This window comes from Haliotis cracherodii, unplaced genomic scaffold (assembly GCF_022045235.1).
Source record: "Haliotis cracherodii isolate W230 unplaced genomic scaffold, xgHalCrac1.p SCAF_11, whole genome shotgun sequence".
Classification (NCBI taxonomy): Eukaryota; Metazoa; Mollusca; class Gastropoda; order Lepetellida; family Haliotidae; genus Haliotis; species Haliotis cracherodii.
Genome location: NW_027266266.1, coordinates 47,885,371 through 48,128,431, shown reverse-complemented (window position 1 = coordinate 48,128,431; position 243,061 = coordinate 47,885,371). Strand labels below are relative to the sequence as shown.

Here is a 243,061-nt window from a genome sequence, read left to right as displayed (position 1 = left end):
ATCATAAATTCATTACTAAAAGTACTTTCAAATTCAGAAGAAAGAAAAAAATGGCAAACTTTTAATATGTTTTAATTTTATAGCAATATCTTTTAGTTAAGCTCAGATATTTTTCAAGTAGAACTCGATCCCCAGGATTCAAAATAATAGTGCATTAGTATAATTACCAAAAGCCCATTTTAACAAAATAACAGTACATTCTGTATATATGTAAATATGAATAAGAAATGCAAAATGTAAAGACATGGGAGTAATGAGTATCCAGTTGAATATCTATAATACCGTTTTTATTGCTAACGTATGATATTTACGATACGGAAACACGTGCAGCTAATAATCTCTATATATTTTCGACTACAGCTTATTCCAAAAGTACGTCCTTAAGTTGAAGATCCGGGGTAGAATAGGTCTTCAGCAACCCATGCTTGCTGTAAAAGGCGACTATGCTTGTCGTAAGAGGCGACTACCGGGATCGGGTGGTCAGGCTCGCTAACTTGGTTGAAGCATGTCATCGATCCCAATTGTGTGGCTCGATGCTCATGATATCAATCACTGGATTGTCTAATCCAGAATCGATTATTGACAGACCGCCGTCATATAGCTGGAATATTGCGGCGTAAAACAACAAACCAACCAACCTTAATTTGCTATGGAGCCAACATACATGTCTTAGTGACAGTATAGAGCCAGTATATATGTTACAGTGACGGTATAGAGCCAATATGCATGTCATAGTGACAGTATTGAGCCAACATGCATGTCATAGTGACAGTATAGAGCCAACATACATGTCAGTGTGACAGTATAGAGCCAGTATATATGTTACAGTGACGGTATGGAGCCAACATGCATGTCATAGTGACAGTATAGAGCCAGTATATATGTTACAGTGACGGTGTGGAGCCAACATGCATGTCATAGTGACAGTATAGAGCCAATATACATGTCATAGTGACAGTATAGAGCCAGTATATGTGTTACAGTGACGGTATGGAGCCAATGTGCATGTGTTAGTGACGGTATGGAGCCAACATGCATGTCATACTGACAGTATAGAGCCAGTATATATGTTACAGTGACGGTGTGGAGCCAACATGCATGTCATAGTGACAGTATAGAGCCAGTATATATGTTACAGTGACGGCATGGAGCCAACATGCATGTCATAGTGACAGTATAGAGCCAGTATATATGTTACAGTGACGGTGTGGAGCCAATATACATGTGACAGGCAGACGGACAGACAGACAAAAGTCACTCATGCCCTACATCATTTTTGAGGGGGCGAATTGGGTTCTAATAATGTTTTGAACAGCAGATCTATCACGTGACGCGTACGCCTCTTACATATTTACTTATTTGACCATTGGCACGGGTATGGTGCAGGCTACTGCGGGTCCTGTCATAACTAAGCGACGTAACTCTCCACAGCGAAATTTCGGCGACAATACACCCTCTGGCTGTTGAGGGCGCCGGAACCGGCAATCGTGCTCCTCAAAAGACGTAAATGGCCATTAAAAGTTATGACATGAGAATGAATGAGTGAGTGTGTATGGATTTACGCCACTTTTGGCAATATTCCAGCAACATCGCGGCAGGGGACACCAGAATGGGCTTCACACATTGTACCCATGTCGGGAATCGAACCCGGGTCTTCGGCGTGACGAGCGAACGCTTTAACCACTAGGCTACCCGACCGCCCCTTCATGAGAATGAAGTTGGCCTAAAATATACGTTATTGTAGTTTGAGATCCATCAGTTGTGAGGATGAGAGGTTTGGTTTGATCGGGATATGTAAGGATGGGGGCTTTTCGATTGCCTGTTGGCAAATGTTGGACAATTCAAAAGACGCATTTGTTTTCAGAAGATCGTTTAGAGGGGAGGTGATGCCAGAAGTAGGTCACGAATTTGGTTGCTTGGTTTTAGTGTGAATACTGCTTCTTTGGTCTTTTGGAATACTGCTTTCAGGTGATTCAAATGTTCTGGAAACGTTTTAGAAAATATTATGATATCATCTACATGTATTCATTTCGTGAAGTGCCTGAAATGGTTTGCTAAAATTCCAAAGGAGCAATTTTTAGGCAAAAAAACAAATTGTTTTATTAAGTTTCCAAATTACCAGACATTCTCTCTCCTTTTTCTGCTTAATGTACACAGCAAACATTCAGCGTATCCCCTCTAATTATAAACCTCCTCCGGGGAGGATCCTCAATCACCAGCGCTATCTAGAAATGTCAATAAACTCCTTCTTTCGTTGCCGGATCTTAAGTATGGTAATTTATTATATAAAAATGATTTATTATACTGCTGTGGACATACCCACTAAACCGTGGAAAATAGTTCCTCCCTGACGCATCTGCGAAATATTGAGAGGAAATGACGTTGGAATAATCAACATCATGGACATGACGTTGGAATAATCAACATCAAGGACATGACGTTGGAATAATCAACATCATGGACATGACGTTGGAATAATCAACATCAAGGACATGACGTTGGAATAATCAACATCATGGACATGACGTTGGAATAATCAACATCAAGGACATGACATTGGAATGGTCAACATCAAGGACATGACATTGAAATGGTCAACATCAAGGACATGACATTGGAATGGTCAACATCAAGGACATGACATTGGAATGGTCAACATCAAGGACGACTCATGACACAAACAAGGGTTTTGAGTTTATTTGTCTCAATAAGCAATTGTATGAAAAGTATCATAAAACAATCAGTTTGTAAATGTATATCTGAAAACAGATAATGTAACCTAATGGTTTAAATAATTCAACAATTCAATAATAAATATATAACTGAAAACATTGTGATGGTCCTCTTCAATATTGCGGAGTCCAAACGTCACTATATGCAATAAACCAGAAGTTGTTATCCATAAAGTATGTTTTTCTTACTTATTTGTCTAGAATACCAATCAAACATTTACATGAGCTTGATTAAACACTGAGCCCTTTCGGATGTATGTGACATTAAAAATTACTGGTGTGATTTATTGTCGGAAACACAACAAAAGAGTATTAAACTGACAAACAGAATGACTGGCACTACCATCAAATAAATAATGGAGGTTACACTAGCAGTCGATACCGATTTTTGCTAAGCGTAGAAGTGTAAAAACAGTCTTTTCAACAACGCTGACGAGTATCGGCACCCAGCCCACACATGAATCGGACTGCCACATAATACAGAGAACAATGGTCATTGTCAACTGCAATCAGTATCAGGCGTATCCAGTCCTGACCCCCTCCTTGGTCTAATGGTAGAGTGTCCGCCCGGAGAGTGGAAGGTCCGGAATTCGATCCCCAGCCGCGTCATACCAAAAGACGTTAAAAGATGGTACTTGTTGTTACCCTGTCTGGCGCTCGGCATTAAGTGGCTAAAACAAGGACTGGTTGGCTCGGAGTCAGTATACTGTGTCTGAGTGGGGTATTCATGTTAAACTGCGGCATGGTATCTCAGTGTGCCAGCACTATAAATCGGCATCAGTCCGGACTAGTACAAGCAGCCACACACACACACATACACGTCGCTATATAAGTGCAATAATCTTGGACGCGACGTTAAACCCCATTTCACCTCACCTCACGTATCCAGTACTATCCACCCCTCTCACGGACACCATTCGTGAGTCATCCGCCCATGCAACTGATCGGAAGTCTGATTTTCAACACTGGAATCCCCTGCCATTCCTGGTGCAGTGCCTGGGTAGGTTCATTCAGGTTTTGAAATAGAGCTCCCACCTGCCAAGGTAATCCCAAAGGTGTTCAATTGGGTTCGATGAAAGGGCTCATCATTGTAATTGAGAATAACGTCCCTTACTTTTGTCCATGACTTTGTATGGGATGTGTTTACCCGCCAGAGGCCCATTTGATCGTTTTGAAAATCTAGACCAAGGGCTTTGACATTATTTTTCGGAATGTGAATTTGAAGGTGGTGCTTAACCCATGCTCATGTGTATAATCTAAGGGAGACAATATATAGGTTGTAATCTCTCAATGATTGTCATGTAATACTATCTACATCCAATGTAGACGTAGATTTTTCCTTCATAGGAAATAAAAATAGATACTTAAAATCATCCCATAAACATAAATGGCAAGACTCCATATTTGGCACACAGGTGAGTACAAGTTCACACAGAATCAGCAATGTCACGTGACCCACACATCTTTCTGGTATCTCTCACATTTCTCAAGGTCAGCCAGATACTGGATGGCCTTGACCTCTGATACACAACCTTGACCTTGTATGACATTGATGAGAGTAGCGTGCACATCATGAGCCATATTCCTTGCATCCCCGCAGATGTAAATGTAGGCACCTTCCTGGAATGGCAACACATGAAGGTGAGGGTCAATTTTGGTTTTTGGTTTAACGCCGCACTCAGCAATTTTCCAGCTATATGACCGTGGTCTGTAAATAATCAAGTCTGGACCAGACAATCCAGTGATTGATATCAAGAGCATCATTCCATGCAATTGGGATATGATCACCTGCATCAACCAAGTCAGCGAGCCTGACTACCAGATTCTGTTTCACACCTCTAAGAACAAGCATAGTTGATGTATTCTAACCCCGATCTTCATGGATCATTGAGGGTCAATGAACACTCTTGACCATGTGAGTGAGTGAGTTAATTCAGCCATATCGTGACGAGAAATTATACATTTTTAATACACATATTTAAGGAACGCCTGACGCAGTTCAGCTGCAGTTGTCGGCCTTGGTCGGACGTCATTCAGCCGTCTTTGAATCTCGTCCCACAGGTGCTCAATAGGATTTTAATTGGGACTGAGGGCAGGCCACTGCATGGTTCTGATGCTATTCTGCTGGAGGAAGTTTCTTGTTTCGGTCGCAGTGTGGGCACGGGCCTTATCATGCTGAAACTCGTGGTTGCGGCGACGTGCCAAATGAGGTATGGCGTGTGGTCTCAAGACTTGATCAATGTACCCAGCTGCTGTGACACCATTGCCTCTCCCTAGACCGATGTTCTGGGAGACCACAGTGCCGACCCTCTGTGCAAGAACAATTCCACCCCACCTCATGATGCTCGGACCACTCCACGAATCTCTCTCAACAACAAAAGCATCTGAATAATGTTCCTCACGGCGGCGTCAGACTCTCTCTCTCTGCCATCTGCTGTTGAGATACAGTAACCACTCTCGTCTGAGAAGAGGACTCTTCGCCACTGCTGGTGGCGCCAATGCTTGTGCTGTGTTGGCCACTGAAGACGGTCGCAGTGATGACGTGGTGTCACTATGGATCCTCGGTGTGGCCTGTGACAGTGGAGGTGTCTGCTCGTCAATCGTCGATGCACGGTGTCCGCACTAATGTGTCGCTGGTGTGTCCCCATGGTCAGTCGAGCAGTTTCCGCAGCAGTAACAAAGTGATCTTGAAGATGTTGTTGCACAATCTGACGATACTGACGTCGGGTGGTGACCCTTGGTTTTCCACTATGTGGCGGTTTGTCCAGCTTGCAATCGTCCAAGGGCTTGGTGTTACTGATTTGTCAATCTTGGCATATGGTAGCAATTCAATAAGGAATGAATGTTATCCAATCTGGGTGGATTTTTATAGGGCAAGAAATGGGGGAACGCATGTGTATTTCAATTTGCATAGAACTCATGTGCATCGGGTTACCATGGCCGTTGCCGTGATGCATTTGGTCAATCGGTTTTATTGTCATCTGCTTTGTTTTTTATCATCATATTTCATTTTTCTGGACAAGGTACTGTTAAATTTTAAAACTTTGACAAAAGTTACCCATATATATAAATGACAACTTTTTATGAAATATTACTTGGGGGGACATTTCTTTTGTGTTTCAGTATATATCTAAATGTTCCTCCTTAGAAGAGAGTAATGTCATGTAAGAATGGAGACAAATACCTCTTCATGTTCATCCCCGAAGGAAACTAAAGTCATGTAAGCATGGGGATGCTTATCTCTTCATGTTCCTCCCAAGAGGAAACTAATGTCATGTAAGCATGGGGATGCTTATCTCTTCATGTTCCTCCCAAGAGGAAACTAATGTCATGTAAGCACTGGGATACTTATCTCTTCAAGTTCATCCCAGGAGGAAACTAATATCATGTAAGACCCGTGAAGATTCCGGGGTAGAATAGGTCTTCAGCAACCCATACTTGCCGTAAAAGGCGACTATGCTTGTCGTAAAAGGCGACTAATGGGATCGAGTGGTCAGGCTCGCTGACCTTGTTGATACATGTCATCGATCCCAATTGCGTGGATCGATGCTCATGATGTCAATCACTGGATTGTCTGGTCCAGACTCGATTATTTTACAGACCGCCGTCATATAGCTGGAATATTGCTGAGTGCAGCATTAAACAACAAACCAACCAACCAACTAATGTCATGTAAGCTAGCAATCCTTATCTCTTCATGTTCCTCCCTGGAGGAAACTAATGTCATGTAAGCATGGGGATGCATATCTCTTCATGTTCCTCCCAGGAGGAACCTAATGTCATGTAAGGGTGGGTATGCTTTTCTCTTCATGTTCCTCCCCGGAGGAAACTAATGTCATGCAAGAGTGAGGATGCTTAACTCTTCATGTTCTTCCAAACAGGAAACTGTGTCATGTTTTGCTTGCAAGGGAACATCCTAAAACATAAATAGATGCAGTCTATTTCTAAAAGTTTTTAGCAAACTGAGCATGGCCAGTCCCAGTTTTATACCTACACCACTGGCTGGGCTGCTCAACAGCCATGGCAAGTTACTGGGCCTATGAGCTGTTGTCACTGACCTGGCTGATGAGGGTCCAGATAAGCTGGGCGTCCTCCTGCAGGAGATGCTGGACATACACCTTGCTCCGTCCCTCCCGAGAAAATGCTGTCCGCAGTCGAATAGTGCCAGCCGCTGACAGTCTCTCTGACAGATGGTATATGATATATGTGAGTAATGAATTCTCCCTGACATGGTATAGGATATATGTAAGCAATGAATTCTCCCTGACATGGTATAGATGTGAGCAATGAATTCTCCCTGACATGATATAGAATATATGTGAGCAATGAATTCTCCCTGACATGATATAGGATATATGTGAGTAATGAGCTCTCCCTCACATGATATAGGATATATGTGAGTAATGAATTCTCCCTCACATGATAGAGGATATATGTGAGTTATGACAGCACTATCAATCTGCTGCTTTACTGACTACTTTCCTTACTTACTTTAAGACATCACATAACAATTCTCACTAACCAAGTTCATCACGGTACAAGAAATCTTTGTCTCTGCAACGGCAGCCAAAATATAGGAAAATCTTGCCATGGGCTGGTTCATGTTCTGGTGAAGGAAAAGGAAAACATGAATAGATTTTCTTCTTCAAACATTATTGTGATGATGAATATATTTCTACTTTAACATAATTGTGATGATGAATATATTTCTACTTCAAGGGGCCTGGTTCGCCCTGATTATGTTTCTAGGTTTGTCAGCACCATACCCATTTCTACTTTAAGGACATGCAAAGCATGACTATTTCTACTTCAATGCAATTCTGATGAGAGAGCATATTGAAATATGATTCCGAACTCACATAAATAGTCCCACAACACACACATGGAGTTTTGATGGTTTGTTGGTTTGTGTGCTGTCTAGTGTCACACAGCAATGTTACAGCTAAATGAGAGTAGCCTGTAACTAATCAAGTCTGGGCCAGACAAACCAGTGAGTAATATTAGGAGCATGCCATCAAGGAATGATAACACAATCAAATAAGTCATGGAGCTTGACCACCTGACCCATTAAGCCATCTGTTACAAGAAACAGGATGCTGGGGCTATTTCTAACCAGGAGGGAGATGTAAGTGAACTGACCTCGCTCCTGTATGAAGGCTCGGAAGGGAGCCAGTCCTGTCCCTGGACCAATGAGGATAATCGGAGCTACAACATCTTTGGGCAACCGGAAGTCATCGTTCGGACTGATGAACACTGGACACATGTCTCCTACAGTCACTCGATCCTGGAGGTCACAGGTCGTCACCCCCGACCTTGAGACACCCAGTGTTTCATAGCGCACCACTGCAGCCGTAACACACACAGTGTTCCTGTCCTGTATGAAGAGCGAGATGTCAGATAGAAAGTACTCAACACATGAGGGAAGGATGATAAAGAGAGGTACTCACCACGCGCGGGGAGGATGATATAGAGTGGTACTCAACACATGAGGGGAGGAGGATATAGAGAGGTACTCAACATATGAGGGGAGGATGATATAGAGAGGTACTCACTACGCGAGGGGAGGATGATATAGAGTGGTACTCAACATATGAGGGGAGGATGATATAGAGTGGTACTCACTACGCGAGGGGAGGTACTCAACACATGAGTTGTGGATGATATGAGGTGGTACTCACCATGCGAGGGCAGGATGATATAGAGTGGTACTCACTACGCGAGGGGAGGATGATATAGAGTGGTACTCACCACACGAGGGGAGGATGATATAGAGTGGTACTCACTACGCGAGGGGAGGTACTCAACACATGAGTTGTGGATGATATGAAGTGGTACTCACCATGCAAGGGCAGGATGATATAGAGTGGTACTCACCATGCAAGGGCAGGATGATATAGAGTGGTACTCACTACGCGAGGGGAGGATGATATAGAGTGGTACTCACCACACGAGGGGAGGATGATATAGAGTAGTATCTGGGCTGCAGTGGACGTAGGCAGGTTAGAACATCACAAAGAGTGAGGCCGACTGACTCAAACTCAGAAACAATGTCCCTCACTTCTCTCTCATCCAGGTAACCGTGTAATGCAGTGTTCGCTTTGGCCAACTGGGTGTAGAAGAAAGCTGATCTAGAAACACCTTATGTTGTACCTGACCTAAGAACACCTGGCCACCTCCACACCTTCTCCCCTAACCCCCCACCCCACCCTAAGTTGTACCTGATCTAAGAACACCTGGCCACCTCCACACCTTCTCCCCTCACATACCACCCCACCCTAAGTTGTACCTGATCTAAGAACACCTGGCCACCTCCACACCTTCTCCCCTCACCCCCCACCCCAAGTTGTACCTGATCTAAGTACACCTGGCCACCTCCACACCTTCTCCCCTCACCCCCCACCCCACCCCAAGTTGTACCTGATCTAAGAACACCTGGCCACCTCCACATCTTCTCCCCTCACCCCCCACCCCACCCTAAGTTGTACCTGATCTAAGAACACCTGGCCACCTCCACACCTTCTCCCCTCACCCCCCACCCCACCCTAAGTTGTACCTGATCTAAGAACACTTGGCCACCTCCACACCTTCTCTCCTCACCCTCCACCCCACCCCAAGTTGTACCTGATCTAAGAACACCTGGCCACCTCCACACCTTCTCTCCTCACCCCCAACCCCAAGTTGTACCTGATCTAAGAACACCTGGCCACCTCCACACCTTCTCTCCTCACCCTCCACCCCACCCTAAGTTGTACCTGATCTAAGAACACCTGGCCACCTCCACACCTTCTCCCCTCACCCTCCACCCCACCCTAAGTTGTACCTGATCTAAGAACACCTGACCACCTCCACACCTTCTCTCCTCACCCTCCACCCCACCCTAAGTTGTACCTGATCTAAGAACACTTGGCCACCTCCACACCTTCTCTCCTCACCCTCCACCCTAAGTTGTACCTGATCTAAGAACACCTGGCCACCTCCACACCTTCTCCCCTCACCCTCCACCCTAAGTTGTACCTGATCTAAGAAAACCTGGCCACCTCCACACCTTCTCTCCTCACCCTCCACCCCACCCTAAGTTGTATCTGATCTAAGAACACCTGGCCACCTCCATACCTTCTCTCCTCACCCTCCACCCCACCCAAAGTTGTACCTGATCTAAGAACACCTGACCACCTCCACACCTTCTCTCCTCACCCTCCACCCTAAGTTGTACCTGATCTAAGAACACCTGGCCACCTCCACACCTTCTCACATCTACGTAATACTTCATACCATGTCGACAATATGAATCTTTGAAACTGTTAAGCAACTTCAAGAAATTTTTACATTATTGAGATAATTATCAAATTTTATCTCACTCGATTACTATGAATATACAATTAATGATTTTACAAAATATATCTCTGCTACAATACCACTCGAACCAACATATTTACCCCCTTGTCCAGAAGCTTCTGAAGACTGTCTGTGTGTCTGCTGTCTTTATTGTGTATCTTATGGAGTAGCTTTGGTGGAACATGCTTGATGTCATAATACCGCAACAGAGCTTCCTTCACGCTCACCTTGTCTGCATGGACAGTATAGATATTGGCAATTGGAGACAAGGGGAGCAAAGGTTTGTGAGTGTTGTGAGTTGGAGGTGGAGAGAGAAAGGATGATTTACACTGCAATCAGTATTAATCCAGCTTTATCACATCTTCCTGAGGCAAGGGATTTAACTGACAGTAAAAGTCCAGTTTGCACCCTTGGTCAACTAGGCTGGAATTTTGTGGCTCGAACATAGTGCCATCAGTGGCTATTACGAGTTATATCCCTTCTATGTCCCTCCTACTGACCAATCAGATTCCACCTATTATATTACTTGCATTTGCTTCAAACAAAATGGCGGTCCCCAGTCAGGAAGATCTGATCGATAATCATGATCTATATTGAAATAAAACAGGTCTACATGAGCACCTTGATTACAAACATGAAAAGATTTGGAAAATATCTGCTGACGCCGAGTTGGCAGTAAACATGCTTTGCAAATCATGAAATTAGTCTGTCCGTCTGTCCGTCCATCTGTCCGTCCGTCGCCAGGGTAAGCGGACACACCATCAACCAAATCACTGGGTCTGAAACCCAATCTATTTGGTCACCTCTTACAACCAGCAGAGGTTGCTGGTGACCTATTCTAACCCAGAATTCCCATGGGGTGTTGAAGCAACATACAACAAAACCTAGTTATTCCAGACCCTGTCCATCTCCGGGAAAGTTAATGGTGGGAACATCTTCACCTACATTACCCACAATATGTCAATCAAAATGGTTTCCCACACAGTTCTGGCTCTACCACATTTCTAGATGTTTATACGGCCAGAATAAACAAAACTTCAATTCCTTGTCTGGGCCCCGTTGCACAAAGCAATCCTAGCGCTAAGGTGATCGTAACACCTACATTTTAAGATAGTCGTAGCGCTAAGATGATCGTAACACCTACATTTTAGGATAGCCGTAGCGCTAAGATGATCGTAACACCTACATTTTAAGATAGCCGTAGCGCTAAGATGATCGTAACACCTACATTTTGAGATAGCCGTAGCGCTAAGGTGATCGTAACACCTACATTTTGAGATAGCCGTAGCGCTAAGATGATCGTAACACCTACATTTTAAGATAGCCGTAGCGCTAAGGTGATCGTAACACCTACATTTTAAGATAGCCGTAGCGCTAAGATGATCGTAACACCTACATTTTAAGATATCCGTAGCGCTAAGGTGATCGTAACACCTACATTTTAAGATAGCCGTAGCGCTAAGGTGATCGTAACACCTACATTTAAGATAGCCGTAGCGCTAAGATGATCGTAACACCTACATTTTAAGATAGCCGTAGCGCTAAGGTGATCATAACACCTACATTTTAAGATAGCCGTAGCGCTAAGGTGATCGTAACACCCACATTTTAAGATAGTCATAGCACTAAGATTTCTTCGTGCAACAGGGTCCTGAACGAAAATGTAATAAGATTTACGTTTTTTCCAGTTTTTCTTTATTAGGATCATAATTCTTTTTTCAAAAACTATCATTAAACTACTGTAACCCACAGTACCTGGTGCTGGCTCATACGCCCAGGGTGGCGTGTCCACCTCAATCTCAGGAGGCACCCCCAGGGCGGACAAGATGGCCGCCACATGTGCTGGGTCATTCTGTGGGTAGATCCCTACAGCATCTCCTGCAACACAAAGCCTGACTGGGAGACTGAGGTTGTGTAGGCAACAAGAATATATCTAACCGAACTGCCTCCCAACATTTTACAGAAGGAAAGGTATTGGAGAAATCAATAGTGATAATGTAAGAATATATATCCACATCGTAGGATGACATGATCATTTTCACACCCATTCAATGGTATAGTCTGGAAGGTAATTTAAGGTACCGACGTTTATTACAATATCTGAAAAACTATCGGACCTACTCCAGTGAAAGTTGGTATGAGATTATTAAACAGTCATACATAACTGGATATTACATTTAAAGACAATCGGTGTATGAATAAAAAATCTGTCTATTTAGCTATCATTATAATCAACAACCAGACCTGTTCGTCACGGGTGGAACAAGCATTCATTGAAAAAGATATCTGCATAATGCGACCCCTGCGTCACAGGGCCATATGACACAGTTCAGCCAATCAACTCAACCCGAAAGGGTGCACAGGAATATGGCACGTTGAGACGCCCAACGCTAACACCGTATTCGTGCGTGCGTGATTCCCTTCCAGACTATAGTTACCTACTGTCACGACTAATCCCTCTTTATTACCTACGAGGGCAAACATATCGGGCTTCATAAAAATCATATGTGCCCTAGGGTCATATCACGTCACAAGACAACAGTGTATTGTTTCCATCATCCACACGGCATTGCTGATATCATTCCATTCTTAATGTGACGTGAGGTTGGAATGACGTCACACTAGAAACGATGTCATAACTGAAGATTCTTAACATCAGTCGACAAATTGTGGTTCCGCTGCTGTTGTGTCTTAAAATTCGTCTCTGTATGAAGACATTTTCTTCGGTAATAGATAGAACATTTAATTTGTGTTCATGTCATACTATGTTTACGACACACGTGCCTAATTTCCGGTATTTAGACACTCATGTTGTAAACATGATGTTACATGATCACTCAAATACTATCCTCTATGTATTTACCGGTGGTCCAGATTCTCTCCCCCCATATTTACCTGTGGTCCAGATCTCTCCACATGTGATTACCCATTGTCCAGTTCCCCTCCCCGCATATTTACCTGTTGTCCAGATCTCTCCCCATGTAATTACCCATTGTCCAGTTCCCCTCCCCCCATATTTACCTGTTGTCCAGATCTCTCCCCATGTAATTACCCATTGTCCAGTTCCCCTCCCCCCATATTTACCTGTGGTCCAGATCTCTCCCCATGTAATTACCTATTGTCCAGTTCCCCTCCCCCCATATTTACCTGCTGTCCAGATCTCTCCCCATGTAATTACCCATTGTCCAGTTCCCCTCCCCCCATATTTACCTGTTGTCCAGATCTCTCCCCATGTAATTACCCATTGTCCAGTTCCCCTCCCCCCATATTTACCTGTGGTCCAGATCTCTCCCCATGTAATTACCCATTGTCCAGTTCCCCTCCCCCCATATTTACCTGTGGTCCAGATCTCTCCCCATGTAATTACCCATTGTCCAGTTCCCCTCCCCCCATATTTACCTGTTGTCCAGATCTCTCCCCATGTAATTACCCATTGTCCAGTTCCCCTCCCCCCATATTTACCTGTTGTCCAGATCTCTCCCCATGTAATTACACATTGTCCAGTTCCCCTCCCCCCATATTTACCAGTTGTCCAGATCTCTCCCCATGTAATTACCCATTGTCCAGTTCCCCTCCCCCATATTTACCTGTTGTCCAGATCTCTCCCCATGTAATTACCCATTGTCCAGTTCCCCTCCCCCATATTTACCTGTTGTCCAGATCTCTCCCCATGTAATTACCAATTGTCCAGTTCCCCTCCCCCATATTTACCTGTTGTCCAGATCTCTCCCCATGTAATTACCCATTGTCCAGTTCCCCTCCCCCCATATTTACCTGTGGTCCAGATCTCTCCCCATGTAATTACCCATTGTCCAGTTCCCCTCCCCCATATTTACCTGTTGTCCAGATCTCTCCCCATGTAATTACCCATTGTCCAGTTCCCCTTCCCCCATATTTACCTGTTGTCCAGATCTCTCCCCATGTAATTACCCATTGTCCAGTTCCCCTCCCCCCATATTTACCTGTTGTCCAGATCTCTCCCCATGTAATTACCCATTGTCCAGTTCCCCTCCCCCCATATTTACCTGTGGTCCAGATCTCTCCCCATGTAATTACCTATTGTCCAGTTCCCCTCCCCCCATATTTACCTGCTGTCCAGATCTCTCCCCATGTAATTACCCATTGTCCAGTTCCCCTCCCCCCATATTTACCTGTGGTCCAGATCTCTCCCCATGTAATTACCCATTGTCCAGTTCCCCTCCCCCCATATTTACCTGTTGTCCAGATCTCTCCCCATGTAATTACCCATTGTCCAGTTCCCCTCCCCCCATATTTACCTGTTGTCCAGATCTCTCCCCATGTAATTACCCATTGTCCAGTTCCCCTCCCCCCATATTTACCTGTTGTCCAGATCTCTCCCCATGTAATTACACATTGTCCAGTTCCCCTCCCCCCATATTTACCTGTGGTCCAGATCTCTCCCCATGTAATTACCCATTGTCCAGTTCCCCTCCCCCATATTTACCTGTTGTCCAGATCTCTCCCCATGTAATTACCCATTGTCCAGTTCCCCTCCCCCATATTTACCTGTTGTCCAGATCTCTCCCCATGTAATTACCAATTGTCCAGTTCTCCTCACCCATATTTACCTGTTGTCCAGATCTCTCCCCATGTAATTACCCATTGTCCAGTTCCCCTCCCCCCATATTTACCTGTGGTCCAGATCTCTCCCCATGTAATTACCCATTGTCCAGTTCCCCTCCCCCATATTTACCTGTTGTCCAGATCTCTCCCCATGTAATTACACATTGTCCAGTTCCCCTTCCCCCATATTTACCTGTTGTCCAGATCTCTCCCCATGTAATTACCCATTGTCCAGTTCCCCTCCCCCCATATTTACCTGTTGTCCAGATCTCTCCCCATGTAATTACCCATTGTCCAGTTCCCCTCCCCCCATATTTACCTGTTGTCCAGATCTTTCCCCATGTAATTACCCATTGTCCAGTTCCCCTCCCCCCATATTTACCTGTTGTCCAGATCTCTCCCCATGTATTTAACCATTGTCCAGTCCCCACCCCCACCCCCAACTCTACATTTACCTGTGGTCCAGATCTCTCCCAATTTACCTGTTCGCCAGTACCCCTCTGTATTTACCTGTGACCCAGTACCCCCCTACCCACCTACTCTACATTTACCTGTGGTCCAGATCTCTCCCAATTTACCTGTTCGCCAGTACCACTCTGTATTTACCTGAGACCCAGTACCCCCCTACCCACCTACTCTTCCCCTGTATTACCTGCTGTCCAAACGAGACTATCCCCCACATGAAACTCCAGATGGACAGTCTGCTTGTCCTCGGGGCTGGACACTGTCGTCAGCTGGCGCTTACTCTGGAAACAGATGAGTATCTTAATGTTTGGTCAAAATTCCAATCTTACATTAAACCACAATAGACGGAGATCTTTGAGCTGTGTTGATGGAATCATTAAAAGTTTTCGGGGGTAAACTTCAAGGGTTAGAGTTGCAAAATGCATTGTATGTCTACCGTGTGCCTACCTCATGGGGATTCTGGGTAATATTAGTCCCAAGCAACCTATGCCTGTCGTAAGCAGCAACTAAATGGATTGAATCGTTGGGTGTCTCATGTAACCCTAAAGGTGTGGATTGTTGCTCATAATCAATCACTCGATTGTCTGGTCCAGATTCAAATATTGGCCGCCACTTTTATATAGCTGGAATATTGCAGAGTGCAAAGAAACGAATTTCTCCTGTGTCTACTACAGCATGTGTTTATCTAGTGCCGACCATAGCCTGTTTTTATACTGTGCCTACTTGTCTGTGTTTATCCTGTGCCTACTTGTCTGTGTTTATCCTGTGCCTACTTGTCTGTGTTCAACCTGTGCCTACTTGTCTGTGTTTATCCTGTGCCTACTTGTCTGTGTTTATCCTGTGCCTACTTGTCTGTGTTCAACCTGTGCCTACTTGTCTGTGTTTATCCTGTGCCTACTTGTCTATGTTTATCCTGTGCCTACTTGTCTGTGTTCAACCTGTGCCTACTTGTCTGTGTTTATCCTGTGCCTACTTGTCTGTGTTTAACCTGTGCCTACTTGTCTGTGTTTATCCTGTGCCTACTTGTCTGTGTTTATCCTGTGCCTACTACATTATGTATTTATACTGCGCCTACTTGTCCGTGTTTATCCAGTGCCTACTATTGCATGTTTATCCTGTCTCTACTACATTCTGTGTTTATCCTCTGCCTACTTGTCCGTGTTTATCCTGCACCTACTATAGCATGTTTACCCTGTGTCTACAATACCTACCACAAGTTTGGCCATGAAAGGCTTGTGTCTACTGAATCCTGTGTCATTGTCTGATGGCCTGATGTCAAGATAGTCAAAGGTCGGTGACACACTGACATTGGTCACAGCTGACAACACATCACTCATCCACTGGTCAATCACTGGCCACTCCTCCTGGTCTACATCCTGGCACTTTACAATCGGCACAGCTCCGAGTTCTAGAAGTCTGAAAACAGATGCTGGCTGAATGGACAGAGGAGCCTGGGATATATTTTTTTAAATAATTTTGTGAAAAAATAATTTTGACTCAAGTTTTACAATAAATGTTAAATTGTTTGCTTGTCTTGCTGGATGGTGTGAACAAAGTCACCAAATCACTAACAATTTTATAATAAAAATACAATGTACAAATATAGGGCCACAGATTAACATATTCATTTGAAGATGTCTAAACAAGGCTTGGACTCATCTTCTTGCGGCAAGGGAGTTAACTATTGAAGTCCAGATTCCACCCTTGCCAAACTAGACTGGAATTCTGGAGTTGCATTTTGTCTGGACTAACGAGTCTATGCATAGTCCAACGAACTACACATTCAGTTCTTAAACAACATGGATTTCAACGTGCAGATTTCTCTCGACTGCAGGAATTGCAAAGGATGTGTACGTTCAACTTGGCTTCGACAGAAATAATGCTAATCTTTTCATGTTTCTTATCAAGTGATTTGATGCACTTCGCAAGGTAGCACTTGTTTTACTACAAAAGAGATCTTGACGTTCAAACAGATCGTCATGACCGGGCGCCGCCATTTTCTTTGAATCAAATGCAAGTGATACGAGAGGTGGAATCGGACTGGTCAGTAGGGGAGACATAGAAGGGACTCAACATATTATAGCCACTGCTGGCGCTACGATCGAACCCAGAAATTCCAACCTAATTCGGCAAGGATGGAAACTGGACTTTTAGAGTGAGTGAGTGAGTGAGTTGGGTTTAACGCCGCTTTTGACAGTATTCCAGTTATATCACGGTGTGTCAGCTTAATGTGGGAGGAAAGCCTGAAGTGATGCAGGTCTCAGACGTTTACCACTTCGGTGAAACCCACGAGCACGGGTATGGTGCTGACAAACCTAGAAACATAATCGGGTCGAACCGGGATTCGTACCACAATCATAGGTTTCTGGCGTGCCCAAGGGACATAACTATGCACAGCAAATCGCGGCGCCTTAGACGACTGGGCCACCTGTTCCCCTGGACTTTTAGAGGAAGATGGGGTTGGACTATGTACAGATATCTCTGACATCCACCTACCTGGCACTGACTGTTCTCCCTGTATGGCAGTAGTGGGGGTAGTTGGAATCCCCTAGGGCCAGTACGGAGAAGTTGAGATGTGCAAGCGACTTTGTCATGGCCAGCAAGCTGTCATAGAATGGCCGGGCTTCTGACGGGGGCACACCTGCAGGTGCACAATATCAACGATGGATAATAGTGTTCCCTTATGTGAAATTACATAAGGAAGGACACCTGCTGGTGCACAGTATCAATAACGGATAATAGAGTAGAGTATTCCCATATTTGAAATTACAGTAGAGGGGTACCTGCAGGTGCACAGTATCAATAACGGATAATAGAATAGAGTATTCCCATGTGTGAAACTACAGTAGAGGGGGCACCTGCAGATGCACAGTATCAATAACGAATAATAGAGTAGAGTATTCCAATATGTGAAATTACAGTAGAGAAGGCACCTGCAGGTGCACAGTATCAATAACGGATAATAGAGTAGAGTATTCCCATATGTGGAATTACAGTAGAGGGGTACCTGCAGGTGCACAGTATCAATAACGGATAATAGAGTAGAGTATTCCCATGTGTGAAACTACAGTAGAGAGGGCACCTGCAGGTACACAGTATCAATAACAGATAATAGAGTAGAGTATTCCCATATGTGAAATTACAGTAGAGGGGCACCTGCAGGTACACAGTATCAATAATGGATAATAGAGTAGAGTATTCCCATATTTGAAATTACAGTAGAGGGGGCACCTGCAGATGCACAGTATCAATAATGGATAATAGAGTAGAGTATTCCCATATGTGAAATTACAGTAGAGGGGGCACCTGAAGGTGCACAGTATCAATAACTGATGTTTGAGTAGAGTATTCCCATATGTGAAATTACAATAGAGGTGGCACCTGCAGGTGCACAGTATCAATAACAGATAATAGAGTAGAGTATTCCCATATGTGAAATTACAGTAGAGGGGGCACCTGAAGGTGCACAGTATCAATAACTGATGTTTGAGTAGAGTATTCCCATATGTGAAATTACAATAGAGGGGGCACCTGCAGGTGCACAGTATCAATAACTGATAATAGAGTAAAGTACTCCCATATTTGAAATTACAGTAGAGGGGGCACCTGCAGGTGCACAGTATCAATAACGGATATTAGAGTAGACTATGCCAATATGTGAAATTACAGTAGAGGGGGCACCTGCAGATGCACAGTATCAATAACGGATTCTAGATGTACATGGAATTACAGTAGAGAGGGCACCTGCAGGTACGCAGCATCAATGATGGATCTTAAGAATGTTATTTTCCAACCTAAAGGCCCACCAAAAACAGAACAAAGCATTTTCAAACAAGAACCTTTAAACCAAGTAATAACAAATGTCTGTCCCTAGTTCTGAAGTTTGGATCCAATACAAATAGTTGTGAGGACAGTAGGTTGTTCTCACTCACCATCGCCACTGGTTGAGATGATGATCAGGCACAACTGTTCAGTGTTCAGGTCAACATGGGAAAAGTCCCGGACATTAACCAGCCGGGGTTGCCAGGGATACTCATTCTGGCTGGATGGTTCCAGGTCACATAATCTGACATGAAACAAAGCAATCTGTGAAACACAACATTTATGTTTATAGTAATCCTAAAGGGCAAGTAAACACAACATAGCAACTTTGCAGATTTAAATACTCTAGTTCTTACTTAATCACAAACATTTAACCAAACTTAAATCTGAAAAAGAGAAATACCGTAAAATAGACAATAAAAAATGACTGGCAGACAGAAAAATTCCCCTAGGGGGAATTCCCTTGCTGGGGGTAAAAACGGGTTCATGGTGTTTGACGCCTAAGTGTCAATGTTTTAACAATACAGGGAGTTTTTGAGTCAAGTTTGACTGACCTTGTGTCATGGTATGTCAGCAAACAACTTTTTTTTAAAGTGTTCCAGATAATACAGGAAAAAACTAATTTTGATCTAGACCTTACACAAATACAACAATATGTTGGCTGGACACCATGTGTTGGTTGAAAATGATTGTTAGCAGGTTAGGATCCTCCTTTCAGAATAAAATACTGAATGCCTTGTAGGGTTGGGGCGGGTAACTTGGGTACTTTGGTCAGGTTGGTCCTGATTTGGACCTGGGTACCCACAGGATAAACCAAACCCATGGTTAGTCATGTCATAAATTGTCATGTCACAATAATAGTCCTGTTTACATGTGATTTTATTACACAATGGGTAACACAGCTTATATTTGTCATAGTGACACCTCCAATAGGTGAGTGATATAATGTGACATGATACAGGATAAGCGCCTCATTCACCATGTTACTTTCTGTGCCTGCAAAAGCCTCATTAATGAGGGTCAACTTAACATTATTCTGATGTGTTCAAACAGCTGATTGGACATAGAAGCATAGAACAGATATAGAGCTTACTTGTTGAACAAAGTTTTGGCCAGTTCTTCACTGAATCCATACTCTGTTCCATACAGCACCAAAATCTGCCGGCCAATGCAGTCATACCGCCTGTAGTATTGATTGACTCGAGGGCTTTTCTCACTTCTAGCGTCAGGCTCACTGACATCTGACAACATTCATTGCCAAGATACATATATATTTTCAGGCTTTTCAATAAGATAGCAGACAGAATGAAACAAGTAATTTTTTAAGCATCAAATTAAACAACATTAAAATGTTAAGTCTAAAATTTTTAAGCTGCCAAATACTAATCAACAAATATTGCCCTTGAATCATTTTATTTTTAATGGTACAATTGAAAAGAACTCATGGCCTGGGTTGTATTCCATAGCTGCCAGGATTGGCAATCAGGGTTCTGAATCCGAGCTAGTTTCACCCTGATTATTATCCTTGGTGCTTCTACATTACGAATGGTTTTCTCATTACAAATAGGGGCGGTCGTGTAGCCTAGTGGTTGAAGCGATTGCTCGTCACGCCGAAGACCCAGGTTCGATTCCTGACATGGGTGCAATGTGTGGAGCCCATTTCAGGTGTCCCCCGCCTTGATATTGCAGGAAGATTGTTAAAAGCGGCGTAAAAACCATACTGACTCACTCACTCATTACAAATGGCAGTTTCTCTGTGGAACAACAATGTCCCAGTTGCTTCCCCTTTCATTTCCCTCTTTTATTATCTGGGATTGTATTGATCCCTGCAACCTGCGTTTGTCATATAAAGTGTATCAGGTTGTCAGGGCTGGGTGACCTGGTTGGTTGTACATCCTCATATCCCGCTCATAACATTATCATCTGTTCCAGATTTATTTACAGGATAATCATGATAATGTCATACATCTGGAATACTGCTGAAAGCAGCTCATCGTTAGAATACTGCCGAGTGCTGGCACGTTAAGAAATCATTAAGCATCACCTATTTTCATTTTTGATTAAATACTTAATATATGGCAGATATTAGTTTTACATCAAATAAAAATTTTCAGGAAAGGATTGCGGTTACTGTCTTTTTTATTTTATGGTCTCTCCTGTCAGGCATATATCAGAAAAATGTAATAAATCGTACCAGTGTCGATGAAAGCATCTATAGATGTATCCTTGTTTAGATTATCAGGTGAAGATCTCACAGTTCTCCAAATGTAATAGAAAATACCCACAACTCCAACTACTGTGTACCACATTCTTGGTAGACTTCAGTTACAACCCTGCAGACAACTGATTGGTGATCGTCGAGATTTTCTCTTAGCCTAATTTAACCATTCAAAATATAAGTCAGAAACAAAACAGGCAATCCCCAAATCCGTTCATTGTTAATTATCATCTGTTCCATATGTGGTGCTTCCGATCGAATTCAAAGTAAACATACACTTTCGATGAATTAAAACAAGTATATTTGATTAAAGTAAGAGTTTTTGTTTTATTATTTGAAGCCAAGGGATGATTTGTAGTTTGCTGCAAATCAGACGCCGCACATTGGCAGACTTTCTGACAGGTCTATCTGTAACCGCCCACTTTGTCGGTAACTGAACACTCCGAGACCGAAACGAGAACGACAACGACGCAGCTAGCAATGATATTGCCACACTGTCAAGGAGTTTTCAGTATCAGTCTCACACATGAACTACAGCCACAACGACCATCTTTATTGGTACATAAGTTCGAAGTCAAACGTTCAGCCAAGCAGCAGTCGGCTAGGTCAAAGGTTGAAAATATGACCGGAAGTAAACAACACTGCACTCTTTAACTTCAGAAACACAAAACTGTTTTTGCAATATAAATTCCATTAAAACGAATCAAGAATCACTATTAATGTAAAATAATTAAGACACTTAACCCACTTTGAATAAATGTCCCCTAAAGAATGCAGTTGGTACAACGACTACTTTATACACTTTATCAAGTAAGTGGTACTATGTAGCAATCACAATTCGTTTCTTCACACTACTGGAAACGATAATAAATGGCGGGGAATTTGGTGTCAGGATTGTCAACTGTAAACCTACAGTACGTAAAAGATAATTGACGACAGCTTGTCAGTAAAACTCTGCTCGTTGGAATTAAACACTTCCATATTCATGCATTTATAGTTCCCTTTAATATTTATAACTGATGCTATGTAAGGTGGCTAGTTAGTATTTGGTGACAGGAAAAAAACGCTACTGATATTCAGTGATTTGGTAGCCTACTGGTAGGAAAGAAAGTTACAAGGATGAAGTTATAAACTTTTTGTTTAAAGCATTTATGGCTCTCGATGGTTCTCCACACAGGTTGTTGGTTTGTTATATCTTCTTTCCGAAACTGTTTTTCCCGTTACCTTTATTCCTAAAATCTAGAATTTCACTGATAATGGGACCAATAATATAGAGATAGAGGAAGAGGCTTTTGGGGCCTATTCGACGTAGAATAAGCGCCCACGGCGATATTTGCCAATATGTTGGCTATGGAACAATCCAAATTAGCACTCTTCTGATTGATCAATGTACACAAGACTTATTTATTCGTGTATAATATGCACTCGCGTGTTATATGCACCCTTAATTACAGGAAATTAAATTCTGGAAAAATATATCTGTCGTGTATGATACGCATTTCAGTCTGTAAGCATAAACCACGAAATTTACGATCTTTCAACTCTTTCACCAAAATTATAATCTAATAAGAGCCCCCTATTTCTAATTTTGAGAGCACCCTCGGCACTTATTAGTCAAATACGGTAGTCAACATTATTGCATTGAATATCACAGGACCATGTAACTAATAATAATAACAACAAATCTCTCAGACAAGGCCTCATCTAAGATTTTTTTTGCGATTTTTTTTTGTTATTATAATTAGTTACATGGTCCTGTGATTTAATGCAATGTTAAATTTTAATATTAAAATGATTATGAATTTGAGAAAATTGAAACCTTTTTGAACAAAATAACATTTTTTCCCAATTTTCTTGTCAAGGCCAATTTGTTTGAAATCCTAGATAAATCTCTGTGTAAAATAATGTGAGCTATTCAACCATGACTTTTCCAGTCAGGTGTCCAAGGAGATGTGTCAGATAGAGTGATGATGATGTCTTGACATCAGTACATGCAGTACAGAAGACACCACAGCTCACAGGGGTCACCATGGTTAAAGCGGACAAGAAGAAGCAGGCACCTGAAGATAAGCAAGATGTAAGCTTTCTTATGGATGTTACATTTCTTTTCTTTTAGAATCAAGAGTTTTGCAGGGAAAGAATCACCATAAGTCTATGTGAACTAGTTTTCCACAAAATCTAGTTATGTTTCATAAACTACTTGTCCAAATTAATTCTCTGACTAAGTGGATTTAATTTACGTTGTTCATCCCTGGTCTGGGTTTAGGCTAATTTGATGATTCAAAATGTTTTGTCAGCGTCACATTCATTGATACTTTTATATATGTTATTTTCAAACAAGAGGAGGTGAAATTCTTAGTATTTCATGTTTGCACAGTATATATTATAAAATGAAGCTTTGTAGTTTGAATAGCGTTGAACATTTTTTTTTTTTTTCAGGGAGACAAGCAGAGATCAATATCGTCATTCTTTGAGGTATCTATCATGTTTATGAGGTCATCTGGATGTCAGTGAGGTCATCTATATGTCGGGGGCACGGGTGGCCTAGTCGTCTAAGGCGCTGCAATTCGCTGTGCAGAGTTGCGTCCCTTGGGCACGCCATAAACCTATGATTGTGGGTTCGAATCCCGGTTCGCCCCGATTATGTTTCTAGGTTTGTCAGCACCATACCCGTTCTCGTGGGTTTCACCGAAGTGGTAAACGTCTGAGACCTGCATCACTTCGGACTTTCCTCCCACATTAAGCTGACACGCCGCAATATAACTGGAATACTGTTAAAAGCGGCGTTAAACCCAACTCACTCACTCATCTATATGTCAATAAGGTCATGTGTGTCTCAGTGTATGACTTGCAAGTATTTCAACAAGTGATGAGCATACTTATGTCAAAGCCCCATCTGCGGTAGTAACTACCGCACTCTAGTGGGCGGAGCTTATACAAGTGATCTGACAGGTCAATATGACGTCATGATAACACACACATTTCATTGGTTATTGCGTAAACGGGTGACGTCATGTAAACACCCTCCCACGTGGGTCATTTGACAACAAGGACGTAAGTTTTAATGGTAATATAAATATCTATCAAACGATTCCAAGACTTTTCAACAAACGCGTACGTCTTTGGTTTCAAAACCTACCTGCCATGTCGTCTTCACATCTTCATAAAATGATACAGTGGAATGTCCACGATTTATCCAACACAGTCTAACACACAAATTATATTTCTAGATCTCTGGACGAGAACGAAATACGTTGTCGTGATGCATATGAGCAGTGTAAATGAACAAGAAACATAATATGTGTTGGGGCACCAATCGTTATCCTGTGATGTACGGTATATCTGCAGTTTATAAATAGCATTTCTCACAATATATAAGGCAATCGGTGATTTCAACAATGTTTTTCTTCGTTGTGTTCGTCTTGCATCATCTGGAATCTGGATGACAACGATCGTGTAGAAAACCCTGGTAATAGTCAAAAATATTTTCAAGTAATCAAAGTAGTTTTTTGTCGTTTCCGTGACATTTTTTAATTGCCAAGTAGATCTAGCAATGTATTTTGGCAAAGTCACACTTGTCCGATGAAGCCCTTATGCTGAAGTAACTCGATCCGTGAAACATGGCGGGTCCCAGTGACCCAGATCCCTCTTGATTGGCATGCCAAGTGTCATTTGCATAAGGCCATCCATATTTTTTGTATGTGTTTCTCCCCTCAAGCCTAAACTAACCAGAGAGCGGCCGGACGAGACAAAATATATATTATTTATCAAAAAATGTCTTTTAATAATTGTGTAAGTTATTTTAAGACATTTAAAAAAAAAGTTCAAACACTTGGTACTAGAATCTAGTCTATGAATTTGTTTATTATGTAGATCGATTCGCTTTGCTTCGGAAGCGAATTTTTAGTTAACAACGGAACAAAGATAAAGTTGATCTGGTTCTTTTATAAAGTTGAGCTAGTAGTATTTCTTTTAATAGATCGGTGCGCAATTTTCCACAGCGGCAGCAAAATTAAGACACGAAAACATTATATTATTTCACGTCGCAATGGAAATAAGAATATTAAAATACGGACAGCCTCACAGACTTCGAAACGATGTTCAAATAAATATTTGTTCACATTAATTCTATCATGTGCGAGAAAATGGATTTCAACATTATTTTCATCAAGCTTATTCAGGTCGCTGGCTGCACAGCTCATCCTCTCTTGTAAACTACTTCGGCATGAACACATGTTTTGTCGCGAAGCTCAAAGCAACAATGTTTCTCTCAGATACATTTTTTTCTCCATCCATGACGAGCATCTGTCATAATGTGCCTCAACAACCTTCCTGGTCAGTTGAATTCAACAATGTTATACACACGGCCTCACTCACGGCTTCATCACAAGATTCCTTCCAAATACCCACCACGTGATCAGGGTTACGACCTTGGGATGAATTAATAAATTAATTTGCACTTTTAGAAAAGATTTTTTTTTCGTGAATATTATTATTCAAAAATATCCTGTACATGGTACTTTGGGATTGCACCGCGGATTTCTTTTATTACTTTATAAAACTTTTTGTTTTCCCCTTTCTGACCTCGCGATCTCCTAGCAACCACGCCCCATGAGTGCATCGAGTTGCTGCTTACAACTGACAAGAACTTTGCAATTTCGCTGGTCTTCAATATGGGCAACAAAACATTTTCATGTAAATCCTAATTTGACGAAGAGTTATTCGAGATAATCAGGAAGCCTTTGGTCATTTCGATTGTGACATTGGTGACTTTATCGTGGAGAAAGTTCCAATTCAAGATGACTTCATTCCGATTCACAACTCGAATCGACAAGATGGCGCCTCTCTTCCCGCCCTTGCAAGTGCAACAGAAACTTTGACAAATTCAGTGCCGATTCTTGGGAGTAGTGATTCAGTGTCACAGCGAGATTTCATTGTGGAACCAGATGAAGCCGAATATGTATGTTCACACTTCTTTTGTCAATCATGCGTGACACGGCACAGACAATCGCAGTTAGGGAATGGTGCGGCCAGCATGTTGCAGAAATTCGTCGATTCGAACACAGTGTTTCTGGACTGAGCTAAATAAACGAAGTGTTTGGAGAGATCGTAGATACTTGGACTTGAAGAAACGGAATTATACGTTGCAGCAAATGAAGGATTGGTGTGGACAAAACGGGAAAGGGATCCCAGATTGTATTTTAAAACTTGTGCGCGAAGTACCCCGAACAAAAAATACATGTAACAAGTGTGGATCTAATGATCAAACTCAGTTTTGTGTGTGAAAATTCTGTGAAAGAAAAGGAAATTCATAATTAAAGTTGTCTTGGAATATGTGTATTGGAGTTTTCGTTTATCGTAAGTACAATATTATCCGGATACGCCTTCTGTAGGCCAAAACATCAAGTATATTCAGTTACTTTTTTTACCAGTTGCTTATGTGCATTTTTATGTTGATACACGTAACATATGCATCTATTGTAGTCAAGCTGAGAAATATTGGCGCAACTTCTGGTGCTTCAAATTAGGCCCCTTCCTAAACACTAGTTGAAAAATCTCTGTAATAATTTACGTTTTATGAATATAAACTGATTATTGTGTGGCACAAATCTAACTGTTGAATGCAAATGACCAAAACTAAACAAATATCTGTAATTTTCGGATTGAACTGAAAGAATCGCGTCGTAAATTTCGTATTTAAGTATCGTTACTGTTACATTAACTGAAACTGATGTTCTGCTGCTGTTCTGCCGTAAAAATATACAACACAATACACTTTGACCACAAATGCATTAAATGTGCCACATGTACACATGACCATGTGCTTTGCTATTTATAGCGCAAACGTAAATAAGCTCCGCCCACTGTGATCGATGCAGACGCCAAACACGATCGATTCGATTTTTTAGGATAAAACTACAGAAAGTTTATTGACTTATATCTTGATGTGGAGCCATTTGTTGTATCCATGGTTTGTCATTCAAGTTGATACGAAGTTTGACGGTCAATGGTGATCTGGTTCCCGTATGGTTTTCAAAAAACGTCTCCCGACACTCCGTTGTGTTTACATTGTCAGTCATTGTTCGAAACTGAAACACCGCCACCTTGCGGGCTATTTATAGTCAGGGTGGGGCTTCAAGTCTCCAGTGTTCAGTAGTAGTTAATGTGTCATGTTCTTTACATAATGGTATTTAATTTAAAGTATAGGGTGCTATTATGTAAAACATGCTTTGTCGACTGCTTTGTCCCTACCTTCCTTGGGATGTGGATGGATGGGCCAGTTCTCTAAGGCACAGTAACTAGCTGTGCAGAGTTGCGTCCCTTGGGCATGCCAGAAACCTATGATTGTGGGTTTGAACTCGATTATGTTTCTAATTTTGTCAGCACCATACCTGTGCCCATGGGTTTCTGCGAAGTAGTAAACATCTGAGACCTGCATCACTTCAGGTTTTCCTCCCACATTAAGCTGATGCGCCTTGATGTAACTGGAATACTGTTAAAAGCGGTGTTAAACCCAGCTCACTCAGATGTGGTGGTCTACTGGCGAAAGTATCCACTCATACTCACTCGCTTAGCTTTGATCCCCTGCATGTGTGAAGCACCTCCAGTCACTCACCAGCCCACTCGGTCACTCACTTGCTTCTCACCCATGAAGATTAAGGGGAGATTAGGTTTTCAGTAACCCATGCTTGCCATAAAAAGCGACTATGCTTGTTGTAAGACTTGGTTGATGCATGTTATTGTATGCCAATTGCTTAGATCGATGCTCATGATGTCAATCACTGGATTGATTATTTACAGACCGTGAGGTGTTAAACAACAAACCCTACCCTCTCTCTCTCTCTCTCTCTCTCTCTCTCTCTCTCTCTCTCTCTCTCTCCCTCTCTCAATGACTCCTCATTCACATCTCGCTGACACTCACTCACCAACTCTTCTCCTCTCAATCACTCACTCATACATTCACACAAGTGATGACTGCCAATCTCGTTAGCCATTATGTCGCTTTGTATGTCAGTCAAGATGTCTATTTAATGTTTGACCTGTCCTTGTCTCCAGAAGAGCTCTGCACCTGGGGCTGACCAGAGGAAGCTGTTCTCCAGTGTGGGATCTAAACTGTCTGTGAGGAAACCATCCACTTCAGCTCAGCAAGGAAAACCGCTGTTCCCAACCACCGAGGAGAAACCAGCACTCTCAATCCAACAACAGTCAGGGCCTGGCAAGTTTACCGGAGTTAAACAACAACATGGTGCGAATGACAAAAAGTGTGAAATGGAACCAAGAAGTATACCCGAAACTCAGTACCTGTCACCTGACAAGTCATGTGATCCCGTTGCCATGGTTACTGAGAGTCCTGACATCATAATACCCGACACACCCGAGGAGGCCAAAATGGGGAAGATGAAGAAAAAGATATTCATCAGTCGAAGCTTCCTCAGCGTCAACAGCAACCCCATCACCAGAGCCCCGCCGCCGAAAGTGGTGAAGAAACATAAATCTAAGTTGACTGGGATGGTGTCCGTGTCTTTCAACAGTCCTGGTGACAACTCAGATGATGTGGCAATAGAGAGAGGGCTAGTGAGGGAGGATGCTGTTCTGGATGCTCCAGGTGATGACGGTTCCGAGGCACAGACGCCAACTAAAACATACGAATGTGATCGTGTTAAACGGCTGGCTAAATCTGGCATATCACCCTCATCAAAACGAACTTTGTATGCGGATTCCGATGTCATGCAGGACAGAGACAGCTGCTCATTAGAAAACAGAGTTGCTCATGCTTCAGTCAGCAAGGGTAAGAGTAAACCCCTGCCTGAGTCTGTCCCAGAGAGGAAGACGAGGGTGGAGAGGATTCTGTCCCACATGAGTGCAGGCCGAGCTGTGGGAAGTGTGAGCCGGAAGCTGACCAACTACCAGCTAGGGGCAGCCCCCTCCTCCTCAGGGGTCTCAGGTGTTGGGGGTGACGATGAGTTGCTGGGGGAGATTCTGGGAGAGCTTGGAGCAAAATCTGAGTCTCGGGCAGGTGTGGTCGCAGAGAAATGTGTTCCTGGTGCTAACATGTCCAGAACTAAACAAAAGAAGGTGTCACAAACACATACACATGTTGATGTTGGTGCCATGACTGAAGTGGAATTAGAGCTGTTCCGTACTCTTGATACTTCGTTTGAAGGTGACAAAGGGGAGACAACTCCCGAGTCGGAATCTCCAAGTATTATTATGCCAAGGAGAAAGAAGAAAGACATCGACAATGCCAGCAAAGCTCCTGTGATGAACCTTCTTCTTTCTCATCCTTCCAAGGTTAGCCACAGTGGAGGTTTATCACAGGGGTCAGAGGTCATGGAGGTCAAAGAGTCATCACAAGGGTCAGAGGTCATGGAGGTCAGGACTCCATCACCGACCTCAAGTCAAGATCTGTGTGAAGAGCTGTCTCATCTGTCACCTTTCAAAGATGTCAATCAGTGAGTGTTTTTATTATCTATGCATGGAGTGCATGCATGATCATGCACTGTTGGACATCTGAATCATTATTTCATTATAATTTAGAGTTTTTGAAAGGTTTAGTTTGAATACTTACAGTTTGATACTTCTGCGTGGTGGCACTTGGTCCTGTGCACAGCACACAGGTCACAAATCAGGTAAACACTTCTATAAGCCGACCTGAGGACGATTTTCGCCATGTGCCAATACAGACCTGAGCAGATCACTGCATCCTCTAGTGTTTGATCAGAAAACTGTTCTTTTGTGGCAAAATCGTTCAGCGAGCTCCCTCCTGGGTGACTTAATCGTGTATTACCCGAATATCATCTGGCTTCGGGACTGCGCTGAGAGTGCACTTACAAGAACTGGTTTGTCTGTTACCACAATGTAATTGCCTGGACTAAGTTCCTTCTGAATATTCTTTTCCACAGCGGCCTGATAGTGGGGATTTGTGTTGGACTCATTATTATCAACATCAGAATATCACCCATCCTAGCACTATCAATCCACTTCTTGTCCTCATCACTGTCTGGGGGCGGTCGGGTAGCCTAGTGGTTAAAGCGTTCGCTCGTCACGCAGAAGACCCGGGTTCGATTCCCGACATGGGTACAATGTGTGAAGCCCATTTCTGGTGTCCCCCGCCGTGATATTGCTGGAATATTGCTAAAAGCGGCGTAAAACCATACTCACTCACTCACTCACTCATCACTGTCTAAATGTGTTCCCCATGCAGGGAGTTTTGCGGCCAGTTGGCGTTCTCCCAGCGGCTTCTCTGAAAATGATGTTGTTATACTTGGGGTTGAGATCGTGCTGTTGTCGCTTGCTGCTGCTGCTGGTGGTCGTGAGAGTTCTGCCTTATGCTCAAATTGACGATGCATCCCTGATAGTCGTACTGAACAGTTGTGTGAAAACTTGCACCTTGCTCTGTCTTACTGTTCCATTTTAAGCACACTGGCAACCTGATTATGGATCTGTACATGGTCTTGAACCAAACATTGGAGCCCTATTCTGCTGTAGGGATGTGTTGCCGAATCTCGACGAGCATGACCTGCATTAACTATGAGTTGTCAGCTCTCCAAACCTAGTTCATGCTGTTTCTTGTACTCCCAATCATAAGCAAGGACAGGGCCAGTTAAAGGATTGTGCAAGTGTTGACACTTTGATTACGTAAGCAATATAGTTCTTAATGGTTGATGGTGTAGCTTGGTCTTCATGCGTGTCTCCTGTAAGATTTTAAGACTTGCCTCCATGAATTGCATTTGTGATACTTTATCCAAAGTGGGCTTATGGTTGTTCAGAGAAAACAAACCATCAGTGAGTGAAAATTCGAGCCAGCCCAGTGCTTGTCGGCTGAGATATGTAACCATGGTAACTGCAAATATTCCTGTATTTCCCTTTAAAACTGCCATCTGATGGTGATGATGTACATAGAGGTCAAAGGTAGTCAGACTAGAAATTATACCTGTATCGTCCCTGTTGGTGGTCTGTGACGGAAAAAGGGGCGGTCGGGTAGCCTAGTGGTTAAAGCGTTCACTCGTCACGCCGAAGACCCGGGTTCGATTGCCGACATGGGTACATTGTGTGAAGCCCATTTCTGGTGTCCCCCGCCGTGACATTGCTGGAATATTGCTAAAAGCGGCGTAAAACCATAATCACTCACTCACTGTGACGGCAAAGTAATTTGTGAATGCTTGGCGATGTCATCAGCGGAAACACTTGTGTTGCAGTCATCATTCTGAAGTTCGGGTCCCTTCCTGGCCTGTCATTGGTTGGTTTTTCTGTAACGGAACTTGTTGATCCAGCCGTCACTGTATCACCGTTCACTGATCCATTCTGCCTCAGTGATACAGTGAGTTCTGCAACTCCTCTTTTCAGCATCAACAGCTGTCTGGCACATGTCTGTCGATAAATTCTTTGGTAAACTATTTGAGTGTTGTAAGTGACGAAAAGCCTAACACGGCAAGTTCTCCATCCGTTGATGGTGCTGTTGATGGTTGATGTTGAGTGTGTTATGTATAGATTGTGGTATTGTGTTACCAGGGAACGCCATAAGGGGTTGGCAGACACAGTTTATGTTGAGTGTGTTATGTATAGATTGTGTTATTGTGTTACTAGGGAACGCCCTAAGGGGTTGGCAGACACAGTTAATGTTGAGTGTGTTATGTATAGATTGTGTTATTGTGCTACCAGGGAACGCCCTAAGGGGTTGGCAGGTGAAGGTTGTCTTGAGTGTGTTACTGTATAGATTGTGTTATTGTGTTACCAAGGAACGCCCTAAGGGGTTGGCAGGTGAAGGTTGTCTTGAGTGTGTTACTGTATAGATTGTGTTATTGTGTTACCAAGGAATGCCCTAAGGGGTTGGCAGGTGAAGGTTGTCTTGAGTGTGTTATGTATAGATTGTGTTATTGTGTTACCAGGGAACGCCCTAAGGGGTTGGCAGACACAGTTTATGTTGAGTGTGTTATGTATAGATTGTGTTATTGTGTTTCCAGGGAAAACTCCCCGAGGTTGCCAGATCCCGGCTGTGCGGCTGACAGATTTAACCGCTACAGGGTTTCAGCAGTGTCACATGGAAGGTCAGTCTGTGTATACAGGTCATGTGAGCTTATTTCTTGGGTTGCTTGTCATCTGCGGAAAACAGCTTCTCCTTGGAAACCAGAGACTGTCTCTGAAACTTGGCATGCATGTTTTCCCCGTGATGATACACAGAGATTACCACATGACTGTCTGTCAGCTACCATTTATCTTCATTTCAAAATGTGTCAAGTGAGTGAAAGTTGTAAGATAAAAGGCATTTATTACTTGCCTGTGAAGAGATCACCCGTTTAATAAACATACAGCTGTATTACACATTGTGTAATACCAAAACGCGTGCTTATGTACTCTCAGAACACGTTTCACGAACAAATATTGAAAGCTCTCAACATCCTTTGGCTTATTCAACAACATTGCGTGTGGACTTGATAGATCACTGAGAGGAGCTTATGCACACTCGATGACCCCAGCAACCTTGTTGCTAGGCTGACGTCACATGGCATTGTTTCGTCGATGGATCTTGCAACAAAATTCCACAAATTACGTCATCGGATATTGTGACGTGATTGTAAACTTTGAGGTGCAAGGCCCCGTTCCACAAGGCGATCGTTTTGTAGCGCAACGACAGTCGTTAGTCTAAGTTAAAGTATGTGAGTTGCGATAACCTTAGCCCTACAATAATTTTGTGGAACGGATGCCTGAATTCTAAACATGCTAAAGGTGGACCGTTGTATTGTATTAAATTAATACGTTTCAACTTTTGATGTGTTTGAAGTATTATTCTGTTTAACTCAATTGGATTATGCCATGGATCGTGTAGGTGTCAGCCTATTCACACTCAACAGTATAATTCTAAAAACATTATAAGATGGCAAGTAATAAATAAAATACTAAACTCGCTCCCGTGTAAAACCAATTTTATGAAACTCGTGAATGGTTGTGGTATCTGACTCGCTTTTGCTCGTCAGAACTATCCACTCGTTTAATAAAATTGTTATTACACGGGAGCTTGTTTAGTATTCTATATATGACAGGCATAAGAGTTGTAATCTGTTTCTTACATACCCTAAAATTGCACTATTTTAGTTTCGATTTGATGCATATTTTGTCTATTCTCATGATCGAAGAGGCACATTGATACATAGCAGTAAGGTGAAGAATCGATTAGAATTGGTCTTCAACAATTTATGTTTGTTGTATGTTGTAATAAGCGACTATGGGATCAGGTTGTCAGACTCACTGATTTGGTTGATGCATGTCATCGTATCCCAATGTCCATCACTGGATTGTGTGGTCCAGACTCGATTATTTACAGACCGCCGTTATATAGCTGGAATATTGCTGATTGCAACGTTAAACATGTCAAACAACAAACAAACAACCCAAAAAATCCTAATGGTGTGTGTACTGGTTTTGTGTTAGGGAGGAGGTCGTGCTGAATCTGGAGAGTGTTGGTGGCGGTGACGATGCAAGAGACAGTCATAGAGAGGCGGAGCAGAAGTGTGTTCTGAAAGGCTTCTGGTGAGAACAACCTAATTCTATTTGCTTCTTGTTACAATGGGTAGCCTGACATTAACAGGAGTAAGTAAACAGAGATCTGTTGAATTCCATCTTCATGAGGCAATAGGGTTAATTGACTATAAATGTCCAGTTTCCACCCTTGCCGAACTAGGCTTGTATTATGGAGTGAGATTTTGGCTGGACTACAAGTCTATGCATAGTCCAATCAAAATCGCGCACCAAAATATAATCCGGTTCGTAAACTGTCGTGCAGATTTCGTTTGATTGCAGGATTTGCAAAGCATGTGCACCGCCAACTCTTTGTCAACAGATATTTTCAAAATATTTTCATGTTTTTAATCAAGGTGCTCACGTGATTTGATGCATTTAGCGATGTAAGACCCATTTTATCACAATATAGATCTTGATTTTCGATCAGATCATCATGACTGGGCGCTACCATTTTGTGTGAAGCAACCGCAACAGACAAGAGAGGTGGAATCTGATTGGTCCATAGGAGAGGCTTAAAAGGGACATAACTGGTAATAGCCACTTAGTGGCGCCACGATCGAGCCCAGTAATTCCAGTCTAGTTCGGCAAGGGTGGAAACTGGACTTTTAAAGTCAGTTAACTCTCTTTCCACGGGAAGATGGTGAAAGACTTTGTCATGGTTAGATTTCCTTTTGCAGTCAAAAAATCACGCCTTTTCACTCTTTTAGCCTTTCTTATATATGATCATATGAGATGTCCCAAAAGATGGTAGTTTTAAGAAAAAGGGCTAGGTTTTAGTGGTAAGCCACAATTATTTTCGTACCAACACTACACAGATTTCCATAAGTTATCCTACCTCGTTCTATGTCTGTTTCAGGATGGACAGTCATGTGTCTGAGGGGGACATTGTACATGTCCTCGCTGATTGCACTGACGGTGTATATCACGTCACTGACAGGGCTGGGGTCATTGTCGTGTGCCCCGACCTTCTGCTGTCAGGGACGTCCGTCGTCTCCGGAGTCTTCTGCATGAGGAGGTAGGGCTTACTGCAGTATCATGTCATTACTCATATCAGGAGATATGGGGCCTGGTGGCCCAGTCGTCTAAGGCGCCGCAATTTGCTGTGCAGAGTTGTGTCCCTTGGGCACACCAGAAACCTATGATCGTGGGTTCGAATCCCGGTTCGCCCACATTATGTTTGTAAGTTTGTCAGCACTATATTCATGCTTGGCGGTTTCACCGAAGTGGTAAACGTCCGAGACCTGCATCACTTCAGGGTTTTCTCCCACATTAAGCTGACACGCTGTGATGTAACTGGAATACTGTTAAAAGCGGCATTAAACCAAACTCTCTCAATTTGAGGACATATACAGAGTTATGTCCCTTAGTTGTCAGAATCCACTGGTTGTGGTTCAAACAGCACATTGTCCTCCCATCACACACGCTCACAGTTTCATCATAAAATCAGTTACCATCCAAAACTGCTCTCCACAGAAGATATCAGTTGGATGAGCTCAAGCGATCTCCTGGGAGATATAAAGCTGCAGTGAAATTGCATCACAATGCTTAGCAGACCATTGTGACATCATCAGTTACCATGATGTCATAATCACATGACATCACAAGTCTCTCTGCTACTGAAGCTGGGTAGCTGCATTTATTACACTCAAAACACTGATTTGTACTGTTTACAAACTAAAGAGTTGGAAGAATGATTTTTAGTTGATAAATCAAATCTCACCCTCATGTCTTTTGATATCAAATATATGAATACTCATCAAGAAAAATTTAGAAGTCCTTGTCAAGCCTCGAACTATTTATCTGTTATCAACTTGTTATATATGATATCAAAAACATGTTGATGAGATTCACTATATCTCATTACATCTACATCACTTTTGGCGCCAGTGAAATGAACGAACACTCTCAAGATGGCATTAAACTCACCTTATTGAAGGTTTTGCCCACAAAGGTCGTTCTGCACTGGAAAAATTTGAAAGCTGCAAAATCCATTGATAAGATTTGTTTGTTGTTTGACACCACACACAGCAATATTCCAGCTATGTAAAGGCGGTCTGTAAATAATCCAGTCTGGACCAGACAGTCCAGTGACTGACATCATGAGCATCAATCTACGCAATTAGGATATGATGACATGCATCAATCAAGTCAGACAATCTGAACCATGAGTCTCCTTATGCATTGGGGACCAGTTCTGACCTAGAATCCCAACTCGACAGGAGTCCGAAAATGAGAATCTGTTTCATATTCAGTAGTGTAACAAAGGAAATTATTTTGATACATGTTTGACGGTTTCAGTTGAAGTGACCTGTTGCATGATAATCTTGTTTACCTGTTAGGGGTTAAAGCATCTTATTCATCGGGGCGGTCGGGTAGCCTAGTGGTTAAAGCGTTCGCTTGTCACGCCGAAGACCTGGGTTCGAATCTGCACCTGGGTACAATGTGTGAAGCCCACTTCTGGTGTCCCCTCCGGAATATTGCTGGAATATTGCTAAAAGCGGCGTAAAACCATACTCACTCATTCGTTATCATTCATCATTTACATGGCTTATGTCTGTTGCAGGTCGGTGTTGAATGAAAAGTTCAAGGTGAGTTTTCACAGGGGAATTACGTCTGTTAGGAATCTGTGGCAGAGCACCATGTTTCATGATGGTCATGAGAGGTGACTGGCAGAAGTATCAGGTTTCACTGTGGCTGCTCAGTAGGAGTTGGCGACCTGAGGGAAAACAGCTGTGGTTAATTGCAGGGGTTAATTCACATGAGACTTATCTTATGTTTGAGGGAAGTGATGACAGGATTGTTCACATGAGAATTATCTTATGTTTGAGGGAAGTGATGACAGGAGTGTTCACATGAGCATTATCTTATGTTTGAGGGAAGTGATGACAGGAGTGTTCACATGTTTGTGTTTCAGGGAAGTGATGACAGGTGTATTCACATGTTTGTGTTTCAGGGAAGTGATGACAGGAGTATTCACATGTTTGTGTTTCAGGGAAGACATGACAAGAGTGTTCACATGTTTATGTTTCAGGGAAGTGATGACAGGAGTGTTCACATGTTTATGTTTCAGGGAAGTGATGACAGGAGTGTTCACATGTTTATGTTTCAGGGAAGTGATGACAGGAGTGTTCACATGTTTATGTTTCAGGGAAGTGATGACAGGAGTGTTCACATGTTTATGTTTCAGGGAAGTGATGACAGGAGTGTTCACATGTTTATGTTTCAGGGAAGTGATGACAAGAGTATTCACTTTTTTGTGTTTCAGGGAAGTGATGACAGGAGTGTTCACATGTTTGTGTTTCAGGGAAGTGATGACAGGAGTGTTCACATGTTTATGTTTCAGGGAAGTGATGACAGGAGTGTTCACATGTTTGTGTTTCAGGGAAGTGATGACAAGAGTATTCACATGTTTTTTGTGTTTCAGGGAAGAGATGACAAGAGTATTCACATGTTTTTTGTGTTTCAGGGAAGTGATGACAAGAGTATTCACATGTTGTTCGGGAGCATCATCCACTGCTTGTTTCAGCAGGTAGGTGAAGGACTTAACATATACATGTTATTATGATAGTGAGTGAGTGAGTGAGTTGGGTTTAACGCCGCTTTTAACAGTATTCTAGTTATATCACGGCGTGTCAGCTTAAAGTGTGAGGAAAGCCCAAAGTGATGCAGGCCTCGGACGTTTACCACTTCGGTGAAATCCACGAGCATGGGTATGGTGCTGACAAACCTAGAAACATAATCACGGCAAACCGGGATTCGAACCCACAATCATAGGTTTCTGGCGAGCCAGAGGGACGCAACTCTGCACAGCGAATCGCTGCGCCTCAGACAACTGGGCCACCCGTGCCCCCTTATTATGATAGAAACAGAATGTACACCACACGGTTAGCCCAGCCTTGAAAGACCTTCAATATGGCAGTCCGGCCTTGAAAGGTCTTCAATATGCCAGTCCAGCCTTGAAAGGCCTTCATTATGGCAGTCCGGCCTTGAAAGCCCTTCATTATGCCAGTCCGGCCTTGAAAGGCCTTCAATATGGCAGTCCAGCCTCGAAAGGCCTTCATTATGGCAGTCCGGCCTTGAAAGCCCTTCATTATGCCAGTCCGGCCTTGAAAGGCCTTCATTATGGCAGTCCAGCCTTGAAAGGCCTTCAATATGACAGTCCAGCCTTGAAAGGCCTTCATTATGGCAGTTCGGCCTTGAAAGGCCTTCATTATGCCAGTTCTGTCTTGAAAGGTCTTCATTATGGCAGTCCGGCCTTGAAAGGCCTTCATTATGGCAGTCTGACCTTGAAAGGCTTTCAATATGGCAGTCTGACCCTGAAAGTAGGACTGGCTATCAATGCAGATGCATGATGCTAATGCATGATGAAGTCACGTGGCAAAAGATAAGATCTTGACTAGATTGAAACACAGTTGGTGATGACTTCATTGTAGTTGTACTGGTTAATATTTATGACGTTGCTTGTGTAGCTAAAAATTGTGAAATTTCCGTAATTTAACCTTTCTTTATGCACTTGATCCTAATAAGGACAGACGTTCTCCTGTTTCTAAAGAACAATACCATTAAAATTAGAAAATAGAAATGATATCTATAGCAAATCAAGGTGGCAAGATCGGAGTTCCCCCCTTCAAAATATTTGTCTCATGATTTGCAATCTGGGTTTATTATATTGATACCTTCACAGAATAAAACTTCTGGAAAATTATACTGTCACATACTTATTAAAGGTAGTGAAATTGGAAACTGTCAAGTAACTTTTAAGGTTAGTTGCCCACATTGCCAGTGGTAATATTTTGAGACTGATATCGGTATACGAATCATGTCGCACCCCTAATATCTTGATATGTATCGTATCATGACGTCACAACTCCATGTCTATTGTACAGGTTGTGAAGCAGGGTCTGACAACGGAGAAACACATGCTGGAGGTGGCCAAGTCTGTCATGAAGCTGAACAAATTCCTCCACGAAATGTAAGTCCCATTCAGTTAATGATAATATAATACGTCCATTAATAAATATTAATAATGCACCAGATTCCATTCACCAAGTGAATGCTTGTGTCGCTATATCATTAATAACCAGGTCAATGGATCAGTGTGCACTCGATTTTCATTCTCAGCTCCCTGGGGAGTATACAAACCAAACAGTTTGTGAGGCGCTAGAAGGTTAACAGTCTCATTACCATCTCATCCTACCAGGTGCCCATTCGGGGGCAAGGGTGGTCGTCTAAGGCGCCGCGATTCGCTTTGCAGAGTTGCGTCCCTTGGGCACGCCAGAAACCAATGATTGTGGGTTCGAATCCCGGTTCGCCCCGATGATGTTTCTAGGTTTGTCAGCACCATACCCGTGCTCGTGGGTTTCACTGAAGTGGTAAACATCTGAGACCTGCATCACTTCAGGCTTTCCTCCCACATTAAGCTGACACACCGTGATATAACTGGAATAATGTTAAAAGCGGCGTTAAACCCAACTCACTCACTCACCCAGGTGCACATTCACTGCTGGGTTAATGAGGCATTTTTCGAACAAAGTCACTTGCCCAAGGAGACACCACATGGTCTACATGTGCTTCTAGGGGGCAGGACCAAAGCCCTAGAAACTCTCAGGAGTCAAGCTGTCGAAAATGGTCACTTAAACTAGTCTGGAACTTCATCTGATTTATGACAGGGGTAGACACCATTGGTCAAAACCAACTAGTCTGCTGCTCAAATCAGACTAGTTGTATATGTATAATAACTAGATTTGGGGAGAAATCAACTAGTCCTTCTTGAATTTCACAAGACTCGGACGAATGGACTAGTGGCTGTGTCTAGCTCTGTATAACACTGTACACAGGACTACCCAATCTACAGATCTACTTCCACTATGCTTGTCGTAAGAGGCAACTAACGGGATCGGGTGGTCAGGCTCGCTAAGTTGGTTGATGCATGTCATCATATCCCAATTGTGTAGATCGATGCTCATGATGTCAATCACTGGATTGTCTGGTCCAGACTGGATTATTTACAGACCGCCGTCATATATCTCAAATATTGCTGAGTGCGGCGTTAAACAACAAACAAACAAAACTTCCACTGCCTTGCTATAGAATATCAATTCAGTTAGAATTATGCTTCTGCTGGTTTTAAATCTCTCCTTTGTAAGTGCTGACATGGTGACATGGTGTTTCCCTCCAGGTACAATCATGTGACCAATGAATCTGTGGTGCTGGAAGAAATACACAAGTACATTCCGACGCTCAAGAAATGGGTGGAGAAATACTCTGCTCTCACACCTCAGACCCTGGCAACAAACAGGTAGGCATCACTAACACCCACCTCTCCTGTTATAACATAATCACACTTACTTATTCCCCCACCCCTAGCATACCCAGCTCCTTCATACTGTGCCTCAAGTCACACCCCTTCCGGTCTTAAACCGCCCTCTTGTACCCCCATCCCCTTGTATCAGGCCCCATTGTACCCCGCCCCCTCATACCCCACCCTATCGTACCCCGCCCCCTCATACCCCACCCTATCGTACCCCGCCCCCTCATACCCCACCCTATCGTACCCCGCCCCCTCATACCCCACCCTATCGTACCCCGCCCCCTCATAAACTGCCAACTTGTACCCTCCACTTCATAAACCGCCAACTCGTACCCCACCCCCTCTTACCCAACCTATTTGCACCCCGCCCCCTCATACACTGCTCTCTCATACCCCACCCTGTTGTACCCTGCCCCCTCATTTGCCGCCCCCTCATACCCCACCCCATGGTAAACCGGCCCCTCGTAAACCGCCCCCTTGTACCCCGCCCCCTCGTGCCCCACCCTATTGTACCCCACCCCCTCATACCCCACCCTATCGTACCCCGCCCCCTCATACCCCACCCTATCGTACCCTGCCCCCTCATACCCCACCCTATCGTACCCCGCCCCCTCATACCCCACCCTATAGTACCCCGCCCCCTCATACCCCACCCTATCGTACCCCGCCCCCTCATACCCCACCCCATGGTAAAACCGCCCCCTTGTACCTCGCCCCCTTGTGCCCCACCCTATCATACCCTGTCGTCTGTCCTACCCCACCCAAGTGGAACTGTGATAATGTGTGACATAACATTGTTTTGTTTTCAGTTCCGACGTGAAGGTGGTGAAGGTCCATGACATCGAGGAGAACATCTGGTCACCTCGGTAAGTATAAACAACTCGTAAGACTGTGCATCTCGTGTTATGGCCATGACAGCAATAAGAGTTTGTGTGCTTGTTTATGTAGGGAGGCCCATTCCCAGGTTGATGGTACACAACTGTTTATTTGGTTACATACTAACGTGAACAAGCAAAAAAAAAAAAAAAACACCGCCCGCCTGCACTATATTTTCAAAAGTCAATGCCTGAGGGCCAATTCTTCTTTTTTGTAAGCCCAAGAGTATGGTTCCTGTATTGTGTACTGTTATTTGAGCAGTACCCTTTGATATAAGGCCTCATATAGAGCAGTTCCATGTGAAGGGGGCAGCTTTCATGTTTTTCCTGAATTAGACTGCTGCCACACTTTGTCTAGAAACCATGCAGCGCTTGGACATCTTAGGGATATCTCCATCATAGCCCTGGGGAATGTTGGCGGATTGATATGTCATGTCAAGGGTCAAGGTCATCCTCAAGGCCATAGCTTACAGATATTTGTTTGCCTGTTTCAGATTTGGTGTCAAGGGAAAGATTGATATGACAGTACAAGTTGAGGTGGGTAGATGGTCTGTGGGGAATTCGTCAAAGTTTGTTTAATTTGTGCTTGCACTTTTACATGTGTATATTTTATGTATTCAAACTTGTTTCACCTACAATGAGTCATCAGTTAACTTAACACATTATTTGTAGATGTTCGGACATTATTACAACTGGTATACAAGCAATAAGTTTCAAGTTTGCACCTCTATCGTTTGCATAAGATAGACATTTATAGAGAATTATTATCAAAATTGGAAAAACACTTGAAGTTTCAACACTGAAAACGATACTTGTAGGTCCGTAGTTGTCATGTCTTTGTACTGAGTGAGTGAGTGAGTTGGGTCGACTGAGGCGCCGCAATTTGCCATGGAGAGTTGCATCCCTTGGGCACACCCGATATTTATAATCGGTTTGAAAAGTACATGCTATAGTTTGCCCCGATAACATTTCTAGTTTTTGTTAACATAAATGTGTTTGTGGGTTTTCACCGAAGTGGTAAACGTCTAAGATCTACAACATTGCAGGCTTTATTGCGACATTAAAGTGACAAGCCGTGATATAACTGGAATACTGTCCCAAGTGGTGATAAACCAACTCACTCACTCACTATGTTTGCCCTATGTTGCATTAACACTTTCCTGCTGGGTAACTTGTAGTTCCCCAAAGCAGCGAAGCAGAAGAAGAAAGTTCTTCCCCTGGAGCTGAAGACGGGAAGACCCACCTTCTCCATCGAACACAAGGGCCAGGTGACTTTATTCTGTCATAGTCTGTCTCCCAGTCCCTTGAGAACAAATCATAAAGGAACACAGCTCAAGTCTAGCTTAATATATCTCAGCTCAATCGGCCAGCTGTTGTCTATCAATTTTGAATTTGTTTTAATAAGTTGACAATGGCACATTAAAACATTTTGATAAGATGAATTCATTGTTGCAGTATCACAAGGGGTACATGTGGTGGCTGCAACTTATAATATACCCCTTGTGATACAGCTGCAACTTATAATATACCCCTTGTGATACAGCTGCAACTTATAATATACCCCTTGTGATACAGATGCAACTAATGATATACACCTTGTGATACAGCTGCAACTTTAATATACCCCTTGTGATACAGCTGCAACTTATAATATACCCCTTGTGATACAGCTGCAACTTATAATATACACCTTGTGATACAGCTGCAACTTATAATATACCCCTTGTGATACAGCTGCAACTTATAATATACCCCTTGTGATACAGATGCAACTTATGATATACACCTTGTGATACAGCTGCAACTTTAATATACCCCTTGTGATACAGCTGCAACTTATAATATACCCCTTGTGATACAGCTGCAACTTATAATATACACCTTGTGATACAGCTGCAACTTATAATATACCCCTTGTGATACTGCTGTGACAAATTTATTTTCAATCTGCCATCGTAAAATAGTTAAAACAAATAAAAAAATTGATAATAAATAGCTGTTCGATAGAGCTGAGGTTAACACGTGCTGTTGCACATGACTTTCACTGACCCATAAACAACATGCAGCTTTTTCCTTTGTAGCAGATTGCCAGAGATTTATTGTCTCACTCAGAAATCATATGCAACCTGTTTTCTTCATGGTGGGGTAAACAGGATTTATTTTCCCGCTTATAAATATATTTCCCTCCCGGGCTGGATGCGTAGCATTTTATCAAGGTGACATGAACCAATAAGATTTCAACATGGAGGTCAGATAATGTAGGTGACGTTGTGTGTTGTAGGTGACGTTGTGTGTTGTAGGTGACGTTGTGTGTTGTAGGTGACGTAGTGTGTTGTAGGTGACGTTGTGTGTTGTAGGTGACGTTGTGTGTTGTAGGTGACGTTGTGTGTTGTAGGTGACGTAGTGTGTTGTAGGTGACGTTGTGTGTTGTAGGTGACGTGTGTTGTAGGTGACGTTGTGTGTTGTAGGTGACGTAGTGTGTTGTAGGTGACGTTGTGTGTTGTAGGTGACGTTGTGTGTTGTAGGTGACGTTGTGTGTTGTAGGTGACGTTGTATTCTATGATGATGTCTGACCGTCGTGAGGATCCAGAGGAAGGGCTGTTGCTGTACCTCAAGGAACCTGTCATGACGAAAGTGGCTGTCAAGGGAGACAACAAGCGAGGTGTGTGATACAGATATTGCAGCTAGGGCATACCAGTCCATGTGATCCACCTCACCCAGATCAGTCCATGTGATCCACCTCACCCAGATCAGTCCATGTGATCCACCTCACCCAGATCAGTCCATGTGATCCACCTCACCCAGATCAGTCCATGTGATCCACCTCACCCAGATCAGTCCATGTGATCCACCTCACCCAGATCAGTCCATATGATCCACGTCACCCAGATCAGTCCATGTGATCCAACTCACCCAGATCAGTCCATGTGATCCACCTCACCCAGATCAGTCCATGTGATCCACCTCACCCAGATAAGTCCATGTGATCCACGTCACCCAGATCAGTCCATGTGATCCACTCACCCAGATCAGTCCATGTGATCCACCTCACCCAGATCAGTCCATGTTATCCACCTCACCCAGATCAGTCCATGTGATCCCACCATCCAGATCAGTCCATGTTATCCACCTCACCCAGATCAGTCCATGTGATCCACCTCACCCAGATCAGTCCATATGATCCACCTCACCCAGATCAGTCCATCTGATCCACCTCACCTGATATAGCTGGAATATTGCTGAGTGCAGCGTTAAACAACAAACCAATAAACTACATACATAGCCTTGCAACAAGATCAGTGTCCTGTGTGAATGTCCTTGTTTTCCCTGCAGGTCTCCTACAACTGCGGAATGAGCTGGCATTCTACATCAAACAACAGGTAACCAAGTCCGTGGAGGATGGTCATGTCACCTACCAGTACGGGCATCTGCCCACGCCCATCAACAGTCACCGGTCCTGCAGCAAATGTCCACAGCTGCTCAACTGTGCCATTTACCAGCGGTTGGTATAGATTACTACCCTTGCCAGTACTCCAGGAGCAAGCTTAAATGTATGGGACTTAACCATTGGTTGCCATGTCCATGTCCCCAGTCCTGCTTGACCAAGTTTCATTTTTAACCCCCGGCATATAATTTGTGGGGGATACCTCCATCCCTCCATCCCTCCCTCGATACATGGGATCGTATTGTCACTGATGTCAGATGTACATGTGCACTGTATCAGTGAATCAGGACACTCTTAATGTGTTTTCTTGCACACTTAAAGTATTGGTGAGCAGTGGCCTCAGACACAATTTGATGTGTAGAGTTATGTCCCTTAGCCTTGTCAGAATCTGCTTAGATTGAGTTTGAATGTCACATTCACCCCCATCACAATCCTATTCTGTCAACCCCCTACACACATGCTTTTGGGTTTCACCATGATACAGCAGACATGCTGATCCAAGCAGTGTTGAACCCAGCTCCATCCACCATCCACCACCCCCACCCCCTTCCCCACCTGAAGCTGACCCCCCATGATACAACAGACATGCCGATCCAAGCAGTGTTGAGCCCAGCTCCATCCACCATCCACCACCCCCACCCCCACCCCCACCCCCACCCTCACACCCACACCCAGACCCACACCCACACCCACACCCACACCCCTTCCCCACCACCACACAAGCTGACCTACCATGATACAACGGACATGCTGATCCAAGCAGTGTTGAACCCAGCTCACTGTTGCAGACATGTTGAGGGTGTGAACCACGGCGCTGGTCATGCGATGGAGACCCTGGTGCCGGAGACTCTGGGGCACCTGCAGCAGCGGCACGTGGACTACTATCTGCACTGGTGTGTGTGTCTGGAGATGGAGAGTCGTGTTGCCAGGGGCAGCAACATCACCGACATCTGGTGCTGCAGCAGCCACGACAGGTGAGATTGTTGCTGAGTGCGGCTTGTTAGAAAGAGGTACGACCCATGAAGATCCGGGATAGAATAGGTCTCCAGCAACCCATGCTTGCTGTAAAAGGTGACTATGCTTGTCGTAAGAGGCGTCTAAAGGGATCAGGATGTCAGACTCGCTGACTTGATTGATGTATGTCATCGTATTCCAATTGCCTAGATTGATGCTTATGATGTCAATCACTGGATTGTCTGGTCCAGACTGTCGTAAGAGGCGACTAAAGGGATCGGGTGGTCAGAATCGCTGACTTGGTTGATGCATGTCATCGATCTCAATTGCGTAGATCGATGCTCATAATGTCAATCACTGGATTGTCTGGTCCAGACTTGATTATTTATACCGCCGTCATAAAGCTGGAATATTGCTGAGTGCGGCGTTAAAAAATAAACAAACTATAAAGATGTAGTCAAACCACATTTCCAGACTTTTTTTTTTTGAGTTGTCTGGTGAACAAAGTGAATTTCATGGAATCTAGTCATCTTTGCTTTCATTCAACATTTCAACATTGATAACCAAATTGTAATGTATCACTCACTCACTCACTCACTCACACACTCACACTCTCTCACTCACCCACTCACTCCATAGTTCTGAGTATGAATGATTTTAAATATAGAATGAATTCGCAGAGAGTTGAATTGGGAGTTTGAGATGACCGGGAATTCAACACAATGAGGTTCGACTGTACTGCTGCTAAGATTGAGGCATTGCTGCTAAATAGAGTGTGTATTATCACGGAGAAGAGACCACAGGCACTGATGAAATAGTTGTAATGTTGCTGAGCAAGGAGTGTGAAATTGCCAATGTGATTTTATTTTTATATGTGGCCAGAGAGGAGAAAGGAGACTGCTTGTCAGGAATGGTGATAAAACACACAAAGATGGCGGATGTTGCAGAAAGTCAGCGTTTTGCTGAGGGAGAGAGCTGTATTGTTACATTCAAGAGACACCCTAGTCATCTCAGGTAGGCAGAAATCTCAATCTTCTGTATATCTGTTCTGCGGCAGGCAATGCCTGGCACCTTTCATGTATGTTTCTCTTCTGCGGCGGGCAATTCTTGGTGCCTGTCATGTATGTTTCTCTTCTGCTGCGGGCAATTCTCGGTGCCTGTCATGTATATTTCTCTTCTGCTGCGGGCAATTCTCGGTGCCTGTCATGTATATTTCTCTTCTGCTGCGGGCAATTCTCGGTGCCTGTCAGGTATATTTCTGTTCTGCTGCGGGCAATTCTCAGTGCCTGTCATGTATATTTCTGTTCTGCTGCAGGCAATTCTCAGTGCCTGTCATGTATATTTCTGTTCTGCTGCAGGCACTTCCCGGCACCTCTTCACACTCTCGGCTTCTCCAAGAACGACTCGGTGGCCATCAGCTCTGATGATGGGCGTCTCCTTGTCCTCTCCTCCGGCTTTATATACAACATCAGTGAAGGCACAGTGGACATTGTTGTAGACAGGTATCCCCACACATAAGCATGTTGAACATTGACTGTACCAGTGCAGGAAAATACTCCAGCCAACAAGTTACTCACTGAACCAGTAGCTCACTAAGTGACCAACCGTTTAATATTCAAGTGGGGGGGAAGGGGGGGCTGAGATTATATTACAGATTTATGGGGGCTATTTTCGCGATTACGATTGTATTGCAATGGTAGCCTTACTATTGCAATAGTATTGTGAATGTATTAAACCAACTTAAAGTCTTGATAATCATAATAATCTGTGTAATAGAATTGAATAAAGTATTGCCAACAGTTTCAAAATCTGCCATTTTCCTCCCTGTCCCTACTCAAACCAAAGGGAAGTAACTCTTATCTGGACTTTATCTGCGCTAACCAACACACATGTAGCAACACACATGCAGGTTTGAAATTTGTATAGTTTGTTTTATTTATAATTAATTAAAACTATCGTAGGGCAAACAATATATTGATCGTTCCATACATAATTACCCCTTGACGTTAGTGTCGTGTTGGGTCCATCATTGCTTGCTGGAGAAGTTGACTGATTGTCATCATACCAAGATGTCAGAAATGCATCATCTAAACCATTACAGATATGTCTCTGATTACCAGAACAAATGACACGCAAAGATCCAGGGTAGAATAGGTCTTCAGCATGCTTGCCGTAAAAGGCCACTATTCTTGTCATAAGAGGCGACTAACGGGATTGGGTGGTCAGGCTCACTGGCTTGGTTGATGCAAGTCATTGTATTCCAATATCGTGCATCGATGCTCATGTCAGTCGGGATAGAATTGGTCTTTAGCAACCCATGCTTGCCTTAAAAGGCGACTATGCTAGTCATAAGAGGCAACTAACAGGATCAGGTGGTCGTGCTTGCTGACATGGTTGTTGCATGTCATGGTATCCCAGTTGTGTAGATCGATGCTCATGATGTGGTCCTGACTCGATTATTTAGACCTCCATCATGTAGCTGAAATATTGCTGAGTGCTTCTAACAAAAAACAAAACAACAAATAAAAAAATACCAGAACATCTATATCCCCACTGACTGAGACGTAGCGCCTCATGACCGTTGTTATCCCCTAGGGGCGTCTTCCACGAGGACCCAGCGCTGCGGAACATCACCTACCGCCTCGACCGCTGTGACAACTTCAACACCCTCGGCTACCTCTTCACCAACCTCTCCCGACTGCTTACCAACCAACATTCCAAGTAGGTGCAACCAAGCCGCATCAACAACCAACACTCTACACAGGACACACCATATATGTAGTGTTCGATACTGGCACTGGTCCTATAGTCTTTGCCAACTGGTTAAGGTATCATAAGGCACGAGTGGCCCAGTCATCGAAGGCGCCGCAATTCACTGTGCAGAGTTGCGTCCCTTGGGCACGCCAGAAACCTATGATTGTGGGTTCGAATCCCGGTTCGCCCCGATTATGTTTCTAGGTTTGTTAGCACCATACCCGTGCTCGTAGGTTTCACCTAAGTGGTAAACGTCTCAGACCTGCATCACTTCGGGCTTTCCTCCCACATCAAGCTGACACACCGTGATATAACTGTAATAATGTTAAAAGCGGCGTTAAATCCAACTCACTCACTCTTTCTATAGCTGTATATGTACTCATTCTTTGGTAACAAATAACACTTCTGTGTGTCTGTTAACTCTACACATTTGTACTCCAGTGTAGAAACCACTAGAAAGTAGGGCTGGGACGAGTCCAAATTTACTACCCGGGTACACACACCCCTTTTACCCGACCCTACCCAGGTACCCACTGTAGGTCTCAAGAGATACGAAATGTCCGATTTGGAATTTTTTTACCATAGCACTTGCAAAAGGTATTTAGATACACGTGTAAAAAGATCTGGTCATGCATACACTGAAGTTGACTTAAGTTATATCTTTATTCAACCATGTAAAAAGTCAAAAGGAATGGGTGAATAGTCAGAAGGAAATGCGAACATGAGTGACTTGTAGTGTAACCATAGAGTTCTAGATAATTTTTGTCATTAAACAATAAATCATGTGACTAACCACGGGTCTGGGTAGTCCTGTGGGTACCCGGGTCCTACTCAGTACCCACCCAATCCGGGTACCCGAGTTACCTGTCCCAGTCCTACTAGAGAGGTAAAGAAAAAACATTTGAGAAAGTGAACTTTCTGGTAGATATCAATGAAGTGATCTTGTCAATTAACAGGGAGAGGCTAAGAGAGCTGATCATAGACAAGAGGAAGCCCGAGTTCCAGCTGACAATGTCCAAGGGCACCATTGAGAAAGGTGTGTGACCATGACCCTTGACCTCCAGTACACCAAGTTGGGCGGGACAGAACGGTATAGGAACGGAGTCCGTTCGTCCGTCTGCTTCTCAAAGGGGACAAATTTTCTTAAAAACTCTTTAAGTCAAAGAGATTTTACACACAGATTTTACTGGTCAATGATCTCAAATGAATTTGAAAATTAGTGTTGTAAATTAAATTTTTACACAGTGATGGCCCTTGATTTCTCAGAAGCAACTGAAGTTACATGAATTAGAGATACTTTTCAAGACTGAGTTCGAAAATTGGTCCGATCAATTATTTTTTGATAGAGTTTCGGCCCTTGATCCATGTTCTTATACTAAGTGCAAAAGGAACAAATAATTATAAAGCTGTTTTCTTGTTTAGTCATAGTTTACTTATTCTTAAGTAGCACTTAGGTAATATCAGACTTAGGTAATCTCACCGTTCATGTGATATACATAGTATCCCTTCTAACCTGGCATTATACAGTCATGTTCATGGACATGTGATAAACTGGTGTAAGGTGCTGCGATTAGAAAAACTACCAACCTCTTTTTGGAATGCAGGATTCAGGGGTCTGTTTAGAGGGTATTCAGGAAACAGCAGTGGTATAGGGATGCAAATGAAATCGTATCTGCTCTGTAGATTCAAAATTTAAAAAATAATAATGGTGTGCATAAACAATTTCTTTATATATTTAATTTTTTCTATATATTTTCAGTAAATTAACTTCGAATTGAACCTTGAGCTAGGAACGTGTTCTATAAGTTTTCATCTGTGTCAACATTCTGCCTTTGTAGAGTGAATTCTGACATGCTTTTGAGTTAGTAGTATTCAGGGTTAAGGGAGACTCAAAGTGAAGTATTAGATGGGATTCAGGTGAGGAGGGGTTGGTATCCTCATTAGAGTTGCAGGTTTGTGTTCCTTAGTTGTGGCTGAACCATGACTCTGTATCTTGGTTTTAAAATCATCGTCAGTCTCTCACTACAATGGGATAAACATTTAAACGAAAGAGATTTTGCGTAGCCCGTTTAATACAGCCATGCAACATTGGCCATCTATTACACATTCCAGAATGTTCTTTTGTTCAGATATCAAATTTTAAATGGAGAACTTTGTCAAAATTATTTAAAAAGTGTAATCTGGAATTGAAGTCACCAGTTGGAAACTGGTGCTCTATAGCTCTAGTAAGCTGCTATCTGATTGGCTAATATCAATTTTTTGTTAGTCATTTCATTGATTGGTCAAAGTTTGTGAAAAGTTGTTGTGATGTGACCTGTAATGGGATGTCTTCAGATCTTTGATTAGCGGTAGTGACAACTAAGATCTGATTTTAGTGAGTTTGGTGTTCCATCAGAGATAAGTATCTGACTGTGCATCTCTTCGCTAAACAAAGATCTGAGGCATCCCATTACAGGTCACGTCAGAACGACTTTTCATCTGACCAATCAAAGCGTCGCTTACCAGATCATGAAAGTGACAGTCGGGATTTGTTTTCTAATCATGCAACCTCGAAAACATTAACACAGTGTATTCTGAGCGACAGTTACGGCCCGTACGACTGATTCTGTCTATCTTTCGCTTCCGTGGGATAAACACAGTACGTGGGAAGCACTGCCATACAATCACAACCATATATTAGACATTCCCGAATGTTCGTTTGTTCAGTTTTCAAAATTTTAATCGAGGACTGTTTCAACATATGTTTTAAGCGTAGTCTGAAATGGAAGTCGCTAGGTTGAAACGAGTGCCATAAAGCTTGAGAAAGCTGCTTTCTAACTGGCTGATGTTGACTTCTTGTTAGTCATTTCAGTGGTCGGTCAAAGTTCGTGAAAGGTCGTTCTGACATGACCCATAATGGGTTGTCCTTAGATCTTTGCTTAGCTGCAGCGAGAACTTAGATCTGATTTTAATGAGATTGTATTCCATGTGCACTTTGTGTTGCAGTGAAGCCCATCTTCAAGTCTCTCAACAAGCCACAGAAGGCCGTCATCCTCAAGGTCGGTATTTTCACTCATGCTCGCTAATCCGTGGGATTCTGGGTTAGAAAAGGTCCCCAGGAGCCTGTGCTGGTGCTCCATAAAGACCTGGGTTAGAATAGGTCCCCAGGACCCTGTGCTGGTGCTCCATAAAGATCTTGGTTAGAAAAGGTCCCCAGGAGCCTGTGCTGGTGCTCCATAAAGACCTGGGTTAGAATAGGTCCGCAGGAGCCTGTGCTGGTGCTCCATAAAGACCTGGGTTAGAATAGGTCTCCAGGAGCCTGTGCTGGTGCTCCATAAAGACCTGGGTTAGAATGGGTCTCCAGCAACCCATGCTCGTTGTAAAAGGCGACTAGCAGGATCGGGGTGTCATCATGTCCAAATTTTGTAGATCAATGTTCATGATGTCAATCAGGGGCGGTGGGGTAGCCTAGTGGTTAAAGCATACCCTCGTCACACTGAAGACCCGGGTTTGATTCCCCACATGGCTACAATGTGGAAAGCCCATTTCTGGTGTCCCCCGTCATGATATTGCTGGATTATTGGTAAATGCGTTGTAAAACCATACTCTCTCTCACTCACTCACTCACTCACTCACTCACTCACTCACTCACTCACTCACTCACTCACTCACTCACTCACTCACTCATTCACTCATGATGGCAGTCACTGGATTGCCTTGTCCAAGCTCATTTATTTTAAGGCGGCTACTGCGGCATTAAACAACTAACAAACTTAATTCTCCTTTGTATCATATCTCCCTTCTGTTCTGATAAATACACTGGATCCATTCTCCTGAATAGCTGTGTTTTAAGGTTGAATGACACGATGCTAAAATTAGCCGTCCAATTCAAATTACCCTATTCTTCCATGATTAAAACAATCAGCGCTGTGAACAGTACTTGATGCTCTTTATTGCGTACAGTCACAAATACAACTGGAATACCTGATGGCATAAGGACTTTCACTGTCTTAATACTCAGGTTGTGAGAGGCGACCAAGTGGATCGGGTAGTCCGCCTTGGTGACTATGTTGTACCAGTGTACCCTGACGACGTGGATCGTTGTTCACAATATCAGTCACTGGATTGTCTGGTTCAGCAGCAATACAACCAGTGCCGACAGATGAAGATCCAGGGTAGAATAGGCCTTCAGCAACCCATGCTTGCCGTAAAAGGCGACTATGCTTGTCGTAAGAGGCGACTTACGGGGTTGGGTGATCAGGCTCGCTGACTTGGTAGGTGCATGTCATCGTATCCCGATTGCATGGATCGATGCTTGTGATGTTAATCACTGGATTGTCTGGTCCAGACTGGAATATTTTCAGGCCAACGTCATATAGCTGGAATCCTGCTGAGTTCAGCATTGAACAAGAAACAAACAAATAAGTCTATGGATGAGTACTCACACTGGAAAACACACCTTTGCTTTTTGGTGGAGATTCTTTCACTGACTGGGTTCAGTACACATTGACTGGGTTCAGTACACTTTGACTGGGTTCAGAACACTTTGACTGGGTTCAGTACACACTGACTGGGTTCAGTACACTTTGACTGGGTTCAGAACACTTTGACTGGGTTCAGTACACATTGACTGGGTTCAGTACACATTGACTGGGTTCAGGACACATTGACTGGGTTCAGAAAACACTGACTGGGTTCAGTACACTTTGACTGGGTTCAGTACACATTGACTGGGTTCAGTACACACTGACTGGGTTCAGTACACATTGTCTGGGTTCAGTACACACTGACTGGGTTCAGTACACATTGTCTGGGTTCAGTACACATTGACTGGGTTCAGTACACATTGACTGGGTTCATTACACATTGTCTGGGTTCAGTACACATTGTCTGGGTTCAGTACACATTGTCTGGGTTCAGTACACAATGACTTGGTTCAGTACACATTGTCTGGGTTCAGTACACATTGACTGGGTTCAGAACACTTTGACTGGGTTCAGTACACAATGACTTGGTTCAGTACACATTGTCTGGGTTCAGTACACATTGACTGGGTTCAGTACACATTGTCTGGGTTCAGTACACTTTGACTGGGTTCAGAACACTTTGACTGGATTCAGTACACATTGTCTGGGTTCAGTACACTTTGACTGGGTTCAGTACACATTGACTGGGTTCAGTACTTATTGTCTGGGTTCAGTACACTTTGACTGGGTTCAGTACACATTGACTGGATTCAGTACACTTTGACTGGGTTCAGAACACTTTGACTGTGTTCAGTACACATTGTCTGGGTTCAGTACACATTGACTGGGTTCAGTACACATTGTCTGGGTTCAGTACACTTTGACTGGGTTCAGAACACTTTGACTGGGTTCAGTACTCAATGACTGGGTTCAGTACACACTGACTGGGTTTGGTACACATTGACTGGGTTCAGTACACATTGACTGGGTTCGGTACACTTTGACTGGGTTCAGTACACATTGACTGGGTTCAGAACACTTTGACTGGGTTCAGTACACATTGTCTGGGTTCAGTACACATTGACTGGGTTCAGTACACATTGTCTGGGTTCAGTACACATTGTCTGGGTTCAGTACACATTGACTGGGTTCAGTACACACTGCCTGGGTTCAGTACACATTGACTGGGTTCAGTACACATTGACTGGGTTCAGTACACATTGACTGGGTTCAGTACACAATGCCTGGGTTCAGTACACAATGCCTGGGTTCAGTACACAATGACTGGGTTCAGTACACATTGTCTGGGTTCAGTACACATTGTCTGGGTTCAGTACACATTGACTGGGTTTGGTACACATTGACTGGGTTCAGTACACAATGACTGTGTTCAGTACACACTGCCTGGGTTCAGTACACATTGACTGGGTTCAGTACACATTGACTGGGTTCAGTACACAATGACTGGGTTCAGTACACAATGACTGGGTTCAGTACACACTGACTGGGTTCAGAACACTTTGACTGTGTTCAGTACACACTGACTGGGTTCAGTACACGTTGACTGGATTCAGTACACACTGACTGGGTTCAGTACACATTGACTGGGTTCAGTACACACTGACTGGGTTCAGTACACTTTGACTGGATTCAGTACACATTGACTGGATTCAGTACACAATGACTGTGTTCAGTACACACTGACTGGGTTCAGTACACATTGACTGGGTTCAGTACACATTGACTGGGTTCAGTACACATTGTCTGGGTTCAGTACACAATGACTGGGTTCAGTACACAATGACTGGGTTCAGTACACATTGTCTGGGTTCAGTACACATTGACTGGGTTCAGTACACATTGTCTGGGTTCAGTACACATTGACTGGGTTCAGTACACATTGACTGTTCAGTACACACTGACTGGGTTCAGTACACTTTGACTGGATTCAGTACACTTTGACTGGGTTCAGTACACTTTGACTGGATTCAGTACACACTGATTGGGTTCAGTACACTTTGACTGGATTCAGTACACTTTGACTGGGTTCAGTACACATTGGCTGTGTTCAGTACACACTGACTGGGTTCAGTACACTTTGACTGGGTTCAGTACACTTTGACTGGATTCAGTACACAATGCCTGGGTTCAGTACACATTGACTTGGTTCAGTACACATTGTCTGGGTTCAGTACACATTGACTGGGTTCAGTACACATTGACTGGGTTCAGTACACTTTGACTGTGTTCAGTACACATTGACTGGATTCAGTACACATTGACTGGGTTCAGTACACAATGCCTGGGTTCAGTACACATTGACTGGGTTCAGTACACAATGCCTGGGTTCAGTACACATTGACTGGGTTCAGTACACATTGACTTGGTTCAGTACACACTGCCTGGGTTCAGTACACAATGCCTGGGTTCAGTACACATTGACTGGGTTCAGTACACATTGTCTGGGTTCAGTACACATTGTCTGGGTTCAGTACACATTGTCTGGGTTCAGTACACACTGACTGGGTTCAGTACACTTTGACTGGATTCAGTACACTTTGACTGGGTTCAGTACACTTTGACTGGATTCAGTACACACTGATTGGGTTCAGTACACTTTGACTGGATTCAGTACACTTTGACTGGGTTCAGTACACATTGGCTGTGTTCAGTACACACTGACTGGGTTCAGTACACTTTGACTGGGTTCAGTACACTTTGACTGGATTCAGTACACAATGCCTGGGTTCAGTACACATTGACTTGGTTCAGTACACATTGTCTGGGTTCAGTACACATTGACTGGGTTCAGTACACATTGACTGGGTTCAGTACACTTTGACTGTGTTCAGTACACATTGACTGGATTCAGTACACATTGACTGGGTTCAGTACACAATGCCTGGGTTCAGTACACATTGACTGGGTTCAGTACACAATGCCTGGGTTCAGTACACATTGACTGGGTTCAGTACACATTGACTTGGTTCAGTACACACTGCCTGGGTTCAGTACACAATGCCTGGGTTCAGTACACATTGACTGGGTTCAGTACACATTGTCTGGGTTCAGTACACATTGTCTGGGTTCAGTACACATTGTCTGGGTTCAGTACACAATGACTGGGTTCAGTACACATTGTCTGGGTTCAGTACACACTGACTGGGGTTCAGTACACATTGACTGGGTTCAGTACACATTGACTGTGTTCAGTACACATTGACTGTGTTCAGTACACATTGACTGTGTTCAGTACACAATGCCTGGGTTCAGTACACATTGACTGGGTTCAGTACACAATGCCTGGGTTCAGTACACAATGCCTGGGTTCAGTACACAATGCCTGGGTTCAGTACACATTGACTGTGTTCAGTACACATTGACTGTGTTCAGTACACATTGACTGGGTTCAGTACACATTGACTGGGTTCAGTACACAATGCCTGGGTTCAGTACACATTGACTGTGTTCAGTACACATTGACTGTGTTCAGTACACATTGACTGGGTTCAGTACACAATGACTGGGTTCAGAACACAATGACTGGGTTCAGAACACTTTGACTGGGTTCAGTACACTTTGACTGGGTTCAGTACACATTGACTGGGTTCAGTACACATTGTCCTGTGTTTGTTTGGCAGATACTGATGAGTAAGGACTATGTGCTGATCAAGGGCTACCCTGGTACAGGTGAGTTACAGCTTCTCATATAAAGTGGAACCTGTCTGAACTGGACACTGCCTAATCTGGATCAGTACCAAACCAAATACAGTGCAGAATTTACATTGTTAATTTCTCATCAAGTGAAATCTGTCTAATCTGGACTGAAATTGTGCGACAAAGGATTATTTATCATGTAATTTGTGTAATCCTAACCCAAATTAATTTTTTCCTTGTACATCCAGTTAGCTGTTTTCATCAGCACGGATGGCCCAGTCATCTAAGGTACCACATTTTGCTGTGCAGAGTTTTGTCCCTTGAGCACACCGGAACCTATGATTGTGGGTTCAAATCCTGATTCTCCCTGATAATGTTGCTAGGTTTGTCAGCACCATACCCATGCTAGTGGGTTTCACTGAAACGTCTGAGACCTGCCTGACTTCAGGCTTTAACCCACATCAAGATGACACGTTGTGATATAACTGGAATAATGTTGAAAGCGGCGTTAAACCAAACCCTGTCAGTCTGATCAGTAACAATGTGCTTACAACGTAGATTGATGCCATAGTATAGGGGTGACTATTGGTCTGGAAATCACTATTGCGATAACTATTGATATTGAAAGAAACTATTGCGATAACTATTGATATTGAAAGAAACTATTGCGATAACTATTGATATTGCAAGCAACTATTGCGACAAATATCAATAGTTTTCAGTGTATCATTTAAGATGGATTTTAGAGTTGAATTAAACCTTGGAACTGAAGTTTCCTTTGAATGTGATAACCATAACAACAACTAAAAAGTAAAGTTTGAGATGTGACTGATTTGTTTTTTCTTTACCCTAATAATTTATGAAAAAGTAACTTCCACATTACTATGTGTAAATTACTACCACTCATGATCAAAAGAAAAACAAATTTGAAGAGCATTGACTCAATCACATGATATGGTAAATACAATAGAAACTATCAATATTCCTAACTGAGATCGATACTATTGATTGGAAACTGATTTAACAATCGATTTATTGACTTTAACTTCTTACCAATAGCAATACATTGACATTTTGATTGATCGTGACACCCCTACTATAGTACAGTACAGCCATTCAAAATGTTTGCGAGTCCCTTAGCCCAAGACTACTAGCTTCTGTGACAGTCAAAAGTGACCCGTGAAGATCCGGCGTAGAATAGGTCTTCAGCAACCCATGCTTGCCGTAAAAAGCAACTATGCTTGTTGTAAGAGGAGACTTACGGGATTGGGGTGGTCAGGCTCGCTGACTTGGTTGATGCATGTCATCAATCCCAATTGCGTGGATCGATGTTCATGATGTCAATCACTAGATTGTCTGGTCCAGACTCGATTATTTACAGAATGATAATGGTCTGTATGGATCTGTATTTATCATAGTAGAATGTAGATATACTGGATAAGCCTGGTCGGTGTAAATGTAAATGTCTCGTGAAGGTAAGACCTCCACCATCGTGGCCCTGGTCCGCATCCTCAGCTGCCTCGGTCTCTCCGTCCTCCTGACCAGCTACACCCACTCCGCTGTCGACAACATCCTGCTCAAACTCAAGAAGGTATGTGCGCCATCAGTTTAGTTGTAGTATCATCATAGCCCTAATGTGCCCAAAATTGACAAAGGGAGAAGCTTGTCAAGACCATATGTAAGTTAAATTTGTTTTCAGAGAATGAGCAGTAGTGACTAAACTTTGTTCAAACATTGATGAAGCTAAAATGTTTTCAATAATAGTTACTTGTCAGTTATATAACCATTCTGCATTGCATGTCCGTGAAGATCTGGGGTAGAATAGGTCTTCAGCAACCCATGATTGTCGTAAAAGGCGACTAACGGGATCGGGTGGTCAGACTCGCTGACTTGGTTGATGCAGGTCATCAATCCAAATTGCGTGGATCGATGCTCATGATGTCAATCACTGGATTGTCTGGTCCAGACTCGATAATTTACAGACCGCCGTCATATAGCTGGAATGTTGCTGAGTGCGGCGTAAAACAACAAACCAACCAACCAAGTCTCTATTGCAACATTGCTACATTTCTGTAAAAATAAATCTGTAACATACACAAGAAAATGTTGACTTGGTATAAGTACTTATAAACATTACTTATAGATTGGTCAAGAAGTTGGTCAGGGGATGTTTAATATGATGAATACGGTAATCATATTCCAGCTGAATGTAAACTTCCTACGGCTGGGTCGTCTCGGTAGGATCCACCCCGATCTTCATGACAACGCCGGGGAGGTCCTCACGTCCAAGATAACCTCCGTCCATGAGCTTCGCACATTCTACGAGTCGCAGGTCAGTGGGACTTAAATGTTGGACATTCTGTATGGGTTTTTAGAACAATATCAAGATCTCTAAGAGAAGTCCTTAAGCCCTTAAAGATAGTGGAGTAAATTGTTTGTGAACATTATTGTGATATTAACTTGAAGTCAATTATTCAATAAACTTGACTTACCTCACAAGTTTATAGAGAATATTATATACGTTCTCACGTCATACTATGTTTATGACACGAGTGTCCAAATTCCCGTATTTCCGTCGCTCTCACTTGGGAAATACGGGAATTTAGGCACGAGTGTCATAAACATTGCATGACCTGAACACGAATATAATATTCTATTTATTACCATAGAAGATACAGAGACAAATTTTAGTGTTTACCTATGAGGACAGCAAGTTGCAACAGCAGCAGTTGCCGAGTGACATCAACAATCTTCAGCTATGACGTCGTTTCTAGTGTGACGTCATTCCGACCTCACTTCACAATAAGTTCGAATGACATCAACAATGACGCCCAGATGACGGAAACAATACACTGTTGTCTAGTGACGTGATATGACCCTAGGGCACATATGATTTTTATGAAGCCCGATATGTTTGCCCTCGTAAGTAATAATAAACATTTCTTCTGGTATCCCGAAACACTTAAAAGAAGCAGCCAAATACATTTTCTGGGAAACTAAAGAAATACTGTGCCTGTGGATGGTTTTCCTTTGACATTTCTGATTATGGCTTTTCTTTGTTTCAGAACATAGTAGCCACCAGCTGCCTGGGCGTGAACCACCCTATCTTCTCACAGCGCAGGTTTGACGTGTGCATCGTGGACGAGGCATCGCAGGTGCTGCAGCCAGCTTGTCTCGGACCTCTGTTTGCAGCAGACCGGTTTGTGCTGGTGGGGGACCCCAAGCAGCTGCCGCCAGTTGTACAGAGCAGGGAGGCACGGTGAGTGTGTCTTCCTGTCACAGAGTGTAAGCCTTATGGTGGCACTTGCAGTATAAGTCTTGTCTCAATACGGTTGCCCTTACAGTGTAAGTCTTGTCTCAATATGGTTGCCCTTGCAGTGTAAACTTGTCTCAATTACGGTTGCCCTTGCAGTGTAAACTTGTCTCAATTACGGTTGCCCTTGCAGTGTAAACTTGTCTCAATTACGGTTGCCCTTGCAGTGTAAACTTGTCTCAATTATGGTTGCCCTTAACAGTGTAAGCCTTGTCTCAGTACGGTTGCCCTTGCCATTTAAGCCTTGTCTCAGTTACGGTTGCTCTTGCTGTGTAAGTCTTGTCTCAATTATGGTTACCTCTGCGGTGTAAGCCTTGTCTCAGTTACGTTTGCCCTTGCGGTGAAAGCCTTGTCTCAGTTACGGTTGACCATAGGGTGTAAGCCTTGTATCAGTTACGGTTGACCATAGGGTGTAAGCCTTGTCTCAGTTACGGTTGCCCTCGCAGTGTAAGCCTTGTATCAGTTACGGTTGCCCTTGCAGTGTAAGCCTTGTATCAGTTATGGTTGCCCTCACAGTGTAAGCCTTGTATCAGTTACGGTTGCCGTTGCAGTGTAAGCCTTGTCTCAGTTATGGTTGACCTTGCAGTGTAAGCCTTGTATCAGTTATGGTTGCCCTCACAGTGTAAGCATTGTGTCATTACAGTTGCCCTTGCACACAGGCCTAAGTTTGGCAGTGAAGCCTTAGAAGGCCCTTAGAATGGGAAAACATCTGTGAAGAGACCTTGAATTATCCATGCATGGTTAATTGTGCTGTTAGATTAATTTTTTTTTTTTTTTCACATTTGTAGTCTGTAACGCGAGATTAGCGTGGATACGTACATTTGTCAACTGTCTTTTTTTAGCTACAACTTGAGCCATTCTGACAATGAATTAAAGTAACAATGTCCTAGTAATTTTATTTGAAAGTGCAGTTAGGTTTTAGCTTTGAAAATGTTATAGGCCTTAATTTTTTTTAAAGTTGGCTTTGTCTTGGGTAGGTTAGCACTTGTCTTACAAGTATTGCCATTGTCTAGGTGTATATAGCAGGGTAGGCCTTGTCTTACAAGTATTGCCATTGTCTATGTGTATGTAGCAGGGTAGGCCTTGTCTTATAGTATTGCCATTGTCTAGGTGTACATAGCAGATTAGCCATGACAACGTGAATCTCTTCCATTCCCTGCAGGGAACTGGGTATGGGGGAGAGTCTGTTTACTCGTCTTGATGACGCTGGTGCAACCTTTGACCTGAACCTACAGTACCGAATGAACAAGACCATCATGCACCTGAGCAACGAGCTGATGTACGGCGGCCTGCTGCAGTGTGGGAGCAGCGAGGTGGCCGACACCTGTCTGGTCCTGCCTGAACCCGGTGTCCACAGCAGACCTTGGCTTGACCGGGTCCTCACGTCCGATCTGCAGCATGCAGCCATCTTCCTGGACACCAACAAGGTGAAGGTCATAATACAGAGGCATCAGTTATAAAACTGTGGAGGATAATAGGATACACAGCATTCATAACGGGATTTATTGTATACTTCAGTGAGACGTAACAAATGTTATATTTGGGAAAACACTTTCTTAGTAAAGTACAGATTCTGGTACTTTTTTGGGTTGAGTCCCGTCAAAGTACCAGTTGTCGGACTTTCATTTTTGTGGAAGCCTCGGTGGCTGAGTGAGTTAGATCAACACTTTGCTGGCGATTAGGTGCCTCACTCTGGCAAGTGTGGGTTCAAATCCCGGACGGGATTCAACCCAACAAAGTACGAGAATCTGTACTTTACTAAGAAAGTGTTATCCCAAATATAACATTTGTTACATTTGACCACTTTCTAAATGGCATTGTGTATTCATACTTCAGTGAGAGTTTTCTGAACTTGAGAAAAGTGGTATTTTCATTGCAGTGACTTGATATTTCACTGCAGTGAACATAACACTTTGACAGAACTATTGTCATTCAAGAGCTACCCCCGCAAATTGTCTCCCTTTATCATAAGTGTCTGGGCTTTAAACAAACTGTTGACTTCCTTTTTACGTTAGTTCCACATTGACAAGGCAAAATAATGACAGACGGTCATTTATGGAGTTAATATCACTTCTTGCCATTTGTTATTCTCTTGAAAATGTTTCGTTTTAAACTGTAAATTTCTCATTTAACTCGTCTGTTCATTACGCAAAGCAATATTTTTGTTACTTGACCAGCGTGTATTCCTGGTGTAAAACCATACTCACATACTCACAGCACATTCCAAGCTGGTGGTTTATGTAATATAGCCATATTTGTTAAGAAAACAAGTTGTCCTTTCATATTGTCCACTTGCCACAGGACAAACTGACTGGCTTGTAAATGTTTATGGCATGGGTATAATGATGTATTCTAGTAAGAGAAAATTTATGTACGTCAACATCTTTATTATGAGGAACACAACGTTTCGAAGCATACATTTACTCCTTCATCAGTTGAGGTGAGGTGAAATGGGGTTTAACGTCGCGTCCAAGGTTATTGCACCTATATAGCGACATGCATGTACGTGTGTGTGTTTGTGTGGCTGCTTGTACTAGTCCGGACTGATGCCGATTTATAGTGCTAGCTCACTGAGATACCATGCCAAAGTTTAACATGAATATCCCACTCAGACACAGTATACTGACTCCGAGCCAACCAGTCCTTGTTTTAGCCCCTTAATGCCGAGCGCTAGACAGGGTAACAACAAGTACCATCTTTTAACGTCTTTTGGTATGAGTGCGACGTTAAACAACAAACCAACCAACCAACTTACTTCATGTCCATAAATTCTCTCTGTTATGTGTATCACTTCTAAGTGCCATTCCACGACTAGGTACTCTAGTGTTAAGGCTTGTTGCAGGTGCCGGCCCCAGAGTCGTCCGATGGTAAGGGCATGTTGAAGAACACCGTGGAGGCTGAGCTTGTCCTCATCATCGTGGCATCACTGGTCCAGGTGAGTCGTCGTCTGTATCCCCCGTGAAGGTCTGGGTTAGAATATGTCTTTAGCAACCCATGCTTGTCTCCCCCTGTGAAGGTCTGGGTTAGAATCTGTCTTCAGCAACCCATGCTTGTCTCCCCCCTGTGAAGGTCTGGGTTAGAATATGTCTTCAGCAATCCATGCTTGTCTCCCCCCTGTGAAGGTCTGGGTTAGAATCTGTCTTCAGCAACCCATGCTTGTCTCTCCCTGTGAAGGTCTGGGTTAGAATATGTCTTTAGCGACCCATGCTTGTCTCCCCCTGTGAAGGTCTGGGTTAGAATATGTCTTTAGCAACCCATGCTTGTCTCCCCCTGTGAAGGTCTGGGTTAGAATCTGTCTTCAGCAACCCATGCTTGTCTCTCCCTGTTAAGGTCCGGGTTAGAATCTGTCTTTAGCAACCCATGCTTGCTTTCTGCTTGATTCTTGGGCAGAATCAGCACCCAGTACCCCGTGATTTTCTATCTTTGTGGATTCTTTGGCAGAATCGGCACCCAATAGCCCATGCTTTCCTAATATTTGGGATTCTTAGGCAGATTTGGGACCAAGTACGCTGTGGTTGTCTACCACTGGGAATTCATGGGCAGAATTGTCCCTCCCCCACTACTCAAAGCTTGTCTGCCATTAGGTACCCCATCCTCGTCTCATGTTCCCGTTCATCTCCTTGCTTTTGTTGCCAGTGTGGCTTGTCCATGGAGGACATTGGAGTCATTGCTCCCTACCGCCACCAGGTAAAGCTCCTGCAGCAGCTACTTCACCAGCGCCAGCTAGTGGCAGTAGAGGCCAACACCGTCGACCAGTACCAGGGCCGAGACAAGAGCATCATCATCATGTCCTTCGTCCGCAGCAGCGCACAGAACAACAAGGTGGGTTTATACTGGGCTCAGTGGTGACTAGGTGGACGTGGAAGGGGGATATCGGGATGGGTGCTGCCCATCCATCACGTTTTGTTTCCAGAGCGGGTGGTCGGGTAGCCTGGTGGTTAAAGCGTTTGCTCGTCACGCCGAAGACCTGGGTTTGATACCCGACATGAGTACAATGTGTGAAGCCCATTTCTGGTGTCCCCCGCTGTGATATTGCAGGAATATTGCTATAAGCGGCGTAAAACCATACTCACTCATTGTTTCCAGAGCAGAACTAAAAAACCATGAGAGATATCTTAACCAAACTTGGCACATAGATAGGTCTAGTGGTGAACTGGTGCTTTTTGATAGTTTGTGATTTTGAAAATTTATTTTGTGAGTTTCCATACCAACGTCTTTGACTTAGACTGAAAATGGCAGTAGTGCTCGTTTTCGGAGCAGAATTTGAAAACCATACAATATTTCTTCCCTTGCACACAACCAGACATGTCATATTAGCGGGGGATATGAGTATGTCCTGCTTGTTTCAGTTCATGCCGCAGTTGTACATGAAGCAGGAAAACAGTGATATTTCCCGTGAAAAATCGCGGTCGGGTAGCCTAGTGGTTAAAGCGTTCGCTCGTCACGCCGAAGACCCGGGTTCGAATCCCGACATGGGTACAATGTGTCACTGTGAAGCCCATTTTTGGTGTCTCCCGCCATGATATTGCTAAAAGCGGCTTAAAACCAAACTCATACATCCATCTTCCATCCCGTGAAAAAATCGGAATCCAATTTTCTTTTGGGAAGCAAAAACGCACCGAATAAATCTTTACATTTATGAAAATTGTAGGTTGCTTTTTGATATAACTGACATCTCAATATTCAAGTGTCAATTTCAATCTAACATTGAAATCCCCATCTAGAATAGGCTTTTGAGCATCTGCAATGATATGAAATGAAAAGAATTCTTGGAAATCAAGTGAAGCAGGAAACACGTCACCAGCCTTTAATCGCTGTGACCTTCATGACATGAGGGGGGCACAGGTGGTCCAGTCGCCTAAGGCGCCACGATTCGCTGTGCAGAGATTATGTTTCTAGGTTTGTCAGCACCATACCCGTGCTTGTGGGTTTCACCGAAGTGGTAAACGTCTGAGACCTGCATCACTTCGGACTTTCCTCCCACATTAAGCTGACACGCCGTGTTATATCTGGAATACTGTTAAAAGCGCCGTTAAACCCAACTCAATCACTCACTCAGTCACTCACGACATGAGACTCCAAATTTTTCTTGCGAGTCCGTGGACATTGCTAGTCAGTGTTTAAAATAATTTTAAATCCCAACGCAGTCGGGCAGGTGACCCATAAATGTTGCCTGCCCATCTTCAAACTTACCTGCCCGCATTCAGACATTATAAATAGTGAAAAATCTCAAAAATAAGAGACAAATCACATCTTGATTCAGTTCATAATGCAAACAGTTAATTGAGGAGTTAATATAAAACTGGATACGTAAGTAGTCTTGGAATTATCTGCCAGAAAGTCAGGAAAGGTGGAGGAAAATCTCATGCCCAGTAGAAAAGTTACCAGCCATGGTCAGGCGGGCAGGCAGTTATTTCGGTCAGGGTCACTGGTGTAGGTGAAGATTTATGTCCTCCCGTGTGATTTATATGCTATTACTTTCAGTCTGGAGAGCTGCTCCAAGACATCCGGCGCCTGAACGTGGCCGTGACGCGAGCTAAACACAAACTGATCCTAGTCGGGGACGCCAGCACTCTGCGTCAGTTTGATCCTCTCCTAAAAGTCATCACGACCATGGAACACGACAGCCAAGTATCCTTTCACACACTGACCAGTGGTCTCTGGTGTTTCCTTACTGCAGAAGTCTAGTTGAGCTAGGATCCAATGATCCAATGATCAGATTTGACCCAATTATGATCCATGGCCATGATAGTGTGTCATCACCACACCCATGCTCAGGGATTTCATGAAAGCGGTAAACATTTAAGACCCACGTTTTTCCTCCATATTATCAACCGCCTTCGTGGTCTAGTGGGGTGGTCGGGTAGTCTGGTGGTTAAAGCGTTCACTCGCCACGCCGAAGACCCGGGTTCGATTCCCGACATGAGTACAATGTGTGAAGCCCATTTCTGGTGTCCCCCGCCGTGATATTGGTGGAGTAGTGCTAAAAGAGGCTTAAAACCATACTCACTCACTCACTCATGGTCTAGTGGATAGAGTTTCTGCCCGGGGAGCAGAAGGTAAGTGGTTCGATTCCTGGTCTGCTCAGAGTCAGTATATTATGTCTTAATGGGGTATCAATGTTAAACTGCAGCAACATTCTAAAACACTTACAAATCTAAGTCATCTCAAGGCCCCTTGGTCAGCATTAGAAATTGGCACTAGTCCTATAGTCCTTGTCAAGTTGCCCAATAGTAAGGATGAGTAGAAATGTGCAATTTTAAGGGTTTTGCTGTTTGTTATAATTATGTACGACTGGTGGACTAAAATTGTAAGTTTCATTTGGACATAGAAAACATCATATAATGAATATCAAGCTGAGACATTAAATTATGATTTAGACACAGCAGAATATTTGTGTGGTAGTAAGTGTGAAAATGCATTAAAAATATTCTTTGAATGCGACATGTTAAATGAAGAAAGGGAGACTTGACATAGAAACATAAGTAGAATAGTCGAAAATACACCAACTGATCTTAAGTTGATATTAAATGGAAATGGGGACTCACAAGAACATAATGTTAAATTAAACTGTGTACAGTTTTATATATGTTATACAAAGAGATATTTGTAAACTATGAAATGACCAGTTTAACATTGTGTTCAAGATTATTGCATTTATACAACGTTGGGAAGGCACGTGTGTGGCTGCTTGTACTAGTCCGGACTTATGCCGATTTTATAGTGCTAACCCACTGAGATACCATGCCGCAGTTTAACATGAATACCCCACTCAGACACAGTATACTGACTCCGAGCCGACCAGTCCTTGTTTTAGCCTCTTAATGCTGAGCACCAGACAGGGTAACAACAAGTACCATCTTTTGGTATGACGCAGATGGGGATTGAATCCCTGACCTTCCACCCTCCGGGCGGACGTCTCATGTATATGTGTAGTACTAATTCTAAATCAATTTTGTAAATATCTGGGAGAAGGTGTCCTAAGTGGGAGAACTTGCATCCAATCCCATTCACTTTTTAGTGAATATAATAAGTTTAAATCAAACGATGGTGAGGTATCTGAGTGGGCAATTATCTTCAAGGTGACATTAAGTCCCGTTTGACCTCACCTCCACATCAGCAGTAGATAGTGCCTGGGCATTCAAATGTTTTAAAGGCTGGTCTACCTTTATAATTCTTTTCAGAGACCTGCTCAATCTTCCACAGTGCAATCCTAGAGCTAAGACAATCACAAGTTCCTTACTTTAGCAGAAATTGTCGGGTAGCCTAGTCAAAGTGTTTGCTCGTCAAGCCGAAGACCTGGGTTCGATTCCCGATATGGGTACAATGTGTGAAGTCAATTTCTGGTGTTCCTCGCCGTGATATTGCTGGAATATTGCTAAAAGCAGTGTAAAACCATACTCACTCACTTACTTTAGTGTCAACTTATGAGTTACAGTGGTAAGATCACTTTGTGGAACAGATAACTGTTAACATACTAACATCAACATCAACACTGGTGTTTGTTCACTGATATCACAGACTGAGGTCTAGTTTTTGTGTCCTTTACATCTTCTTCCTTAGCTCAACGTCAGATCCTTGCCTTGCCGCCTGATGCCCACAGGTGACATGGAGTGCTGCTACGTGGTCGTGTTTGGGACAGTGAGCGTCAGCCTCAGTGCCCTAGTGGTGCTGTCATGGTGGTCCATGCTGGTGCCCAAGTGGTACCGTAGCGGTGGTGTTGCCGTAGCAGTGTTGGTGCCATAGCGATGTTGGTGTCGTAGCAGTGGAGGTGCCATAGCAGTGTTGGTGCCATAGCGATGTTGGTGCCGTAGCGGTGGTGGTGCCTTGGCAGTGTTGGTGCCATAGCGTTGTTGGTGCCGTAGCAGTGGTGGTGCCATAGCGATGTTGGTGCCGTAGCGGTGGTGGTGCCGTAGCAGTGTTGGTGCCATAGCGATGTTGGTGTCGTAGCAGTGGAGGTGCCATAGCGATGCTGGTGCCGTAGCGGTGGTGGTGCCTTGGCAGTGTTGGTGCCATAGCGATGTTGGTGTCGTAGCAGTGGTGGTGCCGTAGCAGTGGTGGTGCCATAGCGATGTTGGTGCCGTAGCGGTGGTGGTACCGTGGCGGTGATTGTGCTGTAGCGGTGGTGATCAGTGGTGCCCTCATCAGTGTGGCACTAAGAGAACAGCCCTAATGATTTGTCACCATAAAGTGCTACTGATGGACATATCTACAGTAAATATGACATTTGCTATTCAATACATGAAAATATTTATATACACAATTTTAATAAATTCTTAACTTGTACTGTTTGTGTTGTGTTTTGTTTTGTTTGATAACTGTCTTGGCTACAGCTTGGCCCTTTTTTGTGTATACTAGGGATGGGACAGGTAACTCGGGTACTAGGATCCTCATGTCCGGTTGGTCTGAGTAGGACCCGGGTACCCACAGGACTATCCGGACCCATGGTTATTCACATGACATACTGTTTAATGACAAAAACTCACTATGGCTCAGTGGTTACACAACAAGTTGCTGATGTTCGCATTTCTTTCTGACGATGCACACATTCCTTTGACTTGTATATGTTTGAGTAAAGATAAAGCTTCAGTCAACTTCAGTGTATGCATGATCTGATCATTTGATACATGTCTAAATAGGGCTGCAGTAAAACAATTGCCAATCAGACATTTTGTACCCATCTGTTGAGACCTACATTGGGTACCTGGGTAGGGTCGGGTAATAGGGGGTCGGGCACCCTGGTCGTAAATTACAAGCCCTAGTGTCAACCATCACTGAAGTGATGAAGTGTGAAATACCAACTTCGAAATTTCTCCACAATAAGATGATTAAAACAGAAGTCTCCATCAACTCAGTTGAGAGGCTCTAATGTAATGTATGGAACATTAGACACCATATCTCATGACAACACCTTGTCAGAATTCCATAGTATCTCATGCTTGTCAGGATCTGGTGGTCAAGGACTTCCGACACTTGGTGACGGTTCAAATCCCAGATTTGCTCTGATATTGTTTCTGGGTTTGGCAGCACCGTTATTCTCGTTGGTTTCACCAAAGCCATAAACATCTAAGACCATGCCATGATCTGACTGAAATACTGTCCAGAGAGTTAAAACCGCTCTTCCTGGACCCAAATCAAATTTTTTTCCTTCCATGGTGTTGCTTATAATAACAAAGAACATTACACCATTGTCCATTAAACCATTTATTCCAAATATTAAAATACATCTAGAAGAATTTCTGTTACCCCCATTATACCACATTCCCCACCCACAACATAGAGACCTGATGGCTCCCACAGGACTTGTGTGAGGTGCTTCTCCCACCACTGACCACACTGTCGTTCCAATAGGGCTGCTGACAAGACCCATCTGCCACATACCAATACATGGTGCATCAGTGGGATGAATCCCCAATAGTTATAATAAAAAATATAGTTAGTCATTGGATCCCTTTCATTGAAGGAGTTTCATCAGGATAAAAAAGAATAAAATTGAAAGCTTATCCAAGATGGGGAATTTAGGCCGAAAATAATTTCTGATGAATTTGATTCCAACATTCCAAATTGTCAATTAAGTTTCGCATTCAGATAAAAATTCTATAACAATTATGTACATAAAGGTCCAGAGAGAACATTAGTATGATATGGAAACAATCATATGTGCATTTAACCTTGACCTACAGAAGCATGCCCAGCAACAAGTGTGTGGTGACATATGTACATATTTGTGACAAACAACATAGAGAGAGAATGTTTCAGCAGTGCTGATTGAAACAAGAAAATATGCTACAAGACATTTAGAGTTGAAACCTGTTTGCAACATGATGCCTACTTCTCATTCCTGTGTAGAGTTTTAGCTTATAGCCATCTTTATTCTCTTGGGTAAATGTTCTTACCAATGCAGACAGAAAACAATACATGATGCATGCAAGAGTCATAAAGCAATACAGATATATATATATAGATACTGGAGCCACCACCATTTACAGTTCCCCCTGACCTGCCGTTTTTACCCCCTTCCCTGGTCATCACACTGAAGCATGCCCGCTGCCCTTCACTGCAGGGAGGGCTCATGGTCATCACGTGGTCACCACATGGTCATCACTTGGTCATCACACTCAAGCATGCCCACTGCCGTTCACTGCAGGGAGGTCTCATGGTCATCATGTTGTCATCACATGGTCATCATGTCATCACATGGTCACCACATGGTCATCATGTTGTCACCACATGGTCACCACATGGTCATCACATGGTCATCATGTGGTCAACACACTGAAGCATGCCCACTGCCCTTCCAATGCAGGGAGGTCTCATGGTCATCATGTTGTCATCACATGGTCATCATGTCATCACATGGTCACCACATGGTCATCATGTTGTCACCACATGGTCACCACATGGTCATCACATGGTCATCATGTGGTCAACACACTGAAGCATGCCCACTGCCCTTCCAATGCAGGGAGGTCTCATGGTCATCATGTTGTCATCACATGGTCATCTCATGGTCATCTCATGGTCATCACATGGTCACCACACTGCAACTTTAGCGAGCTCAGCTGGGTTGTATGCCACACACCACAGATGTGCCTCTTGCACTGAGCTCAGCGATGGCGGGTTGTATGCCACACACCACAGAAGTGCCTCTTGCACTGAGCTCAGCGATGGTGGGTTGTAAACCACACACCACAGAAGTGCCTCTTGCACTGAGATAGGCGTTGGTGGATTGTAAGCAATACCTAATATCGTGTATGAACCCCTTCTGCACAGACTGCATGTGAACGCAATCAATGCAATGACCAGCAAGCTTAACAAGACCACACCAATAACCATCTCGGCTCTACTCTGAATCCCTCCAACCCCGCTACCCCCATCATCGTTGTGTGACTCCCTACCACCCATCATCAAGGATACAGTTTCCATGGTCCCACTCATCAAATAATGATACATACAGTACAAAAGAGTATTCTTCGGCTTCTCACATCAGCCAAGTACGACCCACTTGGCAGCAGCTTTATACTCAGAAGCAAGACATGTCCATTCACATGGGATTAATCATGTAACGGAGATTGAATGCAAAAAGCCTAAATCTGCCAGACTCACAATTCTGTTTCAATACAGGGAACAACTTTAAGTTCCTGAAGGGAAGCTGACACTGTCCACTCAAAGTATTAGTGGTTTATACAGCTTATACAAAAATAACCTGTAAAATATCTTTATAAATAAACTAGGGAAGCCATGAAGCTCTGTGGCTCACCTTCACTTGGGTGAATACATAACTCACTATCAACTGTAATAGAAGTAAAATAAAGTATTCTACATATTTATATTAATGACTGAATTACGAACCCTCGGGAATAGCTGCTATCATGTTTAGAGGCGTGGTAGTCAAAGTTGGTGGAAAGATTCCTGCATTGAATATATATATTGCCACTGATTCTGTGACAAGATGCCGTAATTGGCTAACAAAGACACTGATTCTGTGACGATGCCGTAATTGGCAAACAAAGTCAATTTTTTCCATGATTTCATATTTTTGCCTACAGTTTTTTGTACGTTGAACATTAAATAAGCAGTCTGTGAAGTTGTTATTGTTGATGTTTCTTTTTAAGAATTGACTTCAATGTATTTTTCTTCTGTGGAGTAAACATAAAAACTGGTGTTTACATTTGATTTTATGTTTATATCTCAGTAAACACAAAAATATTGAAGTCATTTCTTAATAAAACAAGTATCCCTTCCTTGATTGCACAAGAGACACGATTATCAAGTATTACCGGATATTACCTGTATTATCTATTACCTTGTGTATCACACAGATTTCAGATTTCTTGCATTCAGAGGTCATGTATTACGTGAACAGAACAGAAAAGTTCAACAACAGACATGACAGCCTGACAAGCTCACACTGAACTTTGGTCAGGGAACTGATAGATAGGATACCCAGGATTTGGGTATCTTGAACTTGTCTACATTCTACTTGTTATTTAGGGGTTGAAGATACAAATGTCCAAAGTCGGTGTACATGGAGTCCTCTACCTCCTGCCTTTATAAATATACGACTTAAAACAAATTGAATAACTGTGCCACTAGCTATGACAGATAAACTACAGTCAAATGAAAACGTTTGGGTGTTCTTTAACTTTTTTTTAGTAGTATACATTACAAAATATGTAAAATTGTAGAATCTAGGTAGATATTTTTTCAACCAGGTTTTGGACAGACAGTGAGTGACTTGGGTTTAACGCCACTTTTAACAGTATTCCAGTTATATCGCGGCATGTCAGCTTAATGTGGGAAGAAAGCCCGAAGTGATGCAGGTCTCAGACGTTTACCACTTTGGTGAAACCCACGAGCACGGGTATGGTGCTGACAAACCTAGAAATATATTTGGGGCGAACCGGGATTCGAACCCACAATCATAGGTTTCTGGTGTGCCCAAGGGACACAACTCTGCACAACGAATCGCGGCGCCTTAGACGACTGGGCCACCCGTGCCCCTTTTGGACAGACAGAAGGTGATGATTCACTGACAAATGCCAGGATGTCGGGCAGCCTCTGCAGCCGAATGAGGAGCTTTAACACTGAGTCTGGACATTTGAAGTGTTTCAACCCCTAATTGTCTTTGGCTGTCTCTGATGAAGCGGTCTGTTGCTGTCTACTCTACGTTGCCATGGTTACTCAATTTAGTGGTTGTGGCCAACATGAAACTCCTTGTCTCCATGAACCTTCAGCATGTGCTCCGCAAACCTGGTGGATAGAAAACACAACTGAACATACTGGAACAACATGGTCAAAACATCTACAGGAATCATCCTGTCAACTTATCTACACCAATGCAAACACACAGTCTAATACACATATAAGAAAAGGGGTTGTTATACACTGAGTATGACTATGACATATGACTATACAAGTTGTATGCAACTTTTTCAAGATGCAACCGAATTGGGCTACACGTGAAGTTCCGGGTTAGAATTGATCTTCAGTGACCCACGCTTGTAAGAGGCGACTATGCTTGCTGTTACAGGCGACTAACGGGATCGGGTGGTCAGGCTCGCTGACTTGGTTGATGCATGTCATCGTATCCCAAATTTGGCGTAGATTATTGCTCATGATGTTAATTAGTGGATTGTTTGGTCCAACTGGATTATTTAGAGACCGCTGACATATAGCTGGAATATTGCTGAGTACTGCGTACCAACAGACAAACAAACACACATAGGACAAAGCTTTGTTATACACTGAGCTAGATGTGACACCATACAGTTGCATACAATGAGACTGTCGTATCCCAATTGCGTGGATGGAAGCTCATGAAGTCAATCACTGGATTGTCTGGTCCAGACTCAATTATTTATAGACCGCCTTCATATAGCTGGAATATTGCTGAGAGCGGTGTTAAACAACAAGCAACAACAACAGTTGTAACACCATTGCTAAATCCCTGAAATGATTGAAGTAATTTCTATTTGCTTGTACACTTAAATAAAACTGTTTGACCTGATTAACAGCGGTGGAGAAGGGGTGCCTCTGTGAACCAACTTATCGTAAATGCTAGGTCCTGATAACTGAGGTTACATTGATGGTAATGGCTATGTGGACACCGAGAATGAAGCTGGGGGACCTACTTGTCATGACAGTCCACGGCCAGGTCACGCTTGCAGGACTCGGTGTGGGCCACCTTGTACAGCGCCTGCAACACATGTGGAGAGATGCTCTCAAGGTCTCGCATAGATGGATGGGAGATACAGTATAGGAGTGGCAGGATGGGAGATACAGTATAGGAGTGGCAGGATGGGAGATACAGTATAGGAGTGTCAGGATGGGAGATACAGTATAGGAGTGGCAAGATGGGAGATACAGTATAGGAGTGTCAGGATGGGAAATACAGTATAGGAGTGGCAAGATGGGAGATACAGTATAGGAGTGGCAGGATGGGAGATACAGTATAGGAGTGGCAAGATGGGAGATACAGTATAGGAGTGTCAGGATGGGAAATACAGTATAGGAGTGGCAAGATGGGAAATACAGTATAGGAATGACAAGATGGGAGATACAGGAGTGACAAGATGGGAAATACAGTATAGGAGTGGCAAGATGGGAAATACAGTATAGGAGTGGCAGGATGGGACATACAGTATAGGAGTGGCAAGTTGGGAGATACAGTATAGGAGTGTCAGGATGGGACATACAGTATAGGAGTGGCAAGATGGGAAATACAGTATAGGAATGACAAGATGGGAGATACAGGAGTGGCAAGATGGGAAATACAGCATAGGAGTGGCAAGATGGGAAATACAGTATAAGAATGACAAGATGGGAGATACAGGAGTGACAAGATGGGAAATACAGTATAGGAGTGGCAAGATGGGAAATACAGTATAGGAGTGGCAAGATGGGAGATACAGTATAGGAGTGGCAGGATGGGAGATACAGTATAGGAGTGACAAGATGGGAGATACAGTATAGGAGGTGCAGGATGGGAGATACAGTATAGGAGTGACAAGATGGGAGATACAGTATAGCAGTGGCAGGATGGGAGATACAGTAAAGGAGTGGCAGGATGGGAGATACAGTATAGGAGTGACAAGATGGGAGATACAGTATAGGAGTGGCAGGATGGGAGATACAGTATAGGAGTGGCAAGATGGGAGATACAGTATAGGAGTGGCAGGATGGGAGATACAGTATAGGAGTGGCAGGATGGGAGATACAGTATAGGAGTGGCAGGATGGGAGATACAGTATAGGAGTGGCAAGATGGGAGATACAGTATAGGAGTGGCAGGATGGGAGATACAGTATAGGAGTGGCAAGATGGGAGATACAGTATAGGAGTGGCAGGATGGGAGATACAGTATAGGAGTGGCAGGATGGGAGATACAGTATAGGAGTGGCAGGATGGGAGATACAGTATAGGAGTGGCAGGATGGGAGATACAGTATCGGAGTGGCAGGATGGGACATACAGTATAGGAGTGGCAGGATGGGAGATACAGTATAGGAGTGGCAAGATGGGAGATACAGTATCGGAGTGGTAGGATGGGAGATACAGTATAGGAGTGGCAAGATGGGTGATACAGTATAGGAGTGGCAGGATGGGAGATACAGTATAGGAGTGGCAGGATGGGAGATACAGTATAGGAGTGGCAGGATGGGAGATACAGTATAGGAGTGGCAGGATGGGACATACAGTATAGGAGTGGCAGGATGGGACATACAGTATAGGAGTGGCAGGATGGGAGATACAGTATAGGAGTGGCAAGATGGGAGATACAGTATCGGAGTGGTAGGATGGGAGATACAGTATAGGAGTGGCAAGATGGGTGATACAGTATAGGAGTGGCAGGATGGGAGATACAGTATAGGAGTGGCAGGATGGGAGATACAGTATCGGAGTGGCAAGATGGGAAATACAGTATAGGAGTGGCAGGATGGGAGATACAGTATAGGAGTGGCAGGATGGGAGATACAGTATAGGAGTGGCAGGATGGGAGATACAGTATAGGAGTGGCAGGATGGGAGATACAGTATCGGAGTGGCAAGATGGGAGATACAGTATAGGAGTGGCAGGATGGGAGATACAGTATAGGAGTGGCAGGATGGGAGATACAGTATAGGAGTGGCAGGATGGGACATACAGTATAGGAGTGGCAGGATGGGAGATACAGTAAAGGAGTGGCAGGATGGGAGATACAGTATCGGAGTGGCAAGATGGGAGATACAGTATAGGAGTGGCAGGATGGGAGATACAGTATAGGAGTGGCAGGATGGGAGATACAGTATAGGAGTGGCAGGATGGGAGATACAGTATAGGAGTGGCAGGATGGGAGATACAGTATAGGAGTGGCAGGATGGGAGATACAGTATAGGAGTGGCAGGATGGGACATACAGTATAGGAGTGGCAGGATGGGAGATACAGTATAGGAGTGGCAGGATGGGAGATACAGTATCGGAGTGGCAAGATGGGAGATACAGTATAGGAGTGGCAGGATGGGAGATACAGTATAGGAGTGGCAGGATGGGAGATACAGTATAGGAGTGGCAGGATGGGAGATACAGTATAGGAGTGGCAGGATGGGACATACAGTATAGTAGTGGCAGGATGGGAGATACAGTATAGGAGTGGCAGGATGGGAGATACAGTATAGGAGTGGCAGGATGGGAGATACAGTATAGGAGTGTCAGGATGGGAAATACAGTATAGGAGTGGCAAGATGGGAAATACAGTATAGGAGTGGCAGGATGGGAGATACAGTATAGGAGTGGCAGGATGGGAGATACAGTATAGGAGTGGCAGGATGGGAGATACAGTATAGGAGTGAAAAGATGGGAGATACAGTATTTGAATGACATTTTGAGAGACTGTAATGGAGTGATAGGATGGGTGACAGTATTGAGGTGTCCATCATAGAAAGTATTGGAGTGACTTACATGATTAGAGTGTTGTAAGGAAGAAGGGACAAACGTACCAGGAAGACGAGGCAATGCAGCATCAGGGTGTAGAAGAACGCGAAGGTGCGTGCCACTTTGTTCCCCATGATGAAGCGTCCCTGCAAACAATGTAGCATAGATTTAGCTTTTGAAGATATGCATTTATATAAAAATCTGCTTAAATGCTGATCTGCAAGGATCTGAGAATAATCTAGTGAGTGATGAGGTTAACGCTGCTGTGAACAGTATTCCAGTTATATCACGGCGTGTCAGCTAAGTGTGGAGGAAAGCTCGAAGTGATGCAGGTCTCAGATGTTTACCACTTAGGCGAAAAAGCACCAGGTATGGTGCTGACAAACCTAGAAATGTAATAAGGGGAGCATAATCTATACAGATGTGTTGACTAACAAAGTACAATATCCAAGTTGAAGTCATAACAATACTTAACAAACATTGTTTGACCTTGAACTTTGAAATGAATGAATCATGTGACAGGTCATGTAAATGTTCACCTTCACCTTTGACCTGAGAGAAAATGTGTTCCTCACCCTAGAGTATGACCAGTTGAGGCCAACTGCGGGAATAAATTCTCATTTTTTTAACAATAATTTCATGAGACATGGCTCAGATATGCCCCAGGGGTATATATTGTTTACCAAGGAAGAAGTGCCTGGCCATGGTAATGGAACAACATTTGATATGGAGGCGGAGGCCAGGATGTTTTCCCCAAAATTACTGGAGACTGGTTTTTTTTCAATTTTTCAGCTTCACCTTTCAGAGGATGCAGCAGTGAAAATATTTTCTCCAGGGTATTTTGTGTTGTTAAAATGTGGCAGGAATTTCTAAAAAGCATATCAATAGTTGTATGAATGATGTGGAATACCCACCATGCTGAGTGTGATCTTGTCGTATGGCTTGAGATTCATGTAGCGTCTTTGACGTTCCTGAAAAACATAACAGAATTCACTTTATTGGCTCAATTCTTTCTGAAGATGAAGAACAGATCTAGTCTGTACATTGTGGGCTACTCACTTTCTTGCTGAAGGTGGAGAAGGGGTCCAGTCTACATTGTGGGGCTACTCACTTTCTTGTTGAATATGGAGAAGGGGTCCAGTCTACATTGTGGGCTACTCACTTTCTTGCTGAATATGGAGAAGGGGTCCAGTCTACATTGTGGGCTACTCACTTTCTTGTTGAATATGGAGAAGGGGTCCAGTCTACATTGTGGGCTACTCACTTTCTTGCTGAATATGAATAAGGGGTCCAGTCTACATTGTGGGCTACTCACTTTCTTGCTGAAGGTGGAGAAGGGGTCCAGTCTACATTGTGGGCTACTCACTTTCTTGCTGAATATGAATAAGGGGTCCAGTCTACATTGTGGGCTACTCACTTTCTTGCTGAATATGAATAAGGGGTCAAGTCTACATTGTGGGCTACTCACTTTCTTGCTGAATATGAATAAGGGGTCCAGTCTACATTGTGGGGCTACTCACTTTCTTGCTGAATATGGAGAAGGGGTCCAGTCTACATTGTGGGGCTACTCACTTTCTTGTTGAATATGGAGAAGGGGTCCAGTCTACATTGTGGGGCTACTCACTTTCTTGTTGAAGGTGGAGAAGGGGTCCAGTCTACATTGTGGGCTACTTACTTTCCTGCTGAAGGTGGAGAAGGGGTCCAGTCTACATTGTGGGCTACTTACTTTCTTGTTAAATATGGAGAAGGGGTCCAGTCTACATTGTGGGCTACTTACTTTCTTGTTAAATATGGAGAAGGGGTCCAGTCTACATTGTGGGGCTACTTACTTTCTTGCTGAAGGTGGAGAAGGGGTCCAGTCTACATTGTGGGGGTACTCACTTTCTTGCTGAATATGGAGAAGGGGTCCAGTCTTCATTGTGGGGCTACTCACTTTCTTGTTGAATATGGAGAAGGGGTCCAGTCTACATTGTGGGGCTACTCACTTTCTTGTTGAATATGGAGAAGGGGTCAAGTCTACATTGTGGGGCTACTCACTTTCTTGCTGAAGGTGGAGAAGGGGTCCAGCCTGTTTTCGTACTGCAGGGAGTACCTATTCTCTGTTGTGTCATCTCGCTCAGATGTTGACTGCAGATACAAAACAGTAATCAACAATAAGATCACATTCCACTTTATACCACCCAACTTTAAATAGGGAAGCTGGGATATGGAAGACTTTCTTATCCATAATTTTCCCAAAACAGTTTGGTGCAACATAGAATATTATTCATATTCCTAATCAAACACTGAGTAGCAAATATCAGCACTTGTGGAAAATCTTGAACTGTTCTCTCTTTACAAGGCAATTGGATTCCCCAAGAGTTTTTAATTATTAATGTTCCTTGTTAATTAAGGTTCTCATGAAAACTAGATAGAGTGAGTGAGTGAGTTGGGTTTAACGCCGCTTTTAAAAGTATTCCAGTTATATCACGGCGTGTCAGCTTAATGTGGGAGGAAAGCCCAAAGTGATGCAGGTCTCAGACGTTTACCACTTCGGTGAAACCCAAAAGCACGGGTATGGTGCTGACAAACCTAGATACATAATCGGGGCGAACCGGGATTCGAACCCACAATCATCGGTTTCTGGACGCAACTCTGCACAGCAAATCATGGCGCCTTAGACGACTGGGCCACCTGTGTCCCCAAAACTAGACAGACATCCGTAATAGTAATAATGCTGCTCACACTGGTTGGATAGCTCTGCAGGAAGCGGATCTTCTCGTACAGCTTGACATTGTCCGACCGCAGTTTGTCAATCTCGTTCTGGAGCAGACTGACCTGCTGCTGCTGGCTCAGGGTTTGCTGTGGACAGAGAGCAGGATAAAGGCAACCTTAAGGCAACATCTAGGGCAACTCTGACGGCAACATCCTGGGCAACTCTCAAGGTTATCTTGAGGGCACTTGTCATTGAAACCCTCAGGGCAATATCTCCCGGATGACAGGCTATGATAAGTAGAGATTAATATGAATAGGATATTACAGAAGCTTCAATTTCATATCAAGTTTATGTCCCGAGTGAAATAATTTTTAGTTTGCATGAGGAATACTGAGGTGGACCTGAACTAAAGATAACTGACATTCTTTTATGGTCCAAAGGACTTTGAACAAGCAAGATGTATACATGATGTGATACACTGTGTCTGATGGAGCCATGATCCATGACTGCCATGGAGTGGTCAGTACTTCTGCGTATTGTGTATTGTGCTGAACCATTCAACAAGAATGACACACATAGGTGGCTGGTCAACTCACTGCTTCCAGCTCCTGGGCCCGGAGCCGGTACCGCTCACGCTGGCTCTGGACGATCGGCAGCAGGGAGCCTGCAGCAGACTGGGAGCCATCTGCTGTCGTTCCTGAGACATCAAACATCGACATTACTATCTGCACAAAATGAGTGAGATGAGGGATCGATATCTTCACTACGGTATACTTCTGGCAAGGTCATCATGTGTAAAGAAGGATCTTTGGACCTGACCCCCTGAGGCGGTCTGACCTGACCCCTGAGGCGATCTGACCTGACCCCTGAGGCGGTCTGACCGGACCCCTGAGGCAGTCTGACCTGATCCCTGAGGTGGTCTGACCGACCAAGGCTGCAGTCGTCATGTTGTTTTCTAGCAGACAAAGTCAATATTGATAAGATGACAGGTCAATTCCTGTCACATGATTTATGATTTGCAATCACTTTTGGGTCAGTTTTCTATTGTTAGGTAAGCATTGAAACCTACTGTTTTGTAATGTGATAAACATTAACCAATGAAATTGAAAGATTCTAAACAGAGACATAAAACCAAAGAGTTTATAAGAGCAATATGTCAGTTAACATCAAGGGGCCATATGTTAGCCTGACCCATACATTAGCCTGACCCATACATTAGCCATATATCAGTTAACATAAAGACACCCTCTGTCAGATTGACATATGCAACAGCCAGCACCTCTTCAGTTAACATCAAGAGGCCCTATGTTAGATCGACCTATGCACTCCCAACACTATAACAGTTATCAGAAAGAGGCTTATGTTAGATTGACCTATGCAATAGCCAGCACTATATAGCTAACATAAAGGGGCCCTATGTCAGAGCCAGGTTTTGGTATAAAACAGCCAGCAATATGTTAGTTAACCTTAAAGGGACCTAAGTTAGATCGACCTATACAATAGCCATACAGCCAGTTTACATAAGGGTTGCCCTATGCTTGGTTCAACCCAAACTGTGGAAGGGATGTACCTGGTGGGATGACGTCCTTCATGACTTCCGCCATGAGTTCAGTCCCGGGGTCCGCGTGTTGGACTGGTCCAGGTTCCCCCTGTAAACAGACAATGTACAATATTCAACACAGGGGGCTAAAGATAGAGGACAAGGGAATAAAAGGCATCTCCATGAAAGATGGGGCAATAGGCACTTCATGCCATCTCCAGGAAAGATTGAGGACAAGGTACTAAATGGCATCTCCAGGAACGATAGAGGACAAGGGACTAAATGGCATCTCCATGAAAGATGGGGGACAAGACATTTCATGCCATCTCCATGAAAGATTGAGGACAAGGGACTAAATGGCATCATCACCATGAAAGATGATGGACAAGATACTAAATGGCATCTCCATGAAGGATGGAGGACAAGGTACTAAACATGACATCTCCATGAAGGATGGTGGACAAGGTACTAAATATGGCATCTCCAGGAAAGATGAAGGACAAGGTACTAAATGGCATCTCCATGAAAGATGAAGGACAAGGTACTAAATGGCATCTCCATGAAAGATGAAGGACAAGGTACTAAATGGCATCTCCATGAAGGATGGAGGACAAGATACTAAATGGCATCTCCATGAAGGACAAGGTACTAAATGGCATCTCAAGGAAAGATGGAGGACAAGATACTAAATGGCATCTCAAGGAAAGATGGAGGACAAGGTACTAAATGGCATCTCCATGAAAGATGGTGGTCAAGTTACTAAATGGCATCTCCAGGAAAGATGGAGGACAAGGTACTTAATGGCATCTCAAGGAAAGATGGAGGACAAGGTACTAAATGGCATCTCAAGGAAAGATGGAGGACAAGGTACTAAATGGCATCTCAAGGAAAGATGGTGGTCAAGTTACTAAATGGCATCTCCAGGAAAGATGGAGGACAAGGTACTTAATGGCATCTCAAGGAAAGATGGAGGACAAGGTACTAAATGGCATCTCAAGGAAAGATGGTGGACAAGGTACTAAATGGCATCTCAAGGAAAGATGGTGGACAAGATACTAAATGGCATCTCCATGAAAGATGGAGGACAAGGTACTAAATGGCATCTCCAGGAAAGATGAAGGACAAGGTACTTAATGGCATCTCCATGAAAGATGGTGGTCAAGGTACTAAATGGCATCTCAATAAAAGATGGAGGACAAGGTACTAAATGGCATCTCCAGGAAATATGGTGGACAAGGTACTAAATGGCATCTCCAGGAAAGATGGAGGACAAGGTACTAAATGGCATCTCCAGGAAAGATGGAGGACAAGGCACTAAATGGCATCTCCAGGAAAGATGGAGGACAAGGCACTTAATGCCATCTCCGTGAAAGATGGAGGACAAGGTACTAAATGGCATCTCCAGGAAAAATGGAGGACAAGGCACTTCATGCCATCTCCGTGAAAGATGCAGGACAAGGTACTAAATGGCATCTCCAGGAAAGTTGGAGGACAAGGTACTTACTTGCATCTATTATGTAGATTATGGTATGGCATTATATGAGCGGACATTACTTCAGTATCTAAATGGAATCATGGAGGACATGGGACCTCAATTTGAACATACGAGGACAAAGCATATACTGGAATGGTGGGGACATTACCTCTGCATCCCCACGGAACATGGAGGACAAGGCGTTGACACTGCGGAGGTCCTCCTCCAGCTGGGTGATGAGGGACTTCTGTTCTTGGACTGTTCCGGCCGCCTCCATGTAAACCACCTGCAGCTTGCTGAGCTGATCTGTGACAGGAGGAGAGGAGGTCACATCTCTACACCACACTCATGCACTTACATGCTTCCTACCAGTTTATAGACCAGCTGACAAAAACACTTACTCGCTGACTTGGTTGATGCCTGTCATCGATCCCAATTGCGTGGATTGATGCTCATGAAATCAATCACTGGATTGTCTGGTCCAGACTCGATTATTTACATCTGACATGTATATTTGAATGCTGAACCCATACCTACAGAAATACATGTATGATATATAAAGCATGTGAGATTTGTAAAATGTTTTGGGCCAAAAGAGAATATGTTATATGATATTTGTACATTGAATTAGGTTGAAAGAAGAAAGTTGTATTTGTATTGTGCACTTTCCTCTTGTATTTGAAATGAGAAAATGTGAATTGTATTGTGCACTTTCCTCGTCTTTGACAAGAGAATTGTACGGCGCACTTTCCTCTTGTATTTGATATAAGAAAAGGATATTTGTACTGCACACTTTCCCCATGTATTTGACATGAGAGAATGAGAATTGTATTGTGCACTTTTTCCTTGTATTTGATATGAGAAAATGAATATTGCATTGTGCACTTTCTCCTTGTATTTGATATGAGAAAATGAGAATTGTATTGTGCACTTTCCTCTTGTATTTGATATGAGAAAATGAGACTTGTATTGTGCACTTTACTCTTGTATTTGACATGAGAAAGTGACATTTGCATTGCACACTTTCCTCTTGTATTTAACATATGAGAAAGTGGTATTTGTATTGCACTTTCCCCTTACATTTGATATAAGAATGTGATATTTGTATTGCACACTTTCCCTTGTGTCTTGTTAATATGAGAATGTTTATATATTGGTCCACTTTCTTTGTACTGGATGGATAGGAAAATATAACACTTGGACTGCACACTTTCCCCTAGTTGATGATATTTTGTTTAAAAATACCTTGTGTTAGCATATTTGTGTTTAAGTGTTATGCACACTTTCCCTTTAGGTCGATAGAAGAAAAAGGTATTTGACCTTCTAGAGCAGGGTCAATACAATAAAACCGATATTTGGAGGAAGCACTATCCCTCTCATGCCGACAGGACAAAGTAACACGACAGAAAGCACCTGCCATGACATAATCACAATCATGACCATGACCATGGCAATCAACAAAAACACCGAAGTATCACAGAAAAACAAACACGTCAGTAGTCTTGCATATATGTTTATTAACATATTTTGAAGCACCTAGGAAAAGTATATAAATGCACTTGAAGAATTGAAGACTAGATAATATTTAACATGTAACATAGTGCAGTCGAGGGGTAACCCCACAACTGCACAGGCAAACTCAACTCTTTTCAAGTGAGGTGATCAATCTATGTAACAATGAATAACAACGTTGTGCTACATGCAACAATGTATAACAACGTTGTCCTAGTCCTTGGATAGCTGTGGAGCATATTATCAAGTTAATTACTATTTGGATATACAGTTACATAGTCAGTGTATGGGATAACATTGGTATCAGACCCTTCTCCTGCCTGTGATTAGTAGTAGATGTTCATAATGACAAGCTTTCAGAACTACATAGCAAACCAAACACAGGCGAGCAATCAACTGAGGACTGAAAGGGAGTGTTACAATACCCAGTTCTGCATAAGTTGATAATAAGAAATATCTTAAAAAATACATTGTACAAATAACAAATACATGGTAAAAAGATTATCATAAAGTTGGTATAGAAGGTGGTGCATTCATGAATCCAGTGTACTGTTCAATAGCAAACACCACACTGAGATATAACAGATATATTTACCACTGGACTTTTACACTAAAGCCGAAACCAGGTTGTTAAAAGGCGGCACTTTTTCATTTTATCGGTTTACAGATTCGACCAACTAGCCAAGAGACACAGTCAGAAAATAAACTAAAACTAGTTTCAGTTATTTCTTTACCCAACTAATCCATCTTAGACATCAAGGAATTCTTTTTTGAAATGTCAAAAAATTATACAAATTGAATGATCTTTTTTTCAAATATTTCATCAAATGCATTGTATGCTGTCCTTGGTCAGCGCAAATCTCTTACAAAGAGACCACAGCCTGTCCAGAAGTAAACACATACAGTAAAAATACCAAACATCACGAACTTTACAAAGTATTAGCCTTTATTTTCCTCACTACTTCCGCTAACCCAAACATTCTGAATATACTACTCAAAAGATGTTAAAGAACACCCTGCCGTGACAGCTTAGCTATAGTAATATGAAATCATCGGGTGTCCTTTATCTTGGTTTGAGTAGTACAAACTATTAAAATAAAGGAGGCATATAAATCTATTTTTATTTTTATTTTACCGGACTCAAGCCAATTGGTTAAAAAAATCTGTAAACCATAAAGTCAATATCGTATCTCCTGACATAACACAGTGCCTCTTCTTCTTCTTCTTCAGAGGCAGACCTCATTTGGCTGGCTACTCAGTGCTAATACACTATCTTATAGCAAAAAGAAGAAAAAACATCTTTGGTACAAATGATATACATTGCATTTGGTATTTTGCATTTGAAGGATTTTACTGAGAAATATGCACAATGATGACAATATATTGGATGAGGTGTGTTTGTCGTGTAACCTGTGAGGGAGTGTAACGCGGCCAGCGACACTGGTGTTGCCATGGCAACCAGTGGGATGCGCTTCCGCTCAGCTGGCCACCTCCAACTTACAATCTAGCTTTAGATATGTAGGGAGTACCTGCAAAATGTTTGTTACAACTAAAAATACATTATTTTGAAACACGATTGCATAAAATATATCTCAACTAGGTTACGGTAATATTGGGAAAATGCAAAAACAATGTGCATCAGTTTATAAACTGACACTTAAAAAAAGATAATTTTTGCACTGAGATAACTCAACTGATAAATGCTAACAAATAAAATATAAAAAGCATACTGTGAAATCTAAAATGTATCTGCTTATGATTTCATGATGTATATTTGTTATGAGGGAGGAACATGGGTGTGACCATCCCTTCCTCCACCCCATCCCCACCCTGAAGGGGCACCCAGCATCACTATCCGGTGAGAAAATACTGCTCACCACTGTACTATGAGAGGGGTCGGCAGTCAGGTACCGTCTACAACTACAACACAAGCTCTGCGTAATTTGAGTACATCAATACATACAAAGATATAATAAACTCTATATCTGAATATAACTCTCCGTTTCTATGTACAATACTATGGCAGTCTACAAGCTCAAGCAAATACTCAATGTAGCAGGCCTACATTCCAGTAAAACTCAAAGCAATATAATTAACATACACTTTGACAGATAATGGATTGTCTTATACATTTTGATTATATTGTCAATTGCACAATAATAAAATAACATAAAGAACTAGCTGGCTGCACTAGTCCCCTCTCGGCTACATCTACTGTACATTCGTCCCCCTACCCTTCCATCGTTGCACAGTCCCATTTCGTTACTCACTCCACCTTTCAAATCCAAACTCACAAACTGCTCACCTTCCGAGGTCGCACCTCCCAATTCCCAATAGCACCGCCCACACCCAAGTTGCCCCTCATTCCAAGTTGCACCTCCCCCACCCAAGTTGTACCCCCCTTTCCCACCCCCAACCCAAGTTGCACCGCCCCCTGCCATGTTTTTGTTAATATCAATGAAAGCGCCACCTGTGTCGCCAGTACAGTGCCAAGCACGAACAAGTCACTCCTGCATGTGTCCTTGACCATGCAGTTCTATTAAACGTGAAAACTTTGACTGTAACAAAATAGCATCAACAATAAGAACAAAAGTTCAGGTAGGGGTGTTCAGAAAAACAAGATAAAACCCATAAACTGGATCGACATGCACAGCAAACTCAGGACTACAACTACCACGGTACCTGTTCTCTGAGTGATAAACACACCCATCTACCTACATTCAAGTCCAATACAAATCACTGTACTGCCATTCCATCTATACTGTAGCACCAGAACTCTTCCAATCGTCTCTTGCTGTGCCACCAAATTACCACACCCCAAAAAACACTCAAAGCCATCATATGTCATCAAAACAACCCCTGCCCCTTCCGATAAGCCTTATCCCCTCACTGTAACAATAACAATTTCCTTACATAAAGGAACCAAAATCCCTGTGCATCAGAAAAGCTTTGAGCGATCTATCAAAAAAACAATCCCATTAAGATCAGATCTTTTACTACGATTAGAAACCTCTGTGCCTCAAGAGCTGAAGATTGGTTGGTTGGTTGGTTGGTTGTTTATCGCCGCTCTCAGCAATATTCCAGCTATATGACAGCGGTCTGTAAATAATCGAGTCTGGACCAGACAATCCAGTGATTAATATCATGAGCATCAATCCACGCTATTGGGATCGATGACATGCTTCAACCAAGTCAGCGAGTCTGACCACCCGATCCCGTTATTCGCCTCTTACGACAAACATAGTCGTCTTTTACATCTGAAGAAACCTCCATACGTCACATCAGGTTCACCCTGAGTGAAAATTGACTGACCAATCAAAATGAAGGATGAGTGGGTTCTTGGACAAATCAGATGTCAGCTTTCTAAAATGATTAATCTTTCGATGATAGCAAAAGAAAACCGCCACAGAAGACAAATATGCCCTCAATAGTACACCCTTTTGAGTGTAGATGTTATGGCGTTCAGAACTTACCAAAATATCCACAGCAACATAATAGTTTAGATTTTCCCTGATCTATTTGTTATCGTTATACAGATTGCATTGCTCACATGTACAGAAAATTAAGAAGCCTTGATGCTGACTGGCTGATTGGCAGACGTAACCTACTACGGTCTTCATGAAGAGAGGTATGGCACAGGGGTAAAAGATCAGATTTTAATGAGCTTGTCAGAGAAACAATAGTCAAATGCCCATCAAAAAAGACCCCTCACTGCCTATTTCCCAAAATAAGAATGATATGAATGCCAAAGGAGACCCGTTCCTGGCCGCCCGAAGAAAGCTAATTCTGCACCCTGCATTAACCACACCACCATGCCCACTTGAAGACAGTTACCACGGCACCATGGCCACAAGAATGAAGCTGCACCCTGCCCACTAGAATGAAGCTGTACCCCTGAAAGCTACCGGTGCAACCCACCCTTGCAAATGCCTGCCTCCCCACCCAACCAAGTCCATGAGAACAACCGTGCCTCTACACATAACCCCAGAAGAGATCAGCCCTGCTAAGAATTATATCCCTACCCCAACTCCATCTCATCACAACATGTTGTCCTTCCAATAGCACCAGACTGAAATGTAACTTGTTCCTACTCAGCACTGTACAATGATCCAGCTTGTACCGACAGCACTGTACAATGATCCAGCTTGTACATACAGCACTGTACAATGATCCAGCTTGTACTGACAGCACTGTACAATGATCCAGTTCGTACTGACAGCACTGTACAATGATCCAGCATGTACTGACAGCACTGTACAATGATCCTGCTTGTTATGACAGCACTGTACAATGATCCAGCTTGTACTGACAGCACTGTACAGTGATCCAGTTTGTACTGACAGCACTGTACAGTGATCCAGTTTGTACCGACAGCACTGTACAATGATCCAGCATGTACTGACAGCACTGTACAATGATCCAGCTTGTTATGACAGCACTGTACAATGATCCAGCTTGTACTGACAGCACTGTACAATGATCCAGCATGTACTGAAAGCACTGTACAATGATCCAGCTTGTACTGACAGCACTGTACAATGATCCAGCATGTACTGACAGCACTGTACAATGATCCAGCTTGTACTGAAAGCACTGTACAATGATCCACCTTGTACTAAAAGCACTGTACAATGATCCAGCTTGTACTGACAGCACTGTACAATGATCCAGCTTGTACTGACAGCACTGTACAATGATCCAGCTTGTACTGACAGCACTGTACAATGATCCAGCTTGTACTGACAGCACTGTACAATGATCCAGCTTGTACCGACAGCACTGTACAATGATCCAGCTTGTACTGACAGCACTGTACAATGATCCAGTTTGTACTGACAGCACTGTACAATGATCCAGCTTATACTGACAGCACTGTACAATGATCCAGCTTAAACTGAGAGCACTGTACAATGATCAAGCTTGTACTGACAGCACTGTACAATGATCCAGCATGTACTGACAGCACTGTACAATGATCCAGCTTGTGCTGACAGCCCATACTGGCTGCAAGTCGACATGGCGCACTTAGCTGCAGGTGGTGGAAATAAGCCTGAATTCCTGTGTAAATATGAGGTGTATATACAGTGGTTATTGCACAATGAATGATACACAGGCTAGTTAATGAGTTAAAGCAACATAAACGTGAATGCATTACCGATTGCAACACCACTGGCCTAGCTTCAAGCCATCATTTATTGCAACATTCCTCAACTCAATGTGCCAGGCAGTAATATCAATCAATCAATTAATTATCCAGGTATAAAAATATACAATCAAAGTGCCGAACATTTAGATATGTTTAGGTTTTGTAACTAAATCCTAGCTAATGACTAAGTGAACATATCTCTACTTGTCATGTGGTCACGTCCACTGGGCTGTGATGGAGTCAGGACAGATCCCCGTCTATGAAATGATTGCATTACCCTAGCCACACACCGACTCTCTGCCCACTGCAGGAGCAAGCTGCTGATGCAAGCATGAGATTCCCTCTATGGATTGGTCATATATTATAGGGAGGAGTGAGTGAGTGAGTATGGTTTAACGCCGCTTTAAGCAATATTCCAGCAATATCACGGCAGGGGACACCAGAAATGGGCTTCACATATTGTACCCATGTCAGGAATCGAACCCGGGTCTTCAGCATTACGAGCGAACGCTTTAACCACTAGGCTACCCGACCACCTCTATTATAGGGAGGAGGGGCATGAGATCTTACACCGCAGGAAAAGGAAGGTCCTCCCCATACCTAGCATCCCCTTTGCCTTTTTCTTACAATTTTCACATGACCCCTAAACAGTTCATGACAAAACATAATGAGTGACATTTTGAAATAAATTTTGTCGCTATCTTTTATTTCTTGGACAGCACTACCCTGAACCTGTACTGATAATTGACCCTCCCTAATCCTGTCCAATGTTATATGACCAGTCCACAGGGTGAACTCCCAGTCTGCAGCCAACATGCAGGCACAAGTGATTCAAACTGGACTACATTCTTCTGAGCGTTACTGTTTAAAATGAGTAGGTAATAGTCATTTCTACCTTCCGTACTGAAAAGGGAAAAAAATCAAAAACTTCATTACTGATCGCTTACAACCTATACAAAAGATGGACCATTAAATCAACCTTTTTTAATATGTCTCAGAGTTGATGGTTTGATAAAAATATTCTTGGTAGCGGTCAATGAGAAGGAAGCATGACCTACTAGGTCTCTTGGACAGTGAAAGTGGAAGGTGCCCTGTCTTAAACAAAACACAAATAAATCTTAAAACCCTGAACAGAAACCATATGTCCCTTAAATTGTTCCAGCGTAAACATTTCAGTATTTAAAACGAAACATGATCAGTCATACAAACAAAACATTTGGCAACAAGTTAGTGTCAACAAAACAACTGCTTCCATAGCAGCTGTCTACAGCTGCATGATCCAGTCATATAAATGCCTAAACTAAAACTCTTCCTGTAAGTAAGGGAGATAACTGTGACTATTGTCAGGCTAATTGTGATGTACCACATGAAAATTATTCAGTACATTTTACAGATGTTTCTGTTAATATTTTGTATCAAAACACTGGTCCTTTCCCAATGAGCCTACAGCCCATAGTGTAGTCGGGTCAATCATTCGGCCATTCTTCCACCACTCCCCACACCCTGCTATCAACATATAGGCTGTTGGCTCACAAGGACGTCCAAACACTAGCAAATGCAAAATGCTAAATTAACAATATGTAAATTAAAGCTTTGGTAATTGTAAACATTACGGGTAGATAGCACTATCTCAATCAAATGGCATACTGAGAAGATCAAAATGCAACAATGTCAATTATGAAACAGCTGAAACAGTGAAAATGACAGGATAGATGTAAGTTGAATTGGACAAGACTAACAAGTGATATTAGAAAATATTCTACTGGAGGCTACAGAGCAATTTAAAGGCTAGGCCCACCACTTCTTGTATCTGTGCTGGATTTCAGGTTTTCTCATTCTACAATAGTCCTGCAACACTTTCCCCAACTCTGAAACCTGGTGAGGCGGTCGTCCTGGCTACCCCTATGCCAGTCCCTATGTCTAGGCTAGTCATGTACACCTAAGAGATGGATATTTACGTACTAGTCAAGGCTCGTCATGTACCCTAAATGAAGGATATTCATGCACAACTAGTCAAGGCTAGTCATGTAGGCCTAAATGAAGGATATTTACGTACTAGTCAAGGCTCGTCATGTAACCTAAATGAAGGATATTCATGAATAACTAGTCAAGGCTAGTCATGTAGGCCTAAATGAAGGATGTGTATGTGCTAGTTAAAGTTAGTCATGTACACCTTGATAAGACTTGTAATTTACACCTAAAGAGTCTAGACATGTACACCTACAGAGAACCAAATACTGACACCTCCATGGAGGCTAGTCATGTACACTTCGATAATCATACACCTGAGGCTAGTCATGTACACCTGAAGCTAGTCACGGACACTTACACCAACAGCAAGCTAGTCTTTCACAGCTGCTTATAGGCTAGTCATCTACAACTAGACAAGACTAGTCATGTATACCTGAGACTAGTCATATACGTCTACATATACACTAGTATGTGTACCTACACAAGGCTAGTACGGACACCTGAGTAAAGTCATATACGTCTACAAGTAGGCTAGTATGGATACCTACACAAGGCTAGTCATGTACACCTGAGATTAGTCATATACGTTTACAAATAGGCTAGTAATACCTAAACAAGGCTAGTATGACACCTTGGGCTAGTCATATATGTCTACACAGAGGCTAGTATGTATACCTACACAAGGCTGGTATGACACCTGGGGCTAGTCATATATGTCTACACAGAGGCTAGTATGTATACCGACACAAGGCTGGTATGACACCGGGGGCTAGTCATATACGTCTAAATACAGGCTAGTATGTATACCAACACGAGCCTGGTATGAAACCTGGGGCTAGTCATATACGTCTATATAGAGGCTAGTATGTATACCGACACAAGGCTGGTATGACACCGGGGGCTAGTCATGTCCGACTTGACAACACTGGTCACTGGTATGGAGTACACCTACTACTACAGATATGCCTGTACCAGACAGCAAGAAGTGGGAGGCCAGCCCAGCATAGGCACGGTAGAACCACAACCATCCCGAGGTTACAGCTGTGTCACACACAACCACCAACACCACACAACAGTTGAAGAAGCTGCTCCGCCTGTTCCGCGGTCCGCCCATCTGGCAGCGCACTGGACCGCTACCACAGAACATGCTGGCGCCGCCTTAGTAATTATCAGAAATCACAGACTCACATGTATCTATGGTTACAGTTTCTTCATTGATCTTACATTTGTCCATAAGATTACCTTCTGACATGTTTTCAATAAGTGCACACAAATATTCAATGAATGTTTCACTACATCTACTTTCGAACGAATTATAACCCAAAATAGGGACCAATAGATGAACAAATTGCAAATATGGTCCAGAAGATGAACTAGAATAGAATACATGAGCGTTTATGATAAAGAATTGCAAAACTCAACATTGAGATCATTTAGGGCATTGCGAGATTCTTCTACGGCAGCTTGGTAGCTCTGTTACCCTGTGTGACATCGCACCAGAATATTCTTAACTTTCTTCTACTATGTATCAAGAAGTCCTTTCTTAAAAACTTCATGGTTTAACATTTACTTTCCTACTGACAGCCTGACCGTTGCAGTCTCATGACATAGGCTCCTTGCTTAACACTACGTACAGCTGAAACATCGTCTTCTCGAGAAGTCTTTAACATACAACAAATACAGTCAGACGTATAAGAAGGCCATCTAGGCATCAGTTTCAATCTAAATATTGCACAAATATTTCTCCTTTGGAGAATATAAATCACTACGTTTGGCTCACAAAAGGCAATTATTTTGATTTAATATCTCATTTAATAAATCACTTGTACAATTTATCAGTTTCTCCCTGCATAGGTGGACTTTGTAGACACTGGCTGTGATATTGCACACATAACTTGCACGTAACCATGGTAACACAAACACTACTCACAGTCAAAATCAAAATATCAGAAGTAAAAGCCATTAGGATGAAAACTGACTTGAGTCTGCTGATTGAGCCATGTGTATATAACTACATTCCTAGGTGTTACTACAAGGAGACTATCTACTTTGGCAGTATTACAAGTAATGTACAAACAAGCAAATATAACATAGCGGTCGACACATACAACAATATACAATGTAAAAGTAAGTGTAAGGGTACAACTCCTCAACAAGACTAGATCTTTGGTGTGCATATATTGAAGTGGAAGATTGCGGAAATAGCTGTTGTAGTAGGACATAGTGCATAGATAGTTACAGTGATCTGAAGTCAGTGAGCAAAGTTCATTCCCACAATATCCAAACTGCAAAGAAAGAGGAATCACTTGAAGTGAAGACACAACACAAATTCCAGCCAGATTGTCCCCCTTTGTTGTCAATACACCTGAGGGGTGAACTGTCACACTTTTAAACCATGAAGAAAGAAAGGAGTTGTCCCCCTTTGTTGTCAATACACCTGAGAGGTGAACTGTCACACTTTTAAACCATGAAGAAGAAAAAAAGAGTTGTCTTCCCTGGCAAAGGGGTGGTCTCCCTTGGCAAAGGAGTTATCTCCCTTGTAATGAGAATGAAAGGAGTAAGAGAGCACTACAAAGTATCATTAACATGAGCTGCCCCTGATACAGAAGCAGTGATGTATTTGGCTCCGAGCGGTGCAACTAGCAAGCACAACGATCAGGGTTATTTTGACATGATTTAACATGGGAAACACAAGACTAAAATATCTCCACATTTCCATGGACCTCAATCTGTTCAGACTGAAGCTTAGCACCACAATATTAGTACATGATTGACAGTCCTGTATGAACAAAGGGAGACAACTGAAGCTGGTGACAAGAGTGGCACTGCGTGCCCAATGGGTGTTGACTTGCATGTAATGGACACAATCTGACCCAGTTCAGGTAATCCATTACAGACAAAACAAATCTGAATATAAAACTGTGTTAAACAGATGAAAATATTCAATCGATAATGACATTAATGATCAGATGGGTATTTTTGGCAATTGTTTAACATCAGAAAGCTCTGCAGGTAGTGACGGAACTTCCCATTACATTGCAAGTCAATTTCATCCCTGCCAGTTTCACACCTACCCCACAGCCTGCTCAGTACAGGGCAACACTGAGTGACACGCCCACCACCTCACTACTCACATACTTTGGGCCAGACCTAAACTCAACCATGATAATTTTCTTAATTTTGTAAATTTTCACTTGGGGAGACCAGTGGCAAAAGGCACTAACAAAATAGAGATCTTGAAGATGGAAACAATATTTTTCTATGCATATCCCTGTTTTGATGGATGCGAAAAAAATAAATTTCATATCAATTGATCAAATCACTGGAAACATAAAAAAAAAAACACAAAAAAAACCTTGAATACTTATTACTGTATAGAAATTAATTTAAATTCCCAATGTTTTCACCAATCAAAACAAACATGCTCAAACCGGCTGAGCAGCATAAACAAACATGTCGGAAAAAATTCTCAGTACTAAGCACTGGAAAAAACAGATTTCTTTAACATAATGTTTTACTCTATTTTTGTATTTAAGGCCCTGTGGGATGAGTGAGTTAACATGGGTAGTGAGTGAGTGAGTGAGTGAGTGAGCAGGGCCCTGACACACGAGGTAGTGAGGTAGTCGCCAGCAGGGAGAGTCAGGACCAGCAGGGGTGGGGGGCTTCACACGTCGTCCATGTGTCCCCCTCCCCCTCCCAGCATGTATAAGCCTGCTTCCCAGTCTACAGACGCTTTAACAATGATTGACTTTGCCTTCCTCCTGTTCAAACAGTGGTCAGTGGCTGCTGATGAATATACAAGAAAGCTGATAGGATATACGTACAGGTGTTGATATGAGAGTTAGAACCTCCTGTACCTGCTATCGAGGTCGCCCCACTGACCACACTCTGACCAGGCCGGGCAACAGGCAGAGTCAACACCATGAGGTACAACATCATGTCATGATGTCAACAACCCACCGACTTGGCACAAATAATTAGTATAAATGGATATAGACTGTACACGTGTTGCACAACATCAACATTTACATCAGAAAGTAGAAAAGATAATATATTTGAGTTTTACGATGAGTACAAAAATAGATTGTTGTCGTTTTACCCTTGGCAGTCTAGAATGGTAGCCATGCCATGATTACAGAAGATGTCATAATTAGCGAACGAAAGGGCATGTGTGTGGGTGTGTCTGGTTTTATGTGAGCATACAGCACACCGGCTAGGGCACACCTCCCTTCAGCCATAGTACCCCTCACACACAGGCCTAGATGCAAAACACAATGCATCACTATCAGAACTCCCAATGTTCATCCTCACTAGATTCGATGTTTTTCTGTAGTTTTTCGATACTTGCATCACGGTCTATTTCTTCCCAGTTCTCCTCGACTGTCTCAATAGCACGTTGCAACTTCTCTATTTTGTCGACGTGCTCGCCCCGCTTCAGGGTCAGGTCCGTCACACTGTTACTATTACTGTCATTGCTGTTCTCCTCGATCTCCTTGTTCTCCTTCTCCTCTGCCTCATCATCCCCATCAAACTTTTCCATGTTGGCTGCTTTCTTTATGGTTGCTGCTTTAATTCGTTCCAACTGCGTTCCTTCGTACACTCTCTGTGGGTTTGACCGTTTCCGTTTATTAACACCCGAGGCTGGTGTTGGTGGAGGAGGGAGGTTCTTGTCGTCCGAATCGGGGAACACTTGACTTTCACTTACACTGTCAACCCGCGACTCCTCGGAATCGTTCTTATCATCTGCCATTTCTTGTTCATTGTTCACTGAGTTGTTCCTGCTCTCTGGTGACCTCTGACCTCCCGGAGTAGCCACCGGTTCAAAGCGTGGAAACATCCACTGACTCGTTTCGTTGTTTTGATAACTTTGGTACTGGTTTGTGTCCCCTGAAGCACTAGACATGTCACTTTGATTGGAGCTTTCATCCTGAGGCTCTGCCTTGATGCTGTTGGTGTCGCTCTGGGTTGGGGTGCCTCCTCCGCCGCTTGCATGGTGCTGCTGTTTGGCCCGCATCCGGTGATTGTGGAACCAGTTTATAACTGTCTTCACACCAACACCTAGATCATTAGCTAATGCTTCAATGGTGCTCTGGTTTGGGTAGGGGTCCTGTGCATAGGCCTGGCGAAGTGAATCTTTCTGTTCTTCTGTAAAAAAGACCCGAGGTCGTTTTGGCTGAGTGGGTGAGTCAAAGCACCGTTCATCCAAGCTACTCTTCCTCCGTCGGTGAGCTGAAGAGACAAGAAACAAAGCTCTGTTATAACCCAAGAAACAGGGGAAGCTAAGAGATATCCAAGGTTACATGAAACAAATACAATTACCAAATTAAAATCAAAAGTGCAGCTTAGAAGATTTACAAATGTGTAAAGATACTTCAATCAATTTCAATGTGACTTGCTCTACTGTTCCTCTAACTAGGACTACTAAAAGCAGGCAGCTACAAGCTACTCTAGGTGGTGTGTGGCTACAGCTATAGTAAAGGCCTGAGAGGAGGACTGCATGTGGTGGGGATGGGGAGGGTGGAGAGACGACATGTCAGCAGGGTTACTCCTTGTATCTCTGTATATTTATAAAAGTGTGGCCCCGGAGGATGTTCTTTGACAGGAGGGATGGGGAGGGTGGAGAGACGACATGTCAGCAGGGCTACTCCTTGTATTATCTCTGTATATTTAAAACAGTGTGGCCCCGAAGGATATTCTATGACAGGAAGGATGGACTACTACTGGTATCATTGCTTATCTAAAACTGTAGTCCAGTGTGACCCTAGAGGACAGGAGGGATGGAGAGAGTGGCGAGACAACGTGTCAGCAAGGTTACTCAATAGATCTCCGTCTAACTAAAACTGTAGTCCAGTGTGGCCCTAGAGGAGCCTCTGTGACAGGAGGGATGGAGAGGGTGGAGACAAGATGTGTCAGCAAGGTTACTCAATAGATCTCCGTCTAACTAAAACTGTAGTCCAGTGTGGACCTACAGGAGCCTCTGTGACAGGAGGGATGGAGAGAGTGGAGACACGATGTGTCAGCAAGGTTACTCCTTGTATCTGTGTATCTAAAACAGTGTGGCCCTGGAGGAGCCTCTATGGCAGAGGGATGGAGAGGGTGGACAGACGATGTGCCAGCATGGTTACTCAATAGATTTCTGTCTATCTAAAACTGTAGTCCAGTGTGGCCAGGAGGGATGGAGAGTGTGGCGTGAGGAGATGTCAGCATGGTTACTCAATAGATCTACGTCTATCTAAAACTGTAGTCCAGTGTGGCCCTAGAGGAGCCTCTGTGACAGGAGGGATGGAGAGGGTGGCGTGACAAGATGTCAGCATGGTTACTATTAGTATCATTCCTTATCTAAAACTGTAGTCCAGTGTGGCCCTAGAGGAGCCTCTGTGACAGGAGGGATGGAGAGGGTGGCGTGACGAGATGTCAGCATGGTTACTATTAGTATCATTCCTTATCTAAAACTGTAGTCCAGTGTGGCCCTAGAGGAGCCTCTGTGACAGGAGGGATGGAGAGAGTGGAGACACGATGTGTCAGCAAGGTTACTCAATAGATCTCTGTCTATCTAAAACTGTAGTCCAGTGTGGCCCAAGAGGAGCCTCTGTGACAGGAGGGATGGAGAGGGCGGAGAGACGATGTGTCAGCATGGTTGCTCAATAGATCTCTGTCTATCTAAAACTGTAGTCCAATGTGGCCCTAGAGGAGCCTCTGTGACAGGAGGGATGGAGAGGGTGGAGATACGATGTGTCAGCAAGGTTACTCAATAGATCTCTGTCTAAAACAGCAGTCTTTTGGGACCAAGAGTTATTCTGTAACAACACTGATAAGAAAGGGCTAAATTTGACCTAGAGGCTATTCTATTTATTCCAATTAGATTGCTGGACAGGATGGTAGCTGACCAAGAGAATACTACAATCTCCTGCCTATGTCTCAATAATAAACTCATGTTGTGGTGCAGAATGAGGACAGTGGGGCAGCTATGATAGAGACAACCTGCAGCATAATCTGTCTACAACATTATACACAGTGGTAAAGTAATCACAATAGCCTTATGTGGACAGACTGGTTAGTGGGGCAACCTGTATCAAGGAAACCTACAGGCCCATTCTATATTTACAACAAGAGACTGGTATTGCTGACAGACGAAGGATGGGTGAGGACAGAATAGAGCGGACAAACTTGACTTTCCGGAAACAGAGGAGTCCTCAAAATGTCATCATTCGAAAAATGATCAACTTTGCCTCCAGGCATGACCTTACGGCTTCCCTTCTTCGGTTAAGGGTATTGTATTGTGCATAATGTCTGTTATATCTGAACTGGTATCAAAATGTTTCCAGTATTTGAGGATTAGTTCACTGTAGTTCTCCTTCACTAAGTCTGAAGTTTGAATGTCTGTGTTAGCGTTATCGTCAGAGGTATGTATACTGCAGCAAGCACTCTCACAGTTATTTCATAATCCTGTTCTACAATGGTACATGTGTCACTATTCAAAGGCTTAGTCAAATATTCAGTTGTAGAGTTAAACTGGTTTTAGGAAAAGCATGTGCTTGTCTGACTGACTTACACTATTTAAAGAAAATGTTCGTTAGTTTGTGGATGGAGGCGCCTCTATATATGGGGCAGACCTACCTTTCATCTGACTTTGGTAATGTTTTAGTCGCTCTACACTCTGCGGGTCCCGTAGCCATAGATGCATTTTGATAAAGGGTTCTCTCCCCTTGATACTGAGCATGTGCCATGGTTTAGGTTTTGACAGTAGCTCACTAACTGAGCCCTGAGACAGGCCTAGTACAGCCTCGCCGAAAAGCTTTTGTCCTAAGTTGTGGAACTGCAGTACATCTTTAACTCGACTGGTGAGCCCCAGAGTATCGATCTCAGACGTCATGGCTATCACCTCCAGAGTGGAGGAGGGGAACGCCAAACTGCCCCAGTTACGTGGAGGTGGATCGTGAGGAGAGAAGACGACGTCACCTGCCGCTGCTGCCGCGGCAACAGCAGCTGCCGTGGCGAGAGAGGGCGCATGGCTAGGTGGTGCAGAGCTACGGTGGTTGGGGGGACGAGAGGAAGTCTTCTCAGTAGGAGGACAGGTGGTGGGCAGAGGAGGTGGAGGCTCTACGGAAAACAAAACGGTAACAGCAAACTAGAGACAGTCTGGAGGGAGCACAGCAGGTGACAGGATGAGTGAGTGAGTGAGTGATGGCAATGTATGCCAGGAGAGATGGCAGAGCATAGGTGGGGAGATAAAGTGATGAGTGATGGCGATATGTATGCCAGGAGAGATGGTAGAGCATAGGTGGGGAGGGAAAGTGATGAGTGATGGCGATATGTATGCCAGGAGAGATGGTGGAGGGGGAAAGTGATGAGTGATGGCAATATGTATGCCAGGAGAGATGGAAGAGCCTAGGTGGGGAGGGAAAGTGATGAGTGATGGACCAGATGTATGCCACCAGAGATGGTGGAAGGGGAAAGTGATGAGTGATGGCGATATGTATGCCAGGAGAGATGGTAGAGCCTAGGTGGGGAGGGAAAGTGATGAGTGATGGACCAGATGTATGCCACCAGAGATGGTGGAGGGGGAAAGTGATGAGTGATGGCGATATGTATGCCAGGAGAGATGGTAGAGCCTAGGTGGGGAGGGAAAGTGATGAGTGATGGACCAGATGTATGCCACCAGAGATGGTGGAGGGGGCAAGTGATGAGTGATGGCGATGTGTATTCCAGAAGAAATGGTAGAGCCTAGGTGGGGAGGGAAAGTGATGAGTGATGGACCAGATGTATGCCACCAGAGATGGTGGAGGGGGCAAGTGATGAGTGATGGCGATGTGTATGCCAGGACAGATGGTAGAGCATAGGTGGGGAGGGAAAGTGATGAGTGATGGACCAGATGTATGCCACCAGAGATGGTGGAGGGGGAAAGTGATGAGTGATGGCGATGTGTATGCCAGGAGAGATGGTAGAGCATAGGTGGGGAGGGAAAGTGATGAGTGAGTGATATGAGACATGTGAGAATGGTGGATGGATGAGCGATGTGCAAGTGAATTGTGAGGTGAATGATGGATTAGTGTGGCATGCAAGTGATGGATTAGTGAGTGATGTGAGTTATGTGAATGGTGGATTAGTGAGTCATGCAAGTGATGGATTAGTGAGTTATGTGAGTGATGTGAATGGTGGATTAGTGAGTCATGCAAGTGATGGATTACTGAGTAACGGATAAGTGAGTGATGTGCAAGTGACGGATTAGTGAGTGATGTGCAAGTGACGGATTAGTGAGTGATGTGCAAGTGATGGATTAGTGAGTGATGTGTGGATGAGTGATGCCAGACATGCCAGAAAAGGTTATTAGAGTAAGAGAAAGATGTAGGAGAGATACATACTCTGCTTCTGTGAGAATAAGTGTGTGATGGTCAGGATGAATGCAATGAGAAAGATGATTGAGTGCAGGTTGTGTCTGAAAGAATGTGTAAATGAAGGACTAAAACTAGATACATTTGCAAGGAGGACAAGAGATGCAATGATTCAGATGTGGATGGCATATATGAGCAGGGTGACAGTGGATGGTATAATGTGAGGGAACACAATAACACAGAGCTAGTACAAGGGCAGAACGGATGTTTCAGAAAGACGTAAGTACAAGGTGTCAAAGATAGAAACATGTGGAGTGAGATTAATGGCAGATTACTTTATACCATGGCGTGGAAGTGAAGGATATTCTTGGAAACTGAGGAGACTCATGATGGCATGGGAATGGGGAGATGACAAAACAGGAGGTGAGGTGAAATCGGGTTTAACGTTGTGTTGAAGATTATTGCGCTTATACAGCGATGTGAATGCAGATGTGTGTGTAGCTGCTTGTACCAGTCTGGACTTACAAGGGTTTCATATTGCTAGCCCACTGAGATACCATGCTGCAGTTTTTAATGGATACCTTCAGACACATCATACAGACTCCAAGCCGACCGTTTTATCTCCTTAATGCTGAATGCCAGGCAGGGTAACAACAGATACCATCTTTTAATGTCTTTTGGTATGATGTAGCCATGGCTTTGAATCACCAACCTTCCACTTTCCTTGGAGATAATTTATCAACAAGACCACAGAGGCAGTCAATCGGTGGTGGTGTGTTTTGGTGTGTGGTGGTGATGGTGGTTGTCTAGGATGACATCACATGTAGTTTGGGGAGAGTCTGGTGGTACTGTAGGAGGTGTAGCTGATGTAGTTGGTGGTGGTAGGGGTGGTGGAGGTGGTGATGGTGGTGATGGTGGTGGTAGGGGTGGTGATGGTGATGATGGTGGTAGGGGTGGTGGTGGTAGGTGTGGTGGAGGTGGTGATGGTGGTGGTAGGGGTGGTGGAGGTGGTGATGGTGGTAGGGGTGGTGGAGGTGGTGATGGTGGTAGAGGTGGTGATGATGGAGGTGGTGATGGTGGAGGTGGTGATGTGGTCAGGGTGGTGGAGATGGTGATGGTGGTAGGGGTGGTGGAGGTGATGATGGTGGTAGGTGATGGTGGTCGGGGTGGTGGAGGTGGTGATGATGGTAGGTGACGGTGGTCGGGGTGGTGGAGATGGTGATGGTGGTAGGGGTGGTGGAGGTGGTGATGGTGGTCGGGGTGGTGGAGGTGGTGATGGTGGTAGGGGTTGTGGAGGTGGTGATGGTGGTAGCGGTGGTGATGGTGGTAGGGGTGGTGATGGTGGTAGGTGATGGTGGTAGGGGTGGTGAAGGTGGTGATGGTGGGTGGTGATGGTGGGTGGTGTGGTAGTTGGGATGTTGGTAGGGGTGGTGGAGGTTGTAGGGGTGGTGGAGGTGGTGATGGTGGTAGGGGTGATGGTGGTAGGGGTGGTAGGGGTGGTGGAGGTGGTAGGTGTGGTGGTAGGGGGGATGGTGGTAGGGGTGGTGGAGGTGGTAGGTGTGGTGGTAGGGGTGATGGTGGTAGGGGTGGTAGGGGTGGTGGAGGTGGTAGGGGTGGTGGAGGTGGTGATGGTGGTAGGGGTGATGGTGGTAGGGGTGGTAGGGGTGGTGGTGATGGTGGTAGGGGTGATGGTGGTAGGGGTGGTGGTGGTGGTAGGTGATGGTGGTAGGGGTGGTGAAGGTGGTGATGGTGGTAGGGGTGGTGGAGGTGGTGATGGTGGCTGTGTAAGATGTCGTGTGGTGCCCCTGAGGTGGGAACTGGGTATATAGTTGTTGAAGGACATCAAGAAGAAGCAGGAGAGGCTGAAGAGAATTGCAGGTATTAGTATTGGGAACAGAAGGATGAGAATGGGCTATACCATAATGAAGGGGTGGCTATTCCACGATGAACATGTGGTTATTTCTGAAGCTTGAACAGCTGAACTTAGCCCCAAAGGATGGACACTATTTTTTGGTTGTATCATCCTACCCAAAACATCAGTTCAATTACCATCCCTTGCTTTCTCTTATCAGCTCTTGGTGTATCCCAAGTTAAAGGGTCACATCATAATTGCTTGTTAATTCAAAATGTCGTCATTCTATATTGTGCCAACATGAAAGTTATCCACTGTTCGTAATGTCAACAAATAATAATATTGTTCACAAGAACAACATTTCCCTTCACTGTAGATACAAATCAGAGCCTCCTCAAAACTCACAAATAGGGATTATGTCCCTTGGTTATTTATCCGAAGTGAACCAATTCACTTGGATCAGGTAATAAAAATTGTAGCTTGTTTGTTATTCTCAAGTTACTAAAACTGATACTATTTTGTTTCCATGACAATGTGCCAATGTGTCTTTACAGCCACCAAGCAGGAATATCAGTCCTGCCACACACCTTTCCTTCAGCATAAATATGAAAACAGTCCACCAGTTTAGCCACCAGTCAAAGTCTGAGGCTGGTAAAATCCCTTTTGGTTCAGTAAACGTCAGGTCTTTGTGAACAGACCAAAATCTACTGAAAAGGATCCAAAAATCATTTGGGGGCTTGTAGACTCATGGTTTGGGGCTCTAGATCCTAAAATAAAGTGGGTATGGTTTTACTTCACTTTCAGTGATATTTCTACCCATTGTACAAATGAGGGGAATCCAACCTTGGTTTAAGACTTGTCGTGTGAACGCTTCAACCACAAGGCGAGCCTTCCGCCCAAAGTATGATAGGATGGGATATCTAAGTTACCCTACTAACTGAAGCTTTTGCAGCGTATCACTGCACTAGGAAGCAGGTAGGAGGCAGCAGCGAGTTAGACAAGCAGAGATGACATATGGGCAAATGATGGGCAATGGATGACCGATGAATGATGGAGCGATGGATGATGGAGGAATGAATATGATGACAGAGTTTGAATGAAGAATTCTCAAGTGAACATAATGCAAAATATCTAAAGAACAAAAATAAGAGGAGAAACAAAAACTATGTTACAAGCAAAGACAGATTCCAAAATCGTCAGATCTGTTCCCTGCACTGCTCTTGCTCTGCCGAGTCTCGGGATGTGCTGACAATTCACAAACTGTTCTCACTGCTGCAGCTAATGAGTCAACATCAGAGATGGTGAAGGTCCTGATGGGATTTACAGATTAGCGAAAAAGGACTGAAAAATTCTTTTGTAAGTGTAATGCTGGTCTTAATTTTACCATAAATATAGAACGTAAAAATGCAAAAGATTTACTTCTGTATCATAAAAGTGAAAAATGCAACAGAAAAAATAATTGTTCTAGGTCCCAGTAGCTTTTTACAATGCATTGTTATCTACAGCTTTCAGATGGTTGTCAGTCCAAAACGATTGGTCAAACATGGATTCCATGAAGTAAAAAAGAGCAAAATTAAGAACTGATTCTTCTGTGCTAAATAATATAATAACAATCATGTTGATTTCAGTAAAAACGATTGCACCCCGCTGACTGAGGTTCTAAATCTTTCTGCCCACTGTATAATGAGGACCCTCTGATAGCACTTGTCTGAGGTCGGCTGGAGCAAGAGCTGCAGAAGGATCAGACCAACTAGAGTCTGAGGATCAGGAAGGTCACTAATCAGGATATGCTACAACTCAACACGTGCAGTCACACAGTTACCTCCCCTGTCAGATCCACTCTCCTAACAGGGAGGTGATACAGCTTGCCGATACCTACCATTTATCTTCTAGATCAACTGTATTTCACATAGCCAAAACATCCAAGATCATTGTTAACATCAAAACAGTATCATCTACTCATCACATGGGATGAAGAATGGAAACGATATCATCAGGAAGGATCATGCAAGTCTCGACAGCTACTCTTATGCTTGTGAAGTTCTATCTACAACTGACTACAACACCAGGCTCTAGGCTAAACGAGGACGCACACAGACACACATACCTGCCATGGAGACGGGCATGGGCATCGGCACCCCTGACTCCTGCACATTCTGACCCTGGCTCCGCATCAACTTGTCTGGGGGGATGCGGTACTGCGACGCCACCAGTTTGGGGATGGCCTCGGCATCCTCCAGGAAGATCTGCATGCGGATGAAAGGTTCTCTCCCCTTCTGTGTCAACATGTGCCATGGTTTGGGTCGGGCAAGCAAGTCACTAACACTGCCTTGTGAGAGTCCCAGCACATTCTCACCAAACAATCTTTGGCTTATGGAGTACTGACTAAGTGTCTCTTTCACTTTTTTCACCAACTCATCAGTGTTCACATTAGAATATTTATCAAACTGTTCTTGTGTTATTGGTGGCAGCACTGCTCGGAGAGGCTTCGATGTTGGCACATTGAGATTTGGGCGTGAGCTGAGTGAGTTCGCTATATTCTGCATGCGTTGGAGCGGAGATAGGCTCTCAGCATGGGGTCCGTACTGGGCAAAGTGGGGGTTTTCGTAACTGTCATGCCCATTGATGCGTGGGCGGACAAGAAAGAAGGCACTTCCTGCATGGCGTGAGTCGGAGTGAGGCGTATCCGAAGAGGAGGATGTAGATGAGGGAGGTGAGTTATGCGGTTTGCTGAGATCGATTGGTCCACAGTTGTTGATGTGAGATGTAGTGTCATCCGAAGTACTGTCAGGCGGTTCCGCTTTCACACTGAAACCGTTCTGTCCATCTGCGGAGCTTGGCTGATCATGAGCACTCATGGGGCTGTGCAGGTTGGTTATCTGAGCCTGGTGGGCAATCCTGGCCAACTCCTGCTGGTACATCGAGCTGGCAGCAATGTTTCCCGCACTCTCCGCCGCCCGAGCCAGTTTCTCCAGCTCTTGTCTGTATATCCGCGCAACCATTTCCTGGGCAGATGCCTCACTCTCAATAGAACTGGTAGAGTTCCGTGATGTGCGACCTCCATCCAAACTCCGTCGTGTGCTCTCACTGTCTCTATGGGGTTTTGAGGAAGAGACTGGAGTGGGTGGGGCGCTGGGGTACCGTCGTTCCGACCCTACCATCTTTGACAGTTCACGCTGGTAGATGCTTGTTACAACCGCATTTGCAACTTGTTGCTGCAACAAACAGAGTGGATGGTGCAGGCAATACCAAATACAAGCTTCAGACCACGTTATCATTACTGGCGTCAGCTGACTATTTCTGTTCCTGCAACTACAAATCTTTCAACCAAATCTGTTATAAATCCCTTATTAAACGTACTATTTCAATATAATTTGTCAATTTGGCTGTCTCGATCTGTCAGGATATGTTTATGCCTGTTTGTGTCTGTGTCTGTTACATGAGGGTCTGTGTATGTTGGTCTGCTTCATTAGGGTCTGTGTATGTTGGTCTGTTACATAAGGGTCTGTGTATGTTGGTCTGTTTCATAAGGGTCTGTCTATGTTGGTCTGTTACATGAGGGTCTGTGTATGAGGGTCTGTGTATGTTGGTCTGTTTCATTAGGGTCTGTCTATGTTGGTTTGTTTCTTTAGGGTCTGTCTTTTTCAGTCTGCTTCATTAGGGTCTGTCTATGTTGGTCTGCTTCATTAGGGTCTGTGGATGTAGGTCTGTTTCATTAGGGTCTGTGTATGTTGGTCTGTTTCATTGGGTTCTGTCTATTTCAGTCTGCTTCATTAGGGTCTGTTTATGTTGGTCTGCTTCATTAGGGTCTGTTTATGTTGGTCTGCTTCATTACGGTCTGTGTATGTTGGTCTGTTTCATTAGGGTCTGTTTATGTTGGTCTGCTTCATTAGGGTCTGTTTATGTTGGTCTGCTTCATTAGGGTCTGTTTATGTTGGTCTGCTTCATTAGGGTCTGTTTATGTTGGTCTGCTTCATTAGGGTCTGTTTATGTTGGTCTGCTTCATTAGGGTCTGTGTATGTTGGTCTGTTTCATTAGGGTCTGTTTATGTTGGTCTGCTTCATTAGGGTCTGTCTATGTTGGTCTGCTTCATTAGGGTCTGTGTATGTTGGTCTGTTACATTACGGTCTGTGTATGTTGGTCTGTTACATTAGGGTCTGTTTATGTTGGTCTGCTTCATTAGGGTCTGTGTATTTCAGTCTGCTTCATTAGGGTCTGTGTATGTTGGTCTGTTTCATTAGGGTCTGTGTATGTTGGTCTGTTTCATTAGGGTCTGTGTATGTTGGTCTGTTACATTAGGGTCTGTTTATGTTGGTCTGCTTCATTAGGGTCTGTGTATTTCAGTCTGCTTCATTAGGGTCTGTGTATGTTGGTCTGTTTCATTAGGGTCTGTGTATATTGGTCTGTTTCATTAGGGTCTGTCTATCTCAGTCTCCTTCATTAGGGTCTGTTTATCAGGGTCTTTCTGTCAGTATGTTTCATTACGGTCTATCCTGTCTCCATCATGGTCTACTGTATCTATCTATCTCTGTCATTTGGACAGTTTGTTTTTCTCTGTCTGTTGTGTATGAGTCCATCTAATGACTGTCCGTCTCATCTGGGTCAGTTCAGGTTTATCTGTCTGGCATTGTCTGTCTGTCTGTGTTGTGTCTGAATCTGTCTAAACGTCTGTTGGCTGTGTTATGTCAGTCTGTCTGACAACTCTAATGACTGTCTATCTAACTTGGGCTGGTTCATGTCTGTCTTTGTCTTTCTTTCTGTGTTGTGTCAGTCTGTGTTGTGTCTGTCTATCTGTGTTGTGTCAGTCTGTGTGTGTTGTGTTAGTCTGTGTGTCTGGTGTCCCCCGCCGTGATATTGCTGGAATATTGCTAAAAGCGGCGTAAAACCATACTCACTCACTCACTCACTCAGTTTGTGTGTGTTGTGTCAGTCTGTCTGACAACTCTAATGACTGTCTATCTAACTTGGGCTGGTTCATTTCTGTCTTTGTCTTTCTGTCTTTGTCTTTCTGTCTGTCTGTGTGTGTTTTGTGTGAATCTGTCAAACAACTCTAATGACTGTGTCATTATGGTCCAATTTGCATCCGTGTGTCTGTTGTGTTTTGCATCTAATGACTGTTGACATTGACCTCTGTGCAGCTCTGTCTGTTATGTCTCTGTGTGTCTTACGGCTGTCAGTGTCTGCTGTTTATCAGACTGTCCAGGGAGTCCATCTATTTTATTTGGTCCAGTGTGCCTTTCCAGAAGCCATTGTCATTACCTGCTCCAGGCTTTGCTTCATGTGCATGGCAGCCTGGGCCTCATTGAGGATTTGGTTGATGCGATCTTCTGTCGCATTGTCCTCCTTTGGAACGGTTGACACCAGCGGTTGTGAACCTGCAAGAGGACAAGGATTGTTACATGTGTCCCTTATAATGACACTCGTCACACACGCACATAATCATCATCACATCACCAGTATTGGATACTTCAAGATTACCAAACACCATCCTGCTCGAACAAGATACAGCTCTTAATCTAGTTCCTTTCCCAATTTTGGAAAATAGTCTGTATATATTTCTTATGGTCACCTGATGATGTACAAAACTGAAATGGTGTTAAATTGGTATAAATGTATCGTGACGAGAAAAAGCTCCATGAAAACTTGCCAAAGTGCGTTGTTACGAAAATATAATATGTAAACAGAACAGTTTTCAGTTGGTTTACAGAACCGACCAACAAAAAATAAAGAAATAAGAAAAAATTTTTTTGACCATTTGGGGGGATCTACTGCTTCACTTTGAATTTTACAGAATTGTTTGTAAGAATAATACAAAACAAAATCTTTAATCTCCAAAAAAAAATTAGTTAGCTTTCAGTTTCTTGTTAAAACATATTTAGTTTCCATTTGTTAGTAGCAGTTCTAATCTGGAAGTTAAAATACAAAAAACAAATTCTGATAAACTTCATTGAATTTCAGGCCAAAAACTTGCAAACCAACTAATGGAAAATATAAGGCATCAAAGGTGTTTTTTTCAAAATGTTGTCACGAAAATGATAAAAAATCACCTATATTGAATTTGAGGCCAAAAATTTGTAAACCAACTATTAGAAAACATAAGGCCTCACTGGTAATTTTTCAAAACGTGTCACATATCTGACTTGTAAAAAAAGTGAAGATGAAATAAAGATTAAGCCCCTCATTCTTAAACAGAATACTACTCATCATATTTCAAGACACAAGACAAGACATACTTGTGTCACTCAAAACGGATCAATACTCAAGCAAGACGTCCTAGATCAACATGACGATGTCTGACACAATTTATGTGGTGGAAAAAGATCTTGATGAATAATGAAACGGTATCCACTGAACTATGACATAAGAATAATAATCTTGATGTTACCATGGTGACAGGAAATTTAAAACAGATATCAAACTTGACAAAATGAAGACAAACAGATAGTTTTTGTTAAGGCCAGTTTGTCATGCAAGATCTACCCACAGAACAATACAACTAGACCAAGGACTTAGTCAAGGACAATATCAAGGACCAATGTGATGTTGGAAATAACAAGGTAGAATTTTCTGAATTGGTGAATACTGTGAATGGTGCATACTTTCAGCTATTTCAGCACAGCCTGTACTACATAATAGTGAGGGAGTTGGCTTAGCACTGCTTTCAACAGAATTCCAGTTATATCACGGCATTTTAGCTTAATGTGGGAGGAAAGCCCTAAGTGATGTAAGTGTCAGATGTTTATCACTTTGGTGAAACCAACAAGCACTGGTACAAACCTAGAAACATAATTGGGGCGAACCGGGATTCGAACCAACGATCTTAGGTTTCTGGCGTGGGCAAGTGACCCAATTCTGCATTGCGAATTGCGGCGCTTTAGACGACTGCCACCCGTGACCCCATCATACAAGCAATGTCTGATAGCAGGAGAAACACTCCATGGCCTCAGGGTACAAAGACACACAATCTCTGTGTACTCAGCTCTTATGAGGTATTTTGTTTGTTGTTTAATGCTGCACTCGGCAATATTCCAGCTATATGATGGCGAAAAATCGAGTCTAGACTGGACAATCCAGTGTATATCGATCCACACTCCGATGACACGCAATCAAGCAAGTCACTGAGCATGACCACAGATCTATTTGGTCAACTTAGAATATGTTGCTGGGGACCTATTCTAACCAAATGAGAATCACGACGGGGTATGAGTACTTGGAATCGATTCTGATCCGGAATCACCACTGGGAACTTTGTATCAATACAGTGAGATAAATAATCTGAAATCTGAATAAAACAGATGATATTAATCCACTCCAGTCAAGATGGTCCATTACACGTTAATTCCAATTTAACGTAAATGTTCCCAACTGATTAGAACATTTTATTTCCAGTGCTACAATTGAGGGTGAAGGAACAAGGGAAGTAAGAACCATGAGATACCAGGACACCGTCACAACACAACTTGGCACAAAACAACAAGAATCAAACTAAAGAAACTCAATTTGGTACATGTACGCAACTCAATATAATTGTCGAAACAAAAGAAGAAAAAAAGCAATACTCACATGCCTTACCTTTCTTGGGCGAGATGGCCTTGAGAGCCAAAATGTTGCGTTCATCTATCGCCCATCCATGCATCTTCCGGTACGATTCACGACCCTTCTCGGTTAGCTTATCCCACGATTTTGGCTTTGATAAAAGTTCGCTGACAGTTCCCTGGGACAATCCCAGCACATGTTTGGCAAACAGTCTTTGCCCTATATTGTGTATGCTTAGGAGCTCGCGCACATTTTTGGCAACATAAGTAGTGTCCAAGCCCCCTTGCTGAGTGTTGCCTTCGGACTTGATAACATTTGGGGGTAGAAAGCCTGTAGGCATATGATTGTTAGGATATGCAAAGTATGGTGAGGGCGGGGGGTGGAAGAGGTGGGCGTCAGGGCTGGCAAGAGAGTGAGATGTGGTGGAAGGAGGAGTTTCCGGGACTCCGTTTGACACGGGCGACTCGGCAGCTGAGTCGGCCAATGATGGGGTTTGTGACGACGGCGTTTGTCTCAGAGGTGCCACGCTTTTTTCCGCGGAATCTTCGGGAACGGTGGTGGCCCCGTCGGGCACATCTTCAGCTGGAGAAGGAGGAGTGGGTGTGTCAGGCGGCCCTGCAAGAAAGGTGTAGAATGCGCATGACTTCAACATACTGGTCAGAGGTTAGGACGTACAAGTCGGCCAGTCGGGATAGAAGTTCACTGAGCATGCAGTAGATCACACGTCATCCGCCAATCTTCAGTCATCGGTTACTATATCCATTATTATTTCTATAGTAGCTGGTCCTACCAAATTCCTTATGTTATTTGCAGTATGCTTACTCTTTCTCATAGGACAATTTTGGCCAAAATTGGGTAAACTTTGGATGTCTGAGACATGAGCACATACACCTTTCTTACAGCGACGCACACGCGGACGCCGGTAACAATGGTCACCCAGGGAGAGGGCCCCACGCAGATTGGCTGATTGTTCCCGGAATGAAAGGTGGCCTTCCGTCAAGGGGAGGCAATCTTGGTAGGTAAAAGCGATGGCAGCAATGTATTCAGGTAATGACAGAGAAGAGTCATTGAATTAGAATTTAGAATGGTAGCCAGAAAGCGTTGCACTGAGATCTAGCACTATCATCTAGTGACGTCGTGAGTGACGAAACTGCTCCCCACCGAGCAGGACAACTATCTCAATGATAGGAGCAACATTTGGAGGATGCAAAAACTATGAAGCTGTGTGTACATGAGCTGTACAGTGTGGCAAGTGTGCCTTTATGTGCTTGTGTGAATTAGTCAGTGTAGATCAGTAGGGGAAAGTGCGCATCAACAAACCAAGATTGTGTCTTGTTCTAAAACAAATTTGAATCACATCTATGAGTATGTCCAAAGACAATTCCCTGTTGCATCTCAATGAAGCGAGGCTATCATCTATCTACTGTAGAGTGATGTGGTGTGTGACTCTACCTGTATCACCTTGTCACTGAAGAGAGATGTGTGACTATACTCGTATCACCTATCTACTGAAGAGTGTTGTGGTTTGTGACTTCACACGTATCACCTACCTACTGTAGAGTGATGTAGAGTGACGTAGTGTGTGACTACTCGTATCACCTATCTACTGAAGAGTGTTGTGGTTTGTGACTTCACACGTATCACCTACCTACTGTAGAGTGATGTAGAGTGACGTAGTGTGTGACTACTCGTATCACCTATCTACTGAAGAGTGTTGTGGTTTGTGACTTCACACGTATCACCTACCTACTGTAGAGTGATGTAGAGTGACGTAGTGTGTGACTACTCGTATCACCTATATACTGTAGAGTTCTCTAACACTTGTTGGTCTCTCTGTGTGGCTGTCACTTTGACAGCAATGGTGGTCACCACCTTCCATCACTAAGCCTGAATATAACCAATACAATCACACAGATGCTAAAACAGTCTACAACTGTGGTCATCATAAATAATAACAGATTGACAATACGCCAACAAAAAGTACAAAGAAAGTAAAAGCACAAAACCACTACCAACTGGCCAAGGAGCACAGGGTATCACCTCTATACTGAACAGAAGACAGGCAGCAACTGGATTGCCCTTGACATGAAGGTCAATACAGTTCCATGCCATCACCCTCTTCATGCCGCCTTCATCAACACTCACACAAATGGCTGCCGTAGCATGTTTTGGAAGAAGATGGGTAAGTCCCCAGCTGGCAAGGCAACATGAAGTTGGTTGTAGAGAAAGAGCTGTCCTACCTTTGATGTCTGCGCTGGCCACCTTCAGTTGGGTGTTTTCTGACTGTAGGGTTTTGTTCTTCTCCAGCAGAAGCATCTCCAATGACTTGGGTGACTGAGTTGTCTCCCCTTCCTCTTCTTCCACACTGGCAAACTCAACCGACTTCATGATGCTGCAAGGACAAAGACTCCTTATAGCTTTTAAAATAGGTCAAAACTGTATCAGAACTATAGCCAATGATACAACTTTCTAATACTCATCCCAACTACAGTGGACCTGAGATAAAGTTAGTGGTTGAGCACACTTTGATCAAACCATTTTAGTCTATGCAGTCTTTGCTATCAATTTCAGGGATTTTTTTAGACATACAATGTTTTCTTTGAAAGGAGGAGTCACGTAATTTGGGGGGGGGAAATCACAACGGAAACAATTTCACTTAAAGTTCACGAGCCTGATGTTTCAGACCATACATACAGACTGGCTTAGTTTGATATCCTCCCAGGTAATCTTCCTATAGATTTGGGAGATATGTGATGAAATTCTGAGACTGCACAAGGTCAAGCAGGCTGTGATGCAGTAACTCCTAGGGTGGGGACGGGTATGAGTACCCGACCCCTAGTACCCGATCCTACCTGGGTACCCGCTTTAGGTCTCAAGAAGAGCACAAAATGTTCTATTGGGATATGGTTCACCAGAGCTCTGGCAAAAAATACTTAGATATGTGCATTAAACGATCAGACAATGCATACACTGGTGCTGACTGAAGTTTTAGCCTTACTCAAACATATCAAAGTCAAATGAAATGCGAACATTTGTGACATGTAGTGTAACCATGGTGTTGTTATTCTTATTGTCATCAAACAATGTGTCCCATGACTAACCAAGGCCTGGGTATTCCTTTGGGTACCAAGATCCTACTCAGGACCCATCCAACCCGAGTACACAAGCTACCCGTCCCAGCCCTAGCGTGGACCCACCCGCCCCGAGTACCCAAGCTACCCATCCCAGCCCTGGCGTGGACCCACCCACCCTGAGTACCCGAGCTACCCGTCCCAGCCCTGGCGTGGACCCACCCACCATGAGTACCCGAGCAACCCGTCCCAGCCCTGGCGTGGACCCATCCACCTTGAGTACCCGAGCTACCCGTCCCAGCCCTAGTGTGGACCCACCCTCCCCGAGTACCCAAGTTACCCCTTCCAGCCCTAGCATGGACCCCCCTAACCCAAGTACCCGAGTTACCCGTCCCAGCCCTAGTGTGGACACACCCACCCCGAGTACCCGAGTTACCCCTCCCTGCCCTAGCATGGACCCATCCGCCCTGAGTACCCAAGCTACCCATCCCAGCCCTGGCGTGGACCCACCCACCCTGAGTACCCAAGCTACCCGTCCCAGCCCTAGTGTGGACCCACCCACCCCAAGTACCCGAGTTACCCCTCCCAGCCCTAGCATGGACCCACCCAACCCAAGTACCCGAGTTACCCCTCCCAGCCCTAGCATGGACCCACCCACCCCAAGTACCCGAGTTACCCCTCCCTGCCCTAGCATGGACCCATCCGCCCTGAGTACCCAAGCTACCCATCCCAGCCCTGGCGTGGACCCACCCACCCTGAGTACCCGCGCAACCCGTCCCAGCCCTAGTGTGGACCCACCCACCCCAAGTACCCGAGTTACCCCTCCCAGCCCTAGCATGGACCCACCCAACCCAAGTACCCGAGTTACCTGTCCCAGCCCTAGCGTGGACCCACCCAACCCAAGTACCCGAGTTACTCGTCCCAGCCCTAGCGTGGACCCACCCGCCCTGAGTACCCGAGTTAACCGTCCCAACCCTAGCGTGGACTCACTTGAGCTCCCGCTTGATCTCTTCATAGTCGTCCTGGGACTTGATTCTCTCCTCCAGCAGGCGGAATGCCTTGTTCTTTGTGTTCAGTTCCTCCTCCAGCCGTGACACCTGGCTGGCTGCAGACTCTCGCAACTTCGTCAGCGATGCCTGAAGCCTCTGCACATCCTCCACCAGCTGGGCAATCTGCAAACAGCAGATGAAAACATTACTGTCTGTATAGCCCCATGATCACAAGTCATGACAACTCATGAGTAATTGTACAAATGCTATTCTACCGATATATCACTATTTAAGTCACCTGAGAACAAAACAAACGCGATGAGGAACCACCCTCTGGGTACTCTTCCTATTACTACCTTAACCATCGTGACAACACAGCAGTGAGTGAGTGAGTGAACAATGTTTGATGCGGAAGTCAGCAATGTTCCTGCTATAAACACTGGTGTAACCAGTGGCATAGAGAAGGGTCCACCCAAGTGTCTTTTGACATCAAATATATCAACACAAGTCGATAAACGTTAAAAACTCCAAGACTTGCCAAGGAGTTTAAAACTTCTATCGCAAGTGCCAGGCGATATCGCTTGATCTCACCCAAGCGATATCTCCTGCGAAAGCCAGTTTGGATAATAAAAAGAGCCACATCCGCTACCGTGGAACAATGACATGCATCCATGCTTTCTTCTGCTGCAGCCCCTACAAATCCATCTCACTACTCCACCAAGTTAACTCCCACACCAACAATCTTCATATAGTTGTAGCTTTAAAGGTCACATACTAGGACAGGCCCAGTAAGTTGACACATAAGTTTTCAGTCTCCATCCAAATTTAATTTAACATCCACCTATCAAGCACGGGATCCTTCATCATAAGATATTTCTGCTGACTCAACCAGCCATACGAGAGTGTAAACAGTCTATCACTATGTACATCCAACTGAAGACAAAGGCCTTTCTCCAGCATGTGTCATGACACTCCATTGTCACAGCTAGCAGTGACAAAGTTGATTGATTACTCAAATCAATCATCATGATCAATGATGCATAATCAATCACCCAATCGAAGATCAATCCAGCAGTCACGTTATTGACTTCAAATCTTTATCTGAAAACACCCCAGGAACTGTTGCCATGGTAACCGACTGTGATCAATAGCCTCCCGTCAATCAATCTTCCAATCAATCAAGCTCCTGAGTTAATGATACGTTTTTTGGCCCAAACTCATTGATGTCACCAATGTTTTTCAGGTCAATTTGATCGGTTTTAATGATTTCTCATAGACAGTTTTGAGGCCAAATACTAAGAGAAGCAATACATCAGCTGGCTGTGGTACAATCAAAGCCTGCCATTATTTCATGTCTATTTCATGTTCATCTTTAATCTCCAACTGTCAGTAAGACGAATAGAGGGGCAAAGAAAGTAGGCCTTCAATACATCCAAAGAAACACATCGCTAAAGTTTCGGTAGGGCACTTTGTGACAAACTTTCATCCCAAAGTGACAAAATTATGCCTAGGATCAAAAATAAAATAAGTGCATACTCATGTAACACGTTGAGTGAGTGAGTTGGGTTTTACGCCGCTTTTAACAGTATTCCAGTTATATCACGGCGTGTCAGCTTAATGTGGGAGGAAAGCCCCAAGTGATGCAGGTCTCAGACGTTTACCACTTCGGTGAAACCCACTAGCACGGGTATGGTGCTGACAAACCTAGAAACATAATTGGGGCGAAAACCAGGATTCAAACCCACAATCATAGGTTTCTGGCGTGCCCAAGGGACGCAACTCTGCACAGCGAATCGCGGCACCTTAGACGACTGGGCCACCGGTGCCCCCGTAAGACGTTGAAAGAAGGAAAAGTGTAATACTTAGTACCCTGAGACAATCTTGCATTAAGTTGGCTGTGGCTCCACATTCTACATTCTAGTCGGGAGCACCTTTAGGATTTACACACTACATTCTAGATGGAGGTACCTAGGGGTCAGCTTGTCTACATTCTGGATTGAGGTACCTAGGGGTCAGCTTGTCTACATTCTAGATGGGGGTACCTAGAGTCAGCTTGTCTACATTCTGGATGGAGGTACCTAGAGTCAGCTTGTCTACATTCTAGATGGAGGTACCTAGAGTCAGCTTGTCTACATTCTAGATGGGGGTACCTAGGGGTCAGCTTGTCTACATTCTGGATGGGGGTACCTAGAGACAGCTTGTCTACATTCTAGATGGAGGTACCTAGGGGTCAGCTTGTCTACATTCTGGATGGAGGTACCTAGAGACAGCTTGTCTACATTCTAGATGGGGGTACCTAGAGACAGCTTGTCTACATTCTAGATGGAGGTACCTAGAGTCAGCTTGTCTACATTCTAGATGGAGCTACCTAGAGTCAGCTTGTCTACATTCTAGATGGAGCTACCTAGAGTCAGCTTGTCTACATTCTAGATGGAGCTACCTAGAGACAGATTGTCTACATTCTAGATGGAGGTACCTAGAGTCAGCTTATCTACATTCTAGATGGAGGTACCCTTAGGATTCTACACACTACATTAAGTTTGTCTACACCTTCTTGAGCAAGCTTGTCTACACCCTACATCCATGGACGCTACATGTCTAGATTGGGTACCACTACAGCCAGGTATCAGTCTACACACCTCCTTCTCCTTGGCAGCAAGCTCCACTTCCAAGTTGGATCTCTTCAGGATGTCAATGGCCTGCTCCATGTCAGGTGCAGTCTGCATGTGCTCGGCCTGTGCTAGGTTCTGATTGGCCGATGCCAGATGTGTCTTCAATGTCTCCACGTTTCGTTCTGCTGCTGCAGCACGCTACAAGATAAAATAATGATGAACATCATTATTAAAAAATAACCCTAAAATATCAAAACAACATTTTTAAAAAATGCCCCACAAAATATCAAAACAAAACAGTTGATTTAACTAAAAGAAAAATTACGTATTTAAAATGTGCCTCATTTACGAAAATTCAAACGGACTTACCTCATTGGCTCGTTCAAGATCTGCCATTACCATGTCCATCTCATCCGACCTGAAAGATTGCATAATAGTATGAAGATAAACTGTTTGATAGAGAGGGCCAAGAACTCTCCTTCACTGGAGACAGAAACATTGTGTTTGCTAATCCATCAACCCTAACAAGTATATAATCAATATGACATGGTATTTATCCCTCTGTCGCAAATTAATTTTAATCATACAATCAATTACCCTTATCCGCAAGTTGAATATTTCAAATAATACACATAAACACAATTTCGTCATCAAATCAAATCTTCTGATAGATAGCAATGAAATCATCCTTTCGTCGATTTTGTGTAAAATCCTGGGATCAAGAGATGGGAGATTGTGTCGATTTCCAGCCATAATGTTACAGTCGACCAATCACAGCTTGGCTCACGCCTTGAAATCATTGATTTATTGATCTTTGGGATCGATACCTGATCAGATGGCGTCAATCACTTCATACCTTGTTAACTGGTTGCCTAGCAACAGAAGGTATCTGGTAATGTCTAAATACAGATTGATGCAGGCTGGGCAGTCAGGGAAACATCAGATCCCAACTGTTTAACGTTTGTTGAATAATGGATATTGTCAATTAATCTCCTACAAATATTGATACTCACATCAATTATTTCAAGATCAATACCGTCAAGAATCAATATCAAGTGAAGGATGGAACCTTAAGTTGCAGCATCTATCTGTTCTACAGTAATATTGATCTCGACTCTCATTCCTGCTTTCAAGTAAGATATACTCGCAACATTCCACAAGTAAACCAACACTGACATAGAATTCAAAACAGTAATTGCACATGAATAAACTTCGGAAATGCTCAAATTGCAAACGGGGCATTGAGGTGAGTTACTGGTGTCAGCCCTATACGAGAAATACACATTGTATGCCCATACTGTCTTGTCAATGTAAGACACTCTCATACAACAGGAAATCTCAGGCAATTGTTTAAAGGTTGCAAGTATGATTACTGTAAGTTACACAGTTCAATAGCTGTATGTTGACAAAGAGTGTGGTGCTCCCGAGCTATGAGCAAGAGCCCACAGCCTGCAGCTCTGACAGCCATATGCATCAATCAGGCGTCGATAATGTCCGCTAATAAGATAAAACCATTGTACATGTTTGCACAACAGATTTCCCCAACAGGTTACAATTTATTACAGGCTTGTTAAACATCGCCAGTGGGTGCTGTGATGATTTTAATCTTTAATTCAACTTGACAAATTATTCACGATATGCTATCACTAAAAATCAATAATCAAAAAGCGTTGCAAGGAAAATAGCTTTGATCGGCGTGAAATTGTTTCTTCTCAAAAGCTGACATTTTTCCATCACACTGCCCTCAGCAAACAGTGTGTGTGTCTTCAATTCACACAACAACCTATAACCTCCATTGTGTTTGTTATGCGGTTTTTAAACCGAAGGACTTTCAGGATAAAAAAATCATGAACGTTGTTGAACCACGTAGCGTTCTTTTATTTTGCATTAGCAGTTAAAACTGCCATAATGGCCACCACTCCCCTGGGATTGCTTTGGCTGCGATAGAAAAAAGTTAAGTGCTTATGATGGCAACCTGTACAACGTGTAGTGGGTCTGTCTACCTGATCTCAACTGGACAGACACACGAACCCCATACAGTCAGAATGTTGTGGCTTGTGTCAGTTTGATCGTGAACGTAGATCAACAAGGGGGGAAGAAATAAACCGAATGGGGTTCACAGTATTTATTCTCCTTGACTCCTTCCAGTGTTCACAGTATTTATTCTCCTTGACTCCTCCCATTGTTCACTGTATTTATTCTGCATGACCACTCCCATTGTTCACAGTATTCATTCTGTATGACCACTCCCATTGTTCACAGTATTTATTCTCCCTAACCCCTCCCATTGTTCGCAGTATTTATTCTCCCTAACCCCTCCCATTGTTCGCAGTATTTATTCTCCCTAACCCCTCCCATTGTTCACAGTATTTATTCTGCATGACCCTTCCCATTGTTCACTGTATTTATTCTGCATGACCCCTCCCACTGTTCACAGTTTTCTTTCTCCCTAACCCCTCCGACTGTTCACATGATTTATTCTCCCTATCCCCTCCCACTGTTCACAGTATTTATTCTGCGTGACCCCTCCAACTGTTCACAGTATTTTTTATTCTGCATGACCCCTCCCATTGTTCACAGTATTTATTCTGTGACCCCTCCAACTGTTCACAGTATTTTTTATTCTCCCTGACCGCTCCCACTGTTCACAGTATTTATTCTCCCTGACCCCTCCAACTGTTCACAGTATTAATTCGTCATGACCCCCTTCCACTGTTCACAGTATTTATTCTCCATTACCCCTTCCCAGTGTTCACAGATTTATTCGTCATGACCCCGTCCCAGTGTTCACAGTATTTATTCTCTATGACCCCTTCCCAGTGTTCACAGTATTTATTCTCAAGCATGACCCCCTCCCAGTGTTCACAGTATTTATTCTCTATGACCCCCTCCCAGTGTTCACAGTATTTATTCTCTATGACCCCCTCCCAGTGTTCACAGTATTTATTCTCTATGACCCCCTCCCAGTGTTCACAGTATTTATTCGTCATGACCCCCTCCCAGTGTTCGAAGTATTTATTCGTCATGACCCCCTCCCAGTGTTCACAGTATTTATTCTCTATTACCCCTTCCCAGTGTTCACAGTATTTATTTTCAAGCATGACCCCCTCCCAGTGTTCACAGTATTTATTCGTCGTTACCCCTTCCCAGTGTTCCCAGTATTTATTCTCAAGCATGACCCCCTCCCAGTGTTCACAGTATTTATTCTCTATGACCCCCTCCCAGTGTTCACAGTATTTATTCTCTATGACCCCCTCCAAGTGTTCACAGTATTTATTCTCCATTACCCCTTCCCAGTGTTCACAGTATTTATTCTCCATTACCCCTTCCCAGTGTTCACAGTATTTATTCTCAAGCATGACCCCCTCCCAGTGTTCACAGTATTTATTCTCTATGACCCCCTCCCAGTGTTCACAGTATTTATTCTCTATTACCCCTTCCCAGTGTTCACAGTATTTATTTTCAAGCATGACCCCCTCCCAGTGTTCACAGTATTTATTCATCATTACCCCTTCCCAGTGTTCACAGTATTTATTCTCAAGCATGACCCCCTCCCAGTGTTCACAGTATTTATTCTCTATGACCCCCTCCCAGTGTTCACAGTATTTATTCTCTATGACCCCCTCCAAGTGTTCACAGTATTTATTCTCCATTACCCCTTCCCAGTGTTCACAGTATTTATTCTCCATTACCCCTTCCCAGTGTTCACAGTATTTATTCTCAAGCATGACCCCTTTCTGATCCATCTTTCTGAAAGCCTGGCCATGTATACTCAAGTACATGACAAGTTTGATTCATGAAGAACTTCCTAAGAGCAGATAACATGATGATGATAACACTACACATCATTTCACCACACAGACACCAGTCTGAAGTTATCTTCTAGATGTTTAGTTCAGTAATGGGACTTCAATTCAACAGTTAATAAGTGTTGATACTTCTGAAGGTGCTCCATGACTCTAGCGGGCATTGCAGGGCTATTGGTTCAACAAGTTGAGCATGCTGATGGTAGCAGGGCTGCAACTTTCATCCAATGGGAGTGCTTCCCTTGCTGTCAACATAATACACTATCTTCATAATTCAAACGAATAAAGACCCACAAAAAGTGGCCGTGATTTGGGCGTAGCAGGACTAACACTCTGTTCATTGTCTCATTCTGAATCTATTAATAATCACCTTGTGTCATTTTGATGTCATTATCCATTCCACACTATTAATCACAGGGTTGGCAGTTGACCTCTCGTGACGCGTGTCAAACTGCTGAAGGTGACTGAGATCTCAATGCTAATATATTACGTGGTAATTAGCCTGCCTTGCTGACATCGGCGGGGATAGCAACAACTACTGCCGCGGGCACAATCGTATTTAATATGAGAAAACACGCTAATCAAGAAGAGAGGTCAGTCACTGAAACAATTTACTGTTTGTGAATATAGGATAGCCATGGAGATAAGGAATTCCTGTACACAGATATAACAGTACATGATTCCGTCACTGTCACAGACTAAAAACTGGAGCGGTAACCTGCAGATGATAGAAACAAAGACAAGTACAGGTAGCATTAGCCTGCAGATGATAAAACCACTTACCAGCAGATGAAGCATTAACTTATAGAAGATAGAATCACTGACTAGCTGATGAAGCATTAAGTAATAGAAGATAAAATCACTGACTAGCTTATGAAGCATTAAGTAGAAGATAGAATCACTGACCATAGGATGAAGCATTAAGTAGAAGATAGAATCACTGACCAGCAGATGAAGCATTAAGTAGAAGATAAAATCACTGACCATAGGATGAGGCATTAAGTAGAAGGTAGAATCACTGACTAGTTTATGAAGCATTAAGTAGAAGATAGAATCACTGACCATAGGACGAGGCATTAAGTAGAAGGTAGAATCACTGACTAGCTGATGAAGCATTAAGTAACAGAAGATAAAATCACTGACTAGCTGATGAAGCATTAAGTAGAAGTTAGACTCACTGACTAGTTGATGAAGCATTAAGTTGCAGAAGATAAAATCACTGACTAGCTAATGAAGCATTAACTTGTAGAAGATAAAATCATTGACTACAGAATGAAGCATTTACTTGTAGAAGATAGAAGCGAAGACAAGTGGACCATAAGATAGAGTCACTGACTAGTGTTTGAATGCTGAATCTGTAAAGCAAAGAATCAAATACAAGAGGATGGAGCATGAACTTGCAGAGACAGAATCACCAACGAGTGATGAAGCATTAATTGTTAGATGACAGAATCAAAGACTAGTGGTAGCATCATAAACTTGTAAATGAATTGTAATTAATTGCAGACTTAAAACTGAAGCCTTATGCCTGCCCTGCTGTACACACAAATACTAGAACATTTAGTCTGCCGTACAAACTGCTGGAAATGAGACACTTATGGAATTCAATATTTAAATTGCCGTTATAAACATTGGGTAACATGTTGCATAAATCCACCTGCTCTATATGATGCAGTGAACTTGCTTCAATATCGTGCAAACCATTAAGTGTTGGTTGTCCGCGTGACACGGTAGACGCGAGACACTGTAGGTCAGTGCAGTTATTCAAGTCTAAGATATATATTCTGTGAAGTGACAGAGATGGACGGCTCATTGTTTAGTGCAGAGACATCATTTGTTTATTTGTGTGGATATGTCCATATTAATTTTTACCTGATGTGTTTACAACTGATACGGTATGCTTAAAGACACGGTTGCAGGGCTTTGTGCCTGAGGCGATGATGACAGAGTTGGGGGATGGGAGGGGAGAGATGGGGGAGAGGAGATGGGATGTCTCAATGCTGGATAGGGGCCATGATTGTAAAAAAAAAAGGCTAATGAGGGGAGTTGTGAAGGGGTGGTTACAAGGCCAGGGTTGTAAGGGAAGTAGGGGCCATGTGAAGGGGTAGTTACAAGGCCAGGGTTGTAAGGGAAGTAGGGGCCATGTGAAGTGGTGGTTACAAGGCCAGGGTTGTAAGGGAAGTAGGGGCCATGTGAAGTGGAGGTTACAAGGCCAGGGTTGTAAGGGAAGTAGGGGCCATATGAAGGGGTAGTTACAAGGACAGGGTTGTAAGGGAAGTAGGGGCCATGTGAAGGGGTAGTTACAAGGCCAGGGTTGTAAGGGAAGTAGGGGACATGTGAAGTGGTGGTTACAAGGCCAGGGTTGTAAGGGAAGTAGGGGACATGTGAAGTGGTGGTTACAAGGCCAGGGTTGTAAGGGAAGTAGGGGCCATGTGAAGTGGTGGTTACAAGGCCAGGGTTGTAAGGGAAGTAGGGGCCATGTGAAGTGGTGGTTACAAGGCCAGGGTTGTAAGGGAAGTAGGGGCCATGTGAAGTGGAGGTTACAAGGCCAAGCTTCTGGTTAGGGATGTAGGGGCCATGTGAAGTGGTGGTTACAAGGCCAGGGTTGTAAGGGAAGTAGGGGACATGTGAAGTGGTGGTTACAAGGCCAGGGTTGTAAGGGAAGTAGGGGCCATGTGAAGTGGAGGTTACAAGGCCAAGCTTCTGGTTAGGGATGTAGGGGCCATGTGAAGTGGTGGTTACAAGGCCAGGGTTGTAAGGGAAGTAGGGGCCATGTGAAGTGGTGGTTACAAGGCCAGGGTTGTAAGGGAAGTAGGGGCCATGTGAAGTGGAAGTTACAAGGCCAGGGTTGTAAGGAAAGTAGGGGCCATGTGAAGTGGTGGTTACAAGGCCAGGGTTGTAAGGGAAGTAGGGGCCATGTGAAGTGGAGGTTACAAGGCATGGGTTGTGGTTTGGGAAGAAGGGGTAGAATCACTTACGTGAAGTGATGGTAAGACTGAGGTTGTGGTTAGGGAAAATTGGGTGGAGCAGTGAGTTAAGAGCAGTGGGTGTGGCGACTTGGTATGACAAATTAAGGGAATCGTCCTCTCTGGAATCATGCAGATATTCAAATATTACCCTCCACCACCAGAACTTTACCTTCTCTCATTGCCCTACCAGGGTCATTCTAATGTCTTTGTTTTCACCCATTAAAGCTCCCACCAAGTCATCACCAGCAACACTGTATTTATGGCTGCCAAACTCATGCAGGAAGACAATAAATCCTCACTCCACAATTCGTAGATAATAAGTCTGTTGTCCATGCAGAAGAATGTGGTCATGTGAGGGGGATGGGACGGGGCTGGGGGATGGATGTGGTTTGGGGGGGGCTGGTCGCAGGGGAGACAAATCCATCACTGTGATGCATTCACATATGTCTCCAGATCGTCTTGTTCTCTCTCTCCTGCTTGCGGATTATAAACGGGATGTATATAGACAACTAATGACAGGATGTTAGCAGCATTCCACAGTAGGAGAGCCCTCTTACATAACACACCTATACCTCCTCCAACAGCTTGATTAATTGATAGCTTTATGTACCAACATCTTGATTAATTCAGGACCTTATCAAACAGCATCTTGATGGATGGCTTAATATCTCAGCCCTGGTTGTGGCCGATGAAAAACTGTCAAGGGGAAGAATGTTATATATTGGACTGACCTGCATAACAAGTCACAATAGGTACACATACATGAGCCAAGCTTTCATCTTCAATAGAATTACAACACAAACTCACAGTATTCCCAAACTCCAACCATAACCATCAATATAAGTCAATTCAGATTCCTAAGTCATGTTAGCCTTGGCTTTGAGTAAATATCCCACAATGGTATGATGAAAATGACACCAAATAACATTTTAAAAGAGAATTATGATGACGTCACGCAGTTGTTGTAGTTGATTATGACCAGGAATTCACTGTCCATTTGGAACATGCATTTAAACAAGTCAAACTCACACTACTATAGGTCATCAGGCAAAATTATGGAGAAATAATATATTAATCATATTGTTTAAATTGAGGAAATCACTTGAATCGGTGGATTCCGGAAGTAGGATTCAGGGCTTGTCGATTCTACTTCCAGAATCAACATATTCAAGCGACTTACATACATGAGTGTTAGAGGTCCTGGCTTTTCTGTTGTAGTGGTTGACCAGTATTCCAGTATTTGAGTCCAGGGACCTATTGAGCTTTGATTCTTAACATTAGGGCCACAAAAAGGGCCCATGATTGTCATTATTTTTTTTCAACCACTGTATATGATTTATTTAATTGACTGATAACAAAGTAATGCATGTTTGTGTGTTTGTTTCTAGTTTCTGCGATGAGAATGATGTTTAACGAATGGCCCGAAAGTACAAATACTTGTTAATTGTGTAACCTGGGACTGCAGTGCTGACACAATTCCTTGACCAGACAGACGACACCACAGAGGTAGCCATATTTGTCACATCCCCGGCAGGTACAGAATAGAAAGGTATTTCCACACGGCTACCAGACATCCCCCGCCCCTCCCCGTCTCCCTTCCCCCCGCCACCCATCTGAAAGATCAATACTAGATTCTAAGTGTATGATGACAGAGGATGGACAGTATTGTTCCAGCAGATACAACTCGACGTGTATCTCTACACAAAACATTATTGACTGTAAACTGAGATTCTGCAATCAATACCAAATTTCTTCAAGGACTGGCTCGATCAATAGCCCAGCAAGAAAAACACAAGAGCATTTTGTTTCAGGTTGCCCCTATTATGGGGTGTACCTAGCCTGAAAAAGATATATTGCCGATCGAACTAGTCAATACATTCCTTCTGAGGCTGTAATCTCAGCTACGAGGTAAGTGCTTCGCAAGGCCACACAGACCAGTGATTCAGAGAGTGACACCTTGTCAAAAGACAGTCGCACAAAAGGAGACAGAGAACCTTGTTTACCGATGTTTCCCTGCGATCGTGTATTGATGCTTTTATTTGGCTAATGGATCAGGGAACGGGCACTATCGAGAACGCTGATGTATGTTCAGAAACAAATTGATGTTTGCGAAAGAAAGTGAAACATTACACAAAGCCCGGCCACCACGGCACAGCATTGATAGATATTTCATAGGGAATGCTAAGAACATGGGAGAGTGGATGTCTAGGACGGACACAGATTGCAGGACATACAATATATTACACTCCATACAACATTCACAAATCAATAATAGGTAATATTCCATACAGCTTGAACTAAGACCAACATTGTCAGCTTAGTAGGGACGGCCTTCTGTTGTTGATCCTCAGTCTTTTCTCTTACACAGCAGTCAAATGTACCACTGGTAATCAATATTTGATTCATTCTCAGAACATGCTTATTCACTGATGATGATGATGATGATGATGATGTGGCCGGATTGTGGTAGATGCTTTTGAGTAGGCTGCTCAGAAGTGTGTGAGTGAGGGAGCAGGAAAACAGGTGTGTTTTGAGCAAAACAATTTTACATCTAGTTTTCAGTAGATTTGGTACTATTTCTCAGTATTTAATACATATTGGCTGTCATAGTTTTACATATTAGACCAAAGGAAATGTTACTGGACTGGTGGGGACTACAGCTAGGTCAGGACAGCTGCCCAGTACCCAACATACGTTTTAAGGCCCAATTTTGTATTGGTTGGTTTACCAAAGTTTTTGCCCAAAATTTAATGTTGGTGGTCAAAAAAAAAATAAAGGACAATTTCAACTTCCAGATTGGTGCTGCTATTAATGAATGAAAAACAAACAAGTTTTATCGTGGCAAGATACCAAAGATAATTCACCAATTTTTACAAAAAGCTGCGATAAACCTTGTGATCTTTTCATTTCACCTTTTCATTTCACCTTATTGTGAGTCCCACAATTGCAGGTATTTTTTTTTTAATGTCAATCTAATAAACCAACTACGATAAACATATATAATGCCTAATAGCTAAGGTGGACAAAAAACATTTTATGAGATCATCATTTTCAGACTGTAAGAGACTTTTGAAAAAAAATTCATGAAACATATTCTGCACTACTGCCTAGAAACGGACACGAGTCTGAAACTAACAAGGTACTTGAGCACCAGCTGACATTGCGAGGGTACGAACCTACGCTTAGTCTGCCAGGGCTGCTGCACAGGGTCAGGGGAGGAACACTTTGGGTGGGGGGGAAGAGGAGAGGTAACCATGTCACCAGAAGCTAGAGAGCTGATTACAAGACACAACAAAGGGTGCCCTTGTTTTGTTCACCATGATGGGATCGAGGCGACTTTGTTCTCCCTCCAGGAGATACACACTCAGTGTTTTCGGGGAAATGTTTGGAGCGATTGTTAAGGGACTTCACATCATTACAAGCACAGGAAGCCCTCACACTTTCCCATAATTACAGATCATAATTAAAGCAAATTCACTGCTCAACTGACACTATCTTCAATCTTCTACTTTTTCACCTTTTAAATCTGATCATGGACTTTCATCGTTTTCAAATTTCCAGCTTTAGTGATCTTTAATGGAAGAAATTTCGCATTTCATCAATGACAGTGCCTATCATTTTCAAAATCTCAAAAATCTAAATGCGATGAAAAATTCAATTAATTCAGGGAAAAAGCTAAGTGGCATCTTTGAACACATAGGCTCACAGACTATGTGGAGCAACTGTTGCAGATTAGTCACAGATGAAGAACAAAATAAAGGAAAAGCAAAATGGAGAAAAGAGCAATTTGTGTCAATTAGTTGTGTGGCTGTCTTGTATGTGAATTCCCTCTCTTTGTCTCTAGGGGAGTCGGCTCCGTTACCATGGCAACTCTATAGTTACAAATTCAATTATTGATTGGAAGTGTTCATCACGGAGCAATCGATGGCCTATAATTGATAGCTGTGCTATTGATATTCTACAAATCCATTAACATTTCACTATACTGCTGCATCCTCGCTGCATCCTCTCTATACAGCACAACTGGACAATGTTTGACTACATTATTGCTAGGCTGGTTCGGCAGGACATAAACGTGTTGGATATACATATGTACCGATGATATGCTGAAATGCTGGTGAGAGACGTCTTGCTACACCCAGCAAACAACCCAGCGCTGGGTCCAATAGATTAACATAAATATTCCATGGAATCTTTTATCACATAAAAACATTCTCTCGTCTCAACAAAAAACAGTTTTAATGCTGATTTCAGAAAGATAGATTTGCAATAATATAGATTGTTTTTGATCAATTGCAGATATTCCAGGTATTAAGCGGGTCTGTAAATAATTGAGCCTGGGCCAGACAATCCAGTGATTGACATCATGAGCATCGATCAAGGTAATTGGGGCACAATGACATGCATGAACCAAGTCAACCTTACAAAAAGTATAGATAGGTGGTTTTCCTATCTTCACAGTAAGGTGGTTTTCTTATCTTCACAGTAAGGTGGTTTTCCTATCTTCACAGTAAGGTGGTTTTCTTATCTTCACAGTAAGGTGGTTTTCCTATCTTCACAGTAAGGTGGTTTTCCTATCTTCACAGTAAGGTGGTTTTCCTATCTTCACAGTAAGGTGGTTTGTCTATCTTCACAATAAGGTGGTTTTCCTATCTTCACAGTAAGGTGGTTTTCCTATCTTCACAGTAAGGTGGTTTGTCTATCTTCACAATAAGGTGGTTTTCCTATCTTCACGGTAAGGTGGTTTTCCTATCTTCACAGTAAGGTGGTTTTCCTATCTTCACGGTAAAGTGGTTTTCCTAACTTCACAGTAAGGTGGTTCATCTATCTTCACAGTAAGGTGGTTTTCCTAACATCACAGTAAGGTGGTTTTCCTATTATCACGGTAAGGTGGTTTTCCTAACTTCACAGTAAGGTGGTTCATCTATCTTCACAGTAAGGTGGTTTGCCTGTCTTGAGAGATGGTTTGCTTAACTGGTTGGTGTTATACAGTCTAGGTATATTCTGTCTAGATAGTGAGTTTGCGATGAAAAATCTCTACATTTCGCAAATGAAATGCTGATTGAAAATAACTAACGTGCAAAGGTGAAATGATCGGATTATCCCAGCTCTGCATGCATGCTGACAATACCAACTAAAAGCATCTGAAGTCTACTTACTTTGCAGATGTAGCCTCGTCATATTTGGCCTTGACCTCAAAGAGTTCAGTTTGCACACTTTCAAGAGCTGAAATCAAAAACATAAAGAAATTATGTCAAATTAATTACACGAACAAGACATGTAGTTGTTCGGTGTGTTGACATTTATTGGACTAGTCGTGGACTAATGGTCGCAGGGACACGGAGGATGGAAGCTGCAAGCCGCTCGACGTCAGCATCTCAACGCTGCCACCTCACAGTTTTACTGCACTCATAAAAACACAGCAACCACGTCAGGTTGTCCCCCACAGGGAATCCGGACAGATTTGGCTGGATGTCAAATGAAGGGTGACTGGGGATTTGAACAAAGACAATCTGCTGTTGAAAGAGGCATGATGAAGTTAATGTAATAACTGGAAGTTGTGTCACCAGCACTGGCTAAGGTGGCTTATCCAGAAGCCTAGGTGACAGGTCAGTCAACTCTGTCCTTCCCTCTCTAGTAGTGACAGCTTGCATCACCTATCCACCCAGGATAATCCCCTCTTCCTGATCACTGCCGGACAGTGGATGCCTTCACCAAAATTGCACACCACAGCAACATCCACACAGGGCCACTCTGGATGGTTGGTTTGTTGTTTTACACCACACTCAGCAATATTCCAGCTATATGACGGCGGTCTGTAAATAATCAAGTCTGGACCAGACAATCCAGTGATTGATATGATATCATGAACATCAATCCATGCAATTTGGATTGATGACATGCTTCAACCAAGTCAGCGAGCCTGACCACCCGATCCCGTAAGTCGCCTCTTACTACAAGCATAGTCGACTCCAGCAATATCATGGCGGGGGACACCAGAAATAGGTTTCACGCATTGTACCCATGTTGGGATTCGAACCCGGGTCTTCGGACGAGCGACCACCCCTGTACCCACAGGACTACTGGGACCCATGTTATATATTCCTTAATGACATAACAATAAAACTACATGGTTACACTACAAGTCACCAATGTTTGTAGTTCTTTCTGACTATGTATGAATTCCTTCTGACTGTTAAATGATTGAGTAAAGATATAGCTTCACTCAACTTCAGTGAATCCATAATCTTATAATTGTGTACATGTATCGAAATTGTTTTTGCCAGGGCTACGGAAAAACAATTTCCATTCGGAAATTTTGTACCCAACTCTCGAGACATACAGCAGGTTCCCGAGTAGAGACGGGTAATAGGGTGTCAGGTACCTGGGTAGTAAATTTGGACTCATACCAGCCTTAAGTTCCACAGATTAACGATCTTCACAGGGCAAAGGATGTATCGCTTTAAGAAAGAAGCACTTCATCAAAAAGTGGGACCTTGCTCAACAATGCAACTGCTGTAAGGCAGTGTAGATGTATTGGACATACGTCTTAACACAGGCTTACCACAGTAACAATCTACACAGGGACACTAAGAAGGCTGCACTATCAGAAATGTTAATCCAAGGGCCAGCCTCAAAAGGTGTAAAACAGGACTGTCGAAAGAGAACTGGGTGACGTTGAACAAAACAACCATAGTGCTACAACTGTCGTTAGTCTATGTTAAGGTATGGGAGTAACGACGACCTTAGCGCTAAGATCGTTTTGTACCACAGCACCCTGATACACACAGGTCCACCCAGAGTGGTTGTACTATCAGAAACTGTATTCATTCCACATTTGCTATCACCAACACCAATTAAAGAAATCAGGAACATCAAACTTTCTAGTTGGAAATGGTTACCAACATGAAAGAAAATCATAAAAAAACATGTTACTTCAAATATGTGAAGTTTAATATGTTATCAAACCAATTGCTATCATGAAAAACAAATGAATCTGAAGCCCTCCTATCCATCGCAGTGTCCCACTCATCCATCATATGGAAAATCAGAAGGGCTCCTACTAATCTTGTGCGCGAGATGAAATGTTCGAAGCATTGCAAACATGCTATCACAGCATAACTTGTCATCATATTAAAGACTGAACAAAGCCAGAATCAATGTCCCATGCTGTTCAAAGCCCCCACAGACATGTGCCAATATATCATGCCTCTGGTAAAAATGTTTGAACCAAAATGAGAAGTACTCAGTCTAAATCATCCAATCGGTGGAAAAAAATCATATCATCACTCTACCATATCACTAGTTAACACCCACGACACAAAGAATACAGGCATCACACTGTCAGTCAGACACAGGTACCACGGCATCAGTTGGACACAGGAACCATAGCATCAGTCAGACACAGGGACCATAGCATCAGTCGGGCACAGGTACCATAGCATCACTCGGACACAGGTACCATAGCATCAGTCGGATACAGGTACCATAGCATCAGTCGGGCACAGGTACCACAGCATCAGTCGGGCACAGGTACCATAGCATCAGTCGGACACAGGTACCACAGCATCAGTCGGGCACAGGTACCATAGCATCAGTCGGGCACAGGTACCATAGCATCACTCGGACACAGGTACCATAGCATCAGTCGGATACAGGTACCATAGCATCAGTCGGGCACAGGTACCACAGCATCAGTCGGGCACAGGTACCATAGCATCAGTCGGACACAGGTACCACAGCATCAGTCGGACACAGGTACCACAGCATCAGTCGGGCACAGGTACCATAGCATCAGTCGGGCACAGGTACCATAGCATCAGTCGGGCACAGGTACCATAGCATCAGTCGGGCACAGGTACCATAGCATCAGTCAGACACAGGTACCATAGCATCAGTCGGGCACAGGTACCACAGCATCAGTGGGACACAAGTACCATAGCATCAGTCAGACACAGGTACCATAGCATCAGTCAGACACAGGTACCATAGCATCAGTCGGGCACAGGTACCACAGCATCAGTCAGACACAGGTACCACAGTGCACGGGCACCTGGGCCAGTCAGACAAATGTCATGGATATGAGTGCTGCTACAACAGGTATCGAAAAGAACAAGTCACAGACAGCCACACCGTAACAATCAGAACACAGCTAAAGTCACAATCAGAACACACCTACAGTCACAATCAGAACACACCTACAGTCACAAACAGAACACACCTACAACCACAGACACCACAGCAACAGACACAGTCACAGACATGAGAGCACATGTCGCGAACAAAGGATCAAGTGACAGACAGTGATATGTACACTGATACAGCATCCTGAACGTCCATTGTTCAATAGCAGTGCTGGGAAATATGGTTCCCCTCAATTAGCTTACTTAACTTTCTCCCTCACTGCCCTGCCGAGGAGATGAACAGTGGATGAGGAGACGCTGGCCATGTGGAGTGCAAATCATCTGATGTAAGTGGTCCTTCTTCTCCTCCTCCTCCTCTCATGACATGACGCTGATGAGGAACAGGTAAGATACGCCGGTGATCAGCCACTGTGATGATCAGCTTATGTACAATGATAGACAAAACCCAGAGTCGATAGATAGCTCTAGTGATCAGAAGCATGATCGATCTGCAGCCAACTGACTGGGAGTCAATCAATACTGAGATTGTCAGGCCAATGTAGGCACAACTGAGCATCCGAAGCACTAGACACTGTCGGCAAAGAAGAAGCACCACACAAAGTACCAAAACCTTGAACTTGCACATACACAATAACTGGTAACAAACAAGACAATTAAATGCACAAACAGTGCTAAATACACATGGTTAAGATAAAGCCACTTTGATCTCATTCATGACGCATAGTTAACCTAATGGATCTTTAACTAGCTATATTGAACAGCCCACCACGATCGGTAACCAGCATGTGCCAAAATCTAGTAGTCGCGGACAGTTTCAAGATGGTCACCTGGCATTTAAAATATAGATTTGAATTTTGACTACAGGCTAAAGAGGGTTGTGTGGCTTCCACGTATTGCATGTGACGTCATTCATAGTGCATAGATATGAGATGAGTGGTGCACCGATCGGTCATATTATTGGCCAATCGTATGGATGCCAAAATTTGATTATTGATCACATTATTATACAATCGATAATAAAGAACTAATTCGCATACTTTAATAGCATGTGTTCCCTGAAAAATCCATTGTCATATTTAATACAATGTGACATTGAAATGCACCTATAAAACATGACCATAAACTTTTGAGAGCTTAACATTTTCTTTTTTTGATTATCGACCACAAGTTCAGAGGATGCTTCCCAACTCTAGCAGATATACTCCCAGGAAGCTGAGAATTAATTTTGAATGCATACATTCTTCGACAGGGGTAATAATCAGATGATTTTGAGCGGACAAATTTCTTCCACAAGCTTGCTGAGACTGACTACAACAGCAAGGTATTATGGAGGCCTCTGTGTCCCACTACTGTACTTGACAAACTATTCTACCTCTACAGTGGAAACCCGTCCAGAGCCTGGTTAAAATTGGTCTTCAGCAACCCATGCTTGTTGTAAGAGGCAACTAACGGGATCGGGTGGTCATGCTCGCTACGCTCATGGGGTCAATCGTTGGATTATCTGATCCATACTCAATTGTTTACGGGCCTCTGGAATATTGCCGAGTGTGGCGTTAAACAACAAAAGCATGACACACCTTCACAGCAGTACCCATCAGACAGGACCTTGTCAATCAATCTAGTAACAGAACCATTATCTCATATGAACCAGTCGGAGATACATGGAGTCATTGACAGCACCACTGCCCGCCTAGCCACACTACAGATCATGAGTCTGCCAATGATGAGGGAACCTAATGAGTCAATAACAGCAACAGTGGCTATTTAAACATCGGTGTTCTACAGGAAAGTGTAATCATATGATTGACCAATCAAACAATCAGCTGACATGACAGAGTTCCCGGCTGACCGGATAACAGGCTGTAAACTTGGTCCAAAGCATTGTAAGCTCATTACAGACATGGAGAGCTGACAGAAGTGATAATTAACACCAAGGAGGAAAAATACCTCCATTGCATGCATCTCACTGGGCTAACAATGGTGACTGGAGAGGTCCACAACGGTCTCAACAAAACAAGAACAAGACTCAGGAACAACTGAAGCTAATGTGTACCTGCAGCATATTAAGAGACAACTCAGCCAGGACTAAATCTAACATCAATCTTCTGAAGGGAAAGCCAAGATGATGATCATGATGATCATGATGGTGATGATGATGGAAGATTCTGAGAGAGATCGTCTCAACTGTGGACAGTAACAGAGGAGGGCCTCCTTGTTATGACAGCAGCGGACATTGATGGTCACAGTGATTGATTCACCCCTGTTTTAGTAGCACCTGTCATAAATTGAGCATTCTACACGAAACCTCGGTTGACAGGACATCTTTATTCACTTACTCCGTCAGTCAAAGTCTGACAGCATGAACACAGGACGACTGTTTTCTACGACAATTGATTTCCCTCCCTATGATGTATGTGTGAATCTAAAGGTCATAAACTTTCAATTATCATACAAGCCTATGCTCAGCTGACCAACACGAATTGTAGTTGGCCAGTAAAAAGACTTCCATACTTACAAATATTCTGTTGTATTTATTCAATATAGTGACAGAATAGACTTGAGGACAAAGTAACAAACTAACATGGCATCCACAGACAACATACAGATTATTTTCTGTTCCTGGTTGAGGAAGTAATAAACTTTCATTTCCATCATCAACATTGAGCCAATTTGCAATTGATGCTTGACAAAAATTTGAACTGTCATACACAAAACTCACACAGCAATGTCACTGTTCTTGACACTGCAACAAGAGCATTGTTACTGTCCCAATACAATGTTACACTTAATGCATTGTTACTGTCACAATACAATGTTACACTTTATGCATTGTTACTGTCCCAATACAATGTTACACTTTATGCATTGTTACTGTCCCAATACAATGTTACACTTAATGCATTGTTACTGTCCCAGTACAATGTTACACTTTATTGCATTGTTACTGTCCCAATACAATGTTACACTTTATTGCATTGTTACTGTCCCAATACAATGTTACACTTAATGCATTGTTACTGTCCCAATAAAATGTTACACTTAATGCATTGTTGCTGTCAAGTGCAATGAATTATTATTTTTCTACTAAATTATTACGTTTCTGCCACAATGTTAAACTCACTGAATTATTACTCTTCTGCTGCAACATTACACTACTAAATTATAACATTTCTGCTACAATGTTATACCTAACGTATTGTTACTATTCCCAATATAATGTTATAGTTAATAAAATATTACTGCTATGATACAATATTACCCTTTATGCATTGGACCAGGGAAGATACGGGGTAGAACATGCCTTCAGCAACCCATGCTTGCCGTAAAAGGGGAATATGCTTGTCGTAAGAGGCGACTAACGGGTTCGGGTGGTCAGGCTCGCTGACTTGGTTGAAGCATGTCAATGCATCATCCCAATAGCGTTGATCGATGCTCATGATATCAATCACTTGATTGTCTGGTCCAGACTCGATTATTTACAGACAGCCGTCATATAGCTGGAATATTGCTGAGTGCGGTGTAAAACAACAAACGAACCAAAACGAACTTAATACATTGTTACTGTGCTTAATACAACATTGCACCCAATGCACTGTCACTCATGATACAATGTTACATTTCTGCTGTTGTATTGTAATCAAGAGACACTCGAAGTCTTTCAATGTAATCAAATTTGGTGATGACTACAACATCTTGTGAATGGTAAATGATGTGCAAACGATTCAGGAAGACAACCCCAAAACAGTAATGTCAGCGTGATCTATGACAAAACCCCTACATCATAATGACAAAATACAGAATGCCAACCAGTCCACATCTGTTCATAAAATATCACCTATAGTCAAATTCTTAGGAACACTAATCACATTGCAAGAGAAAAGTCAACTTCAATGTATCTATATGTAAATGAATATAACCTACACTGGGCTGCATGCACCATTGTTGGAGAGTTATTAATATTATTGATGAGAATTCGACCACATTTGGAATCAACTGATGGCAACAGCTGGATAAGAAAATCAGCCCATCAATACAGGTATCATCGTATCAACATACATCATATTGACCTCCAGCTTCATTCCATCAAACTGGCGACTGGGGAATCAAGGTTATCATGGTTATCATACTCCTCATGGGGTCCTGCATATTCCTTATTTTGGGTGCCATACTCATGATAGGGGCTGGAATATTCCTAATGTGGGGCTGGCAAATTTCCTCAAAGAGGCTGCTGTACTTTTCATGGAGGTTTTCATAATACTCATGTAGGCTCTTGCATACTCCTGATAGGGACTAACATGCCATTGTTTTAACATAGGCTGTGTACTCCTGATAGAGAGTGTCTAGAGGCTGACATATTCCTCATAGGGGCTACCAAACTGCATCCTTGCTGGTGATGGAGGTGACATACTCCTCATAGGGCTGACATACTCCTTATAGGGGAGACATACTCCTTATAGGGGACACATACTCCTCATAGGGCTGACATACTCCTTATAGGGAAGACATACTCCTCATAGGGCTGACATACTCCTTATAGGGGAGACATACTCCTTATAGGGGACACATACTCCTCACAGGGCTGACATACTCCTTATAGGGGAGACATACTTCTTATAGGGCTGACATACTCCTTATAGGGGAGACATACTCCTTATAGGGGAGACATACTCCTCATATTGCTGACATACTCCTTATAGGGGAGACATACTTCTTATAAGGGAGACATACTCCTCATACAGGCTGATGTACTCCTCATAGGGATGACACTACTCATAGGGGCTACCAAACTGCATCCTTACTGCATAGGGCTGACATACTCCTTATAGGGGCTTCCATGTTCTGACATAGACACGCTAACAAAACTCAACCCAAAACCTAACCAACCCCAACTATGTATAGTAGCTTCGATAGACCAGGTTGTCCCTTACAAAGTGATCTCAAAACATTGGCTATCCCAAACACATGTATTGGAGATGGACCACTTTCATGAAACTGGGTCCTGTCACAAGTTTAACATGGCTGTGTTGGTCCAGTGGATGACGCAGTGCTTGGCAGTTAAGGTGATGAATGTGATCAATGCTTATTGCTATTCAAGGGAGGCTAACAGGATGATGTCCCACCTTGAATACAAATCATTGCCCGTCTGTGAACTTCTAACCAATCATTACCAATAGCACACATCATAAAATAATGACTGTACTTGTTACCACACCCTCTACACCATACATACGTTTCAAGTTAATTGATTTGTATTACTTTCACTGTCTAGGTGTAATTCCAAACTGTGTCTCCAAATAAAGAGAATACACAGATTAAATACCGTAAAATGACAAAGCATTAACATCTGTTGAGAGCTTATGCATGCTTTTCTCACAAGACTACTACTTACAAATGGTTGACGTTCACAACACTGAATTTTATTTATTAATAGCTTGTTTGTTTAATGTTTGACTCTCAGCAATATTCTGACCGCCTGTAAATAATCAAGTCTAGACCAGATAATCTAGTGATCATTATTGTGAGCCATGATCCACACCTTTGGGGTACGATGACACACAATTAACCAAGTCATCGTGCCTGGTCACCTGATCCATTTGGTCCTCTTAGGGCCAGCATGGGTTGCTCGGTACCTGTTCTAACCTGGAATTCCATCAAGTAATGTCACAACTGATTTCAGAAACAGCCATAGAAGAGATGTTATGACTGACAACAACAATGTCCTTCATGATATGTCACAACTGACAACAGCTGCCAATGGACATCACAACTGATTTCACAAACAACCATCAAGTGATGATAACTCAGCGGTAGAAACTGGCACTAGTTCTATAGTCCAAACTGCCCAATAGATGAGGTATCATCAGGACGTGTAGAAATTTGCCATTTTTAAAGGTTTTGCTAAATGTTATCATTATAAGGACTAGTGCACTAAAACTGTTAGTTCCTATTGCTGCAACTGATTTCAGAAACAGCCATCCGGTGATGTCACAACTGATTTCACAAACAGCCATCAAGTGATGTCACCAGATGGGGTTTCTGCATTAATCTCCATCCCTCCCTAAACTGTTCACAATAAACAACAGAGGTAATGAATTGTACACGTCACTGATAAACAAGTTGACACAGGATGATGAATGACATTCATCCAATGAACTGAGCGCTCAAATCAAACCTGATTGTGACTTACATAACGTGTGGAGAATATGCATGATTCAGTAACCTTTCCACCCCAAATGATGGGTGAATATTAACTAAATCTTGGATGTGTCATTTGTCAACTATCCCCAGCAATATGGCCGTACAGATCTGAAAAACTGTGAACACACTGATCACGGAAGTCCCAGGAATGAGTGCCTGTAGCGTACAGGTAATGCAGGGATTCATCCAAGATATATAAAAAAGTGCCCCTGAATGTTAATTGGCAAAAACATTTTATTTCTTAAAAATTTGATTCCATTTTCAGATTTCATTAAATTCAGTGGTGTTTTTGCTCACCACTGCATTAAGTGCACTACTTTAAGTCTAAACACTAAATGAGTGAGTGAGTTGGGTTTAATGCCACTTTTTAACATATTCCAGTTATATCGCATATATACAGCATAATGTGGGAGGAAAGCCCGAAGTGATGCAGGTTTTAGATGTTTACCACTTGGATGAAACCCAGGAGCACGGGTATGGTGCTGACAAACCTAGAAACGTAATCGGGGCGAACCGGGATTCGAACCCACAATCATAGGTTTCTGGCGTGCCCAAGGGACGCAACTCTGCACAGCGAATTGCGGCACCTTAGACGACTGGGCCACCCGTGCCCCTCTAAACACTAAAGCTCTTATTCATTGCTACTGTTAGTGTTATCACTGAAATACAAGTGACATCAACAAAGTCATATCCTTAGTCCTAACTATCATAATATGAATTGGGAAATTATTCATTTCAACTTGGGAATTTGAACTGAAGTTTGCTGAAGATGTTGGGCCATCTGAGCAGGTCAATCCCTGTTATGTCATGGAAATGTGGTGCTCTGAGCTCATCTCTCAAATTGTTGTCCACATTCTTGAAATGTCTGTGACGTGAATATCAAGTTCAGTTTCTCACAAAGAACAATAATCCTGTCAAGTGCCAATGGCATATGACACTACCTGACCAGTAGACATCAACACTGTCATCCCTAAAACAAGACAAACAAGCTCACTGGCAGACACAAATACAATATCAGACACTGCAATCCCTAAAACAAGGCAGACACTCTCATCGACAGGCAAATATATTATCAGACACTGTCATCCCTAAAACAAGACAAACAAGCTCACTGGCAGACACAAATACAATATCAGACACTGACATCCCCAAAACAAGGCAGAGACTCTCATCGACAGACACAAATATATTATCAGACACTGTCATCCCTAAAACAAGGCAAAGCAGCTCACTGGCAGACACAAATACAATATCAGACACTGACATCCCCAAAACAAGGCAGACGCTCTCATCGACAGACACAAATATATTATCAGACACTGTCATCCCTAAAACAAGACAAACAAGCTCACTGGCAGACACAAATACAATATCAGACACTGACATCCCCAAAACAAGGCAGAGACTCTCATCGACAGACACAAATATATTATCAGACACTGTCATCCCTAAAACAAGGCAAAGCAGCTCACTGGCAGACACAAATATATTATCAGACACTGCCATCCTTAAACGTGCATGTACCATATTAACAGCATCAAACATCGACATATGTACATGCACAACACACATGTACAGTATCACACATCCACATGTATAAACTCATAAACACAGACACCATCATACATATCACATAAACACACAAGACACCATCAAACATCCATACACTTTGACGCATAAACACACAGACACCATCACACATAAACAAACAAACACACATACACACATCCACATACATACATGCATAAACATACAACACATCAACATACATACATACATGCATAAACATACATGCATAAACATACATGCATGAACACACAGACACACTCACACATCCACACATGCATAAACATACATGCATGAACACACAGACACCATCACACATCCACATACATACATACATGCATAAACATACATGCATAAACATACATGCATGAACACACAGACACCATCACACATCCACACACATCCACGCATAAACATAGACGCATAAACACAGACACCATCACACATCCACATACATACATGCATAAACATACAGACACCATCACACATCCACGCACAAACACAGACACCATCACACATCCACATACATACATGCATAAACACAGACACCAAAACACATCCACATATATACATGCATAAACACAGACACCATCACACATCCACATACATGCATACATGCATAAACACAGACACCATCAAACATATACGCATAAACACAGAAACCATCAAACATACACGCATAAACACAAACACCATAACACATACACATACGTAAATGCATAAACACACAGGCACCATCGTACACACACACACACAACACTATCACACATCCACCTGCAAACACACATAAACAAAGAGGTACACTGACAGTATCACACATCAACATAAGCACACACATAAACACGGACACATTCAGACAACCAACATGACACTGAAATACATCTACATTTACCTGTGCATACACTTATTAGAAACCTACCTGAATGTAAGTTTGAGATCTTTTGCTCCGCCTCTCCGAGTTTCTTGGCCACAGACAACTGAGTTTCTTGTAGTTGGCGTTCCTTTTCGGCAAAAATTCTTTGAAGTTCCCGTTCTTTTTCTTTGGCCCTGTTCTGAAAGTCGAAGGAATGGCTCCATGTTAGAAAGGTTGCCTACATCAGCAAGAGCAATGTGATACAGAGCTGTCCCAATCAGCAAGAGAGGAAACTGTCGCCGAGCCCAGCAATCTGTACAAGTCAGGTACGCTGATAGGTAATAAATAACAATGAAATCTAGGATGGGATATGTGTATGTATATCTGTGTATGCAGTGAGCACAGGTCATCGCTAGTGATCCCATTCTGTCACATGGATCGTACATGATTGATCTAAGTGCCCCCGATGGGTGTCGGGCCGAGCGGTCCATGGACCTGCTGGGTAGGGAGGGATGAGGAGTTCCTCCATGTTCAGTAAGCTGATGTTCATGTGATCGGAGTACAGAGCACAGCACAAATCACACTTTGATGGAATCACACCGCCTCTACAGACAGACACACTTGTCGTCGTGGTCGCTCAGCCGTGACGCTCACCACAGCTAGGCTACAGTACCCCTGTCTTGCAACTTCTCATAATTGTTTTCAATATGAAGACATTCTCGTCTGTCATGGGACAGTTTAAGAGATTGTCTTGGTGGTCAATGGGAGGTTAACACTGTCAAACTGGCCTAGCTCCCAGCTCGCTACTCATCAGGACGACTCCTGGGGTTTACATCATTGACGTACATCGCCACCATTTGATTCAAAATTCCAGTTGGATGATCATTACCATAAATTAAGTTTGTGTCATTTTTATTTCAGAAACATGTGATGAATATTAACAATACAAAATATTTCAATATCAAAATTTTGCCAGAAGCAGGTGTTTGTCTACCTTGAAGCCCATCCTGTCAACATTCAGACATTTTATTAGAAAGCATAGGCAGGTAAAATCAAATACCTCAACATTTTAATGTTTCAAATGTTCTTGAGAGTATTTTTCAAAAGACAAATAAGATAAATCTAAATTTTCCTGTGTACACTGAATTAATATTTTGCTTTTTGTAGTGAATCAATCAATACTTTGCTATATATACTGAATCAATATTTTGCTGTATATACTAAATCATTCATTTGCAATTTATAATGTATCACTATTTTGCTATTTATATTGGGCTAAATATACCAAATTAAAGAATGTACCATTGAACTTACGTTCATGAGATCATATTTGATCGACAATCTAGTAAAAAAAAGGTTGGATTAAGTCAAACTTCTGAAGTGAACACCATACATCAAACAGGTAGAACTTTTAGATCATTCCATAAAATGAACCAAAAGTTTAAAAAGTTTGAATAATGATTGTTTGGTGGTTGTGCTGCAAATGTGAAAATAGCGTCTGTCTCCGGGGTGGGATGTTCCGATGAGAGCTGATCACCATCCGATCACTGCATCCCTCTATCTGGTCACTTGGTGGCGGAGTCAATGAGGCGTGGCCAGTCCGCTGTCCAATCCTAGCTCACCACACAGGCTCATCGCAATCACGTAAATTGATTCTCGGCCATTGGAGCCAACAAGTGAATCAGTAGAGGGGAGATGTGGCCATGGGTTTTAATCAAATGATAGCCCTACAGAGCCAATCGCAGTCACAGAGCTCTTTCACGTCTCCATTTCTATCGACTCAGCAGAGCGTGGAGCAATACTTCCACTGATCATGCTCATCCAGAACTTCATGTCCGAGCTCAGGAAAACATTCCAGATCATTCATTTTGAGATGCCTCCTCCTGGGTATTGTGCTCTCCCATTCTTATTGTCGAGTTATTGTTGCCGTGAAAGGAAGAGATGAGCTCAAATCATCGGAGAATGGTTCCGTAACTTTGCTTGTAATTGTCAAAAATGATTCTTTGACTGATTTTAACATCATAAATGTGTCTAGGTCCTTTTGGGTCATCATTTTGATAACTCTTACATAGAGGACGCTTCCCTGGAGGACGGGCAGAATTAATTGGAATCGGAGGGACGCTTTGCAAAAATCACTCAAATTGATTTGAAAGTACTGCGGTGACATGTAGGGGTTGAAAGTTTGGAAGAAGTCAGCTAACCATACTTCTGGAGAGATAACACTGAGAGCTGGCAACTTAGTGATTCCTCCCCCTGCTGCTGCTGCCTGAACAACACCATCATCATCATCACCTCCAACAGTGTTAAAGACTGCTTCAGTCTCATACTCCTACTCCTAGCTTGATGATGTGGTCAGCATTCAACATGGCACTGTGACTAACACTCAGACAGTGGTGTCACATGCATACAAGAACTTGTTTGTGAGATTTTCAAACATTAGAACTTAATATCACATAATTAAACAACTATTGCTGTTATTCATCAGTGGTATTGAATCATTGTCATTTTGAATTATTGTCTATCCATGCATGGTACTGAATCCTTGTCATACTCATCTATTGTCTATCCATGTATGGTACTGAATCATTGTCATACTCATGTATTGTCTATCTATGCATGGTACTGAATCATTGTCACATACTCATGTATTGTCTATCTATGCATGGTACTGAATCATTGTCATATTCATGTATTGTCTATCCATGCATGCTACTGAATCATTGTCATACTCATCTATTGTCTATCTATGCATGGTACTGAATCATTGTCATACTCATGTATTGTCTATCTATGCATGGTACTGAATCATTGTCATATTCATGTATTGTCTATCCATGCATGCTACTGAATCTTTGTCATACTCATCTATTGTCTATCCATGTATGGCACTGAATCATTGTCATACTCATGTATTGTCTATCTATGCATGGTACTGAATCATTGTCATACTCATGTATTGTCTATCTATGCATGCTACTGAATCTTTGTCATACTCATCTATTCTCTATCCATGCATAGTACTGAATCATTGAGAGTCTTTCAGTAATACTGATCTATTTCTATCAATGTATAATAATGAATTACTGACTTTCAACAATTCTTTGTTTAGTCCCCATGAATGCATAACAGTGATAAGGGGGGTCATTTGGGACTTTGAGGTTTGCTCCCATGCTATGCGAACCTAGGGACACACAAACCTTTACCTCTTAACATCTAAAAGGGCTATGACAAGGACCATTTGACTTTCATGATTAATTTTGAACTTTAATAGCCTTCCAACGAATGGTACTGATTAAGTCAATGCATGGTGCTATTGCCAACTTATGGAACAGATGTTGCATATCAATATTCTAACGCTAAGTCAGCCCTATCAGTGCGGGGAAACCAGAAATGGACTGAGAATCCTTCTTTGTACCAATGTGTGGAATCAAACCCAGCCAATGCCTTAACCATGCTACTTCACCTGCAAGGATCTCAATGATTGGAAATCTTTAGTATCCACATATATTGACATATCGTTTATTCAAATGTAAATCTTTGCAAATTCAATTGCATGTTTCAGACTGCACTTAATCTTAAGATTGAACAAATGTATGTTAAAATATTTCACCAAATCCTTTTGTAGAACGTTATTATTTTCTAACAGGCATGCCTGATGTCTCCTAGATAGTGCTCTACTATTTGCCACTGTCCAAGTGCGCCCATTAGTTGTGTTACCCCAGTAGGACAGTTGGTTGTGGCACAGCTCACAGAAAAGTCTTTGGTCATTACAACTTTGAAACCTAAAATTATCCCAAACAATACTCTCTTTCTTTTCACAGAGACAAATTCCACAATATTGTCAAGAACGTTGGACAATCTTCACAACCAAGTTTAATGCAGGGAGAGAAGTGAAACTGAAAGGTCAAATCATGTTACTAAACTTTGGAATACACGACAGAATGAAAATGAAATTGTTCTACATACGATGGCTGGTTTTGAATTACGCTCCATGCTTAAAAACCCAATAATCTTATGAAAACCACAATAAAAATAAGAGATTCTTCCTGTGTATTAGGGACACGTTTACATTTTTGCTTGAGGATAATGGCAATGCTTTTGATAGTACCACAAGAAAATAAACTTTGTGGTACACTCCACACAAAGTATAAACCAAAATATTTTATTTTTTTCAAGTCTGTAAAGTAACTTTTTAACTGGAACAGCCCCTTTCCAGTTTATTACCTCTCTGTAGGGGTGGTTTCGATACTCATTAATCTGCATCAATACAGCATCAACAGTAAAGACTTATCGATACATCAATATCGCGATGTACGGCAACATCACCACCCACCAGCCCCAATGGATTATTAAAGGATTAAGTTTGAACTTTGCAGGTACTTGGATTGGTTGGTTGGTTGGTTGGTTCTTTAACACCGCACTCAGCAATATTCCAACTATATGACGGCGGTCTGTAAATAATCGAGTCTGGACCAGACAACCCAGTGATTAATATCATGAGCATTGATCCACGCAATTGGGATTGATGACATGCATCAACCAAGTCAGCAAGCCTGACCATCTGATCCTGTTAGTCGCCTTTTACGACAAGCAGTCACCTTTTACAGCAAGTATTGGTTGCTGAAGACCTATTCTACCCCGGAATCTTCACGGGTCGCAGGTACTTGGGGCTTAAATTACTTACTTCAGCTGTGGACTCCAATCTCTCTTCATGATCCTTCAAACGTTCCTTCAGCTGCTTGATTGTCACTTCTACAACAGAATGACAGGAGCACGTTATGCCTTGATATCATAACAACATTCCATAAACTGAATAAACTCAGACAAAAACAACAACCGTCATTCTTGTGCACACACCAGCCATGTAGACCCTCACAGCAGAGCATGTCCTCTGGAGATAACCCAGTCATGTGGAACCTCAGTTGAAGTCAGAGCTCTGACACAGTCAAATTAAGGATCTCCCAAAATAGAGATGGTAGTTTCACCATCCATCCGTGCAGACCCTCACAGAAGGCTATGCTACAGTTTTGGTGACCACCCACCCTTGCATTAGACTATGCCAGTTTTTTTACCATCCACCCATGCAGACCTCTGTTATTGTTTTGGTTTGTTTAACGCTGCACTCAGCAATATTTCAGTTTTATAACAGCAGTCTGTTAATCATCACGTTTGGACTAAATATGCAATGATTGACAAGGCTGACTACCTGATTCATTTAGTCGCCTCTTACAATAAGCAATGGTTCCCCTTACAATAGGCGATACTTCAGTTTTGGTGAATACCCACACATACAAACCCTCACAGCAGACTATGCCAGTCTTGGTGAACACTAACCTATACAGACCCTCACAGTGGACCTTGCCACAGTTATGGTGACCACCAAACCCATGCAGACCCTCACGACAGACAAGGCTACAGTTTGTGAGCACCCACCAATGCAGACCTTCACAGTGGATTATGTCACAGTTTTGAGACCATCCACCCATGCAGACCCCCATAAAGGACTATGCCAGATTTTTTAGACCACCCACCCCTGCAGACGCTCACAGTGGACTATTCCACAATTTGTAAGCACCCACCCATGCAGACCCTCACAGTGGACAATGCAACAGTGTTGTGACCACCCACCCATGCAGGCCCTCACAGTGGACTATTCCACAGTTTGTGAGCACCCACCCATGCAGACCCTATGCAACAGTGTGGTTACCACCCACCCATGTAGACCCTCACAGTGGACTATTCCACAGTTTGTGAGCACCCACCCATGCAGACCCTATGCAACAGTGTGGTTACCACCCACCCATGCAGACCCTCACAGTAGACTATTCCACAGTTTGTGAGCACCCACCCATGCAGGCCCTATGCAACAGTGTGGTTACCACCCACCCGTGCAGACCCTCACAGTGGACTATTCCGTAGTTTGTAGGTTGGTTGGTTGGTTGGTTGGTTGGTTTGTTGTTTAACGCCGCACTCAGCAATATTCCAGCTATATGACGACAGTCTGTAAATAATCGAGTCTGGACCAGACAATCCAGTGATTAATATCATGAGTATCGATCCACGCCATTGGGATCGATGACATGCATCAACCAAGTCAGGGAGCCTGACCACCAGATCCCGTTAGTCGCCTTTTACACCAAGCATAGTCACCTTTTACGGCAAACATGGCTTGCTGAAGACCTATTCTACCCCGGAATCTTCACGGGTCTCCACAGTTTGTGAGCACCCACACATGCAGACCCTCACAGTGGAATATGTAACAATGTGGTGACCACCCACCCGTGCAGACCCTCACAGTGGAATATGTAACAGTGTGGTGACCACCCGTCCGAGCAGACCCTCACAGTGGACTATTCCACAGTTTGTGAGCACCCACCCATGCAGACCCTCACAGTAGACTATGTCTACTTCACCGAGCTGATCACATTCTCAGGATTGTTCAAACACCTTGTACACTGAATGGACCTGGCTAAGCATGCAGAAGATTTCAGCCTTTCACTGTGTGTTTGTCCCAGTGATTATAATTGGTTCAGCAGCCTGTTCAGAATACAGGAACATCCCCAACAGCAAGCGTATCAATACCCGCACACCGCGACCTCCCCCCTCACCCTCCCCTTCCCCCCCATCTGTGTCAGCTGAGCAGCTACCCGCACCCACATCCACAGTCAAACACACCATATACGGCTTTGCGCTTCATCCCGGGTACACTGATCTACCTATATCAATATGATCAGTCAGAAGGCCAGCAAAAGTACATGACATACATTCAACCCACACAAACTAGAGATTTACCCCACACTGCACACTTCTACATACACAACTTGGAGCAAAACAATTTTCCTAACAGTATCTTTTTTCAGCACGATTAACCCTCTAATACTAAACAATTCAAAAATAGCTAACTCAGTTTTCAGAACTCAAAGTTGCTGATGCGTGATAAAGAATATCACTCACTGATCAGAAACCAATTTTCACATATGTAAATTCCCTTCTTATTCACATCTTCATTAAAACAAAACTGATATATCATACTTACATGTAATGCAATAACACAAGCTAGAGAGGATAATTAATTGTGAAGATGCAGAGCCTAGCCAGAGGCCCACCCCAACAGAGCCTCTCTCAGTCTCAACAGAACATCATCTCCCAGCAATAGATGATCATTTCTCGAGGATTATTCAAACAGGACATGAAAGATTCAATTTATTCTGACAATAAGAAAACTGTGTTTAAGTCTACAGCAGCCCAAACAAAGCCTGCTGCAGCGGCTGATCAGCTCAGGCATGCTGGCAATTACCTATGTGCCGCTTGCTCACCTTATTGTCAGGGCTCGCTCTGCGAACCACGCTCGAGCGGGTGTCATACCCGTAATCAGGGAGCCCGCATACGACACGGCACGCACGACTGAACAACAGTGATAGGAGACGGCTGCTGTTTTCTTCATCCGCAATGAAGTAACCAACATTACAATCCCCGCGTTCATGACAGGGGAGCTATTCATCAACACTATTAAATGTTCAAAGCACCATACAAATAAATCTTTGTGTCTATTTGGATGCGGCCAACAGTAACGCTCTTTAAGTTGAATGGCTATCAATAGATATCTTCTACTGTTTTATTTTGTCACTGTCAATGAAGTAGAGCATCAGTGATTGTTGAACTCAATGCAGACCTACCTTATTCCACATATTTAGAACCCGGGGGCACTTATACACTCATTGTGGGGGTCCTTTATTGAATTGAAATGCCATATACAATAGACAATGACAAAGGCTGCCATCATTGTCATTACTTATGGTTTTACTATTTCTAAAATGGTTTGTGTGAATGGGTAGCCAAGTGACTTTTAAAGCATTCGCTCAGCACCTCAAGAGTCGGGCAACCAAAGCCCTACAGTCTCTACCCCCAGTGTCAGGCAGAGCTACAGTCTCTATCCCCAGTCAGACAGCCCCATCCCTAGTCTCTACCCCCAGGGTCTGGCAAAGCTGCAGTCTATCCCCAGGGTCAGGCAGTCCTTGCCCTACAGTCTCTACCCCAAGGATCAGGCAGCCCCAGCCCTAGTCTCTCCCTTTAGGATCAGGCAGTCCCAGGTCTAGTCTGTATCCCCAGGATCAGACAGCCCCAGCTCTACAGTCTCTCCTCCTGTGGTCAGGCAGCCCCAACCATACAGTCTCTATCCCTGGGGTCTGGCAGAGCTTCAGTCTCTATCCCCAGGGTCAGGCAGTCCCTGCCCTAAAGTCTCTACCCCAAGGATCAGGCAGCCCCAGCCCTAGTCTGTATCCCCAGGATCAGGCAGCACCAGCTCTACAGTCTTTACTCCTGGGGTCAGGCAGTCCCTGTCCTTCAGTTTCCATCCCCAGGGTCAGGCAGTCCCTGCCCTACAGTCTTGATATCCAGGGTCAGGCAGCCTTAACCCTACAGTCTCCATCCCCAGGGTCAGGCAGCCCCAGATCTATAGTCTTCACTCCTGGGGTCAGGCAGTCCCTGTCCTTCAGTTTCCAACCCCTGGGTCAGGCAGTCCCAGCCCTACAGTCTCAATATCCAGGGTTAGGCAGCCCCAGCCCTACAGTCTCCATCCCCAGGGACAGGCAGCCCCAGCCCTACAGTCTCCATCCCCAGGGACGGGCAGCCCCAGCCCTACAGTCTCCATCCCCAGGGACAGGCAGCCCCAGTCCTACAGTCTCTATCCCCAGGGACAGGCAGCCCCAGCCCTACAGTCTCCATCCTCAGGGCAGGCACCCTTAACTCTACAGTCTCCATCACCAGGGTCAGGCAGCCCCAGCCCTACAGTCTCCATCCTCAGGGCAGGCACCCTTAACTCTACAGTCTCCATCACTAGGGTCAGGCAGTCCCAGCCCTACAGTCTCCATCCCCAGGGACAGGCAGCCCCAGCCCTACAGTCTCCATCCCCAGGGACAGGCAGCTCCAACCCGACAATCTCCATCACCAGGGACAGGCAGCCCCAGCCCTACAGTCTCTATCCCCAGGGACAGGCAGCCCCAGCCCTACAGTCTCCATCCCCAGGGACAGGCAGCCCCAGCCCTACAGTCTCCATCCTCAGGGCAGGCACCCTTAACTCTACAGTCTCCATCACCAGGGTCAGGCAGCCCCAGCCCTACAGTCTCCATCACCAGGGACAGGCAGCCCCAGCCCGACAATCTCCATCACAAGGGTCAGGCAGCCCCAGCCCTAGTCTCTACCCCCAGGATCAGGCAGCTACCCCCAGGATCAGGCAGCACAGTGGAAGGAATGTCAAGAACCAGTTTCACAATTACAAAAAAATCTGTATTATCCTTTATACCAAGCCTAGACCGATGTCTGACGGGGAAAAACTATTATTTGCTTTTAAATTATTTGCAAATATGAATGACTCACTCAATATGTTTTGGTGTCTTGTGTTTCAATACTTGTTGACAGATTAGCCCAGCACTCCCCACACATGCAGAACTGTACAGTCACCAGTTAGGTACAACACTGTAATGTGTCATTGATTATTTTTCAATCGAGGGCCATGATGCTCCAGAGTCTAAGCCTAGCCTACCAGCTGGCCTTGTATCGTATATTGTATAACAAACATATTGAATATCGACACCAGCAGATGTGCCATACACTCCATAGATTGCAATGATGAGGAACAAACACACGTGATGATCAATACACTTAGCTTCTATAATCAAACTCCTATCCAACTCCAACATGTTGCTTCAGTTGGATCAAAGCTTCAGTTCATTCTACAGATGCTGTTTCATTTCAACCATTTTAAGCTTCACAATGCCCGGGCATTTAACATGCTCCTAATCAACACACATCTTCCTGTTTTGAGTGTATCACATTTCCAATACATTCCATAACTGCTACATCCTGATCTGAATGTGTTTAACATCCAAATAGCGATGAAGATACCGAAACACATACCGGGTATCCATCTTGCCACCATCCATTAGTGGATATGCATCTAACCACCCTTCCATTACTGGGTATCTGTATTACCACCCTTCCATTACTGGGTATCTGTATGACCACCCTTCCATTACTGGGTATCTGTATGACCACCCTTCCATTACTGGGTATCTGTATGACCACCCTTCCATTATCGGGTATCTGTCTGACCAGCCTTCCATTACTGAATATCTGTCTGACCACCCTTCCATTACCAGGTATCTATCTGACCACCCTTCCACTGTATATATCTGACCACCCTTCTATTACCAGGTATCTATCTGACCACCCCTCCATTACTGGGTGTCCATCTAACCACCCTACCATTACTGGGTATCTATCTGAGTACCCTTCCATTACCAGGTATCCACCTAACCATCCTTCAATGACCACCCTTCCATTACTGGGTACCTATCTGACCACACTTAAATTACTGGGTATCTATCTGACCACCCTTCCATTACCGGGTATCCATCTAACCACCCTTCCATTACTGGGTACCTATCTGACCACCCTTCCATTACCGGGTATCCATCTAACCACCCTTCCATTACTGGGTACCTATCTGACCACCCTTCCATTACTGGGTATCCATCAGACCACCCATCCATTACTGGGTATCAATCTGACCACCCTTCCATTACTAGATATCCATCTGACCACCCATCCATTACTGGGTATCAATCTGATCACCCTTCCATTACCAGGCACCTATCTGACCACTCTTCCATTCCTGGGTATCCATCTAACCACCCTTCCATTACTGGGTACCTATCTGACCACCCTTTCCATTACTAGGTATTCATCTGACCACCCTTCCATTACCGGGTATCCATCTGACCACCCTTCCATCACCAACCTTCTTATATAATGACACCATGTTAGTCCAGGCTCTGTTACTCCAGAAAGCCTCCCCCCACCCCACCCACCCACTCCAGAGGATTATTGTCAACTATAACGACAATACAACATATCAACATTTTCCAACTTGTTGCTCCAGAGTTGTCAATCCAAACAATTTCTGATTCAAACGATTTCACCAGAGTGATGCTTTCCGGACTCACAGAGTGTCACTGATAATGGTTTAACCGGCTTTCATAATCTGTAGCTGTAATCTCATTTTTTCTGAATTTCAATTTATAGATGGTTTCATTTTCTGCCTTGCAATATCTGCCAGCTGTTCTACATATGCTTCTACTCAAACATGGCGACAATAGTAACAATGAGTGAGACCAGGGTCCCAGCCTGTTGATTCTTTGAACTGATGGAACTCCTTCCACAAATCACAATAATCAACAATATTTCATCAAGCAAACATCCCCTCTCCCACCCCACCCCAAACCAAATACATACCATAGTACCTTGTGGTGGTGGTGGAATGGGGTTTAACGTCGCGTCCAAGATTATTGCACTTATATAGCGACGTGCATGTACGTGTGTGTGTTTGTGTGGCTGCTTGTACTAGTCCGGACTGATGCCGATTTATAGTGCTATCCCACTGAAATACCATGCCGCAGTTTAACATGAATACCCAACTCAGGCACACTATACTGACTCCGAGCCGACCAGACCCTTAATGCCGAGCGCCAGACAACAAGTACCATCTTTTAACGTCCTTTGGTATGACGCGGCCGGGGATCGAACCCCGGACCTTCCGCTCTCCGGGCGGACGCTCTACCTCTAGACCACGGAGACGGTCCTGTACCTTGTGGAAAGTATAGGACAGCCAGTGCACTTAGTAGCCTAGTGTATGATCAATATCTAACAATGTGATCACGTCCAAGATAATTGACAGTATAAATATCGTAATAGATAGGTTTTCATATACAGTAAACTACGGTTATAACGAACACGCATATAACGAACTGACTGATATAACAAACTCATTTTTCAGTCCCGACTATTTGTTGTATAAATGTCGTATATATGCTTATAACGAACAACGGTTATAACAAACTAAAATTAGTGGTCCCTTCGAGTTCGTTATAACCGTGATTTACTGTATATACTACACCACTTTTGAAAGGGATATTATATCTTACGATACACAAAACTGATCCATGTAACATGTCAAGTGCATATTTAACCAGAATGACAAATCTGATAATCCCTATCAAATGTTGAACAGTGTATGTAAAGAATACAGTGCTACATATATCTTCATTCACTCCTCCATCTATACTATTCCACTTCTGATAGGGATTTTATCTATCCATAAAACACAAAACTGATCCACGTAACATGTCAAGTGAATATATAAACAGAATAAGATATCTTATCATCCCTATCAAAAGTTGAGTGGTATAGTTTCACTAAAGCTTTGTGGATATTCAGGGGAATAAAGTCATAGTTGTTCAGTCTTAAAAAATTAGCATAAAAGGCAAAACTCCTTATCATAACCCTTACATAAAAGGAACAGACTTAGGGGATCCTTTGATTCAAATACAACACGAGACCTGAGGTGGAACAGAGGAGTTGATAAACAGCATCATCTACAACTTCCTCTTTAACAGCCCTGTCTACAAAGTCCTCCACGACATCCCACCTCCCCAGTTGAGACCCTCCACTCTAACCTTTATGTGATAATTCCGAACAGGCGCTGATATCTGCAATGTTTGACAATTCAAAATCACCTGAAAGCCAAATTGCCCACAGCAATCAAAGGGAAAATATTTGCTTTTGGGTGTGTAAGTTTCCCCGAAGTGAGGTCAAAGCCTGCTGATGTCCCGAGCTTGGTTGACAGCGTTGGGATGGAGAGATGGGAGGACACCGATACATGCTCGCATCACCAGACGCCACTCTAACCACGATCAAATGTTACCATTGATAAATAGCTACAGTGATCAACAAATTTAAACTTGGGTCTCCTGTAATAGCAACTGGAGTCTGGCTTGGTGGGTGATAATGTGATCTGTCTCCACTGCAGAAAGAAAAGCTAATACACTGAGCTCTGTTCCTGGTTCAATGGCTATGTTGCCACACGCATACTTTAGCAGCTAATCAGCGTAAAAATGAGCGATCAAGATGAGATGACAACCTGGCAATTAAACAATGAATAGCTGATAAGTTAGAAAGCTGAGAGCGGTGTCACACTAATGATGCTGACAAATACTGTGCTGATCATAATGTAGGCCTGGGCTGGATTCTGAACACATGCTGGCTTCAGGCACATGTCAAGAAGAACAGATAGACAAATCTGTAGCTCCATCAATTGAGGAGGATCGAGTCACACCACGGCTAGGCATATCTGTAGCTACATCAATTGAGGGGGATCGAGTCACAGCACAGGTAGACATATCTGAAGCTACATCAATTGAGGGGGATCGAGTCACAGCACAGGTAGACATATCTGTAGCTACATCAATTGAGGGGGATCGAGACACAGCACAGGTAGACATATCTGAAGCTACATCAATTGAGGGGGATCGAGTCACAGCACAGGTAGACATATCTGTAGCTACATCAATTTAGGGGGATCGAGTCACAGCACAGGTAGACATATCTGTAGCTACATCAATTGAGGGGGATCGAGTCACAGCACAGGTAGACATATCTGCAGACACATCAATTGGGGAGGGTCAAGTCACAGCACAGGTAGACAAATATGTAGCTCCATCAATTGATGAGGATCGAGTCACAACACGGGTAGACAAATCTGTAGCTACATCAATTGGGGAGGATCGAGTCACAGCACAGGTAGACAAATATGTAGCTACATCAATTGGGGAGGATCGAGTCACACCACAGGTAGACAAATCTGTAGCTACATCAATTGAGGAGGATCGAGTCACAGCACAGGTAGACAAATATGTAGCTACATCAATTGGGGAGGGTCAAGTCAACACAGGTAGACATATCTGTAGCTACATCAATTGGGGAGGGTCTAGTCAACACAGGTAGACAGGTAGACCGAGAAAAATGTCACATCAATACAGACATCTTAACTTATCAACAATGTATAGTCAATAGACTATTGTGTGATCGATAGTTGATCAATCGATACACCCTTATATTAGTCGTGCCGTGAAGCTTGTTTGAATCCTGCAGGGAGGTTGATCCACCACCAGTCTTGAATACTATTCCACCATGATTTTGCTATTGACCTAATAACTATTAAAAAATGTATTTGGAAGCACTTCTTTCTCAAACTCAAACAGTAATTTAAGTAACTGGTCTAACTCGAGCATTGTGGTTCCTAAAATTATCTCAAGCAAGGTAGGCAATTTATTTTAAACAGTAAACCTGAACATAAGCGCGTACTGTAAACTCCAGTAACAACATGGCACCTTAATCAAAACCTGTAATTTGGAACTTGCAGATGGAAGGTATCTTCAGAATGAGTGAGTGATGACGCTTTTAGCACACCTCTGTAACAGACTCCAAGAATGGGCTTCACACGTTTCCAAAATGGAAATACTTTTACTACCAGTCTACCCCATCACAATGCAGACATATGACTAAACCCCTGTGTGTGCGTTAGTGTTTATTGTCAAATGCCACACTCAGCTACATTCCAGCTATATGACAGCAGCCTGTAAATAATCGAGTCTGGACCAGACAATCTTATGATCGATATTGTGAGCAACGATCATTGCCATCAGGTTACGATGACTCGTATTGAACCAAGTCAGACCAGCATAGGTAGGGGAGCAATATGGAGTACAGGTAATCTCCACTAGGTAGAGGTAATCTCCATGGGGTAGGGGTAATCTTCACGACATAGGGATAATCTCCACAGGGTACGGTAATGTCCAAGGGGGTAGAGGTAATCTCAATGGGGTAAGGGATAATCTCTACAGGGTAGTGTAATATCCAAGGGGGTAGGGATAATCTCCACAGGGTAGCGTAATGTCCAAGGGGTAGAGGTTATCTCCATGGGTCGTAGGGGTAATATCCAAGGGGGTAGAGGTAACCGCCATGGGGGGGGAGAGGTAGGGATAACCTCCATGGGGGGATAGGGATAATGTCCACAGGGTAGAGTAACTTCCATGGGGGTAGGAGTAATCTAAACAGATCTATAACATTGCTCTGCAGTTTCAAAGTAGACATTGATAAACTAAAACACCGATAGATGGCTGCGGACAGCCTAGTTGCCATGACAAGATTTTGTACATTCCAATTTTTTTACAACCTATGAAATTACACACCAATACATCAATAAATAAATGAGTAATGCTATTTAGCTGTTACCATGCTTAAAACTATATCAGAAATCTTTGCTTCAACTTTACTTTTGTTACATTAACAAAACTAAGGCTTGAATTGTTTACCCAACTTGATCAGTTCAATGGTCTCAGAGAGTGAGTGAGTATGGTTTTACGCCGCTTTTAGCAATATTCCAGCAATATCATGGCGGGGGACACCAGAAATGGGCTTCACACATTGTACCCATGTCGGGAATCGAATCCGGGTCTTCGGCGTGACGAGCGAACGCTTTAACCACTAGGCTACCCGACTGCCCCTGGTCTCAGAGAAGATCGATACATGTCCATGAGAATCAACAAGTACATGAATTGTGTTCGTCACATCTACCTATTCATTTCTTAAATCAAATTAAAATTGTTACATGAACATATTACTTTTAATCTGGTTGCCATGGCAGCCATGTTTGAAACAGATGTAATAACCAAAAATATATCTTGACACTATTGCTGGGATTACTAGCGCATGTTTAAGACTCATGTCTGGCGCTCTCTGAGATGTCAACCAATGACTTATACCTGTAACATGTTTGGGTCTAGCTCATCTGTTACAGCATGTTACAACCAGGTATGGTCACAAATCTATAATAAACTGCAGTGTAAAACTTGACACTGCATCTACATAATGATACATCTGTAACGTTGGCTGATTGAGTTTATCTGTGATGGTTTCTTGTTGCAGGTATGGATCTCATCAGATACAAGCTGACCTAATTGTCACAGGAATTCCAAGTCTCGCTTCCATAACAGATTGAACATACATACATGAAAACACCATAATGTATGGGGAACACATTCAGTACTGGCACATAAAGTAGCCAAGCTATTTCTCTCATACAAGACCCGAGGACTCACAGATAATTGTATACCGATAAAACAGGCAAGTGCACCACGATGTTCAACATTCAACAGGCAACTGTACCACCAGGTATAACACCCAACAGGCAACTGTACCACAGGTCTAATACCCAACAGGCAATTGTACCACTAGGTCTAACACCCAACAGGTAAATGTACTACCAGGTCTTATGCCAAACAGGCAACTGTACCAACAGGTCTAATGCCAAATAGGCAACTGTACAAACAGGTCTAACATCCAACAGGCAACTGTACAACCAGGTCAAACACCCAACAGGCAACTGCATCACCAGGTCTAACACCCAACAGGCAACTGTACTACCAGGTCTAATGCAAAACAGGCTACTGTACCACCAGGTTTAATACCCAACAGGCAACTGTACTACCAGGTCTAATGCCAAACAGGCAACTGTACTACCAGGTCTAACATCCAACAGGCAACTGTACCACCAGGTCTAATACCCAACAGGCAACTGTACTACCAGGTCTAACACCCAACAGGCAACTGTACCACCAAGTCTAATGCCAAACAGGCAACTGCATCACCAGGTCTAACACCCAACAGGCAACTGTACCAACAGGTCTAATGCCAAACATGCAACTGTACCACAAAGTCTAACATCCAACAGGCAAATGTACCACCAGGTCTAATGTCAAACAGGCAACTGCACCACAAAGTCTAACATCCAACAGGCAAATGTACCACCAGGTCAAACACCCAACAGGCAACTGCATCACCAGGTCTAACACCCAGTAGGCAACTGTACTACCAGGTCTAATGCCAAACAGGCAACTGTACCACCAAGTCTAACATCCAACAGGGAACTGCATCACCAGGTCTAACACCCAACAGGCAACTGTACCACCAGGTCTAATGCCAAACAGGCAAATGTACCACCGAGTCTAACACCCAAAAAGCAACTGTACCACCAGGTCTAACACCCAACAGGCAACTGTACCACCAGGTCTAACACCCAACAGGCAACTGTACCACCAAGTCTAACACCCAACAGGCAAATGTACCACCAGGTCTAATGTCAAACAAGCAACTGTACCACTAGGTCTAATGTCAAACAGGCAACTGTACCACCAGGTCTAATGTCAAACAGGCAACTGTACCACCAAGTCTAACATCCAACAGGCAAATGTACCACTAGGTATAATGTCAAACAGGCATGTGTACCACCAGGTCTAACATCCAACAGGAAAATGTACCACCAGGTCTAATGTCAAACAGGCAACTGTACCACTAGGTCTAATGTCATACAGGCAAATGTACCACTGAGGTCTAACATCCAACAGGCATGTGTACCAGCAGGTGAAACATTCCAACCGAGATGAAGACACTACAGTCCTTTGTCTACATAACATCACATCTGCTCTTTTGTCCATTGATTTCACATCAAACTGAAACATCATACAATTAGTAGATTTTCTTGTCTGATATTTCCCATCAGAACAATTAGACGATCAATACAGCTATAATCAGAACCTATACACAATGGCAGCTACCATTGATTCGTGAGCCTGCACCTTGCTATAATAGCCATGTCTATGTATGTCTACCTGGATGACATCAAACACTGTTAAGTACCAAGTGAGCAATGCCTTCCCATAACAAGTATTTGCCTTCCTAACTTCCCGCTGAATCAAGTGAGGTATTTTTAATTGTGAAATGTGCAGTGAAGAATAGATTGCAGAGTTGGCCAGTGGGTATTTCAGCAAGGTTATCATGTAAGTGCTGTAGTCATATGTAGGCATAGTGCTTATCAGCAGCAGGGATTAACTAAATGCTTAAACACTGCCTGACTTATGACAGTGTCACACTCAGGAGTGTTCTGGCTGGCTTATTCCGTGTTGGGTTGTCTCATCAGCATGCAGCTCATACCTGGAACACAGCACACAGTTAGGGATAACCACTCATGGATGGGTAGGGGGATGACGAAGGCGGGGAGGAGAGAGAAGTTGGGCTTGGGGTTGGACTTGGAGGGAGAGATGAGCTGGCATTTAAGGAAGCACAATTAGATTAATTGTGGGTGGGGCAACGGACACCTGTCCTTGGATCAAGGATGTGGTGGTGGGAGGGTAAACCTATCCGTGGATCGAGGAACATCTGTGCTTGGATCAAGGGTGTGGTGGTGGGAGAGAACATATGTGCTTGGATCAAGGGTGTGGTGGTGGGAGAGAACATCTGTGCTTGGATCAAGGGTGTGGTGGTGGGAGGGGACATCTGTGCTTGGATCAAGGGTGTGGTGGTGGGAGAGAACATCTGTGCTTGGATCAAGGGTGTGGTGGAGGGAGAGAACATCTGTGCTTGGATCGAGGGTGTGGTGGTGGAACGAACATCTGTCCTGGGGTTAAGTGTGAGGGAATGTTATCATGGAGTTTACTGGGAGGGAACATTTGTCCTGGAGTTGAGTGGGTGGGAACATTTGACCTTGGCTTGAGTGGGTGGGAACATTTGTCCTGGGGTTGAGTGGGTGGGAACATTTGTCCTGGGGTTGAGTGGGTGGAAACATTTGTCCTGGAGTTGAGTGGGAGAGAACATTTGTCCTAGGGTTGTGTGGGTGGGAACATTTGTCCTGGGGTTGAGTGGGTGGAAACATTTGTCCTGGGGTTGGGTGGAAGTTAACATCTGTCCTGGGGTTGAGTGGGTGGGAACATTTGTCCTGGGGTTGAGTGGGTGGGAACATTTGTCCTGGGGTTGAGTGGGTGGAAACATTTGTCCTGGAGTTGAGTGGGAGAGAACATTTGTCCTAGGGTTGTGTGGGTGGGAACATTTGTCCTGGGGTTGAGTGGGTGGAAACATTTGTCCTGGGGTTGGGTGGAAGTTAACATCTGTCCTGGGGTTGAGTGGGTGGGAACACTTGTCCTGGGGTTGAGTGGGTGGGAACATTTGTCCTGGAGTTGAGTGGGTGGGAACATTTGTCCTGGAGTTGAGTGGGAGGGAACATTTGGCCTGGAGTTGAGTGGGTGGAAACATTTGTCCTGGGGTTGGGTGGTAGGGAACATTTGTCCTGGGGTTGAGTGGGTGGGAACATTTGTCCTGGGGCTGAGTGGGAGGGAACATTTGTCCAGGGGCTGGGTGGTAGGGAGCTATCCAGGGAGTACAATAATGGTGAACAGGAGGGACTATCTGTCCATTCACCAATCCAGAGGTATCTGGGGATGACAGGGACGACAGGGCTGATTGTCTCACTCCAGCCACTGTGACCCACATCCTGCTGTAGCTGCCAACTTCTCAATAAATTACAAGTCAGATAGATAAAATGAATCGCCTTTGCCTCTGTAGAACGTGCAGGGACTACTGATAGAGCAGAAGTTGTGGCTTCCCTGTCTGCTCACCAGGTTAAGTCAAGGTTGAAAATATTCACTCTGATGCATAACACTTACCCAGCTCAAGAGGCCTGGCAATATCTGCCTAAAATACACACTTCCAGCAACAGTAACGATATATGCCATCCACCCCTTACAGAAATCAATCATCACAAACAAGATGCCCATGATTACTGTTAGCAAAACTGATGACATTAAAATACTGTCACTTGACTGGCAAACAAACCAACATGAGCAGAGTCAACAGTTAACCCCTATCCCATTGCTTTCAGACAGCTGTTTAACATTGAGTGAGTGAGTGAGTGAGGTGAGCATGACCACCGTCTTACCTGTGTGAGGTGAGGGAGGGACAGGAGGGGTGACAATGTTGCTGCATCGGCCGAGACAACACCTGCTACATGTCCGCAGTACAAGCTCAGCCCACCCGAGACAGGTCTCCAGTCACAGTCAATGCATTGTTACATTGAACACCAACATAATCTAAGCAAAACCCCTCAAGCAAAACCTTTTCCTTAAAATGATATTAACAGTGTGATTTTTTTATAGGAAATGTGGAGTGTCGGGTTACCCGTGAATGCCTCAAGTTCCCCTACTTTATAGGGTATCATTTAGTGTTAAAATGATCACTACTGATCTTCCAAAGTTCGTTTACCTTGTCTGGCCTGGCTCGCACACGCCTGAATACAGGCGAAATCATGTCAACCATCACTTCGTAACAATCGACTACATCAAAATCACAAATATCATTCTGTCTGCATCACCCATTGAGAAAGCAAATCAAAAGTTTTCAATTGAGTGGGCCTCTTCTTTCTGGCCGGCTCCCCATCCCACAGTGACCTGCATACTGTGGTTAAATATTTCACGCCTGACTACCCCCACACGGACAATGAAATCAAACTACCAGCGGAATACCACTACAGAGATAGCTTCTTTTCAGGACGATTAAATCCCAAACATTATCAATTCACAATCAAGTCTCTAACCTGATACGCTGAGGCATGATGCTGTTTCATTACAACACAATAGCGCAGGAGGCGAACATGAGCATGAGGGGTGGAGGAGGGGGAGGGGGAGGGGGAACAGGACACGTTGCTTACCCCCTCTAAAACATAACTACCTCTCTCAAAACATCACTATCTCTCTCAAAACTATGCCTCTCAACACATCAATACCCTGTTTAAACACATAACTGTCCCTCTCAATGCATCACTGTCCCCTGTCAACATATCACTATCCCCTGTCAACACATCAATGTCCCCTGTCAACACATCACTGTCCCCTGTCAACATATCACTGTCCCCTGTCAACACATCATTATCCCCTGTCTACCCATCACTGTCCCCTGTCAACCCATCACTGTCCCCTGTCAACATATCCCTGTCCCCTGTCAACACATCACTACCCCTCACAACATATCACTGTCCCCTGTCAACATATCACTATCCCCTGTCAACATGTCCCTATCCCCTGTCAACACATCACTATCCCCTGCCAACACATCACTACCCCTCACAACACATCACTGTCCCCTGTCAACATATCACTATCCTGTCAACATATCACTATCCTGTCAACATATCACTATCCCTTGTCAACACATTACTACCCCTCACAACATATCACTGTCCCCTGTCAACATATCACTATCCCCTGTCAACATATCACTATCCCCTGTCAACACATCACTACCCTATGTCAACACATCACTACCCCTCTCAACACATCACTACCCCTCTCAACACATCACTGTCCCCTGTCAACATATCACTATCCCTTGTCAACACATCACTACCCCTCTAAACACATCACTGTCCCTCTCAACACATCACTACCCCTCTCAACACATCACTGCCCCTCTCAACACATCACTACCCATCTCAACACATCACTATCCATCTCAACACATCACTACCCCTCTCAACACATCACTACCCTATGTCAACACATCACTACCCCTCTAAACACATCACTACACATTTCAAATCAAGATGCAGGGGATCCCTGAATATAATACCTGTGTATTCAATCTGAAATATGGTAAAGACATACATACATAAATATATAAATACATAAATAATCCCATCATGTCACCATTACAATGACACTACCTATCTTCAAATCCTGAGAATCCTATCTAATGTCAATACTGTCTTCATTTCAAAAGCTTTTTATGAATTTCTTACAATGCTAACTGTTGTCGCTACGTCATTCAATCCCAACTAGAGCATTCAAAGCTATCCATCATAATGACAATGCATAATATTACTCATGCAACATCACTGATTGGACAGTGAACAGTTTTCTTTTCTGATTAACACAGAACGCAGCAATAGTCTGAACCAGTGTGGACCAGACATGTCAGTGATTGATATTATGAACAATTTATTAAGTGCCAAATTCAACATGGTGCTAAATCATTATCACCACCGTCAATGAATCAGTTTGCAATCAACTCTTATTCCCAGCTCACTGGGGAGTACAAAACCCAAGCTGCCTGTAAGACACTAGAAGGTTAACAATGTCATCGAACAAAGTCAGTGAGTGAGTTGTGTTTTACGCCGCTTTTAACAGTATTCCAGTTATATCACGGCGTGTCAGCTTAATGTGGGAAGACTTTTACCACTTCGGTGAAACCCATGAGCACGGGTATGGTGCTGACAAACCTAGAAACATAATCAAGGCGTACCGGGATTCGAACCCACAATCATAGGTTTCTGGCGTGCCCAAGGGACGCAACTCTGCACAGCGAATCGCGGCGCCTTAGATGACTGGGCCACCCGTGCCCCCCTTCGAACAAAGTCACATGCCTAAGGAGACACCAAATGTGCCACATGTGCTTCAGTGTGGGACGAGACAAGCCAAAGAAACTCTCAGGCATGAAGCTGCTGAACACAGTCGCGCATCCAAATACTCTCTGTGACCAATCGTTGTAGGTTCTAACACCGTTGATAACGGTGTTAAAACCTACACAGAATCGTCGCTTTTAATTGTAATAAAGAAGTTGTTCATCCATAAATCCTATCCTTACTTAGTACTCAAACTTCTAAATGCCTATCAAAGAAGTTGATAACATCACTGTGTTAGTGTTGTACATGCTCCAGATATTTCACCAGCCCACAGTCCAATAGGGAAGTGGTCACAGGGCAATGTTTTTGGGGTGAACAAATGCATGTAATTGTTCTCAAGATGCAGGAAACTACACGAGGACAGAGTGAGAGTCATGTCCTACACCATTGTTCTGTAATATCTCCACATCATCATCACATTCTTCAGGTTTGACACCTTCAATACAATAAGCCTTACCCTCAAAAGATTTCATGGGTGCCACCAGGCTCACTTCCTTCAAGGTAATGTCAAACTATGTTAAAAGAAAACTGATCGGATTACTATAACAACAGGATTATGACAAGATCATCCCAGCTTAAATCAATACCGGCTATTAGCAACATTTCAGCTGTATCAAGACTAGTAACACCAAGAATGGATGCCACACATATCCATGTGGAGAACTAAACACAGAATCTTCATGGCAAGTGCATGCTTTAACAACGGTCCTATCACAATGACAAGACAAGTGTGTTCAAGTGAGTGAGTGAATATGGTTTTACGCCTCTTTTAGCAATAATCCAGCAATATCACGGCGGGGGACACCAGAAATGGGCTTCACACATTGTACCCATGTCGGGAATCGAACCCGGGTCTTCGGCGTGATGAGAGAACATTTTAACCACTGGGCTACCCGACCACCCCCAAGTGCATTCAAACATCATCATCATTATTATTATTATTATTATTATTATTATTATTATCAATGGCATATAACTGCTCAAAAGCTCTTACACCATATCTTAGATCATATTTATTATAACCCTAGTCATCAGATCAGAATGCACTCAATTTCTTTTTTCATTCTCAGCTCCAGGGGGAATATACAACCCAAGCAGCCTGTCAGGCACTAAAAGGCTAACAGTCTCATTACCATCTCAATCTACCGGGTACCCATTCACTGCTGGGTGACTTGCCTTAGGAGACACCACATGTGCTTCAGTGTGGGGCAGGAGCGAAGCCCTAGAAACTCTCAGGGGTCATGCTACCAAACACGGCTGCCGAATCCAACTATTCTCTGTGACCAACATTGTTTAACTTCACCTAATTTGTCACCTGTGTGCCGTGCACAGGTAAGGTGATGTGAGGTGAGGTGAGATTTGGTGAAATGGGGTTTAACGCCGTGTTCACCGTGAACAGGACTGTGACCCCGCCTGATCATCACCAGCCAAAATTTATACAGTGAAAAGTGGTCTCATTACCATGACGGTATTATCACTGCTAAAGATGAGGATGAAGGTATTATCCTTGGAAGCACATGGTTTGGAAAGGAAGAAAACCACCCAAAATTAAAGCTTTTTTGCACAAGGAAACCTTCATATTCACACAATTCAAACTTGGGATATCAAACAAACCAAAGTGTTCCAGATACGAAGGCCTAGCTCTTTACAGATTGACTACAGCCATCTTACAGCTATCCTACAGCCCTTCCCAGTTCTATCACCTGTGCACTATTCACATAAAAGTCGTTGTTATTCAGGGCTGGAGACAAATGGCTGTGTCTCCACCAGGAATGTGAGGATGCCATTAGTTGTGACAGTTTTAAATCTTTCCAGATATCTGGCTGCTAGTTGGACACAGCAATACATCAGCCCAACTGACACACAGGGGATGCACGAAAAGTAATTATGACACACATTATGTCGCATGATTACTCTGCTAAACTCACATAAGATTTAGAGGCAAAATATACTACTCAAAAGAAGTGAAAGAACACCCTAATATTTCACATTACTGTTGTTAATGCCACGCCATCACAGGTTAGCTATAGTAATATAAAGAACGGGGCATCCTTAACTTCTTCTGAGTAGTATATTTCAACAAGTCAAGATTCACCAAAATGACAAAAGCAAATCTTTAGTTTGGAGCAAATTCCAATCCTTCAAGTTATGCAATACTTCTTCTTCATGTCAAGTCGACAATTCTGTCACTGAGAACATGCTATACTCGAAAACCGACTAGAAATTATCAAAACTTTATGAATGTGTCCCAAAGAGGTGTTTTAGTGCTAGGAATGCTAAAACGTCTATGCTAAAACCTCTCTACTTTAACACAGACTTCAGCTCAATGCAGACTCAAAAATGCCATAGCACCAAAAACGTGTTCTAAGCTGTCTTAATGCAAGAACTGTGAGAGGCTCTATACACCAGGGCTGAAACGATTCACCGATACCTACAATATCATCGATACGAAGGAACAGACAATACTTGAATCATCAGTTTGTGAGACTGCGATATACTATAAATAGAACAAAAAATGACAGAGTTACCTCCCGTAATGGCAGAAGGAGCATAGCGCAACTTGTAAACATGGTGGAACACAAGAACATGGTCATAGAGGACATCACTGCTAATTAACTATTACATCTAATAACCATCCCTTCATTTAAAACTGTTTTGTTCTTGTCTTTTTTTGGGGGGGATAATAATAAGTAGATGTATGAATCCAGAGGTTTTTGAGTTATATTTCAGTGATGTCATCATTTTTTCCTATTTGTTGGTGTATCCTGATACCAGTTGTATTGTCAGTCTGCATCGTGATACGTATTGCATCGCCAGATACTAGGTTCCGTATACACCGTACACTAATCCAGACTCATGTCTCTATACTCTAAGCCATCCATAAGCCCTATATTATAGTGAGTGAGTGAGTGAATATGAATTTACGCCGCTTTTAGCAATATTCCAGCAATATCACGGCGGGGGACACCAGAAATGGGCTTTACACATTGTACTCATGTCGGGAATCGAACCCGGATCCTCGGCGTGACGAGCAAACGCTTTAACCACTAGGCTACCTGACTGCCTCCTATACTTTAACACAGACAAAGCTCTTTACTCTAACCCAGATTAAATAGAGTCAAAATGCTACGTTCACAATGTGGAATGATGCACAGCTAACCATCAGCATCTACTGAACAGACTGTTATTCAGACAGATAACAGTACTTCAGGCGACTTCAAAGTGCTGCCATCAGTGAGTGAGTGAGTTGGTTTAACACCGCTTTGAACAATATTCCAGTTATATCACGGCACGGCAATTTAATGTGGGAGGAAGGCCCAATGTCTCGGACATTTACAACTCTGGTGAAACCAACGAGCACAGGTATGGTGCTGTCAAACCTAGAAACCAAATCAGGCCCACATGGGATTCAAACCCACAAACATTGGCTGCCATTAATAGTGAGTGAGTGAGTATGGTTTTATGCCGCTTTTAGCAATATTCCAGCAATATCACGGCGGGCTGCCATTAATATTTCAGCTTCCAACTTCATTGCAGCCTGTAAATAATTAGCCTAGTCACAGAGCCTGACCACCAGATATATTTAGTTGCCTCTTACGAACAGTAATAGGGTGATGCAGACCGATCTTGAATTCTATTAAATCAAACTGACCTTGGTTTTTTACTTCAGCAAACTCATGATTGTACTCGTCGAGTGTCTCCCGTAGCTGCTTGTTCTCCAGCTCAAGGTCCTGGGCCCGCTGGGCTTTCTTCTGGATCTGCAGCGCATGGTCCAGCACAGGAACAGGGTCTGTTAGAACAGAGCAGAACATGGAGGACTGATGGAGTGACACACAGACAGGGTCTGTTAGAACAGGGCAGACAGGGGACACAACATGCAGGACTGATCTACAGTGACACACAGACAGGGTCTAGCTGGACAGGGGACACAACATGGAGGACTGATCTACAGTGACACAGACAGGGTCTAGCTGGACAGGGGACACAACATGGAGGACTGATCTACAGTGACACAGGGTCTACCAGGACAGGGGACACAACATGGAGGACTGATCTACAGTGACACAGGGTCTAGCAGGACAAGGGACACAACATGGAGGACTGATCTACAGTGACACAGGGTCAAGCAGGACAGGGGACACAACATGGAGGACTGATCTACAGTGACACAGGGTCTAGCAGGACAGGGGACACAACATGGAGGACTGATCTACAGTGACACAGGGTCTAGCAGGACAAGGGACACAACATGGAGGACTGATCTACAGTGACACAGGGTCAAGCAGGACAGGGGACACAACATGGAGGACTGATCTACAGTGACACAGGGTCTAGTACACGGGACACAACATGGAGGACTGATCTACAGTGACACAGACAGGGTCGAGCTGGACAGGGGACACAACATGGAGGACTGATCTACAGTGACACAGGGTCTAGTACACGGGACACAACATGGAGGACTGATCTACAGTGACACAGGGTCAAGCAGGACAGGGGACACAACATGGAGGACTGATCTACAGTGACACAGGGTCAAGCAGGACAGGGGACACAACATGGAGGACTGATCTACAGTGACACAGACAGGGTCTAGCAGGACAAGGAACACAACATGGAGGACTGATCTACAGTGACACAGGGTCTAGTACACGGGACACAACATGGAGGACTGATCTACAGTGACACAGGGTCTAGTACACGGGACACAACATGGAGGACTGATCTACAGTGACACAGGGTCTAGCAGGACAGGGGACACAACATGGAGGACTGATCTACAGTGACACAGGGTCTAGCAGGACAGGGGACACAACATGGAGGACTGATCTACAGTGACACAGGGTCTAGCAGGACAGGGGACACAACATGGAGGACTGATCTACAGTGACACAGGGTCTAGTACACGGGACACAACATTGAGGACTGATCTACAGTGACACAGGGTCTAGCAGGACAAGGAACACAACATGGAGGACTGATCTACAATGACACAGGGTCTAGTACACGGGACACAACATTGAGGACTGATCTACAGTGACACAGGGTCTAGCAGGACAGGGGACACAACATGGTGGACTGATCTACAGTGACACAGGGTCTAGTACACGGGACACAACATGGAGGACTGATCTACAATGACACTGGGTCAAGCAGGACAGGGGACACAACATGGTGGACTGATCTACAGTGACACAGGGTCAAGCAGGACAGGGGACACAACATGGAGGACTGATCTACAGTGACACAGGGTCTAGTACACGGGACACAACATGGAGGACTGATCTACAGTGACACAGGGTCTAGTACACGGGACACAACATGGAGGACACCGAGAGACACACCAAACAGTACCTGGCAGATCTATTAATTTCTTGTATATAGAGAGGAATGCTGCCTCTGCTGCCTTGCTGCGTTTTGAAAGAGCGTCGATCTCGCCTTGAAAACTTCTTAAAACTGGAGCTACTATTTTGCGAATGTCCTGCAAGACAAGAGTTCCATTGTTAAATCAACATAACATCAACATGTAAGAAACACTACAGCAGACATGACACACAAACCAAGATACTTCCAACATTGTATCCCAGTGGGGAGCCCTCGCTGCACAAAAGGACTTTCCAATAACCCAAAAATGTCCAGATCATGCACCCGTTAGATCCTGATGTAATGTATCTGGTTTGGTTTGGTTTGGTTTGGTTTCATTTGATTTGATTTATTGTTAAATGTTTGGTTTGGTTTGGTTTGGTTTGGTTTGATTTGATTTGATTTATTGTTAAATGCTGCACTCAGCAATACTCCAGCTATATGAAGGCAGTCTGTAAATAATTGGGTCTGGACCAGACAATCCATGATTGACATCATGAGCATCGATCTACACAATTAGGATACGATGACATGCATCGACAAAGTCAGAAAGCCTGACCACATGATCCTTTAGTAGCATGTATGTGGTAGTGAGGGTCCATGATCCAGTGTATCTGGCTGAAGACCATGATAAGTTAGGCCATGATCCTGTAATCCATGATCAGCTGAAGGACCATGACTCCTGTTATTACTTAGTGACAACGATTTAATGTACGTGGTAGTGAGGGTCCATGATCCAGTGTCTCTGGCTGAGGACCATGATAAGTTAGGCCATGATGTTGTGGACAGGTCTCACTATGATGTAATGCAAAGTTTAATGAATGACAATATTTAGTTCAAATCCTTCAGTCTTAAATAGCTACATATACAATTTCCTTGGATGAATTACAGGTTAGCGATATCTTATCATTGAAGTGTGCAGGAGTTTCTTGATTCCACAACAGTTTACATTCACAGAACAGCTAATCAAAAAAGCTCAGATAATCATTTGAATAACACTCATGTGCTTTGATAAAAATACTGACATGAAAATTGAATTCTATGAAATTCATATTTTTATCATTCTTTCCATGACAACCGTGACAAATAGACATTTAATTTATATTTGTCAGAGGAAGCGTTGATGGAAATATAGGAGGTAAACACAACCTGATAATGTGGGGAAATCAATATGCCAGTGTATGGCACAGAAGATATAACCAGCAGTATATAATTCAATTTATATGCAATTACCATTTTTACACCGAAATATGACTTCTTACGACAAGCAGAAAGTGACAACTGATGCCTGTCACACAGGGTAGTGTTTTTGGTCCGATCTCCCAGTGGGTGGTCTTTACAATCAATATTTGTCTCCTCATCCTACCCTCAATAGTTCCAAAACATCAACGCTCCTACTGCGGTCCTGTTAAATGCCATCAGTGAGTTATTTACCAATTTGCCATTCTCTTCCCCATAACTGTCTGAAATACTTAAAGTACAATTAGCTGTCCTGATAGACTAAGGCGAAGCTACAAAACAGTACTTCTGCAACTTCAATTTGCCATTTGTAACCCTTCATCCTTGTTTATTGCACCTGTAAATTGAAATAACCCATAAAATATATGCTGCATGTAAGCATGAGAATGCATCCTCGAGGCATGTCAGGGTTAGAAATTGGCACTTGTCCTGTAGTCCTTGCCAAACTGTCCAATATTGTAAGTACTATAAGGACTATTAGAAATTTGCCATTTTTAAGGGTTTTCCTATATGGTATCATTTTAAGGACTAAAGGACTAAACATGTTAGTTTCTAGCGCTGCATGTACCCTCAAAGACGACTACATCTTTGCTGTATGTACACTTCATGATGAACTCTTTCTGCATGTACCCCAGTCACTTAATCCACACACATCCACTCACATCCACAAACATGTCACCATGCCTTTCTTGTTACCCACTCCACTGGACTACCCTACTGTTCCCACCAGCTTATTTTTACCATCTTTGCCCAACAGTGTTCACTCACTACAGCCCCTTACCCACTGCCCTCTGTCCCCAACTGTTCTTCTATTCCTCCGCCACAACATTTCACCCCACAGTGCTCTCCCCCTGACCCCCATTGTCCGCGCCTCTTGAAACCACTGTTCTCTCTCCATGTCCTATAATCAAGGCCTCCTCTCCCTTGGCCCACACTGTCCTCTCCCCCTTGACCCCAACTGCCCCCCCACACCTCTCTTGACCCCCACTGTCCTCCCTCCCTTGACCCCACTGCCCCCCCCCTCCCTTGACCCCCACTGTCCTCCCTCCCTTGACCCCCACTGCCCCCCCCTCCCTTGACCCCCACTGTCCTCCCTCCCTTGACCCCCACTGCCCCCCCCCCCACCTTGACCCCAACTGTTTCCCCTCCTTCCACCTCTACTGTCCTCTCTCCCTTGACCCCCCCCCCCCCCCCCCCCCCACTGTACTCACTGCCTCTTAATCACCCTTCCCAAAACTTATCCCCAGCTCCCCTCCCTGTCCTTCTTTTAAGCGATCACCCAACTGGTTAACATCATTGAGCGAGGCAAAACAATGGCACAGTTTATCCCAGCAAGAGCGGTCTGTAACAAGGAATGTTTATAGAGTAGCAACATCAAAGATTAATGAAAGTGATGCTGGCCCCTCCAACCAAACTTCACCTCCCCTTCAGACGGCCAATAAAAAACCTGATTCCATGCATTATATAAGCAGGAAAAAAGACATCTGCAGCAATAGATTTTCAGTCTCTGCTTCCCTCTCAAATTACCCAGTGATATACCGAGCTCCATGAGCCTGTGGCTGTCTCTGCCCCCCTTTGGTTCGTTATCTCTACTTTAATTAGTTCTATAAACTCCCCACCAGCTTCATTTCCTGTGGACGGTGACTGACTTGACTGGGATATTCAGGCAGAGGGCAATTGTCCTTTCTAATCAAGCCAGACACTGGACTAGGTTCTGGACGGAGACATCATAGGTGTTACAGGGTAGTTCAGATAGTATATAGGGTAGATCGGATAGTGTGTAGGGTAGGTCGGTTAGTGTGTAGGGTAGGTCGGATAGTGTGTAGGGTAGATCAGATAGTATATAGGGTAGGTCGGATCGTGCGTAGGGTAGATCAGAGAGTATAAAGGGTAGGTTGGATAGTGTGTAGGGCAGATCAGATAGTATAAAGGGTAGGTCGGATCGTGCGTAGGGTAGATCAGATATAAATATAGGGTAGGTTGGATAGTATATAGGGTAGGTCGCATAGTGTGTAGGGTAGGTCAGATAGTGTGTAGGGTAGATCGGAAAGTGTGTAGGGTAGATCGGAAAGTGTGTAGGGTAGGTCGAAAGTGTGTAGGGTAGATCGGAAAGTGTGTAGGGTAGGTCGGAAAGTATGTAGGGTAGATCGGAAAGTGTGTAGGGTAGATCGGAAAGTGTGTAGGGTACATCAGAAAGTGTGTAGGGTAGATCAGATAGTATATAGGGTAGGTTGGAAAGTGTGTAGGGTAGGTCGGGTAGTACAGTTGGTAGATCGGAAAGTATAAGGGTATGTATGGCAATGTATAGGGTAAGTTTGATTTGTAAAGGGTAAGTCGGAGAATGTGTGAAGTGTGTTAGATAGTGTATGGGGTAAGTCGGAGAGTTTGCAAAGTGTCGGAGAGTGTATTGGGTATGTTTGATAGTGTGTAGCAGATCAGATAGTATAAAGGGTAGGTCGGATCGTGCGTAGGGTAGATCAGATATAAATATAGGGTAGGTTGGATAGTATATAGGGTAGGTCGCATAGTGTGTAGGGTAGGTCAGATAGTGTGTAGGGTAGATCGGAAAGTGTGTAGGGTAGATCGGAAAGTGTGTAGGGTAGGTCGGAAAGTATGTAGGGTAGATCGGAAAGTGTGTAGGGTAGATCGGAAAGTGTGTAGGGTACATCGGAAAGTGTGTAGGGTAGATCAGATAGTATATAGGGTAGGTTGGAAAGTGTGTAGGGTAGGTCGGGTAGTACAGTTGGTAGATTGGAAAGTATAAGGGTATGTATGGCAATGTATAGGGTAAGTTTGATTTGTAAAGGGTAAGTCGGAGAATGTGTGAAGTGTGTTAGATAGTGTATGGGGTAAGTCGGAGAGTTTGCAAAGTGTCGGAGAGTGTATTGGGTATGTTTGATAGTGTGTAGCAGGGGTCCTGAAAATTTAAAACCCCGATCGGACATTTGCATTTAGGCCACGCCTCCTCCAACAGTGTATTTTCGTATAACTTTTCACACACATTAAAAGTTGTTACGTACAGTGTTCCCTTGTTATTGTGGGCTTCGGTTATAGCGTGTGGTAAAGCATGGCTACCAAAATTTACTAACATTTTTAATTAACTCAAGTTTTCCAATGACAAGATATTTTCTCCCATCTCAGAAAACTTATCAGCTGATCACCGCGATGACGCAACACCGGAAATACCAGTCAACAAATCTGAACTGAAGTACGCAATTTAATCCTATCATTATAATATCTGATAATAAAAAAAATTGTTCACTGTTTATCTGGACTAGAGTTTGCAATATATTTGATTAATATTATTCAATATTTCATTCAATAATTATAAAAATGTTTACAATAATTTCGGAGAAATTGTATGCGAAGTGATCAGTATATCGCACAACTCACTGTTATTTACAGCAACCACGGTCAGATTACTGCTATTGACGCCTTGAAACAAACTTTAGTTCCAAGAGAATGGGTACACATATCATAATACCATACCATGACTCGCTAAAAGTCATATTTGAGGCAGTTTGACTATTAAATGTCAACATGATGTTTTCGCAATCGAAATACATGTAGCACGGGAAGTCCCTACGGTGACTGGTCAAAATCGTTACATACATCAAAAAATATCCTGCATACCATCTGTACCAAAGTGCTACGCTTATGGTTCTTACAATTTTAAGTATATATGGTTGAAGCAAGCTGCAACTAAAATAACACGATATTGGAATATATTATTCCTGATAAAATAATAATTTCAGATACAATTTCTTCCGACCATTGCATCAAAATTCTTTGAAGATGTATCATTGGGTATGTCTTAACTAAATCACCGGTAGATTGGGAGGAAACATGTGCACAGCTGATTGCTATTTCCGGCTTAGTTTACGAGAATATACACAAGGTAATCTTAATCTCTGCATATAAAACAATGTCTTGGAGAGCAGGAAATACATTTTAAATGGTAAATCATCATGCCTAGTGTTGTTTAATATCAAATTTCATACTTTTATTGACCAAGTTTGTTATACCTATTTATTCACCTGAAGTCATTGAAGAGATATGACATCGCTCATCAATTATTTGGACCCTGAAGGTTGAGTTGTGTGTTTTTTATAATGTATGGACCGAAAAATTTAAATGTCCGGTAAGCAATATTTAAAATCTGACATTTGAAATTCCCAATCGGACATGTCCGGCGCATATGACCGTTTCCGGACCCCTGGTGTGTAGGCTATGTCGGATAGTATACAAGGTAGGTAAGATAGTATGTTGAGTGTGTAAGGTAGCATATAAGGGTATGTAAGACAGTATATAAGGGTATGTAAGACAGTATATGAGGGTATGTAGGACATACCGTAGCAGGTGATGTGTGATCGTGTGTCAGGGTATTTGGGACAGTATGTCACAGTGTACAGTACAGAATACCTGGGTATGTCAGTTAGAACGTCAGGGTATATAGAATTCATATAATGGTATGTCGGATAGAATATCAGGGTATTTAGAATTCATATCAGGGTATGTCAGATAGGATATCAGGGTGTGTGAGATACTTCACAGTGTATCAGGGTGTGTGAGACAGTGTATTTAGGTGTATTAGGATATGCTGGATAGAATATTAGGATATGCTGGATAGAATATTGGGGTATGCTGGATAGAATATTAAGGTATGCTGGATAGAATATTGGGGTAAACCTTGATCATTCAGGGTCTCACACCTCCATTCTATCATAATAAATGCCTTGAACCCATTTAGTACAATATGTTCATTTGGCAAGATATGTCACCATCACCGCCTCATTATCAGTCAGTTCCGTGAGTGTAACCTGCATTATTTACTGCACCAGATCAAAATCAGGATATGTACGAAAGAATATCAGAGTATATAGGATAGTGTATCACTATCATGTTAAGCAGGCCAGAATATCATTTGAGAAAGCCAAATAATCCGAAGCCAGTGTTATTGAACGAGTGAAATTTAAATATGCTGTATCACTGACAGGAATAAAGAAAAGATATGCAGTGTTTGTCTGATCAACCACACAGCACATCTGCTCACTCACACACCAAGTCAGACAGAGCAAGATCAGGACCCAATCACCTGGACCGGGTCACTTGGACCCGGTCACCTGGCGTCTCATCAAGCACATCCACGGACATTTCCTACCTAAGTGGTGTTTGTTGTTTTACAGCTATATTCCAGCTATATCACTGCGGTTGGAAAATAATCCTGTCTGGGACAGGGCAGTAAGTGGTTGACAGCAGGAGCAGCGATCGGCTCCATTGCTACAAGATGACCTGTGCTGTCCTGGTTAAGCAATGTTGCAACCCGAGTCTCATAGTTAGGGGATGGTAGATTAGGTTGGGGTAGACAAAGGGTGGTAGATATTGCCCTGGTAGAAATACATAAAGAGGTGGTTGACAAGGGGGTGGTAGAAAAGCGGACATAGACGAAGTGATGGCAGACAAGATTGATGGTAGAACAGTTCGGTAGATATGGAGCAGTAGATATAAGGTTGAGATAAGGTGTGGAAGACAAGCGAGAGGTTGGCAAGGGGCTGGTAGACGAGGAGGTGGAAGACAAAGAGGTGGAGCTAGGGTATGGTAGATAGGCAGCGGTTGGCAAGGGGCTGGTAGACCAGGAGGTGGAAAACAAAGAGGTGGAGATAAGGTGTGGTAGACAGGGGGGTAGAATATGAGATGTAGGTGGAAATGATCAGTAGAAAAGGGGGCGGTAGATACGGGGTAGGTAGATATGGAGGAGGTAGATAAGTGGGCAGTTGACACAGGGAGGTAGATACAGGGGCAGTTGACAAAGGGGTGGTAGATGGTAGTAGACATGCGGTGGTAGACAAGTGGGAGGTAGACAAGACATTTGTTCAGGATTTTCAACTAGGTGCCAATTGCAGGCAAAACTGGGAATTTCGTAAGGTTCATATATTCTAACACTCAGAGTATTCTAAAAGGGCGTTAATGTCCAACCAAGTCACCTAAAATGTGAAGTTAAAATTATGATAGCCAGAGAATGGCATATGTTTAACTGAAATCTGGTAATTTAACTGAAATTTGGTAATTTTCACAAACATTTACTGCAGAACTAGGCTATCAACCTCTGAGAGCTGCAAGACACCTCCATGTAAGGGGTCAAAGACAAGGGGTGTCAAGAACATCATGTTGGATGTGAAGCCTTTTGTATCTCAGTGTTTAAAAGCCTTATAGTGACCCTATATTCAATGCACTGACAGATCGACCATTAGACAACACTAGATCATTATCGGTGAGCAGAAAGAAGCCAGTGTGGGACCATCTCACCTGGAGCCCAACCTCCTGATTACCAAAATATATATTTGAACTCATGTTGTATTTGAAAAAGTAGCCAGCACGACCTCCCTTATCACAGGCCATCTCACCTATTTTGGATACTTGGAGATAATTTCAATAAGCTAAAACTTGGCCTTCAGGAGAGGGAGTGGAGGTTCTAAGTGGGCCATCAGCTGCTAAAACTCACCCCCACAACAAATGTGCATACTACAGACACACAACTGCAAAATTTGAACCAAGATTACACATGTCAGTACATGGAAGCGACTTATTGATAATGAATTTATAAGAAGTTTGTAAACCTCACAGCTGGAAGGGTTTGGCACTTGCGGTGTTCTGGTGATAAGATTCAATAATGTGACGACATGTTACGAAACCAACCCAAGTTCTTTGATCAGCTCCCATATCTTTTTTTGCACAAAAGTCGAGGGTTGCTTGTCATAACCATATTGTAAACGATTTAGGGGGTCCCTAAATAATAATGATAATAATAATAATAGTAATAGTAATAATAATAATTGATAAAATGCCCATATATTTAACTTTCAGGTGTTCAGTGGAGCTAGCATTTATGTCAATCAAACCCCTCCCCCTGGAAAACTGCCAACCCCCCCACCCCGAAATATATTGCAGGACAAGTACCTATGGAACATTCCTATTAACAAAACAATATCAAATTAATTCTTTCACACAATGAAAGTATGACTCCATCTGTTCAAACTTGTGAAAGTCAACATGAGTATTTAGAAAGGAAGATTATGAAATCCCCCTTCTATAGGTGTGGGAGTACAAGAGTGTGCAGGTGCATGCTGATTAAACGAGGTCCTCACAGGTTGTGCTTCCAGATACCAAATATCATTTAAGTTTTACCATCTCATTCATCAATAGAAACTAACATATTTTAATCCATTAGTCTTTAAAATGATAACCATCTTCCCGAAGCAAGAGATTTAACTGAACAAGGCTGCAAATATGGAGTTAAATTTTGGATGGACTAACGAGACAAGGCATAGTTCAATCAAAATCGACATCCGGTTCGTAAACTGCTGTGCAGATTTCAGTTGATGCAGGATTTGCAAAGCATGTGAACCTTCAAATTAGTGTCAACAAATATATTCCAAATCTTTTCATGTTTTTAGTCAAGGTGCTAATGTGGTTTCATCCCCTCGCAAAGTAAGGCCCGTTTTATTACAATATATATCTTGATTACTGTGCAGACCGCCTTGACTGTGCGTCACCATTTTGTTTGAAACAAATGCAAGTGATATGAGAGGTGGAATCTGATTGGTCAATAGGAGGGACATACAAGGGACATAACTCACAATAGCCACTGGGGGCGCTACGATCAAACCCAGAAATTCCGGCCTAATTCGGCAAGGGTGGAAACTGGACTTTTATGGACAGTTAACTCCCTTGCTTTGGGAAGATGAATGATAACACACAGCAAAACCCTTCAAAAGTGCAAATTTCTACCAGTCCTTATGATACCTTAACTATTGGACAGTCTGGAAAGGACTAAAGGACTAGTGCCAAGTTGTAACGCTGTTGCAACGGATGTAACACGGAAGCACGCCCATTTACTTGTGTATACTTCATGTATGGCGATATGTACTCAATACATTGCATGTGGTCTTTCATCTGAAATTTGATAAGACCCTAATACAATAACCCAAATGACTTGAAATAGACCCATACATCAGACTTCCTCGTATACTTTTGACAATTTCCAAGTCATCTGCCATGTTGCTACGGTCACAATGCTTGCGTAATAGGCCCATTATAAACAGGGTGCTTTTTGCGAATAGATTCGCTTTTTTAATCACAGGAATCAGTTGCCATTTTTTAAATTACTTAATACTTGTCATTTATGTAAACTTTACCATCAAGATGAAATATGCATGAATTTGATAAACTCAGTATACCGGTAACTTCCAAACATATTGGAATTCATATTTTAAATCAAGGTATACTGGTAATTCTTGTAATACCACGCACCACTACTAGTTACAAAATATTATGTACTAGTTACATAATACTCTTGACCCATGAAGATTCCGGGGTAGAATAGGTCTTCAGCAACCCATGCTTGCCGTAAAAGGCGACTATGCTTGTCGTAAAAGGCGACTAACGGGATCGGGTGGTCAGGCTCGCTGACTTGGTTGATGCATGTCATCGATCCCAATATTAATCACTGGATTGTTTTGTCCAGACTCAATTATATACAGACCGCCGTCATATAGCTGGAATATTGCTAAGTGCGGTGTGTTAAACAACAAACCAACAACATAATATTCTTAAAGCACTCATTCATACATATGTATGGGCACAGGTGGCCCAGCTGTCAAAGGTCCTGCATTTCGCTGTGCAGATTTGCATATTGGTTTGGATCCCGGTTTGCCCAGTTGTTTCTAGGTTTGTCAGCACCACACCTGAACGTGTTGGTTTCTCCAAGTGGAGACATCTGAGACCTGCATCACTCCTGGCTTTCCTCCCACATTAATCTGACACACCATGATATAACTGGAATACTGTTCAAAGCGGCATAAAATCCATGTCACTCACTCATGATATTTGTCAATCTTTCAGTTCTAATCAACAATGACAAACAACAGAAAACAGTAACCATGTCTATCTTCCTTTTCAATTCTAATTAGCAATGGCAAACAAGAGTATGCAACAGACCCACTATCTTCCAATTCTAATCAACAATGGCAAGCAATGGCTGGATGTAAAAGTCAGCTTACCTCAGGTGTGTTTTTCTTAAATTCTCTACTTTGTTCCACCAGACGTTTTCTGGAGATGTCACTTTCATCTTGGCGATTGGCGAGTTCTGTGGCAGTCGTGTCAAGATCTTTCTGCAACAAAAAATAACAATATGAAAACAAACCATACCAGGTATGTTTTCTATCTCACTCAAATACTCATTACTCGATGCAAACAAAAACTCCTCACTATGGACAAAGACTTCTTTCTGGTCATCTGACGGTGTCTCCCTGGGAATTCCAGAACAACTTGACTTAGCTAATACAAAAATGATGATTTGATGGCCACAATGGCTCAAAGTCTGTAGTAATAATAATGTCACACACAGGGGCAGTGGTGACTTAGTAGTAGACCACTGCCACAGGCTAATTTGCTTATCGCGTGACCGAACGTTTGTCTTGTTTGTAAACAATCGTGTTTATTCCAAAAACAAAATACATTGGCTTAATGCAAGCCTTTTGTGGCACTTCACATATTGTTTTGCATAATTATATAGATATGCTACTACAACTGCATCAGTGAGGTGCATGACACAAATATATTAATACGTCAAAGTGACCATAGGGCTTCAAGGTCAGCATGTGAAGCCGTAAAACAAATGTAAACAAAGGATAACTACACAAAAGAAAATAGTTTTTCACTTTTTAGGAAATTTTCTCAATGAAAGTTAACCATTCTATGACATATGCTTATCTAGACTTGAGTAGACTGAGATGAAATGAAACTGATGAAAAACATATGCAATATCTTGAATGGAACAGAGTAAGATGTGATGAATCAATCGTCACATGGCGCTGGCCTGTGGCAGAGGTACTATGATGGCCGCATGAACTCTGGATATGAGAGTTCAATTATGGGTATTGGGTCGCTGGCCTCTAGAGATGTTGAAAAAATGGGTATTCGGCTGATATTATGACTCTAGAACTCCCGAACTAACTGTGTTTAATAGGGGCAGGTAACCATGTTCTTCTGACCTGTTTCTGCATTACAAATAATTTTGTTTGTTAAATCAATAAAATTGTCAAGGTCAGCATAAATCACTAGGTTCTGTCAGGAAGTTGGATACATATAGTTCTTACACCTTAAGCATGTTAGGACCTGCTTTCCTGTCTTGGTTTAGGATTATTTGTGAAAAACATGGTAGATAGGAGTGTCTGAAATATTAAAAAGGACATTCATTCTTCAAAACTTTTTCTGGAAATATTGACATGTTCGTCAGGTGAAACATGTATGTCTTACATTTTGGGATGGGTAAACACATAAGTTGGCATTCAGAGAAATAAAGAAATTACACTTTTCTGATTTTTTTTATGTTCATTCCTCTAGTATTGCTCTAATGGCTACTGTTATATTATCCAAAATTGCAAAAACTGCATCAGATTAAAGTGAGTGAAATCATCAGTGTCTTCATTGAGTTGGGTTCAGGGCAAAGAATCATTCCAGAGATATATTAGCCTTATGGCTTATGTGATACATTCAATTCAAATTACAGCACTTGCAGTATTCAAAGGTTAGAGGTACTACCGGTATATCGGTAAATTGAGGTTCATTCTTTCCACGCAACTTATCACAATATCATTTTTCCATGCTTGATATATCGAATGATTTCAAATTGGGATTTGTATCATAAGCTTAATGTCATATACTTGCTAAATGTCTTCGCTGCCCAGGAGAAAGCATCCGGGGGCCCAAGATGGCTGCGTATTTATTGAATGAGTAAACATTATGTTGTACCAGCATCTTGTTTTGTTCCATTTGCGAACTTCAGTTCATACCTTAATGTATCAGATTGCTTCTGAATTAAAAATTTAGAATTATACAATATATATTGTGAAATGTATCGCAGTAAGGCTTTCTGCATTGCACAATATTGTGATACACTTTAAACCTCCAATACCCATCCTTAGTATTTAGTGTACATAAAAACTATTCCCCTGAAAACCTTTCTAACAACTTTTCTTAACTTAATAGAATGATCGATATCGAAGATATCTGGCATAAATTTAGTTTGAGTATAAAACAGATATGTTACACGTTCACATTGGTCACTGGTTCACATGTTGACTGACTTCACATTGCATTTCAAACTATCTGATAATCCTGTCTGTTGAAGTTACAACACAAAAGTTACCCCATAATTTAAAAGTTGTTTTTAATTGATTATCAAGTGATTTATTTATCTATTATTTGATTTCTGTATCAATCACTTAAGCTGTGACCAGTGTTATGGACCAGTATTGAATTTCAGTATTGATTTCTGTATCAATCACTTAAGCTGTGACCAGTGTTATGGACCAGTATTGAATTTCAGTATTGATTTTTGATAATAATCAATGCGTATAAACATCATTTCTCTCTACAATTGATTATAAACAAGCCCAATCAATCATTACATCGGTACAGGGTAACCAATCAATAATTGATCACAATAGATCATTAGAACATTAACTTGTGTCCATGTGTAAGTCGTCATGGTAACAAGACACCTTCAGCTGATGTGAGACAGTGTCAAAGAAAGCACAGTGAGACAGTGAAAATTGTGCACTGTCAGAACTCTACTGTCACAAATACCATGTGCAGAGACAATAGACTCTGTCACTCACATATCAAGGATTACATGCCAACAAAATTGACTCAGGACACTGGAGGATTTTGTTTGTTTATATGCCATTCTTGAGGAATTACCACCACTCCAATATTTTCTAACTCTACAGGGTAAGTTGAAAATTCTGTCCATCCTAACATCCACCATAATATATTCTTAATGACACAAGCCTGTCAGTAGGTTAAAAGTTTGAAACTTTTACTTTTCCATCAGCGTTTGTATTAAAAATCTACACCCAAAACTTACAAAACAAGAATCTCCTCCCCTCTCCCCCTTTATGACGAAATCATGGTCACCCCATCCCAGCACACCAGCATCCTAAAGAGCCTGTCCTAATCTCTGCCTCTTCCCATCTGCCCCAATTCTCCACACACACACACTCACACAAGGATGTAGATCAAATTCATATGGTTTCAGAACTGATTGGGTCATGTGATCAGGTCATGTGATCACCAGTTGCCCCTCTGTCGTGCCTGTGATCAGCCTCTCGTTCAACTTCAAGTCACAGCACAGGCATGCTGTAGCCCCCTGCCTCCCCGAGATGGCTGTGCTGAGGTCCTGTGTGGAGGCTGCAAGACTGTAGGCGATCAGCCTGGCTATGTTTGGAGACTGATCAGGGATACATCACAATCACCAGACAAGCAGTCACATGGGAGGATGGGGCACAATACTGTTCTACTCATATACCTACATCATGAATGCCAGGCATGTGTTGGAAGCTGTCCTCAGACAATGACTTACACCTGGATGACTGTGGTCAACTTTGAAAGTATAGCGGTAGACACTAGGCTGGGGTTGCATGCAACAATCACACTAAAAATCTCAAAAATACACTCAGGACTGATGATCTCCATATCATAGACAGATGATCTACCTATTATAGACTGATGATCTACCTATTATAGACTGATGATCAAACAATTATAGACAGATGATCAACCCATTATAGACTGATGATCTACCTGTTATAGACTGATGATCAAACAATTATAGACAGATGATCAACCCATTATAGACTGATGATCAACCTGTTATAGACTGATGATCAATAAATTATAGACAGATGATCTACCTATTATAGAATGATGATCTACCTATTATAGACAGATGATCTACCTGTTATAGACTGATGATCAACCTATTATAGACAGATGATCTACCCATTATAGACTGATGATCAACCTATTATAGACTGATGATCAACCTGTTATAGACTGATGATCAACCTGTTATAGACTGATGATCAACCTGTTATAGACTGATGATCAACCTATTATAGACTGATGATCAACCCATTATAGCCTGATGATCAACCTGTTATAGACTGATGATCTACCTGTTATAGACTGATGATCAACCTGTTATAGACTGATGATCAACCTGTTATAAACTGATGATCAAACTATTATAGACTGATGATCTACCTATTATCGACTGATGATCAACTTATTACTGACTTTTGTTCTACCTATTACGGATTGATGATCAACATTATGGTTTGATGATCAACCTATTACAGACTGATGATAAACCTATTATGGATTGATCTGATGATCAAGCAACTTAGGACCGGTGTTCAACCTGCTAAGGACTGATGATCAGCCTCCTCCGGGGGCTGGTATTGAAGAAAGTCCTGTTCAAGTAACTAAAGGCTTTTTGTCACAAGCAAAACAGGTTGTGATACAAGGGTAACAATGCTGCCTCCCCTCCTCCACCAATAACTACTTTTGTTGATACTGATAGTCCAAACCCCAGCTTAGCAGTGACTTTACAGATCCGATTTCCCTCCCCTCAATAATGTGGCCAACATGCCGAGATATCAGTAACACAGATACCAATATCTGCTAAAACCATTCAAACATAGATTGTTTCATGCCCATGTCTGTAGTTTCCTCTATAGGGGAACGAACTGGGAGCAGTGATCTGACCTGAAACCTGATCACCCCATCCCATGCCTACCTCTCCGTCTTCATGCTCAATTATAATGACAGCCAGCCCCCCATCGCCTCCCCCCCATCCTTCACCCCCCCTGCTGGGGTACAGATAGATCACCATGGCTTGATTAGCCAGCCCCGCACTGCTGCCGATCACAGGCACACTAACATTCATGTGTGTCACTTAGTTTCCATCTCGGCTAATGGGATCCCGGTCTTTGATGTCCCTGGCGAACTGGCTTCGAGTTGTTTCACTTTAATAATGTTCTCTTTCTTACTAACATATGCGTTACAATTACAGAGGTGGAGGCAATTCAACCTGACAAGCCTCATACTTTACCCAATCACAAAATCATCTGTACCAAATACTCTGGTGCCACTAGGAAAAAAACTGCTGCCATCAGCATTTGCATCAGCATCCTCATCACAATCGTCACAATCATCACCATCATCACCATCACCACCATCATCATCATCATCATCATCATCACAGTACTATCGTTATCATATTTAACAACAGCGTCAGCAACTCTAAAAATCTGAACAAAAGACTTTCTTCACCTCACACTAAATAATCGCAGAACAAATTAAGTTCAATACAATTCCCCATAATAAATCCTCAGGCAATGTTTTACCGTATCAAGTCGTACTAAGATCTTAACTTTCTCTTGATGTTTGACAGTGGAAGATCGATGAACATCATGCCCAGTACTGTGCCAAAAGTACACAAAAAGTGTAACCCTAATGCATAGTACAAAATCCTGTGTGTTCAAGGAACACAAAAAAACATCATTTCGGCCGATGTAATGTATGTTTCTTACATTCATTTCTTACAACATAGCCTGTGCCAAAAACTTTTATAGCTACACGCTCTTAGCGTCATATTCAGTAGAATTTGGTGTTATAATGTGGACTATTATTACCTGGGATTACTAGACCAAGCAGATTTTTAGTTGACTCAGGCTATAGACAAGTAACAAAGTCAAAGACTGCAACATTATTGAAAAATTACAGCCTTCATTTCATTTAAGATTACATCCACTGGCATAAGTATTTGTATATTTATTACGAAATGCTAGATCAGACTCATAATAAACTAAATAAAAGATATTAGATCAGACTGGTACTATTACACAAACGGAAGACTGTAGATATATTTGGTGGAAACCTTGTCCAAGAAGATAAGGAATTGGAAAAGAACCTACTTTCAACTGAAACGTGAGTGGGCATTCTGATTAGATATCTAGTTTTCATGCGTCACAAAGTTTTGTCATTGTCTTGTACTTTCTTTACGTAAATGCAAACAAAGCGCATTTCATTGGGTCTCTTGATAGACAATAAAGTTTCAACAAAGTTTGAAAGTAATTATTCTCAATTTGTTTCTCAATACACAACTTTATTTTCCCACTGCTGTCGACATTGTTGAGCCATTCAACAATAATGCTAAACAGGAAAACCTCACTCAACTGGGACACACATACACAAACAACACAAATCATTACAGTTAATACTACGTCTCGATTTGATCCCAACTATCATTAACAGGACTGCATCAGGCCCCTCACAAAAGGTTCCACCTGAAGGTCAGATCATCAACAGGACTGCATGACCCTTGTATCAGACCCTGCCTGTTGAGATCATTTACATCATCAACAGGACTTCCTGTCTCTTGTATCAGACCTTGTCTGTCGGGATCATCCACAACATCAACAGAACATCCTGACCCTTGTATCAGACCTTGCTTGTTGAGATCATCCACAACATCAACAGGACTTCCTGACTCTTGTATCAGACCCGGCCTGTTGGGATCATCCACAACATCAACAGAACTTCCTGACCCTTGTATCAGACCCTGCCTGTCAGAATCATCCACATAATCAACAGGACTTCCTGAACCTTGTATCAGACCTTGCTTGTTGAGATCATCCACAACATCAACAGGACTTCCTGACTCTTGTATCAGACCCTGCCTGTTGGGATCATCCACAACATCAACAGGACTTCCCGAATTGTATCAGACTCCGCCTGTTGGAATCATCCACATCATCAACAGGACTTCCTGAACCTTGTATCAGACCCCACCTGTTGAGATCATCCACAACATCAACAGGACTTCCTGACCCTTGTATCAGACTCTGCCTGTTGGGATCATCCACAACATCAACAGGACTTCTTGACTCTTGTATCAGACTCCGCCTGTTGGGATCATCCACATCATCAACAGAATTCCCTGACTCTTGTATCAGACTCCGCCTGTCGGAATCATCCACATCATCAACAGGACTTCCTGACTCTTGTATCTGACCCTGCCTGTCAGAATCATCCACATCATCAACAGAACTTCCTGAATTGTATCAGACCCTGCCTGTCGGGATCATCCACATCATCAACAGGACTTCCTGACCCTTGTATCAGACCCTGTCTGTTGAGATCATCCACATCAACAGACCTTCCTGACCCTTGTATCAGACCCTGCCTGTCGGGATCATCCACATCATCAACAGAATTCCCTGACTCTTGTATCAGACTCCGCCTGTCGGAATCATCCACATCATCAACAGGACTTCCTGACTCTTGTATCTGACCCTGCCTGTCAGAATCATCCACATCATCAACAGAACTTCCTGAATTGTATCAGACACTGCCTGTCGGGATCATCCACAACATCAACAGAACTTCCTGAATTGTATCAGACCCTGCCTGTCGGGATCATCCACATCATCAACAGGACTTCCTGACCCTTGTATCAGACCCTGTCTGTTGAGATCATCCACAACATCAACAGACCTTCCTGACCCTTGTATCAGACCCTGCCTGTCGGGATCATCCACAACATCAACAGAACTTCCTGACCTGTATCAGACCCTGCCCATTGGGATCATCCACATCATTTAGTAACAAATATATAACTTTCAGATTTGACACATAATCATACATCTCCACTGTGCTAATATGTGCTTCTCATATCTATTGAGTTAATTGGTATCATAAACATTGCCCTGCTGCTGGGAGTGCCAACAATGATTATTGGATGACTCCAACATTTATTCAATCAGCATAAGAATAGGTCATGATAGCTGGCATACTTCTCTGCAACATCTGATACATTAACATATTTGATGAAAAATTAAACCCTTTAAATGGCAGGCATTGTAGTCTTGACCATGACAACCTGACATTCAGTGTGCTCACTATTTCTACCCATCCTGTCTTCAGCAATCAGTGATTGCCCCTTCCAATCCTCAGTAGTCAGTGACCCTTCCCCTGTCCTCAGTAATCAGCAACTCTGCCCCTTCCTGTCCTCAGTAATCAGCAACTCTACCCCTTTCTGTCCTCAGTAATCAGCAACTCTACCCCTTCCTGTCCTCAGTAATCAGCAACTCTGCCCCTTCCTGTCCTCAGTAATCAGCAACTCTACCCCTTCCTGTCCTCAGTAATTAGCAACTCTACCCCTTCCTGTCCTCAGTAATCAGCAACTCTACCCCTTCCTGTCCTCAGTAATCAGCAACTCTGCCCCTTCCTGTCCTCAGTAATCAGCAACTCTACCCCTTCCTGTCCTCAGTAATTAGCAACTCTACCCCTTCCTGTCCTCAGTAATCAGCAACTCTGCCCCTTCCTGTCCTCAGAAATCAGCAACTCTGCCCCTTCCTGTCCTCAGTAATCAGCAACTCTGCCCCTTCCTGTCCTCAGTAATCAGCAACTCTACCCCTTCCTGTCCTCAGTAATTAGCAACTCTACCCCTTCCTGTCCTCAGTAATCAGCAACTCTACCCCTTCCTGTCCTCAGTAATCAGCAACTCTGCCCCTTCCTGTCCTCAGTAATCAGCAACTCTACCCCTTCCTGTCCTCAGTAATTAGCAACTCTACCCCTTCCTGTCCTCAGTAATCAGCAACTCTGCCCCTTCCTGTCCTCAGAAATCAGCAACTCTGCCCCTTCCTGTCCTCAGTAATCAGCAACTCTGCCCCTTCCTGTCCTCAGTCCTCATCCACAGCCCCCATCATTTCTACCATTCCTCTATCTAATCACTGACCCCAATATCATTCTCCTATACCCGATTACCAGTGTCCCTTCATCCATCATTTCAACCATTCTATCAATTCCTACCATTCTCTACCAAATAATCAACACCAACCCTCTCTTCTCCCCTTGATCCCATCCTCTACCTACATGTCTACCATTCCCCTGCCCACATTTATCAGCAACCCCCTCCCCCACCCTTCTCCCTAGCCCATCCCCCGCCCTCATCACTTCTTCCATTCCCCTGTCCCCAATAATCAGTGCCCCTCCCCCTTCATCTGGCTGGCACCAACTCTAGATGAGCCTATATCTCTAACACAGAGCTCATTAAATAATCATTTCAACTAGCTGGATATTATCAATCTGTAAGCCGCACTGCCTGTGTCGGATGGTTGTGGGGCCACATTCCCCATCGCGGCAGCAGCCTGCAAGCCAGGGAGCACCATTGATATATATCCAAAAATCAGCAAATGTCAGGGATCAATTCTTTGGCGCCACAAAGCTATTGGAAGTAGCCTCCGAGAAAATTCCCCGGCAATGAAGTTTACATGCAGCAATCATTTACAGCTGTTCTCCTGTTTATCAAAACATTTTTTCTTGGTTTTCAACATACAGTTTCTACAAGTTGTAAGATCATAGACTAGCTTATGTGCTCTATGCTGAAACTCGATGCCTCCTGCCTCTTATGGTGACAAAGTTTTTATGCACTTCGCTACAACTGCATATGCCCCTAGACATCTCTGAATCAATCCCAGCTTTTTTCAGACTGTAATAACACAACTGTGACCCCATAAATATAATAACTGCTGGAGAATCAGTCGTCATATCAAAGTATCAGAGTTCTGTAAGTAGGAAAGATAAAGCTAGGGGAAATGGCGATCAGCTGACTCATACAATCACAAGATCAACTTTCACCTAATGCCACTCAGTCACTTGCTCCCCTACGTACTGCACATCATGCAGGACTGATGCAGCTCGATCCTCTGTACTCGTCACTGCAGCCACAGTCAATAACAGACCTCAATACTGTTGCTGCACCTGCATCAAAACTGTTGCTAAAATAATTCGAAAAACTACTACTAGTGTCACTTAAAAATTGTAGTGAGTGAGTAAGTATGGTTTTACGCCGCTTTTAGCAATATTCCAGCAATATCACGGCGGGGGACACCAGAAATGGGCTTCACACATTGTACCCATGTCGGGAATTGAACCTGTGTCTCCGGCGTGACGAGCGAACGCTTTAACCACTAGGCTACCCGACCGCCCCCTTAAAAATTGTAACAGTAACACAATACTGTTACTTAAACACTGTAACATGAATACTTTACTGTTCACTGTTACTTCATCCAATGACATAACAATCCATTACAAAGTACCAAGGAATAAAAAGGAGATAGTATGGCCTTTTCAGTTTTCTTCTGTTGCACATTGAAGAACATCCTCAATATTCAAGTTCAATCTTCCATTCTAGAAATTAGGTTTATGACAAGAACCCCTGATGCTGATCACAATTTTTACTTACAAACAATGCAAAGAGTGTTTGTATTTTGAAATTGATACGCCTCAACTGATGCCACGTGAGTATTACTGAGTACTGAATATATGTGTTCATATGTAAACATGTATAGATTTAATGAATGATTGGATATGATACATAAACATTTATAACTAAATATAAACATGACCATGCATTCCACATCCAGACTCTTTCCCAATTCTTGGTTCCGTAAATCACTGTCAGCTGTCAATCTGGTCAATATCACAGTCAAATATCAATACAGACCTGTGTATCAGTTACAGAAGTAATATTAAATTTCAAGATTAGTGTATCAATTCCATAACAGTGCCTGTCTGCTGTGGCAGTACCAGTTATAAAACAATCTCTGTAAGCTATCAAGGTCATTTCATAAAAGTTGTTCTTTCAGTCACTATCAGTTTTTGGTGGGTATCGATCATTTCTAAAAGTCACTGTCAGCAACTGACATCTGTGCATCAGATATGTAACACACAGTATCGCACAGTGAGATATCAGAATCAATATTTGTTCCATAAGCCTCTGTCAGCTATCAAGATCAATGCATCTGTTCCATAAGACACTGTAAGCTATCAAGATCAATGCATCTGTTCCATAAGACACTGTCTGCTATCAAGATCAATGCATCAGTTCCATAAGACACTGTCAGCTATCAGGATCAATGCATCTGTTCCATAAGCCTCTGTCACCTATCAAGATCAATGCATCTGTTCCATAAGACACTGTCAGCTATCAAGATCAATGCATCTGTTTCATAAGACACTGTCACCTATCAAGATCAATGCATCAGTTCCATAAGACACTGTAAGCTATCAGGATCAATGCATCTGTTCCATAAGCCTCTGTCACCTATCAAGATCAATGCATCTGTTCCATAAGACACTGTCAGCTATCAGGATCAATGCATCTGTTCCATAAGACACTGTCAGCTATCAGGATCAATGCATCTGTTCCATAAGCCTCTGTCAGCCATCAACATCAATGCATCAGTTCCATAAGACACTGTCAGCTATCAGGATCAATGCATCTGTTCCATAAGCCTCTGTCACCTATCAAGATCAATGCATCTGTTCCATAAGACACTGTCAGCTATCAGGATCAATGCATCTGTTCCATAAGACACTGTCAACTATCAGGATCAATGCATCTGTTCCATAAGCCTCTGTCAGCCATCAAGATCAATGCATCTGTTCCATAAGCCTCTGTCAGCCATCAAGATCAATGCATCTGTTCCATAAGTCTCTGTCAGCTATCAAGATTAATGTATAATTCTAAAAGTCACTGTGAGCTACCAAGATCAGTGCATCTGTTCCATAAGACACTGTCGCTCACTTCCAAGATCAGTGTATCTGTTCCATAAGACACTGTCGCTCACTACCAATCAGCTGGGCTAAGATGTTGTTCTGACAAAGATCTAGGATCGATACTTCCTCATTGGTACAAAATGCCAACAACAGTCCTGTGTGTACCCCAGTATGATATTGCTTCAATATTGCTGAAAGTGGCAGAAAACCCTACTCATTGCTGGCTATAAATATTCAAGGATAGACAGAGCTACAAATCCTTTTGTCCAAGACAAGTAACAATCTAGATGGACTAGTTGTTTTAACTCTGTCAACAGAACACCGCTTATTTATTCTTACTTATTTGAAGACGGTAAGGCATCTGCACTCTCCTGCACTGACACTCTGCTTAATTTTGTTTATCACATAGGCTGACTTCTTTTTCAGTTAAAATGAAGAAGTATGTAATATCCTGGGACTCAAAAAGGATATACAACCTATCCCACCACTCATATTAGGTTTTTAAAATTTTATTCTCATTACCTACTTCTAGTGAGTGATTGCAGAAATATGCACGTGTCAAAGGTGACACCTGTGTGCTGTCTCCAAGACCCAAGCCCGATGATTTACATGAAGACTTTGTAATGAGAAAGTTCCAGCCATAACTCTACAAGTGTTGAATATTTTATTCCAGGACATGACACAAGATGCCTGAAGCCTCCGTGCCTGTACAATGCCAAGCCATTAAATCATTACTGCTAGATGTGATCCACCACCAGAACTGCTTGCTTACAAAACCTAAACGTTGTGCAGTGTTGGAAGAGAGTATTTCATAAAAGATGAATTGAGGTCCATTTCTTGCTAAGTGGAGATACATTTCTCACAGGGGAACATCCTCAATGGCGCAAACAAAGACAGTGTATGTGCAGAACTCACGTGACGAGAGATGAGGACACAAAGAAATATACCTCTGGTGAGCCGAGAGTCACTTCCCACTTTTAAAACGTATTTGATGATGGAGGTCAGGAGAAGCTATCTCAAGATTAATGCTTATGGATTCTATGTGGCGATCATCAATTTATCTTGTCCCAGGAGCATCGCAGAAATGCGCCAGCCCAGGCTAGTCAGCTGGTGCAGCCGCGATGGCTCCAATACCATCCTAGTCAATAAATCAATGAGTGGACTCTACGAACTGGACACTGCACAATTTTGTTGATGAATTTCTATTGATTTTTTGTGATTTTCAAAGAACAGAGTATTCAGCCATAACCATGCCAGTAATCTCACTTCGACTTCTTGCCATGTTACCGTGGCCCATGTGGCTTCTTTGATGAATCAATAGATAAAAAAGTGGCCATTTGGGCAGGGCGTGTGGGGTGCAGGTCGATGAACAGGGGTTCCCATCAATCAATACACTGGATCCTGCCATATGCCATCGGATTTCGACTTGGTAATGGTGCCATTACGGCGCCCACCGAGCAGATGGATCAATAGTCCAGAGATCAATACTTGTAACTCAATTTGTATCTCCATCAAGACCAGCTCTGATTAATGGCGGGATGAAACATTTCAAAGCCAAATAATCAATACAACCATTGTCACAAAAACAAAATATGGATTTTATGGAAGCCATTTTGTCTGTATTTCCTTGCACATATGATTGAGGCAAAACGTGGTCATATTTTGTACTTCACTGCCACTTCCGATCAGCCATTAAAGCTAAACAAAGCTTCCTTTCACTAAACCTATCAATCGATCACCAAAATGAGAAAATTAACTTTCTAGATTCCACAAAACATTTATGAAGACATCAGCACACAATGTGATTGGAAATGCTGTGATGTAGAAGCATTGTCCGCAGATCAATAGACAAGTATTTACATCAATCAGTATCCGGGGCCTTTGGTAGGCACAATGGCCGCTACATTAGAGTCTGTGTATTGGCAAATATACACACACAATCTTCCTTTTACATCTACCTTTTATTCCCTATCAATCTCAGTGGAATGATCAATAAGCTAATCTGATCTTGGTAGGCGTTAATAAACAGCAAAAGATGTGCACCCAAAATCAATGTTGGGCGGTCAATCTTGTACTAAATATTTCTGTAGAGATGGACCGAATCGATTTGAAAAGTTTCATCAAGACAAGTGAAGGCTGCACTTGAAAGACAGCTATTAAAAACCTCCATATGTGATCAGTAAGATCGATGGTGGAGTTTGTGCTAACTTGAATACACTCAGTACAGAAAACTCCTTATATGAAATAAGTCCCTGGTCTCGTTTAATGATTAAATACTTAATCACCCAGATCATTCCTTTTTTCTGTTGTATCTATCATAACATGAAGCAGAGATTAAACAAGCAGCTTATTGAGAAAATGTCTACATAGTTGAGTTTCTGTGATTTTTGACGGAGAGAAAACAATTTGTGGGAAGAGCCTTATCATGTCAGGATGTAGAGTCATGGTCTCAACTTCTTAACACTACACTGACACCGCAAACAATGTGTAATGAGAAAACAAACAAGCAAGGGTTTTAAATCCTTTCATCGGTAGGGAAATGATTTTTTCTCCAAATTTGCCCTTAAAGAAAACATAGGCAAACTATTTAAACTTAGTAATTTCACATGCCCACAGAAGATCCCGGGTTTTCAGATCAATGTGTATAATTAAAACACTGAAAATAATTTCAAATATAATTGGCAATACAAAACAAGCATGCCCTGACAAAATTGGGGGGAAGACAGTGTCCTTTGCAGCCTGAACCAGATCTTCCTTGTCAACAAGAAGCAAACTAACCTCTTTTTTCATCAGAAATTAGTCTCAATGTATGGACAATAAAGGAATACGTCAAAAGTTTGGTGTTCAATACAAATCTTATTTCCTTAGGTTTTGAGATATCCCCACTACACACCGCCTAAAACATACTTGTGAAAATGTTGACATCCTCAAAGGTCTTGGGAAAGGATAACCCCTCAGAGGTTTTTGGAAAGGATAACAATCAGTACTATTGTACACTAATCAAAAGGCCACCTGATTCTTTCATATTACTATTATATAGTTAGTCTATTAAGCATGTAACAGCATTGTTGGAAATAACTGTCTGCCCGTCTGCCCAATGCTGGTAACTTTTCTGTCTGGCTGCATGAAATTTTCCTCATCCTGTCTGACTGTCTGGCAGGTAATTTTAAGACTACTTACGTATTCATTTTTATCATAACTCCTTGTACATTCTCAAGTAATTGTTTATTTCAACTGAATCAGGACACCATTTGTCTCATATTTTTAACAATATTTCAATATTTATATTTTGTCTGAATGTGGGCAGGTAACTTTGAAGATGGACAGGCAACATTTATGGGTCACCTGCCCGACTGTCTTGTTGGGATTTAAAAGAATGTCTAACACTGTAGCAGTATATAAAGATTGGGACAGCACTACAGAAGTTGTGGGGTAACACCAACACCAACACCAACACCAACACCAACACCAACACACCAAGGAAGTATCTAAATGGCACAGTCTTACTTGTATCTACCTTTTTACCTACACAAGTGATGCGGTTCACTTCCAGAAATAAATCATGATTGTTACTGTTATTTACTGTAACAACTCCTGATAAAGAGGGCTTGTGGATAAAGTGAACTAGTGGATAAAGTGGGCTTGTGGATAAAGTGAACTTGTGGATAAAGTGGGCTAGTGGATAAAGTGGGCTAGTGGATAAAGTGGGCTTGTGGATAGTGTGGGCTTGTGGATAAAGTGGGCTTGTGGATAAAGTGGGCTTGTGGATAGTGTGGGCTTGTGGATAAAGTGGGCTAGTGGATAAAGTGGGCTAGTTGATAAAGTGAACTTGTGGATAAAGTGAACTAGTGGATAAAGTGGGCTAGTTGATAAAGTGGGCTAGTGGATAAAGTGGGCTTGTGGAAATTGTGGGCTAGTGGATAAAGTGGGCTAGTGGATAAAGTGGGCAGTGGATAAAGCGAAATAGTGGATCAAGTGGGCTTGTGGATAATGTGGACTAGTGGATAAAAAGGGCTCGTAGATAAAGTGGGCTCGTAGATCAAGTGGGCTAGTGGACAAAGTGAACTAGTGGTTAAAGTGAACTAGTGGATAAAGTGGGCTAGTGGATAAAGTAAACTAGTTGTTAAAGTAAACAAGTGAATAAAGTGGACTTGTTAAGTCAAGCTCCCTATAACCACTAGTAGATAAAGTGGCCTCGCGGACTGCCTATTGCTGTTTGTTTGGAGCAAAATCCAGGTACACCTTTAACACAGATTCCTTTGAGCATGTGGCTGACTGCCTAATATCTGCCCTGCATTTGTCTGATGTTAAGAAATAATTTAAAAACATACAATGTGATCTCAAACTATGGATGCCTCTTGTTCGCTTACCTCTGATCTGGGGATAGTATTGGAAACAGTATTTTAAGTGATCTACATCAAACAAATGTAAACAGCATTATTTTGTAACGTTCTTTAGAGGAAAATAAAATTGAGATATTTTGTTTCCGCATCAAGAACTATTCACTCTTTCTGCTCTACACTTAGTGCTTTCTACATAAAAGATTTCACCAATCAATTCAGAAAAAAAACCAATTGCTCATAAAATCTCTGATGGATCATTTTCCAATAATATATCATGTTCACTATAATCGTTTCCTGGAGATGATAAAATAGACTACAAAGTAAATGAGCCATCAAATGACAGTGGACAACGTTTCAAGGCTTGTTCCATTGCCATGTTTTCCAGTAGATGTGTTTCATTCAACATAAACAAGTATGGTCAAATATCCTTTCAAAGTGTCATCTTTCTTCTCTTCAGTGAAGAATATTGGAGAAGGATCATATATACCCCAATTGATTTTTTTATACCAATGACCAATCATGAAATCTTAACAAATTGTCCAACACTATGCTTAACAATCTCTGTAACGAAGTGAGTGAGGGAATACTGCTTTAGGTCCCATCATCCATGTTGCAAGTATTTGTGGTGGTGACAATCAGAATGCCTTTCTAACAACCAACACATAAACACATACCTCCGTGGGAATATTTATGTCGGACCAACATAGTTCACTTGATCTCAACTGTTAAAGATATTTTCAGAAAAATACTTATGAACTTTTGTTTAAATCAGTGGATCATATATATAGCTAAAAATATATTGAACTCAATTCTTACAAATAAATTAATAATAAATTCACGATTTGCTCAATTAATCATTTAACACAAAATACTGAAGACAGAAATCAGTGTCAATATTCAGTGAAATTATCCATTAAACCGGTAATGGGCATGGCCTAATTTCTCCTAGGTTTATGGAAACAAACACAAATAAATCATTTGAGTAGGCTCTCAAAGGCCATAAAATTACTTGCAATTTACTTATTTTAAAAAATGTAAACATTAAATTCTATTTCACAAGATTAGCTGTTCTGAATTTACAAAATAACTCCAGTACCTGGAAAAGATCAGGTACGCACTCACCAAAAACATTCTGCTCATTGTTGGATTTGGGGCAGTTTGGCTAAATGTTATCATTAATCAGATAGCTCTGCCAGCTAAAAAATAATACAAAAGAACTCCAGGACACTAAGTACAATTTATGAAGAGAAAAGACAGTCTATGTCATTACCATATAACATTTCACTTAATCTATGAAAGAAACCTTAACTTGAACCTATTGTACTTCAAATAAAGAAGACCGCCTCTGTGGTCTAGAGGTAGAACGTCCGCCCGCAGAGCGGAAGGTCCGGGGTTCGATCACCGACCGTGTCATACCAAAAGACGTTAAAAGATTGTACTTGTTGTTACCCTGTCTGGCTAAAACAAGGACTGGTCGGCTCGGAGTCAGTATACTGTGTCTGAGTGGGATATTCATGTTAAACTGCGGCATGGTATCTCAGTGAGCTAGCACTATAAATCGGCATCAGTCCGGACTAGTACAAGCAACCACACACACACACATACATACACGTGCATGCACATCGCTATATAAGTGCAATAATCTTGGACGCGATGTTAAACCCCATTTCACCTCACCTCAAAGAAAGAGGGAATTTGATGGTTGTTATATCAAAAGGTATTAGTTCAGTACTACGGATGTGCCTTAAAGAATTACTGCCTCAATAACATCAGGGATTAAAATGGGTTTTCTTAAAGTGTGCCACGGGCGCCCATGATTGTATTTCGGTGTGTTCCAACAATCATAATAATGTTAATCCATCAAAACTTGGTCAGTGGAGAATGTTATTTAACCAACTCATGCTAGATAATAAGCGATTGAAATTTAGAAAGTTTGCCCCCTTTATTTTCATTGAGATTGATAATATTAATATAATAATTATTAATTACCCCATTTATTTTGTGAATCATACAGTACACCAAGAGAGTTCACATGTTCATCAATTTCCACTTTCCTTTGTGGCTTTACATAACAGCATTGTCACCAGGTATTGGTGTACTAAAAACGACTTCTAAGTGTACTCTTCAGGCACAGGGAACTAATCTTAACCGTGCCAGTAGGATTTTAGCAGTGCCATTGAGACTAAAGTCAGTGTTCCCGTTTACCAGTAATTACCAGTTTTTTACCGGTAAAATTAAGCTTGGACCGGTAATTCATGTTACTGCCTGTCCCCGTGGACCGGCAAATAGAGCCTCTTATAAAACTTTGATGTTGAACAAAACATTGACGATATTCAAATAAGTATATATTTCGAACAAAGTCAAGTTGTCAGTTGACTTCTTGGTTCCCCTTGTCTGTTTTCAGTGCTATTAAAAAGCATTTCGCTTTGCTTCAAGGTTAAATATATATTTGCAGTGATTTAATCTTGAAATATACAAAAAGAGAGTGGAAAGAATTAAAACCAGGTGATTTTCATGGGTTTTTTCATTTGTTGAAAGTTTGGACTGACAAAAATGAGGGGGGACTGGTAATTTTTAGAGTTGACAGTCGTGGAGGACTGTCAGTTTCAAAAGCCAGCGAGAACACTGTAAAGTACAAGGCATTTTGAACCTTGAACATAATAGTATAGTAATATCACATTACACTGAAGTGTGTCGTTACCTAACACTAAAAGTTGCCATATTTGACCACTGAAAGATGCAAGGTCTGTTTCTGAGTCATCCAAATATTACTTTCACGAATTACGTCTTAAGCTGAATTTTTCAGTAAATGAAAAAACATATATAAACAGTTTCCATGAAATAAGTGAAGTTATTCACATAATCATCTCAACGTTACAAAAAACAACACAAATTGCTTTTCAGAGATAGCAATTGGATGGAATCGGTCACCGGAAGTAAAGCCTGTCTATGTCGTGATGCTGCTGGCACACAGAGTCAGCTGAGATATCGGAGACGTTAACTGTTTCAGGCCAGACTGGAATCAGACGAATGTCGCCACCAAATCATCAGATAATCTACCGATGAGGAGTGGGAAGCATATGTACAATACATAACCATAAAACAGACTCCATAGTAGCTGGCATTGATAGAGTTCAACCATTTTTGCTCCCTTTCCTGTCTATCCCCTACACATGTTTTATTACTAATATTACTTATCCTCTGGCTTATATCTAAACCCAACTACACCCCCACCCACAACTATTCCCCACCCCACCACAACCCCACAACAACTCCTCTTATATATATATCTGCACACACACTCCTTTAGACTAACATATAGTCTATGAAATATCTTATTACACAATTAACTTTTCTTCTCGATGTTTTTTTTCTGATGCTGATCTCATAGTGGAATAGAGCTGGCAACACTTGCTTTTAATAATCTAGGCTGGATTTGTTTTCATAAAATACCTATATTCCAGTCATGGTGTAGGTCTAACCCTACTTCCTCCATCTCATCCCTGAAGAGCCACTGTATCCTAGAAACCCCCAGTTACACAATGACCACAACAACCTGTCTCTAAAAAGCAAACTGATTAATCTTTATAAAATTCATTATGTTGCTACCAGGTATGAGAAAAAACAAATATGTGCTTGTTTGGTGTTTTCACATATCCCTCTGAGATCCTCCGATTCATGTTTAATGTCGTTTCTCGGCTTTTTATTGGAGATCCCAACACTCAACTGGTACACTGACCAAGAAACTTGCAAAAGTTTGTTCACCCTGGCATGTTGTTTCAGAAAGGAAACTGACCGGGTCATCCATTTGAAAGTGTCTTTTGTTTAGTTTAAAGTATTAGTTCAGGAAATAGTTTCTTATGTTCAGCTTTACCAGCCTTAATAGTCAGCAGAAAACTCCAAATGAAAACAAAAATTGCTTAATGTTTAATTATCATCAAATTACACAATAAAAGACAGATCCAACACATATAGATAGGGCTAGCCTGCAGTATGCTGAATTTAAAAGACAAAGAACACCACCAGTAAAGTAATCAAAATTAGTTTTAAAAAAATAAGTTATCACATTCAATTCGTACAAAAATGTCAAATCTCATGGCTCTTCTGGAATGTTCTACCCACGAAAGAATGTACATGTGTAATATTTGCCACAACCTTTTTAAAATGAAAATCAACCAATCTTGATTAACTTCTTAACGTCAAACGTTGAAAAAAGGATGAAGCTTATGATTTTCGCAAAATATCTACCTTATCATAACATTACAGATGTGAATTAAAAGATTTAGTTCAGCAAAGCTGTTGAAACAAAGTTATAAACATCACTGGACTCTTCGGGGACAAACCTGAGTGAATTGTTGTGGCCTGGGCTGTGAGACCTGGCTTGACTTTGTCTTTTCTCTCCTAAGTCGGGGGGGGGGGGGGGGGGGGGAAGAGGAGGAATCAAATTCTTCAGTCTGACAGCAGACATTTGACTGTGTTAATACTCATCACTACATTGGAATCACAAGAAAAGGAACTAATAAGTCTGACCCTATATTTACCATCACAAATAATCAGAATAAGGATGACTCTGAGTATATTTTGTGGCTATATCGTGTGCAATGTGTTTCATAAATTATTATGTCATCTTCACCAACAGCATTCTGACTTCAAAATCAGTTGTGACACATCCAAATTAAATTTTCAATAATTTTTGGTAGCTTCCATAGAAACTAATCTACCCACTGCATAGAAACAGTTTCGAAAATAATTTAACCAATTCATAGAAACTGCTTCAATACTGGATCCACTTCAAAGAAACAGCTTCAATAATAACTTAACCACTACATTGAAACCGCTGCATTAATGGATCCACTTCAAAGAAACAAGCTTCAATAACAATTTAACCACTTTATTGAAACTGCTTCAACAATAAATTACCCTCTTCATAGAAACCGCTTCAATGATAACTTAACTACTTCGTAGAAACTTCTTCAATAATAATTTACCCACTCAATAGAAACAACAATAATTTACTCTACCAATAGAACAGTGTTCCCGCTGGCTTTTGAAACTGCCAGTCCACCATGACCGGCAACTCTAAAAATTACCAGTCCCCCCTCATTTTTGTCAGTCCAAACTTTCAACAAAAAACCCATGAAAATCACCTGGTTTTAATTCTTTCCACTCTCTTTTTGTATAATATTTCAAGACTAAATCACTGCAAATATATATTTAACCTTGAAGCAAAGAGAAATGCTTTTTAATAGCACTAAAAACAGACAAGGGGAACCATGAAGTCAACTGACAACTTGACTTTGTTCGAAATATATACTTATTTGAATATCGTCAATGTTTTGTTCAACAACAAAGATTTATAAGATGCCATATTTGCCGGTCCACAGGTACAGGCAGTAACATGAATTACCGGTCCAAGCTTAATTTTACCGGTTAAAAACTGGTAATTACCGGTAAACGGGAACACTGTAGAAACAACAATAATTTACCAGCTCAAAGAAACTGCTACAAGTACAAAAGTTCACATACTTCACAACAATATTTATGTCCCTTAGATAAGCCAAATACATTCTGTTTGATTGATATTGGATGAAATCATGTTTCAAAATCTGTGGTCCTGAGTGCTATTGTGGAACATTCTCAACATACCACATCCATCTTCCCACCTCCATCCCCGTGATACTGACTTTGGCCAACATATCTAAAGAGAGTGACAAACTAGAAACCGAATGATCGGCTTAACTACATTCATCATGGTTCAGATGATTTTTGGAAAACAATCATGGCCACACTATTGATTTTTCTTTGTTGACTTGACTTTCTTTTATGCAAAAAGGACTGATAATGATAGGTTTGAACCAAGAAACTACAGCCATTTCTCTTCCATGTGTCATCAGAGTGGTCACTCCAAGGAGGAAATATATTCAAGCAGATGGTTAATACAACATTTTATCAAATCCTTTTTGATAATAAAGAGTGTCATATAATAATTATTTCCCCCTACTTTCTACCAACAAGGGTCAACAAGTACAACAACTACAATTCAACAAATATTACTTCAACAGAACAAAGAAAATGAAGAAACATCAGTTATACCAACAGATGGACAGAAATCAATGACAAATTTCAAACAATACTTTAAATAGTGTAAAGAAGAGGGAGTGAAGCTTGGTGTCTAGTTTTTAACACAGCACACACTGGAGAAATATGATACAAAATCAATGCAAATATTGAATTGCAATGAATCTAAATATCCTTAGTATAGAAAGGGTAACGAACTCAATGTCCACCCAAGTGTACTCCACTCCATATGTTGTAACATCTCATAATTCGCCAAAATAATAGTATTTGACAAACTACCTAAAAATATTTTAACACACACAAAACAAGAAATTAAAAGTATGTGAGACAACTAGTGATGTATTAATAATTATGTTTTACATCCAAGAAGAGCTAACATACCAAATACCAGAATACCAACTTGAAACTAGAACATGCTAGTATCTCAGACAACAATGAGATTCAGTACCCTCTTATTACTGATACCAACATTTATCTAGAATATTTATACTCCTCTTGTCCTGCATCTTAATTTAATCCACTTAAACGTATATATATATATATATATATATAAATCTAGGAAAAAATACTTATTCTCCATAACAATGGCATGGAATTCTGCAATCACCATCTTCAAAGTTGCCCTCTTCTCATTTCCATTACAAAGATGAGACAACATACAGTGGCATAAAACAAATTGAAATTGAAAATTTTGATTGAAAATCTAAATTTCTTATCATGAAATAAGTTTGTCAGAAAGTTGTCAGGAAAATACCCTAAGCATGACATAACTGATTGTCCCCTGAGGGAATATCTCTTAATTCAGAGTATGTCTGATTAGCGTGAATATTAATCCTCAAACAAGGTAACAAAGTTTTTTTTCATCCTGTTGAATGACAGTTCAAAGTAGCCTGACATCTGTGGAAGATGTAAGTGAACATGAATATCAGACAAGACGGAGAGGCCAGTGACTCCAGTCCTGATTCAGCAGCCACTGGTCAGATTACATCATCAACAGTATCACTGGGAAGCTGTACAGCTAGGTTACTATCACAGAACAGCACCTGGGTGAAGGTCATTAGCTCAATCCTTTATGCTAAACCCCCAACCTTCATGGTTATCATTACTTAACTCATCTATAAAATATGTTAGAAATACTTTCGAAACAGACATGCAGTATAAAACAAAATGCGGACGAGGGTAATCCAACATCAAATTAGTACAAGTAACATGAGTAGAGGTTTAAAGAACTAAATTAGCTGTAGTGATGTATTAATAACTGTGACAATAGTTATCAGTGATCACTATTACAAGTTATTAAATAATTACATTACATTACTCAATTAGCCTCTGGCTAAACCTGGGTGCCGTAACTGTTCTTCTGGCATATCATTAATCAAATTACCAGAAGCATTATTGTTTATATATGGAGTCATACTTAGTTGGTTGGGTTTTTTATAAGCACCCTCACATTAAATATTACAGGACCTCTCCAACATTGTCTGAAATCTTGACCCAGAGATGGCAAATATCACAATAATGACAAGAAAAAAGTTACTTCTTACAATATTCAAACAGAAGTGTCAACAAGACACAATCTACTTGCTCATGAACAAATGTATCAATATGAATAATAATCATTACTTAACATGTCATGCATTAACCTGATCTAAGAAACAAAAAGAAAAATGCAATAAATGATTAGATCATAAATTACATTGCAAACGTTTTTCTGGGAAATTATCTAATAATTAAATCACTCATAATAGTAAATTAAAGTGTATATAAACAAAATTCATATGATGTGAATACATATTCATTACCTGCCTGACAATATCCCTCTCCTGTTCTACAAAACTCTGTTTACCACTGATTTGAAAAGATGTGATTAAATCTCCTCTGCTAGCCCATCTTTTGCCTCTACTGTCACGTTTACCTGCTCAAGCATGACTGATTGTAATGGTTCAGGCGTGATACCAAACAACTGATACATATACTCTAAACAAGTGTACAGCCCTAATACCAACAAGTTTCCTATAAACATGCCCTAACAATAGAGTCACAGACGACAGCTGAGCTGTCTTTTGTTCTAGTGTAAGTATTGAGGCAAAAGGGGATAGCAATAACACACAACCTCTGAAAGCATTGACTGGTAAATCACATCATCAGCTTGCCATACAAAAGGATGTTCCATAAATAACTTTATTGGGTGGCCTTTAAACAGGGAGATATCCTCCTTCCCGTCCGCGACCTAATAAACCTCATCACGTTATTTTCCCCTTCGCTGATATTTGGTCTACCAATTCTTATACAAAGTATGCGAGAAGCTAAACACTACACCGCAATACGATGACATCATCTAGGTTACAGCTGCTGAGGCCAATTCGGATAATTTGCTCTGCGCCCCACTTGCCTTATTCAGTGAAGGCTCCCTCCTCCCTCACCCCTCCGCCGCCGCTATCCCACATCACCGATATTGTCTGTGGAGACAGACTTCGAAACTTTTGAAACTTCCCGCACTAAGTCCCAAAAAGTTGTGAGATACCACGAGTAAATGAATTAAATGGTATAGAAAATGTATTTTCGCTTGATTTCGCCCGCTGCAGCATCCTTCGCAGACAAAGAGCGCTGATCTAGAATCGCCATATTGATTATTAACGATATTTTATCAATAGGATCAACGCCATTTAAAGACCCGAAACTCGTGTGCCAGCGATAGGATGGAATCACCAAGTTGACGATAGCTCTACCTATATAAATACCACCAAAAGCATGCTAAAAGTCTTGCAAAACATACCTGTAACTCTTGCAAATCAAAGTTTCGCCAATACTGACACATCGACTGCACATTCGCAGCCATCTTGAACGGGATTATACTCAATCGATTGATCACATGACTGGCTGAGATCGAATATACTCTCCAACCCTTCACGGTGACTTTTATATAGTCACATGATGAAGTTGAGATCGAACTGTGCCCATCATACGTTATCCAAATAAATATATCCTTCGTGGCCCGGTATATTAGTATATATGTGATGATTCCAACTGTGGTTGGTAGGTCTGTGACGAACGCTTCGCTGTCGTGGTCCGAGAGTATTAATCAATATGGCAGCCACCAGCACCTGGCGCACTTCTTTGAATTTACACCAGTTTTGTAAACAACTGAAAGAAAACAACGCTAAAGATTCACTCAAGAAAATAGCATTCGATGCAAAAGAATTGATAGTCACGACTCACGATGGCGATCTTTTTGTGTGGGACGCCTACTCCTCTCACATGGTCTATTTCCGCCTTAAAAATCTGTTACCCGAAGCGAAAGAGAAAGCACATAGATATCAGGTATTCTAGTTGTTTGGAGCTTTCTTCAACTCATCCGTATGTCTGTGACAGTGTCAATTAACTTAGAACATATAGTGAGATCACATCATTCATAATCCTTGATAATTATACGTTTGTAGCCAACAACTTTGCGGTGAAAACTTGCTGTTTCTCTTGAAGACAACACAAAAGTGACAAAATATAGGCTTGGCATTACGCTGTATGCATTTCTGGCCTAAGCCCTGACGTTAGTGAAGAGGGGGTGAGAATTGTGGAAGGTTATTGATATACATCAGATGTTCATTTTCTGATTTATTTCATACCTGGTACTTAATGACAAAGTTTAGGGAAACATCTTTATGTTTGACATAAAGTGTAGACTATGTATTATTCTGGGCTAGGAAGTATCAATTTAACAATTACAGTAACTTTCTTGTGTCTCAAAATTGAATTATCTTATTTTGACATTGAGTACTTTAGATTCTTTTTTAATGTCTATTGGGGATATTTAATACACACTCCCATGTCAAAGTGGTTCACACTTAAATTACAGAATGTTATATTCTGACACTGCAAGTCCCAGCTAGCATGACTAAGGCCTTCAAAACTTGGTGCACGATCATATGTGATGTAATAATGGATCCTTATGCGATCTAAGATTTAGTTGAAAAAAACTACACAGCTAAGAAATTAAAACTAAAAACGGACAGAGGCTGTAGGGCACTTGAGCGAAAATGGCAATAAATTTATTTTCAGTGGATTTTCAACATTAGCTAAATGTTGACATCTAATCACTCTACAGACTGCACAACCTTGTTTATGAAATAATGGTATATTTGGTTCAAATCGAGTGGGTTTTTCAGCTGATAAGCAGCGTCAAGAAGATTTTTAAAAAACAAATATGTTCTTTCTGTGATGTTTAACATATTCATTGATGCATGTCAGAAGTTTGGTTTGCATCAATAGATGGTTGATACAGTTAGAGACCCATTTTTTCTAAGAAGGAATTTTTAAGAACAATTTTTGGTATTGACAAGCAGTAAATATTCTTTTCTTAGCTTAAGGATGGCACTGCACTGTGTAAAGATTGGATGCAAATGATTAGGGGATATGAAGTCTTGGTCTGATCAACTACTCTACATTGAATGAACATATGATTAATTTGTTAGCTGCTGTTTTAATGACCAGTCCAATCAGCCTTACTTACTTTGGGTTATCCGTCTGCACACCAGAACAAGTCAAATAAATGAAAATGTTGCCTTTTCCTTCCCTTGTTCCCCAGCGTTCTTGTTCCCCAGCGTTCAAGTGTAATTAAGACTGCTCAGTTCTAATCAATCCTGTATGTCACACAGACAACAACAGTGAACTGACAGTTTGACAACTCTTGAGTTGTCATCAATTGCACTTAGACACTACTCATCTGTCCTCACAAACAATCAGAGATTTATGTTTATACTAATGAGTAACATCAATTGAAAGAATATCTGTTAAGATTTAAAAGAAAAGATACATATTATTGACATTTTTTAATTTCTGAAAATCTTGAGCAAAACTTGACAACATGTCTCAAGCATCCATGTTTATCAAAGAAGGGAGCATTCATTATTTTGACAAATGAATGCTAGGTTCTAAATTATTTAAGATTAATGTTGGTGGGTCACATTCATATTTGAGACCCAAACATTTGATGACTTCTGTGCACATTTATGTAATTTATGGAAAACCCTATTGTTGACATAAATTTCATATATTTTGTCAAGCAACAAAGGCTTGCTTGTGAATTATTAACAGCTATTGAAAAAAACAACAACACAGGTGCAAGTTCAGTAACTGTTTTGAAGCATAATCAGGTTTGATTTTAATATACTACAAATCTGCAGTTTTGCTGCATATATCTGCATAAAATATGCATAACTATCAAACACCGTTGCTAGGTGCTGGATCCTGATCAAGCCTGAAGGGCATTTTAAAATAAAAATCTGGAAAAAACTAACCACTGCTACTGTTTATCTTCCTATATAAAATAGCCATTTCTGCAAATCCTATCCTGTATCAATATTCTCACAAAACCCATTTGATCTTGTGCACAATTTGACATAATTTCGTATTGAAATACAGAAACTGAAATTGATGATATAATAATGTTTTTTGAAGTATGTATCACATCGATGTGTAAGAGTAATCCCTGCCAGGTGACCATGTTTACACATCTGTCGGATCGTGATACCAATGGGGGGCACTGGTGGCCCAGTCGTCTAAGGCGCCGCGATTTGCTGTGCAGAGTTGCGTCCCTTGGGCACGCCAGAAACCTATGATTGTGGGTTCGAATCCCGGTTCACCCCGATTATGTTTCCAGGTTTGTCAGCACCATACCCGTGCTCGTGGGTTTCACCGAAGTGGTAAACGTCTAAGACCTGCATCACTTCGGGCTTTCCTCCCACATTAAGCAGACACGCCTCGATATAACTGGAATACTGTTAAAAGTGGCGTTAAACCCAACTCACTCACTCACGTGATACCAATGTCAATAAAAATAATGTATTTTTTCTTTTTAAATCTTAACAGATTTTCACTCCATTGATACTTCTCTTTAGTATAAAAAAAAATGTCATATTGTTTGTGATAACAGATAAATACTTTCAAAGTATAATCATGATAATTGATGACTACTCAAATGTGGTCAAACTGTCAGTTGTCTGTTTACACCTGTTTACGTTCTGGATGCAGGATTGATTGGAAGTGAGCAGTTTATTTTCTCTATAACACTATCCACAATATGCTAAAAATATATTTCAGCATTTTAAAATGTATGTGTCATTGTCTATGTATTTGTTTAACCATGTGAATATGAATGTATGTAACCGAGCTGTTAGTGTAAATAGAAATGTCATAATTCCTATAATTATCCTGAAATGGATAAACATTTGTTTTTTTATGGCTTTGTATATATGTGACTGTGCTTGCTTGCATTTACAAAACCATTTGAATACAAAGCAATACGAGTGATGTGTTCATGTGTACAGTATATAATGTTCAGATCAAATCTGCAGGTTCCAGAAAATATGAATACATTTTTCAGCAACAGGAGGGTAACATATGTCGGGGGAGGAAATAGTAGTTTTGCCCTTTGTCTGTATATGAGGTGCGGGGGGTACCGGTATACAACAATATGAAATGCTAATGAATGCACTAGGGCTGGGACAACCCAGGTACCCGACACCCTATTAGCTGGCCCTAACCGGATACCCGCTATAGGTCTCAAGAGTTGGGTACAGATTGTCCGAATGGGAATTGTTTTACCACAGCCCTGGCAAAAACTGTTTAGATACACATATAAAACAATCTGATCATGTATACTCTGCAGTTGATAGATGCTTTATCCTTTCTCGAAACATATACAAGTCAAAACGAATGCCTGCATAGTGAGAAAGGAATTTGAACATTAGCTATACTTGTAGTGTAACCATTGAGTTTTATTGTTTATGTCATTAAACAGTATGTCACGTGACTAACCACGGGTTCGGGTAATGTGGGTATCGGGGTCCTACTCAGGACCCCACCCGACCTGAGTACCCGAGTCACCCGTCCCAGCCCTAGAATACACATCACATATGTTTGGAACATACCAGTATATTGCGTTTTTCAAAATCATGCATGTTTTCATCTTGTTGGCAAAGTTTATTTAAGTGACAAGTCGAATCAAAATTATGATATTCAGTAACTAGCAACTAATTCATGTGATCGAAGAAGCAAAACTATTCCCAACCAGCTCCCAGTATATAATGTGTCTTTTATACATGCATTGTGACCATAACAATATCCAACAAAATGGTGGATGATTACAAAGTTGTCAAAAACATAAGGGAAAAGTTGTTTTTTCAGGTTCATAAGAAATTACAGTTGAAAGAACACATGTAGTATGTTGTGGTACATCAGTATAAAGGCATTGTGTATTAATACGTGGTACATATCGCAATACGTGAATCATTATTGCAATAAATTGCAATACGAAAGTCAATACCCATCACTACAGATAACAAGACATACGTGGTGTTTGCTTCCTTTTGTCTTTAATTTGTCAGTTTGCATTTTAATAGTTATTGTCAGCAATGTCATGGCACTGTTGCCGTCTATGCAAAGGATGAATTATTGCTATATGAAAGTCTGGCAAACACCCATCACGAGTCCATATGTTAGCTCACCTGGTCGAAGGGCTGTATCATACCTACATGACAATGTTGTTGCCATTCAAGTTAACTGTTAAAGTTTAATTCTTGCTTCAAAAGTTGGTTGGCTGGTTTGTTGTTTAACGCAGCACTCAGCAATATTCCAGCTATATGACGTCAGTCTGTAAATAATCGAGTCTTGACCAGACAATCCAGTGATTGATATCATGAACATCATTCCACTCATTTTGGATCGATGACATGCATCAACCAAGTCAGCAAGCCTGACCACCCGATCCCGTTAGTCGCCTTTTACGACATGCATAGTCACCTTTTACGGCAAGCATGGGTTGCTGAAGACTTATTCTACCCCGGAATCTTCACGGGTCTACTTAAATAGGAAAGATGTGACACTTATCCTCTATGATAGGAATAATCCCAGCCTGAATTCTGCACAAAAATACTTGTAAATTGTCATCAGTGGTAATGGCATCCATATTCCCATGACCACTTTGAACAGTGTATTTTTTCTGTGTGTGTACAAATTGTTGTCATGCCGACAAGACTTATTATGTATCATACCACCAAGTGTTTCAGTTCATCTGCACCTCGAGCTTGTCATCTGATTCGGACCCATGAATTGATGTGTGGATTGATGCTCATGATATCAATCACTGGACTGTCTGATCCGGGCTAGATTATTTACAGATCGCCGTCATATAACTGGAATATTGCTGAGTGTGGCGTTAAACAACAAGCAAACAAACGAATGATGGTCCCCACGATGATCCAGTTTAGAAATGGTCCTCAGCAACCCGTGCTTGTTGTAAGAGGCAACTAACAGGTCTGGATCGTCAGACTCGCTGACTTGGTCGATGCATGTCATCGTATCCCAATTGCGTAAACCGATGCCTATGATGTTGTGAATCACCAGATTGGTTGGTCCAGACCCGATTATTTACAGACCATTGTGATACTGATATAGCTGGGATGTTGCTGAATCAGATGTTAAACAGCACTCTCATTCCTGCTTTGGGCAATGAAGAGATGGTGGTTGAGTATTTTTTCCATACTTTCAGATTCTGCAGTGCACGGACTCACCCCGCTTCGATGTAGAAGGGCTCATCCTCAACCAGTCAGCAAGTCACATCATTGTCTGGGGTCTGTCAGGAATTAAAGTTGTGGAGTTGCCACGGCGATATGGGAGATATGGGGAGTTCGAAGGCGGCAAAGACATTGTCTCATGCAGGTAAGTCTTTTATTTGGAGCTGCTCATAGGCTGCTGGACAGTTAGAGTGACATCCTAGAGAAATCCCTGCAGGCTTTGTCCTTCTGTTACTGTATGGAAAATAGGGGTGACTATTGGTCTGGAAATCACTGTTGCGATAACTATTGATATTGAAAGAAACTATTGCCATAACTATTGATATTGCAAGCAACTATTGTGATAAATATCGATAGTTTTCAATGTATCATTTTAGATGATTTTAAAGTTGTCCTAAACCTTGGAACTGAAGTTTCCTTTGAATGTGATAACCATAACAACAACCAAAAAGTAAAGTTTGAGATATGAGTGATTTGATTTTCTTCACCCTAATAATTTAAGAAAACGAAACTTCACCATTACCATGTGTAAATTACTACCACTCATGATCAAAAGAAAAACAAATTTGAACAGCATTGCATGTATTTTATTGATATGGTAAATACAATCGAAACTATTGATATTCCTAACTGAAATCGATACTATTGAACGGAAACTGATTTAACAATCGATTTATTAACTTTAAGTGCTAACCAATTGCAATATATCGATATTTTGATTTGTTATGACACCCCTAATGGAAAAGTCTTCCGGTATGTTAGTCAATGTATCAATGTAAATAGTTCAACATCATTTCATAGTGCTGAGTCTGTTTGCAAACCTTTTGATACAGGGTTTTACCAGACAAGTAGCTAATGTAAAATAATTATAAATTCTTTTGAGAAAACAACTAGTTACTCTAGATTTTCAAAAGTCTGGGACTAACAGACAAATGGCCATGTCTGTCCCTGTATGTTGGAATGATTGAAACAAATTAAAGTGAAGCATGAACTTAAGAATTATTTCATATTTCTACACTGATTAGAAATGAATTCAGTGTTTATATCAGATTTTCTTCACTCAATCGATAACTTTTGGGGGACAAGGGTGGCCCAGTCGTTTAAGGCGTTGCCATTTGCTTTCCAATTTTTTTCCTTTGGGCACGCCAGAAACCTTATTGTGGATTCGAATCCCAGTTTGCCCCAGTTATATTTCTAGGTTTGTCAGCACCATACCTATGCTCATGGGTTTCACCAAAGGGGTAAATGTCTAAGACCCCCATCACTTCGGTCTTTCCTCCCACATTATATATAACTGTCCAAAGCAGCATTAAACCCTACCCACTCACTCACTCACTCACTCACTCACTCACTAAGTTTGTTTAAACAAGGAATTCACATTTTTTACAGGATTAACAAAATGTGCCTCAAATTTGATTCACTGCAATAGATCTTTGCATAGTTTTTCTGTGAACATTTATGGGTTTGTTTGACCAAATTTAGAAATGTTCAGCGAGGTGAGTGAAATGGGGTTTAACGTCGCGTCCAAGATTATTTCACTTATAGCAACGTGTGTGTGTCCTTGTCCATGTCCATGTCCGCTTGTACTATACCGGACTGATGCCGATTTATAGTGCTAGCCCACTGAGATACCATGCTGCAGTTTAACATGAATACCCCACTCAGACACAGTATATTGACTCCGAGCCGACCAGGCCTTGTTTTAGCCCCTTAATGCCGAGCGCCAGACAGGGTAACAACAAGTAACATTTTAACATATTTTGGTATGATGAGGCCGTGGATCGAACTCCGAACCTTCTGCTCTCGGGGCGGATGCTCTACCACTAGACCAGGTCGGCGGTCAGAAATGTTCAGTGACAGTCTACAGGATTACAGCGTGAACTTGTGAAGGGCTCAGTTTGAACCTGTAAGTTTGGATTTATGTCAAGGTGTTGATGACTGAGATGAAGCCGTTTTCTATTCATTCGGATGTCCATTGAATTTCAGAACCATCCAGATTGCCGAGCGCTATTTCACAAGTCAGCAAGGAGTCCGACTCCGCGAGGCTGCATGGCACCCTGGGAGCAGCTCCGACACCCACATCGCACTGCTGACATCGGACAACATCCTCAGGTAGGGCGACATTCAGACATCCTCAGGTAGGGAGACACTCGGACATCAGACAAGCTCCTCAGGTAGGGAGACACTCGGACATCCTCAGGTAGGGAGACACTCAGACATCATCAGGTAGAGAGACACTCGGACATCAGACAACATCCTCAGGTGGGGAGACACTCAGACATCCTCAGGTAAGGAGACATTCAGACATCATCAGGTAGGGCGACATTCAGACATCATCAGGTAGGGAGACATTCAGACATCATCAGGTAGGGAGACACTCAGACACATGACAACATCCTCTGGTAGGGAGACACTCAGACAACATCCTCAGGTAGGGAGACACTCAGACATCAGACAACATCCTCAGGTAGAGAGACACTCAGACATCAGACAACATCCTCAGGTAGAGAGACACTCAGACATCAGACAACATCCTCAGGTAGGGAGACACTCAGACATCAGACAACATCCTCAGGTAGGGAGACACTCAGTCATCAGACAACATCCTCAGGTAGAGAGACACTCAGACATCAGACAACATCCTCAGGTAGAGAGACACTCAGACATCAGACAACATCCTCAGGTAGGGAGACACTCAGACATCAGACAACATCCTCAGGTAGAGAGACACTCAGTCATCTGACAAAATCCTCAGGTAGAGAGACACTCAGACATCAGACAACATCCTCAGGTAGAGAGACACTCAGACATCAGACAACATCCTCAGGTACACATGTTAAAGTATAGGAGTTACGATCATCTTAGGGCTACGATCGTGTGTGGAACGAGACCCAGACCAAAATTTCGTCTCAATCAGCAAAAGTTTTCATATCAACTCCAACTAATGAGATTCAAGTTTTCTCAAAATGTTCAGAACAAGGTTGGCGCACATAACAAGGTTTGGACCAACACACCAAGGCAATGCTTTTCCTCTTGTTTTTCCTGTGATAAAGGTGCTGAGTAGAAATACACACGCATGCACGCACGCACGCACGCACGCACGCACGCACACGTCACTATAGAAGTGAAATAGTCTTGAACATTGAGTTCAACCCCATTTCACCTCCTCCAGAATTCTATTACATTCATTGACACAATGCTTCAGTTTTAGACACTGACCAACCCTCACGTCACTATAGAAGTGAAATAGTCTTGAACATAGTGTTAAACACCATTTCACTGCCACCCAGAACTCTGGTACATTCATTCACATTGACACAATGCTTTAGTTTTAGACACTGACCATCCTGTTTGTGTCTCCAGCATCTATGACCTGGCGGAACCAGAGAAGGCCATGAAAACAATCGATCTGGACAACGTTGGCAGGTTCGACTTCAACACTTCTCCCACCAAGATCAGATTGAGCTCGGTCCTGGGGGAGACGGCCGTCAGCTTCGACTTTGGACCAGCAACAGAACTGAAGACCAGACAACGCCTGGGGGTATCTGCCCTCCAGGAGACCCTCCCCGTGTGGCCGGTGTACGTCGTCAAGGGCAACGGGGATGTCATGGTGGTCTATACAAGTCTGAGGTTCACAAGGTAACAGATATGTGCGTTGTGGTATAGAATGTACAGGTTCTACTCGAAGAGCAACACACCTCTTTTGGCCCCGTGTGGCCGGTGTACGTCGTCAAGGGCAACAGGGATGTCATGGTGGTTTATACAAGTCTGAGGTTCACAAGGTAACATATACGTGCGTTGTGGTATAGAATGTACAGGTTCTACTCGAAGAGCAACACACCTCTTTTGAAAAGGGAGATTGAGTTGTACGTAGTAACACAACGACTGAATGTTGTTTTATGCCAGTAATGTTGAAGATAACTCAAGGCAAATGGTCAAGTCTGTACCAGACAATTGAGTGAGTGAGTTGTGTTTAACACCGCTTTTAACAGTATTCCATTTACATCACTGCATGTGAGCTTAATGTGGGAGGAAAGCCCGAAGTGATGCAGGTCTCAGACGTTTACCACTTCGGTGAAACCCACGAGTACGGGTGCTGGTGCTGGTGCTGACAAACCTAGAAAAATAATCAGACGAACCGGGATTCGAACCCACAATCATAGGTTTCTGGCATGCCCAAGGGACACAACTAGGCACAGCAAATTGTGACACCTTTGACGACTGGACCAGACAAACCAGTGATTGAGAGCATGAGCAACTGCCCACAGGGTGTGATAAAATGTAATCGAAATGTTCACATCTTAACCACAGTCCTAGTATTTGTTATGTTTTGGTGTGTTTGCTGAGATGATTTGTTGTTTTCCGTGTGACAGGGTTCAAACTTCCTTTTATTACAGACAATGGCATGGTTGATATAAATCCCTTGTGCCTGGAGGGCACACTTAAAAAGTCATATATATTTATTGAAAATGTTTTTTGTATGAAGCCATCAGTATGTGAAGTAACTGGGGGTCCTTGAGGCTTGCTCCTTTGGTATTTGAATCTAGGGACCCCTACAAGCGGTGGGGTAGCCTAGTGGTTAAAGCGTTTGCTGGTCATGCTGAAGCCCCAGGTTCGATTCCCCACAGGGGCACTATGTGTGAAGCCCCCTTCTGGTATTCCCCGCCATCATTTTGCCAACACCGAAAACCAAAACCAAACTCATACACTCAATCTTGAGCACTCAGCATTAGGATTATGACAAGGACCATTTGATTTCCATGTTTAATTTCACTCAATACCATAATAGTGATAAATGTACTTACCACAAAAGTAAACTTGGCAGACAATGCCAGTATGATTCATAAAAAAATCCTGGAGATTCAGAAATGGTAGGGGTCAGATAAAGCTCTGTGCAATGAAGGGAGAGAACTAGCTGGTTGCGAAATGATAATCTCTTAGGGTGAAGTTGGATCAAAAGAATTGTTCTTGCTTGCACACTTAAGTAAATGTCACTATGAGTTCCCTGCGGCACACCATTGAGAGAAGGTGGGGTAGCCAAGTCGTTAAAGTGTTCACTCGTCACACTGAAGGCCTGGGTTCCATTCCCCACATGGGAGAATTTCTGGTGTCCCCCGCTTTGATGTTGCTGGAATATTGCTTAAAACCATCATCACTCACTAAGGAACCGTGAAGATCTGTGGTAGAATAGGTTTTCAGCAACCCATGCTTGCCGTAAAAGGCGATTATGCTTGTCGTAAAAGGCAACTAACGGGATCCGGTTGTCAGGCTTGCTGACTTGGTTGATGCATGTCATCGATCCCAATTGCGTGGATCGATGCGAATGATATCAATCACTGGATTGTCTGGTCCAGACTCAATTATTTACAGACCGCCGTCATATAGCTGGAATATTGCTGAGTGTGGCGTAAAACAACAAACCAATGAACAACCAACCTTGAGAGAAGATACAGTTCCATCCCTGTACTAACACCCTGTCTACAGAGTCACCTGTTTGTCTCCAGGAATGAGCAGCTTCCGGTGCATGGGCCACTGATGATGAGTCCTCCCGCTGACGACAACTACGGCCTGGACGCATGCTCCATCCGCTGTCTCAACATCTCCCCTCCAGTAGTTGTCATAGCAACATGTGAAGGAAAACTGCATCACTGTGTAGTCATGGCAACTGATGATGACGACCTCTCTATTTCGGTGAGTGTTCATCAAAACAGAATAGCTCTGACATTAAAATTCCCGTGCACAATGATGTATACTCTCAAACAGTAGCGATTGTGTTTCTATTGAAAGGATCAAGGCATTTTTTAAACTGAAATCTTCATTCAGTTCAGATATATATATTCAAAGCAATTATTGACAGGTCAGGTATATTGTTGTAGGGGTAGAGTTGCAGCCATCCTGTTAAAAAACAAAGATAAAAGTCCAGTGAATAGAGCCAAAGCCATGAGAGTGGAAGTGGGTGGTTTGATCCCCGCTTGAGTCGTACCAACAGGCGTTAGCAGATGGTACTTGTTGTGACGTGTGGACACATGCACACATACTGCTGTATAAGGGCAATAATCATGAACGCAACGTTTAGCTCCATTCACCTCTAAGACCACATCATGAACAGTTTGGCCAAGTACAGGCCATCTCTGTGATCTAGTGGTAGATTGTCTGACCGGAGAGCTGAATGTCGTGGGTTCGATCGTCGGCTGCATGGTTATGTCCTGTGCTTATGTCTTCCTACTCATCCGTTGCTTATGTCTTCCAACTCATTCTTATGTCTGCCTAATTCCTGTGCTTATGTCTTCCGACTCATCCGTTGCTTATGTCTTCTGACTCATCCGTTGCTTATGTCTTCCAACTCATTCTTATGTCTGCTTATTTCCTGTGATTATATCTTCTGACTCATCTGTTGCTTATGTCTTCCGACTCATCCGTTGCTTATATCTTCTGACTCATCCTAATGTGTGCCTATTTCCTGTGATTATATCTTCTGACTCATCTGTTGCTTATGTCTTCCGACTCATCCGTTGCTTATGTCTTCTGACTCATCCGTTGCTTATGTCTTCCAACTCATTCTTATGTCTGCCTATTTTCTGTGATTATATCTTCTGACTCATCTGTTGCTTATGTCTTCCGACTCATCCGTTGCTTATATCTTCTGACTCATCCTAATGTGTGCCTATTTCCTGTGATTATATCTTCTGACTCATCCGTTGCTTATGTCTTCCAACTCATTCTTATGTCTGCCTATTTCCTGTGATTATATCTTCTGACTCATCTGTTGCTTATGTCTTCCAACTCATCCGTTGTTTATGTCTTCTGACTCATCCGTTGCTTATATCTTCTGACTCATCCTAATGTGTGCCTATTTTCTGTGATTATATCTTCTGACTCATCCGTTGCTTATGTCTTCCTACTCATTCTTATGTCTGCCTATTTCCTGTGCTTATGTCTTCTGACTCATCCGTTGCTTATGTCTTCCAACTCATTCTTATGTCTGCCTATTTCCTGTGCTTATGTCTTCCAACTCAGCCATTGCTTATGTCTTCCAACTCATTCTTATGTCTGCCTATTTTCTGTGATTATATCTTCTGACTCATCTGTTGCTTATGTCTTCCGACTCATCCGTTGTTTATGTCTTCTGACTCATCCGTTGCTTATATCTTCTGACTCATCCTAATGTGTGCCTATTTTCTGTGATTATATCTTCTGACTCATCCGTTGCTTATGTCTTCCTACTCATTCTTATGTCTGCCTATTTCCTGTTCTTATGTCTTCTGACTCATCCGTTGCTTATGTCTTCCAACTCATTCTTATGTCTGCCTATTTCCTGTGCTTATGTCTTCCAACTCAGCCATTGCTTATGTCTTCCAACTCATTCTTATGTCTGCCTATTTCCTGTGATTATATCTTCCAACTCATCTGTTGCTTATGTCTTCCGACTCATCCGTTGCTTATGTCTTCTGACTCATCCGTTGCTTATGTCTTCCAACTCATTCTTATGTCTGCCTATTTTCTGTGATTATATCTTCTGACTCATCTGTTGCTTATGTCTTCCGACTCATCCGTTGCTTATATCTTCTGACTCATCCTAATGTGTGCCTATTTCCTGTGATTATATCTTCTGACTCATCCGTTGCTTATGTCTTCCAACTCATTCTTATGTCTGCCTATTTCCTGTGATTATATCTTCTGACTCATCTGTTGCTTATGTCTTCCAACTCATCCGTTGTTTATGTCTTCCGACTCATCCGTTGCTTATATCTTCTGACTCATCCTAATGTGTGCCTATTTTCTGTGATTATATCTTCTGACTCATCCGTTGCTTATGTCTTCCTACTCATTCTTATGTCTGCCTATTTCCTGTGCTTATGTCTTCTGACTCATCCGTTGCTTATGTCTTCCAACTCATTGTTATGTCTGCCTATTTCCTGTGCTTATGTCTTCCAACTCAGCCATTGCTTATGTCTTCCAACTCATTCTTATGTCTGCCTATTTTCTGTGATTATATCTTCTGACTCATCTGTTGCTTATGTCTTCCGACTCATCCGTTGTTTATGTCTTCTGACTCATCCGTTGCTTATATCTTCTGACTCATCCTAATGTGTGCCTATTTTCTGTGATTATATCTTCTGACTCATCCGTTGCTTATGTCTTCCTACTCATTCTTATGTCTGCCTATTTCCTGTTCTTATGTCTTCTGACTCATCCGTTGCTTATGTCTTCCAACTCATTCTTATGTCTGCCTATTTCCTGTGCTTATGTCTTCCAACTCAGCCATTGCTTATGTCTTCCAACTCATTCTTATGTCTGCCTATTTCCTGTGATTATATCTTCCAACTCATCTGTTGCTTATGTCTTCCGACTCATCCGTTGCTTATGTCTTCTGACTCATCCGTTGCTTATGTCTTCCAACTCATTCTTATGTCTGCCTATTTCCTGTGCTTATATCTTCTGACTCATCCGTTGCTTATGTCTTCCAACTCAGCCATTGCTTATGTCTTCCAACTCATTCTTATGTCTGCCTATTTCCTGTGATTATGTTTTCTGACTCATCCGTTGCTTATGTCTTCCAACTCATTCTTATGTCTGCCTATTTCCTGTGCTTATGTCTTCCAACTCAGCCATTGCTTATGTCTTCCAACTCATTCTTATGTCTGCCTATTTTCTGTGATTATATCTTCTGACTCATCTGTTGCTTATGTCTTCCGACTCATCAGTTGTTTATGTCTTCTGACTCATCCGTTGCTTATATCTTCTGACTCATCCTAATGTGTGCCTATTTTCTGTGATTATATCTTCTGACTCATCCGTTGCTTATGTCTTCCTACTCATTCTTATGTCTGCCTATTTCCTGTTCTTATGTCTTCTGACTCATCCGTTGCTTATGTCTTCCAACTCATTCTTATGTCTGCCTATTTCCTGTGCTTATGTCTTCCAACTCAGCCATTGCTTATGTCTTCCAACTCATTCTTATGTCTGCCTATTTCCTGTGATTATATCTTCCAACTCATCTGTTGCTTATGTCTTCCGACTCATCCGTTGCTTATGTCTTCTGACTCATCCGTTGCTTATGTCTTCCAACTCATTCTTATGTCTGCCTATTTCCTGTGCTTATATCTTCTGACTCATCCGTTGCTTATGTCTTCCAACTCATTCTTATGTCTGCCTATTTCCTGTGATTATGTCTTCTGACTCATCTGTTGCTTATGTCTTCCAACTCAGCCATTGCTTATGTCTTCCAACTCATTCTTATGTCTGCCTATTTTCTGTGATTATATCTTCTGACTCATCTGTTGCTTATGTCTTCTGACTCATCCGTTGCTTATATCTTCTGACTCATCCTAATGTGTGCCTATTTTCTGTGATTATATCTTCTGACTCATCCGTTGCTTATGTCTTCCAACTCATTCTTATGTCTGCCTATTTCCTGTGATTATGTCTTCTGACTCATCTGTTGCTTATGTCTTCTGACTCATCCGTTGCTTATATCTTCTGACTCATCCTAATGTGTGCCTATTTTCTGTGATTATATCTTCTGACTCATCTGTTGCTTATGTCTTCTGACTCATCCGTTGCTTATATCTTCTGACTCATCCTAATGTGTGCCTATTTTCTGTGATTATATCTTCTGACTCATCCGTTGCTTATGTCTTCCAACTCATTCTTATGTCTGCCTATTTCCTGTGATTATATCTTCTGACTCATCTGTTGCTTATGTCTTCTGACTCATCCGTTGCTTATATCTTCTGACTCATCCTAATGTGTGCCTATTTTCTGTGATTATATCTTCTGACTCATCCGTTGCTTATGTCTTCCTACTCATTCTTATGTCAGCCTATTTCCTGTGCTTATGTCTTCCGACTCATCCGTTGCTTATGTCTTCCAACTCAGCCATTGCTTATGTCTTCCGACTCATCTGTTGCTTATGTCTTCCAACTCAGCCATTGCTTATGTCTTCCGACTCATCTGTTGCTTATGTCTTCCAACTCAGCCATTGCTTATGTCTTCTGACTCATCCGTTGCTTCTGTCTTCTGACTCATCCGTTGCTTATGTCTTCCAACTCATTCTTATGTCTGCCTTTTTCCTGTGCTTATGTCTTCCAACTCAGCCATTGCTTATGTCTTCCAACTCATCCGCTGCTTATATCCTCTGACTCATCCGTTGCTTATGTCTTCTGACTCATCCTAATGTGTGCCTATTTTCTGTGATTATATCTTCCAACTCATCCGTTGCTTATGTCTTCTGACTCATCCGTTGCTTATGTCTTCTGACTCATCCTAATGTGTGCCTATTTTCTGTGATTATATCTTCCAACTCATCCGTTGCTTATGTCTTCTGACTCATCCGCTGCTTATATCCTCTGACTCATCCGTTGCTTATGTCTTCTGACTCATCCTAATGTGTGCCTATTTTCTGTGATTATATCTTCTGACTCATCCGTTGCTTATGTCTTCTGACTCATCCGTTGCTTATATCTTCTGACTCATCCTAATGTGTGCCGATTTCCTGTGATTATATCTTCTGACTCATCCTAATGTCTGCCTATTTCCTGTGCTTATGTCTTCCGACTCATCCGTTGCTCATGTCTTCTGACTCATCCGTTGCTTATATCTTCTGACTCATTCTTATGTCTGCCTAATTCCTGTGCTTATGTCTTCCGACTCATCCGTTGCTCATGTCTTCTGACTCATCCGTTGCTTATATCTTCTGACTCATCCTAATGTGTGCCTATTTTCTGTGATTATATCTTCTGACTCATCCGTTGCTTATGTCTTCTGACTCATCCGTTGCTTATATCTTCTGACTCATCCTAATGTGTGCCTATTTTCTGTGATTATATCTTCTGACTCATCCGTTGCTTATGTCTTCTGACTCATCCGTTGCTTATATCTTCTGACTCATCCTAATGTGTGCCTATTTCCTGTGATTATATCTTCTGACTCATCCGTTGCTTATGTCTTCCAACTCATCCATTGCTTATGTCTTCCAACTCATTCTTATGTCTGCCTAATTCCTGTGCTTATGTCTTCCGACTCATCCGTTGCTCATGTCTTCTGACTCATCCGTTGCTTATATCTTCTGACTCATTCTTATGTCTGCCTAATTCCTGTGCTTATGTCTTCCGACACATCCGTTGCTCATGTCTTCCGACTCATCCGTTGCTCATGTCTTCTGACTCATCCGTTGCTTATATCTTCTGACTCATCCTAATGTGTGCCTATTTCCTGTGATTATATCTTCTGACTCATCCGTTGCTTATGTCTTCCAACTCATTCTAATGTCTGCCTATTTCCTGTGATTATATCTTCCAACTCATCCGTTGCTTATGTCTTCCAACTCATCTGTTGCTCATGTCTTCTGACTCATCCTAATGTGTGCCTATTTCCTGTGATTATGTCTTCTGACTCATCCATTGCTTATGTTTTCCAACTCATTCTTATGTCTGCCTAATTCCTGTGCTTATGTCTTCCGACTCATCCGTTGCTCATGTCTTCCGACTCATCCTGTGCTTATATCTTCCGACTCATCCGTTGCTTATGTCTTCCAACTCATTGTTATGTCTGCCTATTTCCTGTGCTTATGTCTTCCGACTCATCCTTATGTCTGCCTATCCTTGCAGGGTCACTCAAGCTTGGCGCCCCCTCCCAATGCCAGTATCTACGAGCCAGTGGCTGAGCCGACGCTGTGGGTGTACGAGAGTGTGGAGCTGGAGCTGTCCCTCACAACAACCGACATTGATGATCACCTCATTGAAGATGATTTTACCTGTCCAATACGACTCAAGAAAGGTAACAAAATAGTAAACCTTTTGATACTAGATGCCCTGTCAATGATATACTTTGTGAAGTTGTGCATATGTAGGGAAGGGCTTTCTTTTTGCACCATGATGTGTAAAAATTGTATTTATGACCCACAAGGGTACGCATGCACACATGTAAGTGCAATAATCTTGATCGCAACGTTAAGCCCCATTTCACCTTACCTCCTTCAGTGCAATAATAGAGCGGTCGAGTAGCCTAGTGGTTAAAGCATTCGCTCGTCATGCCGAAGACCCGACATGGGTACAATGTGTGAAGCCCATTTCTGGTGTCCCCCGCCGTGATATTGCTGGAATATTGCTAAAAGCGGCGTAAAACCATACTCACTCACTCACTCACTCACTCATTTTGTTAAGAGTTGTTTATTGCTTGTGTAACCATTCATCCAAGTAACTGACAGGTGTGTGTGTTATTCAGGGGTTAGGGGCAGTCGAGTTGCCCAGTAAAAGCGTTGCTCGTCCCGGGTTCGATTCCCAAATGGGTACAATGTGTGAAGCCCATTTCTGGTGTCCCCCACCGTGATATTGCTGGAATATTGGTAAAAGCAGCGTAAAACTCACTCACACACCCATGCTCATCGGTTTCACCAAAGTGGTAAATGTCTGAAACTTGCCTCACTTAACTCCGTGGTCTTGTGGTAGAACATCCGCCCGGAGAGCAGACGGTCCAGGTTTCGATCTCCGTCCTTGTTACTTGTTGTTACCCTGCCTGGCACTCGGCATTAAGGGGATAAGTCGGCATACTGTGTCTGGGTGGGGTATCCATGTTAAGCTGCGGCATGGTGTCTCAGTGGGCTAGCACTATATCGGCATTAGCCAAGACTAGTACAAGCAGACATACCCATGCATGCACGCACGCATGCATGCACATCAGTCAAGTCCCGTTACTCCGACATTGTTGTTTGCATATGATTATGTCGGATTAACGAGTATTTTGGATAAATGAAATTAAGAAGTATCAACGTTCATGATCGAAAATCGGACAACTACATGATAGATAACCATACAAACATGTAATAAAAAAATATAAATGAAATATTCATATTGTTATGTTACATTGTTAACGGAATATGTTTTCTAATCATGCAACTTCTAAAGCTCAACACAAAACAACTGTTACGGACTGTATGACTTATTCAAAATACTTTTAAAAGCATAGTCTGGAATGGAAGTTGCAAGTTTGATACAGGTACCGCAAAGCTACGAAAGCTGTTTTCTAAGTGGCTAACGTTAACTTCCTGTTAGTTATTTCATTGGTCGGTCGTAGTTCGCCAAAGGTTGTTCTGACGTGACCATCTGTAATCGGATGTCCTCAGCGATAGCGAGAACTTGTATCTGATTTTAATGATATTGAGGTGATCTAAGCATGTTTTCTTTATTTAAAGCATTAATTGTTTATTGTTAGGCAAGTTTATCTCTGCAGCTGTTGTAATATGTAGCTACCAGCCGACTCGTCTTGCATCATAACACGAGCTGTGTACTCGCGGGCAGATGACCACGGAGTACTCTGATCACTGTGTCAGATTAACAAGACTGATTAATGAGTGATTTTGGTAATTCTGGATACCTGAACCTTTTTTCCTAATCCTGATTGTCACATCTCTCCCACTTTTGGATGCGATCGTGTGGCCAATGCGTTTACCTGCGTTCCCCAGCTACAACTTTGGGAACAACTCACTAGACACTTCCCTCTTAAAAACAGAGTCATCCAAAATAGTTGCAAGCGCATAGTTGAGTCTCATGAAATGACGTCATGATAGAACAATGTTTCGTCATGAAATAAACCACACTTCGTTCTTTATTGTTCTTTGTGATTTACGACGTAGCTTTCTTATATTTCCAGTTACGTGACAGGTTTTATGTCTGAGATGGAATCTAGGATTCCACACTCATCCCCTTGACAGGGAAAATTGAAAACTATAATTTTATTCAATCATGGGGTCTTTTTGAAGCTGTTATTTTCTTAATTTCGGAGGTATTTCAGCATTGTGTTGTGACATTGCAAACTGTAAAATAATGTTAAATAAAGCATTAAGGCTTTGTAATTTTGATCATTTTTGGGTTTTTTTCTCTGTGAAGTACAAGTAAATTCAACCAAGCCATCGCATTTGTTAAATTATTCTACTCATTCTGTATAGACTCAAGTTATTCTGTCATGGCATGTCTATAGCATGATTTACTGTAGTCTTATGAAAGATGGCGTGGATCGTTGCTCGTGATGTCAATCACTCGATTGTCTGGTCCAGACTTGATAATTTACAGACTGCCATCTTATAGCTAAAATATGCTGAGTGCAGCATTAAACAACAAACCAACAACAACACATGAAAGAATCTAGTTGTCCTTAACTTCTTTTGAGTAGTATACATAACATTGATGTGGAGCCAAACATCGGTCTCTGAGCAGGTCTGGTTTCCTTTCATTAGTCCAGATTCATTTCTCAAAATGTTTTATGTTTATTTATTTTATATATTCTATTTATGTGCGATGGACATTTTCAGAAAATATATCACCTGGCAGTAATAAAACTGTATGTTGAGTCTACTGTGTGATAGATGACTGATGCAACATGGCTCATTTATAGCATTTTTAGTTCACCAACTGAACAAATAATATATACAGCATGTATATGCATGTCAGTAGGTGACAATAGGACCCATGAAGATCCGGGTTAGAATAGGTCATTAGCAACCCATGCTTGCTGTAAAAGGTGACCATGCTTGTCGTACGAGGCAACTAACGGGTTGGTCAGGATCCTGTTGATGCATGTCATCATATCCCCATTGCGTAGATCAATGCACGTGATGTCACTCACTGAATCATCTGGTCCAGACTCGATTACTTAAGACCACAGTGAGAATAGAGCCACTGTTCCTCATGCTGTCTAAATAGAGATTGGGTTTGTCAGGGTGAGAATACATCCCAGTACCTGATGCTGACTTGATAGAGATTGGGTTGTTAGGGAGAGAATAGATCCCTGTACCTCATGCTGACTTAATAGAGATTGGGTTGTTAGGGTGAGAATAGATCCCTGTACCTGATGCTGACTTGATAGAGATTGGGTTGTTAGGGAGAGAATAGATCCCTGTACCTGATGCTGACTTGATGGAGATTGGGTTGTTAGGGAGAGAATAGATCCCTGTACCTGATGCTGACTAGATAGAGATTGGGTTGTTAGGGTGAGAATAGATCCCTGTACCTGATGCTGACTTAATAGAGATTGGGTTGTTAGGGTGAGAATAGATCCCTGTACCTCATACTGACTAGATAGAGATTGGGTTGTTAGGGGGAGAATAGATCCCTGTACCTGATGCTGACTTAATAGAGATTGGGTTGTTAGGGGGAGAATAGATCCCTGTACCTGATGCTGACTTAATAGAAATTGGGTTGTTAGGGGGAGAATAGATCCCTGTACCTAGTGCTGACTTGATAGAGATTGGGTTGTTAGGGGGAGAATAGATCCCTGTACCTGATGCTGACTTAATAGAGATTGGGTTGTTAGGGGGAGAATAGATCCCTGTACCTGATGCTGACTAGATAGAGATTGGGTTGTTAGGGGGAGAATAGATCCCTGTACCTCATACTGACTTGATAGAGATTGTGTTGTTTGGGGGAGAATAGATCCCAGTACCTCATACTGACTTAATAGAGATTGGGTTGTTAGGGGGAAATAGATCCACTGTTCCGGATGCTGACTAGATAGAGATTGGGTTGTTAGGGGGAAAATAGATCCCTGTACCTCATGCTGACTAGACAGAGATTGGGTTGTTAGGGTGAGAATAGATCCACTGTACTACATGCTGACTTAATAGAGATTGGGTTGTTAGGGGGAGAATAGATCCATTGTACCTGATGCTGACTAGATAGAAGTTTGGGTTGTTAGGGTGAGAATAGATCCCTGTACCTCATGCTGACTAGATAGAGATTGGGATGTTAGGGTGAGAATAGATCCATGTACCTGATGCTGACTAGATAGAGATTGGGTTGTTAGGGGGGAGAATAGATCCACTGTACCTGATGCTGACTAGATAGAGATTGGGTTGTTAGGGGGAGAATAGATCCCTGTACCTGATGCTGACTAGATAGAGATTGGATTGTTAGGTGAGAATAGATCCCTGTACCTGATGCTGACTAGATAGAGATTGGGTTGTTAGGGAGAGAATAGATCCCTGTACCTGATGCTGACTAGATAGAGATTGGGTTGTTAGGTGAGAATAGATCCCTGTACCTGATGCTGACTAAATAGAGATTGGGTTGTTAGGGTGAGAATAGATCCCTGTGCCTGATGCTGACTAGATAGAGATTGGGTTGTTAGGGTGAGAATAGATCCCTGTACCTGATGCTGACTAGATAGAGATTGTGTTGTTTGGGGGAGAATAGATCCCTGTACCTGATGCTGACTTAATAGAGATTGGGTTGTTAGGGGGAGAATAGATCCCTGTACCTCATGCTGACTTAATAGAGATTGGGTTGTTAGGGGGAGAATAGATCCCTGTGCCTGATGCTGACTAGATAGAGATTTGGTTGTTAGGGTGAGAATAGATCCCTGTGCCTCCACTGTAACACATACAAAATATGATGGTGTATAGATCAAGGTCTACGTCCTTTGTGGTACAAAAAGTGATGTAAAAAAATTATATGAATTGACTTTCACTTATGAACCTTCATAGAGTGAGGTCCGCAAGCTCCGACGTTCATACAGTTTGGCCCTCACTCTATATAGGTTCATACTTCAATGAACTCACACAAAGTGAAAGTCAGTTCTTAAATAAGTGCAATAATCTTGGATGTGACGTTAAACCCCATTTCACCACCTCATTATTTACATGTCATCATGATATAGGTGGAATGTTGTAATGTTGTGTGCAAAAATGATGGTCAAGAATAGAGTCAATTAAGTGCACTGATGACATATTTGTTAAAAAACCTAATTGAAAAGAAATGTCGCAGTGACACATGATGGTTAGGCTGTGCTGAAATTTTAGATACTAGTTTCTATGTTGTACCATTATGAGTTTCCTGTGAATCCGATTAAATGGGTTTGGGGGTTGCACATTATGCAAATGGCTTTCTAATAATGGAGGCATAATGGATTCATATCTACCTACTGAACATAAATGCTGGTTTATGAATATGGCAAACCAGGATGAAATGTCACCTGCAAGACATAAACAAGTATTGTCCTGCCAGCCGATGTGACGGATGTAGCTCAGGTGTTGCCTGTCTGTTCCCGCTGACCGCACTAGAAAAACCTCATGTTCATGATGAATGCAGGTTTTTACCTCTACTTGCAAAAGCAAGGGTCAGGGGGCCCCCAGTAATTAATTTTAAGGGTGATATGAGGGTCCTGTAAAGTAATGAAATGGCGTAGCGTACTGTAAGTTTTAATAATTCAGCGTTAGAAATTGGCACTAGTCCTGTAGTCCTTGCCAAACTGCCCAATAGTTTAGGTATCATAAGGACTAGTAGAAATTTGCCATTTTTAAGGGTTTTGCTATATGTTATCATTATAAGGAGTAGTGGGCTAAAACTGTTAGTTTCTACCACTGTAATTACTTTAGAGCCTGGAAGGAATCAGTGATCATGTGGACAGTGGTCATGATTGATAGGTGAAATGACAGATGTGTATAACTTCTCTTGATGCGCTGTAGGTGCAGTGAATATCATTGCAGCATTAGAAATTGGCACTAGTCCTATAGTCCTTGCCAAACTGCCCAATAGTTAAGGTATCATAAGGACTAGTAGAAATTTGCCATTTTTAAGGGTTTTGCTATATGTTATCATTATAAGGACTAGTGGACTAAAACTGTTAGTTTCTACCGCTGATTATTGTATATTTTTCTTCTGTGTCCGTTCTATATATATGTACGTACTGGACGCACATTTGTGCATCGTGCAAAAACAAACCTTAAATAGTTGTACTTCCTCATATGTGTTTTAATTCAGTTGGTTTTTTTGTAAACTTTGAATATATCCCTTAGAACAATTATTCTTTTGTGAAAGGCGTTATGGGTGATACTTTTATCTCCTATTGTCAACTGATTGTTCGTCTGTCCCAAGTTTTATGACATGTAAATCCACACCGTGTCAGAATTGACGAGTTGACGTGTTCACGTGGGGTGTCTGATCTCACCTCTGACCGCTGGAACAAAACAAGACAAATCATTCTTCATTTCTGAAGAGTTCCTTTCATTGTTTGACCTCGGGTCAGGTCGTCATGCATGTATTAGTGATATTGTGCAATAAATTAGCCATGTTTATGCGGCTATAAGTCTGGGTGTTGACAGTGTGGTTGGGATTGAATCTAGAAGGCCATGAAGCCTAGGTGTGTCGTACCTCACTTGTCAGCCCGCGCATAAACGTGTCGGAAAAACCTCTTAGCATTGGTGAATATTGGGATATTGCAATGTATCATTCTGTCATTATTATATTTAATTGCCCCGTTCCGACAGCTTTATGTAATGCCTTCGTCCTTACACACATTCTCCACACTCACAGAATAAGTAATTAGTCTTACAGTTTCATAATGGATTTATTCTTTTATTTATTTGATAGCTACATGGTAAAGTTGCATCATGGGAAAGTTATACAATTATGTGACAAATAGTTGTTTTTATGATTACTTTTGTAAGAAGATAGTTTTCAGGTAAATAGTGTAATGATCCGTGAATATTAATTCAGTTGAAAATAATTAATATTTTCTTCTTTTAGATCCATGCACTTCAACCCGTTACCACTGTTGCCATGGCGCCGGAGTCCACAGTGTTGCTTTGCCTTGGCTCAGCTGTGTGCACAGGTTCCTCACAGGTGAGTCCGTACCAAATAGGGGAACCTGTAAAGATCCAGGGATAATCGGTCTTCCGCAACCCATGCTTGTCATAAGAAGCGTCTATCAGAATTGGAAGGTCAGACTCGCTGACTTGGTTGATGCATGTCATCGTATCCCAACTGGGTGGATTGATGCTCATGATGTCAATCACTGGATTGTCTGGTCCCGCCCTGATTATTTATCTGGAATATTGCTGAGTGTGGCGTTAAACAACAAACACAAGACGTAGCTGTTAATGACAAACATCTGAGCAGTAGTTCATATTTGGTTGGCTCCTGTTTCAGCTGATAGCAATGAGTCAAGTCTCCCTCACAACCAGGAGTGTGTGGTGGAACACTTAGTCTGCACCAAGCCCCTCCCATCTAGGTAAGCAAGATCCTTTGTTTGAACCATGCCTGTGCTTAGCTCCTCCCCTTTAGCTTAATGATAACCATGCCTGTACTAAGCTCCTCCCCCCTAGGTTAATGATAACTATGCCTGTACTAAGCTCCTCCCCCCTAGGTTAATGATAACCATGCCTGTGCTAAGCTCCTCCCCCCTTGGTTAATGATAACCATGCTTGTGCTAAGCTCCTCCCCCCTAGGTGAATGATAAACATGCCTGTACAAAGCTCCTCCCCTATAGGTTAATGATAACCATGCCTGTACTAAGCTCCTCCCCTCTAGGTTAATGATAACCATGCCTCTACTAAGCTCCTCCCCCCTAGATTAATGATAACCATGCCTGTACTAAGCTCCTGCCCTCTAGGTCAATAATAACCATGGCTGTACTAAGCTCCTCTCCTCTAGGTCAGTGATAACCATGCCTGTGCTAAGCTCCTCCCCTCTAGGTTAATGATAACCATGCCTGTACTAAGCTGCTCCCCTGTAGGTCAATTATGTATTGGAGAAAACACGCTCACGAGGTTTTGGTAGACAGAGCATGCCCTGGGGAGAGGGAAAAACCAAGGAGGCGAAGCCCCCGCGGTTTTTCCCGACCCCCAGGGCCTGCTCTGTCTACCAAAACCGAGGGAAAGTGTTTTTCCATGCTTATAAACCGAAAAAAGAAACTTAAAACAACATTTATCAACATTTTTATGTTTCGAACATACTTTCCATGAACCTTAGGAAACGCACATAAAATATCTGTTGCTGGCGTACGGATCTTGATAAGGACATTCTAAAAACCAGTGAGGCTTATCAACACCTCTGTAGCCTCGTGGTACACTCACTGGGCTACAGATATGAAGGTTGCGAGTTCGATCCTCGGGAATATAAAGAAAACATTTGCCATTTGATTTTACATTTCATTACATGTTACAATCTGAACGGAAGTTGTATTAATAAAATACCCAGGACATTATATAAAATCCCTGGGATATTATATAAAATCTCAGGGACATTACAACGTCCCTGTTTATGAGATTTAACCCGACTGGAAAGTAAAACCTCTCAATAGGTTTTAACGCCTATAGAAAGAAGTCTCTTACTTAATGGCGATCCCAATGAAAAGGTTCATAAAACCATGCCGGTACTAAGCTCCTCCCCTCTAGGTCAATAATAACCATGCCTGTACTAAGCTCCTCTCCTCTAGGTCAGGGATAACCGTGTCTGTGCTTAGCCTCTCCCCTGTAGGTCAGTGATAACCATGTCTATGCTTAGCTCCTCCCCTCTAGGTCAGTGATAATCATGTCTGTGTTTAGCTTCTCCCCTCTAGGTCAGTGATAACCATGCCTGTACTTAGCTCCTCCCCTCTAGGTCAGTGATAACCATGTCTATGCTTAGCTCCTCCCCTCTAGGTCAGTGATAACTTTCCCTGTACTAAGCTCCTCCCTTCTATGTCAGTGATAAATATGTCTATGCTTAGCTCCTCCCCTCTAGGTCAGTGATAACCTTGCCTGTACGAAGCTCCTCCCCTCTAGGTCAGTGATAACCATGTCTGTACTAAGCTCCTCCCTCTAGGTCAGTGATAACCATGCCTGTACTAAGCTCCTCTCCTTTAGGTCAGTGATAACCATGCCTGTGCTAAGCTCCTCCCCTCTAGGTTAATGATAACCATGCCTGTACTAAGCTCCTCCCCTCTAGGTTAATGATAACCATGCCTGTACTAAGCTCCTCGCATCTAGGTCAGTGATAACCATGCCTGTACTAAGCTCATCTCCTCTAGGTCAGTGATAACCATGTCTATGCTTAGCTCCTCCCCTCTAGGTCAGTGATAACTTTCCCTGTACTAAGCTCCTCCCTTCTATGTCAGTGATAAATATGTCTATGCTTAGCTCCTCCCCTCTAGGTCAGTGATAACCTTGCCTGTACGAAGCTCCTCCCCTCTAGGTCAGTGATAACCATGTCTGTACTAAGCTCCTCCCTCTAGGTCAGTGATAACCATGCCTGTACTAAGCTCCTCTCCTTTAGGTCAGTGATAACCATGCCTGTGCTAAGCTCCTCCCCTCTAGGTTAATGATAACCATGCCTGTACTAAGCTCCTCCCCTCTAGGCTAATGATAACCATGCCTGTACTAAGCTCCTCGCATCTAGGTCAGTGATAACCATGCCTGTACTAAGCTCATCTCCTCTAGGTCAGTGATAACCATGCCTGTACTAAGCTCCTCCCATCTAGGTCAGTGATAACCATGCCTGTACTAAGCTCCTCCCTTCTAGGTTAATGATAGCCATGCCTGTACTAAGCTCCTCCCCTCTAGGTCAGTGATAACCATGCCTGTACTAAGCTCCTCCCCTCTAGGTCAGTGATAACCTTGCCTGGATGTGTTTCAGCCCAGCAGCTCCAATTCTCGGTCTTGACATCATCACGGACCCATCCTTGTCTCCATCACTGCTGACCTTGACAAGTGACTTTGAGTTTGTGGCGCTGCCCTTAAGGTGAGAGTTACAGCATAGAATACACAATAACCCATATAACTGGTCAGGTCAAGTAATTATGCTAATAGAAGTAAGAGAAATATATTTAATTATTAATGTTATTGAAAGTGATTGGATATGTCTGCATGACTGGTGACTAGTGTTTTTTCTTTCTCTTTCACCATGTTTGTACTGGCTTCTCCTTCATGTGATGAATGGGGGGCACGGGTGGCCCAGTCGTCTTAGGCACCACGATTCACTGTGCAGAGTTGCGTCCCTTGGGCACACCAGAAACCTATTATTGTTGGTTTGAATCCCGGTTCGCCCCGATTATGTTTCTAGGTTTGTCAGTACCATACCTGTGCTCGTGGGTTTCACCGAAGCGGTAAACGTCTGAGACCTGCATCACTTCGGGCTTTCCTACCACATTAAGCTGACACGCCGCGATATGACTGGAATACTGTTAAAAGCGGCATTAAACCCAACTCACTCACTCATGTGATGAAAAAACTAACTGGGATTGAAGACTTGCTTTTGTTCAAATATTTGTACAAACATTTCTGAAAACAGGGGTTTTACTTGTATATAATTACAATAAATACTCTCAAAGGAAAAAAATGTTAGTTTAGCGTTAAATGAACATTTCTGATAACGTACCTAATCAAAAGGTTTCCTTCGTCTTTTTCAGTTAGCTGTTGCTGTACATCCAATTATAACTTGTTTTACCTCCATAGTGGTCAGCAAACTCCACTAGTTGTTTGTTGTCTGTGGAGTAGGTCAAAATCTGTTAAACTTTTCTTCACCAATCAGGGGCACGGGTAGCCCAGTCGTCTAAGGCGCTGCGATTGGCTGTGCAGAGTTGCGTCCCTTGGGCACGCCAGAAACCTATGATTGTGGGTTCGAATTCCGGTTTGCCCTGATTATGTTTCTAGGTTTGTCAGCACCTATCCTTGCTTGTGGGTTTCACCGAAGTGGTAAACATCTGAGACCTGCATCACTTCAGGCTTTCCTCCCACATTAAGCTGACACGCCGTGATATAACTGGAATACTGTTAAAAGCGGCGTTAAACCCAACTCACTCACTCTCTCACTCTTAACCAATCTTAACACAGATAATAATGTAGTACTGATTAGTTTATTTAATGCCCAAATATGTGTCATTAGCAACATCAGTAGGTATCAGCTTTGGTCATATTCACCAATAAACTGATGGACCCAAACAACCCCATGCCAAATTAAATATAATATATATTTTAGCTTCACACAAACATCCCAAACAAGATCTGTAAATCATAAAATAAAAATCTTGCAGTTACCATGGTTACAAAATGCTGTTGCAGTTACACTGTGTGCATGTTTCTTTCAGCACCAAGTGCAGCAGTCTCAGTGAGCCCCGTTCCTTGTTGTCGGACTCCCCGGGACCAGCAGTAACCTCCCCTCTCCGCCAGCTGAACCGTGAACCGTTTGACCAACACATCGCCAAGATTCTCCTTAGAAGCTCCTCACACCCAGTCCTCAAGTAAGTCATGCTGTGAAGTCAATGGAGTGAGTGAATGTTACTGTAGACTATTGTTATCCCCCTGGTTTTAAAAGTATAGGATAAAAGGAGGAAAGATCGATCACGATGTCCGTCCGTCAGCTGTCCGTTTTCTGTTTCCAGAGCAGAACTCCAAAACTGTTAAATATTTCTTGTTGGGAACTGGTGCCTTTTGATGATTTGGGATTTTATTTTGTTCATATTTTATTTTTTCTGACAAATTGGCCTTATGCTGAAAATAAAGTTAGTGCTCATTTTCGGAGCAGAACTCATAAACCGTTGAATATTTCTTGATTATACTTGCTATACAGATTAGTCTAGTGGGGACTGGTGCCTTTTCATGATTTGGGATATTTATTCTTTCTTCTTCTTCTTTTTCATGACTTTTTGGAGGAAAATAATTTGTTTTCTGTTTCCAGAAGTCCAAAACCGTTAAATATTTCATGTTGAAACTTGAACTGTATTTTCTTGAGTATAGTGCGCATCCAAGTATAATGCGCACCTCCCTCTAGTGGATTCAATATTTTGGACTTAAAAATTTTGAATATTATGCACAAGAAAAATTACACCGTACCCCTTAATCCTTCACAGAATTTCGGTAAACGAACGGATGATGAGAAACTTGGTCAGTACAAATTTTAAATTTGACATAAAAAATCACCAGACATGTTGATTTACCGTTTAAATTGTATTTTTTGTTCTGCTAGGCATTGTTTTACATCCAGGACTTAAGATTAGTTTGTGTATTTTCTCGTAAACTAAGCCGGACACAGCAATCAGCTGTACACATGTTTTCTTGGAATCTACCGGTGATTCGGTCAAGACACACCCAATGATATAACTTTACAGGATTTTAATGCAAGGATCGGCAAAAATTGTATCTGAAACTATTTTTTTATCAGGAATAATATATTCCAATATCTTGTTATTTCAGTTGCAGCTTTTACTAAATATATCTAAAATAATTATAAACGAAGCAGCTGATCGCTATTGCCGGCTATTATTTTTCACATGGAACCAGTTTGACCAGTCACCATTGAGGCTCCCGCCCACGTGGTCGCGAGAACTACGTGTTGACATAGAATCATCAAACTATCACAACTATGAATTTTAACTATTAAAAGTATGGCATTTATGATATATGTATCCATTCTCTGGCAACTAAAGTTTGTTTCAAGGTGTCAATAGCGGTAATCTGACCGTAGTTGCTGTTAATAACAGTGAGTTGTGCGATCTTGCGATTGCTTCACGCACTGTTTCACCGAAATTAATTAAAACGATATTGAAAGGAATTTTTAATAAAATTTATGAAATAAGTTACAAACATAAGTCTAGATATACAAAGAACACTTTTTATAGCCAGACTGTAATTACATGATTGATTTGCGTACTTCAGTATGGATTTGTTGACATGGTATTTCCGGTGTTACATGCTCACGGTAATGTCTTTCCGTTGGGGGAAAAAACATCAAAACTCATTATTGCGTGTATAATGCGCACCCCCTCCTACACAGCTGTGTTTTTTTTGGAAAAAATAGTGTGCACTATACCCCTGAAAATACGGTATATAGATCAGTTTTGGGGGGAACTTGGTGCCTTTTGTTGATTTCGGATTTATTTATTTGTTGTTTTTCCATGACGACAATTTGAACTACTGGATGTGAGGTAGTGCTCCAAAATTGTTGAATATTTCTGGATGAAACTTGCTCTGCGGTTCAGTCCAGTGATGAACTGGTGCCTTTTGATGATTTGGAATTTTGAAAAACATGGAACAGCATTATGTTTTTCTTCACTGGACGGAAGGTTTCGAATCGCAGTGAACCAAAAGTGGGGTATAAGTAGCCAAAGTCCATTTCTGAATTGCACCAGACCGGTTATATGTCATCTCCTGATGATTCTTGTTTGCCAGATTGTTGCTATATCAAGACTACCGACCCATGAAGATCCTGGGTAGAATAGGTCTTCAGCAACCCATGCTTGCCCTAAAAGGCGACTATGCTTGTCGCAAGAGGCGACTAACGGGATGGGGTTGTCAGGGTTATAGTAACATACAACCTGTGTGGGTTGCTGGTAAGAATATAAGTCCTCAGCAACCTATTGATGTAAGGGAGGTAACTCTAAACCCGGAAGTATTTCTATAAATAGATGTTAACGTATGTTAACGTAGTTTGGAATGGTTGTGTGAGTTTTGTGATGATGTCATAGTAATACCGTTGTGTAGTCAGTTATGGTTTTGATCTGAACAAGTTTACCGGCAACTTGAGTCTTCTTTCTCTCGGGGTGGTCGGGTAGCCTAGTGGTAAAAGCGTTCGCTCGTCACGCCGAAGACCAGGGATCAATTCCCGACATGGGTACAATGTGTTAAGCCCATTTCTGGTGTCCCCCGCCGTGATATTGCTGGAATATTGCTAAAAGCCGCTAAAACCAAACTCACTCACTCACTCACTCACTTCTTTCACTCTGTTTGTCTTAAGAGGCAACTAAATGGATCGGATGGTCAGGTTCAGTGATGGCATGTCAGCATACCCTGACATCATGAATCATTGCTTATGATATCATTCACTGGATTGTCTGGTCTCGACTCAATCATTTACAGGATGACGTCATATAGCTTAAACACTACTGATTGTGATGTTAAACAGACAAGCAATCACTCACAAAATGACGTCCTGTGAGTCTTCTGTGCAGATTTAGTTAATGGTCCAAGAATTTTGAAAATAGTTTCCAAATCATTCTCTGAGAAATCCAAGGTCTTAGAGGACTGAGTGTGTGTAATTCTGAGTGGTCACATCAGGTGTATGACATGTGAATGTTCCAGGTCTGGCCCCAAGTCGGAGTTATCCCAGCAGGAGTGCTTCCAGCTACTGACTCGCGCCACCCAGGTGTTCAGGGAGGAGTACATACAGAAGCAGGACCTTGCCAGGCAGGAGATTGAGACCAGGTGAGGGTGTGGCAGGCCAGGAGAGGGTGGGGAAGACCAGGTGAGGGTGGGGCAGACCTGGTGAGGGTGGGGAAGACCAGGTGAGGATGTGGCAGACCAGATGAGGGTGTGCAAGACCTGGTTAGGGTGGGGCAGACCAGGTGAGGATGGGGCAGACCAGGTGAGGGTGGGGCAGACCTGGTGAGGGTCAGGCAGACCGGGTGAGGATGGGGCAGACCTGGTGAGGGTGGGGCAGACCGGGTGAGGATGGGGCAGACCTGGTGAGGGTGGGGCAGACCAGGTGAGGATGGGGCAGACCTGGTGAGGGTGGGGCAGACCGGGTGAGGGTCAGGCAGACCGGGTGAGGGTCAGGCAGACCGGGTGAGGGTGGGGCAGACCGGGTGAGGGTGGGGCAGACCTGGTGAGGGTCAGGCAGACCGGGTGAGGATGGGGCAGACCTGGTGAGGGTGGGGCAGACCAGGTGAGGGTGGGGCAGACCAGGTGAGGGTGGGGCAGACCGGGTGAGGGTCAGGCAGACCGGGTGAGGGTCAGGCAGACCGGGTGAGGGTCAGGCAGACCAGGTGAGGGTGGGGCAGACCAGGTGAGGGTGGGGCAGACCTGGTGAGGATGGGGCAGACCAGGTGAGGGAGTGGCAGGCCAGGTGAGGGTGGAGCAGGCCAGGACGTGGATGGGGCAGAGCAGGAGGTGAAGGGGCTACGGGTCAGAGTTTAGATTAACAGGTAAGAGATGAGACTACAAGGTGAGAGGGTCGGGTGTACCAGGTGACAGGAAAGAGAGTGAATGGCCCCAGAACTTAGATCTAGTTGAGGACTGACAGAGTGAAACATGTTGTGCATGTTGCAGGGTACGTATCCTCCACGAGCAGAAGAAGCAGCAGCAGCGTGACATCAGCACCCTCAGCCAGTCTCGCAACATCCTACAGGACAAGGGGGAGGGGCTTGCTTCAAAGTTGAACTCAGCACAAGAGAGCCAGGAAGCATTGCTGAGGAGGTAAGCAGGCATAGTGGCTGGTTTAGGCAGACATAGTGTCCAGTGTAGGCAGGCATTGTGTTCAGTGTAGGCAGGCATTGTGTCAAGTATGGCAGGCATTGTGTCCAGTGTAGGCAGGGATTGTGTTCAGTTTAGGCAGGCATTGTGTGAAGTGTAGGCAGGCATTGTGTCCAGCGTAGGCAGGCATTGTTTTCAATGTAGGCCAGCATTGTGTCCAATGTTGCAGGCATAGTGGCTGGCATGGGAGAGCATATCAGTTTTTGGTTTTGGCAAACGTGCAGTGTAACATTTTGGCAGCAATAACAGTGTTTCAGTTGTTTTTTTCCCAATTGTCATGAACATCCTGGTTGAACTTCATGCCTGATCTGAACTGATATACCTCCATCATATACAGAGCAAGGTGCTTGTTGTGCATCTATGCTTGCATCAAAAACAGAGCAAGGTGCTTGTTGTGCATATATGCATACATCATAGACAGAGCAAAGTGCTTCTTGTGCATCTGTGCCTTCAACATACACTGAGCAAGGTGCTTGTTGTGCTTCTATGCATGCACCATGTACAGAGCAAGGTGCTTGTTGTGCATCTATGCTTGCATCAAAAACAGAGCAAGGTGCTTGTTGTGCATATATGCATACATCATACACAGAGCAAAGTGCTTGTTGTGCATCTGTGCCTTCAACATACACTGAGCAAAGTGCTTGTTGTGCTTCTATGCATGCACCATATACAGAGCAAGGTGTTTGATGTGCATCTGTGCTTGCAACATACACAGAGCAAGGTGCATGTTCTGCATCTATGCCTGCATCCCATACAGAGCAAGGTACTTGTGCATCTATGCATACATCATATACAGAGCAAGGTGTTTGTTGTGCTTCTATGCATGCACCATATACAGAGCAAAGTGCTTCTTGTGCATCTGTGCCTTCAACATACACAGAGCAAGGTGCTTGTTGTGCTTCTATGCATGCATCATATACAGAGCAAGGTGCTTGTTGTGCTTCTATGCATCATATACAGAGCAAGGTCCTTCTTGTGTATCTGTGCTTGCAACATACACAGAGCAAGGTGCTTGTAGTGCTTCTATGCATGCACCATATACAGAGCAAGGTGTTTGTTGTGCATAAATGCATGCATCATATACAGACCATAGTGTTTGTGCTTCTATGCATCATATACAGAGCAAGGTGCTTGTTGTGCTTCTATGCATCATATACAGAGCAGGGTGCTTGTTGTGCTTCTATGCATCATATACAGAGCAGGGTGCTTGTTGTGCTTCTATTCATCATATACAGAGCATGGTGCTTGTTGTGCTTCTATGCATGATATACAGAGCAGGGTGCTTGTTGTGCTTCTATGCATCATATACAGAGCATGGTGCTTGTTGTGCTTCTATTCATCATATACAGAGAAAGGTTCTTGTGCATCTATGCATGCACCGTATACAGAGCAAGGTGCTTGTTAATTCATCCATTGTATAAGTCAGAGTTTTGTAATCCCTTCCACAGACTGGATCAAATCATGAGGAAGATTCAGTCACGGGTGCCGATGTTATCTGATGCTGAGAAACACATGTTGAGAGAATTGAAGACAATCAAGGGAAACCTGGACACGTTTGCTAAGAAGCTGCAGCAGGTAAGACATCCATGACTTGAACCACATTTGCCTCTCATCCCACATCAAGCTGATACCATGTGATCTTACTGAACTACAGGGCCCACTTGCACAGAGCTATCTTAGCGCTAAGACTATTGTAAGCCTATGTTAAAGTATGGGCAGTTACGATCATCTTAGCGCAAAGATTGCTTTGTGTAAGTGGGCCCAGATCAAAGGAGTGTTAAAGCCCGAAGTGCTCACTTGACTCCTGTGTATTGTTCCCAGGTGAAGATCAAGCAGGACTTCCAGGCACGGACTGCTGCAGGAGACCGGCAAGGCCCAGGGAGTCCAGCCATACAAAAGGGTCAGATCAATCAACTGCGAGGCATTCTCACACAGGAGTAAGTAACAGTTACTTCCCTTACATCACACATAGACAAGCTCCTTCCCAGCGTGTGACACCTTCGTTACACTCTCGGTAACATCGCTGCCACCAGTGTGGGCACGGCCCTTACAAGAATCTTGAAGTTTGCCCTCTGACCCCAAACGTTCAATACTTTTATTTATGTCTTTGGGAATTCCCTCATATTTCATTTTGGAAAGGGTAGATTCAGTCTGTGCTTAACAGGAAAATAAAAAATAACTACTGTTAAACACAGATGTATCAAAGGTGAAAAGAGGTTGCCACGACGATCACACTGTTTACTGGCAGGGCACGTGCACAGTACACACAGCCTGTCATCCATATATGGATGTGTGTGTGTACGGGGCAATCTCATTAAAATCAGATCTTAGTTCTCGCCACCGCTAAACAAAGATATGAGGACATCCCATTACTGGTCACGTCAGACCGACCTTTTGCGAACTTTGACCGACCAATGGAATGACCAATCAGAAGGCAGCTTTCTCATGCTTTATGGCACTGTTTTGAAATTGGAGTCAACGCTTCGAAACATATTTGGACAAATTCTCAATTAAAAATTTGAAACCTGATCAAAAGAACATTCTGGAATCGCTAATAGATAGTCTAGATGATATGGATTCAGTCGTTAAACCTGTAACTATCGTTTCGGAATAACCCATGTTAATGTTTTCGAGGATGCATGATAAGAAGACACATTCCGACTGTCACTTTCATGATCTGGTAAGTGATGCTCTGATTGGTCGGATGAAAGGTCGTTCTGACGTGACCTCTACTCGGATGTCCTCAGATCTGTGTTTAGCTGTAGCGAGAACTAAGGTCTGATTTAAATGAGATTGGTGTACAAGGATTCATGAGTCCCACCTTTGTCCTTCTTTGATTGATCTTCTCAGTAGACCTGCAGAATGAATCAGGGATTCCTCTTATAAACCCCTGCAACTCTTTTTCCAGGACACTGTCCATCTGTCTATATGTCTATCGGTCCATCCAAAGCTGATCATGAAAACCATAGAATATTTCTTCACCAAACTTGTACATACGTCCCATTAATCCGACATGTTTGGTTGCAAATAGTTATGTCGAATAAACGAAATTAAATAGTATCAGCGTTCATGATCGAAAATCGGACAACAACAGGATAGATAACGATACAAACATGTTATAAAAATGTATGAAATATTCATATTGTTACATTGTTAATGGAATGCGTTTTCTAATCATGCAAACTCTAAAGCTTAACACAAAATTACGGTTATGGGCTGTGTAATTGATTCAAAATATTTTGAAAAGCATTGATGGAAGACGCAAGTTTGAACCTAGTGCCACAAAGCTCAAGAAGGCTGCTTTCTGATTGTCTAATGTCGACTTCCTGTTAGTTTTTCATTGGTCGGTCAAATTTCGCGAAAGGTCGCGATAGCGAGAATTTTTACTGAGACTGAGGTAATCTAACCATGATTGTGATAAATATTGTTTTGTTTATTAATAGCTTAATTGTTTATTGTTAAGTATGTTTATCTCTATAACCGTTGTAATATGCAGCTTCCAGCCGGCTCATCTTGCATTAAAACATGGGGCTGTGTACTTGCAGATGACCATGGAGTACGCTGATGACTGTGTCGGATTAACAAGAATGATTAATGAGTGATTTCAGTAATTTGTTGCAAATAAGGTGTCTTGGAGTCCGAGTGTGAGAATGTCGAATTAACTGGTCTAAATAGCACCGATTTAATCGGTTCCCATAATTAGTGTCAGATAAAGCCGATTGTTGGATTAACAAGTGTTGAATTAATGAGATTTGACTGTAGATAGGGCTAGTGGTGAACTTGTGCCTTTTGACAGTTTTTTGATATCTTAATACAAATATTTTTCAAGTTTCCATGGCAGCAAGTTTTATTTATTTATCCACGACAAGTATTTGCGATTGCGGGGTATATCAATGACTTGGTCCTCTTGTTGATCATTTGGTTACATTGTACATGGTATAAATTACTTGTGCTATGAACATTCATGCGCTGTATCATTATTGGAGTCAATAAGCATATGAAATGTGTATGGTTGATTTATGTAACAGTGTATACTTGTTGCTTTACATTTTTGAGAACCTCCTAATCCAAATGGGTGGCTCAGTTGTCAAGAAGCCGCAATTTGCTGTACAGAGTTGTGTCCCTTCGTTTCATCAGGCTTGAATCCTAGTTCCAAAATGCTTCGCTGTGGAACTTTGGGCCACACAAATCCACTATTGATGTCTAGCTTGTCATTGTGTGTTGTCAATTGGCCCATAGACAACTGCAATGTAGGGTTCCTTACATACTCTCAATCTATTGCCATTGAGTCATAGACAATTGATGTAAATAGACAATTTGGTCAATTGTTACTTCTATCAGTAAAGTGCCATTGGATCGTAGTCAATTTCTATGGATAGAAGGTTGGTGAGTCGTTACCTCCACAGTTAGTATTCGTGAGACCCGTGAAAAGACAGGGTACAATAGGTCTTCAGCAACCCATGCTTGCCATAAAAAGGCGACTAGGCTTGTCGTAAGAGGCGGGTAATGGGATAGGGTGGTCAGGCTCGCTGACTTGGTTGATGCATGGCATCGTGTCCTAATTGCGTGGATCGATGCTTATGATGTCAGTCACTGGATTGTCTGGTCCAGGCTCGGTTATTTACAGACTGCTGTCATATAGCTGGAATATTGCTGAGTGTGGCGTTAAACAACAAACCACAACAACTACATAGTAATTCTGACACCACTGCTTCTGTTGTAGGGGAGAGGAGATTGCCGACCTCATGAAGAAAGTCACGCAGCTCAAGATGGAGACGAACAGCTGAAGTAGAAATACTGACATGGAAACAAGTCAAGGAAAAGTACAAGGCTCAGACAAGACTGTCTGACTACACAACAATGAAGGCTGCAGGCTAACTGTCACAGCTGGATCAGAGATCATAGTGTTGCCTACGATGGTTGACGCAACAAGTGACGAAACGGCCATGAACACTGGCATCCCTGACACATTGTGGGCTGTCTGAATATGTGACGTACCTTCATAGAATGTGAACCAGATTGCATCAGCTTAGGAAGTTTTAAAGTTTTCTGGAAAATGACATTGTCTCATACGTGGAGTTTTTATATGGAATGTTCACAGAACATCCCTGTTGAAGGAGATTATCGGGCAGTGTGACACTCTGAGGTCAGCAGTGTGTCATCATGATGGCCGTCACCGATGGGACTCCATCTTCCTGGCCACTACCGACGACACTGCAAGCTGTACTGTGATTGTTACACTGACGTGTTTCACAACTTTGTATATAGTGAGGAAATACACCTTGTATAATGAAATGTGTCACTGTTGTCTCTCAGTAAACAGATTGATTTAACTTAGAGAGTATTTCTATGTTGTTACTCTGTATCAATGTAATGTCACCGACAGACGATTATATACGAAAACATTGATATAGGCAATGCGATACATGCATGCACACCACACACACACACACACACACACACGGCTCGCACATACCACACTCACACCACTCACACACCATGCAAAATACACACAACACTCATCTCTCTCTGTGGCCTAGTGGTGTGTCATACCAAAAGCCATTAAAAGATGGTACGTGTTGTTACCCTGTCTGGCGCTCGGCATTAAGGGGTTAAAATAAGGACTGGTCCACTCGGGAGTCAGTATTCTGTGTCAGACTGGGGTATTCATCATTAACTGCGGCATGGTATCTCAGTGGGCAAGCACTCCGGACTAGTACAAGAAGCCACACACAACACACTACATAAGTGCAATTATCTTGGATGCGACGTTAAACCCCATTTCACCTCACCACACACCACACACCACACACCACACACCACACCTGTTCTGGATGGCCTGTGATATCAGAAACGCCAGAAATGATCCAGAGGATCCAGGATATGGTGATGGCCAACTGGTGAATGACTCCGCATCATATTGCTAGTTCAGTGGACATTACCCAAAAGAGAGTAGCTTCCATTTTCACAGAAACTTAGCAAATGAAGAAAGTAACATCTCATTAAGTTCCCACGATTGGGCCCTCTGATAAAAAAAAAAGCATGTGTCGGGAAAATCTAGCTCTGTTTGAAGCTGATCCAGAAAGGTTTTGCAACGATTTGTGATTAGATGAAAGTGGGTTCAGCACTCCAACAGCATTCAAAACAGGGGAACTTTTTGACATCACTACCACAAAAGAAGGCAAAGACTGCCCCATTAGCTTGAAAGGTTATAGCCTCAGTCTTCTCCAATGTTGAGGGTAGTAGTGGGACGATGCAGTGGATCGCGATTTTTTACTAATCATTAAAGTATCGATCACATTCGCACACAAAGTGAAAATTATCGATTCTAATCTTAATGTTACACCAAACATAAATTTCTAGAGAAATTGAGTAGCGAAAACGTACAAATTTTCATCCACTGGGCCATACTTAACACTGCCAACTTAACATGTAAATCGATAGTGTGCCGGGTGTTTGGCCATCCTGTGTATGAAAAACAGCTTTCGCACCACAGAAAAGAGCACATGCAAATATCGTGACACATATCAGATCGCACAGTTGGTGTCTCGTCCCAGCCATAGTTGAGGTCAGGCAGAACATATTATGCTGCACTTTTAAGACAGTCAAGGGATAAAATGAACACAAGGATACGGGACGCTGACAAAAGGTGTGCTCTTCCATCAGAATAATGTGCCAGTGCACAAATCAGTCATTACCATGGCTATTGTACAATCCTTGAACCCCTTATTCACCCGACGGCTCTGTCAGACTTCCATCTGTTCTCAAACGTGAGTGAGTGAGTTGGGTTTAAGGCCTCTTTTAATGGTATTCCAGTTATATCATGGCGTGTCAGCTTAACGTGGGAGGAAACCCCGAAGTGATGCAGGGTCCAGAAGTTTACCACTTCGTTGAAACCCATGAGCACGGGTATGGTGCTGACAAACCTAGAAACATAATAGGGGCGAGCCGGGATTCGAACCCACAATCATAGGTTTCTGGCGTGCCCAAGGGACGCAACTCTGCACAGCGAATCACGGCGACTTAGACGACTGGGCCACACCTGCCCCCTTCTCAAACATGAAGAAAAGTCTGGTTGGAACCCATTTTTGGACAGATAAGAGGACTTCTTCGAAACTGGAATAGGATCCCTCCAAAACATCAAAAGTGTCAGCGTAGAAAGGGATTATGTTGACAAATAAATGATTTTATGTCTTTAGGTCGTCTTTCTGTGAGGCTCAGAACTCATCAATCTCCACTGTAAATATTGCCGAGGTCTTGGCACAGCAATAAGGCCTGGTTTCACTCGCTCACCCACTCACTTGATGTAAAATGGAACTCAATGTTTTGTTGTGGTGTAGAACACAATGTGTAATAGGTGTAAACCATTGTGTTACGGATGTAGAACACCACGTTGTTACCTGTGTAAAGTAATTTTTTACAATGTAGTGTACGCAGTGTTGTGTTAGGGGTGTAGTATGTCAATGATGTTAGGATACAATCAGCATAGGGAGGGGAGGTGGGTGGGTGGGTGGGTCAACTTGGGCCATTTGTACTTCAGTTGTGTGTGTGTATGGTGTGTGTGTGTGTGGGGGGGGGGGGGGGTCCACCCGCAATCGTACGTATGTACACACACACACACACACACACACACACACACACACACCAATGGATCTGTTAATCATGGGTTCGAATCTAATCCCAGATTGGCGACAGTTATGACCCTGTGACTGTCATCACCATATACAGTGTTGATGGGTTTCAACACAGCACTAACGCCTAAGGCCTACCTCACATTGGCCCAACCTCCCACGACGCTGACACTCACACACTTACACACGCTCACACTCATTCACACACACGCTGACACAATGATCAAATCTAACCAACTCGCCAGGAGGTGTTGGACATTTTCTGTGAAGGACATCTAGAACACCAGTCAGTGAACGTACAACCAAAGCGACAAAACCCTTTTTATATTCAGAAAAAAGTTCTGCTGAAAGCAGAGTCGACTGTAAGGTCCCGACTATATCAGGACCTTTTTTAGAAACAGGTGATTTCAACAAAGATCGGGGCCTTTGTTAGAGACAGATGACTCAACAAAGATTCTCTGAAAGGCGGACCTGAACTTTTCTTCAGGACATCCGTCATGTCCAGCTCACTCAATGTGTTTGTTAAAATTATTTTATCCGGCATTGTCTGGATAATTTTCGTTTCGTAAACAAATCCCATATATACTGACACACAATGTAAAGGCATCAACTAACCCGAGGTCAGAAAATATGTGTTTTCGTGTTCAAGTATGACATTATTGTGTTTGATTATCCCATCCCTAAATACCCCAAACAACTTAATTTCAGTTTTGCGGCCATTTTGTCAAATATTACAAATTTGGGATATATGCGTTTTCAAAGAGTTCCATAAACAACCTCTCCAATCCAAGTGCAACCACCGGTCGACGCGACCTGACTCTTTTTTCAATTTATGGAAACAAACGCAAACGCAAATAAACTTGAATCAATTGCCAAGGTAGCACTTGCATTGTTTTTATTGGGCTTAACAATTAAGTTATTTTGCGTTATTTTTCCACCGAAAAATAAGGCTACGCCCATTAACGGATTGTTTCCAGATTGAAGTCAATAATATTCTTAGTGATTGGGATTTCAGTACCCCTGGGGCTGTAGTGTTGTAAGATGTATTTTAAATGCGACTGGATGTTGGGGCCATATCTCTTTC

General features: G+C 42.6%; 4 protein-coding genes across 7 annotated transcripts; 2 read left to right on the top strand and 2 right to left on the bottom strand.

Moving 5' to 3' along the window:
- Nucleotides 1-3,885: 3,885 nt before the first annotated feature.
- On the bottom strand, nucleotides 3,886-21,417 carry LOC139455148 (NADPH oxidoreductase A-like). Its single transcript, XM_071236703.1, has 13 exons — nucleotides 21,133-21,417; nucleotides 20,032-20,179; nucleotides 19,049-19,182; nucleotides 17,613-17,757; nucleotides 16,328-16,532; nucleotides 15,304-15,397; nucleotides 11,823-11,945; nucleotides 10,169-10,299; nucleotides 8,677-8,838; nucleotides 7,872-8,106; nucleotides 7,255-7,338; nucleotides 6,791-6,915; nucleotides 3,886-4,352 (listed from the first exon to the last, which is right to left on the bottom strand). The coding sequence occupies exons 1-13, from the start codon at nucleotides 21,245-21,247 to the stop codon at nucleotides 4,179-4,181; spliced, it is 1,875 nt and encodes a 624-aa protein (XP_071092804.1). The 5' UTR covers nucleotides 21,248-21,417; the 3' UTR covers nucleotides 3,886-4,178.
- A 1,699-nt stretch (nucleotides 21,418-23,116) lies between these two features.
- LOC139455913 (DNA replication ATP-dependent helicase/nuclease DNA2-like) lies at nucleotides 23,117-67,077 on the top strand. Its single transcript, XM_071237463.1, has 30 exons — nucleotides 23,117-23,233; nucleotides 23,596-23,631; nucleotides 28,213-29,609; nucleotides 32,121-32,204; nucleotides 33,586-33,684; nucleotides 34,532-34,690; nucleotides 36,239-36,263; nucleotides 37,142-37,204; nucleotides 38,562-38,647; nucleotides 39,854-39,973; nucleotides 40,795-40,851; nucleotides 41,355-41,397; nucleotides 42,039-42,128; nucleotides 43,405-43,522; nucleotides 44,194-44,362; nucleotides 45,094-45,279; nucleotides 46,142-46,273; nucleotides 46,618-46,761; nucleotides 47,855-47,980; nucleotides 48,970-49,049; nucleotides 50,999-51,051; nucleotides 56,100-56,148; nucleotides 57,591-57,706; nucleotides 58,319-58,447; nucleotides 59,181-59,374; nucleotides 60,591-60,855; nucleotides 62,271-62,363; nucleotides 63,065-63,250; nucleotides 64,913-65,059; nucleotides 67,003-67,077. Exons 1-30 carry the CDS (start codon nucleotides 23,186-23,188, stop codon nucleotides 67,033-67,035), a joined length of 4,527 nt encoding a protein of 1,508 aa, XP_071093564.1. The 5' UTR covers nucleotides 23,117-23,185; the 3' UTR covers nucleotides 67,036-67,077.
- A 2,450-nt stretch (nucleotides 67,078-69,527) lies between these two features.
- LOC139456571 (protein CASP-like) lies at nucleotides 69,528-201,995 on the bottom strand. Of its 4 annotated transcripts, XM_071238361.1 has the most exons (20): nucleotides 201,558-201,982; nucleotides 176,948-177,058; nucleotides 166,641-166,767; nucleotides 164,938-165,075; nucleotides 143,790-143,857; nucleotides 139,172-139,304; nucleotides 127,504-127,570; nucleotides 115,939-115,987; nucleotides 115,597-115,767; nucleotides 112,959-113,140; nucleotides 111,138-111,289; nucleotides 81,718-81,854; nucleotides 80,105-80,183; nucleotides 79,131-79,231; nucleotides 78,564-78,680; nucleotides 77,877-77,966; nucleotides 76,754-76,810; nucleotides 75,905-75,985; nucleotides 73,063-73,127; nucleotides 69,528-72,181 (listed from the first exon to the last, which is right to left on the bottom strand). In XM_071238361.1, the coding sequence occupies exons 1-20, from the start codon at nucleotides 201,618-201,620 to the stop codon at nucleotides 72,118-72,120; spliced, it is 2,052 nt and encodes a 683-aa protein (XP_071094462.1). In that variant the 5' UTR covers nucleotides 201,621-201,982; the 3' UTR covers nucleotides 69,528-72,117. The 4 variants fall into 4 exon arrangements, with proteins under 4 accessions (XP_071094462.1, XP_071094458.1, XP_071094459.1 ...); XM_071238357.1 differs by lacking the exons at nucleotides 69,528-72,181; nucleotides 73,063-73,127; nucleotides 75,905-75,985; ... (4 more) ...; nucleotides 80,105-80,183; nucleotides 81,718-81,854 and adding exons at nucleotides 90,942-95,406; nucleotides 97,795-98,277; nucleotides 103,469-104,576; nucleotides 106,621-106,736; nucleotides 108,925-109,512 and having other exon boundaries at nucleotides 201,558-201,995; XM_071238358.1 differs by lacking the exons at nucleotides 69,528-72,181; nucleotides 73,063-73,127; nucleotides 75,905-75,985; ... (4 more) ...; nucleotides 80,105-80,183; nucleotides 81,718-81,854 and adding exons at nucleotides 90,942-95,406; nucleotides 97,795-98,277; nucleotides 103,469-104,576; nucleotides 106,621-106,736; nucleotides 108,934-109,512 and having other exon boundaries at nucleotides 201,558-201,995.
- Nucleotides 201,864-239,635, top strand: LOC139456572 (nucleoporin 88-like). Its single transcript, XM_071238362.1, has 15 exons — nucleotides 201,864-202,102; nucleotides 207,327-207,496; nucleotides 209,338-209,463; nucleotides 210,715-210,990; nucleotides 212,856-213,042; nucleotides 218,961-219,129; nucleotides 225,870-225,965; nucleotides 226,272-226,353; nucleotides 228,738-228,842; nucleotides 230,188-230,340; nucleotides 233,177-233,299; nucleotides 234,143-234,289; nucleotides 235,795-235,921; nucleotides 236,168-236,283; nucleotides 239,070-239,635. Exons 1-15 carry the CDS (start codon nucleotides 201,869-201,871, stop codon nucleotides 239,131-239,133), a joined length of 2,175 nt encoding a protein of 724 aa, XP_071094463.1. The 5' UTR covers nucleotides 201,864-201,868; the 3' UTR covers nucleotides 239,134-239,635.
- Nucleotides 239,636-243,061: the final 3,426 nt, after the last annotated feature.

What these genes read in the sequence shown, in the direction of transcription:
- LOC139455148 (XM_071236703.1), bottom strand. Translation starts at nt 21,247, where the DNA reads ATGTGGTACACAGTAGTTGGAGTTGTGGGTATTTTCTATTACATTTGG. An exon ending in GGGAGAACAGTCAGTGCCAG is followed by an intron (nt 16,533 to 17,612) that starts GTAGGTGGATGT and finishes ATCTGTTTTCAG; the next exon opens with ACTTCTAGAACTCGGAGCTG. An exon ending in TATCATCCTCCCCTCGTGTG is followed by an intron (nt 8,107 to 8,676) that starts GTGAGTACCACT and finishes CTCTTCATACAG; the next exon opens with GACAGGAACACTGTGTGTGT.
- LOC139455913 (XM_071237463.1), top strand. Translation starts at nt 23,186, where the DNA reads ATGGTTAAAGCGGACAAGAAGAAGCAGGCACCTGAAGATAAGCAAGAT. An exon ending in CACCTGAAGATAAGCAAGAT is followed by an intron (nt 23,234 to 23,595) that starts GTAAGCTTTCTT and finishes TTTTTTTTTCAG; the next exon opens with GGAGACAAGCAGAGATCAAT. An exon ending in TCTTCCTGGACACCAACAAG is followed by an intron (nt 60,856 to 62,270) that starts GTGAAGGTCATA and finishes GGCTTGTTGCAG; the next exon opens with GTGCCGGCCCCAGAGTCGTC.
- LOC139456571 (XM_071238357.1), bottom strand. Translation starts at nt 201,620, where the DNA reads ATGGCTGCGAATGTGCAGTCGATGTGTCAGTATTGGCGAAACTTTGAT. An exon ending in ATCTTGAACGAGCCAATGAG is followed by an intron (nt 115,768 to 115,938) that starts GTAAGTCCGTTT and finishes TTTATCTTGTAG; the next exon opens with CGTGCTGCAGCAGCAGAACG. An exon ending in GCCCAAGAAAGGTAAGGCAT is followed by an intron (nt 106,737 to 108,924) that starts GTGAGTATTGCT and finishes GTCCTCTTGCAG; the next exon opens with GTTCACAACCGCTGGTGTCA.
- LOC139456572 (XM_071238362.1), top strand. Translation starts at nt 201,869, where the DNA reads ATGGCAGCCACCAGCACCTGGCGCACTTCTTTGAATTTACACCAGTTT. An exon ending in TCCTCACACCCAGTCCTCAA is followed by an intron (nt 230,341 to 233,176) that starts GTAAGTCATGCT and finishes TGAATGTTCCAG; the next exon opens with GTCTGGCCCCAAGTCGGAGT. An exon ending in TTGCTAAGAAGCTGCAGCAG is followed by an intron (nt 235,922 to 236,167) that starts GTAAGACATCCA and finishes TATTGTTCCCAG; the next exon opens with GTGAAGATCAAGCAGGACTT.